This window comes from Schistocerca cancellata, chromosome 6, assembly GCF_023864275.1.
Source record: "Schistocerca cancellata isolate TAMUIC-IGC-003103 chromosome 6, iqSchCanc2.1, whole genome shotgun sequence".
Lineage (NCBI taxonomy): Eukaryota > Metazoa > Arthropoda > Insecta > Orthoptera > Acrididae > Schistocerca > Schistocerca cancellata.
In genome coordinates, this window is record NC_064631.1 from 30,734,758 (window position 1) to 31,005,063 (window position 270,306).

Below are 270,306 nucleotides of genomic sequence, written 5' to 3' on the forward strand. Positions count from 1 at the left end.
TGGGCTATGAATGCCCCAAATGAAAACTGTAATTGTCAATATTATGTGACTTAATGTCCTTCACCTCATGAGCCAACTACCCTGAATTACTGCAATGTCCATTTGTCCTGTCTATCCTAGTGATCATGGAGCACTACCTTTGGGTTTGCACTACTTCTACGTTGGTGTGTCTTGTAAAAGCGTGGTGTTGACACGACATGCTGTCCACCACCATGAGCGATGAAGACGTTATTATGGTTCCACTGTTTGGTGTACCTAATGTACTGCCAAAATGAGAACATGAAATATTACTACGAGAGTTCAGTGTCTTGGCTACACTGATGGATTCTGATGGGAAAAGAACTGCAAATTGTGTCCCTTGGTGTTGTACTTCTGTGGAAAGATATGGACTTTCAGAACAGCTGTGTGCAATCTAAAGTGCTACAACCATGATGCAATCCTTCCCTTTCCTATCCTAATTCTTGTCACATAGTGAAAATCATTTTTTTGCTAACATTATTTATGTTCATGACTATACATTTTTTTGATTCGCTGAACTCCAGTACGAGTACAGTTATGTCACTTGTCGATATGATTTTTGCCATTATGTTTATTTATTGCAAAAATACCTAAGACATTTTTTCGATTTGTTCTCAAGTACAGTGTGTGCACTCTTGTCTTTTATATTGTATATACATTTTTTTTAGTATTTTATTTTAATGATATGTTCTGAACTACAGTGCATGTGCACTTATGTTGTGTGTTAATATGTTTTCTACTGAACTTCAGTGCCTGTGCACTTTTCTCATTTTTCAATATGATTTGTACTATTCTGTATATTCAATACTTCAATGCGTATGCACTTATGTCATTTGTTACTAATTGTATATACATTTCATCATTTACTGATATGTTCTCAACTGCAGTGCATGTGCACTCATGTCACTTGTCAACATAATATTTTTTGCCAGTCTGTTTATTTGTTCTGAATATGCTAAAGAATTTTTTCAGTGCGTGTGCACTTTGTTATCTGTCAAATAATTTGTATATACATTTTTCTGATTTGCTACTATGTTTTGTACTCACATTTTGTCTTTGTCTGATATATTTTGTACTTAGTGCGTGTGCACAACATTTAATTCATGTACTACATCTAAATATTCTGTAAGTTGTAGAAGTTTGTTAATTAAAGAAAAATTTTGCCACGCTTGGCAAGTCCAAATGACTCACCATCGCTGCCAAATTTTTGCCCCCCTAGTGGAGGGTTATGAAACACGTATGTAACATAGCAGCGATGGCGAGGCATTGTAGCATCTGTGACCAGAGAGTATGCGCTTGACCGCGCGAGTGTTGCGAGCGGTTCTCAGTCTGTCAGTCAGTCGTTGCGAGTCTGTAGCTCTGTCTAGTTGAGGGCAGCTCTCTGTCAGTGGTAGTCGTCGTGGAGTACGCTAGTAGTCGTCATACAGAGCAGTCTGTGGGCAACACTGGTCAAGATGCTGAATGAGGTATATTGTTAATTAAGGTAATCATCAGATAATGTAAAGTTTATTTATTGTAATTAATTTCCAACAAGTGCCCCAATAATAATTTGATTTCAAGCTAAGCATTTTTAATAATCAATTCTCTTTTTTAATAATATTTCCGTTGCATTTCCTTAAAGAAAAAATTTCCCTTAAAGACAAGTCTCAGTTAAAAAAAAAAAAAAAAAAGGAATATTATTATTTGCAATGCAGTTCCTCCAAGCTGTGCGCAACAATAAGAGCAGAAATTTGACTAGCAGTTACAATGAGGTAAGAATTTAATTCTGATTTGCACAGGGCCAAAGACCGATATTTCGGTTTAATTGAATTATCATTATCACTGACATTTTCATTAGCACTGAATTGTTTTTCATTATTTTTGCGGGAGCTTACACCAGAGTCAGATTGCGAATTTTTGTTTAATTGTCATTGTCAGTAAATTTATTTGCTGGGAGATTACGTTAGGTTGTATTCTTGTTAACATTCAAATTATTGTCCGGTCAACATTTTTGTGAGAAGGTTTCACTTGGCTCCATTTTATTAAATATTTATGTCCTTTCTTTGTAAATTTTTGTGGGGAGGTTACAGTACATGTTTGTCGACTCAACAGGAGTACCAAGCGGCTTGATTCTATAGGACTCACTGCAGCCCCTTTTCCTTATACACTCCTGGAAATTGAAATAAGAACACCGTGAATTCATTGTCCCAGGAAGGGGAAACTTTATTGACACATTCCTGGGGTCAGATACATCACATGATCACACTGACAGAACCACAGGCACATAGACACAGGCAACAGAGCATGCACAATGTCGGCACTAGTACAGTGTATATCCACCTTTCGCAGCAATGCAGGCTGCTATTCTCCCATGGAGACGATCGTAGAGATGCTGGATGTAGTCCTGTGGAACGGCTTGCCATGCCATTTCCACCTGGCGCCTCAGTTGGACCAGCGTTCGTGCTGGACGTGCAGACCGCGTGAGACGACGCTTCATCCAGTCCCAAACATGCTCAATGGGGGACAGATCCGGAGATCTTGCTGGCCAGGGTAGTTGACTTACACCTTCTAGAGCACGTTGGGTGGCACGGGATACATGCGGACGTGCATTGTCCTGTTGGAACAGCAAGTTCCCTTGCCGGTCTAGGAATGGTAGAACGATGGGTTCGATGACGGTTTGGATGTACCGTGCACTATTCAGTGTCCCCTCGACGATCACCAGTGGTGTACGGCCAGTGTAGGAGATCGCTCCCCACACCATGATGCCGGGTGTTGGCCCTGTGTGCCTCGGTCGTATGCAGTCCTGATTGTGGCGCTCACCTGCACGGCGCCAAACACGCATACGACCATCATTGGCACCAAGGCAGAAGCGACTCTCATCGCTGAAGACGACACGTTTCCATTCGTCCCTCCATTCACGCCTGTCGCGACACCACTGGAGGCGGGCTGCACGATGTTGGGGCGTGAGCGGAAGACGGCCTAACGGTGTGCGGGACCGTAGCCCAGCTTCATGGAGACGGTTGCGAATGGTCCTCGCCGATACCCCAGGAGCAACAGTGTCCCAAATTTGCTGGGAAGTGGCGGTGCGGTCCCCTACGGCACTGCGTAGGATCCTACGGTCTTGGCGTGCATCCGTGCGTCGCTGCGGTCCGGACCCAGGTCGACGGGCACGTGCACCTTCCGCCGACCACTGGCGACAACATCGATGTACTGTGGAGAACTCACGCCCCACGTGTTGAGCAATTCGGCGGTACGTCCACCCGGCCTCCCGCATGCCCACTATACGCCCTCGCTCAAAGTCCGTCAACTGCACATACGGTTCACGTCCACGCTGTCGCGGCATGCTACCAGTGTTAAAGACTGCGATGGAGCTCCGTATGCCACGGCAAACTGGCTGACACTGACGGCGGCGGTGCACAAATGCTGCGCAGCTAGCGCCATTCGACGGCCAACACCGCGGTTCCTGGTGTGTCCGCTGTGCCGTGCGTGTGATCATTGCTTGTACAGCCCTCTCGCAGTGTCCGGAGCAAGTATGGTGGGTCTGACACACCGGTGTCAATGTGTTCTTTTTCCATTTCCGGGAGTGTATTTGGAAGAAGTAATACAGGCCTTGTCGCATATGCAGATAAGTTCAGTAATTTGGATACAAGGTTTTGAAAGATTTAAGAAAATTGTACAAATAGCTGCTCTCATGGAAACTGTAGTGAACATATTCTCAAATAACTCTTCCTCAAGTTATTCGCATCACTGTACTCTGTGGTTACTGAAAAATATGCCAGACTGATGAACGTTCTGATATAACTCAAAGGAAGATATAGTGTCTTCTGTGTACTCCAAGGGCAACGGCCTTACCGTAGTTGATACACCAGTTCCCGTCAGATCACCGAAGTTAAGCGCTGTCGGGCGTGTCCAGCACTAGGATGGGTGACCATCCAGGCCACCATGCGCTGTTGCCATTTTTCGGGGCGCACTCAGCCTCGTGATGCCAACTGAGGAGTTACTCGACAGAATAGTAGCGGCTCCGGTCAAAGAAAACCATCATAACGACCGGGAGAGCGGTGTGGTGACTACACGCCCCTCCTATCCGCATCCTCAGTGAGGATGACACGGCGGTCGGATGGTCCCGATGGACCACTTGTGGCCTGAAGACGGAGTGCTTTGTGTACTCCAAAGGATGGTTCCTTAAGCTTTTGAGAACAACAAGACAACAGATGCAACAAGACGCACAACTATCTGCATTAGGTGCACTTCATCGAATGATTTTGTTTTGACCATCACGTAAACACTTGCAATGTGCGGCAAGACCTGACAGCTTCTCGTAGGTTTCTTAGAAAAGTTTTGGGCATATACCGTACATGCCAGCATACTAAACTGCGTGATCCACCTTCGTGTTCACCCTGATGAATGAAACTAAAGTATTCTTGGACCCACACTCTTTGATGTCTTTGTTCATACAGGACGACCGTCATCGCGTGTGACCCAGATACAGTGTGTATGGATAAGACTGTTATAACCGCATTTTGCTCCCATTTGCGATGTACGATACCTGTTTGGCATTCTGGAATTAAACCAGTCAAGCATCTATCGGCCGTGTTCAGTTTTAACAGCAGGAGGAGCTTGTACCAGTCTGCTGGATACCAAAGCACATGGAAATTAATAGAAATGAGCATGGCAACATTGCAGCTAAGGTGGTCTGCAGCGATGACAGTGTAAGACACTCTGTCATTTTCTTTCTGGACGTTATTTTGTTATTGAGTAACAACGCAGTTTAGCTTTGGCAGTTGCCAGTGGAGAGGGACAGTCAGCTGCAGCTGGTGAAGTCGACTGTTCAACAGCAGCATACCTCATGCTAGTCACTCAGTGGGCGTCCCAACTAGCCACTGCCATTTACACATGACGTACGTGTCAGTGTATGCCTAATTTAATCCGAGCGCATTTTAATGTTAATGAGGGGGCAGAAGGTAGCTTAAGTGGGGATCTGTCTTCCGGCTTTGGGACGATAGCAAAATGAGTATGGTAAAACTTTTAAAATTTTGTGTGTAGTCCAGACTTCAGCCTATGTTTTAAGGATGAGTGTGAGTTTTAGGCTGAAAATTTTACTGTTTTGCAGAATGGCTGTTGCAGCCTTTGTTTGTTCTGCGACCACCCAGAAACGTAATTCTGTCTTCCGCGTGCTCTCTCATTTGTGTATGAGATCGTGGAAACTTTAATATTTTTTAATGTTAACCACACTCTCTAGATACACCAGTGAGCGACGTTGCAGCCGCCGTCGTCGTCGTCTTCATCGTCATCCAAATTTATAGTTTTTCTTCATCTGGAAGGCGTTGTATCTACCGTTAAAAACTTTATATGGAGAGTATTGTGACATCTTAAGACCGGCAGAGATTCAGTTCCAAGAGTACAGTGGATGAGCTGACGCGTGCTGTGGATGACCTCTGCAACCCCTCACTGGAAATTAAACCCATGCTTCTCGGTAATGGCTGTTGTCGAGTAACCAAACCAACTCCCATTTTAAAGAGAATTTGAAAATCATCAAGTTTAAATATGAAGTATTACACATGGCAACCGAGACAACCGTACGGAATGTCTATAAGTTTGGTTCTTCTCTGTGCCTGCCTCAGTAGAGTCGTTACACTATAGTGGGTGTTCTGAAACTTCTGGGTGAAAAAAATCGGAAGAGGATCCAAAATTGAGTTTTTTGTAACGAGAAACTGTCGTCGGATAATATTATTTCAAGCGTTACGAACTCGGGAGTAAGCAATGTGAGTCAGATTTTTGTTTGTGAATTGACTGTGTTTGTGAGTCGTTTGTGATGTGTCGACGGTGGATTTATTTTCCTATGGGATCAGAAGTCGTTGGTGTATGAAAGCACAACGTAAACCTGAAGAGCAACTGGTTTGCAGGGCCCTAGCGGCGTGTCTAATTGTGCAACAGGCAACAGCGATATTTGATAGAAATCGTGGCAAAATTTTGTGTGTCTTTGTTATGCGTGCATAAAAGACTGACGCTTATGACTTCCACCATTTGTTACGAGCTTAACTCGTGACTACAGGGTATAAGTCGTTTGTGTCAATAACGCCAATGAGGTTACTAAGAAAACGATAGATTCCCTGGCGAATTATTCTCCACTCGAACGATTTCCGGTCTCTCAAGCCATCGTAGACAACGAGACAAAGTCTGCCCTACTTTCCTTCCTTCCTTATGCACTACAACGTATGTTAATTCATGCAATACACTGTAATTATAGCACTATTTGATAGTCAGGTGTACAGTTGTGGATGTATTCGTTTGTGGACAGGGTGTCCCAAGAGGAACAATCAATATTGAGGGATATGTTAGGAACGAGCACTTGAAGTAGAAAATTTCAAACGGACCTATGTCTTATTTCAAATTGTTTCCGAGACAGAATACATTTAATGTACATTGGAATTTATTTTCTATATTATTTAGCACATCGTCATTGTCTACAACATATCACAGTAGTGTAGAGGAAGTTGAGACCACAATTTGATACGCAACACTTGCGGTCTGTCAAGTCAGGAAACTACCTCAAACCTGCCAACAAAAACTACCTAAGCTTCGTGCGAGGTTTTCGGCTGTCACTTGGGCTCTCCGTATAAACTATTAATCCTAGAGAAAAAGTAAATAGAACTTTTTTGCAGGAAATGTAGTTTTCGTTAGAGGCCGCAGTTTTCGAGTTGTTCGAGAAAACGTACAAAAGTGGTATTAAATGTGTTCTATCTCGAAAAACATTAGGAAGAGGCCATATCTCCATATGAGATTATTTGCTTCACATGAGCGTCCTGTCATATTACTGAATATTGATCATTCCTCCTGGGACACTCTGTATATTGTAGGTTCAAATGGCTCTGAGCACTATGGGACTTAACATCTGAGGTCATCAGTCTCCTAGAACTTAGAACTACTTAAACCTAACTAACCTAAGGACATCACACACATCCACGCCCGAGGCAGGATTCGAACCTGCGACCGTAGCGGTCGCGTGGTTCCAGACTGAAGCGCCTAGAACTGCTCGGCGACACCGGCCGGCGCCTTGGACCATTAAAGGCACCACAGGACTTACCGATTTCCACTGTCTATACTTTTAAAAATAAAATCATAAAACTTTTTCAGCATTCTGAAGGATTCAGGAATCATACTCATAGCAGTGGAAGTTCATAAACGTAACAAAATAAATGTTTCTTTTACAAGTGACATTTCATAAGTTTTTCACTTACTATTGGCTGCATTCGTTGCTATAGGTACACTTTTCTTCGTAGGTAAGAGAGATGCTTCGATGAATTTTGCACAGCATACAAACCGTACTTACAGGTGTATGAAACTCTAGAATTTTCCAAATCTATTGAAAACTAAGGTAAAGATTGAGATAATTAACCATAAAATTGGAGTTTTTTCTAAACATGACGTTTAAAATGTAAGAGCTCTTTCTTTTTTCATAAATTAAATAAATTCTAGAGTTTCATACACATGTCATTCCTTACGACGGAGGGCAGAGGACGCCACGTAGTACACCTTCTGTAGACACGTGTTTATCGCATAAAGTATGCATTTTCGGGTCCATGTTTATTTTACTTATTTTTCTTGTTTCGATGAGTACTACCATCTCTCAAAGTAGTCTACACTTGGTTTTGAACACCCTGTATAACATTAAGCGAGCATTTGTCTGGCACTGTGTCTGGCGTATAAGCTTAAATGAGACGTTGCATGTGTATCAATGGTCCTGAGCCTCTGATACTCAGTTTGATGGTAAGCAGCAACTTCCGAGGCAACTTCAAGCTATGCAAGCAATTCTCTTGCGGATATCATTATATTTCGTTGTGCAGTTAAGGCCATATACCAGTATCGATAATGTTGAGGAGTGGTTACTCTTCTCGACTTTGTACTGCCCTACGACGAACATCTTCTGTGTCTTGGAACAATCGCCAAAGCCTTACAAGGACTATTTATCGTAGGTTCAGTGCTGCTGAAGATGCGGTCTGCATTTGGCCAACTTCAAGGCGTTCGAGGAATCAACGAAGCTGAACAGTGTGCAAGTGTAATATGTGTCCAACACGTTTCTAGTTTCACTAAGCTCACAGCAAAATAATAAACACGACTGCTCTTTTGGGCTCTGGTGTTCAATACTTTGGAGGTCAATAAAAACACAGTGGACATTATAAATGTTGCACATTGCCGAAACTTCAATACTGAACGTTGTGATCCTGAAATACGTTATGATACCAATACATTAATAGAGTTGTGATGTAACTGTAGCGGAAGTAGTCCATGTTTGTACTGTGAGGGGACAATAAGTGCTGTCTATAGCAACATTGCAGCACCTGTACTGTGCGTCATTACGAGAATTGTGTTGCTTCAGAATGGTTCGGACAACAATAACGTACGATCAGAGGCTCCGTGTAGTTACTCGAATGGAGCAGGGAATGAGACGGCTGGACGTTAATGTTGCTGCGAGTCAAAGTGATGTCTTTACAATCTGGAATATTTTTCTAGCAACAGCATCACTTGAAGATCTTCACAGCTGTGGCCACAGAAGAAGAAGTACAGCTGTGCAGGAACGATATCTGCGTATAACAGCAAGCAGGAACCATCATCGCAATGCTACCCGTCCGCCACGCGAGTTCCAAACAGTTGCAGGAGTGCAAGTGTCAGCACAAAACGATATGAAATAGCCTGCATCAACAGGGATTACGGGCCAGAAGACCTCTCAGGGCTCGTGCCCTAAATCGGGTTCGGAGAGAGGCTCGCGCAACATGGGCACGAAACCATTTTGTGGGTTGGGCAGCAGTGGGACACAACGTCGATTTCTGATGAGGCTCCACCCTGACAGTACTGACATTCGCACGTGGAGCTACGAGGACAGCGATTACACTCTAACTGTACTGTAGACTTCCATCCTTATCAAAGCAGTTCAGTTACCTTTCTGGGTGGAATCTTTCAGACCACCCATTGTGCCAACACATGGGACAATAACTAGTGAGAAGTCTTTGGACGACATGGTTGCACGCATGGTCGCTCCATTTGGTGAACATACTGGAGCGGGAATCACGCTGTGGACAACAATGCACGTCCCCCTTCGCCAGGATCTTGTGAACACGTTCCAAGTGGAGCACAGAATCAGCCGGATGGAATAGCCTCCACATTCCCCGGATCTCAACAGCACTGACGGAATAGCCTCCAGATTCCCCAGATCTCAACTGCACTGATAACTCATGAGCCACGCTAAAGTGAGCGGTTTGCAATCATAACAATGTGTTATGCAAGACGACAGTGAGATGAAACTGTAGTATTTCAAGTGGAATCTTTTGCAAGGTTTGTTCCTGTTTCTTTGTTTGTGTTTATCAGGTGGAAATGTATATATTGTTTGCAGGCCAGTGTGGCCGAGCCGTTCTAGGCGCGTCAGTCTGGAACCGCGCGACCGCTACGGTCGCAGGTTCGAATCCTGCCTCTGGCATGGATGTGTGTGGTGTCCATAGGTTAGTTAGGTTTAAGTAGTTCTAAGTTCTACGGGACTGATGACCTCAGATGTTAAGTCCCATAGTGCTCAGAGCCCTTTGAACCATTTTTTTGTATATATTGTTTATTGTTTCATATGACTGTACCAGACAGAAAAAAGATGAGTTTTGTTTCCCTTATGTCCAGTATTGACAATGAAGCAATATGTAACATTTATTTCGACGACTGTAGGTTGTTCGCATCGCCTAATGTTGTTCTAGTCTTCAGTCCGAAGTTTGGTTTGACGCAGGTCTCAACGCCAGTCTGTCCTGTGCAACCATTTTCAACTCTGCATGAGTGTTGCATCCTACATCCATTTCAACCTGCTTACTATATTCAAGACGTAGATCTCGTCTTACAATTTTTGCCCCAAACACTTCTATTACAAAACTGACGATTCTTTGATATTGGTGTGTCCCATAAAGTAAACCCTTCTTTCAATCAAATTCCGTCATAAAGCTCTTTCTCCCTGATTCTGTTCAGTACCCCTTTCATAATTATGCGATCTATTCATCTAGTCTTAGCATTCTTTTGCAGCATCAGGTTTTGAAAGTTTATGTTCCTTTCTTGGCTGTACTGCTCATCGATCACGTTTCACTTTGGTACAAGACTACACATCGACAAATACGTTCAAAAAAGGTTTCCTAACATTTTAATTTATATTCAGCGTTAACAGATTTTCTCGTTTTAGAAAAGTTTTCCTTGCTAGTGACAGTCTGTATTTTACTTTCTCTGTACTTCAGCCGTCGACAGTTACAGTAGCAAATCTCATCTACTTTTAGTGTTCCATTTCCTAATTTAATTCCCTCGACTTTGCCTGATTTAATACCACCCTTGTCTCCCTTTCGCTGATTTTTATATTAAAGCCTACTTTCAAGACACTGTTCATTCAACTCAGCTGCTCGTCCAAATCCTTCGCGCCTCTGGGAGAATTAGAACATCATCTACAAACCTTAAAAATTTTATTTCTTTCCCCTGACCTTTAGTTCATTTTCCAGATACCTTATTTGTATTTTTTTTACTGCTTTCATTTTTAGATTCAATAACATGAGCTAAAGACTGCAAACCTTTCTGAAGCTCTTCTCAAGTAATGCCTCTGTTTCAGGTCCGTCCCATATAACTACAGGCTGCTCTCTATTCAGATTGTAGATGGTCGTTTTCTTCCTTTATTTTGTCTCTGATAACATCGAATTTCAGAAAAAGTATTCGATTCGTCGTCAAAAACTTCTCCCTAAACACAAAAATACTAATAAACTGACGTTATTTTTAGGTCCTTATTATAGAAATAGGTACGGACAACTGCACCTTTTAATTTCAAAGCAGAATGGTGGTTGAGCACCGTGGCCTTACTTGAAGAAGTACAGCAACCTGTCACTTATGGCTGGTCGTTGTATTCCCTCCAGTAATTAGAGGTGTCTGACCATGCGGCTGGGCTCGCTTCTAACGAATTTTCTCCAATGAAGAGAATGACAGGAAGCTTCACTGTGGTTCAGACTCCTGCCGGCCGGTGTGGCCGTGCGGTTCTAGGCGCTTCAGTCTGGAACCGCGTGACTGTTACGGTCGCAGGTTCGAATTCTGCCTCGGGCATGGATGTGTGTGATGTCCTTAGGTTAGTTAGGTTTAAGTAATTCTGAGTTCTCGGGGACTGATGACCACAGATGTTAAGTCCCATAGTGCTCAGAGCCATTTGAACCATTTTTTGTGGCTCAGATTCCACAGCAAATGGAATCTGAGTATCGCCTGCTAGTAGAGCGAATACACAGTTCGGAGGGAAACAAAGCAAAACGAAGTAACTTCCAATGGGACAGGACCAAATAATACACTGTAGTTTGCGAAATAAGACTTGGTGATTGCGCTGCGTACCTCGTCGCTGTATTGGCCGTAATGTTAGTTATTTAAGAATCTCTTGGGTGAATTTGTGCAAACGACTGTTCGCTAAGTTCTGGCTTTCAACTCAGTGCTACTGCACTGAGCATCTGCTTCGATAAGAACAAGACAAAATGAAATCAGTCAGATGTAGACGCGATTGGCGGATGTTGGTGGAGTAGTTCCACGAAAAATTCTTTCCTCAGGCACGTTCCTTCCTTGAAAGATAAAACTCAAACTTTTTTTTGAAAATTTGCCGTCGTGTAGCAGCTAGAAGCGGGAACCGCAATTGACTTACTGGAGATAGCTGATGAAACATAACGCTATCACAGATAAAGCGGACAAACATGATACTGTTACGGTAAGCGAACGTATTGCAAAAATACATTTTTAAGAACTACTGTAGCCATGTTGTAATGACAAATTAGAGCTTTGTACTCGATTGGAGTACTCTTTCCGCCAAGTACTAAGAAAAGGAACGCGACCAGAGATCAGCTTTTCTAAGTTTATATACACTCCTGGAAATTGAAATAAGAACACCGTGAATTCATTGTCCCAGGAAGGGGAAACTTTATTGACACATTCCTGGGGTCAGATACATCACATGATCACACTGACAGAACCACAGGCACATAGACACAGGCAACAGAGCATGCACAATGTCGGCACTAGTACAGTGTATATCCACCTTTCGCAGCAATGCAGGCTGCTATTCTCCAATGGAGACGATCGTAGAGATGCTGGATGTAGTCCTGTGGAACGGCTTGTCATGCCATTTCCACCTGACGCCTCAGTTGGACCAGCGTTCGTGCTGGACGTGCAGACCGCGTGAGACGACGCTTCATCCAGTCCCAAACATGCTCAATGGGGGACAGATCCGGAGATCTTGCTGGCCAGGGTAGTTGACTTACACCTTCTAGAGCACGTTGGGTGGCACGGGATACATGCGGACGTGCATTGTCCTGTTGGAACAGCAAGTTCCCTTGCCGGTCTAGAAATGGTAGAACGATGGGTTCGATGACGGTTTGGATGTACCGTGCACTATTCAGTGTCCCCTCGACGATCACCAGTGGTGTACGGCCAGTGTAGGAGATCGCTCCCCACACCATGATGCCGGGTGTTGGCCCTGTGTGCCTCGGTCGTATGCAGTCCTGATTGTGGCGCTCACCTGCACGGCGCCAAACACGCATACGACCATCATTGGCACCAAAGCAGAAGCGACTCTCATCGCTGAAGACGACACGTCTCCATTCGTCCCTCCATTCACGCCTGTCGCGACACCACTGGAGGCGGGCTGCACGATGTTGGGGCGTGAGCGGAAGACGGCCTAACGGTGTGCGGGACCGTAGCCCAGCTTCATGGAGACGGTTGCGAATGGTCCTCGCCGATACCCCAGGAGCAACAGTGTCCCTAATTTGCTGGGAAGTGGCGGTGCGGTCCCCTACGGCACTGCGTAGGATCCTACGGTCTTGGCGTGCATCCGTGCGTCGCTGCGGTCCGATCCCAGGTCGACGGGCACGTGCACCTTCCGCCGACCACTGGCGACAACATCGATGTACTGTGGATACCTCACGCCCCACGTGTTGAGCAATTCGGCAGTACGTCCACCCGGCCTCCCGCATGCCCACTATACGCCCTCGCTCAAAGTCCGTCAACTGCACATACGGTTCACGTCCACGCTGTCGCGGCATACTACCAGTGTTAAAGACTGCGATGGAGCTCCGTGTGCCACGGCAAACTGGCTGACACTGACGGCGGCAGTGCACAAATGCTGCGCAGCTAGCGCCATTCGACGGCCAACACCGCGGTTCCTGGTGTGTCCGCTGTGCCGTGCGTGTGATCATTGCTTGTACAGCCCTCTCGCAGTGTCCGGAGCAAGTATGGTGGGTCTGACACACCGGTGTCAATGTGTTCTTTTTTCCATTTCCAGGAGTGTATTTAGTCAATACCCTCCAGCAGCACTTACAGTAATATTTTAATAGTTTTGAATGTAACGTCTGCTATAAAAATAACATTATACGAGGGTAATCCCAAAAGAAAGGTCTCCCCTTTTTATAAGAACAGAAATCTGTTTGTGTGGCAGTTGGTCACACTGTTACGAAGAGTCCTCCACGCCCTGTGTGTAAACATGTGCACGCCGCGCTGTTGAGAATGGAGCTCCCGTTGGATGTTACCGCCAAGTGCGAACTGTGCGCAGTTATTCGGTTTTTGAACGCAAAGGGCACTGCACCGATTGAAATCCATCGCCAATTGACAGAGTTGTACTATGAGTCAAAAATTTACGTAAGTTCAAATGGCTCTGAGCACTATGGGACTTAACATCTAAGGTCATCAGTTCCCTAGAACTTAGAACTACTTAAACCTACCTAACCTAAGGACATCACACACATCCATGCCCGAGGCAGGATGCGAACCTGCGACCGTAGCGGTCGCGCGGTTCCAGACTGAAGCGCCTAGAACCGTTCGGCCACAACGGCCGGCTGTTCGTAAGTGGTGTAGAGAGTTTGCAGCTCGTCGGACCGAAATTCACGACGAACAAAGGAGCGGGAGACCGTTAATTTCTAAGGAGACAGTGTGGAAGGTTGAGCAAAGCATGCGTGAAGATCGGCGGATCACCCTGGACGATCCCTGCACGTTGGTTCCCGAGGTTTCCCGCAGCACCGCTCACAGAATTTTAACGGAAACATTGAACTACCGGAAAGCGTGCGCAAGATGGGTGCCACGCATGCTGACTGAGGACCACATGGGGCAACGAGTTGATGCTTCCCGCGCATTTCTTCACCGCCCTGCAGCCGAACAGGACAACTTTCTGGACTCAACTGTCACGGGTGACGAAACCTGAGCATGCTACTTTACACCTGAGACCAAGCAACAATCACGCCAGTGGCGGCCTCCTTCTTCGCCAAAGCCACGGAAATTCAAACAAACACAGTCTGCCGGTAAAGTCATGACAACCGTTTTTTGCGATCGGAAAGGGGTATTGTTGGTCGACTTTATGCCCACTGCGACCACAATTAACGCTGACAGGTACTGTGAAACTCTGAAAAAACTCAAACGGGCAATTCAGAACCGGAGAAGATGAACGTTGAGCAAAGGCGTACACATTCTCCATGACAACACTCTCCCACACATCACACGGCAAACCGTTGCTCTCCTGCAACAGTTTCAGTGGACGTAATCACCCACCCACCCTATAGACCTGACTTGGCGCCCAGTGGCTATCACGTGTTCCCTGGGTTAAAAGAACATTTGGCCGGAAAGCGATTCAGTTCCGACGACGAGGTGGAAGAAGTGGTTGATAACTTTCCGAACAGCAAGGCGGTGAGCTGGTATGACATGGGCATACAAAAACTGCCACAGCGTCTACAAAAATGCATCGACGGGAATGGTGATTATGTCGAAAATTAGCTAAATGTTCACGTTGTAAACTGATGTAAATCGTTGTATAAATACACAGGTCTATGTACTTATAAAGAAAATAGGAGACCTTACTTTTGGGGTTACCCTCGTATTGCGATTTCCTAGGATGTTTTGAGATGGACATACTATCTGAATTTAAGTCGTCGTTCGGGGTGAAATCGTGAACGTAACAGCTGTTTTCGGAGCGCCCGGAGAGAGAGTTATAGGGCCAGTATTGTTCAAGATATGTATATAAACGACCTGATGGACATCATCGCACGCTTCCTCAGGCCGTTGACCGGTGGTGCTGGTGTATGTAGGAAGGTTGAAAGGTTATAAAACTGCAGGGAAGCGCCGGAAGGCCTGCACTGGATCGACGTTTTGTGCAAAGACTGGCAGTTACCATGTAGGATTGCAGGTCCGGTCACACACGTCGGGGCCGTGTGAGGACCGAGAGTCGGACAAGTACACCCGTTGCTCTGGAATGTAGCCGACGCTCGTCCACATTTCTGTTGTTCCTCGTAGTGACTCGGCAGTGGTAGTCTGTGTTTGTGTTTGTGAATGTTGAAAATATGCTCGCTAATTTTCGTGATGGTGAATTAGGACTTATAGCACTTGCTTTAGAGGAAGAAGGAAAACAAGGCAAGAAGAGGAAGAAATACGTGGATCCATAGTGTTTGGAAAACAAGACGAAAACAGGAAGAGAGTCTAACATTAGTTCCTGATCTCATGGATGATGAGCCAAAGTTTTATGAATATTTTGAGATGAGGCAGCACATCTTATGGCAACTTTTAAACAAAGTAGAACCAATACTGAAAAAAACATTTTCTGGAGACAATCAATTTCACACGAACAACGCCCGGCTCTTTTTTTTTAGGCTCGTTTCACACTGGGAACCTTGTGACGGTCACCGGTGACTGTGGCGAACACTGCTGGGCCACTGGTGTCCCACACTGCAGCTGTTGCCAACTGATTAGTTGGTGAAATGGACTCGAGCGAGGAGGAACTGTTGTTAGTACTTGTAATGAGGAGGAGGAGGAGGAGGAGGAGGAGGAGAATGAAGACAAAACGTTCATTACACATACATCCACTGCTACGTGATCGGCTGGAGAAAGGATTGTATTACACATTTTATGACGATCTGAGACAATCTGAGAAGAAGTTTTTTCAGTATTTTCGAATGTCAAAAACTTCATTTGATGAACTACTAGCATTCTCCTTGTAGTTTATTAACCTCCTAGCCTCGTACAGGGGTAGAAAATATATTTCGCTATTCTTGTGGTCCGAAAAATACGGTATTAAAGTGAAAAAAGAATATAGAACTTACCAATTTTGTTTCTTTCATCTATGCTCTTTTCATCGAAATCAGGCACAAACTACGTAATAATTTCTTGCCACGCTTTCATTTTCATGACTTTGTTACTGTAGTCATCGCTTTTCATATCCCAAATAACGGGACGACTTTCCACTTCACTTATAAAATCTCCTGTGTTGATGAACTCTAAACTCATGGCTGCACTGTGTGGAGAACCACTGGGCTCAGCAACGGCTGCCTGTCTGTTGGCAACTCTGCAATGCCGTGTCTGTGATCGGTGTCCCAGTGTGAACACTCCAATACAGGCTAATGCATGTCCGGCGGTGACCGCTGCGAACACAGTATCGGTGTCCGTCACATGTGGCGAGGGTGAGTCACTGCTGGGTCACCGTGACTCGGTGACTCAGTGCAGTGTCCCGGTGTGAACGCTCCAATTCACACGAAGGTATCTCTGTCAGTGACCGTCACCGGTGACCGTCACACGTGTCCCAGTGTGAAACGAGCCTTAAGGTGTTTTCGGAAACGAATGAACTGACGGTAAACAAAAGATTCCGAAAGATCATCAAATCTCAGAAACCTACAAGGGAGTGTGGAATGGCAACAACACGTCGCCTTGGCGATACAGCGATGCCATAAAACAAAAACGCCTACCTGTTTGCAAAATAAAAAGGAAAATAGTGTCTTTCTGGTATTTAAATTTGCATAATTTCTGTCTTACCTCCGGTTTGCAAATCTGCAGTAGTTTTCATCCAGACTCTGTCTTTGTAGTCAGCATTCCGGTATTTTTCATTCGTGTGGCAGAAAAGCACAGGTAACTTGCCAACTACTTCTATTAGTGTTTCCATTTTTTGTACACTTGCACAGTCGCACAGCCAGCCCCCATCTCGTGGTCGTGCGGTAGCGTTCTCGCTTCCCACACCCGGGTTCCCGGGTTCGATTCCCGGCGGGGTCAGGGATTTTCTCTGCCTCGTGATGGCTGGGTGTTGTGTGGTGTCCTTAGGTTAGTTAGGTTTAAGTAGTTCTAAGTTCTAGGGGACTGATGACCACAGATGTTAAGTCCCATAGTGCTCAGAGCCATTTGAACCAGTCACACAGCCTAGAAAACCATTCTACCGCCGCTATGTCCGTCCGTCCCGTCCCTAACGTCTGTCACATGAGAAATTAAGCAGAACAAATTCCGCGCGGCACGCTCTCGGCTCACTGACGTTGCTCGAGCGCGGCCCGGCCATCACGGCCGGACCGCTACATTTATTTTAACGGTGTATTTCATCCTCCTGGTCCTAGCGAGATGGCGCAGTGGTTAGCACAATTGACTCCCATTCGGGTGGACGACGGTTCAAACACGCGTCCGGCCATCCATTTTTAGATTTTCCGTGATTTGAAATGGTTCAAATGGCTCTGAGCACTATGAGACATAACATCTGAGGTCATCAGTCGCCTAGAACTTAGAACTACTTAAACGTAACTGACCTAAGGACATCACACACATTCATGCCCGAGGCAGGATTCGAACCTGCGACCGCAGCTGTCGCGCGGTTCCAGACTGAAGCGCCTAGAACCGCTCGGCCACAACGGCCGGCTTTCCGTGATTTCCCTAAATGGCTTTAGGAAAATGCCGGAATGGTTCCTTGGCTAGGGCACGGCCGATTTCCTTCCCCGTCCTTGACGCAAACCGAGCTTCTGCTCCGTCTCTATGACCTCGATCCCGACGGGACATTAAACTCCATCTTCCTTCCTTCTTTCCTTCCTTCCTTCGCTCTCCGGGTTACCGCCAATAGTCAGACGTGTCCCTGCACTGACACGACCCGTATATGTGTGACCGAACCCTGACAGAGAGGGCAGGGGGTATCCAAAGAAGAGCAGCCCACTTCGTCACAGGTTCGATTAGTGAGCATGAGATCGTTACGGAAATGTTCACCAAAATCTCCGTGACAGACACTCTGAGCAGTACTCAGAGTAGTAATTTTCACTACGAAAAAATAAAGTTATGTAATTAATTTTCTGTTTCTTTCCTGGTACATGTTGCAGTTCTAGTACACACTGAAACCCCCGCGGCACAGTTCCGCAGTACGCCAATAAAGAAACCAAAACAAGATAATTCAAATCATTGATAAAGTGGAGATCGTTTGCATCATCTTGTTTTGGTTTCTCTATTTACGTACTGCGCAACTGTGTCTTGGGGGTTTCTGTTTTTACTAGGCCTGCAATCTGTACCAAAAAAACAAACAACATATTAATTGCGTAACTCTATTTTTACATGTAAAATGGTTCAAATGGCTCTGAGCACTATGGGACTTGACATCTGAGGTCATCAGTCCATAGAACTTAGAACTACTTAAACCTAACTAACGTAAAGACCATGCCCGAGGCAGGATTCGAACCTGCGACCGTAGCAGTCGCTCGATTCCAGAGAAGCACCTAGAGCCGCTCGGCCACATCGGCCGGCTTTACATGCAAAAATTAAAACTTTATAACTAGTCGTACAAGAGAGGCGTCATCCACCACAGGGAAATTTACTATCAAAATTCTGACAGCGCTCGTTCCGAGACTAGTCGTGCAACATCTTGCTTCCTCTCACATACGTCTAGCCGACGGGAAATCAGAGAAATTAGATCTCATACGTCAGCTTATCTGCTGTTCTTCCCACGCACTATTTCCGAATATAAGAGGAAATGGTAGAAGCACCCTCATCTTGCGGGGTAAGGAACCACGCGTAGATGTTGTGTGAGGAACAAATTTGTAATTCTTCCTATCAATTACAATTGCATGTGTCTGAATGGCCAAATGCAAGTCTTTGAATTGGAACCTACTTCGTCGACTTGCGTGTTCCTAACTTATTCCAGTGTAATGACATATTAATGGAGAAATTATTTTTTTCTAAAAGCAAATGTAATCAACTAATTCTGAACTGTGCCACTGGTGACGAGGAGCTGAGTTTTTAAGTCGCGTTTACGATATCTTTGTAAAGTAACCTCTATCTTTCGTCTGACAATTTTGTTTTGTTACTTTTTTCTTTACCTTTTCCTCCTGCTGGCCTTGATCGGATAAGATATATGTATTAATGTAAGTTCCTACGCATCAGGACAATTGCTTATTTTCGTTCAAGCATTGACTCATGTTCTGTTATTTGAAACCACTAATCCCATTAATATGTGATTGACAGGTTTCCAACGGGAACTGTGGGCGAGTCTTGTTCTATAAATGGAGATAAGCTGCTTGGGCAGTATCTGTTGAGCTGTCTCTCGGGCCATAACATGGAGGTGACTATGAACTGCAGTTATTACTTAAAGCCTGCTTGTCATTAAATTCTGCAAGTCTGATTGCTCAGTGCGAATAAAGTTGTCGCGAAAATACGAAGCCAAGCCGCTTATTCCGAAAGAGCAATATATTGCGACTTGTAAAACTTCAGTCCGTAGATTTTTCAATTTAACTCACCCGCTGCAAGGAAGGGAGAGTAAAACCAACTGGGGAAAGGGGTCTTCACCGTTTAACGTGGAATCCGAACCACATGACGTGCCTGACGACTTCCCAAGTCGTTGAGGGGTGAAGGTTAAATTAAAGGCAGACTGAAAATTCCCGTGGTCCGACCTGGATTCAATTGCGCGACCTCCATGTTTCCAGCCAGGCGCTTTACCACTGCACCACCAGGCCCGACATTCCAGACAGTTACGAAGTAGGATATTTGTGGTCGACGTCATTTAAATTATTATGTTGCATCCTTTGCAAATATTTACTTTTAGAGGTTAAATACAATGTGCAAAATATTTCAGTTAATTTAAATGAAATAGGCATTGCAAATCATGTACAATGAGAGCTATATAATCGAATAAACTTAATGTATGAGGGTTATTTCAGAAGTAATCCATAATAATACATATATCTTCTCCCTGTTTTGCATTGACTGAGCTAAAACGACTGGAAAGATTTAGTTGCAGCACTCCTAACAAGGAAAGTACGAGGGCAGTTCAATAAGTAATGCAACACATTTTTTTTCTGAAACAGGGGTTGTTTTATTCAGCATTGAAATACACCAGGTTATTCCCCAATCTTTTAGCTACACAACACTATTTTTCAACGTAATCTCCATTCAATGCTACGGCCTTACGCCACCTTGAAATGAGGGCCTGTATGCCTGCACGGTACCATTCCACTGGTCGATGTCGGAGCCAACGTCGTACTGCATCAATAACTTCTTCATCATCCACGTAGTGCCTCCCACGGATTGCGTCCTTCATTGGGCCAAACATATGGAAATCCGACGGTGCGAGATCGGGGCTATAGGGTGCATGAGGAAGAACAGCCCACTGAAGTTTTGTGAGCTCCTCTCGGGTGCGAAGACTTGTGTGAAGTCTTGCGTTGTCATGAAGAAGGAGAAGTTCGTTCAGATTTTTGTGCCTACGAACACGCTGAAGTCGTTTCTTCAATTTCTGAAGAGTAGCACAATGCACTTCAGAGTTGATCGTTTGACCATGGGGAAGGACATCGAACAGAATAACCCCTTCAGCGTCCCAGAAGACTGTAACCATGACTTTACCGGCTGAGGGTATGGCTTTAAACTTTTTCTTGGTAGGGGAGTGGGTGTGGCGCCACTCCATTGATTGCCGTTTTGTTTCAAGTTCGAAGTGATGAACCCATGTTTCATCGCCTGTAACAATCTTTGGCAAGAAATTGTCACCCTCAGCCAGATGACGAGCAAGCAATTCCGCACAGATGGTTCTCCTTTGCTCTTTATGGTGTTCGGTTAGACAACGAGGGACCCAGCGGGAACAAACCTTTGAATATCCCATCTGGTGAACAATTGTGACTACCAACAGAGATGTCAAGTTGAACACTGAGTTGTTTGATGGTGATCTGTCGATCATCTCGAACGAGTGTGTTCGCACGCTCCGCCATTGCAGGAGTCACAGCTGTGCACGGCCGGCCCGCACGCGGGAGATCAATCAGTCTTGCTTGACCTTGCGGCGATGATGACACACGCTTTGCCCAACGACTCACCGTGCTTTTGTCCACTGCCAGATCACCGTAGACATTCTGCAAGCGCCTATGAATATCTGAGATGCCCTGGTTTTCCGTCAAAAGAAACTCGATCACTGCCTGTTGTTTGCAACACACATCCGTCACAGACGCCATTTTAACAGCTCCGTACAGCGCTGCCACGTGTCGGAAGTCAATGAAACTATACGAGACGAAGCGGGAATGTTTGAAAATATTCCACAGGAAATTTCCGGTTTTTTCAACCAAAATTGGCCGAGAAAAAAAATGTGTTGCATTACTTATTGAACTGCCCTCGTATTTGGGTTCGAACGAAAACATTTACACCACAATCGCGTGAGAAATCATTTGAAGGTTCCTTATCGCACCGGTGATATTGGTTTATCTGCAAACCTCTGCAGTCGTCCATCATAGGCCACTAGATATGTCATGCGATATTCGACCTTTGCCTACCGCTACACCAGTCGAGAGCAGTAGAAACAGTGCAGAGTGATGTGAAGCTACATTTTTTTTGGGAATTAATTGTGTAGTGAAGCGTCAGATGGCTCGGCGATTGGTAATCAACCCTGCTAATGTACTGCGATTGGTTCAGATTACCAGAAGTAACACATTCGGCCGTGCTTCGACAGGACATTTGAGTGCACATTGACACTGGTAGCAGTGCATCAGGATGGGAATGTACTGTCGGACCGTGATGACTTCATAGCCAGCTTTAATCTTTGGTGGAGGCACTACTCTATCAAACGTGACAGAGACAGTATGCGTAGGCACACTAAGGTTTGATCAACATTTTACCTGATGGACTTCAGTGACGTCCAGGTCAGAGACGTAAGTTTGGATTTCTCCCTCGGACGGACCATCGACCAGTCTAATGTAAATAACACCACGCGAAGAATTCAACGTTCGATGGGCTCCAACACCAACAGGATAGCCGTCAAGTAGCGAAGCTGCAAGCAGTTGTTGGACTTGAGAATCGCAATTCGCCTCCAAATGCAAAGTGCTACTACATAAACGACTGCAGGATTTCACAGAGCCGGCAACTACATCAACAGCTTTCTGAATTATAAACAGATTAACCATAGCAAAGGACTGGCCTCCTTCAGTAAGTGATACCACGAGGAACGGAGGTGCAGCTGGGAGAATCTTGAAATCTTTTTACGTTTAGTAGGCGTAGACTCAGATGGTTATTGGCTCATAGCGAGAATATTCCCCACGATTGCCAGCGTCCCCGATGGCGCACTCCTTCCAGCTGGGCCCCCCTCTCAGAGCGGGGCTCACTCACCTTCCGTGATTGTGCACACCTCGGGCCACACCTCCCGGACACCTGACAGGAAGGACCAATTGGCGATTTGTGAAGATAACAGCTCAGGCAATCCCCCCTCCCTGGTTCTAGACTGTACCAGGTGGTACGTGTCGACTAGGAGCTGGAAATTCACTTGTTACACGTCTGACGCGTGGGCCGGCCTTCAGGAGCGCACAGGGAGTAAGAAGAGACAAAGAGGAACCTCAACGTCGAAGGGCAGGAGATGGAGAAAGAAAAAAGAGAGAAAGGAAGAAACAAAGAAAGAAAGAGAAAACAGTGGAGGGATTGTTCTGATGTTAGGCTACTGAAAATTCAAAATACATTCCCAAAAATATCCCAGACATCTTCCGCAAGGCTAGGGACAAGAATAGGAGGAGGATAGACAGGCATCTAGGAAGGGAAAAGGTGCTGCGAAGGCTGGGGCCTCGTGGCAGCCAAACACGAACCCACCAAAGAGTGTCGAGCTCCCTGGGGGAACGTGGTGTTCGGCACCGATATTGTAGAATGAGCAGTTACGACATGTGATCAACTTGGTTTTCTCCACTGTCCGTTTTGTAGTCATTCATACTGCTCTGAGAATTTTGTTGAAAATCCTCATTTGCATTTGCACTTAAGATATCTGCACTGCGTTTGGCTTCTACAAAGACATTGTAAGTAGGCTGTTTAGTTTTTTATGTTGGTAACGCCACGAAGCGCTCTGTATGAAAATCACTGACTGTGCTGTGTGCAGTCTGTGGCTGGTTTGCATTGTTGGAATATTCGCTATTGTAGTGTTGGGCAGTTGGATGTGAACAGCGCGTAGCATTGCGCAGTTGGAGGTGAGCCGCCAGCAGTGGTGGATGTGAGGAGAGAGATGGCAGAATTTTGAGAGCGTACGATCTGGACGTGTGTCCGTCAGAAAAAGGAAATTTGTAAGACTGGATGTCATGAACTGATATATATTATGACTTTTGAACACTATTGAGGTAAATACATTGTTTGTTCCCTATCAAAATCTTTAATTTGCTAACTATGCCTATCAGTATTTAGTGCCTTCCATAGTTAGAATCTTTTACTTAGCTGGCAGTATTGACGCTCGCTGTATTGCAGTAGTTCGAATAACGAAGATTTTTGTGAGGTAAGTGATTCATGAAAGGTATAGGTTATTGTTAATCAGGGCCTTTCTTTTGTAGGGATTATTGAAAGTCAGATTGCGTTGCGCTAAAAATAGTGTGTGTCAGTTTAGTGTTGATCAGAATAATTAAAGAGAGAAATGTCTGACTACGTTCAGTTTTGTTCAGCTGTTTGAAAATGAAATAACGTAGAGGTTCACCAGCACAGTCATTTTTAATTGTCCAAAGGGGATGTTTCAACAGCTTCAGTGATATCTAGAGCACATTTGCAAATTAATGCAGCAAAACGATATCACCAGTACATTTAGAGGTACGTAATGGTACTGCAACCAAAATTTCGTACAGATATTTTCGTTCCAACGCAAATACTTTCGTTGTAAGACGCCGTCGTAAAAAAAAAAAGAAGTAATCCTCTGATGTACTCCTGTGAGGAATGTAGATTGCATCAGGCAAACTTCCCGCTTGTATTCGTGCAACTTTTCTGCTGCGACATTTCTGATGCGTGGGCGAAGGCTGTCTTTGAAATGGTATCGAGTTTTGTGCGTTTTCATGCGTTGCTTCTTCATGAAATCGCGACGATAAAAGAAGTCTGTGTCCCTTATTCCACACGGAACTGTTCCATGATCACTGATAAGCGAACACCATCAGTGTTTGATCTTGGACTGTGCACTTCAAGCTCAATGGCATTTACTCAAACTAGATCTTTAGCATGTTGAGCTATCATTTCTCAGAAATGAAAATTTCATTGATTATATCATTGGTGCTGAATGAATAATACTTTGTTACAGGTGCACTCTCGCCCCGTTTTGAATCTGTATACTGTTGGTACATACTGTATACTGTTGGTATAAGAAATTAGCACTGTACAAGAAAAGCTTTTAGAATCTCATGTTGCTGCAAGCTCTGCAGCGCGCCTCACTTCTGGAGACAAGGAGCACACAGCATTATCCAACGGTAGATGTGCTGAAATTGTAACAAATATATGTTGTAAGTAAAAAATAATGTTTGAAATCTTTCATAACTGTTTTTCTCAGTTGGACATTGATAGTTATCTGAAACTCTGAGACGGTGAGCAGAATCTGTGTGTTTTCGAGTAGACCTGGAAAAGTAAGTTACACATGTCGTCGTCTCATGCTAACAAGAAAACCCCTGAGTGCGAGGTCGCAAATGGCCAATGACGTTCACGGTTTTCAACGCCCCACATATTGCTTACGGTGCAACCACAACGTTCACAACGTTGGCTGCTAATGGCAACAGGGAGCGGGGTTGGAGTTATCCAATGGTGAGCACAGTATGAGGCTACGGAGCGTAGTTGAACTGCTTAGTCGGCGAGTACCTCAACGGTGCTGCAATGCTAGTAGTGTTGATAAAAAAGGAGAGCAGTGGGAACTAGAGTGCTGCAATGCTCCATGTTTGACCGGTCACGGCTCGCCTGTTGACGGGGGGACCGAGCCGCTCGTGTCCGGCCCCATACGACTCGGCTCGGTCACGTAGTCGCCCCATGTCTGATGTCCGGATTCCGGACACGCGGATAACCGAGCATGACCGGTCACCGCTGACGTCTCAACTCGCCTCGCCACGGCTCGCTGCTCTGTACTGCACAAATCCAACGCCTCTCTCTCTCTCTCTCTCTCTCTCTCTCTCTCTCTCTCTTTTAATACAAAAGTAACGTTTCCAACAACGGGTACGTTCCTCAGCTACATTCATAGAGCACTTTCTTTTATAATATTTACTCCCGTCTTCCTAACGTCCAGGAATTTTGTTGTAAATAAAACATTGATCAGAAGAGACCAATCTGTGTTAATGTAATGAGATGTAAGCGTCAAATAGTGCACCTGATTATGCGAATCAGTCCACGTATCAACTATCGCAGCACATGTTTTATTAATAACTTCCGCAATAACAGAAGGCATTATACTGTTTCGCATTGCATCAGCTTGTTCTTTGACATGTCTGCTTATAGTAGAGGGATGTGGCATGACATCTGCCACGTTAACTTTTCCATAATGCGCACCTAGATGTATTAATTCTTGGCCTAGTTCTCTAAAACCTTCACCGCGAACAGCATTAAAAGGTCTCATATCTTTAGCAGACATTGCAACACACTTTGCTGTACTACTATTTTTTATTACTGCCGGTATTCCTGAAGGAGCTGTATCTTTGTGAGGTTTCTTGCAACTGTGTTTCTTTAAAAGAGTGGTTCCCGATTGGAAACACAATAATGTGGAGCAGTTTATGCACGATACGTATCCAGTAGACGCACCGCTTTCGTCTACAACCACCAAAAATATGCTCCGTACTTGGCTTTTTAGACCTTCCCGTCTCTTCAATGTGTAAACATTGATTTCAGTCTTACGTCTTACTGCACTGGTTTCCTCGCACTGCATGATTGCAGAGAGGCAGCCTATCCAGTTAGGGTGTGCTCGGCCCATCTCGTATTTTGTGCTCGCTTACTCGGTCATGCAGGACTCTAGTGGGAACGATAAACGAAGAAAAAAATGCATTATGCCTACAACGACAGTTGTAGCTGACATTTCGTCAGTAAGGAACCCAAGGCATTTCGCAGAGTGAGTAAGAAGTAGTAGATGACGTATTAGCGTTACTGCAAGTTTAGTCAGTGCAATGTGTGGTGTCGTACACAGTCGATTGTGCTAAAAGTGCTTTTGTACACGAGGAGTGCAATGTTGACGATACGTGCTTAACAAGTGAAAGTGGTATTGTCGAGCCATGTAGTTCATCATGCTTGTCGGACAGGGAGTCACAAATCCCGTCCCCAGTGAAACATAATAAAGGGAAATCGTTGTCCAAGGAGTGGGTACCAAACATTATTACGTACATGGAAGATCATCCGCAGTACAGTAAAAAGAAATTATGAAAGGATTTCAAATAATTTCGCACCAGTATGACCTTGTTATGCAGAAGAAAAACTACGGATATTCAAGGGAGGACAAGGCGCACTTGCTACAAAAACTAGTGTTGTCGCGTTTCAAGGATGCTTGATAGAATTTACAGAACGTGCATGATAGTGACCTACTGAGTTGTGAACACCAAATAGCGCTCAACAGTTTACAGTGATTTCAAAGGAAGTAGTGTATCGTTGCATATTTTCGAACAGTGCTACAGAACTGGAAGACGTATGGTAACGAAATTTCAAACAAAATGGCAACAGCAAACTGCGGAATCGACCCGAAAAGTTGTAGATAAGATAAACTTATGCCATCGTAAAGAATTTGTTTTCAACTGTGACCAGTCGGGATGTGAAGAGGAAGTGCATACGAAAGGAACACTGGAAATTAAAGGTACGAAGAGAGTTTTATCAAGATAACTAAGATCAATGCCTTAATACGTTCGCATGCAATTATGCCGACTGTTAATGTGGGTGGTAAAGTGGCTGAAAAGTTACTTATTGTGCTGCGAGAAGTTGGGGGTCCTCTGCCCCCTACCATTTTTTATCGTGTGCGTGATCTTGCAAGAGCAGTGGGGAATATCTACGTCACAGTAAGCAAGAGTGGGAAAATGGGCTTTTGGCCAATATCTGGTCAAGGTAGTTTACTTCTGCTTGATTCCTGGTCTGCGTATAAAAATCATACTCCTTTAGAACAAACTGCCCCTCCCGAAAAGTGTGTGAAATTGCAATTCATACCACTTGGAACCTCTGGACAAACTCAGCCTCAGTTTTTTCCGTGCCTACAAAAGATATTATCGCAGTATATGCAGCTACGCCAGTTTCATGGTAAACTCAACCGCCAGATTATTTCGCATTCCGTTGCATGCCATCACATTCCATGAGTTTTCATCACCCCGTTACACCAACATGCGTCTGTATGCATTCTTTAGGAGTGGATACCTAGCGGAACGTCATGCATGGTTTGGAACTCCCAAGGAGTTCGCCTTCGATCTTGATGGTGCGAACCTTTGTCATCACTGTGACGCGCCATTTTTCATTCGGTGTTCATGGTGCAAGTCAATAGTTTGTTTTGAACATTTCTTGACTGTGACGATGTCCGATTTGTGAAGTGTAATAGACATAGACTCCTGGAAATGGAAAAAAGAACACATTGACACCGGTGTGTCAGACCCACCATACTTTCTCCGGACACTGCGAGAGGACTGTATGAAGCTTGTGGGTAAAACTTCTAAATGACACAGACAGACCGTGAAAATCTGGCGGTATAAGGACAGAATGCAATGTAGCGTCCAGCCGTACTGAGACAGCATCAACAATTTGACCAAGACCGTGTAGACGTGACTGATGCTGATGGGAAGGATACCCATCGGCATCGATCACAGACGACAGTGTCCAGGCAGTTTTATATTTTCCGACGATGGGTCCGTACAAGGCGGTTCTCGAATGGCTTCAAGACAATGAATGGATTTCTGTTGTCGACGAACTGAACGACAGGTAGAACGTTCCGACCGTTCGTTGTTTATTTAGTGATTTGATGACTATGTTAAAAACAGTGTCGTTTATTCGAGTCACTTTGAAGTGTTGTGCAGCATTCAGTAATACACTCCTGGAAATGGAAAAAAGAACACATTGACACCGGTGTGTCAGACCCACCATACTTGCTCCGGACACAGCGAGAGGGCTGTACAAGCAATGATCACAGGCACGGCACAGCGGACACACCAGGAACCGCGGTGTTGGCCGTCGAATGGCGCTAGCTGCGCAGCATTTGTGCACCGCCGCCGTCAGTGTCAGCCAGTTTGCCGTGGCATACGGAGCTCCATCGCAGTCTTTAACACTGGTAGCATGCCGCGACAGCGTGGACGTGAACCGTATGTGCAGTTGACGGACTTTGAGCGAGGGCGTATAGTGGGCATGCGGGAGGCCGGGTGGACGTACCGCCGAATTGCTCAACACGTGGGGCGTGAGGTCTCCACAGTACATCGATGTTGTCGCCAGTGGTCGGCGGAAGGTGCACGTGCCCGTCGACCTGGGACCGGACCGCAGCGACGCACGGATGCACGCCAAGACCGTAGGATCCTACGCAGTGCCGTAGGGGACCGCACCGCCACTTCCCAGCAAATTAGGGACACTGTTGCTCCTGGGGTATCGGCGAGGACCATTCGCAACCGTCTCCATGAAGCTGGGCTACGGTCCCGCACACCGTTAGGCCGTCTTCCGCGCACGCCCCGACATCGTGCAGCCCGCCTCCAGTGGTGTCGCGACAGGCGTGAATGGAGGGTCGAATGGAGACGTGTCGTCTTCAGCGATGAGAGTCGCTTCTGCCTTGGTGCCAATGATGGTCGTATGCGTGTTTGGCGCCGTGCAGGTGAGCGCCACAATCAGGACTGCATACGACCGAGGCACACAGGGCCAACACCCGGCATCATGGTGTGGGGAGCGATCTCCTACACTGGCCGTACACCACTGGTGATCGTCGAGGGGACACTGAATAGTGCACGGTACATCCAAACCGTCATCGAACCCATCGTTCTACCATTCCTAGACCGGCAAGGGAACTTGCTGTTCCAACAGGACAATGCACGTCCGCATGTATCCCGTGCCACCCAACGTGCTCTAGAAGGTGTAAGTCAACTACCCTGGCCAGCAAGATCTCCGGATCTGTCCCCCATTGAGCATGTTTGGGACTGGATGAAGCGTCGTCTCACGCGGTCTGCACGTCCAGCACGAACGCTGGTCCAACTGAGGCGCCAGGTGGAAATGGCATGGCAAGCCGTTCCACAGGACTACATCCAGCATCTCTACGATCGTCTCCATGGGAGAATAGCAGCCTGCATTGCTGCGAAAGGTGGATATACACTGTACTAGTGCCGACATTGTGCATGCTCTGTTGCCTGTATCTATGTGCCTGTGGTTCTGTCAGTGTGATCATGTGATGTATCTGACCCCAGGAATGTGTCAATAAAGTTTCCCCTTCCTGGGACAATGAATTCACGGTGTTCTTATTTCAATTTCCAGGAGTGTAGTTGCGTTGCCCTGAATATGTGTGACTTACCTTTTGAAGTCCCCTCATACGCTTGCCTCATTTCGTATTTCTTTTTATTCCCTTGTGTCGCTGTAATGCGTTGTTGGGGAAAACAATGACGACTCTTCTTACACAGGGTGAAAAGTATTTAAACCGACAAACTCTGGGAGGTTGTAGAGGACATCAAAACAAATATTTTTCCCTAATGTCATTTTTTCCTATAAGGAGTATTTAAACCAGTAGAGCAAGATTTCTCTGGCGGCAAATTAATTAAACCAACAAACACTTCTCCGACCAAGAGACAACACATTAACACAATACAATTTCAGTTACAGTAGATTTTCAAAAATGCCTCCATTGACACGTAAACAAAGGTTACACCATCGGATCATGTTCTGTCTGACATGGGCAAAAACCCTAGGAGTATCTTGAATTGTTCCTGCTGCTACTACCATCCGGGCGACCAAATCCTCTTCTGATGCGACAGGAGTTGCGTAAACAGGGTTGCGCATTTCTTCTCAGACAAAAAATTGCAGAGGGGACATCTGGGGATCGAGAAGGCCATGGTACAGGACCACCTCTGCCAATCCACATTTCTGGGAACCGTCGGTCCACGAATCGACGCACACGACGACTGAAATGTGCCGGCGCCCTGTCACATTGGAACCATATGCGTTGTCTTGTTGGAAGCGGGACGTCTTCAAGCAATTCTGGCGAGAAAATTGTAATATTGCCTGCCATTTAATGGCCTAGGTAGCCGATACGGCCTAATTAAAGTCCCCAACAACACCGACCCACACATTAACGAAGAACCGCACTTTCTGAGCGCTAGTAACTGCGGCATGTCGGTTATCCTCACGCCAAACATGAGAATTGTGCATTTTGAAGACTCAATCAGGCCCGAAAGTTGCTTCATCGGCAAACAACACAAAGGATGGAAATTTAGGATGCATTTCACACTGTTCCAGGTACCACTGCGAAAACTGTGCTCTGGATGAATAATCAACTGGTTCCAGGTTGTGTACACGCTGTTCAAAAAATGGTTCAAAATGGCTCTGAGCACTATGGGACTCAACATCTTAGGTCATAAGTCCCCTAGAACTTAGAACTACTTAAACCTAACTAACCTAAGGACATCACACACACCCATGCCCGAGGCAGGATTCGAAGCTGCGACCGTAGCAGTCCCGCGGTTCCGGACTGCAGCGCCAGAACCGCTAGATCACCGCGGCCGGCTGTACACGCTGTAAGTGCAATGGACGTAACAATTGCTCTCGAAGGACTGTTCTTACATTCGTCTGATTCGTACCCATGTTACGTGCAATTGCACAAGTGCTGATTGAAGAATCCCGCTCCACATGCTGCAAGACAACTTCCTCGAAGTGCTGCGTTCTTGCCGTGCGACGGCGTCCCTGTCCAGCTAATCCTCTAAATGAGCCGGTCTCACGCAGACGTTGCTACACAGCAGCAAAGGTCATATGATGCGGGATACTGCGATTAGGATATTGTTGTTGATAAACCCGCTGTGCAGCTCGTTCGTTGTGGTGCGCTACGTAGTACGCACAAACCATATCAGTGTACTCACTCCGGGTGTATCGCTCCATTAGTAAACAGAGACAATGCACTACCACACTGGTGGACAGCAGTTGGCTACAACTGAAGAGCGTAATACGCCCTCTAAGAACTGAAGATCGTAACACGGTCTGTAACAACTGAATACTGTCTCCACCGGTTTAAATAATCCCCATAATAAAAAATGACATTAGGGAGAAATATTTGTTCTGATGTCTCCTACAACCTCCCCGAGTTTGTCGGTTTAAATGCTTTTCACCCTGTAGATTCAGTTTCATAGTTCCCCTACGATAGTTTCAAAGTAGTCAACAACAATGTTCGTTTGTTTCGGCCTTCCGTAAATCAAGTGTAACTCACCACATAATACAAAAGGCACTAACTTTTTTTTTTCTGAAACTCAGTGGGAATGAAATCTGGAAACATAACAAGCAGTTGGAAGTTATGAGATAGAATATTAACACAATTAAAAAAGAAGCTTAAAGCTGTATTGATGAAATTCGTTTTGACAGCCCGTTTATAGTTCCAGTACTACCAGTATTCAAATAATACCCTGATCATGTGTGATTTGTTTACAAACAGGCTTCGAACTGTTTCTGCCAGAACAGGAATGTTAATGATCTACATTATACACATACTGAGGGCGCCACGGAACAATTCGTACCTTCTGGAGAATATGCGTTGTTTTTAGTACCTGCGACGAGATAAAACTGTGCGCGACATCAAGAGTCGACCCCGTATCAAGACTGTGCGCTACGAACTGCCCTGGCCGAGCACGTGTCGGCCGGCCGGAGTGGCCGTGCGGTTCTAGGCGCTTCAGTCGAACTGTGTGACCACTACGGTCGCAGGTTCGAATCCTGCCTCGGGCATGGATGTGTGTGATGTCCTTAGGTTAGTTAGGTTTAAGTAGTTCTAAGTTCTAGGGGACTGATGACCTGAGCTGTTAAGTCCCAAAGTGCTCAGAGCCATTTGAACCTTTTTTTTTTTTTTTTTTGAGCACGTGTCACGGAGCGCATCAGAACTTTCATTTGCCACAGTCCTCCTCCCTTCTCCTAGCCTAGCACGGTTTCTTAGCAATGGAGAGTAATTCATTATCACTTAACAGTTCTAAGTCTGCGAAGACACTAACCACTGTTCTCAAGCCTCCAGATGGCTGAAGGCTCTAGTGTCCCAAAATACTTGCTTCAGCACGCTAAATAACATACTGAACGATATTTGACACACGTTCGTTCGTAGGCCCCACCGTCACCCCCCCCCCCCGCCCCCCATTTTTTTTGCTCGCTGTCATGAACTAGTTTAAAAATTACAAAGCACTTTTATCTGATCCATCTAAATAAAATACAGGTGAAGAAGTGGTTGCATTCTGGAGGATTCATTAGTGTATCACGAAGAAGTCACCACATGAGAGGTTGAATGTGTAAACATTATCTGCAAAAAGCAAGCACATATGCGTCAAAGTGATGAAAAGCTTCTAATTCTTGTTGCTTAGTTATTGGTCACAAAAGAAAAAGAACACGGGTTAAGTAGCCATATTTATTTTCACAATTATAAATAAGCATTTCATAAATCGCTACTCTACACATAATAAGTATTTTTTTCCATAATTGCATTGTTCTAAGCTACAAATTATAGATTATTTATAACGTCTGCTGAGGTAACTATAAACAATAAAACTAACATTCGTATTACAATGATTCCGTTTAGAAATGTCTGCTGCTACATAAGTAAAGACTTCTGTAAGTCAAATATTTATACTCTTAGTATCTCTGTAGACATCACTATGGCTTGAAAATAGTGAGTCTGCTTGGAACTCGAGGTGGCACTCCTTACAAAGTGTATTGATTTAGCTTTTTATAGGCTTATGCCTTTGTAAGTGCGTAAGTACGAGAAAATAGCTTTGAATGTTACTGCAGATTTTTGTGAACCTGCTACCTACAGTTTTCAGGAGGTGGAAAGTAACTTTGGAATGAAGTGTTGATTTCAGTCAGCTGTAAATCAAAGACGTTCAACAATCATAAAAAATCAGAAGCTATCATTCCATCTCCTTAAAAATTTTACTGAGTGCGTATGATGCGACAAACGACAATACCCTAAAAAATATTCCTCTCCGTCACTTTTTTATGTTCACAGTAAACAATAACATTCTGACATTTAAAAAACATCAAAAGCAATAACCGTCAAATTAATGTCTATTTTTTTTACGTATTCTGTCTCGTTTCTACTATCATACGGACGACTGATGCGAAAATACGCCTATTATATTGTAAATTCGTACTTTTTTAAAATTTTGTTAACATTTTGAGTTTTAATGTTCGTATTTAGCTTTTAGTTTTGTGCTTACGCTGTTAGTATTAGAAACTGTAGACTCATATTTAGTCATACTTCGTGTACGTCCTGATTCATCAAAGTACACTTTTTAAAGTTAATGTCATCAGTTCTTTTCTTTGTCTGCCATTAAAACACAGTTACTCGTGTTTGTCAGTATTTGTCTCACTGAATGTGACCAGAAGACAATGTATTTCACTCTACATTATATGAAGTTTGCACGATGTAAAAAACCGTACATACTATTTCCAAGCTACAAGACTTCTTCATACGCAGTTACTGCCACGACTTATTTTTACTGTTGAATTCGTTTCAACAGGACACTTGTTGTACATTTCTATCGCACCTTCTGCAATTTTGTACCCAACTCTGGATAATTCTAAACGGTGGACGAATATAAATGTGCAGATAAAGTTTCGAATGAAACGTCCTGGCGGATTAAAATTGTGTGCCGTACTGATTCTCGAACCTGGAACCGCTTACCGACTGAGAGTACAGGAACAACTTACAAGTTGCCCTCACAGCTTTAACTTTCATTCTCTCAGTACCATGACGAAGCCGTGAGAGCGAGTCGTGAGCTGCACACAGATAGCTCAGCCGGTAACAGCAGCGCCCGCGGTGGAGGAAGTTCCTTGTTCGGTACTTGGTCCGACACACAGTTCAATATGCAATAACGTTTCAGAATACCGAACATTGCTTTGCAGAATGAGATTCACACTGAAAAGCATTGAATGTCTGAAAAAGCTCACTTGTTATTGAAATAAGTACATTAAAGTAGCATTTCCCAGTAGATAAAACAAATAAATTTACAAGAAATACGCAGATTGAAATTAAAGGATACCGACAAATTTTCGGAGGTTGTAGAAACTCCCTTTAGGACCAAAAGCGAGTTGTGGAAGAACAGATATCTTATTTGATCCAGCAGCCATACAACAGATTGCTGTAATGGTTTAATGACGTTAGCCGCATTTGCGCATTGACATCAATCGGTGGTAATAGGTGAACATTTGTTTCAGACTGGGACTCGAACTCGTATCTTCCGCTCAACGCGAGCGGCCGCTTCAACCAAATTGGCCATTCGAGCAAACTTCCCATACAGCCCAAGTTCCAAGGCTGTTACACACCTACCCATGAACCACTTACTCACAGTTCCCGATTCCCGTAAGAGCTCAGGTGCCGACGAACAATGATCCTGTCTTCGGTGCGGATGCACGTCATGCCCGAGCTCTTCCGGGACACAGGAACTGCGAGTAAGTGGCTCATGGGTATGCGACGCTAAGTCGGTAGTTTGTAACAGGCTGGGAATTTGGGTTGAATCGGAAGCACGCTCAGATGGCTGAGGAGGTAAAGGCGACCACGTTAAGCGGGAGGTCCGGGGTAGAGTGCCGGTCCGGCACAAACTTTTAAGTGTTGCCGTTTTAATACCAAAATACGGATAAACTCATAAGAACTTTGGAAAAATGAGATTAGGAAGAGATGTCCGGAAGAGTCGTCCAGCGATCTACAGGGCGTCGAAATTGCAGCGGACAAACCCTGCCGATAGTCCCTTCGACGGCAAACATCTGAAAGCACTGAAGACCTTAGATGGCGCCGTAGGCGTCCACCTGTATCACAACTGTGCTTGGAATTTGGTACCGAAAAATCCCATCTCATTTGAAGGAGGGTTAATCTCTGTAGACGCTGTGTACCTCTGTTGGAGTTTTCCAGACATCGCTTCCTACGGTCAAGATGCCCCCTATGATCCCTCTAAGTCAGTATCGCATTTTTCTTACTAGTGTGTATTTAAGAAGAGGTCGACACTCTTTTGGACAGACGAACTTCACACCTGGAAAATACGGCCATGACAACTTCAGAGATGGTAACAAGTCTCATGAAGGTGTTTTACACAGGGTGAGCAGAAGTGAAATGGCTTAGAAAATATGTCATGCCCCTTAAGATAGGCAACCCAACTTACGCCATTAGTACGAGGAGCGAATGATGTAGGTTGGGTTGCCTATCTTAAGGCGTACGAAATATTTTCTGACACCGGGGAGTGTATGTTCGCAAATTATCAACGATTGTTCATGGAGTGCCAGACACTGAACCACCGAGCAGGTGTCTCGTTAAGCAAAAGTGAAGCGGGTGAGTGTGGCTGTTAGGTGCTGCGGGTTCCCTGAGACAGACGCTGTGGAGCACCTCCACAGCAGAGCGACTACTCGTCGTAGTCGTCGTAGTCGGGGTCCCGGCAGGCCGGGATGGGCGGGCAGTCGGCGGCGGCGCACTGCACCTGGTGCAGGTAGCACTCGCGTCCCGGCGGGCACTCGTGCACCGAGCAGGCGTTCGCCGCCGGCGAGCACCGGTCCGCGTCTGCAACAACAAAACAACCACTGTACAGTCTCTCCTCCCTAAGCAGTACACAAATGTTCCACAGGAACAACCTGCTCAAAATGGCTCTGAGCACTATGGGACTTAACATCTAAGGTCATCAGTCCCCTAGAACTTAGAACTACTTAAACCTAACTAACCTAAGGACATCACACACATCCATGCCCGAGGCAGAGAAAATCCCTGATCCCGCCGGGAATCGAACCCGGGAACCCGGGCGTGAGAAGCGAGAACGCTACCGCACGACCACGAGATGCGGGCGAACTACCTGCCTTCCGCATGGAACACCCTGTCTCGCCCCTGACTACTAGTGTTAGACCCACACGGTTACTGTCAACAAGTATGGCCCTGAAGATGACGATGTAACAACATCGAAACTAGTTGCCAATAAAACCAACATCTTAATACAGCTGGAGGAATTACGTCATTTTTAACATATACAGGGTGTTACAAAAAGGTACGGCCAAACTTTCAGGAAACAATCCTCACACACAAATAAAGAAAAGATGTTATGTGGACATGTGTCCGGAAACGCTTAATTTCCATGTTAGAGCTCATTTTAGTTTCGTCAGTATATACTGTAGTTCCTTGATTCACCGCCAGTTGGCCCAATTGAAGGAAGGTAATGTTGACTTCGGTGCTTGTGTTGACATGCGACTCATTGCTCTACAGTACTACCATAAAGCACATCACTACGTAACATCAACAGGTTAGTGTTCATCACGAACGTGGTTTTGCAGTCAGTGTAATGTTTACAAATGCGGACTTGGCAGATGCGCATTTGATGTATGGATTAGCACGGGGCAATAGCCGTGGCGCGGTACGTTTGTATCGAGACAGATTTCCAGAACGAAGGTGTCCCGACAGGAAGACGTTCGAAGCAATTGATCGGCGTCTTAGGGAGCACGGAACATTCCAGCCTATGACTCGCGACCTGGGAAGACCTACAACGACGTGGACACCTGCAATGGACGAGGCAATTCTTCGTGCAGTTGACGATAACCCTAATGTCAGCGTCAGAGAAGTTGCTGCTGTACAAGGTAACGTTGACCACGTCACTGTATGGAGAGTGCTACGGGAGAACCAGTTGTTTCCGTACCGTGTACAGCGTGTGCAGGCACTGTCAGCAGCTGATTGGCCTCCACGGCTACACTTCTGCGAATGGTTCATCCAACAATGTGTCAATTCTCATTTCAGTGCAAATGTTCTCTTTACGGATGAGGCTTCATTCCAACGAGATCAAATTGTAAATTTTCACAATCAACATGTGTGGGCTGACGAGAATCCGCACGCAATTGTGCAATCACGTAATCAACACAGATTTTCTGTGAACGTTTGCGCAGTCATTGTTGGTGATGTCTTAATTGGGCCCCATGTTCTTCCACCTACGCTCAATGGAGCACGTTATCATGATTTCATACGGGATACTCTACCTGTGCTGCTAGAACATGTGCCTTTCCAAGTACGACACAACATGTGGTTCACGCACGATGGAGCTCCTGCACATTTCAGTCGAAGTGTTCGTACGCTTCTCAACAACAGATTCGGTGACCGACGGATTGGTAGAGGAGGACCAATTCCATGGCCTCCACGCTCTCCTGACCTCAACCCTCTTGACTTTCATTGATGGGGGCATTTGAAAGTTCTTGTGCACGCAACCCCGGTACCAAATGTAGAGACTCTTCGTGGTCGTATTGTGGACGGCTGTGATACAATACGCCATTCTCCAGGGCTGCATCAGCGCATCAGGGATTCCAAGCGACGGATGGTGGATGCATGTATCCTTGCTAGCGGAGGACATTTTGAACATTTCCTGTAACAAAGTGTTTGAAGTCACGCTGGCATGTTCTGTTGCTGTGTGTTTCCATTCCATGATTAATGTGATTTGAATAGAAGTAATAAAATGAGCTCTAACATGGAAAGTAAGCGTTTCCGGACACATGTCCACATAACATATTTTCTTTCTTTGTGTGTGAGGAATGTTTCCTGAAAGTTTGGTCGTACCTTTTTGTAACACCCTGTATTATACCAGCTTACGTCCCAAGTCGTCCGTTTTAATTATGGATATACGAAAATGTATTGAGCGTGTAATTCATAACTTTTAAGAGCTTTGTGTCAGGCGGACGTCTAAAATAAGATGACCGTACAAAATATTAGTTACCCTAGCGATACCCAAGTTTGATAGGGTGGCTATGATAAGGAGGAAGAGAATCGCTGCTCAGAATGATGTCAAACTTGAACATCACGTTTTGACACAGGGGGAAACGTCATGGAACAAAAAAAAATTAACGAAAATTTGACCAACAGATGGCGCTATAAGCGTCGTAATACGCGCGCCAACAGACTAATGGCACACTGCTGTTCCTCAGTTTGCTTCTGAGACGCCTCGCATAACTGTCTCCGAGAAGGATCGCGTGCTGCTGGTAAACCTGCTTTGCAAGAACTGTGACTATGCCCCAGTATGCCTGCTGAAGTTCTGGATACTGAAGGGTACGAAAAAAGGCTTGTGCCCGTGAGCGCTAAGACTCTGGAGTAAGTGATTACAAAATTCGAAAAGAGGTCCTGAAGTACAGTCTAACAGAGAGAGGAGCAGTTGTTCTGGCGTCTGTCGAAGATGTGGCCACAGCCCTGCGGGATATGTCGAGCGGTGGTGTGCAAACATGAAGTGCACAGGGAACTGCCGGAAAATCGGACATGCCTGCGAGCACAGGGCATAAAATCCTACAAAACATCCTGCATTGGTATTCATACAAAATCATCCATGTTCAGGAGTTGTGGCCACAGCCCTGCGGGATATGTCGAGCGGTGGTGTGCAAACATGAAGTGCACAGGGAACTGCCGGAAAATCGGACACGCCTGCGAGCACAGGGCATAAAATCCTACAAAACATCCTGCATTTGTATTCATACAAAATCATCCATGTTCAGGAGTTGCTTCCTACTGACCTGCTAGAAAGACGAAGTGGACAGTGAATGGCCATGGAACATTCTGTAGACAGGCGAAGTCCATTGTCATCTCCAAAGACACGTTAATACGCAGAACTGCAGAATATGGGCAACAGAAAAACAGCATGCACGTCAACTAGTAGCATTTCATTCTGCGAAGATGACGGTGTGGCGTGGTCTGACGGCATTGCTTACCGCAGGTCCGTATTTTCTCGAGGAGAGGCGTCCTGCGGGTCGCGTTACCTGTACCATCATTGGTAAACGCTATGAGAGTCTTCTGTGACCCAACATCATTCTAACCCTTCAACAGCGTGGATGTGTGGGTAGCATCATTTATGTACAAGCTGACGCTCCTCCGCGCATTGCACATCCAGTGAAACGACTGCTGCACGGGCATTTCAGAAATGCTTGAATTATCAACAAATGGTGCAAATGGCTCTGAGCACTATGGGACTTAACTTCTGAGGTCATCAGTCCCCTAGAACTTAGATCTACTTAAACCTAACTAACCTAAGGACATCTCACACATCCATGCCCGAGGCAGGATTCGAACCTGCGACCGTAGCGGTTGCGCGGTTCCAGACGAATTATCAACCATCAGGTGTCATTTCTCTACTGTGTGACCGTCCGGATCATTTGATCTTAGTCTGTATGACTTGTGACTGTGGGTTTATCTGAAAGATGTTATGTTCAGTGCTCAAATTATAAATGTAGCTGAATTGAAGGCACGCATTGTGCAACACATTCTGAACGTGACCCCTGAAGCCATCCGATCTGTTGTGGAACATGCTGTTTCTCGATTTCAACTTATGGCAGAAAAAGGTGGACAGCTATTGAATGTGTCTTGCGTCAGTCCCACGACAATTAAAAGCCTATGCAATTTTGTTTTATGCGGCTTTTGCCCCAGCACAACTAAAAACCGATTTTTCCCGTCAGATGTGGCACAACCTTGCCGCGGTGGGTTTACCTAACTAACAGTGCCGTTAACTATTCGTTGCAGAATTTGTGCACTCATGCACATTCTGCAGTACTGGTGGTGTAATGTGCAACTCAGATCACAGCCGTCGTATTGCGATTCATCAGTCATTTTTAAACGACCCCATTTACGTTAAGACGATTACAGTGCCACCTATTTTTAAAATATTCGTTAATTTTTTTTTCTTCCACGATTTTTCCCAGTGCTTCAATAATATGCTGTTCAAATTTGATGTCATTCTGAGCAGTGGTTCTGTTTCTACAGCGTTTTCACACTGGAACCTTAATTATGGACAGTTTGCATATTTAAATCATTTTCCTTCCCAGCAGTCTTGCTTCCACCCTTTCAGTCCACCTTTTCTTGACGAAGAGAAACGCTATATGGTCAAAAGCATCTGAAACCCGTTTAGTAGACATTAATATGTGGCGTGTCCATCATTTGCCTTTATGAAAATTTGAACTCTGCCGGAAACACTTTCGATGAGGTGTCTGAATTTCTGTGGAAGAATATCAGTCCATTCCGCTTCAACAGCCGAAAACACAGAAGGCAGTGATGCTGCCTGCCGGCGGCTGATGCGAAGTCATCACCTTCGGGTTGGGGGCTCCGGGCAGACCAGCCCATTTCAAGCAAGTTGTTCTCCACAAACTACTGCCTCGCAGTGCTGCTTTATGACAGCGTGCATACAAACAATCATCGTCTCCGAGCTGTTCCTCTGCTGTACACAATGTTGTGAATTAAAGCTGTTCTCATATCCTTCCGCACTTAGCGTTTTCTTAAGCGCAATAAGGGGACCACACCCTAACCACGAAAGACATATAGCACCACCTCTTCTGCCCTTCATTATTGGCACTACACATGATGGCATGCAAAAGTTCTCCAGGCATTCGACAAGCCCATCCATCGGACGGGCACAGAGTATAGGTGACTCATCATTCCACTCATCCCGTGTCCAGTGGTAACGTTGTTTATACCACCCCAAGTCAGGCTTAGCACTGACTTCGAAGTGTGCGGCGGATCGGGACCTTCTCGACCATTGTACCTAGTTATTTGTGACGCCCTACGCACGGTCATTGTACGAGTATAGCTGGACTGCCGGTGGTACTTTGCGTCTCACGAGTGATTCCTTCCGCTGAGTTCATGAGACTTTTTACAACCATCTCCCGCTATGCTCGGCACTGCCTGTCCATCAGTACTTGGGGTCTGACTGGTCTTTGTTTATCTGTGGTTGTTGCTTCGCGTTTCCTCTTCACAGTCACATCACCAACAGTCGAGTTGAGCCGCTTTAGATGAGCTGAAATGTCCCTGATTCATTTGTTACTCAGTTGGTTCGAAATCGCTGAGCTCTCCCGTCCGACCCGTTATGCTGTTGCTGCTTGTCACTGTCAACACAACACCCTCCGCCTCTCGTCAACATCTACTGGTCGATTCCGCATTACACAGGCGTGTCCTGATACTTTTGTCCAGATCGTGTATGTATTATGGAGTTTTGTTTTCGTGGCAGCTTCTATATCCTTTACGATCTCCTACCCACGAGTCCACAGGACAAAAAAAGCTATCTACCAAACAAATACAGTATGAAAGTATCGAAATCAAAGGAACACATACAATGCGAACAAACATTTCAATGATAACCAAGCCTTTTACTCTTCAGTGTGTGACGTAAGTTACAATGGGAAACACGACATAAAAATAAATTACCTTAATTTCAGTGATAGCCTTGTACTCAGACTCCTTCCCTTTGGCCAAATTAGAATAGGGATCTCTTTGGACTTCTTAAAGGACACCCGGGAAGGAAAAAACAGAAGACATCCTAACTAACGTGACTCCGCTTTCCGTCCTTTCATTCTTTTTCATTCACTGTCGTTCGTTATGCTACATCAAAAAAGAAAAACCGGCCGCTGTGACCGAGCGGTTCTAGGCGCTTTAGTCCGGAACCGCGCTGCTGCTACGGTCGCAGGTTCGAATCCTCCCTCGGGTATCGATGGGTGTGGTGTCCTTAGGTTAGTTAGATTGAAGTAGTTCTAAGTCTAGGGGACTGATGACCTCAGATGTTAAGTCCCATAGTGCTTAGAGCCATTTGAACCATTTGAAAAAAGAAATGATTGATTTGTAATTGTTTCAATCAAAAATGGCTGCTACCAAGGGCGCTCATACAATTTTTTTTTGTGGGGGGGGGGGCCTCTCGACCTGGAGACCTGGTATATTTTCAATATTTTGAAAGACGAATGACGATTTGTAAGTAGCCACAAAAATGTTTCACAAAAACCTGTGTAATACTGATTTTTTAATCGTTTTCTTGAAAGAAAATCACCTGAAAACACCACATTTTTCCTCTCCCAGAGAGCTAGGGGGAGGCGGACGTGGCCCTACCTTCTCCATAGCTGTAGGTGCCCTTGGCTGCTGTCGATAATGGACTTATGCTAGCAGCTGATTCTCGAACAATGGGAACCATTAAATCTCAAATGAAATGGAAACTACTATACGCATCTAGCTACCCAAGGCGCTAGAATTTGTTGCTACCACGGTGTGTCGCAAATGCCTTTATTTAGCGTTTCTTCGTTCAGGTAAGATCTAGGTTTCACTCCTCAAATTGCTACTGACAAGCATGCAGCTTCTACTGCAGTGGTGTAAAACTGATTTGAACGCAGCAGGCAAGGAAACTAGGTGCCAGTACTAATGGCAGTTTTGGATCCAGAATGATAAGAGTCTCAGTTTCTGATGTGATGTACGCCGCGGCTACGAGTTTACCTCCCGTTCTCAGATAAGCTGGAGTATCAAAGATATACAACGACTGTGTATCGCAGAGCAGGTAATTCAAGTTTCAAAACGCCTACTTTTCTTCTAAGCTCAGCCTCCTGGTTTAGGATATTTAGCGTTTTTAATGCCATCATCATCTTCATCATCTAAAATGTTCATTAATTTCCCCTTCTCCGTTCTATGCAGACTTTTAATATTTGTTACTACATCAGCTGCGGTATGAGTATCTCCAGTTTCCCTTTACTGTCCTTTATGTATTACGAGGTGATGTGGACCACAACATCCTTGGTGTTTTCTAAGGGTTTTCACAGCGCACCATACGACAAAAAATTTTCAACCAATCCTTTCTATGACACATACTAATACATCTACATCTACATACATACTCCGCAATCCACCATACGGTGCGTGGCGGAGGGTACCTCGTACCACAACTAGCATCATCTCTCCCTGTTCCACACCCAAACAGAACGGCCTATATGCCTCTGTACGAACCCTAATCTCTCTTATCTTATCTTTGTGGTCTTTCCGCGAAATGTAAGTTGGCGGCAGTAGAATTGTACTGCAGTCAGCCTCAAATGCTGGTTCTCTAAATTTCCTCAGAAGCGATTCACGAAAAGAACGCCTTCTTTCCTCTAGAGACTCCCACCCGAGTTCCTGAAGCATTTCCGTGACACTCGCGTGATGATCAAACCTACCAGTAACAGATCTAGCAGCCAGCCTCTGAATTGCTTCTATGTCCTCCCTCAATCCGACCTGATAGGGATCCCAAACGCTCGAGCAGTACTCAAGAATAGGTCGTATTAGTGTTTTATAAGCGGTCTTCTTTACAGATGAACCACATCTTCCCAAAATTCTACCAATGAACCGAACACGACTATCCGCCTTCCCCACAACTGCCATTACATGCTTGTCCCACTTCATATCGCTCTGCAATGTTACGCCCCAATATTTAATCGACGTGATTGTGTCAAGCGCTACACTACTAATGGAGTATTCAAACATTACGGGATTCTTTTTCCTATTCACCTGCATTAATTTACATTTATCTATATTTAGAGTTAGCTGCCATTCTTTACACCAATCACAAATCCTGTCCAAGTCATCTTGTATGCTCCTACAGTCACTCAACGACGACACCTTCCCGTACACCACAGCATCATCAGCAAACAGCCGCACATTGCTATCCACCCTATCATTCATTTATGTAGATAGAAAACAACAGCGGACCTACCACAATTCCCTGGGGCACTCCAGATGATACCCTCACCTCCGATGAAAACTCACCATCGAGGACAACGTACTGGGTTCTATTACTTAAGAAGTCTTCGAGCCACTCGCATATTTGGGAACCAATCCCGTACGCGCGTACCTTAGTTTGGAGTCTGCAGTTGGGCACCGAGGCAAACGCTTTCCGGAAGTCAAGGAATATGGCATCCGTCTGATACCCTTCATCCATGGTTCGCAAGATATCATGTGAAAAAAAAAGGCGATTTGAGTTTCGCAGGAGCGATGCTTTCTAAAGCCGTGCTGATGCATAGACAGCAACTTCTCTGTCTCAAGGAAATTCATTATATTCGAACTGAGAATATGTTCGAGAATCCTGCAACAAACCGATATTAAGGATGTTGGTCTGTAATTTTGAGGATCCGTCCTTCTACCCTTCTTATATACAGGCGTCACCTGCGCTTTTCTCCAGTCGCTCGGGACTTTACGTTGGGCACGAGATTCGCGATAAATGCAAGCTAAGTAAGGAGCCAATGCAGTAGAGTACTCTCTGTAAAACCGAACTGGCATCCCATCAGGACCTGGCGATTTATTTATTTTCAACCCATTCAGCTGCTTCACAACCCCAGCGATGTCTATCACTATGTCCTCCATACGGGAATCTGTACGAGACTCAAACGGCGGTATGTTCGTACGATCCTCCTGCGTGAAAGATTTCTCAAATGCTAAATTTAAAATTTCAGCTTTCGTTTTGTTGTCTTCTGTTGCCAGGCCATACTGATCACTGAGTGACTGGATGGAAGCCTTCGACCCGCTTACCGATTTTACGTAAGACCAGAATTTCCTTGGGTTTTCAGCAATATCTTTTGCTAAGGTATGCGGTGGTAGTGGTTGTATGCTTCGCGCATCGCTCTTTTTACAGCAGCACGAATCTCTACTAACTTTTGTCTATCCTCATTCTCCCAATCTTTCTTATATCGCGAATGCAACTGTCTTTGTTTCCTGAGCATTCTCCAAATTGCGCTAATAAGCCACGGTGGATCTTTTCCGTCCGCAACCCACTTTTTCGGCACATACTTCTCCAATGCGTGATTTACAATGTGTTTAAAATTTGCCCATAATTCTTCCACGTCCATCGTACCGGAAGTAAATGAAGTCGATTCATTTACTAAGTGGGATGCTAACAACTGCTTATCTGCTCTTTCTAGTAAGAATACTCTTCTAGCCTTCTTGACCGACTTTTTAACTTTCGTAACCATAGTCGTAATGACAACATCATGATCACTAATCCCTGTCTCAACACAGACACCGTCGATGAGATCTGGTCTGTTCGTGGCTACCAGATGTAAAATATTTCCATTACGCGCTGGCTGTCGATTTAGCTGCTCAAGACAGTTTTCGGATAATGTGTTCAAAAGTAATTCACACGACGGCTTGTCTGTACCACCTGTAATGAATCCATAGACATACCAGTCAATACTAGGTAGGTTGAAGTCGCCTCCGACTAATATAGCATGATCCGGGTACTTCTGCGATACAGAGTGTAGACTCCCTTTGAATGATTCTAGAACTGTTCCGGTGGAACCTGGTGGCCGGTAATAACACCCAACAATTAACTTTATTTCTCCTAGCCCTGTCAAATGTGTCCAGATGACTTCACAATCACACTCTACTTCGACCTCAGTAGACACAATATTTTTGTCAACTGCAATGAAGACACCACCTCCTACGGTGTCCAATCTGTCTTTCCGATACACGTTCCAACCCTCACTAAATATTTCAGAACTTCCTATCTCACGGTTCAGCCAGGTCTCAGTCGCGAGAATAATTTGCGCGCAACACGCTTCCTGGAGGGCAGTAAATTCAGGAACTTTATTCCGAATACTCTGAAAATTTACTGCTAATATCTTGATAGCTGAGCGCGTCCTGATTTCCCAGCCTGCATATCGACTGGTGAGTGTTCATCAGGACGCCTCGCACTACTGCCTAGCATTAAAAAAACCCATGTGCACGCCACAAGTACATTGTTGTTTTACCTGTCTAACAGTTGGTAGCATAAACATCTAAGTTATGGACAACATTTTAAATTACTGGTTACAATACAGTCAAAACGTTTAACAAAATACAACATGGAGAAATATTTTTTCGTATAAAAGGAATTTCGTGTCAAACGGTGCATGCAAAAGAAAAACTATACAGAGTGATTCAAAAAGCAATTTACAACTTTGTAATGATAAAAAAAATTTGTTGAGATAACTTGCAGAATCGGTGGATGTGTCATTTCGTAGACAACAACCTCCAGTTTGACTCCCGTAACGCTTCAGCACGCCATGCAGCCACCAGGAGCGCCAGAGTAGTCTACAGTTAAAATTGTTAACTTCACCGGTGCGGAGCGTGCTCGCTGTGTGTTTTCGTTTCATAAAACGAACTGTGCAAAAATTGTTCGGCGTAAATTTTGCACCGCATACGCTAAAGAACTTCCAAGGACGCCTACAATTTACTCTTGGCACAAGAACATTGTTGAGACGTGTTGTTCGCTGCGACATGATAAATCGCCATGTCGTCTGCGTGTTGAATATTATGTTGAACAGGTTAGGGAGAGCTTTGCCCGCAGTCCACAAGATAAACGCGAAGCGCGTCTCGCGAGACAGGCATCCCACAAAGGACTGTTTGGCGAGTACTGCACAGACCTTCACACTTGAAACCATACAGATTCACAATGGCGCACCACATGAGTGATGCAGATAAGGTTGTTGATGGGAAAGTCTGTGCGGAAATGTTGCTCGGATATCGGTCGACGAGGTACAGTAATCTCAAGCGGAGTGAACACTTAAATATCAGTGGCATGGTGAACACCCACAACTGCAGAATATGGGGTAGCGAAAATCCACATGCAATCCTGGAACACAGTCGTGACAGCTCCGAAGTTAATGTGTTTTGTCCCTTTAGCAAACAGAGTGTAAGGCTCTTTGTTCTTCATGGAGAAAACTGTCACTGGTATTGTGTATCCGGATATGCCTCAAAACTTCTTAGTTCCACAGAACGCCGAAGATTAGCGAGATGAAATAGCCGCGCGGAGTGGCTGCCCAGTTAGAGGCGCCATGACGCTGATTGCGCGACCCTTTCCGCCGGAGGTTCGAAAACTCCCTCGGACGTGTGTGTGTGTGTGTGTGTGTGTGTGTGTGTGTGTGTGTGTGTGTGTGTGTGTGTGTGTTAGTTTAAGTAATGTGTAAGTCTAGGGACTGATGATCTGAGCAGTTTGGTCCCTTAGGAAATCACACACATTTGAACATGCAAGAGGAAATGGTTTACTGCCAGCAAAATGATGCATCAGCTCATTTCCTCAAGGAAGTTCGAGGTTTCCTCGATAATCGCTTCCCAGGTCATTGAGGGCTTACTAGACTTGATACCACTAGATTTCTTTTTCTGGGATTTTATTAAATACCGTTTGCGTATTCCTCCTATGCCAAACAATTTAGCAGACCTGAAAAAAGTTACGCTCGATTTACTGCAACGAGTGTGGGAACAAATTCATTACCAGTGGGATGTTTGCCGCACCACAAACGGTAGTCACATCTAACCAAAATGACACTTGATGCTTTTTTGTGAAACTTAAGGTTGTTCGCTACAAAATGACACACTGCGTATTCTGTATGTTATCTCAATAAATTTCAGTATCATTCAAAAATTGTAAAGTCCTTTTTGACTCAACCTGTCCTGTATGTTTAATCTCGTCTAATTTTATTACAATACAGTCACTCGATTTCACTCCAAAATTTACTCTTAAGCTTCAATATCTGTATACCACAGAGTATTGCTTTTTGGAGAATATCCTCTTTTTTTTACAGTATTTTTTTTCAGCTTCAAATTTTCGACAAATTGTTCGACATTATACTTCGTTTTATTCACTTCACCATTCGAATGCTCATCTTCACATGCTGGCCACTAAGTTCTTCATTTCTGATGTAACAGAAAGGAACTGTGATGTAGATTTTATTTCCAAATTCTGTGTCTTTTACATCCATGTGATCTTTAGAGCCTTAAACTAGCTCCAAAATACCTTTTGTCATAGTCGGCGCTGTACACACACCATCATCATGATCAGATGGTCAGCAACAAATTCATCCAGTGGTATTGTATGACTGTTTAATAACGTGGAAACTTTCCCAAACATTCCATCAGCTCAGTTTCAATACCCATTCATTCTTGAGGCACCAAACAATTTTGTAACACTGAGAATTTCTCATGGTGAAAAAAAATATTCAGTCGCCTTTGGAATAATCCAGTTCCACGCATAATTCACATGCAAGGACCCCGCACACAGGAACGATGTGTCACGTTAATCCGTCGCCAGGTGGCACCCCTGCCCGCAATCAGCACGTGTGTGGCCAAATCGCAGGTCGCTTGTAATTCCACGCAATCTGATGCAGCGCTTGCGACATGTGATAAAATAGCAGCCTGGCCGCCATTCGGTGTCTAGATACGAAGCGTGGTTGTGTAATTTTGTTTCGTTTTGGTATGGCCACTTTGAGTAATAACTTCACATTGGAATTTCGAGTTATTCAGGGGGCACAAACCACTCTGAAAAATTAGGTTGAAACCAGACTTGTGTCTTATATTAAGAAGGAATACAAAAATGAAAACTTTGACGCCCTCATATTTTTCAGTGATTTGCATTTTGAAGCTTGTGGTGTAGAAGCAGAAATTCATGGGCAGCTCTCGGCTATACTCATTTTATACAGGGCTCCATCAGGTGATTCTGACAAGGGAACCTCCCCATCGCACCCCCCTCAGATTTAGTTATAAGTTGGCACAGTGGATAGGCCTTGAAAAACTGAACACAGATCAATGAAGAAAACAGGAAGAAGTTGTGTGGAACTATGAAAAAAATTAGTAAAATATACAAACTGAGTAGTCCATGTGCAAGACAGGCAACATCAAGGCGATTATCTACATCTACATTCTACATCTACATTTATACTCCGCAAGCCACCCAACGGTGTGTGGCGGAGGGCACTTTACGTGCCACTGTCATTACCTCCCTTTCCTGTTCCAGTCGCGTATGGTTCGCGGGAAGAACGACTGTCTGAAAGCCTCCGTGCGCGCTCTAATCTCTCTAATTTTACATTCGTGATCTCCTCGGGAGGTATAAGTAGGGGGAAGCAATATATTCGATACCTCATCCAGAAACGCTACCTCTCAAAACCTGACGAGCAAGCTACACCGCGATGCAGAGCGCCTCTCTTGCAGAGTCTGCCACTTGAGTTTGTTAAACATCTCCGTAACGCTATCACGGTTACCAAATAACCCTGTGACGAAACGCGCCGCTCTTCTTTGGATCTTCTCTATCTCCTCCGTCAACCCGATCTGGTACGAATCCCACACTGATGAGCAATACTCAAGTATAGGTCGAACGAGTGTTTTGTAAGCCACCTCCTTTGTTGATGGACTACATTTTCTAAGGACTCTCCCAATGAATCTCAACCTGGTACCCGCCTTACCAACAATTAATTTATTATGAGCTCAAGAGCACCGTGGGCCCGTGGTTAGCGTGAGCAGCTGCGGAGTGAGAGGTCCTTGGTTCAAGTCTTCCCTCGACTAAAAATTTTACTTTCTTTATTTTCGCAAAGTTATGATCTGTCCGTTCGTTCATTGACGTCTCTGTTCACTGTAATAAGTTTAGTGCCTGTGTTTTCCGACCGCACCGCAAAACCGTGCGATTAGTAGACGAAAGGACGTGCCTCTCCAATGGGAACCGAAAACATTTGATCGCAAAGTCATAGGTCAACCGATTCCTCCACAGGAAAACACGTCTGATATATTCTATACGACACTGGTGACGGCATGTGCGTCACATGACGGGAAAATGTTGTCGACCCACCTAACTTGTACACTTAGCGAATGGGTAAAAAGATTCTTCTACCTTGCCCAATTTAAGTTCTCTTGTGGATGTGATAATCACTCCCAAAAAAGTGATGAAAACATAAGAGTTTGTCACATATACTGAAAACAAAAAATTAAACTTTTCACTCGAGGGAAGACTTGAACCTGGGACCTCTCGTTCCGTCGCTGCTCTCGCTAACCACGGCGCTCCTAGAGTCCCATTGTCCTTGATGTTGCCTATCTACGCGTGGACTACTCAGTTTGTATATTTTACTAATTTTTTTTATAGTTCCACACAACTTCCTCTTTTCTCGATTGATCTCTGTTTAGTTTTTCAAGGCCTATCCATTGTACCAACTTATAACTAAATCTGAAGGGGGTGCGATGGGGAGGTTCCCTTGTGAGTTACCCATGAGACCGCAAGATGCATTTTACTTGGAAACAGGATGCGGTAATACCACGTGAATATTTTGATTTAAAACTTTGGATCATATCTATTCTACAGCTGTACTTAAGCCCGTTTTTGTTTCATATAATCTAACTCTGCTTCATACTTAATATTCTTCTCATAATGTGGGGCCACAGACATAATATATTTCTTTAATGTCAGTACCGCCATAAGACTGTGTTTTATTTGCAGTGTTACATTTACGCTGCAAATAAAAAAGTCTAATGGCGGTACTGACTTTAAAGTCTGCTTCATACTGTTTACAAGAGATACGTACAACAGCAGTGCTGCATTTGGTAACATTCCTACAGACACGTCAAGATTTCAAAAGTAACGTACAAATACTTACAGTTAAACTAAAAGACTGATAAATGAAGAAAGAATTTACTTAATGAAGCACTACCGAAATACATACAAGAAAAATGTACCATTATACACGCCATCAACGACAAGTTTATTATATAACATCACCCACACATCCCAAGAAAAGCGTTTCAAAACAATATTAACAAATTAAGATTCCCATTTTCTTCTTATTCCCGTTTGGACCTACGTAGGACCACAGGACTTGTTCTGACTTCTCACGGGTTTCCTGATTCTTCTTAGCCCAAAAAGCTTTCGTTTTTGGCTGTGAGTAAGCGTCCCCTCCTCAGTCCACTTTAGTCTTCTGGTTCCTGTGGTTTCTTGCCGGTAAGGGACACTGGGATTACCGCTTGTACAGTGATCTTCCAGAATCTGGACCGGTCCTGTATGGTTTCTTCATAAATTCCAGGTTGCTCCGGATCTGATTTCACTATGGCGATCCATTTGTTCTTGGAGACTTTCCCTCTACATGTTGTGGCGAAGATCCCGCAGGACTTCATGCGGATCACATGTCCACAGAAGGCTAATCGCCTTCTCCTCATACATGCTCTTATGTCTTACACACTGAAGAGCCATAGAAACTGGTACACCTGCCTATATCGTGTAGGGCCCCCGCGAGCACGCAGAAGTGCCACAAGACAACGTAGCATGGACTCGGCTAACGTCTGAAATAGAGCTCGAGGAAATTGACACCATGAATCCTACAAGACTGTCCATAAATCCATAAGAGTACGAGATGGTGGAACAGCACGTTGCAAGGCATCAGAGATATGCTCAATAATGTTCATGTCTGGGGAGTTTGGGGCCAGCAGAAGTATTTAAACTCAAAAGAGTGTTCTTGAAGCCACTAACAATTCTGGACCTGTGTGGTGTCGCATTGTCCTGCTGGAATTGCCTAAGTACGTCGGAATGCTCAATGGACATGAATGGGTACAGGTGATCAGACAGTATGCTTACGTACGTGTCACCTGTCAGAGTCGTATCTAGACGTATCAGGGGTCCCATATCACTCCAACTGCACACGCTCCACACCATTACAGAGCCCCCTCCAGCTTGAACAGTTCCTGTTGACATGCAGGGTCCATGGATTTTTGAGGTTGTCTCCATACGCGTACACGTCCATCCGCTCGATACAATTTGAAACGAGACTCGTGCTACCAGGCAACATGTTTTCAACCATCAATAGTACAATTTCAGTGTTCACAGGGCCACGCAAGGCGTAAATCTTTGTGTCGTGAAATCATCAAGAGTACACGAATGGGCCTTCTGCTCCGAAAGAGTCAGATTATATGTAATGACAGGGAATTTTGAGTTCATCTGTATAACAGATATGCCCTATACATTTAAATTAAAATGACCACTTAATATTACGGTACATCATTCCGTTTGGAAGCCAAAAACCTTAGTAATGCCTGTAGTAGTTTATAAATAACTCCATGTCATCATATGGAGCTAATCTAGACTGAGCTGTAGTTGATATGAATGCAGCTTGTCTTTATACTAAATGCGCAACTGAAATAAAGCAATTATCTGGCCGTAATCAAATTTTCCACGAATTTCGCGTCTTGAGAATATTGTTGCAGATTTCTCGAAAGCGTAACATCAGACAGCAAGCAGGCAGTGGCTAAGCTAGATTTCTATTTCTAAATAAATTTTGCAACTGTTGCGTACCACATGTGGTAATGTGTAATGATAAACAGTGGGGTGGGGAAAGTAACTATTCCTATGAAATGATATTCCAAGACAACGATTTTAGAATGTAGTATATATTAAAATAGACAGGATCAATCTTCGTGTGGTCTTCACACTTAACATAGATCTGAAAAATAGTATGCTTAACAGAGTGAACAATGGTTTAAGGAGGGTACAAAATTAAGAGAGAGTTTCAATAGAAATCAGACAGCTTAATCAGTTAATGTGTTAATGCATGGTACGGAAGTGGGGTGGTCTTTCTCTCAGCCCTGAGAAAGTCAACCAAGTTAACTAGCTCCCAATAATCATTTTTACAAATTAGGTGCGCAGTGCTGCAGTCTTACATCAAACTTCTCTTCAAAAAATAATAACATTATTCAAAATTTATATTCCTTTCGTTTGCCAATATATACATCGTATTAATCTCTGCTGTCTTTTACAATGTTTTTCACCTAACAGATACAATCACAAGTCAACATAGCACTACAGAATACGTCTATCACCTACCACACTTCAACTAAGAACGTGTCAGACTGCGCAGAGGCAAGGACTGTGCCACGACAAGACCAAAGATTGCTTAACAGTAACGTAACTTGTTCTCTCTCTCTCTCTCTCTCTCTCTCTCTCTCTGTGAGGTGCACATCGACAACATACAAACATCAAAAATGACATGCCCACCTTACAACTTCCTATCAAAATTCTACAGCACGATCTTCAAAATGTTAATTACTACAAAATCTGAGGTTGTCAGTGTTATCCAAAAAATTGTTCAGATGGCTCTAAGCACTATGGGACTTAATATCTGAGGTCATCAGTCCCTTAGAACTACTTAAACCTAACTAACCTAAGGACATCACACACATCCATGCAAGAGACAGCATTCGAACCTGCGACCGCAGCAGCATCTTGGTTGCGGCCTTAAGTGCCTAGAACAACTCGGCCACAGCGGCCGGCGTCGGAGTTATTAAATTCATATTAAGTCTTAATATAAATGGTAGCTCCGGCCTCAGCTTCACTTCCCAAAGTCGTTCGTGGCACTTTAATAATACACACATCAAAAAAAGTTATGCATCACCCCTGTTCTTCTAAAGATAGACGTTGACTGTGGATATTATAGCAGGCGCAGTCCCTTTGACTGTTCAGGGACGTCACTAAACCCGCTCAAAGATGTAAACAACCTTGAATGAGCAGCACTTATTAGACGGAGAGGACCCAACAGCCGATCAGTTCCTTACATTCCACCAGGAAGGAGGTAAACGGCTCCTGTTGTCTGTAGTTCAACCATGCCTAGACGGTCAATACCGCGGGTCGATCGCGTCCGCATTGTTACTTCTCAACAAGGGAAGTGTCCAGGCGTCTCGTAGTGAACCAAGCGATGTTGTTCGGACATGAAGGAGATAGACAGGAACTGTCGATGACATGCCTCGTTCAGGCTGCCCAAGGATTACTACTGCAATGGATGACCGCTACCTACGGATTATGGCTCAGAGGAACCCTGACAGCAACGCCACCATGTCGAATAACGCTTTTCGTGCAGCCACAGGACGTCGTGTTACGACTCAAACTGTGCGCAATAGGCTGCACGGTGCGCAACTTCACTCCCGAAGTCCATGGCGAGGTCCAGCTTTGCAACCACGACACCATGCAGCGCGGTACAACATGCCGAATGAACCGCTCAGGATTGGCATCACGTTCTCTTCACCGATGAGTGTCGCATATGCCTTTAACTCGACAATCGTCGGAGACGTGCTTTTACGCAACCCGGTCAGGCTGAACGCTTCAGACACACTGTCCAGCGAGTGCAGCAAGGTGGAGGTTTCCTGCTGTTTTGGAGCGGCATTATGTGGGGCCGGCGTACGCCGCTGGTGGGCATGGAAGGCGCCGTAACGGCTGTACGATACGTGAATGCCATTCTCCAGCCGATAGTGCAACCATATCGGCAGCATATTGGCGAGGCTTTTGTCTTCATGGACGACAATTCGCGCCCCGATCGTGGAAATCTTGTAAATGACTTCCTTCTGGATAACGACGTCGCTCGACTAGAGTGGCCAGCATGTTCTCCAGACATGAACCCTATCGAGCAATGCCTGAGATATACTGAAAACGGCTGTTTATGGACGACGTGAGCCACGAATCACTCTGAGGGATCTACGCCGAATCGCCGTTGAGGAGTGGGGGCAATATGGACCAACAGTGCCTTGATGAACTTGTGGATAGTATGCCATGGTGAATACAGGCATGCAGCAGTGGAAGAAGACGTGGTACTGGGTATCAGAGGCAGCGGTGTGTACAGCAACCTGGACCAGCACCTCTGAAGGTCTCGCTGTATAGTGGTACAACATGCAATTTGTTGTTTTCATGAGCAATAAAAAGGGAGGAAATTATGTTTATGTAGCTCTCTATTCCATTTTTCTGTACAGGTTCCGGAACTCTCGGAACCGAGGTGATGTAAAACTTTTTTTGATGTGTGTAACAAATTCTAATGCGAAGTTCTTACTCAACGTGGGCAAAGCGACACGAAGCAAACTCCAGGGCCACGCTTAATAAATAGAACAACGAACCGCGGCCATATTGCCAGAAATCACACACGATGCATCAGATTGCCTGTGATCTCCAAGCGATCATCGACCGATCGTTGCGATTCGCTCACACATGGGCCATCTACGAAGCTATTCCTTGTATCCCATGTCCATTCGGCGGTTTGCTGCGATTCGTCGCTCCCCTGTGGGGCCCTTTTCTTAAAATAATAATAATAATACAATAAAATAAAACCTGCGAAACGATTTTGAAACAAAACACAGACTTAGATAACAACTCACCAAAACAAAAGATAATCCGTAACGTAACAGCAACGGCTAGCGTTCACTTTGTACGGTTCGATGAGAAAAAGAAATGCAAAAAAACATAGATGAGATCAGAATTACCGAAAGCAGTTTCTTCTGTCCGATAAGCGAAACAGGTATAACTTATGAAACTACATAATACTCCTATTTTGTCGGGAGCACAATATTATATTACGTTGAATGATTCTTCGTGTTAAGCGTTTACCTGTTAAATGTTTTTCACTGTTTATGATTTTGGGTACTATATGTTTTTTCCAGACAGTCTTATTTTGTAACATATACTGCCTGATGAAGAACTCCGTTCGGAACTAGTAGCGAGATTATGCACAAAACAACCAAAAATCGGCTCTGATACAACAGTGTATAATCATTTGCGATGGGTTTAGCTCACCAATTCAAAAAAATAAACATTTGTACAACGACAAAATCGGCTGCTTACTAATTCGGGTGGGGGGGGGGGGGCGAGGAGGGGGGTTCACAGCAGTGTCAATACATAGAGGAACATACCCTTTTTCGGCTGCATCGTAAGTCCGTCGTGGCATACCATCGATGAGATCAAATTGCGCCGCTCTTCAATGACGATGCTGCGTAAGACGCGCAGAACACGTGATTGCTGTCGACGCCCAAAAACGGCCCTTTTCAATAGATCCCACACATGTTCTATTGGGCCATGTCCGGAGAAGAGAGAGCCACTCCATTCTGGTGATGCTAGCAATATGAAGGAAGGAACGTGTTCACGATAACAGCACATGACCACACGAAATATCATCCATCAAAATGAAACTGCCGCCAAAATGTTGGCGATATGGTCGCACTATTGGTTCTAAAACCTCGTCCTTAATAATGTAGAGCAGTGAGACTGCTCTCGACAACCACGAGAACATCACTTCACCACCGCCTTGTCGCACATGTACGACACAGCGGTGGAGGCATTCGCTGTTACCAGCCACTCTCCCAACATGTTTCCTGCGATTAGCAGGATACAAACAGATTCGAGTTTCGTCCGCAAACAACGCCAGACAATCTTGTGGCGCCCACTGTGCTTGCGTTCTTGCCCGTCTGTAACGGATTCCATGCTGTTGTGGCGCTCGCCATCGTCGTCAAGAAAGGAGATTCGCATCGTGCAATCGTCTCCAAACCGTTTGATGCGATGCACGATGTCCTGTAGCGTCTTCCATCGCGGTCTAGAGGACTCAGCCCACGGTTCCTTTGATCGGAAGTGGTAGACGTTGATCTTTCTGCGCACCTCTAGAACGTGGACGACCTGTGCGCTGTAAGTCCTCAACGCTACACATCAACTGGAACCGAACCAATGTCCGCACCATATCACTTTGACGCCGCTGCAACACGTTCGGCAACGTCCCTTGTCGACAAGCCTTCTGCGAGTAACGTGCGGACCTGATCTTCGGTCGCGAATCCTTCGTAGCATTGTGGATGGTCCTCTACCGTTCCACAGACGTCTCCAATACGTCCCCACTAATACCTAATTTTCAACTGAAATGCTTTAGCCTACTGAAGTTCAGCGCTCTACCGATGTACACTGCTAATAGTAGTAGTGTGTATGTTTGCAAACAAGGTCAGGGGTGACCTTTCGATCGGTACAGGGACAGTCACAATACAATACACCTGCACGACATATTTGGGTGATGCAAAACTTTTGTTGGTGTGTGTAGATAACAAATTGCCCCTCTTGTGGAATAAAAGGACGTCATTCTTGAACTTCATAAACGTTCTGGAACCAAAGGTACAGAAATTATTCATGTTGCTGCGGACTCATGGTACTGAAATGAACGGGATGGGCTCAGAGACAGTTTATGCACGTGGAGCTCGAACTATCAACGGAGCCGCAACCGCCCTGCCAAATTTTTCGGTGTCGAATCTCCCATTAACAGTTTTGAATCGAAAATTATAACACTGTTTACAATTATATGCGTACGACTATGCAGCAGTTTTATAGCAACGGGAGTAATAGACCATTGGCGTAAAACTATGTGCATTTTCGAACTTTGGAGGAAATTTTCGACGTAATCCTGTTTCATACACGTGTTATGTATTTCAAGTAGACACAAGAGACTTACATGTTCTGTTCAGCTGCGATCTGCTGTTTGGTGATATGTGATTTTCCTACATTGTTGACAGTGATTATTTGTTGTACATTGTTAACAACACTCGCCTAAAAATGTTTGCTAATAAACACAATCGCCAAAGGACTTAACAATAGGTTGCTCAGCGAAACAGTAGGACAATCAAAATATTAAAAAAAGTCTGACGGACAGCCTGTTGAACTAAGGTTAGTAATAATCCAACTCAATGTGTACTTTTCTGCGGTCTTGTATTACGTTTTTTTACTAATTTTTAGTTAAAGAACGACATGTCTGTCTACCATGATTCACCCTACGTCTGTGAAGTCTTCATGTGTGTTTTCGTGCACATCCCATTCAGGTACGCCTCATTCTCTGCCACACTCGCAGTACTAAATTTCCAGCTTCTGGGTTCTATTTGCAATGTGTGTCGAGACGTTTTACCGTGGGACATAGATCTGTGCAGATTGTCGCGAAATTTTCTTGTCTTTAGAGTTTTAAATTTCGTAAGTTCACAATTGTGAAGTGCTTTTTAAAGTGAGCTGTAATAATTTACGAGGGAGTATCTAAAGAACCGCCTGTGAGTGCAGATGCGTTGTCGTGGTGGAAGAACCAGTCCCCCGTCTGCCACAAATATGGCCTTTTTTTCACAAAAACTGTTGAGCAATCTTCTTAAAATTTCCAAATAAAAGGATTGATTGACGGTCTTACCTGGGGGAGAACAAACTCTAAATGAACTATGCCCTTGGGATCGAAAAAGCGAATCAGTACTGTTGTGATGTTTTGATTTGCCTTAACTACATTTTTTAGGATGGAACGACGATGATGTCTAGCATTGGCTTGACTGCTGGTTTGTTTCTGGGTCGTAACCATGGCAACATGTCTCATCACCAGTAATGACCTCTGACAAAATATCTAGATCAGTTTCAAGCTATTGTTTCAAAGTACGTGTTTCAACTCCACGCCCCTTTTGACTGTCAGTCCGAACCCGAGGAACAAACTTGGCAGCAACCCTTTTCATTCCCAAATCTTCCGCTAAAATTCACTGAACCGAGCTCCAAGACAATCCACTAATCTCTGACAGTTGATCAATCGTCTGTGGACGGTCTGTGAGCACAAGATCTCGAATTATTTTTAATACTTTCGTCGATTCGGGCAGTTGCTGGACGTCCAGAACGAGATTGTCATCGGTCGACATGTCGCCATTTTTAAATCGGGCAAACCAGTCGTACACTTAAGTTTCTCCCATAGCGTCATCTTGGTAAGCTGTTTTCAATATTAAGCAGTTTCAGCAGCATTTTTTCTAAGTAAAAAACAAAATTTCAAAGCTGCACATTGTTCTCTTAAACTTGCCATCATAAAAAAAACGAAAGAAGTACGGAACAGCGCTATCAAAAACAATCACTGCAGATAAACAGAAGAAGCCAGATTGACAACACAGGCGACAATGAGTTGCGCTATAATGCATAGGGGGCAGGAATGCGTACTACACAAGCTCCGCACACGGCAATGTTATTCGTTTTTTTTTGTGTACTTCCTCGTATTATTATTTTGAGGCACTATGCTGCAACGGCGTGTAGTAATCAGATCTACTTGCTGGCAGTCGAGAATCTTGGTTAGCTTACTCCTCCTAATTAGTAAAAACGGTAGAACAGGGCGTATGTGCTCCGGGACAGTCGGGAAATCCGCGAAAAACACGGGAATTTTTTCATCCGGGAGAAATCCGTGAAAATCCCGAAAATTTTTTGGAATTTCATAAATTTTCCGTTGTTTTAGTTTTCAGTTAAATTTTTATAATTTTGACAAGTAAAAACTGACACTCTAAGAATTTAACATCCGCCCGCTATTGCAGAATAATACTGCAGCAATAAAAAATAAACGGGAGAATAACACCGAAATTGAACTTAAGTTGCAAAAATATGGCCATTTACAACAAAACACAGTGCACATAGACGCGTCTGCCGACAGCGTAACGTCTCAAAAGACTATGCAGTACCTCGTAATAACAAATTGCTTTCGATGTGTCTTTCTCGTTACCTTGTTTCGAGGAACGTGACGTCACAACTGTTCACATTGGTACTACATAGGTCGCCGGAAAATATTGCGAGTGATGATTTCAGGAGCGTTGATTTCAAATTAAATTTCCTTTTAGGCAAGATGATTTTTGTTACGTGTGAGAATGTGCGACGAATTTCTTAAATTACAGAGCGTTAGACTCATTCAAAACTTAAAACACTGACGACCAGCCACTTAAAATAATTTCGGACCCACAACACCAGAGATTTATATCATTATTTAAAATTTTACTGAAACATATATGTTTGATATATCTCAAAAAGTTAACACACGCTAAGAAGGCCAAGTTTCAAGGCTGGTTTCTCATATTTATTTCAGTTCATTCATAGATTACAAATTATGCAAAACGGTGACAGAAAATATAAAGCACAAAGTGAGTTCTTGAGCAATTCCTCACATAATTGGCTTTATTATGGAAAAGTCGAAGCGCTCGACGGAAGATTTCATTCAAGTAATCCACAATCCACGAAATGTTCGGTGCACAGCACTGAAATCTACAATCGTGCTTGTCAGAAACATTTAGCCGCTGCAATTTAAGCTGGTGCTCTTAGGATCCTGCCTAACCACATTCTTGGATAAAAAAAAACGCAAAAAAATGTTGACGACTAATATTACATCTGAAAGCTTAGCTTTTCCTGTAGTTATACTGTTTGTATATCCGTTTAAACCGTTAACTTTTTCTATTTGTGCGTTCGCGCTGATTAACAGTGATGTTGCTATGGGCTGACTACATCACTCTGAATATCTGCTGACATTGGCTGGCGACATCACGTGATAATGAAGTGCGATTGGCTGACGGAAAAGCGCATCGCAATTTCGATTTCTGTGCTTCAGAAGCTACCGTGCTGTAACTGGTGAAATTCGTGTTTATACTTTCGTAATACGCGCATCGAAGATCTTTCCAAAATGCATTGTTTTTTGCTGGGTTGCGTTGCCTAAAGTGCCGGGAAGTTCCATTCCGGTGTACAAATCCTTCACCGTCCAAAGGATTTTCTAAGTTTTACAACTCCACAGAAAGTATATAGTCACTTAAGAAGGAAATAAATGTACTTTCACCCGGAAGAACAGTGTATTTTCACCAGAGAAAAAGTGTATTTTTATCCACGAAAAGTCTGTTTCTTTTTTAATTGTCCGCATATACGCACTGTAGAGACACTGATCACTTGATCAGTTTCAGTGAAGTAGATAGACGTCTAAATATTTTGTTTCAATTTTTTTGATGAGACACTTATGATTTCCTTTCTATGTGTCTGGAGCTAGCAAGAGTATTGAACTATGATGCGCAGTTTTAGTGTTTTGGGATATGTTGATTATATTGTCAGAGCTAAGGTTCAAAAAGGACGGTGCCTACCATCTGTTCTCGCTTAAAGTAGTGAAATAAAATTTTATTTCAGTGTTACTTTCACATATAATATGGAAGTAACATAATACATTAAAAGAACTTTTGAGTACATATCGGTGAATAGGGACCCCAAATTTCATCAATGCAATGAGCGACCGTAAACCGGCCATGGATGAGGATCATTTGGGGTTTGAATACTTGCTCACTTCAAAACTGTTCTTTATTTTTTTTAAAAAAAAAGGAAAAAGGAGGGAGAGAAAGAGAAAAGAAAAGAAAGAGAGAGAGAGAGTGAGGAAGACATGGTGGGTTCTATGAGCGCGCAACGTGTCGTTTCTGTTTAGCCTACTGGCGAACGCTTACGCAACCCTTTCGGCTATCGGCAGTTCCACGAGATATGTGCGCAGTTATTCCCCCGCGACATCTGTTGTCACACGCCTGTCTCGGTGCTTTCCCCTGCATAGCGTGTATCTCCGTGACGACGGAACCATCAGCGCAACGGATCCGCCGCGCTTTGATAAGATTACTACGCATGTAGCTGCATCGTGTCAACACCAGTGGGCCTGTCGTACCACTTAAAAATAAACTGCTGTAAACAGCTCTCCTTCGCGCCAATTTAGGTTCACAGCTTCTCTCATCCTTTCGCCTCTACAGGACTTCACGTTCGCACAGGCGCCGCCTTTGGGCTGCTGACGGAACGTTTGCGGGAAGGGCCCAACTGTTACTACGTATGCAGCGACGCGGCAAATCTGTCGGCTGCGCGTGTCGCTGTAATACCTGCTCCCGCCAACGAAATCCCATTTCGTGCTATACTCAAACTTAACAGACTGTTTTCCATAAGATTCGAAGCTAATTTGGATCGCTTGATTAATTGTTGTTAGGTAGGACTCGTACATTTAATTTCGGCTTCTGAGCTCTGCAATGTGATTTTGCAACAACTTCATGGCATGGTATCGGCCATTAAAATTGCTACATCAAGAAGAAATACAGATGATAAACGGGTATTCATTGGACAAATATATTATACGAGCACTGACATGTGATTACATTTTCACGCAATGTGGGTGCATAGATCCTGAGAAATCAGTACCCAGAACACCGCCTCTGACCGTAATAACGACCTTGATACGCCTGGGCATTCAGTCAAACAGAGCTTGGATGCCGTGTTCAGGTACAGCTGCCCATGCAGCTTCAACTCGATACCACAGTTCATCAAGAGTACTGACTGGCGTACTGTGACGAGCCAGTTGCTCGGCCACCATTGACTAGACGTTTTCAGTTGGTGAAAGATCTGGAGAATGTGCTGGCCAGGGCAGCAGTCGAACATTTTCTGTATCCAGAAATGCCCGTACAAGACCTTCAACATGCGGTCGTGCATTATCCTGCTGAAATGTAGGGTTTCGCAGGGATCGAATGAAGTGTAGAGCCACGGGTCGTAACACATCTGAAATGTAACGTCCACTGTTCAAAGTGCCGTCAATGCGAACGAGAGGTCACCGAGACGTGTAACCAATGGCACCCCATACCATCACGCCGGGTGATACGCCAGTATGGCGATGACGAATACACGCTTCCAATGTGCGTTCACCGCGATTTTGCCAAACACGGATGCGACCATCATGATGCTGTAAACAGAACCTGGATTCATCCGAAAAAATGACGTTTTGCCATTCGTGTACCCAGGTTCGTCGTTGAGTACATCATCGCAGGCGCTCCTGTCTGTGATGCAGCGTCAATGGTAACCGCAGCCATGGTCTCCGAGCTGATAGTCCATGCTGCTGCAAACGTCGTCGAACTGTTCGTGCAGATAGTTGTCTTGCAAACGTCCCCATCTGTTGACTCAGGGATCGAGACGTGGCTGTACGATCCGTTACAGCCATGCGGATAAGATGCCTGTCATCTCGACTTGTAGTGATACGAGGCCGCTGGGATCCAGCACGGCGTTCCGTATTAACCTCCTGAACCCACCGATTCCATATTCTGCTAATAGTCATTGGATCTCGACCAACGCGAATAGCAATGTCGCGATACGATAAACCGCAATCGCGATAGGCTACAATCCGTCCTTTATCAAAGTCGGAAACGTGATGGTACGCATCTCTCCTCCGAGGCATCACAACAACGTTTCAGCAGGTCGCCGGTCAACGGCTGTTTGTGTATGAGAAATCGGTTGGAAGCTTTCCTCATGTCAGCACGTTGTAGGTGTCGCCACCGGCGCCAACATTGTGTGAATGCTCTGAAAAGCTAATCATTTGCATATCACAGCATCTTCTTCCTGTCGGATAAATTTCGCTTCTGTAGCACGTCATCTTCGTGGTGCATCAATTTTAATGGCCAGCAGTGTAGTACGTCCATCCATTGGTAGAAACATTTACGAGGTGACAATTATTGAACTATATAAAAAAAGTAAATCAATTACAAATTGCTGTGTGCACACACTTTATGTAAACGTCACTGCAGATATTCGGATTTAGGATATGACATGTTCGATATGCCTGCCAACATTGGCGATGATGTGGCGCAGACGAACAGTGAAATTCTGCATGACCCGCTGAGGTGTTGGAACATCGATGCTGTCGATGACCTCCTGAATGGCTGTTTGCAGATCGATATTGCTGTACACATTGCCTTTAATACAGCCCCACAAAAAGGAGTCGCACGTATTCAGACCCGGAGAATACGGCGGTATCGAGGTCCATGCCTGTGACCTCTGGGTACCCCAGAGCCAGAATGCGGTCCCCAAAGTGTTCCTCCAGGACATCAAACACTCTCTTGCTTCGATTGGGTTGAGCACCATCTTGCATGAACCACAAATTGCCGAAATCTTGGTCACTTTTGATAATGGGGATGAAATCGTCTTCCAAAGCCTTCACGTACCGTTCGGTAGTCACCGTGCCGTCAAGAAATATTGCACCAATTATTCCGTGACTGGACACTGCACACCACACAGTCACCCTTTGAGAGTGAAAAGACTTCTCGGCCGCGAAATGCGGATTCTAAGTTCCCTAAATGCGCCAATCTTGCTTATTGACCAACCTATCCATATTAAAGTGGGAACTATACAGCGCATACTAATTCCGATCATTCCCCGCGGCCAACCGTGCAGTTTGAACGTCCTAATGAAAAGTGATCAGAAGTTATGACTTATTTCATGGAGTTCAAGAATTGTCGCCCTTTATGTAAATTATGCTAGCGGCAGGACAAAGCAATGCCTTCTCTGCGCGATAGCAACGGAAATACTATCGACGATAGTGCTGCCAAAGCAGAATTAGAGCTTTCCGAAATAGAAGACAAAGTAAATGATTCAGAATTCGAATCAAGAACAGCTGCCAACATGAGCAACATAGAAGTAGATATCCCCGGAGTAGTGAAGCAACTTAAATCACTGAATAAAAGCAACTCTTCCGGTCCAGACTGTGTACGAATTAGGTTCCTTTCAGAGTATGTTGATGCAATGGCTTCACACTTAACAATATGCAAACGGTAGCTCGACGTAAGATATGTACCCCACGACTGGAAAGTTGCACAGGTCACACCAATATTCAAGAAAGATAGTAGGAGTAATCCACTAAATTACAAGCCTGTATCTTTAATGTCGATATGCAGCAGGATTTTGGAACATATATCGTGTTCGAGCATTATGAATTACCTTGAAGAGAACGGTCTATTGACACACAGTCAACACGGATTTAAAAACATCGTTCTTGTGAAACATAACTAGCTCTTTACTCACATTAAGTGTTGAGAGCTACTCACAAGGGATTTCAAACTGACTCTGTATTTCTCGATAGCCAGAAGGGTTTTTACACTGTACAACACAAGCTGCTTGTAGTGAAATTGCGTGCTTATGGAATATCGCCTCGATTATATGACTACGTTCGTGATTTTCTGTCAGAGAGGTCACAGTTTGTAGTAACTGACGGAAAGTCATCGAGTAAAACAGAAGTGAGTTTTGGCGTTCCCTAAGGTAGGCCCCAAGGTTATAGGCCCTCTCCTCTACCTTATGTATATAAACGATTTAGGAGACAATCTCAGCAGCCGTCTTAGGATGTTTTCAGAGCATGCTGTCGTTTATCGTCTAGTAAACTCATCAGAAGATTAAAACAAGTTGCAAAACGATTTAGAAAAGATATCTGAATGGTGCGTAAATTGGCAATTGACCCTAAATAGTGAAAAGTGTGAGGTCACCAACATGAGTTACACGACATTTAAGTCAAATCTAAAGGCCGTAAATGCAACTAAATATCTAGGATTACAATCACGAACAACTTAAATTGGAAAAAAGCGGAATACTCAGAAAAAGTAACAGATCTACTAAACAGATTGCCTGCACAACGCCTACCCATCCTTTCGGAGTACTACTACGCTCTCTGGGATCCTTACCAGATAGCATTAAAGGAGTACACCGAGAAAGTTCAAAGAAGGGCAGCACGGTTTGTATTGTCGTGAAATAGGGGAGAGAGTGTCACTGACGTGATACAGGATTTGGGGTGGAAATCATCAAGACAAAGCCGTCTATCATTGCGGTGGAATTTTCTCGCAAAATTTCAGTCACCAATTTTCTCCTCAGAATGCGAAAATATTTTGTTGAGCACGACCTACATGGGGAGAAACCATCATCAAAGCTCACGAAAAGAAATAGGTGTTCGTTTTTCCCGCGGGCTGTTGGATATTGGAATAATCAAGAATTATTGTGAAGGTGGTTCGATGAACCTCTGCCAGTCACCTAAGTGATGTGCAGAGTATCCATGCCGATGCAGATATTGTCGATTCGGTTGGCTGCAAATACGACTTTTCATTTACAATCAATTAGATAACAAAAGAGGCACCAAATTGTATTTGATACTGCCAGGAACCTGTAACAACACCAGTTGTCATGCTGTCACCTTGTTGTACAACTGTTTGACATAACAGCACCTAATTACTTCGTAATTACTTTAATTCACAATACGAAACTAATTGACAATGTAAACAAAGTGTGTATTTAGGCTACTGGATTATATATCCAAATTCTGTCTACACCAAAAAATAATGTACTCATATTTGAAGCAGGAAATATGGTATGAATACATGGGATAATGTAGGTTCATTGTAATTAACAAAAACGTAATCAGCATTATTGAATCATTTCACTTACTTTTCCTTGAAAATAATAATATGTATTTAACCTGTATCCTATTTCATATATTTCTACATCTACATCCATACTCCGCAAGCCACCTGACGGTGTGTGGCGGAGAGTACCCTGAGTATCTCTATCGGTTCTCCCTTCTATTCCAGTCTCGTATTGTTCGTGGAAAGAAGGATTGTCGGTATGCCTCTGTGTGGGCTCTAATCTCTCTGATTTTATCCTCATGGTCTCTTCGCGAGATATACGTAGGAGGGAGCAATACACTGCTTGACTCTTCGGTGAAGGTACGTTCTCGAAACTTCAACAAAAGCCCGTACCGAGCTACTGAGCGTCTCTCCTGCAGAGTCTTCCACTGGACTTTATCTATCATCTCCGTAACGCTTTCGCGATTTCTAAATGATCCTGTAACGAAGCGCGCTGCTCTCCGTTGGATCTTCTCTATCTCTTCTATCAACCCTATCTGGTACGGATCCCACACTGCTGAGCAGTATTCAAGCAGTGGGCGAACAAGCGTACTGTAACCTACTTCCTTTGTTTTCGGATTGCATTTCCTTAGGATTCTTCCAATGAATCTCAGTCTGGCATCTGCTTTACCGACGATCAACTTTATATGATCATTCCATTTTAAATCACTCCTAATGCGTACTCCTAGATAATTTATGGAATTAACGGCTTCCAGTTGCTGACCTATTTTGTAGCTAAATGATAAGGGATCTTTCTTTCAATGTATTCGCAGCACATTACACTTGTCTACACTGAGATTCAATTGCCATTCCCTGCACCATGCGTCAATTCGCTGCAGATCCTCCTGCATTTCATTACAATTTTCCATTGTTACAACCTCTCGATACACCACAGCATCATCTGCAAAAAGCCTCAGTGAACTTCCGATGTCATCCACAAGGTCATTTATGTATATTGTGAATAGCAACGGTCCTATGACACTCTCCTGCGGCACACCTGAAATCACTCTTACTTCGGAAGACTTCTCTCCATTGAGAATGACAAGCTGCGTTCTGTTATCTAGGAACTCTTCAATCTAATCACACAATTGGTCTGATAGTCCATATGCTCTTACTTTGTTCATTAAACGACTGTGGGGAACTGTATCGAACGCCTTGCGGAAGTCAAGAAACACGGCATCTACCTGTGAACCCGTGTCTATGGCCCTGTGAGTCTCGTGAACGAATAGCGCGAGCTGGGTTTCACACGACCGTCTTTTTCGAAACCCATGCTGATTCCTACAGAGTAGATTTCTAGTCTCCAGAAAAGTCATTATACTCGAACATAATACGTGTTCCAAAATTCTACAACTGATCGACGTTAGAGATATAGGTCTATAGTTCTGCACATCTGTTCCACGTCCCTTCTTGAAAACGGGGATGACCTGTGCCCTTTTCCAATCCTTTGGAACGCTACGCTCTTCTAGAGACCTACGGTACACCGCTGCAAGAAGGGGGCAAGTTCCTTCGCGTACTCTGTGTAAAGTCGAACTGGTATCCCATCAGGTCCAGCGGCCTTTCCTCTTTAGAGCGATTTTAATTGTTTCTCTATCCCTCTGTCGTCTATTTCGATATCTACCATTTTGTCATCTGTGCGACAATCTAGAGAAGGAACTACAGTGCAGCCTTCCTCTGTGAAACAGCTTTGGAAAAAGACATTTAGTATTTCGGCCTTTAATCTGTCATCCTCTGTTTCAGTACCATTTTGGTCACAGAGTGTCGGGACATTTTGTTTTAATCCACCTACCGCTTTGACATAAGACCAAAATTTCTTAGGATTTTCTGCCAAGTCAGTACATAGAACTTTACTTTCGAATTCATTGAACGCCTCTCGCATAGCCCCCCTCACACTACACATTTCGCTTCGCGTAATTTTTGTTTGTCTGCAAGGCTTTGGCTATGTTTATGTTTGCTGTGAAGTTCCCTTTGCTTCCGCAGCATTTTTCTAACTCGGTCGTTGTACCACGGTGGCTCTTTTCCATCTCTCACGATCTTGCTTGGCACATACTCATCTAATGCATATTGTACAATGGTTTTGAACTTTGTCCACTGATCCTCAACACTATCTGTACTTGAGACAACACTTTTGTGTTGAGCCGTCAGGTACTCTGTAATCTGCTTTTTGTCACTTTTGCTAAACAGAAAAATCTTCCTACCTTTTTTAATATTTCTATTTACGGCTGAAATCATCGAAGCAGTAACCGCTTTATGATCGCTGATTCCCTGTTCTGCGTTAACTGTTTCAAATAATTCGGGTCTGTTTGTCACCAGAAGGTCTAATATGTTATCGCCACGAGTCGGTTCTCTGTTTATCTGCTCAAGGTAGTTTTCAGATAAAGCACGTTTGAGTCTCCCAGTCTATATCCGGCAAATTAAAATCTCCACCCAGAACTATAACATGGTGGGGAAATCTACTCGAAATATTTTCCAAATTATCCTTCAGGTGCTCAGCCACAACAGCTGCTGAGCCAGGGGGCCTATAGAGACATCCAATTACCATGTCTGAACCTGCTTTAACCGTGACCTTCACCCAAATCATTTCAAATTTCGGATCTCCGTCAATTTCCTTCGATACTATTGCACTTCTTATCGCTATAAACACGCCTCCCCCTTCACTGTCCAGCCTGTCTCTGCGGTATACATTCCAATCTGAGTTTAGGATTTCATTACTGTTTACGTCTGGTTTCAGCCAACTTTCTGTCCTTAGTACTATATGGGCGTTGTGACCGTTTATTAATGAGAGCAGCTCTGGGACCTTTCTATAGACGCTCCTGCAGTTTACTATTAGCACATTAATATTGTTATTCCCTGTTGTATTTTGCCTACTCCTACCTTGCCGCGTCTCAGGAGGCGTCTTGTCGGGCCTAGGGAGGGAATTCTCTAACCTAAAAAACCCCTATGTGCACTCCACACGTACTCCGCTACCCTTGTAGCCGCTTCCGGCGTGTAGTGCACGCCTGACCTATTCAGGGGGACCCTACATTTCTCCACCCGATAGAGGAGGTCGAGAAATTTGCACCCCAGATCTCCGCAGAATCGTCTGAGCCTCTGGTTTAAGCTTTCCACTCGGCTCCAAACCAGAGGACCGCGATCGGTTCTGGGAACGATACTACAAATAGTTAGCTCTGATTCCACCCCGCGAGCGAGGCTTTCGGCCTTCACCAATTCCGCCAACCGCCTGTACGAACTGAGGATGACCTCTGAACCCAGACAGCAGGAGTCATTGGTGCCGACATGAGCAACAATTTGCAGTCGAGTGCACCCAGTGCTCTCTATCGCCGCCGGCAGGGCCTCCTCCACATCTCGGATGAGACCCCCCGGCAAGCAGACAGAGTGAACACTGGGCTTCTTCCCCGGCCTTTCCGCTATTTCCCTAAGGGGCTCCATCACTCGCCTAACGTTGAAGCTCCCAATAACTAATAAACCCCTCCCCCCGTGTGCCTGCTCGGACCTTGCTGAAGGAGCAGCCACATGTCCACTCACAGGCAGAGCGGGCGATGCCACACGGCCAGCATCCACATTGACCCTCCGCCTCGTGCGCCGCGAACGCCGCTGAACCCGCCACTCCCCTTGGGGAGAGGGTGGCCCAACCGCGTCCGTTACCCGCGAAGATGTCTCGACAGCAGGCACAGTGGGTGAAGCATGTAACACCTGGGGTTTACCATGCGACGCACCAGACTCCCCACTGCCGCTACACTCCGAGGCAGCAGCCTGAAGACGGCTGACCGCGGCCATCAACACGCTCAGCTGTTCAAGAATAGTGGCCAGCTCCTCCTGCGTACGTACACAGCAGTCACGCATCCTATCCATCCTAAGAAATCAATTTACTGTAGAGAGTTAATCAACTTTTAACTAGACTGCTAATTCACTAAAGGCGGCTGATTGTTGACTAAACTGTGATTGCTAGGCACTTCTTGTAGGAAACAATGAAAATAGCACTGCCTGTCTCTGGACCGTATTGAAAACAAACACTAGCACTACTGGCACTATGGTTGACCTAAAGGACGCTCTCTGACTGTATTCAAAACAAAAACGAAATCGATGGAGCACTATTACTAGCACTCGACAATTAAAGCTTCCTAAAAGCAAAAACACATGGAAGAAGAAGTTGTAATCTCCAAATGATAACATTATCTGTAATTTTGAACAATTTCTGTGATTGTAATGAACGAAATTACTACAACCAACAACGTTCGAATTATTTACGAGAGTATACACACTGATCAGCCAGAACATTATGCCCAGCGACCTACTATCGGCATAAACCCGTCCAGGCGATAGCGGCGTCACCTGGGGAGGGATGACTGCTGGTCGGACACACGCACGGCGCGTGTAGTATCAGTGAGCGTGGTGTCCGTGTGTGGAATGGGAAAGGCGCGTGACCTATCCGAGTTTGACTGAGGGCAAATTGTGATGGCCCAGAGGCCTGGGATGACCATTTGGGAAACTACACAACTTGTCAGATGTTCGAGCAGTGCTGTGGTGAGTGTCTCCAACACGTGGCAAAACCAAGGTGGAACCACGTCCAGACGTCGTGGTGTTGGGAGGCCACCTCTCATTACAGATGTCAGTTGTCACAGGCTGAGCAGACTGGTAAAACAGAACAGACTGCAAACTGTGGTGGAACAAACATCAGACTTTATTGCTGGGCAGAGTACAAGTATGTCTGAACACACAGTGCACCAAACACTCTAAACGATGGACCTCCACAGCCGACGATCCACGCACGAGTAGCAGGGCTAAGCGGGTGTCAGGGCGTTTTGTTTGTGCAGGCTGCATACATTCAGGGAAAACTTGATTGATTTATGACTCCCTACCCCTCCCCTTAACCTATTGTTCTGTTAAGCGGTTTATGACCTCTTGGGGATAATCTGTCCTCCACCTCCACCTCGCCAATACAAGCACACCTTTGATATCAAATTGACTAATTGATTAAATCGATGAATTACTTAACCTATCCCCCTCCACTAAGCTCCAAAGCCCCACTTCCCATCCCCCATCAGAAAATTGGCAGGTCTGTGCTGGAGAGGAAGGAACTGGCAACACAAAATTCAATTACATAGCGAATGATATACGGTTTTCTCATAAAATTTAATTCGCAGGGGCTGGATTTCGCTTGCTCATCATTCTTTGCTGTATTGGAAGATGAAGGCCTTGTGAAATACATCATGAAGAAGTAATTAAATAGATCGATTTTTTTCCAGTCGTGCAAGAAATACAGTCACCAAATAGATGTCAACATAACTCACCGCATGTAATTACACTGTTAAAAAAATTTCTCAGCAACCGCAGGGCACTGTGTGCCCATATTTTAACCACTTCACCATGCTCCACCGTGAGCCAATATCCAAGAGAGTACACTACGTCTGCTCGTGCCCCACGACCGCTGTCGACTACTGCACTGCCAGCCATCTCATGTTGTGCACAGTCCGGAGGTCATGCTGATTACTGAACAAAGTGTTAGGTGGCGGCAACCCTTTGATGTTGATACCCCCCTCTCAAGTGCTCACTTCCTATTGCATGCCACTGCTTGGGATAATTCCGATAAACTTTTCTAAACCAGGAAACTGTAGTCTCTCAGAATACTGTGCTCATATTTTTGTGACTGCCCAGCAACAACTGCGCTCCCCAATGTTCGTGGTGGTTTACTTTGCCACCTCACTTCTGGCTGCAGCATCTGCACAATCTGCTCCCAGCAGAGGACACTGAGAGAAGCAACCACCCTACCCCACCTCCCTCCAAATTCCTCCTCTTGTCCCCCTCTTCCCTCCGGTTACCTAGTAGGGCTAAGGGGGTTGAATACACAAGCCATTCTGTAGTTATATATTGTAGCCTCCAACCTGGTAATGTCATGCTGCTTAGCCAAGGAATACCTAAAAGTTTCTGTAATTGCATGTCTGGAACTTTATAAAATCTATAATGTGGTTACCAATATCTTCGTTCACTCCTGCAATTGTGAACTGACATACAAACTTTTTACATACGAGGGTTGGAACTACTAAAGTTCCAACCCTCGTATATCTTTATTCTACTGTTGGAGCTTAACCACGTTAGACAGTCTATTCCACTATCACATTGCAGTTTTCCTGGTGATCTTCCATGCTACTGACGTTGGCAACATAAATTACAACGAATCTGGTATACTACTTAGCAAGAAGAATGTGAAAGTGCTAACATCTATTACAGAACGTTTTGCGATAACCTTATGGTGGTTAAAATCTGTGATCAAGTTGACTGTCAAGAACAATAAAAAAAATGGCGGTCTGTAACGTTAAAGAAGGAGTTTGTGGTTCAGTTAACTATTATGTACGCAGTAAATTCTCCAATTTCGTCACTGCGAGACAAGGCGTCAAGGCGAAGCTGCGTGCACGGGAATCACAGTATGACAGCAAGACGTATATGGGAAAAAATCGACAAGCAAGCGCTGGAAACTATTTCGAGGAAATATAAAAATCCTGTGGTTATACCATATAAAGCGGAATTAGCTGATGTTAAAATGAATGTTCTAATGGAAGAGCTGCCTGACATATTGCAACACCTGCATGTAGACGACTATTACCTTTTGGATTTGGACATAACGCAAGACTTTGCCGGAAACTGTAATGGAATGGAGTGTGAGACTACTTATATCAACCCACGACTTCTGCATGGGAGACGAAAGCCAGGAAAACTGCAATGAGATAGTGGATAACGATAAGATATTTGGAATAGACTGTCTAACGTGGTTAAGCTCCAACAGTAAAGATACATGAAACAAATCAAATTTATACGTCAAACACAAGTCCGGGAGTGAACAAAGATATTAGTAACCACATTACAGATTTTATAGTTTCAGGCATGTGACTGCAGAAACTTTTAGGTCTTCCTTGGCTAAGCAGCATTAACAGGCTGGAGGCTACAATATACAAATACGTAATGAAACGTGCATTCGACCTTGGCCACCAGTGTTGACGTGTATTAGACACAAAAAAACAGTATTTACAATGTGCTCCACTTTACTCTGTGACACTTATTTACATGTGGCGTCAGTTACCAGAATACGTACAGAAAAACTATTATGTTGTGTTTAGTAACGTTCTGCAGTTTGTGTACTGGGCTACTAAGAATACCCGAAAATTGAAAGGCGTGCAAGTAAGTTTTTCAGGTATTCAAGACCGAGAAAAGCTTATCAGCTATGTCCTGTCAGCATACGGCTTTAATTATCTACCCATAAACTACGTGGAGAGTCTTAACTCTAACTACAATAAAGCCGATATAAGTATCCCACAGAAGTGTTATGTTAAAGCAGGAGAAACTTTTTCTTCACAATACTGTCCGATATAAATATTGCAGAACTGGGATTGGTTGACACGAACTACGTTGTTCCGCTAGTCCTAACAGAAAGAGTAAATGTAGCACACAGACTTAAACCATTCCCTATCAACACCTTTAAGCACAGTTAATGTGTTGTGCGCGCAGAAAATGAAACTGAATTGAGGACATCCAATTAAAGAAACAAAAGGAGGAGTATATGGAGGAAAAACACTTCCATAGAGGAAGAATATAAGCTGCGAATGAGCAAATGAGAAACGAAGAGGCTATTGCGGATGTGCAGGCAAGGTTTACATATGGCTTTAAACACAGTGACTGGAGAAATCTGACTACTACTGATGAATACAAGATATTAGCATTTACTGTAAACAGCAGAGGTAACTGGCCATATGTTGGAGCCTTAGATGAATTAATGGCTCTGAGCACTATGGGACTCAACATCTTAGGTCATAAGCCCCCTAGAACTTAGAAGTACTTAAACCTAACTAACCTAAGGACATCACACACTCCCATGCCCGAGGCAGGATTCGAACCTGCGACCGTAGCAGTCCCGCCCTTAGATGAAAATGGCGGATTGGAGCAAGTTTACAACGTTAAAGGACAGACGAAAAATGTGTTTATCAAAGTCAGTTCCTACGTATACACCTACATCTGCATCTAAATAGATACTCCGCACGCCACCGTAAGGTGCGTGGCGGAGGGTACCCTGTACCACTACTTGTCATTTCCCCCTGTTCCACTCACAAATAGTGCGAGGGAAAAACGACTGTCTGTAAGCCTCGGTATGAGCCCTAATTTCTCGTATCTTATCCCCGTGGCCCTCACGCGCGATGTATGTTGGCGGCAGTAGAATCGTTCGGCAGTCAGCCTCATATGCGGGTAGGCCTACTCTCTAAATTTTCCCAATAGTGTTTCTCGAAAAGAACGTCGCTTTCCCTAAAGGGATTCCCATTTGAGCTCCCGAACGATCTCCGTAATACTTGTGTTGTTCGAACGTATCGGTAATAAATCTAGCAGCCTGGCTCTGAATTGATGCGATGTCTTCCTTTAGACCTGGTACGGATCCCAAACACTCGCATCAGCGTCCTATATGCGGTCTCCTTTAAGGCGAACCACTCTTTCCTAAAGTTTTTCCAATAAACCGAAGTGGGCCATCCGCCTTCCCTGCCACAGTTTTCACGCGCTCGTTCCGTCTCCTATCGCTTTGCGATATTACGCCCAGATATTTAAACGACTTGACTGTGTCAAGCAGGGCACTAGTAATACTGTATCCGAACATTACAGGCTTGTCCTTCCTTCCTACTCATAAGCATTAACTTACATTTTTTCACATTTAGGGCTACCTGCCATTCATCACATCAACTACAGATATTGTCTGAGTCGTCCTGTATCTTCCTACAGTCACTCAGCTGCGACGCCTTACCGTACACCACGGCATCATCAGCAAATAGCCACAGGCTGCCGCCCACCCTGTCCACCAAATCATTTACGTATACAAAGAACAACAGCAGTCTTATCACACGCCCCTAGAGCACTCCTGCAGTTACCCTTGTCTCAGATGAACACTCGCGGACGAGGACAACAAACTGGGTTCTGAAACTTCCTGGCAGATTAAAACTGTGTGCCCGACCGAGACTCGAACTTGGGACCTTTGCCTTTCGCGGGCAAGTGCTCTACATCCCCCAGGCTGTGGCTAAGCCATGTCTCCGCAATATCCTTTCTTTCAGGAGTGCTAGTTCTGCAAGGTTCGCAGGAGAGCTTCTGTAAAGTTTGGAAGGTAGGAGACGAGGTACTGGCAGAAGTAAAGCTGTGAGTACCGGGCGTGAGTCGTGCTTCGGTAGCTCAGTTGGTAGAGCACTTGCCCGCGAAAGGCAAAGGTCCCAAGTTCGAGTCTCGGTCGGGCACACAGTTTTAATCTGCCAGGAAGTTTCATATCAGCGCACACTCCGCTGCAGAGTGAAAATCTCATTCTGGAAACATCCCCCAGGCTGTGGCTAAGCCATGTCTCCGCAATATCCTTTCTTTCAGGAGTGCTAGTTCTGCAAGGTTCGCAGGAGAGCTTCTGTAAAGTTTGGAAGGTAGGAGACGAGGTACTGGCAGAAGTAAAGCTGTGAGTACCGGGCGTGAGTCGTGCTTCGGGAGCTCAGTTGGCAGAGCACTTGCCCGCGAAAGGCAAAGGTCCCAAGTTCGAGTCTCGGTCGGGCACACAGTTTTAATCTGTCAGGAAGTTTCATATCAGCGCACACTCCGCTGCAGAGTGAAAATCTCATTCTGGAAACTGGGTTCTATTACTTAAGAAGTCTTCGAGCCACTCACAATTCTGTGAACTTATTCCATACGCTCGTACCTTCGTTAACAGCCTGCAATGGGGCACTGTGTCAAATGCTTTCCGGAAATCTAGAAGTATGGAATCTGCCTTTTGCCCTTCATCCATGGTTTGCAGCATATCGTGTGAGAAAAACGCAAGCTGAGTTTAGCACGATCGATGCTTTCTAAATCCATGCCGATTCGTGGACATAAGCTTTTTAGCCTCAAGATAGTTTATTACATTCGATTTGAGAATATGTTCAAGGATTCTGCAGCAAACAGAAGATTTATTTGTTTTCAAACTTTCAGTTACTTCTATACGCCAGGTATGCTTATTTCTATGTCCTCCACATAGGAGTCTGTCCGATGGTCAAATGACGGTATGTTTGTACAGTTCTCCTGTGTGAACGATTTCTTGAACGTGAAATTTAAAACTTCGGCTCTCGTTTTGCTATCTTCAACTGTCACACCAGACTGGTCAACAAGGTACTGAATGGAAGTCTTAGACCAGCTTAGCTATTTTACATACGACCAGAATTTTCTCAGGTTCTCTGCCAAATCTTTTGCTAAGGTGTGATGATGGTAACTGTTGTATGGTTCGTGCATAGATCTTTTCACAGACGTACGAATCTCTACTAACCTTGGCTTGTCATTTGTGTGTCCCCTTTTGAACCTAGAGAGTCTCTGCTTCCACAGCATCTGTCAAATTCCGTTATTAAACCATCGTGGGTCTTTTCCATCTTTTATCCTCTTACTAAGCACATAACTCTCCAGACCACGATTTACAACCTGCTTAAACTTTGCTCACAATTCCTCTACATCCATCTTACTGGAACAAAGTGATGTCAATTCACTGTCTAAGTGAGATGTTAACAACTGCTTATCTGATCTATCTAGCAGAAACATTCTCCAAGCTTTCTTGACCGACTTATTAACGTTCGTAATCATAGTTGCTATAATGGCATCATGATCGCTAATCCCCGTTTCTATACTGACATTGTCCATAAGGTCCGACCTATTTGTACCTACAAGGTCTAAGGTATTTCAATTGCATGTGGGCTACCTAGCTAGCTGCTCAAGACAATTCTTAGAAAACGTTTTCAAAAGTATTTAGCATGACTGTGTCTGTCTGTACCCCCGAAATGAATCCACAGACATCCCAATCTATAGCCGGCAGGTTAAAGTCGCCTCCGATTAGTATTGCATGATCTGTGTACTTACGCGCTATTGACCGTAGACTTTCTTTGAATGACTTTGTAACTGTCACAGCGGAGTCGAGTGGGCAATCTAGTAATTAATTTAGTTTCACCTACACCTGTTATACGCGACAAGATGACTTCACTGCCACACTCAACTTCGACCTCACTAGAGAGAATATTTTTGTCAACTGAGATTCCTCCTTGGATCTGCTTAAAAAGGATGGTTACATTATATCGAAATGTGGTGGGCTTGATGTCATACACCTAACAACAGGGCAACCGTGGAATAATAATCTTTAATGGCAATTCGTTTGCAAAAGCTGTAAACTTAAAGTTCTGTAGCGAAATTCCACAAGAATGTGCAGCAGAACAACTGGCACCCTACACCCAGGAGGATGTGGAGTGTTGTTACAACAGTATTATGCAGGAAATAAGAGGAAAAGTTAAAATTCCCGAATGCCCTCGTCTAGAAGAACTGCCAGAAGAAATAGAACTAATTGTTAAAGGCATAAAAGAGGTAGTTTACAGGAAAAAAAATAGTTCATACTGGAATTCGAGAAAATATTTTCTTTGTACCTGTCAAGTTACTGGCTGGAGGATGAAATAGCCAATTCAGATGTGGATTTAAATAATAAGATAAAAATTAAGCTGGATGAAATTAAAACTGCACCAAACAAACACAAGGAAAGAGTTGTTTTCTGTGAGTAAATGTGATTACGAAAGTTAAAAAAGATTCTTACTATAGTATTTGGTTATCTTATTGGCATACCTATCAAAAATCCTACGCCATTTTCTATTTATAATGACCCGTGTGCATTAGTTTTGGATGGGGAACTTGGGTAGTCAGCTGATCTTGAAAAGTAGTCTAAACTAGGTAGCTGAAAGTATAGTGACCCCCTTTTCATACCTATATGAGAAATTTGAGGTGTATAGTCAACAACATGTCTGTCTCAGATTGGTTAAAGCGATTTTTTTTTAAACTGACGGGGTGGTGGGGGGGAAGAAGTGGGGGGGGGGGGGGGCGCTGGAATTGGTTAGAACTACTGTACACGTATACTGTATACATGTATACATCCAAGCTTCAGCTGTTTGTCTCGCAGTGTACTGCACACCAGCTTTAGGGACCAGAAGTTGCGGATTAGCTGGTACTTTTATGTCCAGTTAGGTTCAAAGAATGCCCAACATGTCTGCTCTTGCTCGCAGCAGTGGGGCCTGGCAAAACGACCCATGTGCTGGGTGAGCAGCGACAGAAGCAGATGCATGTGTTGCGTGAGAAGATTCAATATGATGGGTGTTTGTGCTGGATGATTATTCCCCAACCCCCTTCTTTCCCACATAAATTGAAGATGTGAGCTCTATCCAGGTGGGGGAGCCCTGTCTCCCACAAACTGATTAAATAAATAACACACATCACTATATTATTAACACTGATTTGAATTTCGTGTCATGAGATCCTACCCTCAAAGGAGGGGGAGAAGGGGGAGGGGAGGTTTCTCAGAAGTCCGGATTATCCCCAGAAAGTCATAAAACAACCCTCAGGGGTCATACCCATAGGTTACGATCATAAATCAATCAAGTTTGCGCATGCATGCAACTCACACTAACAAAAAGCCCTGATACCTGCTTTGCCCTACTAGTGGAGGTAAGGGTGAAAATGAAGCATAGCTCACGATGCACAAAGAGCCAGACTATATTCATCCAGTATTTGAGAATGAGAACACATAACGACTTTCAACCAACCTTACACAGGGTTTCAAGCCTTTAGGAAACATTTTCTTGCTGATATCCCCCACAAAATGACGAAGGGAAAAAAGTGAATCGCTTACTGCGTTTTCGCTGATCATGCAGTAAAACTTCCACATGTGGCATGACCTTTTAATCTATTACTTCTTCACTACTAGCTCTGGATGTGCCTGAAAAATTATATTGTTGTACAACATGTAGTTGAAGAGGTATGACACCATAAACATTGATCTGTGTGAAAACGAAACTTCAGAGTGAAATCCGCTTGCCATACATGTGAGATATGTGTGAAATATCTTAAATACATGTGAAATATATCTGACATGTGCATGTGCATGCGTCCAAAGCCACGGGTAAAAAGCTCCTCCTAAAGCTCCTGATAGATTTCCACCTAACTTGGTAGTCATATTACTTATTATCTGGAAAGAAATAATGTGAGGTGGGAACTAGTAACCTCCTATTGGGATGGGAATGATAATGAGGAGGGATAAGGGGGGGGGGGGATGGACTGAGAAAGAAAAGAGAAGGAGATGGGGGCAAACTGCAGGGAGAGCTGGAGGCAGAGATGGACAGAAGACAAGAAGAGGAGATGATAGGAGAGAAGAGGGAGAAAGACATGGACAGAGAGGGAAGAGGAGGAGATAGACAGCAAGAGGGAGGAGGAGATGGAAAAGAGAGAGGAGGGAGGAGAATATGGACAGAAAGAGGGAGAGGAGAAGATGGGCTAACAGAAGACTGGGATAAATTCATATCCCTGCAATGCCAAGACTCAGCTGGTTAATCAATAAAAGTTATCAGAGCTGAGAGTACTCCATGCCTCCAAATGTCATGAGATCAGAAGGTAAGGACCCACATCCCACCCTACATCCTAATTAAAATAATATGCATAGAAATGAGATATCTGTGTGAAAACTTGAACATTTTACTAACTTCAAAGGACCACCAAATACGATTAACCATAATTTAAAAATAATTAATGCTACATAAAAACTAACAGCACCACTGCAGGCAGTAGGAAAAGGCACTATAAACTGATGTGTCAGACCTATAAATATATAATGACAAATCCTTAAGTATAATTCATGTTTTAAAGAGATGTGCCTGATAGCACCTTCTTACATTTTTCCACCAAGTGGTTTACAAATTAGCCCTCAAGTGATAAGGTCTTTTGCTCTTCAGTCATTCAAGGTGGTCATGAGCTATTCATGTAACCATAGTTCAGGAAGTGTTTAGCGCAGCAGAAAGGGTACAGAACAGTAATCTGAGGGTCATGGGATTGACTCCCTATACAGAAACTTTATTTTCAGTTTTTATACTACTACTACTACCACCACCACCACCACTACTACTGCTGCAAATAAACCAAAATCCACAGTGTCAAGAGAGCATGACATTTGCCATAATATCTCTTCCTGGGAATTTATTTACAGTCCCAAATTTTCCTTTGCATATCTTTTTCATGTATTTTATGAAAAAATTAATAAATAAAATGCATTACATGTTATTTCAGTTTATTTGCAGTGGGAGTAATGTAAACATTGAAAATAAAGAATTTACCACATAGGGACTTGACCTCACTGCCTCAGATTACCGTTCAGTACTCTTGCTGCTGCACCAAATTCTGCCTGGTAACTATGCCAACATAAACAGCTCATGCCTCGCCTGAACCACATGAAAAAGGTAATTTTTTTGTGAACACTTGACCACCTGGAGCTCCCCTTGTTAATCTCCTGGCATCTGCCAGCCCCATGCCTTCAGTACTTTTAACATTTTGTGGGTAGCGGGTGACAGAATCTGGAGCCACAAGATTTTCACACTGCCTACAAGTATTAGAAGTATCTGTGGCAGACCAACTGTAATCTTGTGCAAGTGTTATTTCATTCTGATACACTCTGAGGAACTTAAACTGGTAGAAAGCTGGAACTTTAAAGTGGTTCTGTTTTAAGGGTATTTACTTATCTGCGATACTGCCAAAACTTTTTCGCTGTAAACGCGCTCTGACTTCTGCTATACTATACCATACGGTGATTTCATTTATTAATTCTGCTATGAAAAACCATACACTCTTCAATATTTTCTGTGAAGTCACCATAAGACTTATATTTTTCATTGAACAATATATTGAATTTTAAATTGCAAGTCTTCACTGTGTTGCCCACAGTTGTTTCTTCATTTCCACTGATTTTCCTATCCTGATAAGTCCCTCTCATTAAAAAGCTGGTGCCATTAAAGGGCGAAAGTGCAGCAGTGTTTCAGCCATTCCTACAACTTTGGAGCCATACATGTCAGCAGTGTCACTCACTAGCTCAAACCTCAGGTACTTAAGGAGGAGTGAGCTCACAGTACTAATATTCAAATCATGGTGAAAGAGGTACTGCAGAGGTTAAAACAACATTCAGTGTGCAAAGTGTGTAAAGTTTGACCTCAGATACAAACAGACTGACAAGAAAAGTGAGGCACCAAGAGGGAGGGAGGAGGAATTGAACTGAAAATTCTGGGGTTGAGAGGGTATGTGGCACTATTTCAGTGATTATAGTATCAACTCTAATTTACAAGAACTTCGCATTATGAGCCCTCTTAACAGTGTGACTTTACACCCCCTCTGGCCTGGATCCATATCCTCATTCTGTTAAGAAGAATGTCTCAAAACTGAGGCAAGCTGTCCCACAACTACTTTAATTGGTCCTTGATACTCCAGGTACTGGCAGTGGAATTTGCCAGCTGAGCTGGTCCCAGACATGTTCTACCTGGAATAGATCCAGGTATCTTTGTGGCCATGAGAGTACCTCTGCATCTCACATACTTCACAGAGACATGTGCCATGTGTGGATGAGCATTGTCCTGTTGAAAAATGTTACTATCATACTGTCACATGAAAGACAACACATGAGGAACCAGGATTTCTGTGATGTAACGCTGATATATCTGAATGTCCCACAAATATGGATCTTGTGTGATACAACCGGCCAGTCAAATAAACCCCCACACCGAGTCTCCTTTCAAGCTCAGTAAGGTACTGGCAATGTTGTCTCACACAAGTACGTAGCATCTCCATGTTCTTCACATTGGCTGATCAATGTGTTACACTGGTCACCCGCATATATACCTTACCAGGTTAGTACCAAAAATGAATGTGAACAACACTAGTCCACTCTAGTGGCCATTCTACCTGTCACAGAAAACAAACTGTAACCATTTACATACCCGTTGGTAGTATGTACACGTACAAAGTTACATTGACATCTGACCATGCCTTCTGGGTACTCCACTTTTTGCCAGGCAGTAGGTGTATTTTCAATGCAAAGGGAGCAGCAATTTTATAAGATTATCAAATGTATCTAAATCACTTAAAACAATTTGGAAGCACTGGCTTGGCTGAATGAGACATCTATAATTTATTTAATAAGTACTGAATAACACTATTTTTGGCAGTTTAGTCAGAAACTGACTGATACAAAATACATTAGAGCAATGACAGCTGTAGTAACTGCGACCAGGACGGTCACGGGGTAGCAATGACGGAAAGTGCGGCGGGACCTGCAGATAGGCCCCTGAACAACAACACAATGGAAGAGGGCGGACACGACCAATGAATGACAGTACGAACACAACAAGAGCGAACAACAGAGTCACAAGGAAACAAACACATCCACTCGTACATGAACCAGGAAGTAAGCAGTCTAGCACAAAGCAAGGTATAAACCGATGTAAGTGAGATTAGACTGACTGGCTGAGCGAGAGGCGGGCACTTAAGTACGCTATCGGGGGCGCCACTATTGGCCGCAGGGACCACGTGTTCAACTGTGGTGCCCTCACACTAAAAGTGCGCCAGGAGGTGCAGAGACCTCTATGGGTCTTTGACGTCCATGACGTCTGGCGCGGATTCAAATTCCGCGGCGCGTGGTACCAGAACAGCAGAGAGAACTGAAGTCTGTTCTACAATTTTCTTGGTTAGAAATCATCATCTGTGTAGAATGTTGCACATCTGACTGGAAACAAAGAAGTCCATTTTTTCAAACCTTGATCTCGCATCTCCATGTAAGACACTATGAGACTTTGCCTGGAGAAGCTCTAATAATGTTACTATGACTGATTATATTTCTGCCTTGAAAAAGTCTTTCGAACTTTATTCCAGTGGTAATCAGATCAGTTCTGAACGTGTTCCTGTTTCAAGTGGAGTAGGTGTCAGTTATTTTCATTGTTTGCAAATAGCTACTGGAACATCTCAGTGCATGAACATAGTTTTTAAGTTGATGATTCACAGCAAGATTCCAACTTCTTTCTTTTACATTTTCACAAAGAAAAAAATACTTTTTTTAATCAGTCTGCCAATTCTGTTATATTCAGTGCTTTTGGTTAAATCCATTAAGACTTTGATATGCACCACCAGTAGCCATACTTTGTGGAGTGAAACCTTTACTTAAAATGGCATCATCAGCTGCAGTGAATCTGAAAATTTTGTTGAACTGTACCATTAACGTGAATTTTTTTTCATTATTTATTAGTCTATAGACAGCTTTCAAATGGCAAAAGACATCATCTAATGTTACTTGGATATACTGCACCTACTTCAAAAAAATTTCTATTGGTCAATACATAATTACTAGCAACATGCTGTTACAGAGAAAGACACTTTTCAACTAAACTAATTAGACATAAGCCACATTTAGTTGCAATATTCATATCATTAACACATAGTGTTAAGAATAATAAGGCCAGAAGCTATACGTTTACAGTTATCTTAAAGGGTCACTTACATTATTATGTACAAATTTGTCAACAATGTGGACAGCATTTTCTTTCAGTAAAGATTCTATTCTGTTTCTGAGCTTATTAATTTATAACTGCTTGCCTTGGTAATTTACAAATAAAATATTTTCCTAGAAGCAGAGTGTTTTCTTGTATTCTTTAGTTTTGCCCAGAGCATACCGTATTGACTCGAATCTAAGCCGCACTCGAATCTAAGCCGCACCTGAAAAATGAGACTCGAAATCAAGGAAAAAAAAATTTCCCGAATCTACGCCGCACCTGAAATTTGAGACTCGAAATTCAAGAGGAGGGAAAAGTTTTAGGCTGCACCTCCAAATCGAAACAAAGTTGGTCCATTGCAATATGAGACACAATTTAGGTCGAATGAATGACGATACAGCTACAGTAGTTTGGTTCAAGCCGTAAGCTTAGCAGTTAAGCTTAACCAGGTAGCCATTGCTATGCGTCAGGCGCTCCATCCGTATTTATACGGGTACCCTTCCTTTTTCACGTGCTTCATCTGGCTTTGTCTTGATTGCATATTTTTCTTTGATCTGATAAGTGCCGTTCTCTTTGTTATAGGTGTTTACGTCACTCTGAGCTGAAAATGCATTACTGTACTGAGTCATGCATTGTTTGTCACGGCATGGCTTGCTTTTGTGCGTGCTACCGCAGCTTACAATAAAAAATAAAAAAAAGAGAGGAATTGTCTCATAACCGAAACAACGGCAAGAGACTGCTATTTGTTGTTACTCACACTGCTGCTTTCTTTGATAATGATCAACAAGAACCAAATAATAGACTGTGTAAGATAAGAAGATGTTCTGAAGGAGAGTTTAGCAAAAATTTTTCTATGTTTGAAAATTTTTGCAGGCGCCTCTTTAGTACATTACGTTCTGCACAGAAATTAGAGTCATCTTAGATTTAAAAATCTAGTCAACTACCGTGCTTCATTTCTGACTGTATCACTATCAGGCATAAGAATAATACGAATATAAACATGACATAATATGTATATTCTTACACATTTGCTGTTGTCTTACTCTAGTTTCGTAGTTTATTAGGCAGACAGGATTTAAGTGAGATAGCAGCAAACACGAAACAATACATGGCAAAATGTTTATATTCGTATTATTCTTATAAGAGAATACTGCATGTGATTCACAATTCATAAAAGTTCATATTAGCAACCATCTCTTCTCACAGGTATGAAAAAATTCAGAACGTAGAGTTGGCCATATTGACAAACCTCCCAAAGTCTTGTCAGTCGGATTTTCGTAGTACATTGGAATGCTGCCACATTCGAAGATGAACAATACGGAACTTGTATTTACTTCGTTGGATAATGTATGAAAATGCAGTGGTCGAAACTCGGGGTGGAGAAAAAAGCTCGTCTTCCACCTTTTTTTTTACATTTATTTACTGACGCAGAGGTTTTGGCGCCGGTGTTTATCTTTGTGCCTGCAAAGCATGCCTGTGTTGTGCTACATATATTCGACGGCAGAAGTTAGTTGTGGCGGCACCTACCAACATTTATCAGAACTTCCGCTTGCTTTGCACTCGATTCTAAGCTGCAAGCGGTTTTTTGGATTACAAAATCTGGAAAAAAAGTGCAGCTTAGATTCGAGTAAATACGGTATTTAAAAACTGGACATGTGATCTTTCTTTTACTCTCTTCCAGACTGATCATAGTGTGCACAATAGTATGAAACATGTATAGACTCAGCACAGGTCAATGTTTTGCTTTCAATGAAATACATTTTGTGGGAAGTGGTGACACTCAGACCACAAATGCTTTCTTATGGCAAATAAAAACTCTCTTGGCTCCAGCCGAGTTACCCCACATCATTAAAACATAGCTTGAATGCATACAGAAGAAAGAAAAGTACACAAGGAGTATGTTTTTCCACTAAAGCAGGTTTTTAATTTTCTGCAGAGACACAATGCAAGTGATAATTTGTTGCATTGCTGTTATCATGCTTTGTCCTACAAAAACAACATTAAGTTGGTCCTAAACTGCAGTAAAAGCAGCTGGTGATTTCATTGACTTGGGACTTTAGTATAGCTTCATCAAGTTGAAATTATTGTGCCTCCAGCCACCATAAAGTTCTCAGATTTATTAAATGAAGAACATACAGGTGAGTCAGCTACCCTTGCCTAGAGGTTTTATGCAATCTGCAATGCCTTCAAAAACTATGCACCAGATTTTCATAGTCTCTCATTCTATACACAAACTATTAATGATACAGTAAAAACAAACATTTTGCAGGAAATTTAATATAGTTAAACTTTGTACTGGGGCATGTTTTTGCTAGAGGCTTTAGTTTTCAAATCATTCAAGAAAACACATGAAAATAATCTCCAAACATGTGTTTCTTAAATAACTCATAAGCTGTGGCCTCTGGTGAAAAATGATCCCAGTACAAAATTTAACTACATTAAATTTCCTACAAAAGGTCCTGTTCATTTGTTCTTTAGGACTAATAGTTCACATGTGGCGAGCATGAGAATATGAAAATCTTGTGCATGGTTTTTAAGGTGTTGTATGTTGCAAAAAATCCATAGGTAGGGGCAGCTGAATCAACTTGATATGCTGTCAACACCAAAATCAGAATATACCATCAGTACTGTAAGGCACACACCAGTGAATGCCACACTATTAATTTTCATGATTTACAAAATGAAGTGCTACTGAGTAACAACAAATAAGTCATAATGTAATCAGTAAACTTGAAAGTGAAATGGCAGTTCCTGTAGCCTATCTATCTGAAAACAATATCAAAGTGAAAAATAAGAAAGGAAGATTCAGATTTAATGTCAGGATGGGGAAATAAATCAGACAAATTCACATTAATCAATTTAGGGAAAACATCCATCCATCCATCCATCCATCCATCCATCCATCCATTTCAGTATCCTATAACTGACCTATGTTGGATTGGGACTGGCATGGCATTTCTCCAACTTTGTAGAGAATCAGCTATACCTGTCCATAATTATTACAGTGGGGTCACCACTCACAAGGGCATTTTAAAGTTGCTGCCAGCTTTCCAATCTGTGTGCCTCTTTTGTCTGTGTCTAAGTGTACATGGTCAAACATGACATTGTTTTTCAAAGTGTGTGCACATTGTGTAACTGAGATGACTTGGAAACCAGCTTGTATTTGCCTAAGTGGATGCAGAAAACCACCTAAAAACTGCTCAGCCCCCATCATTAATCAGTGATTTCGATTCGAGATGGGGCTGGTGTAACTACCCAGGCCTTAAGTGGCCATTTTATCATGCTTGGCTATATGGACAGAGTTTAAGGAAGCCATGGGAAGCCTAAATCCAGATGCTGAGATGAGCATTTACGAATCTTTTCAGCAAGTAAGTTAGGGCAGATTTTCCAGTTTCAAATGTAAATTAATGGCTTACGTTTTTGAATAACAGATGCTCTATCTTTACTGCTAATATTATCACCAATAACATGGGACATTAAACTCTAAATCTTCCTTCCTTCCTTCATTTTGACTACATGGATTCCTTTTTTATTTTATTTTTTCTCTCCTTTACATTGCATTCATTTTATTTTTCTCTGAGTTTTCCTTCTCTGCCCAAGTGGAAATGTGATTATTTGCAGCCTAGACACTGCAAACTGGAAGAGGTGCAAAGGAGTTCCCCAATTCAGAACAGCATTTCCAATTCCAGGATATGAAAGATAAAACTAGAAAACTCCACAATAAACTTTTTCTGGTCTGGGATTCCTGATTAATACCGTTCCACATGAAAATATGTAAACCTGATTTGCATAGGCATACGTCTCAGTGCATGTAGAAGAGCTGAGTTGATTACTTGTTACCATCTACAGTAGCACATTTGTGTCTTCTGATGATAAGTTTTGATTTTGTGTTAGACTTATTAGCACATGAATTTAACACATGAATTTATTAGGTATTCTTATTCTTTGATACATAAAAGTAGGTTCACTTACATCACTTAAATGTAAGATGTCTGCCACAATTTAAGAGTGTCTTGAAGGCTGTAATCTGTGCACAGTAAACAACCCAGTAAAGAAACTGTTCATCAACAAGGAGTCAACTTCTGGCTTTCATTCTTAATAGTGAAACACTGTTTTTTTTCCCTAATTGTTGTCTTTCACCATTGCTGCTCTTTTCAGAACAGTAACCATTCCTTCATAGTTATCATATGTTTCATTACCATTTTCCTCCTTGTAAGGATCTTCTATAGTCTTTAATTCTTACCTGGTTTTTTCTAGAATCCCTTCATTTAATGTGTTTCCTACTTTGACCCCTTTGCCCCATGGCTCACACCCCTGTGAAATACCCTGATGTAAGACCTGTCTCATACACCAAGTTCCCACTGCTATCCGCTCCTGTCCTGTGAGTCGTTTCCTAACCCATCAATGGCAATGTCCCCTGTGAAGCATCCATGTGGACTACCAACTTAGCTGTAACCACTGTGTGACATTCTACATGATCACGACCATTATCAAGCTGTCTGTCCACCTTCTTGCCACTGTAAGGCAGTGTGATTCATTTCAGTATCTGCTTCACACCTGATACTATCTGGATTCTTTCCAGCAGCATCAGCTTTTTCCTCCCCACAACATATTCTTTCCACCACCCTAGCCTCAACCTTCAGTAATCCCTGCCCTCCACTTGCCTTAACGCCATTTCTTGTTCCCACTTCAGACTTCTGTGCATGTGCTTTCTGTGCCTCCAGCACATCTGCATAGTCCTTTCCCCTTCTCTACTTCTCTCCTTTCTCTCCTCTCCCCTTCCCCTGCCCTTCTTAGCACAGTCTCCCAATGCTGTATTTTTTTTCCCCTATCAGTCTTCTGACTGGTTTGATGCTGTGGATGAATTCCTCTCCTATGCTAACCTCTCCTAGCACTTGCAACCTACATCCTCAATTATTTGCTGGATGTATTCTAATCTGTCTTCCTCTATAGTTTTTGCTCTCTACAGCTCCTTCTAGTACCATGGAAGTCATTCCCTCATGTCTTAACAGATGTCCTATCATCCTGTCCCTTCTCTTTATCAGTGTTCTCCATATATTCCTTTCCTCTCCATTTCTGTGTAGAAACTCCTCATTCCTTACCTTATCAGTCCACCTAATCTTGAACATTCGTCTGTAGCACCACATCTCAAATGCTTAGATTCTCTTCTGTTCCAGTTTTCCGACAGTCCATGTTTCACTGCCATACAATGCTGTACACCAGACATACATTCTCAGAAATTTCTTCCTCAGATTAAGGCCAATATTTGATATTAGTAGACTTTTCTTGGCCAGGAATGCCTTTTTTACCATTGCTAGTCTGCTTTTGATGTCCTCCTTGCTCCATCCATCACTGGTTATTTTACTGCCTAGATAGCAGAATTCCTTAACTTTATCTGCTTCGTGACCATCAGTCCTGATGTTAAGTTTCTCACTGTTCTCATTTCTGCTACTTCCCATTACCTTCATCTTTCTTTGACTTACTCTCAATCCATACTGTGTACTCATTAGACTGTTCATTCCATTCAGCAGATCATGTAATTCTTCTTCACTTTCACTCAGAATAGCAATGTCATCAGCAAATTGTATCATTGATATCCTTTCACCTTGAAATTTAATTCCACTCATTAACCTTTCTTTTATTTCCATCATTGCTTCCTCAATGTACAGATTGAACAGTAGGAGTGAAAGACTACAACCCTGTGTTACACCCTTTTCTAATACGAGCACTTTGTTCTTGGTCATCCACTCTTATTATTCCCTCTTGGCTGTTGTACATATTGTATATGACCCGTCTCTCTTTGTAGCTTACCCCTACTTTTTTCAGAATTTCAAACATCTTGCACCCATTTTACACTGTCAAACACTTTTTCCACGTCAACAAATCCTATAAATGTGTCTTGATTTTTCTTTAGTCTTGCTTCCATTATTAGCCGCAAAGTCAGAATTGCCTCTCTCATGACTTTACTTTTCCTAACGCCAAACTGATAGTCATCTAGTGCATCCTCAATTTTCTTTTCCATTCTTCTGTATATTATTCTTGTAAGCAACTTTTACGTATGAGCTGTTAAGCTGATTGTGCAATATTTCTCACACTGGTCAGCTCTTGCCGTATTCGAAATTGTGTGAATGATGCTTTTCCGAAAGTCACACAGTATGTCGCCAGACTCATACTTTCTCCACACCAACATGAATAGTCATTTTGTTGCCACTTCCCCCAGTGATTTTAGAAATTCTGATGGAATGTTATCTATCCCTTCTGCCTTATTTGACCTTAAGTCCTCCAAAGCTCTTTTAAATTCTGATTCTAATACTGGATCCCCTATCTCTTCTAAGTTGACTCCTGTTTCTTCTTCTATCACATCAGAGAAATCTTCCCCAGTAGAGGCTTTGCTCTCTCCTCTGCACTTAACAGTGGAATTCCCACTGCACTCATAATGTTACCACCCTTGTTTTTAATGTCACAGAAGTTTTTTTGACTTTCCTACAATCATTTCTTTTTTGATGTCTTCACATTTTTCCTGCAGCCATTTCATCTTAGCTTCAACTGAAGTATTTCTTCTGTTACCCATGGTTTCTTCACAGTTATCTTCTTTGTACCTATGTTTTCCATCCCACCTCCTGTCATGGCCCTTTTCAGAGATGTTCATTCCTCTTCAACTGTACTGCCTACTGAGCTATTCCTTATTGCTCTATCTACAGCCTTAGAGAACTTCAACCGTATCTCATCATTCCTTAGTACTTCCGTATCCCACTTCTTTGTGCATTGATTCTTCCTGACTAATGTCACAAACTTCAGCCTACTATTCATAACTACTGTATAGTGATCTGAGTCTATATCTGCTCCTGGGTATGCCTTACAATCATATATCTGATTTCAGAATCTCTGTCTGACCATGATGTAATCTAACTGAAATCTTCCCATATCACCCTTTCTTTTTCAAGTATACTTCCTCCTCTTGTGATTCTTGAACAGGGTATTTGCTGTTACTAGCTGAAACACATTACAAAACTCAATTAGTCTTTCTCCTCTCCCATACCTTGTGCCAAGCCCATATTCTCCTGCAACCTTTTCTTCTACTCCTTCCCCTACAACTGCATTCCAGTCCCCCATGACTATTAGTTTTTCTTTCCCCTTTACATACTGTATTACCCTTTCAATATTCTCATGCACTTACTCTATCTCTTCATCTTCAGCTTGTGACGTCAGCACGTATACCTGAACTATTGTTGTTGGTGTTGGTTTGCTGTCGATTTTGATATGAATGACCTTGTCACTGAACTGTTCACAGAAGCACATTCTCTGCCCTACCTTCCTATTCATAATGAATCCTACTCCTGTTATACCATTTTCTGCTGCTGTTGATATTACCCTACACTCAGTTGGCCAGAAATTCTTGTCTTCTTTCCACATCACTTCACTGACCCCTACTATATTTAGATTGAGCCTTTGCATTTCCCTTTTCAGATTTTCTAGTTTCCCTACCATGTTCAAGTTTCTGACATTCCATGTCTTGACTTGTTGAACATTATCCTTCCTTTTCTTCATGGTAACCTCCCCCTTGGCAGTCCCCTCCCGGAGATCCGAATGGGAGACTATTCTGGAATTATGTACAAACAGCAGAATATTTTTTAACAGTCATAACACCATAGGAATTTTTAGGTTACTAAAGGGGCATCTAGTCAAAAATTACACAAATGGCAAACTATTAGACATCATCAAGATAGTCAGAACTTCAAGTCTAACAAAAGTGTATGCATCATACAGAAAGATCAGTCTGATTATATGTGGATAAAATGTAAGTTTAGACATAAAAAAATACTTATTACAGCTAAGAAGGCCTTATTCTTATGCAGCTAATCATGAGATGGGAATGTTAAAGCCAGTACAGAACTGTTACTTTTTTGGTCTCTCTCATTTTCTTGCTGTGATTGGCTAAGGGTGTATTTTCAGATGTTCGGCTGAGTTGCTTCCACTTTATAAATAAACTGAAAACAACAATTTGGATGAACACCTACAAGTATACCATTAAACTATATTTTTTATTTATGTAAATACATAAAACTGTAACCAGTCTCTTTTTTGAAACAGCCATTTATCCATTAACTGGCTGATCTTCATATAGTGCACAGGAAGTTACATAGCTAATTCAAAGCATAATGCTTGATGCTGTCTCTATGACAAGAAGATGGAATATGCTTTAATGTTCTTGTCACAGAGCCAGCACTTAGCATTATGCTTTGAAATGCCTGTGTAACTTCCTGTACCATCTGAAGATGAGCCTGAAAAGATTCAAAAACCAGTTCATGAAATAAATAACTATTCCAAAGAAGTGACTGATTTCATTTTATGTATTTACATAAACATTCATATGTTCTGAAACTGTCATAGTGGATAAGTTTGATCATTTTTCTTTATATTTTGGTGACTATGCACTGAAGGAATGTCATGAAGTCAAAGACATATTTCCAGTTGTCCAGACAGGCTGATTATTCTAATGTTCTGCAAAATATCCTAATGGCTTGTCTAGTCGTATTTCTTATGTGCTTTGAGTGATGGTATCAGAAATTCTGAATGGAACACATTTGGCTGTCAAGAGACTAATGCGAGAAGCCTTCAGTGACTACAGTTGCAGAATATTGTCAAATGATCTTTCACAAAACCCAAAGAAATTCCGGTCATATGTAAAGGCTGCCAGTAGCACAAAAGTTAGTGCCCAGTCCCTAGTGAATGAGACAGAAACTGAAATTGATGGCAGCAAAGCAAAAGCTGAAATGCTTAACTCAATTTACAAATGTTCCTCTACAAAATAAAATACAGGACAATTCCCACAGTTTAATCCTTGTACCACCGAAAAGAGAGTTGAAATCAGTATTTCTGTTAGTGGCATTGAGAAACAGGTGAAATCATTAAAATTGAACAAAGCTCCTGGTCCCAATAAAAGCAATAAAAGCCCTTATCAGATTCTATATTGAATTTGCCACTTAGACCCTTTCTAACTATAATCCACTGTAGATCCCTCAAACAAAATACCATGACCAGTAGTTGGAAGAAAACACAGGGCGCACCCATCAATAAGAAGGGTAGTAGAAGTGATCCACAAAACTACTGTCCAGTATCTTTGACTATTGTTTGTTGTAAAATATTAGAACATATTCTAAGCTCAAACATAATGAGGTATCTTAAACAGAATAACCTCCTCCATGCCAACCAGCATGGATACCGAAAACATTGATCATGTGAAGCCCAACTCGCACTTTTCTCACATGACATACTGAAAGTTTTAGATCAAAGCAGTCAGGTAGATGCAGCAATTCTTGATTTCTAAAAAACATTTTACTCAGTACCACACATATTTTTATTGTCAAAAGTTTGATCATATTTGGTATCAAGTGAAATTTGCAACTGGATTGAGGAGTTTTTGGTCAGGAGGACACAGCATGTTATCTTGGATGGAGAGTCATCATCAGGTGTAGAAGTGACTTCCAGTGTGCCCCAAGGAAGTGTGTTGGAACCCAAACCCTTCCTGTTCATGTTGTATATTTATGAACTTGTTGACAATATTAGTAGGGTTTTTTTTTGTGGAGATGATACATTTATCTATGATGAAGTACTATCTGAAAGAAGCTGCATAAATATTCAGTTAGATCTTGATAACATTCCGAAGTGGTTCAGATAGTGACAACTTCCATTAAATGTTCAGAAATGTAACATTGTTCACTTCACAAAAGGAAAAAACTTAGTAATCTGTGACTGTGATATCTGGACTCAAGCAAGTGGAAGACCTCATTTTATTGGTAGAATACTGTGGAAGTGCAACCAGTCTACAAAGGAGACTGCTTACAAATCACTTGTGCCACCCATTCTAGGATATTGCTCAAGTGTGTGGGACCCATACCAAACAGCACTAACAAGCGATAATGAACATATATATATAGAGAAGAACAGCACAAATGGTCACAGGTTTGTTTGACCCATGCGAGAGCTTTACAGTGATGCTGAAGAAACTGAACTGGCAGACTCTTGAACATAGATGCAAACTATCCCAAGAAAGTCTTCTAACAAAGTTTAAGGAAACACCTTTAAATGTTGACATTTAGGAATATGCTGAAAACCCCTATGTATCGCTCACATAGGGATTGCCAGAACAAAATCAGAATAATTACAGCTTGTGCAGAAATATTCAAACGATTGTTCTTCCTATGCTTCATAGACAAATGGAACAGGAAGAAACCTTCATAACTGGTACAATGGGACATACCCTCTGCCATACACTTTGTGGTGAATTTGCAGGGTATAGATGTAATAGGTACATAGATGTGCTCACTGCCTGGACTGTAGTGAAACTGATGGAATGTGTTGTGAAAATCAGCTAATGCCTTTTTTTTAAGCACATGGTAGAGCTGATGGACATCAATTGCAGCTTAGGCTCTTTAAGGAAAGGTCTTGGTATAAAGATCATGTTGTCATAGTTGAGAATTCAGAATTAATCTCAGTTAGACCATAGAAGATGACAGGCATGTCCATGGGAGAGTATTTTGTGCTAATGTCTAGATCTCGGTACACTTTGACGAGTGTAACAAGACCTGGATGAGGCTCTTAATGTGGCTTTAGCAATATTATTCAGAAGACAAGAACACTCACACATATTTGATTGATGGATCTCTCCTTATTCATTCACATCGTAGGTACAGCACAGTCTGCATATGAATTTTCTGATGAGAGCCTAGTTCTGCAGAGAATCGCCAGGAGCATCCACAATAAACAAATCAGAATCTTCCAGTTTTTATATTAGGCATAAATTATTGTCCTTCACTGATAAGATACAGCAGTGACTTGGTGCTCATTCTGATGTGCTTTTAAATAATAGTATATGCCATTCTAAAAGCATTTTCATAAATACAATTACATTAACATTGTAATTGTGACTGACTCGAGGTCTGAGTGAAATAAATAAAGGGTAAACCCATACTTCACCAACATATTTTCAGTGACTGTGTAGGGATATTTTCTGAATATTTCGGTATAAGGTATCTGTGTCCTCTGACAGAGCAGCCTAACTGCAATAAGTCTGATTTCTTACTTGCATTTATCCTTGTATCTGTAACACACTGAAAGGCACAAATAGTGGTGCTATGGGCAGTGTTTCTTGTCTGGAAATGAATTAGTTCTATTCACTCACAGTACTTCCTGTAATGTCCACTTTACTCTTTGCACTCAAGTTTGCATTCAGCACTAATCAGTTCTAACTCAAGTTTGTCTTTCTGGCTCTGTTAGTTGTACACAAACAGTGACACACAGCTGTATGAATAGGTTTACTGATGAATAATTGGCCAATTCTATGTGACTCATGTATTGGTAACTGAATGCAATGACAGGGTAGCATGACAACATTACATTAGCTGTTCCCACATACTTGGGTTGTATGTTTTGAGTGTTGTTTATTACAGACTTTTTCATTGTTGTGAAGATGTTTTCACAGGAGAAAAAGGTAATTGAATAGCAAAACTGAATACATCCATATTACATTATTACTCTGCAAAGAGCATGCATCTCTTGTTTATTCAATCAAAACTTCACCAATGTTAGGTTTTTCTCACTGTATCTTGGTTACGGTGGGGATGTGACATCTCCATAGACATTTCATGAGAATTTTCCTCTTGGACATTGCTGCCGTTCATAAAAATAGAAAAAAGTCAGAGACCATAAACAGCAAACAATAAAACACAACAAGGCTTACAGTGAAGTCTACTGGCAAGGCAATATTTTTCAGATGACCAATAACACAGACCATGGATAGTCACAAGGCAGAAGGGAGTGGGGGAAAGACTGTTTCTCCACTCTCAGCCTCATTGTTCACTGGCAGTCCTGTCAGATGCCTATTGTACTTAACTCATGAAAAATTTAGAGTAACATGTTAAAAGGCCTAACAACAACAAAATAAGTGTTCTGCAAAACCAATGTCTGTATACCTGTTCAAACAACATTTCTGTTGTCTCTCTCTTTTCCTAGATGAAGCAACTTTCAATCTGTAAAGGTTTTGTATACATTTGACTCACTGCTGTCTAATGGTACATACTATTTCTTTGTCTCAACTACTGTGGTTTTATTTTTGTACATAATGTAGTGGTCTCCACTTCACCTGTTCATTATGAACTAATAAAAAGTAACTCTCTTGATTAGTACAAAAGTCTTTATTCATATTTTGTCCTAGGAGAATCCAAAGACTAATTAATTAATTAATTAATTAATTAATTACTACATCAGGAAACTCTTTAATTAAGTTAATAAAAGGTTTCATTCAGCTACTGTTTTTATTTACTACTTAGTAAGAAATAGTAGGTCTGTTGATTTCAGAGGACACTATGAACAGTTTATATACTGCAGGATTAAAAAATCTCTGTGATATTGACATTCCCTGAATTCATATTAGTCGGATAAATCATATAAGTAGCAGCTAATAGAAACACTTTTATTTTGTTTTTTTAGTGTTGAGAGATTTTCAATTAGGAACTTCTGCACACATTGTCTACATGGAAATTATTTTTATGTCTAATAATGTGGCTGTAAAATTTGTAGTTCATCCTCTCTTATTACTCACTACAGGGAGTAAATGTATTGGCACAGAAATGAAAGAATCCCCAAGTTCCTGAAGAGGTCTGTGCAAGACTTTTGGTTATCAACCTCACATAATATTCCCACTGCACCCTTCTCTAGAATAAATATTTTTTATTCTATGCTGCAGTGCACTAGAAGATTACCACTTAGTCGTAGGACAGTACTAAGTGAATGTATGATGAAAATTCCATATGCAGGTCAACACAATGAGAGAGATTCTCAAGTGTAGAAAGAATGGAGCTTTTTATCTAACTCTCGTAACAACGTTGTTCATGCCAGTCAGCACAAATTTAAAAAAATTGAATAAGTTATACCTCTTTCTTCTTCCACATGAAATGATAAAAATCATTCATATGAGTAACCAAGTCTTTATGGTGTCATTGACTTCCAAGTAATTTTGTATTCAATATTGCAGTTAGGTTTGTTGAAGAAATACATTTACACTATGTTATTTTATCCATGGTGGATGCTTTGAATGCTGCTGCCATTAATCATAGTTGATGAATGATGCAACCAGCCACAAAATTTGGCTCATTGTGTCATTCACCAACTACATTTACACTATCTGATCAAAAGTGTTTGGATATCCCTACATAATGTGAAATAGACCAGTAGGTGTCATGAGAGGTGGACCTACCAGTATAAAAGGAGGTAATGGTGTAGCAAGTAGAGACGTAGTAATAGCAGAATGGGTAAGTCAGGACAGCTCAGCGACTTCAAATATGGGCAAATCATCGGACATCACCTCATTAACAAATCCCTCAAGGACATTCCAACCATTCTAATGCTGCCAAGCAGACGGTTGGTGATGTGACTGTGAAGTGGAAACATGAAGGAACAACCACAGCTACATCAAGACCAGGCAGACTTCATACACTAACAGACTTGAACCACTGAGCATTGAAGAGGGTGGTTGTCAGAAATCCCATGAAATCAGCAGAAGGATTCGCTCATGAGTTACAAAGTGCTATACCAGCAATAACCTATCACAATGACTGTGAGCAGGGAATTACAAGAAATGGGGTACAACGATCAAGCAGTTTCTCATAAGCCACACATTTCTGTAATCAAGAGGTGGTGTGAAGTGCAACACCACTGGACAGTAGATGGATGGAATGCACAATTTGAAGTGATGAATCATGCTACACCCCACTGAAACTTTTATGGAAGAGTATGGATTGGGCAAATGCCTCATGAAATTTCACAACAGCACATCCCAACAAATGTGGAAATGTTTCAGAAAATCTAACGTTAGCTGTAATTTTCAATTTAACAATAATTTAAAACAGCAACTGAAACATGAACTGAAAAATGCATATGAGAAATTTGATGGCTCTGGAGTATACAGGTTTGATTTTAATAACTGTGATAAATGTTGTTTCAGCCAAATTGGCTACTCTTTTAACATGAGGTTCAGGGAGCATTCACAACTGCATAACAAAATTTCTTTGGGATTGCATTTATTAGAAATCGGTCATACTATAGGGAACACTGAGAATAGTATGCAGATTCTCCACAGGGCGCAAAAAGGCTGTGTTCTCATATCATTAGAAAAATTTACAAAATGAAAAACCAGGAGTCAGCTAAAGTGCTCAATGGGCAGAGCAATTTTGTACCAAATGCCTATGTTGCTTTGTTTGACAATATTCTACTTTAACCACTGAACACCTCTCTCATATATATCTTCCTTTGGTTTTTACCAAGTATACAGTGCATTATACATTTGCTATATTTTTTCACATTGAGTTGTTTATTACTCTCATGCTTACTTGTCCCTTCTCTGTTTATATGATCTAATTCATTAACTAGATCAATTGACTGGTAGTCTTATCATTCTTTTCTTGTAAGATCTGTTGTAGAGTACAAGAGGCGGCTAAGTTCCTCTGATCATGCCTCGACTATTTGACATTCTGGTGGCCACACCAACTAATTGCTTACTACAGTCTGTTGTTTCATCCATTTGGATTTTTTCCATATTTATTTTATCATTTTATATTATTCTCCAGCTCCATAAGCTTGTTCTTATGTATGTAATCAAATTTTTATTTAAAATTGCCACAACAGCATATCAAAATTATCATCACTTAATCACTTCCTTTTTAACAATCTAAATTTAACTTCAGTCATGTTTTTATTTATTATACACTCCTGGAAATGGAAAAAAGAACACATTGACACCGGTGTGTCAGACCCACCATACTTGCTCCGGACACTGCGAGAGGGCTGTACAAGCAATGATCACACGCACGGCACAGCGTACACACCAGGAACCGCGGTGTTGGCGTCGAATGGCGCTAGCTGCGCAGCATTTGTGCACCGCCGCCGTCAGTGTCAGCCAGTTTGCCGTGGCATACGGAGCTCCATCGCAGTCTTTAACACTGGTAGCATGCCGCGACAGCATGGACATGAACCGTATGTGCAGTTGACGGACTTTGAGCGAGGGCATATAGTGGGCATGCGGGAGGCCGGGTGGACGTACCGCCAAATTGCTCAACACGTGGGGCGTGAGGTCTCCACAGTACATCGATGTTGTCGCCAGTGGTCGGCGGAAGGTGCACGTGCCCGTTGACCTGGGACCGGACCGCAGCGACGCACGGATGCATGCCAAGACCGTAGGATCCTACGCAGTGCCGTAGGGGACCGCACTGCCACTTCCCAGCAAATTAGGGACACTGTTTCTCCTGGGGTATCGGCGAGGACCATTCGCAACCGTCTCCATGAAGCTGGGCTACGGTCCCGCACACCGTTAGGCCGTCTTCCGCTCACGCCCCAACATCGTGCAGCCCGCCTCCAGTGGTGTCGCGACAGGCGTGAATGGAGGGACAAATGGAGACGTGTCGTCTTCAGCGATGAGAGTCGCTTCTGCCTTGGTGCCAATGATGGTCATATGCGTGTTTGGCACCGTGCAGGTGAGCGCCACAATCAGGACTGTATACGACCGAGGCACACAGGGCCAACACCCGGCATCATGGTGTGGGGAGCGATCTCTTACACTGGCCGTACACCACTGGTGAACGTCGAGGGGACACTGAATAGTGCACGGTACATCCAAACCGTCATCGAACCCATCGTTCTACCATTCCTAGACCGGCAAGGGAACTTGCTGTTCCAACAGGACAATGCACGTCCGCATGTATCCCGTGCCACCCAACGTGCTCTAGAAGGTGTAAGTCAACTACCCTGGCCAGCAAGATCTCCGGATCTGTCCCCCATTGAGCATGTTTGGGACTGGATGAAGCGTAGTCTCACGCGGTCTGCACGTCCAGCACGAACGCTGGTCCAACTGAGGCGCCAGGTGGAAATGGCATGGCAAGCCGTTCCACAGGACTACATCCAGCATCTCTACGATCGTCTCCATGGGAGAATAGCAGCCTGCATTGCTGCGAAAGGTGGATATACACTGTACTAGTGCCGACATTGTGCATGCTCTGTTGCCTGTGTCTATGTGCCTGTGGTTCTGTCAGTGTGATCATGTGATGTATCTGACCCCGGAATGTGTCAATAAAGTTTCCCCTTCCTGGGACAATGAATTCACGGTGTTCTTATTTCAATTTCCAGGAGTGTAGTTCATTACTGTAGTAACATATATACATGAGAAGCCCACAATAGACTTTACCTATTGTATTATTCTTTTTATTCAATATTGTACAGTTATATAACTGACAAATATGTGTAGGCCTACAGTAGTGGCATCTAATGAACTTACAGGACAAACATTTTGTGGCTACTGTACAACAGTTTGTCAGGAACAGTACAGTAGCACTGTTAAGAAGATGACACTGCCAACAATGTGGCCTACTATATAACATTTAAAGATATGTGCAGTGATGCTAAGCTCATTTTGTTTTTATCTGTTGATGATGTCACAATTGCTTCATTATATTAGGACATATTTTAAAGAGACATGCCTCATCATAAAAACTGTCTATTTTATCACATGTATGTCAGTAATACTTTTAATTATGGCCTATTTTATTGTCTTAAGATGTAGACAATCTGATAGTTATATTTGTACCTCTTTCCATGTGTGCTGCCGATTTGAAGACAATCACTGCTGAGTGAAATCAGTAGTCTAACGACCTTAAAACTTTGTGATCATAGACAGAAATGAAAAAAGAAAACCATACTATACTTTCTGAACCACTGTTCTATTCATGACCATGTTGCAATTTGTAATACATATTATGCAGTTTCAAACAAATGAAACCGATCCTACAGTGCAAGTTTCCACAACCAGTTTCTGCATCCTTGGTGACTTGTTTCACGGGCATTATGCCAAGATCCAAGGCACATTTCTATGCCTATTATTTTGTCTCCCAGAGCTGGAGATATCATAAGAGGCTACAAAGGCTCATATAGTAGTTTCGAACTTAAACAAGCTCAGCAAGCTGAACTGTTGGTATCCACCCATGCAAAAGTCAGGTCACGGTGTCATCAGATCATTGCCTAGGTTCGCAGATTCATGCTGATGCATGTTGTGGAGCTTATATTGGAGAAATGAGATTTATGTGCCTTAGTGCTAAATAAACCACACAGCACCAATTCTTCCTCCCTACAAGCTCAATAACAAACATCTGCCAGACTCTGCAAACTTAGGTGCTGGTCTGATGATGTCACAACCTGACTGATGTGCCCATGAAACAAAAATCACCAATGAGTCAGATAAACACACATTCTTTTACCAAAAGTTGTCATTAATGGTTATACTACATGAAACTCTATGTGCAAATATCCTCTTAGTCAAGTCAAGCCAATTTCCAGTTAAAGTAGATTACATAAATAAATAAACTGACAAAGAAGCTCAGTTCACCAGTTCTTCACTTAGATTTATCTCCCACTGTGCTGAATGTCAAGAATGAGGTGTGAGTTTATTCCAAATACCTACTTATCCTTTACTCTTACAGAAATATCTTCTGCGGAGCATCATCTAAATTAAATAATGATGGAAGCAGTGAGAATACTGAGTAAAACTGGCATCGTAACTAAAAATTCAGCAGAAGCACTTACAAAGCTCTTAAAATTCTTACATTCATTGCTAGTGCACATTGAGGTGATGTTGCATGGGAAGCAAGCACGTTACCACCCAGCTAAGCAGGTGGGCATTGAAGTGACAAAAGACATGGGATACCTCCTAATATCATATCACACCTCCTTTTGTCCAGGGTATGGCAGCAACTCAATGTAGCGTGGACTGAACAAGTTGTTGGAAGCCCTTGTCGAAATATTGAGCCATGCTGCCTCTATAACCATCCATAATTGTGAAAGTGTTGCAGGTGCAGGATTTTTTGCACATACTGACCTTTCGATTATGTCTTCAATGGAATTCATGTCAAGCAATCTTGATAGTCAAATCATTGTCCAGAATGTTTTTTAAACCAACTGTGAACGACTGTGGTCTGGTAAAAAGGCATGTTGTCATCATAAAAATTCCATTGTTGTTTTGGAACAAGTAGCCAAATGCAACCATTTCTGGTCAATGGTCAGTTCAGTTGGACCAGAGAGCCCAGTCCATTCCATGTAAACATAGCCACAACATTATGGAGCTGCTGCCATCAGCTTGCACAGTGCCTTGTTGACAACTTGGGTCCGTGACTTTGCAGATTCCATGCAACACTTGAACCCCACCATCAGCTCTCATCAACTGAAATCAGGATTTATCTGATGAGGTCATAGTTTTCCAGTCATCTAGGGTCCAACTGATAATAGTTGTGACCCCATGAGGGGTACTGCAGGCAATTCTGTGCTGTTAGCAAAGGCACTCGCATTGATCATCTACTGCCATAGCCAATTAACAGAAAATTTTTGCCACACTGTCCTAATGAATGTGTTCATCAAACAACCCACATTTATTTCTGAGGTTATTTCCCACAGTGTTGCTTGTCTGTTAGCACTGACAACTCTAGGCAAAAGCCACTGCTCTCAGTCATTAAGTGGAGGCCGTCAGCCACTGCACTGTCAGTGGTGAGAGGTAAAACTTGAAATTTGGTATTCATGACACACACATAACAATATAGATCTTGAAATAATGAAATCCCTAAAAATTTCCGAACTGGAATGTCCCATGCATTTAGCTCCAATTACCATTTCTGTACCTTGTGTATGCAATACTACCGCCATCTGTATGTGTGCATATCACTATCTCATGACTTTGTCACCTCAGTGTATTTACCATTTGATTCATTTCACATACCTGAACACACTTCTGCATGGGATTTGTGAAACACAATATGTGAGTTCATTAATTTTATTTGTTGCTAATTATAAAAATAATCAAAATAAAAAATAATTTCCATGCAGATTTTGCATCCTTTTCTGGACTCCTAGTGGGTTTTTGTATTTTGGTATTAAGATCTACCATGAGTTCCCACTTAGTGTTGACTAAGAAACAAACACTCACTATAAGTTCAAAAGAAAATTAAAAACATACTATATGGCTACACCTTCCACAACTTATCATTTAAGATTCGAGGATTGAAGATGCTCGTTAGACCCAGAGGCATACACAACAAGGGGCAGAGGAAGGCAGCTGTCCTGTGCCACAGAAAAATAAAACAGTCTACAGTTTTGTGAATTCAACTCATACCCTACTTCACCAAACAGATGCGTCATTTCACTGTCACTTTCTACAAAGTCATAACATGTAATAGATAGTAACAAGTACTCCCCGAGCCGTTTGTTGTGAAGTCAAATATTTTGCTGTTCACCACCATTCACCTTGCAACTGAAAATGCCAGAAGGCTTCAGGTTCTAAAAGCTTCCAGCATCGCACCCTCGATACGACAGGTTTGTTTTTATTTTTTTTTTTTTTTTTTTTTTGCATGTTGAGATAAAAGAAATTATCCACATAGTCAAGGGAGATTGAAATTTGATTGTGATTTGGGGGGGGGGGGGGGGGGGGGGGGCAGAATTTAACAATATTGAGAAAAAAAGGGAAGAATATATATAAGAACATTGACTGGGGGAAAGGAATGAAGGGGAAGTCACCTGGTAAAATTTTACACAGCAATTTAATCATAGCCAACGTATTGTTCAAGAATTATTAGAATTATTTGAGAAGACACTTGAAGGTTTCAGTCCGAATATATAATAGTAAGAGAGAGATTTCAAAACCACACTTTAAAATGTAAAACATTTCTGGAGGCAATCCATACACATACAATAGAAGGAAGAGCAGGATGAAGCAACAAAACAAGAAAGAGGCTAAAAGGCCACTAGCAATCTGGCATGGACATCATTCTACTTAATTAAAAAAATAAATAAATAAACTGAAACTGCTGTTTTACCAGAACATATAGCAGCATCACAAGAAAAAGACAAAGAGATAAAGAAGATACACCATAAAATGAGTAAGTCCACAAAACAGGTTGAATGTGAGGAGAAGCTCATTATTGTATGAGGGAATTGAAATACTAACAAGGAGGAAATGGAAAATGAAGGGATAATTTAATCACTTTATTTCTAGACTAAAAATAAAAGGTTGAGCTTTGTTGTAAGAGCTGGCAATAGTAACACTGCACATACATTTGGCACTGTAACAACAGTTAATGCAAGCCTGAGTTAATTAATCAGGCCTGTAGTTTTACATCCACAAAAACACAATCTTCTTGTATATGCATACACAACATCTCTGGTTAATATAAATGAATAACCCATCATCCATATAATAAGGTTCTGAACTATAATAAAGATGTTCTATCCAATTGTTTTATTCTGTTTCAGGAACCCAGAATACTGGGATGTGGGACATAATCAACAGCAAATGACCAATCTGTGGTGATAGCAGGTGCCTAATCACACTGTTCACCTGAATATAAGAACCATCTAAATATTGCCCTGTATGTGAATGTGGCGTATATATTTCGCCATATAGCGGAGATGCTGAGCTGTGATAGGCACAATAAAAAGATTCACCCAATCCTAGCTTTCGGCCATTAAGGCCTTTGTCAGGAGTAGACACACATACACACATGCACACACACACTCACGCAAGCGCAACTTTCACACACAACTGCAGTCTCAGAGAGCTGAAGCTACACTGTAGTGTAGAAATTAACAAGTAGATTATTTATCAATGAAACAAAGAGTCAGGAACCAAGTGTATTATAGGAGGAGCTACTTTGAACCTGACAATGATAGTGTCCTTGACTTTGTTCTCAGAACCAAAAGTTCTCAGAACCATCTCCTCTATATGGTGAGTAGCAACTTTCCTTCTCTCATATTGTTACATTCCATTCTGGATTTTCCATTGATTTTGGTGTATATACTTTATTGTTCAGTTTGAATTGTGAGATCTCTCTGAGAATATCCACAATCTTTGTACCTCAGACCTTACACTTGTAATACAGAAATATAAATCAGATGATTTATTGATTTGTGTGTGTGTGTGTGTGTGTGTGTGTGTGTGTGTGTGTGCCTTACACTTGTAACACAGAAATATAAATCAGATGATTTATTGATTTGTGTGTGTGTGTGTGTGTGTGTGTGTGTGTGTGTGTGTGTGTGTGTGTGTACACTTTATTGGGACAAAGGAAAACTCATTAATCTATCTATTTTAGTGAAGGGAGTTTAAAGCTCCTAAAGCAATAAAACAACAAGATAAGATGCACTTTGGGAGAAACTGATAAGTTTTTTGACAATCCTTATCGACTGAAAAAGTGGGGTAACATGGAAAATTAAAGATGATAAAAGAAACTAACAATTAGATTATTTGTTAATGAAACAAAGAGTCAGGAACCAAGTGTATTACAGGAGGAGCCATTTCAAACTTGACAATGACGGTGTCCTCGGCTTTGTTCTCAGAACCAAAAATAAGAGAATTTTAAAATACACTGCGGGCTTAAATTTATCCTACAAAATATTTGGAATGAAGGTAAGTGGTATTATCTTTACATGAAAGGAAAACCAATACGCCAACAGAAATAATGCCTGATAATGACTGTGTAGTATGAAGTGACTGATACAGTAATGAAGTACCATAGAGCATATGAATTAATTCTCACAGGTAAGCAGTACACAACATGCAGCAGAAGATGTGACAAAGAAAGGCTGTTATTAATTTCTCCATATTCAAGGAGAGTGTTGATTCTGCAACTGTGTGTTTAATTAATGGAAACTGTTGCAATCGCTATTGAGAACTTTACTCAGTCCACTACCAGTTTCAGTCTTTTCATGAAGGTGTTTTTCAAATCTTTCTGTGGAACTTTGCTGTAGGAAAGGCACATCATTTGATCGAACATATGTCAAATGATATTGCTTATCCACTGCACAGTTTGTCAGACCCACTTATAAATAGCCTAATGTAAAACTGAAAGTGGTAGAGGATTCAGTAAAGTTCTCAACAGCAAATGGAGTAGTTTCCATTACTTGAATAAAAAGATTAAGGAATTAAAAAATTTCTGAAAAGATATGAATGACAAAATCAGGACAAGCATCTAAGTAAGAAGATGAACAGAAAATCAAAAATTCTGAAGAGAATTACTATGCATGGCTAATGCAAAGACAATAGATACAGCACAGAAGAATCATAAAAGGAAACACTTTAGAAGCTGCTCCAGAGCCCAAGCCAGATTACGCTCGCATATTTTATTTTCTCAGGCTTGTCTGACATTTGGCATTACCCCCAAAGGCCTCACACAAAGTTCCCATCTCTGGCTGCAACCCTTCTTTCCATCAGTCCCTATACCAGTTCCAAACTGAACAATCCATTGCCCTCACCCACCTAATCCTTCACCTACACATCAACTCAGCCAATGAACACACCCGTCAACTCCTAACCTTAATAAAAGTCCTCAATCTTTCCTCTCCCACATCCACACCGGCTGTTCAGAGCATCCTCCTACAGGCCAACCGCAAATTAGAACAGCATGCCACCCTTCACCTCAAAAAACTATCCAATCTCCTGGTTTCCCACCTCCAGAAAGGCAACTCACTCACCCTTCACAACCTTTCCAGAAAACCTCAACCTCCTCTCATTGCACACAAACCCAGTCTCTCCCATCTACTCAATCTCCCACTTCCAGCTCCACTCCCTCCAAAACCTCATAATTCCAATCAACACAATCTGGTACCACAACACCCTAATTCAGCAGTTAACCTTTCCTCCAAACCTCTCTCCCAATCCGAAACCTCTGTCCTATCCAAAGGCCTCACCTTCAGCCCCACTCCCAGATTCAACCAAACAGCCCTCGTCAAAGATTTACTGTCCTACACTCATACTCTCTGCTGGAAGTATCACTTTGCCATGAAGAAAAATGATCCTAATCCTATCCCTAATGATCCAACTCCCCAAGACACTATCCAAATTGAACCCTGCCTGGAACAGTTCCGTCCTCCGTCACAGCGGGACCCACCTCCTCTTCCTCAAAATCACCCTCTCCAAACCTTCCAGGAATTTCTGACTTCCAGCCTTGCCTCTCAATCCTTCTTAAAAAAACTTAATCCTACTCCCAACATCACCACTGCTGAAGCCCAGGCTATCCGTGATCTGAAGGCTGACCGGTCCATCGTCATTCTTCCGGCGGACAAGGGTTCCACGACCGTGGTACTTGATCATTGGGAGAATGTGGCTGAGGGACTGTGTCAGCTTTCAGACAACACCACATACAAAGTTCGCCAAGGTAACCCCATTCCTGATGTCCAGGCAGAGCTTCAAGGAATCCTCAGAACCTTAGGCCCCCCACAAAACCTTTCACCTGACTCCATCAACCTCCTGACCCCACCGACACCCCGCACCCCTACCTTCTACCTTCTTCCTAAAATTCACAAACCCAATCATCCCGGCCGCCCCATTGTAGCTGGTTACCAAGCCCCCACAGAACGTCTCTCTGCCTACGTAGATCAACACCTTCAACCCATTACATGCAGTCTCCCATCCTTCATCAAAGACACCAACCACTTTCTCGAACGCCTGGAATCCTTACCCAATCCGTTACCCCCAGAAACCATCCTCGTACCCATTGATGCCACTTCCTTATACACAAATATCCCGCACGTCCAGGGCCTCACTGCGATGGAGCACTTCCTTTCACGCCGATCACCTGCCACCCTACCTAAAACCTCTTTCCTCATTACCTTAGCCAGCTTCATCCTGACCCACAACTTCTTCACTTTTGAAGACCAGACATACCAACAATTAAAGGGAACAGCCATGGGTACCAGGATGGCCCCATCGTACACCAACCCAAAGTTTGGTACAGATTTATTGATGACATCTTCATGATCTGGACTCACAGTGAAGAAGAACTCCAGAATTTCCTCTCCGACCTCAACTCCTTTGGTTCCATCAGATTCACCTGGTCCTACTCCAAATCCCATGCCACTTTCCTTGATGTTGACCTCCACCTGTCCAATGGCCAGCTTCACACGTCCGTCCACATCAAGCACACCAACAAGCAACAGTACCTCCATTATGACAGCTGCCATCCATTCCACATCAAACGGTCCCTTTCCTACAGCCTAGGTCTTCGTGGCAAACGAATCTGCTCCAGTCCGGAATCCCTGAACCATTACACCAACAACCTGACAACAGCTTTCGCATCCCGCAACTACCCTCCCGACCTGGTACAAAAGCAAATAACCAGAGCCACTTCCTCATCCTCTCAAACCCAGAACCTCCCACAGAAGAACCACAAAAGTGCCCCACTTGTGATAGGATACTTTCCGGGACTGGATCAGACTTTGAATGTGGCTCTCCAGCAGGGATACGACTTCCTCAAATCTTGCCCTGAAATGAGATCCATCCGTCATGAAATCCTCCCCACTCCACCAAGAGTGTCTTTCCGCCGTCCACCTAACCTTCGTAACCTCTTAGTTCATCCCTATGAAATCCCCAGACCACCTTCCCTACCCTCTGGCTCCTACCCTTGTAACCGCCCCCGGTGTAAAACATGTCCCATGCACCCACCCACCACCACCTACTCCAGTCCTGTAACCCAGAAGGTGTACACGATCAAAGGCAGAGCCACGTGTGAAAGCACCCACGTGATCTACCAACTGACCTGCCTACACTGTGACGCATTCTATGTGGGAATGACCAGCAACAAACTGTCCATTCGCATGAATGGACACAGGCAGACAGTGTTTGTTGGTAATGAGGATCACCCTGTGGCTAAACATGCCTTGGTGCACGGCCAGCACATCTTGGCACAGTGTTACACCGTCCGGGTTATCTGGATACTTCCCACTAACACCAACCTATCCAAACTCCGGAGATGAGAACTTGCTCTTCAATATATCCTCTCTTCCTGTTATCCACCAGGCCTCAATCTCCGCTAATTTCAAGTTGCCGCCACTCATACCTCACCTTTCATTCAACAACATCTTTGCCTCTGCACTTCCGCCTCGACTGACATCTCTGCCCAAACTCTTTGCCTCTGTATATGTCTGCTTGTGCCTGTATATGTGTGGATGGATATGTGTGTGTGTGCGAGTGTATACCCGTCCTTTTTTCCCCCTAAGGTAAGTATTTCCGCTCCCGGGACTGGAATGACTCCTTACCCTCTCCCTTAAAACCTACATCCTTTCGTCTTTTCCTCTCCTTCCCTCTTTCCTGATGAGGCAGCAGTTTGTTGCGAAAGCTTGAATTTTGTGTGTGTGTTTGTGTTCATTTGTGTGTCTGTCGACCTGCCAGCACTTTCATTTGGTAAGTCACATCATCTTTGTTTTTAGGTGTGTGTGTATATATATATATATATATATATATATATATATATATATATATATATATGAATATAATAGAGGGAAACGTTCCACGTGGGAAAAATATATTTAAAAAGAAAGATGATGAGACTTACCAAACAAAAGCGCTGGCAGGTCGATAGACACACAGACAAACACAAACATACACACAAAATCTAGCTTTCGCAACCAATGGTTGCCTCGTCAGGAAAGAGGGAAGGAGAGGGAAAGACAAAAGGATTTGGGTTTTAAGGGAGAGGGTAAGGAGTCATTCCAATCCCGGGAGCGGAAAGACTTACCTTAGGGGGAAAAAAGGAGGGAAAAAAGGACAGGTATACACTCGCACACACACACACATATCCATCCTCATATACACAGACACAAGCAGACATTTGTAAAGGCAACTGCCTTTACAAATGTCTGCTTGTGTCTGTGTATATGAGGATGGATATGTGTGTGTGTGTGCGAGTGTATACCTGTCCTTTTTTCCCTCCTTTTTTCCCCCTAAGGTAAGTCTTTCCGCTCCCGGGATTGGAATGACTCCTTACCCTCTCCCTTAAAACCCAAATCCTTTTGTCTTTCCCTCTCCTTCCCTCTTTCCTGACGAGGCAACCATTGGTTGCGAAAGCTAGATTTTGTGTGTATGTTTGTGTTTGTCTGTGTGTCTATCGACCTGCCAGCGCTTTTGTTTGGTAAGTCTCATCATCTTTCTTTTTAAATATATATATATATATATGTGTGTGTGTGTGTGTGTGTGTGTGTGTGTGTGTGTGTGTGTGTGTGTATATAATCTTTCATTTCAAAAAGTTAAATTCCCATTAAACTATCCATTTATTAACATAAAATTCATTAATAAACTCGTTATTCAAAATATCTCTTTGATACTGAGTTTACGTTCTTTCTGTAGCATATGATAATCATGAGAGATATATAGATGTTAACTGGCTCCATGTTACACAATAAAAGGAAAGAAGAAAAATCCTAGCCAAAAGAAAATGACACAATAGAATCATTGTTTGTGAACAATGGTAGTATGCGTACATTCTAAAGTAAAAGTTACGCATATCTGGGAAAGAAGAAAAATTAAAGACATAAGTGAAGAGCCACCAAAAATGACAAAGTTCACTTGCTAAACTAGAACCGTATTATCTGTATGGGAAATTAGGACTTCCAGTGCTCCCAGTTGGTTCATATTTTGAGGATAACAAATGTAGTGCATCAGACCCATAAAGCATGCCCTATCGTTATTAGTACAGTTTACAATGTAGTGCCTAGAGATTTCATTTCAATCCTGCTTTGCAGGGTAGAATCCTCAGTCACTTTTAAGAACATCCAATACAGACCACAATCTCAGCAGTGTTGAATGTCTCACTGTCATTTCAAGGCTATACTGATGTCCTGAAAACAGGCTACATTTGTTATAGGCAAGTACAAGGTCAAACAAGATAACCAATCCTATAACTGAAGTAATATATGTTATTAACTGCACAACAAAATTCAACAAAGTCAGCAATCAATTGTATGCAGGAAGTACAGCTGCCTTAAAAACTGTAGTTTTCTGCCAAATAGTGTTTTTTAGGTTCTAGTGCCCCACTTTTGCCTGTGCTGGATGGGCTCCTTTATTATGTAAGCAGTAATATAGAGACTGGTCATTGATATAAATAAACTACAGTTACCATTGTCAAGAAGCTGAGTTCAGCATGTTTTGCATCCCCCACTGCATTTACCTAAAAATGTTTGCGCATTTTCATAGCTTGCCATCTTACAGAATTATCTTATGTACAGTAATTAAAGTCAGCAGAAGCAAGCAGTAAAAGTAGATAAACATACTTCTTCCATATTCCCTTCTTAAGGATCTAGGAATTTTTACACTCACTTATGAGTACATTTATGCCTTAATTTTTTTCTGACAATGAGAATTAGTTTCAACTTAACTGTGGTCTATATAATCACAATACAAGACTCTTTATCTAGGGTTCTGAGTGGAGTTACATACTCTGGTGCATAGGTGTTCAGCAAATTCCCATCTACTATGAATCAAGAAATAGAGTATATCAATTGGTTCAAAAGAAGATTAAAAACACATCTCACTAGTCATACTTTTTAGAAATTATTTAACTACCTAGCTTCAGTGATTGAAAAGTTCTGTTAGCTATATGGCAATCAGAGCTGTTCATTTTAAAGCTGCATGAAAATTGGTAATGTACTGTCAACAGGACCCAGTATTTACAGTTGTAGGTAACTATTTTCTTAAAAAAATATATATGTATTCAAGTAACTATCAATAGTTAAACACCTCCCCATTTGGTTTAAGTGACAAGCAGTAGCTCGTTTCAGAGTAGCTGCTTGAAACATAACAGCCCATTAGGACCCACTTAAAATGAATATTTTCCAGTCTAATTCAGGATCACACATGTAAACAAAATATGTAACTCGTCTAGAAAAAATTATAACTGAGAAAATAACTGTTTAATCTCTTTCACTTCAAAGTGTAGAAGCTCTGTAAATGAAGGGAACAATTCCCATGAAGGGAGCCTCTAGTAATTAATAAAAAATGTATATGTATTATTGTAATTTCTTATTTGAGAATTTATTCTAGAATAAAATAAGACATGCACTAATATTGTAGTGTACTAGCTGTTCTTGAGTAAATATACAATCAGATATGTATTTTCAATTTTTTGTATCAATTTTAATTGTTAATTAATCAAATATTCATTTTAAACAATGCCCAGGATTGTTAAGAAAGTATAAATAGTTACAGCCATGTTGGCAGTGCGGGTCAGTACTTTGAGTGTATTTAGACAGAAAGCATTTATGCTTTTTGACCTTGATTTATTTCATTATTGTAAGTATGTTATAACTTATTTCAGATTTGTCAAGATGCTTTAATTAATTTGAGATTATAATAAATGTTCAGTGGAAACAAAAAACAGGATTAATTATTTAAAAAATAACTTTATAGTTATTTTTTTACAGTAACTGTCTAAAGGACTTATGCTGCAACAGATTGCCGGATACGATGAGTAAAACAACCCCTAAGAATGTTATATGTTTTCCTTCTAATTTACTTGATTAAATTTCGCTGGCACAAGCACGAATAGTGTTAATCATTATAGTGATAGTTTATTGTTCGTTCAGAATACCGATTACGCTTCTATGATTTCCGTTGTATCTCGTTAATGTGTACCTTGACTCCTTCCACAAACCTGAAGGCTTTCCTTCACAAAGTACTATGCAGAACAAGATGAATGAATAAAAAATATTATGAGAGACATTCAGTAAGCAGTGCAACACATATTTTTTCTGAAAGCATGTTGCTTTTATTCAGGATTCTAATACATCATATTATCCCCCACCCTTTTGGCTGCAAAACCTTATTTTTCAACATAACATCCATTCAATGCAGCAGCCTTACACCACCTTACTGAGAGGGCCTGTATACCCGCACAGTACCACTCCACTGGTCAATATCCGAGAAAACATCTTGCTGCATCAACAAGCAATGTTCGACAAAGAAACTGTCACGATCGGCCTCATAATGTGCAAGGATATCCAAACAGATGGTCCTTCATTGTTCTTTATGATCTTCTGTTAGGTGGTGAGGAACCCACCGGGCAAACACCTTTGAGTATTCCAACTGCTGGACAAGTGTGTCAGCACTACCAGCAGAGATACCTGCTTGGGCAGCAAGGTGTTCGACTGTGATACGTCAGTCACATCGAATAACAGTCTCTACGCATTCCAACACTGTAGCAGTCACCTCTGTGTGCAGCCAACCAGCATGTGGGAGATCGGACAGGTTTGAATTATCTTACTACGATGATGACAGACTTCACTCAGTGACTCATCACGCCTCATGCATTTGTAGACATTCTGCGAGCACCTGTGAATATCTATGATGATGTGGTTTTCTGCCAAAAGAAACTCAATGACAGCTTGCTGTCTGTAATGCACCACTATTAGACACAATTTTGAAGGCTATGTATAGTGCTGCCCACATATAGGGACTTCAAGAAACTATAGAAACTGAAGAGGGAGTATTCCACTATGACGCGCGACAAATTCCACGGTTTTTCACCTGAAAATGGCTGAGAAAAAAACATGTTGCTTTACTTATTGAACACACCTTGTAATTAATTAATTAAAAAATATAAGGCCCTCAATAAATGATAACACAATGTACTTGTTACAGCTTGCAGATGACCAACTGGTTTATCTGAACACTGTGGTGTTACAAAGTATATGACCAGACAACTGATACAAGAATATAAACGGGGGCATTGTCGAGTGCATAAACATTAATAAAATAAAATACACGGTAACTGGTAGCATAAATGAAGATTTAGAATTCGAAGGAAAGATATAAACAATAGCATCTATTAGTAAATATAAACATATAGGAAAGGAAATTATGAATGACAGGAAACAAGATAACAAGACAATCTTGTTTATCGAATTTATTCTTGATCTAATTTCTGTATTTCTTTGTTTTTGTGGTTGTGGTCTTCAGTCCAAAAGTTGATTTGATGCAACTCTCCACACTGCTCTACACTGTGCAGGCCTCTTCATCTCCGAATAACTGCTGCAACCTATACCCTTTTGAACCTGCTTATTATATTCGAGCCTTGGCCTCCCTTTACAGTTTTTACACCCCACACTTCCCTGCAGTGCCAAATCAACAATTCCTTGAAGCCTCAGAAAGTTTCCTGTTAACAGATCTCTTCTTTTAGTTAAGTTGTGGCATAAATCTCTCTTTGGCTCAGTTCGGTCCAGTACTCCTCATTAGTTAAGTGATCTACCTACCAGATCTTCAGCATTCTCCTACAGCACCACATTTCAAAAGCTTCTGTTCTCTTTTGTTTATAAATGCTGAACATTATATGGGTAGATCACTTACCTAATGAGGACATACTGAATTTGGAGAACTGCTTATCTTTCACATTTCACTTCTGTACAAGGCTGCACCAAGACGAATATCTTCAGAAAATTCTTCCTAACACTTATTTAGTTTGGATGGTAACAAATTCCTCTTTTTGAGAAATGTTTTCTGTGATGCAGGGGGTCTACATTTGAAATCCTCTCTACTTCAGCCATCAGTTATTTTGCCCGCCACATAGCAAAATTCATCTACTATTCATCTTCCACTTTCAGTGTCTCATTTCCTGATCTAACTCTTCCACTATCACCTGATTTAATTTGACTACATTCCATTATCCTAGTTTTAACTTTGTTGATATCCATCTTATAATCTCTTTAAAAAACAATATCCATTTCATTAAACTGCTCTTTGAACTCCTTTGCACTCTCTGATCGAACTACAACACCATCAGCAAACTTCAAAGTTTTTCTTTCTTTCTTCCTGAACTTTATTAAATGGGATTCTTCAATATAAACACCTAAGAAATAACACCAAAACAAGAATATTTTAAACAATAAATAGGAGCATTATTAGACTGTTTCAGAAATATGGGCAACATTCGAAGTTACTAGCTGCAGAGGTAGATTTCTGAAGAAGTTCAGAAAAGATGCTGAGAAAAAATTAAGTAATCAGAGACAGAATTAATGTTCAAAAATCATTTACTGAGTTTAAGCAACTGAAACAACTATGATTTCAGCATGTAAAAAAGGTGAAAAAAAAAAAAAAAAAAAAAGACAGAAGGTTCTGAAGTGTGCAGTGGGCAAGATACCACACAGAAGAAGAAAAAAAGCAGTGACAAACCAATACTTCTGTACTGAGAAGTCAGTCATTTATGAGGGAGATGAATATTCCAGAAGAATTATGGAGAATATAGAACTCTGCGAGAAAAATAATTAAAAGATGCATTATAATTATAGGTTCTAGTAAAATGTAGTAAGTATTGTCAAATCAATAAATAATAATGACAATAAATAGAGTGTGGCCTCAGCAGCCAGAGACTGTGGTCATGTGTGTGTGAGTTATATTTGCATTAGTGTGTGTATGTTCTATCTCTGAAGAAGGCCTTGGCTGAAAGTGCATTTTCTGACAGTTTTTTTGTTGTGCCCATCTGCAACTCAGCGTCTCTGTTATAGTGAGTAGCAACTATCCTTTTCATATTATCATAATAACAAACAGGATTTTTTTATACTACTCCATGGCAATTACTGCATGCCAACTATCCTTTGAGCAAGCTTCAGCCTGTTCTGTTAGCAAACTGATATAACTCTTTAGAATATTTGAATTCAAGGATGTAAATTAGTATTTAAATAACTGGTAGCATTCTGTGTAAAGCCATATAAACACTTGCTACATGGTATTACATCAAAACAACAGGCAGAAAGTGCAAGAGGAAGAGCAATGGCTTTTTTCCCCAAAGTAGCTACATTACACTTATCAGCAAAGTACTCTTAAAATATTTGCTATAATTACCAATTAAAGCAGATTAGCTCTATCCATATTGATGCAGAAGCAACAAAAACAATCAGTCCAGATCACAAATGCTGTTTATTTTTATGGTACGGCTAATTGATTTCAGTCATACAGAGACCATTTTCAGACTGGTAATGACTCCACTAGGGATGCATGAAGTCAATGCATAGAGCCGCTGTAAGAGCAAGAAGTACTGCATTGATGACAGGTGCTTCTTGCATTTACAATAGCTCTGCACCTTGACTCTAGACATCACCAATGGAGACATTACTGGTCAGAAGATGGTCTTTGTATGATTGAAACTGGTTACCATACACTAAACACAAGCAGATTTGCTATCTTACTGATTGTTTTTATTACATTATGATACAAGATTTTTGATGTTCCAATTATGAGTTCAAAAACTGACAGAAGTAGCTTGCAGTGGCTGCTTCTGCCATTGAAAATATAATGATGTCACTTATTACATGTCCATAAAGACTCTAATTCATTATAGGATTTATGAAACATGATGTGTGAATTAATGAACTTTTGTTCATGAAATATGCTCACATTTGTTGATTATGCTCAGTTTTTTCCTGTAGTATACATCTAAAGACTTTATATATATATATAGATGATGTGACTTACCAAATGAAAGTGCTGGCAGGTCGACAGACACACAAACGAACACAAACATACACACAAAATTCAAGCTTTCGCAACAAACTGTTGCCTCATCAGAAAAGAGGGAAGGAGAGGGAAAGACGAAAGGGTGTGGGTTTTAAGGGAGAGGGTAAGGAGTCATTCCAGTCCCGGGAGCGGAAAGACTTACCTTAGGGGGAAAAAAGGACGGGTATACACTCGCGCACACACACACACAAATTCATCCACACATATACAGACACAAGCAGACATATATAAGCAGCCCAAACTCTTTGTCTTTAAATATGTCTGCTTGTGTCTGTATATGTGTGGATGGATATGTGTGTGTGTGTGCGAGTGTATACCCGTCCTTTTTTCCCCCTAAGGTAAGTCTTTCCGCTCCCGGGACTGGAATGACTCCTTACCCTCTCCCTTAAAACCCACATCCTTTCGTCTTTCCCTCTCCTTCCCTATTTTCTGATGAGGCAACAGTTTGTTGCGAAAGCTTGAATTTTGTGTGTATGTTTGTGTTCGTTTGTGTGTCTGTCGACCTGCCAACACTTTAATTTGGTAAGTCACATCATCTTTGTTTTTAGGTATATATATATATATATATATATATATATATATATATATATATATATATATATATAATCTGCAAGTAACAGCACGTATCTGACTCAGTTTCAGTAACAGCCATGTCTCTGTCTACACATGATTACTGGACTTCTGCAAAATTTACATGTAATATTGCAATTTAGGAGAGTCTGGAATTAATAAATCAGACATATCACACTTTTTATCTGACAAATGTATGCACATTCTTATGGTAGTGGAAGGTATACTGGTTGGTGTAAAAATTTTAACAGAGCAGTCTCTTTGCTTAGGTATTAGAACTCTTGATTTTGAATTTTTTTCAGATTAGCAAATTTAGGCACATTGATGCACATATATTTTTTTCATTTCTGGCATGATCATATACATGTAAAATGTTAGAAAAAATCAGAAGAAATCAAATTGCAAAATTAGCACATTATGTGCCTCTTACCCCACAATGAGTGATGAGTGGTCTTCTTGTACTTAAGTTTTGCTTTAAATACATTACTAAAAATAAGATGTAGTGACATATTAAGTAATGGTTATTTAAACTGATATGTGGAAGTTATTTCCGGTCAAAGTTTTATTTATTTTATTTATTTATTTATTGTTCCATGGGACCAAATTAAGGAGAAGTCTCCATGGTCATGGAACGAGTCAATACATGAAATTATAACACGATGTTAGAAACAGATAAAATGAAATATTAAAAAAAAAACATATTCAGGTGACAAGTCGTAAGTTTAAATGAAGAAAATCAACAAGGTAACACTGGAATTTGCTTAATTTTTTAGCTCTTCCAGGAGCTCCTCGACAGAATAGAAGGAGTGAGCCATGAGGAAACTCTTCAGTTTAGACTTAAAAGAGTTTGGGCTACTGCTAAGATTTTTGAGTTCTTGTGGTAGCTTATTGAAAATGGATGCAGCAGAATACTGCACTCCTTTCTGCACAAGAGTCAAGGAAGTGCATTCTACATGCAGATTTGATTTCTGCCTAGTATTAACTGAGTGAAAGCTGCTAACTCTTGGGAATAGGTTAATATTGCTAACAACAAACGACATTAAAGAAAATATATACTGTGAGGGCAATGTCAGAATTCCCAGATTTTTGAATAGGGGTCGACAAGAGGATCTCATACTTACACCACATATAGCTCGAACAGCCCGTTTTTGAGCCAAAAATACCCTTTTTGAATCAGAAGAATTACCCCAAAAAATAATACCATACGACATAGGCGTATGAAAATATGCGAAGTAGACTACTTTTCGTGTTGAAGTGTCACTTATTTCAGATACTGTTCTAATGGTAAATAAAGCAGCATTTAGCTTCTGAACAAGATCCTGGACATGGGCTTCCCACAACAGCTTACTATCTATCCGAACGCCTAGGAATTTGAACTGTTCCGTCTCGCTTATAATATGCCCATTCTGTCTGATCAAAATATTGGTTCTTGTTGAATTGTGAGTTAGAAACTGTAAAAACTGAGTCTTACTGTGATTTAGCATCAAATTATTTTCCACAAGCCATGAACTTATTTCATGAACTACATTATTTGTTACTGTTTCAATATTACACACGAGATCCTTCACTATCAAGCTGGTGTCATCAGCAAACAGAAATATTTTTGAATCACCTGTAATACTAGAAGGCATATCATTTATATAAATAAGAAACAGCAGTGGCCCCAGCACCGACCCTTGGGGAACACCCCACTTAACAGTGCCCAATTGGGACTGAACATCACTACCACTCTCAATATTGCAGAGAATTACCCTCTGCTTTCTGTTCTTAAAGTAAGAGGCGAACCAATTGTAAGCTACTCCCCTTACTCCATAATGGTCCAACTTCTGCAGTAATATTTTGTGGTCTACACAGTCAAAAGCCTTCGTTAACCTAGCGTTCGCAACCTTTTATTTAATCCGTCCAAAACCTCACAGAGAAAAAAAAGAATATAGCATTTTCAGTTGTTAAACCATTTCTAAAACCAAACTGAACATTTGACAGCAAATTATGTGAATTTAAATGCTCCAGTAACCTTGTATATACAACCTTCTCGATAACTTTTGCGAACACTGATGGCATAGAAATAGGTCTAAAATTGTCAACATTATCAATGTCTCCCTTTTTATAAAGTGGCTTCACTACCGAGTGCTTTAATTGGTCAGGAAACCGACCACTCCTAAAGGAAAAGTTACTGATATGGCTGAGAACTGGGCTAACATACATAGAACAATACTTCAGTATTCTGCTAGATACCCCGTCATATCCATGAAAGTTCTTGGTCTTTAGTGATTTAATTATTAACTCAATCTCCCTCTTGTCAGTATCATGGAGGAGCATTTCAGGTAACAGTCTCGGAACACTTTTTGACTCCCTGTTGGGACTAGGTTTCTATTTAGTTCACCTGCTATATTCAGAAAGTGATTATTAAATACTGTACATATATGCGACTTATCAGTAACACGGACATTCCCACTACGCACTGATTCTATATCCTCGACCTGTCTCTGCAGACCAGCAACTTCCTTTACGACTGACCATATGGCTTTAATTTTATCCTGAGACTTAGCTATTCTATCTGCATACCACATACTTTTTGCCTTCCTAATAACATCTTTAAGCACCTTACAATACTGTTTGTAATGGGCTGCTGCATTTAGATTTTGACTGTTTCTAACGTTTTAATATAATTGCCACTTTGTTCTACAGGATATTCTTATCTCTCTAGTCAGCCACCCAGGCTGCCTGTTTGTGCTAGTACCCTGTTTTAAACGTTCTAACGGAAAGCAACTTTCAAATAGCATGAGAAAAGTCTTGAGAAAAGCATTATATTTATCGTCTACTGTATCAGCACTATAAACATCTTGCCACTCTTGTTCCTTTATAAGGTTTACAAAGGTCTCTACAGCAACTGGATCAGCTTTCCTGAACAGCTGATGACTATATTTAACACATGTTGCAGCATAAAAATCTTTTAAAGTTAAAATTTGCGCATCATGATCTGAAAGGCCATTCACCTTTTTGCTAACAGAATGCCCTTCTAGTAATGAGAAATGAACAAAAATGTTGTCTATGGTTGTTCTACTGTTCCCTTGCACTCTCGTTGAAAAGAATATGGTTTGCATAAGATTATATGAATTAAAGAGGTCTACCAGCATCCTCTTCCTTGCACAATCACTTATACAATTAATATTGACGTCACCACATATAACTAACTTTTTGTATTTCCTATAAAGTGAACCAAGAACCTCCTCTAACATTAGCAAAAATGTTGTGAAATCAGAGTCTGGGGATCTATAAATAACAACAGTTACAAGTTTAGCTCCGTTAAATTTAACCACACCTGCATAACATTCAAACACCTTTACAGTGCAGTACTTTGAAACATCAATTGACTCAAATGCAAATGCAATGCTGTTTTTCACATACATGGCTACTCCCCCACACCGCAAAGAGCTCCTCGAAAAGCAGCCAGCCAACCTGTATCCTGCTAAAGGAAGCCTCTGAATTATCTCCTTATTTAAGAAGTGTTCAGATATATCAATAATTTCAGAGTCAACATCTATAAGCAGTTCACTAACTTTATCTCTAATACCTTGTATATTTTGATGAAATATACTAATTCCCTCATTACTCGGATGGCTAAGCTTTGTCAACAGTGATTCCCTTGTTAGAGAGACTTCCCTTAAGCAGGAATACCTATCAGCTGATTTCAATCTAAAAAAGGTGCAGCTCTAACACCAACTACTGCAGGAATTTTCCCATGAGTGATCCCACCAACCCCACCTATGCTGTCACCTATAAGCTTTGCCAACCTCCCCTTCCCAACCCTGTTGAGGTGCAGGCCGTGTCTAGTGAAACCCGTCCTGCTGATAGACTCCACCGACACCACTGAAATGTGACCTTTGCTTTCTGTCATCAGCGCACCCCCAAGTCTCATGTTATTACACCTGATGGCTGTATTAAGATGAGGCCGATCGTGACGTGAAACAGTTCCACGAAATGCACATTCGTGTTGCCAGTCTGAGTGGCTATCTTTCCCATGTCACCATCTATGTTATACTCCCCATCCCTATCAATACTATTACCAGCCCCACCCACAATCACTACCTGATCCTCTTTAGTAAAATCCCTACATAACCCCCCTATGTTAACAGTCACCTGAGCCAACCCTGCATTAGGCTTCACAATGCTGGTGACCTGGTACTCACTCCCCAACACTTCCTGCAACTGCTGGCCTACACCTCTGCCATGAGAACTACCGAACAGCAGAACCTTCTTCTTCCTCTTCGACTTTGCAACTGTTCTAGGCACAGTAACTACTGAGGTCTGCTGCATACTTCCTACATCTACAGCTACTAGAGATTCCTCTCCACTAGACTCTGACAGTTGGTCATATCTATTGTAAACACCAATAGTAAAACTATCTGAAGATCTTCTTCTCCTAGCAGATCTCTTGCCAACAGCCAGCTCCCATTCCCCAACCCCCTTCTCCCTCCTCATCCTATCTAGCTCCTCATGTGCATTTTTCAACTGCACCTGAAGGGCACAGATCTTACGCTCCTGCTCCTCTATCAACTTACTCTTGCTACATAACCTGCAGTTCCAGGAGAGGATCTCACCAGAATGCCCACTGGCTTCCCCACTGCATTCCCCCCAGTGAAAATACTTCGAACAAGTCTCACACCGCAATCCACTACTCACGAACCTACGCAAAGCCCACACTTCTCACTCATGGTAAAATTTTACTTTTTCTAAGTTCCGCTACTACAATAAGAAGATGTTAAAAACCTGACTACAATAATCACAAACTTACTCTACAAGGGAAGTAACTGCTATTATTAACAGTATTAATAAACAACAAATTTGAATATAGCAAAAGACTAATACAGAAAGAGAATCAAACGTCTAATGACACAGTAACGAAGCTGTAAACAGTTCCCAAAAGGTTCTTCTGAAATTATTTCACCAGAAAACACCAAGAATACCGGTTGAAGACTACTAAAGTTCCTAAACAAACCACTATACACAAACAATTAATTAGTACTTAGCTTTCGATGCGCCGCTACAGCTGCAACTGGTCAGAGCAGAATGTAAACACAGGCAAGAGGTTAAGTTGCTCGATACGAAACAGTCACAAATATCAGGTCACAACACAAGAAAGGCAGAGGTGAATGAAGAAACCACTAATACGTCACTTATATAGTAAATATTATCACAAAAACCGTTAAAATAAGTATCTGAAACCTAAAAATATATGAAAACTTAGAGAGCGATCTCACACGCAGTCACTCGCTTATGACGTCACACCAAAGAGTGAATTCTGACATTGCCCTCACAGTATATATTTTCTTTAATGTCATTTGTTGTTAGCAATATTAGCCTATTCCCAAGAGTTAGCAGCTTTCACTCAGTTAATACTAGGCAGAAATCAAATCTGCATGTAGAATGCACTTCCTTGACTCTTGTGCAAAAAGGAGTGCAGTATTCTGCTGCATCAATTTTCAATAAGCTACCACAAGAACTCAAAAATCTTAGCAGTAGCCCAAACTCTTTTAAGTCTAAACTGAAGAGTTTACTCATGGCTCACTCCTTCTATTCTGTCAAGGAGCTCCTGGAAGAGCTAAAAAATTAAGCAAATTCCAGTGTTACACTGTTGATTTTCTTCAGTTAAACTTACGACTTGTCACCTGAATATGTTTTTTTTTTTTATATATATTTCATTTTATCTGTTTCTAATATCGTGTTATAATTTCATGTATTGACTCATTCCATGACCATGGAGACATCTCCTTAATTTGGTCCCACAGAACAATAAATAAATAAATAAAATAAATAAAACTTGGACCGGAACAAACTTCCACATATCAGTTTAAATAACCATTACTTAATATGTCACTACATCTTATTTTTAGTAATGTATTTAAAGCAAAACTTACATACAAAAAGACCACTCACCACTCAGAATCACACAATACACAGCTACGATACGAGACAAAAATTAGATGTACACGTTCAAAGCGCCAACACAAAGTTATTTCAAAACAGCCTTATCCATCCTAGTATCAAACTGTACAATGCCTTACCAGATACCATTAAAACACATACAAAACATTGGTCACTTCAAATCTAAACTGAAGTCGTACTTGGTTGATCACTGCTTTTACACAGTAAATGAATACCTACAAAACTAAATTTTTGTGTGTTTACCCACTGTAGTCTAATTCAGAAGAACATTTGTATTTTATCTCTCCGTATATAGCGTAACAACATTCATTTAAGTATTCATCATTAATTGATATATTAATGTGTGTTATTATGTACAAAGGTATATTATATGTAAAACTGTTAATATTAGCAAAAAAATCCAAATATCGCTTGCACATTGTGCAGCTGTAGATGAAATGGATCAATAAATCAAATCAATACATTTTGTTCTCTCAAGAGTTTCAAGTACACACAGAAGCTGACCATAGACAGTTTTCCACCATATGGTTTCACTATATTATCTTTCATCTAATAATTACAAAAGTAAATCAATATCAAACCTACAATAAACAACTATAATCAGTCAATAGCAAAATTTAAATGAGATGACTGTGGTACACATAGTACAGGCCTTTCATTGGTTCCAGATCTGGCTTATAGTCATCAGGAAGAAAGAAAATAGGGCGTATACACTTTGAGATTGTAACTGAAAAAGTGAACTGCAAGGTCCACTGTTGATTACATATGTTAGATGAAATCGATGAAATCCATAGAGAAAGGAATAGAGGAAATGGTACTGGAATCAAGAGTAAGGCGGCATTATGCTGAGGTACTTTTAGAATAATAGGGGAGGGGGGGGGGAGAAAGGGGGTTGGGGGAGAGGGGGAGGGGGGTAGAGAGAGAGAGAGAGAGAGAGAGAGAGAGAGAGAGAGAGAGTTGAAATTATAGTTCTACCTTTTGTATGTGTACTCTATTACCAGTTATAATTCTTACAGTTATGTGAAATGACCAAGGTAAGATACAATCTGTGTAAATCTTTCACAATATCATTTTATCTCTCACTTGTTAACTGTTTTTCATTCGCTGTAATATTTTTGACATGTTCACATATGCCATATACCATATTCTGTATCCTGACTTGGAAAAAAGACCAGGAGAAATCAAGCTGACCCCAATGAATATGATCCTCTGATAGTCAAAACAAAAACAAAAAGTGTAACACTAACTGTGTCCTGTTTTCACCTAATGTACTACCCTGTATATACATACGTCATTCAGAATTCCCTAACTATTCTATGAAAGTGTTGTTGATCAAACTAATAATTAAGTAATTCTTCTCTACCTTCCAACTTTTCTTTCTCTTCTACCAAATAAATTAACTGTATTTCTAAAAACTAAACCTCATACCATCTTTTGTTCAAATACATTAATTTGTAATTGTTGGTAAACAGAAGTTCTTTCACTATCATAAAGTTCCAGTTTCTTTCTGAAATTATTATTATTATTATTATTATTATTATTATTATTATTATTATTATTATTATTTGTTTTCCAAGTACAAAATATCCAGGACAGACAAAGAATGCTATGTGCATAAATAACTACAAGTTTCATCCAGTCATTTATGTAATTTATTGTACCTATTTTTCAGAGTTTCTTTAAACTATATTTTTCCTTTCTGTTAGGTATGTTCTACAATCTGAATTTGTTATTGCAACAGTTAAGTGAGCACAATTTTCAAGACACAGGAAATACCTATTCAAGATATTTATTTTCAGTAAGATTCTTTGACATGATTATACAATAGATGTTACTAGCAACAGGAGTAATTCTTCTTCCAACTGTCACCCTCAGTAGTTTTCAGTTTATTGGATAAGTGGTTTCAGAATATTACATATGATTTTCAAACACCCGTAAGTAGTAACTGTGTTGTCAAACAAACAATGAGTAAGAAAGACTATGAGAAAAATGTCTAGTTCCTTGAAAGAAACCTATGAGTACAGAAGGCATCATAACCACATGGAGAAGGTAAGTAACATGATTTTGAAAAGAAGTATTGCCTTTTTTGGCCATGTGGGAAAAATGAAACCAGAAAGGTTACCTAAAAGGATATTAATGTACTTTCCAGATAAGAAAATGAAAGAAGCGTAGTTCACAGATGTTGGGAGAGATGAATACAAACTACAAGTTTCTCCTACAGATATCCAGGAGCATGATCTACTTAAGCAGAAATTACGAACACACAAAAGTTTCCACAGCCAACGAATCATCCTGTCCTCATAAAGCACGTTATGTATTCTGCGTGTTGTATACTTTACGCTACTGATTTGCATTGCATTACTAAGACTATTTCTTGTGAGATGACCCTTGGACGAATAATGATAAGTAAACAGGAAAAGTCAAAGCTGAAGACACTAAAGGCAGGGACCTGAGAGAGAAAAGAGTAACACCAGAAATGAATGTGGGAGCATTGAACAACAGTTAAAGCTCAGAAAAAGAGACAGTAGAATTAACATGGTTTCTGGTTGGCCAAAACAAAGAAAGAAGATGAAGATGAAGATGAAGAAGACAAAGAAGAAGAAATAACAACATTGTGGATGCATGCTTACAAAATTATACACTTCCCTACAATCAGCATTTTCTGTGACTACAGACACACTTATGTGTCAACTTTGGAAAATGCTAATTACAGATCTAATTGCATATTTTTCTAATCATATGTTTATGATGCTGTTATACATTGTATATTGGACCACACTTTCATTATTTATGTGCATTTGAAAATAAAATATAAATTTCTAAAACTGGTAAGGGAATCCAGTGAAAACAGTTGGAAAAGGATTTACTCCAATTCCTAATTCTGTTAGTTGTTAGTCAATTCTGATCCACAAATGTGGAAAATGTTCTAGAAATTTGAGTTATTATTGACACACTACATATCTAATTCAAAATCAATAGCCCAATGAGAAATTACTCACATTTGACACATTTTCCTTCCAGACAGCAACCATTGCAGCATTCAGCATCTCTGACACACTGCAAAGACAGACAATCTCAATTAAAACACAACCTCATGTAGTGATTCATATTGCCAATACATTATTAGAAGAAGAACATACAAATAACATAACAACTTATGATACATCATTAAAAATATTTAAGTCACTTTGGCTGCTGAAACTGAATTATGCTTTAGTAGACTGACAGTCACATAAATAAAAAGTTAGTAAGCATAGTAATTAAAGTCAGATATATCTTCATCTAGGTATAAACCAGATACCAGTATGTTGGAGAGAATGAAAATTTTAAACATGGGGAAGGAAAGTCATAGTATCACACAACAATGAAGACAAAGATCTAGGTGATTGAGAAATCAGCCAGAAATGACTGACGTAATTTGATGCGGAGCTTTCAGAACTGATTTCATCTCTGATAACACTAATTTAGGGCAGTTACAGTTACTGATGTCCAGTTTTGGTGTAACACACTAGTTAAACTCCCAGTGAGAATATAAAACAGTGAAACAGTGATGGATAACTTATTTCTGAAACAGACTATCCTTCTTGAGAAAGATGCAAGTTCTACAATTGATGATTTATCTGAGTAAGATGGCCAAATGACAGAATAAAGTATCCCCATAATCAGGTTTAATGAAGAATTGAAATATACAACTGCACAGAATCATAAATGCTTCCTCAGTCACACTATTCAGAGAGATTACCAGATGAATAATGTGAAAAAGTATACAAATGGCACTCATTTAAATGAGAAATTCAATTCTTTCCTACAAAAATTCTTACAACACATGCAGTTACAGATATAGTTTTTTTTTTTTTTTTTTTTTTTTTTTTTTTTTTTTTTTTTAGTATCAATATCTGTACCTTACGCATAGTGGCCTAGCGCAACACCACTGCTGCCAGGGGAAACCCAGTCTTTGAGAAGCTCAGTTTGGTTCCAACCATTATTGGTAGTGTGGAAGGCAATGAGTAGTGGGAAGCCACAGCTGGATGACAGACGTGGTTAGATGATACGTACCCATGTGCCATGAGAAGTTTGATAACTCTGTTAAATGCTGCAGTGTTTATGGACAGGATTCAGAACTCATAAATATTAGTAATGAATCAGTAACAAAGATCTCTAAAAGCAATGGTTACCTCAGGAAAGTAATAAGAAGCTGAAATAAGAGTGAACGTCAGTATGTGTGCATAGAGATGTTAGGACCGTGTACCATTCCTTGTACTACAGGCAATAAACCTTTCAGTTCTATGAAGTCAGGTCTCCTTTTGAACCGTTTTAATATATATTAGAACTAACTGAGTATGAAGATTTTGAATGGCAAGTGTAATGATTTTGATGGAGCGTGTACCTGTGGGCAGATGGTCCAGTTTTTAGTCTTCAGGTGCATGTTCCTTAAGATTCCTTGAGAGTATGATGCCCATTCTAAGCTGTGCAACACAACCATTGGTATAATTGCCATGGTTATACTAACACAGCTGGTTTTAGAGAGAAACTTTGCCATGATAGATACAAAAAGAAGGAGTAGGCATCTTGTAGTTGGTGACACACATGAAAGAACTTTTTGAATCCATAGTTATCTTCTGAGGAAAGAATGACTAAAAAAGAAAAGAAGCAACACAGCAAGCAGCACGCAATGGCCAGAGAATAAACAGTAATCATCACAAATGCCTAGGTCACAAACAGTTTTTGAAAGGTAAGAAAGGAACTAACCATAATTCAATGTACTTGGCAATAGGGCTAAAATAGGAAGGTTGTAAGAAAAGTGTGTGTGACAAATGTAATACTTACTTTCGGTATTATCAGAAAGTGTGTTTTTTGATGTTTAGTGTTTCTGAAACAGAAATGTGCATCAAATGTTACAGGTTGAAGGAAGGCAACAACTAACCATCTCCACTAGGTTCTTCACTAGAACATTGGTGCAAAATTTTTGCATCTGCTGCCCAACACTCATTCCTCAAGTACAGGATGCTTTTGAGGAATATAGAGGCTGATCATGACCACATTTTAACACAAGATCACATCTACATCTACATCTACATCTACATACATGCCTCTGTACGAGCCCTAATGTCTCTTATCTTATCTTCGTGGTCTTTCCGCGAAATGTAAGTTGGAGGCAGTAAAATTGTACAGCAGTCAGCCTCAAATGCTGGTTCTCTAAATTTCCTCAGTAGCGATTCATGAAAAGAATGCCTCCTTTCCTCCGGAGACTCCCACCCGAGTTCCTGAAGCATTTCCATAACACTCGTGTGATGATCAAACCTACCAGTAAGAAATCTAGCAGGTCGCCTCTGAATTGCTTCTATGTGCTCTCTCAATTCGACCTGATAGGGATGCCAAATGCTTGAGCAGTACTCAAGAATAGGTCGTATTAGTGTTTTATAAGCGGTCTCCTTTACAGATGAACCACATCTTCCCAAAATTCTACCAATGAACTGAAGACGACTATCCGCCTTCCCCACAACTGCCATTACATGCTTGTCCCACTTCATATCGCTCTGCAATGTTACGCCCAAATATTTAATCGACATGACTGTGTCAAGCGCTACACTGCTAATGGAGTATTCAAACATTACAGGAATCTTTTTCCTATTCATCTGCATTAATTTACATTTATCTATATTTAGAGTTAGCTGCCATTCTTTACACCACTCACAAATCCTGTCCAAGCCATCTTGTATCCTCCTACAGTCACTCAACGATGACACCTTCCCATACACCACATCATCATCAGCAAACAGCCGCACATTGCTATCCACGCTATCCAAAAGATCATTTATGTAGATAGAAAATGACAGCGGACCTACCACATTTCCCTGGAGCACTCCAGATGATACCCTCACCTCCAATGAACACTCACCACCGAGGACAACGTACTGGGTTCTATTACTTAAGAAGTAATTCTTAATTTACAACTTTCTGTCATTATTACAGAAAATTATTTTCTTAAAATTTCTGTAAAATATTTGCTTAGAATTGGGAAGTCAAAGTCGAGTTACAGTTACTATCACACTTGGATATTGCTAAACATTAATGATGTAGTTCATTTATCAAATGTTCATTAATTGGTCACAATGTTAAATTACTTCTCAATGCCAAAAGTGTTGCACTGTGAACTTTTAAATGCATTTAAGCGAAATCTTAAATTATTCACTGATTTTTTACTGAAACTCAGTTATGTTGAATGATATATGATGACTCAGCTGCAATCTATGTTAAGGAACAGTTAATGAAAAACTGAGTCATTGTAGGTAAAATATAGGAGGTGATGGGCCTCATTCATATTAGTTGACAGTTCCGTAATAAACAGAGAAATGCCAGCTGTATCTGTAATTTCAGATACTCACTAATGGAGACTTTGTCAGCACTTATGTGTTGTCACTTTCTACTGCACATACACTCTACAAATCACTACCTACATGCATGATGGAACTTCCCATTTTACCATGTCTTGTGGCAGTTTTCAGTACTTACGTAACTGACATATGAATACAAATAAAACAGGTATGACCCAGACTGCAGGACAGGATATGCTTGTAACTATGCAGATACTGAGGAAGAGTGCCATATCACCATCTTTAGCACTTGCTAATATCAACAATGCACCTAGTGTTTCCAGGAGACTGCACATTCAAATCTATATAGGGTGACTGTATGGTGACGTTACAAACTTTCAGGGGTAACGGAGATGGGTAAATGTATTAATTTGAGGTAAGGGACCCTTGTCAGGAAACAACCGAGTTGAACATTATAACAAAAATCATTCTGATATATCTGCCGCCAGAATACTTGTACTGGTATGGTTGTTCCTAAGATTGTTGGGTAGTTGGCAGTATGCACCAAAACAAGGAGGAGAGTAGTGTTTAATGTCCTGTTGACAATGAGGTCATTAGAGATGGAGCAAAAGCTCAGATTAGGGAGGAGTGGAGAAGGAAAGCAACTGTGCCCTTTTGAAGAAGCCAAAACAAGAAAAAATGTCCAATAATTATGGGCCCTAAAGTGCACACCTTAATAGCTATGAGCAACTGTTCATCTACACTACTGTGAAACACATCTCTTCTACTGCACGAGTGCCCATATTTATTGAGCATTTTTTCTTGTTTTGGTCCATACCACATAATCCAGAAATATAGAAATCGGAGAGCTTGTAGTAGAACTGACATGTTTTACGGTCATTAAGATGAACAAATGTCCGTATCTCTTAAGGTATGCATTTTAGAGCTGGTATGTACTAGACATTTTATTTATTTATTTTGATCCACACTAACAACTTTGAAAGTTGTTGACAGTCAGCAAGAAAAGCACTGCTACAGGTATTCCACTGTCAGAGGTATCACAATGATTTTTGCTTATAACTTTCAACTTCATCATTTTTGGACTAGGGTCCCTTATCTCAAATTGATACATTTACCCTTCTCCACCATCGCTGAAAATTTGTAACACACGGAATCACCCTGCATAATGGAACCCTGTCCCAGAGGGGTAATAATAATGCTTTAAACAACAACAACAACAACAACAACAACAACAACAACAACAACAATAATAATAATAGTTAGTACTGATTGCTTGTATTGCAAAAATATAGAGCAAATCATCAGTAATTTAAGTCCTAGTGGACATAGCTCAGATGAGATCTGAACAAGTCTACAAGCTGTTCACAGCTTAATCTCACAAAGATTCGTATTATGCAATTTCACAATGACAATACTGACCTCCTACCACCAGACACACACCAATGGCCATACACTGAATGAAGCAGAGTGTGCAAAATTCCTTCAAGTGCAGATGGATAATAAGTTAAAATTGACTCAAAATATGGATAAACTAACCAGGAAGCTAAGTTCAGCATGTTATACCCTTAGCAGCATCTCTCATTTTGTTAACCTAAAGGCAAGAGTGTTGGCTTATTTTGCATTTTCTCACTCCCTGTTAACTTGTGGAATCACCTTCCAGGATAGTGTACCTAAACACCAAAAGTCTTTGTTCAGCCAAAGGGCGTAGTAAGAATATTGTGAAAAGTAGATAACTGAACATTTCGCAGAAGCCCATTTTAAGGACCATAAAATTCTTAGAATTCTTACATTCACTCTCAGATACATAAACACCTTAATGGTTTTTACTGCTAATAATAAAAAACAGTTTCAGCTGAACCGTAATACACACTGTTACAATGCGAGGCTCAAGAATAATTTTCATGTTGACTTTGGCTCCTTGTCTAGGGTTCAGAGTGGAATTATGTACTCTAGTGGAAGGTATTCAACAGACTCCTGTCTGACATAAAGTAAGAAATTCAAAATAAAATTAAAAACATATTGAAAAGGTCTGTTAGGTATATGGCATGTATTGATGTTTGTTATAAAGCTGTATGACAAGAAATAAAATACTGTGAACAATATTTATAGATGTAAAAAAATATATTTGAGAAATACCATTTTAATAAATAAATATTAAGTTACTGATTGATAAACAGCTTTTTTCAAAGTAGCAGCTTTCTTACTAGTGTACTCACTTAAAATTTGACGCAAATGTATGACCAGCACTAATGCAGTACAGTGATACTTTACAGTTACTATAGTATACAGATTAAATTTCTATGATGTCTTTGTCTCATGTCAATGTATATCTTGCCTTGTTCCACATTTCTGAAGTTTCTCCTTTTTGATAGGTTCTATGAAACACAATGTGTGAATTAATTAATTAGTTAATGATTTTAGATATCTGTTTCCATTAAGGTTTCCATTTTCTAAGTGAATATTATTGTGGATATCCATGAATATCTGTACCTGTGCAGACCTCTAGCTAAAGCTATACGCTATACACAGTAAATTCAAATTTTAAGCACAAAGAAAAGCAAGTTTCAGCATTATCAGGAATGAAACACATGAACTTGGTAAGGCACATCATGTTCAACTGTCTGGAAGCACACATACAAAAAATGGACCATTGGAAGTAGGTTCCACATGTCAGACTTACTTAAGGTGCATTTACAACTGTGTGCCTTGTAACTTGCCATGCAACTGCGCTTCCCCCACATGCGAGTAGAGGCATATGCGAAGGTTGCATGTCTCTTCTTTAATATGTGCATGTGAGTGATTCCAATCACAACTGTGCCTCTACTGCCATGTGGGACAAGCTATAGCTGCACAGTGACTAGCCACAAGGTGCACTGGTGTAAACGCACCTTTAGACAGTCTTTCCATTGCCAGACATTACTGTCGCCAAAGAGATTACAAAATTCATGAACTTGCTGAAAATTAATTACTTTTCTGATTATGGTGTTACTTTAACCAAGTACTAAAATATTGGCTGACTAGGTAGTCTGCTTTATAAAAGTGGAGATGAGCGACTGAGCTCTAGTTACAGGTTTATCTCCTTCCTTTTCATGGTCTCTAAAAAGTTTTTAGAAGGCTGCTTACGACAGAGTATTTGATCACCATTCTGAGAATAACATTTTAACAACAACAAATCTTGGCATCCTCTACCAATCACTGTGTTTGTAAACTTTCCTGGCACACCAATTTTGTGCAAGTGTCAGAAATTAATTTCAGACAAATTCGGCAGGGCAGCCTTCCCACTTTTTTTAATCAGAATATTTTCTATGACTACCAATGTATTGTGTTGTACTATAGCATTTTCCTTTCTTTTGGTGTGATGCAATTAATATTAAATGGACTGCATAAGTTATGTTGGCATAAAATAACTTTATCTATTTTCTTAATACTGAAAGTAATTAATTAATGTGTGTGCAGACAACAATTTTATGCAATTCTACTACATAAGTATTAAGCAAAACTGTAATTTAGGTCATAGAGACTCATGAGAGCATGCAAACAAAGGTTTGTGGTTGCAATGAAGATTTATTGGCAAACATACTTCAATCTATTATTCTCGATAAATTGACAGAATGAGAAATGACAGCATGTAGTTTATATCAGGGGAGTCTGACTGTTATATTAATGTTATATTAACACCAAGGCTGTATACATGGAGACTGAATAATTGTAAAATGATGGAATGATGTGAGAGGATCTTCTGATGATAAGAACTTGGTAAAAAAACTGGCAGTTGATTGTCACCATAAGAAAATGTCATGCAAAGTGTGTAAAACTACAAAATGACCCAATACAATTTGATTATGTCATCACTGAGTAGTTATTGGGATCATTTAAAACCATCAAATATCTATGGATACCCATCCAGAATGATTTAAGGTAGAATCACAACAGATATAAACTGGGTGGTTATGATTAAACTTTCCCTATTTAACACAGTATAACATGGAAAATAATTATCATATGATTAGCAAATTTGGTAGCACTAATGCCAAGGACATGGAGAAGAAAAATAATGGAGAATCAATTCAATTGAAACACTTTTAATGTGTTGCTATGGTACATCATGCCATTACATACCGGTACCATTACTACTATGAAAGGGGCCCAAATGGCACCCATCAGAGTCCAGAAGAGTCTGAAAGTGTGGGATTTCATTCTGCAAAACAGAACAAAGCATGTCCATTGGTATGCTGGTTACCTCTCTTGATAGGCTGCACTTCAGATCAGCATATGAGTGAATGTTCCCCTGGTAAACCCTGTCCTCCAGGTAGGTCCACAACCAGAAATCACAGGGATTGAGATCAGGTGATCACACTGGCCAAGTATTTTGAAATTATCAGCTGATAACTTGATCATTTTCAAATGTGTTTCAGAGAAGTGAGTCAGCTTCACGAGCAACGTGTGGTGGGGAACCATCTTGCATGAAAACTGTTGAGTTCAATACACTTCTCTCCTGTAGAGTGGATATGAAATGCTGAAGAAGCTTATCACAGTAACACTGGTGAGTCACACTACACATCTTTGGTCCTTGAGCACCAACCTGTTCAAAAAGAATGGGCCAATGATGAACATAGCCATGAAGCCACACTGTATGGTGACACGTTCACCATACAGAGGAAATTCATGCACAGTGATTGGAGGTGAATATCCCCACACTTGGCAATTCTGTGTGTCAACCTCACCCATCAGGGAAAAATGAGCTTCGTCTATCCATAGGATGGTCCACAGCCAGAACTCATCAACTACAATCATTTCAAGAAAGTGGAGAGTGAAGTCAACACTTCATTGTGCATCCTGAGGTGCAAGCTGCTGTGTGATATGGATCTTGTATGGATACCATTTGAGAATGGTTCAAAGCACCTTCTGTGCAGTGGACCATGGGAACTGCCTTGACACAGCACACCCAATGCCTGATGATGCGGAATTGTGTGCAGCACTGTGCCATAGCAACAGTGATTTCATCAACCATATGTGGTGCAACTGGTCATCAATCACAATGACTGATCATGGCACCTGGCCATAGTTGGAACTGGACAGTGGCAATTCGATCCATGGAAATCATGCACCCCATACTCGGGACATTAGTGCTACCAAGTTTGGTACTCATACAATAATTAATTCTGTGTTATAATGTGTTAAATAGTTTAATTATAATCAGCCGGTAGTTTTGGAAAAAGCCAAACAAATTCAGTGGAAGGATTTTCATTCTAATTACCTAATTTACTCACAAGTATGGCCATTCACATAACATACACTGTTCCTTGACTACTGTTCATTAGCACTGAACTCTTATTAACGGAATGGTCTAGCTAGCAGTGCTAAGGCCCTTGTCTTCCTCAAGCCTGTAAACTGAATCATCCTATAACTTAAGGAGGAGTGAAGGGGAGTCTGCGGTGTCAGAACCATTGATTCCAAATCATAGTATAAATGGAATCAGATAGCTACTTCAAATGGACATGTGTTTGTTGTAATCCACATATCATGTTATTTTTGTGAGATATACTGATATTGCAGTGTTTATCTTTGGCAGGCTAGTGTAAAAGGGGATGCAAAATTGGCAGAGCGCAAAATATGTGCATTTTGTAGATTATTTACTTATCTTTATGTATACAAGCTGAGTCAACTTTCAGTATGCCTCGTGCCTCCAAGTTAAGTCACATGGGTTAGATAAAATCATTTTGAAAAGTTTGGTTCAAAAACTTAAAATAAATTTTAAGTGTGCTCATTTTATCAAAACTAATGTAGATGATTGTACAGTACTGTATCACCAATTTGTAGACACAACCTGTGTTTTTCAGAAATGTGATATATTGAGTGGTATAATGTAGTCATTGTAAGCTTGTGTCATGAGTGTTTTGCATAACCTATTTCATAGTAAATCAGCATCTGTAAATTGCAGTTACTGGAAGTAAGTAGCATATACTGTCACATTATTTTTCTGTTATAATTTCAGTGTATATTCCCTGCATTTAATGTAAATTAATGCTACTGTCAAATTTCTTGGTGACAATAACCTGCAAATCGTTTCAGAGAAGCAGTTACACTTGTACCAAGTTTTTCTTCTCTCAATATACATCTCATTTTGGCTCACTTTAGTTCTAAAAGGCTACTGGTAATACCTGTAGCACATCAGAATCATAAATTAGAAAAGAAGCAGCAAGCTTAGATTAAAGCTGTCTGTTACTGTTTTGTAAAATATTGCATCAGGCACAATACAGCTCCACTATGTTTGCTGTTCTTAGACAGGGGATGAGTTGTGTGCTATTCTTAACCCTGTGTTGCATGAATTTCACTACAGTGGACAACTTTTAATGATCAATTCTCTGGCGTTTTCAATCAGTCATGAGGCTGCAAATGCATGCAGGACACAACGCCAGTAGGGAGTGCCCACTGCAGTGAACTGTGTGCATTTTCAGCCTCATGACTGATTGAAAATGCCAAAGAAGTGACCATTAACTGCTGTCCACTGTAGTGGGCGCTATGCATCACAGGGTTAAGCAGCTAAAATCTTCCTGACTACTGTAAAGTGATTGAAAAGTGCTGCAAATGGATGTGTTGGGAGTGCTACCAAGAGTCATGTACCAGAGATACCAAAGGTACCTCAATTACTGAAGGATACTGCCTCTTCTGTGGGACATAGAAGGTCCATCACTACTCATTAATTTCACTGTGAGTGACATGTCAATGGCAGAGCTAGGCATCCTGTATAGGACAGACAAGGACCAGGGAGAACTCAAGATGTTACATGTGTCCACCTAACCAACAAGTCTGACTTGCTGTCTTTCACTGAAACCAAAACTGAGCCAGTGAGACTCACTTCTTTTGGAAAACCTGCTCCGTCCTATAGGAGTGCATAGTTTCACAGCAATATGTACTAATAAAGGTTTCTCTGGCTTCCAGCCGTGTCAAGTGGTTTAAAATCCACGAGCTTTCGGCCGACTACTCCTCGGCCATTGTCAAGTGGTGACTTGGATTTTAAACCATTTGGATTTTAAACCACTTGATGTGGCAGGAAGCCTGAGCAACTTTCATTACTGCTCTGCCCTGTGTCAAGAGGATGCAAAATGGGTCTATTAATTGTTGGGAGTTTAAATGTATGGTGTATAATGGCACTTGTTAGGAAAATGGCATCAAGGGATGGGATGGAACACCAGATGCACTCAGTGCGTATGCCTGGAGGCCTCATTCAGCATGCTGAAGAGGCTATTGTGGCAGCCACTGATGGAACAGTGTGCAGCCATCAGCAGATTGTGGCACATTTTGGAACAAATGATGCCTGTAATCTGGGCCCTGAGATCATAACTGGGCCACCCTAGTACTTTGTACAGGAGGTTGAGAAAGGCAGCCTGGTTCACAGAGTTTCAACGAAGCTCACGATCTGTAGCACTGCCCCAGAATACATTGTGGCCCCCTAGTTCTGAGTCATGGAAGGCTTGATCCAGGGACTGTAAAAGTTCTGTGATAAGCTAAAATGTGGTTTCCTAAACCTGTGCTATATGTTGAGAACTGTAGGCTTCCACTAAATGTGTTAAGTGTCCACTACATATGAAAGGCAGCTATCCAGATAGCTGACTGTGTGCGTGGGACACACAAGTTTTTTAAACATTAGGTGACTCTGTCCAGTAGATAACAATAGCTAAAAAAACTTTGAAGTGTAAGTGTAAGATCCACAGAAACACCCCCCACAGATGAGATGATTAAATTCCTAGTGGTTAACTTCGAAAGAATTCACAACAAAGTGCCAGAATTTGAGGCATTCCTAAAAATCAGTGAAACTCACATACTACTAGGTACAGAAATGTGGTTAAAACCTGAAGCTGACAGCAGTGAGATTTTTGGTAAAAATTTAAGTGTATACTGAAAGGATAGGGTAATGGGAAATGGAGGCAGTGTATTTGTTGCAGTAGACATTAAATCCACTGAGACAGACATTGAAGTTGCATGTGAGATTCGTTTGGCAAGTCGCAGTATAAAAGACAGGCATAAAATTATAATTGGCTCCTTCTGTCAATGTCCAGACACACCTCTTGATGTAACTGAAATCTTTAGACAAAACCTCAGTCTGCTTGTAGGTAAGTTCTCAAATCATACTGTAATTATTAGATGGACTTTAATCACCCAACAATCAATTGAGATAATTACAGATTTATTAGTGTTTAGTGTGAAATTGTTGGTATGAAACATTACTAAATACTAAATACCTTCTCTGAAAACTACCTACAGAAGATAGTTCAGAACACCAGCCGTGATGAAAGGGTATTAGATTTAATGCCAACAAATAGACTTGGCATCTTTGAGGATGTCCACATCAAAACATAACAGTGACATTGAGGTAGTTATAGCAACAATGGATACCAAAGTACAAAGGTTTACTGAAACAAGTAGAAAGCTTTGGACAAGAAACAGTGAACTTTTAGCTCAGAACAGGAGCATGTAGAGAAACTATGGATCAAGTTTAAAGAATAGCGTATCACACACAGGATAGAAACATACTCAGTACAATAGTATATTGTAAGAGGTGACGCCATGGTATACAGCTGCTATAAAGAAACTTCTAAAATAACAAACAATTGCATAACATTTATAAAACAAAGTATTGGGTTATAGATAGAGAGATATTGAATTAAAGACATTTGGTTCTCAAGAGTGCAAAATGCAAAGTCTTCAATGACTACGATAGCAGAATATTGTTGAAATATCTTCCACAAAACCCAAAGAAATTCTGATCATGTGTAAAGGCTGCTAGTGGCACCAAAGTATAGTGTTCAGTCACTCAAGATGGGACAGGAATTGGAATTAAGAGTAAGAACACAAAAACAGAAATTTTTAACAACTTTTTCAAATATACCTTTACAAAAAAAAATCCAGCAATGTTGACCCAAAATAATTGCCATAATACTGAGAAGACAATTGAAACAGATATGTAGGTGACATTGAGAAGCAGCTGAAATCATTGAAACTGAACAAAGCAACAGGGCCTGATCAAATCTGCTATAATCTATCACAGATCCCGTGAACAAAAAACGGTGCCCAGTGGTTGGAAGAAAGCATGAGTCACTTCTACCCATAAGAAGAATAGCAGAAGTTGTGGTGTCACCACCAGACACCACACTTGCTAGGTGGTAGCCTTTAAATCGGCCGCAGTCCGTTAGTATACGTCGGACCCGCGTGTCGCCACAGTGACTGCAGACCGAGCGCCGCCACACGGCAGGTCTAGAGACAGATCCTAGCACTCACCCCAGTTGTACAGCAGACTTCGCTAGCGAAGCTACACTGACAAATACGCTCTCATTTGCCGAGACGATAGTTAGCATAGCCTTCAGCTACGTCATTTGCTACGACCTAGCAAGGCGCCATTACCAGTTTATATTGAGATTCAAATTATGTATCATCAAGAGCGATGTTCTACAATTATGGATTAAAGTTAAGTATTACATAAACTACATACTTTATTTAGTAGACTCATCTCCTTTAACTGTTCCAGACCTCGCGCCATCCTGCGTGAGATTATAGCGTGCATTTCGGCCTCCTCTAGCAACACGGTGTTGGCTCTTCTGCCAACACTACAGAAGTGATCCACAATTCTATCATCCTACATCTGTGAAAGCCATTTGTTGTAGAATCTTAGAATGTATTTGAGCCCAAATACAGTGAGATGCCTAGAGTAGAATGATCTCCTCCTTGCCACCTAGCACAAATTTCAAAAACACTGATCATGTGAAACCCATCTCTCACTCTTCTCACATAACATACTGAAAGCCAAAGATCAAAAAAGGCAGGCAGATGCAGTATTTCTCAATTTCTGAAAAGATTTGACTCTACAACATCTATGCTTATTATGAAAAGTACCGTCATATAAGGTATCATTAGAAATTTGTGACTGGTTTGAGGGGTTTTTGGTAGAGAGGATGCAGAAATTTATCTTGGATAGAGAACCACTGACTGATGAAGTAACTTCAGGTGTGCTCGGGGGAGGTGTGCTGAGTCCCTTGCTGTTCATGTCTTATTAGTGACATTGCAGACAATATTAATAGTAAACTCAGATTTTTGCAGGTGCTGCGGATATCCATAATGAGGTACAGTCTGAAAGAAGCTGCACAAATATTCAGTTAGATCTTGATAAGATATCAAAGTGGTGCAAAGACTGACACCTTGCTTTAAATGTTTCAAAACTTAAAAATTTTCACTTCACAAAATGTTTATGTCTATAATGTAGGTGCCCCACTACTGGAATTGATCAACTTGCACAAATACCTGAGTGTAACACTTTGTGGGGACATGAAATGGAACAACCGCACATGCTCAGTCACGGGTATAGTAAGTAGCACAATTCAGTTTGTTGGCAGAATACTAGGGAAACGGAATCACTCTACAAAGGAGATTGCTTACAAATCACTGAAGCAATCCATTCCAGAATATTGATCTTGTGTGTAGGACCTGAACTAGGGATACTGAACATATACAGAGAAGGACAGCATAAATGGCCACAGGGTTAATTTGACCCTTGGGAGAGTGTCACAAGAGATTTTGAAAGAACTGAAATGGAAGACTTTCTAACAGATGGAAACTATCCTGAGAAAGTTTGGTTACAAGATTTCAAGAACCAGCTTTAGGTGGTGACTGTAGGCATCTGATACTACTCCCTAAATATTAGTCCTGATTGTGAGAACAAGATTACATTAATTACAGCATGCACAGAGGAATTCTTCCCACACTCCATACATGAATGGGACATACCCTCTGGTTTACGGAGTATGGATGTAGACCTAGACACAAAGCACTACGTGAGATAAGGTCACATTAACAGCCAGAATAATATACAAATATCAGCTGGCAGAAAATTTACACCAAGCCATTGTACATAATAATCTACGTATAATTATGTAAATACAAACAATTATTTTACCGGTATGTATTATGTGATGTTTAATGCACCACTACTATCTAATTGTACTCTTTACAAATATATGGGTAAAATAATAGTTTTACACTTTATCAAATATTTCATCACCAGAAGATATTGTTTTTGATGTTTACTGATATCAGATCCTTGCCATCATCTCTTAAAAACACTAATGCTTATCTATAGTCTAAATACAATGATCTATTTACAGTACACACATGTTAAAAAATATCATGTAGACACATTGGAGACTAGACAGCATTGGCAATGTATAACATGTATGACACACCATATGGTCATCCTTGATGCATGGCCCTGGGACAGGATCTGCTACAGCATGCTGGACATCACATATCAGCACAGTAATCAACACCACAGCCACAAGCAGATGGTATGGCAGCAGAACAGCTTTCCTTCTGGCAGTGGGCATTTTGTATTCTGAAACAAGATGCAATTTTAAATGACACACACATTTGTGGTTATGCAGAAACAAAGGGCATTAAATGCTCTTCTTATAACCTTCCAGTGCTGTTAATGCACACCTGATTGTAAGTCACAATAGGAATGAAAATTTTCAGAAACATGAAATAGGTTAATATAATACATTAGTAGAGACTCCCTGACAGATTGGATGTGTGTTCCAGGCTTGAACTCAAAAACAGACCATAAATTTCCATAGATAATGCTCATAGCAACTCTCCAATAAAGGCACAACCCAAAACATTGCTCAGAGATTCTACTTACCAGTTGTAAGACTTTTCTAGGACAAATTGTTTGAAATGGTTTAGCTGCAGAGTAATAATAGCTATAGTTGTGAGTCAAAGGTAATGTGGATCTGAAAACACCCATGTCCTATCTTCCTTCAAACTATAATGATCCTTAGATATAAAACAAACTAACATGTAACATTAACAAAAAAATTAAAAGGTGCATGGAATATCAGCAGATGTGGTATGCTTGTAATCACTATTGGAATATGCACAAGCTAGTAGTACTGGTAGACCATTTACAGACAAGAATTTAGAATGTTGGTAAGGTTTATGTAGACTTAACAGTGGTGACTTCAATAATTTTGTGTTTTTGGTACTGACTGAGAACACTTAAAGAGCTGCTGACATTCTGTTTTGAATAGTTTCACAAAGCAAAATTCCAAATTATGGTTGAAGGTCACAGTACAACAGTATTGATGATTTGATCTTAGACTGAAATATCTTTTGTAATTTAGATGTAAATGTGACAGTAAATGATTTAGTGTATGAAAATGTAAGAATAGAAGAAATAGCAATATACATGGGGTTAAAGAAAACCAAGATGATCCTTCTGTTGGAAAAATGAAATGATTGTATGGCTTTATTAGCTGGGAGATTCCTGTCTGGAATTGGTCAGCCACTAGGTGCAAGTCCTTTTATTAGCTGCTGCTTTGGTGTGTTGGGCAGGATCTGATGAAGATGAGAGGAGATGGAGATGGAGAGAGAGAGAGAGAGAGAGAGAGAGAGACCAGCTGCTGATGGGAAAGCAATGTCTGAGCTAGTACAGAGCTCCCTTAGAAAATACCTGGTAAGTAGTATCTTTTAAACCAAGTGGACTTGGAGATGCCATCTGTGATTTAGGCTTTCCAGAAAATGGTCATGGTAAAGAAGATAATGTAGTAGTTCTTGGCTGCAGCTAATCTCAACTATGCAACTGAGTATGACATCAGGCACAACACTGGGAATGCTTGTTACACTAATGTGAAGACCATGTCACCCTTCGAGCGATATAAAAAGGCTTGGATGGAGCAATGTGTCAAATGTGTAAATGCAGAACTCCAAAAGTGTGTCAGGAGTTGTGGAGTGACCACATGGATGTGACAGTTCACTTTCCCTCACATGGTACGTATACATCTTAATGATTCCAGTAAGAGGTTACATTACATGGCTAATTTCTAGAATCATTCAGTGTAACCAGAGCACTTTCTGTCAAATCTCCATGATTTCCAACATTTTCACTAGGACTTTTTAGGTTAAATGTTTGTGAAAGACAGGACTGTTGCTGTATAACTTACAACAAATAGAAATAAAAAGAAAATGACAACTAGGACTGTGCAAAGAATAACAATCAAACTACATTCAGACTTCTCTGCGAAAACATAAGAAGCCTATTAAATAAGAAGAATATGGTCTCCTGTAACTAAATATGATTGAAAATTCTAAAGATATTTCTTCAGAAGTGCTCTGCATAACAGAACATTCTTCGGTAGTCACAGAAATCTAGCAGATGCACTTCGATGCAACTTGTTATCGCATCATTGTATACACAATACAAGGGAAGAGAGAGTAGCTATATACATAAAAGTGGAATAAATCCCCATGATACAGACCAAATGAGTTCTGCATTTAAGTGTCATACGTCAGGAATAGACTTGAATTTTTTTTGTTGGCAACCAATGCTTCAAACAACAACAATTGAAAAATGTTCCCAGTTGACACCTGATACTTTGATGCTTTAAAGGCACTGCAGAATAAACCTCTAGATTTTGTTGAAAGTATTGAGAAAACGCCTATGGAAATCACTGATATGGTACAGTAAGGCTTAGAAAAAACACAATTTGGTTGTGAATTGTGCGTCTTTTTACCCTGCAGACAACACCAATGTGAACTTTGGAGAAACATGTTTCATATATCAGCTGCTGAGAAATAAAAACCCTAACTTGCTGAAAGTTAATTGTTCTAATCATGTCATACATAACAGAATTTAAGTTTGCAACTGAAAGATTAGATACTGATGTTGGGAATGTAATCTTGAAGATATATAATTAATTCTCAGTCTCAGTCAAAGGAAGAGAAGAATTAAAATCATTTTCTGAATTTGTGAATTATGAGATGACTGATATTTTGAGGACTTTTCCAACTAGATGGCTCTCATTAACACCAGCCATTTCTAGACTGCTTCAGAATTGGAAGCAATCAGAAGTTACAAGGGTGTGCTGAAAAGTAATGCCCCCAGATTTTTTATTCTGTTCTCAGTACTGATTTCAGTATTATGTGTTATTCATATTACTCAGTCGATTTTCCCATTTTGCTGATACAAATTGCAGCCCTCCGCTGCTCAAGGGTTCAAATTGCAGCAGGTAGCATGCAATATGGCGGTGTGTAATGTAACTGTGTTGGTGCATGCAAAACAGAATGCTGTAATCGAGTTTCTAACAACAGAAAACCTGCTCCGATTGAAACCCACAGAAGAATGGAAGCTGCATACAGTGACAATGGCAGATCACACAGAAGCACTGCGACATCTGCACCAATCCATTGCCTTCAGTTCATCATCATCATCATCATCATCATCATCCATACAGTTCTGACTTGGCCTCATCTGGTTTTCATCTGTTTCAAAAATTGAAGAACAGCTTTGAGGACTTCACTTTGATAGTGTTGAAGTGGTAAAAGCAGAGGTGAGGTTGTGGCTTTATCAACAAAATCAAACATTTTAGAGTGATGGTATCAACGAACTGGTCTCTTATTGGGAGACGTGTTCATTGCCTGGGTGACTATGTTGAAAAATAAATAATAGACATGAATAATAAAAATGTAGAGTGTTAGTAATGTTTGGTTTATTTAAAAAGCTGTAAGGGTTATCACATAAAAAGTTCAGAGGCATTACCTTTCAACATGCCGTCATACTTCATTAGCACTCCTTACTGCCAAATACTACTAATATTTTCAAGAAAGATGACTCAGAGGAGGTTTGTTATCTGAAATCTACTTTAATTTCTTAAGTAACATTGGGAGTCAGCTGAAAATAGTAGCTAAAACACTGGAAAGGTCTGATTTAAATATACTAGAGATGTACAAACAAATTATACTTCTTATTTCTAAAATCCAGGAGAGAAGAAAGGACAACTTTTTGGTAGCAAAGCAGAGCACAACCAAAATGTAACATCTATGAATTTGTAGAAAAAAAGGTAACTCAAGACTTTAGCAGCTTTTATAGAAATATGTTTCAGTATCTGCAAAAAAGGTGTGATATGACAGATGATAGTCCCTATGCATCCCTTGCAACTTTTTCTCTACAGGAAGGGATTGAGTTCAAAAATTTTGGGAAGGCTGTACAACTGTTTCATCTAACTAAAAATATCTGCATAGATGACCTATATGAAAAGTTCAGTGGTCATTGAGATTACCTTAACAAGAGTGTGAACAAAGACAGTGACATCATGGCAGACTGGCTTAAATTGTTTTCTTCATTATCTGAACAATGTCTATCAAATTTTCCGGTGTTAGTGTTTTTGTTCAGAATCCCTGGCTCAATGGCTTTATGGAGTTAATCTTTTCTTTCATGAAGAGTAAGTGGTGTGAGACAAGAAACAGATGTTCAACAGATTTAATGAAGGCAGAATTCCAGAAACAGTGACTATGAAGGCATGCTCTGTTCAGAATTTTTTTTTAAATTTGCAATGTGTGATATTCAATTATTAAAAAGTGCCCAAAGTTTACAGAAATACAACTGGTTTACGAGCTCCTTGCCAGGCTTTGTAGGTCCAAGGGATGTCTACCAGCTGCCATGTCATCCTCTACCTTGCACCATCATATGGAGGGGTATAGAGTCAGTGCACCCCTCTCCAAGCAATTTTACAGACTTTCCAGACCTTGGAGCCACTGCTAATTGTTCAAGTTGGCATCACAAGACTGAGTGCACTCTGTTATAGTCCGACTAAGGAATAATCTGGAAGTCAAATCCAGGTCCCCTGCATGGCAGCTGTCTACACTGACCACTTATGTGGAGAGATGGACATCTGATTGACTAGTGCTTGAAAATGATCAGTAGGTACTTTTTGTGTTTTTTAGATGTGTACTTCTACACTATTAATAGTTTGTGCACTCTTATTAAATATATGGAAGGAGCTATGTAACTTTTCGTGTGGTACAACACATTTGTGTATTTTTGTATAACATTGTTATAAACTAATAACGTGTCATCACTCCCTTTTTTATTTTACGGAATATGGCAACCCTAACCATGAGTGACCACTCCACAACAGACCTGCTGTCTAGCCTCAACACATGAGGCAATAAAAAACATTAAGATTATTATCTGCAGAGCTTACAGCTTTCTTGATAGCTGCAGTACTCCAATAAGCCATGTATCCGAGGCTAAGAGAAAGGTGTCTGGCAGTGCAGGACCAAATCATAGCAGTGCGAAGATGTTCCATTTCCTGTAGCGACAGTAGCATTGAAATTCAATTATCAACAAATGGTCAATGTGCACTACACGAAAATACTCTGCTCCTGGTTGGAGAATGATTTTCCTCACACATTTGACTGGAGGGAAACTGATAGCCAGTATAGTCACAGGGAACTGATGGGGACATTCTAAATGTAAAATAGCACACGTAATAAAATACCAAAAAGTGTCTTATGACTACAATATCAATGATTTGATTTGATTAGATGTACTTTTTGTTCCAATGGACCCATCATGAGGAGATACTCCTGGATGTAGAACATGTCAGAAAAACAAGTATACACAATAAACATTTACAAAGAAAAATAAATATGCTAATGTTCCTCATGGCTGTGGAATGATTAAAAAAAAATTTTAGCATATATTCACAGAGTTGTAGATTTAGAGAAATCTTGTGATATTGTTGACTGGAATACACTGTTTGAAATCCAGAAAGCAGCAGGGGTAAAATACTGAGAGCAAAATGTTATCTACAACTTACCAGATATCAAACTGCAGTTATAAGAGTCGAAGGACATGGAAGGAAAACAATAGAGAAGGGTGTGAGACAAGATTGTATCCCTTTACCCATATTGTTCAATCTGCACATTGAGAAGCAGTAAAGGAAAGCTATGAGGTTGGCTGATGATACCGAAATTCTGTTGGAGGCCAAAAATTGGTTTGAAAACTAGTTGAATGAAACAGGTAGTGTCTTGAAATGAGACTGTAAGATGAATATCAACAAAAGTGCAACCAAGGTGATGAAGTGCTGTCAAACGACATTATATGATACTGAGGAAATTAGATGAATAAATGTACACTAAAAATAATTTATGGGGTTTGCTATTTGGGTCACAATACAACTGCCAGTGGCCTAAGCAGAGAGGATACAAAATGTAGGCTAGCAATATCAAGAAGAGTGTTCCTTAAAAAGAAGTATATTTTAACAATTAATGCACCTTTAAATGATAGGATACCTCTGAGAAAATATTTGTATAGACTGTAGCCATGTATTCAAGTGAAACATGGATGATAAGCAGTACTCACAAGAAGAGAATAGAAGCAGGTTACATGTGGTGACATAGCATAAAGCTGAAAACTAGACATATAGGTGAAATAAGTAATGAAGAGTTACTGAACTGAACTGGGGAGAAAAAAATGTCAATTCCTGATCGAAACAATAAATCAGTTGATAGGACATGTCCTGGGACATCAAGAAATAAGAGGTTCATCCATATATGAAACAGCTATTCACACCTGCATCGCTCCACACTACTGAAAGTACATTTTATGTAAGTATAACACCAAACAGCTTCTTATAGTAATATTTATTTAACTAATAAGACAAACGTCTTACATTCATAACAAAAAATGAAAAACTAATTAATAAACAACTGCATCATATCTCAAAAAGTGAAATAATATCTAATACTGTACATCAAGGCAAAACAAGAATGAATCGATAATTTCAAAGAAGTACCTGCACAAGTTTGTGTATTCACAAGAACATGTAAGCTACTAATGAAATATATTTGCTTAGTCACCTACATCCTTATCATTCCTAAATGAGGTATTTCCTCATTCTCGTTTGTGCAAAATGATCCATTACTTAAAATAAATCAATATTTGTGCTCTATTATTTTCTACATAACTTATACATCTACATACACATACTGTGTGAGTCATTAAAGCCTGTTCCTCTTCCTTCCATTCGCGGCTGGAGCGTGTGAAGAATGAATGTTCTGTGGCTTTGTGCATACGGCGTTTTGCTTCGGGTTCCGTCTATGACCATTCGCGCATTATTTCGCCATTCCTGAAGCCTCGTAAAATGTAAGTACTAAAAAAAAATTAATTTCGAAAAAGAAAGCTCAACTTCTAGAACAGCCTTGTGTTCTGTTAGATACATCAGAACTGTTTTAAATAAATTTCAAATCAGCATTGGCTGCACTGGAAACAGAACGGAAATGTGATGAGGAGATGCGGAAATAAGGTTATACTGGTACGTATACACTAAAATGTGCTTACTTCCTTACAACTAGGTGTTTAGTTGTGAATAATTATTGTCAGTCATTAAAAAGGAAGATGTTACTTTAGGTCCAGTTACGGTCTCTGTCAATCTATCGCCTTCACCAAAGCTCGTGGAAGTGCTTCTGTATTGCTTTAATTCTTTTTTCAGAAGATTTACACTCGATATCTCTCCTTTCACAGATGTTGGAAGCTTAATGTAGTTTGTCACATGGTCCTTAAATGCTAGCTACTTCTATCAGGAACCGAGACATACGTCGCAGTGGTAAGATGTTTTACCCAAATTCGGAGGGACAGCGATTCGAAGCCTCCGTCCGCCCATCGGGGTTTTCTATTATTTCCCTCCAAAGTGCTTAAGGCAAACGCCGGGACAGTTCCTTTCAAAAGGATGCGACCGATTTCTTTACCCATCCCTCCCTGCCCAAGTTTGCGCTTGGTCTATAATGACCTCCTAGTGGACGGAAAGTTTAGTGTTTAACTTCCTCCATCTTTGTTTCACACGCGCGGTTGCGTTCTGCGTTGTGTATATATTCAGATTGCAAAGTCTTAGATGATGTGTTAATTCTTTCCAATGGTTTATATTGAATATGAAAAGGTTAAGATATCTTTGAAATAATCACGGAACAAGTTTTTAAATCCCGTTACCGTATCGTACTATGCCCAAAAAAATTGTAGAGCTTCTCACCTGTTCCGAAATACATGGATGTTCCTTGATTAGCTTCTATAGCACCTTTAAGGACTAAATTTAAATTTTAACCTCTTTTGTTCATCATTCATGACGGATGCTACCTCGTAGCCTTACTGAAACATTTGCTCAGATCTAGCCCCCTTATGTTCTACATATTCAATTAACTGATGGTCGTATTCTAATGCAGACGGACCGTTTGACGTGGGAAAAGGAAGTAAACGATCCACTTATCTTTAGGACTCAAAGATTTCCGGAACAAGCTGTCATTATTTTAATTGACACACCGATAAGCTTCTCTCGTCTGATACTAATTTTTTCCAATTTTCCTTCGCAGTTTAATTTTTCCTCAGTATTCCCCCTCCTCCTCCCCCCCCCCTCTCTCTCTCTCTCTCTCTCTCACTCATTTAATTTAAGAGGCACCGTATCTTCTGGGGCATTCCCCGCTGTTCCTAGCCTATTTACATCAGTCTATTACCACTCGATAGTTTCATTAATTGTGCGGTTATTATTTTCCGCATATCGTCTTATGTTGGAGGATACAACATATCGCTAGGTGACGCAGTTTCCAACAATACATGGGCTCCCCGCGGCCCATGCCGTTGCGTAGCACCAGTTTCAGATGTGACGACTGACGAGCAACATGAATGTGTCTTTCTGCGGACAGTAATATTGTAAGAATATCATGAAATACAGCAAATGAAAGTGTGGAGCAACGATAGCTGTCAAAAGGTAATACACCAACAAACTTTTCGAATTCGTGACACCCAGACCCAGGCATCAATACGACTGCATCTTTCTGCAGACGCATAATACTCACAGGCAAGTGTATTTAATGAACTGCAGTTATATACAAAGTAATTTAATTCTGGAAACCCGTCACCATAACTGTTTATGAAGGTTTGCCTAAGGCAGTTTGTGCTACGAAGTATGAATTTTATAAATCACGTAATTACAGGAAAATTGGAATCCCGCATATTAGACATGCTCCTACGAAACTGTCGTTGTAAGTGATCTATGTATCCACTCGTACAGGTTTGTTCGACAAGTCGAGAGTAGTACTGTGATGTACTGAAGTGTATACGTTCCATGCACATATCATAAGAAACAATACATTTTATAAGAATTTGTGATTATTATAGATGTACTAGCGGACAAACCCGGCATTTCCCGGATATTCGTTTTGCCAATTTTCTATTAAGAACGAGAGCAACTGTGTTTGTAGTGTAATGCCCCGCGCAGTTTCTGTACCCTGAGCGCAGTTGCTTCGCATATCTACAACACGATTTTGTACACGTCTCTATGACAACGCATCTTCGTAGTTTATAGAAGGCTATCGTCTCCGCTTACAGCCGTTTGCGCTTTGCAGTTGAAAGCTGTCAAAAGCGCTGCAATGTGTCAGGTATTTCCTTAAGTTGACTCAACTGTAGGAATGTAAAGAATAAATGTATTAAAACTTCATGCATGATGCGGGATTGTTTCACGTATCTCAGTGTTTATGAAGTCAAATCTCTTGAACTATGTTTGAGCTGTGTGTTTTACAATGATATATTTGTGTAGGTACATTCAGCGGCATATGTGAATACCGTTTGCAAAATGTTGCTAGTAGAATTAGTAGCAAAGAAGCACTAAATTTAACGACATCCACGATGTGGCAATTTTACACGTGTCTCATTATTTATGGCGTAATGTCGCCTGAAGTATGATAGGCAGATGGTTCTTACCGCGACAGCGTTTATTGCCTAACAGGAAGGGATATATATACCGAGTTTGGTTGAAATCTATTCAGTGATTTAGGAGGAGACGTGGAAAAACAAACAAACAAACAAACAAACTATCAAACAAACAAACACACACACACTTTAATAAACGTATTGATTTCGAATATTAAACTGTATTTCTGTCAGAAAATTTAATTTGCCTTTTAACTCAGAGCCATCTTTTGAACGGAATGATACGCAATTTGAAACTATTGTTTCAGTTTATGTGTAATTAATTCATTTTTGTACAACTGCAGTTCGTATACTCAGTTCCATTACTGTGCGACCATGTTTTCTTGGCTTCTCATCTCCCTAGTACTGAATCGGTAGATGTCGCTGGAATTCATGTGCTAATATGTTCATCCTCTTTGCCAACATTGCCGATCGAACGTTACCTGCGCAACGTGCAAGACACTTTAGTTGTCATTGTTTAATTCTGTTTCATTTCGGTGATATGTAATTTGTAGCAGTATCGTTAGTACAGGACCTCTTACGATGTTGTCTATCCTATAGCAGACAAGTATTGATTGTACAGTCTAAGAAGATTCTCGGAGCGGTGGCTAACGGAAATACTTGTAACAAGAAAAGTCGAAACAGTATACATCATTTCGGACGGATATTCCTTTGTTTCTGGTCGCTACCAATTAGCTTTCAATATTGTGTGCGAAGATTATATCTTGACTGAATGTATCAACAAATTGAAGCCATTTCAAATTCGGTTACATGCTGGGTGCTCGGAAATTCCCGTTACAAACTGCTAGGACTTGTAGAGCGGAATGAGTACATAATATTTTGATTAGGAAACGTCATCCAACGACGCCACAGAGCGTCAGAGTTATAGGAGCCAGCACCCGTAAATATATGTTAATACAGAATGATCCCAAAATGATGTTACAAACATCTCAAGGATGACGGAGAAGGGCAAATATATCAGTTTCACGGTAGGGTACCTGTACCGGGAACGAATGAGTCGAAAATTATAAGCGAAAACCATTCTGATGCCTGTCACTTTGGAATACATTTACTGGTACTGTTGTTGCTAATATTGCAAGGTAGGCGATTTTCAGATATGGTAGTATGAACCCAAAACAAGAAAAAAAGTGTCTAGCAGACATGGGCTCTAAAATGAATACCTTACGAGCTATGAGCAGTTATTCAATAGAAAAGATGTGTTCCACAGTAGCGAAGACGAACAATCTTCATAGCTCATCAGGTACGCATTTTAGACCATGTTTACTGGATTTTTTTTCTCTTTTTGGTCCATAATACTAAGCTGAAAGTTGCCTACTCTACAGTTTTCGCAAGAGCAGTGCCGATTGGCAGAAGTATCAGAACCAGGGACCCTCAGCTCAAATTGATACATTTATCTTTCTTCATTATCCTTGGAAGTTTGTAACATCATCAAGGAATTACCCTTTATATTTATACACTTGCAGGCGCCGGCGCCTATAACTTTGACGCTCTCTAGTGTAGTTCGATGACATTCCCGGACTTGGGTTCCTATTCAAAATATTATGTAATCACTCTCCGCTGCAAGCCATAGGAGTTTGTAAAGGGGATTTCCGAACACCCTGTACAGCACTACTGTGATTTTAGCTCCGCATGTTGAGTCGGCCTAAGTTTTCGAGCACATACGCACACGGAACGCAGACTCCTCTGCTAGTTGAAGCTGACTAGATAATTCGCATTAGCGGAAGAGTTCGACATTTCTAATCAATTTTACTGGTTTTTAATTCTTTGTTTCCCTTTTAATTTTCGCAACTTTTTTCATGTTTCCTTCTTTCGACTGCGTGGACTTGATTGTGGTGTTTCTGACACTCTTGTAGGTGCCATACGTACCACGGGACTTCCTACCTCGCAGTTTTTCACCGTGTGTTTTTAGTAATTTCAACAACGAATGGGATGGGCATCGTTATTGGGTGCACAGAAAATGTTACTCGTGTACGAACAGGTTGTGCGTGAATTCTGAACGGAGAAAAATTTGCAAATGACAGAATTAGGAATGAACAGCAACATTCTTGTCCATCTGAAAATTCAGACACGCGGATGAAGAAATGAATGCATAACTGCAGTAAAAAAGTCCACGAATAAAAGGCAGTGCATGTTTTCCAGATTTGTAAAGAGAAATATCAACATATGAAAGATATAGATTGTGGTGTCACCGCCAGACACCACACTTGCTAGGTGGTAGCTTTAAATCGGCCGCGGTCCATTAGTACATGTCGGACCCGCGTGTCGCCACTGTCAGTGATCGCAGACCGAGCGCCACCACACGGCAGGTCTAGAGAGACGGACTAGCACTCGCCCCAGTTGTACGACGACGTTGATAGCGACTACACTGACGAAGCCTTTCTCTCATTTGCCGAGACATAGTTAGAATAGCCTTCAGCTAAGTCCATGGCTACGACCTAGCAAGGCGCCATTAACCATATCTAGAGAGAGTCTCACTTGTATCCTCAAGAATGCTGTATACAAATGATGGATTAAAGTTAAGTATTAAAGAAGCTACGTACTTTTCTTTATAGCATTCATTACGTATCCTGTTTCAGACATCACGCCAGCCGGCGTGTGTAACGCGTGCATTTCGGCTACTTCCGAGTGGCGTGGCTGTCTTGCTACGCCACAACATAGATTTAGCAAATATGCTAAATTATGACAAATGCAAGACTACATTGTGTAAAGCAAGAAGGGAAGGTATTGGGACGACCCATAACTCCTGCACTAGTTCGGAGATTCAGCTGAGAGAAGATGTTTTGAAAGTAACAGAACGAAATAGTTTTTTGGAAACTGATATTGGCTCTGTTCCTGGCGAAACCATGTTGACGTTCGGTTTTGAAGAAGCGGAGAAAATCCTGTGTGAAAATGGAACCGTTCTTACGGGTGCGGCATTTGATAGTTGTTCAAAACAATTAAAAAACTGTGTACCATACATGCTGCCTTAGGAAGCACGAAGGTATTTTCTGTTTTATTTGCTTTGCTCCCAGCCAAAAGTCAAAATACACATGACGCAAAATTAGGTGCCTGGGTGCTAGACTTTGAAAATGGCTGCAATTAAATCTATGAAATCTGTGTTCTCCGAAACATTCCTTTACGGTTGCTATTTCACTTGAAACACTATGTGTGGAAGAAAATACAAGAACTGGGATTACCAGAGGAACACAGAACAGAGGATAATATCGATCGTTTCGCTACATATACGCTACAGTGGCACATGTTGCACCAAACAGCGTTGAAGAAGCGTGCATGGTAATTCTGGAGCAAATGACAAGTGGCGAAAGGACCATGAAATTCGCAGGCTATACGGACAATCAATCGATGGATGGAAAATTCTTGTATGCCAATTGCAATGTGGCATGTTTTTAACCAGCGGGTCAGGACCACGAATGCTGTCGAAGGTTGGCAAAGGAAACTAAATTCCTCAATAATAATCAAAAACATCCTAACGTACATTTTCTGATAAATAAGCTAAAGAGACAAGCAGTAAATGCTACATTTGAAATTAAAAAAGATGCCATTGGCGCGCCCTTTTAAACATAGAAGAAAACGATACGTAGACGTTGACAAAAGGTTAAAACACATCATAAGAAAAAATCAGAATGAAAAATGCTCCTATCGTTGCACAAAAAGGGCGAATATATCCTGGACAGAGTTGGGAAGTAAAAGAAGGGAACTAGATTTTCGACTATATCGCAGCTTCAAAGTTATTTAAATCAAAACATGTTGACCTATTCGCGTTTTTTTACTTGTTAATATTTGTACCCAAGTAATGTAATGTAATACATTGTGTCAAGTAGAGTAACATGCTACATGATGTCATCCCCCCAGGAATAAATCCACCCCCAAAATTGTATCCTCCCAGAAAAACTTGTTTAGTTATTACATATATGCTGCTCAGCCGTATGATTATACAATTTATTATGGCCGGCGAATCTTATGGATTTTTACCACAGAATCTAGCCTATAAATTTCAATATGCAGGTGTGGCAACATCCTGCAACTAAGAGCGCTCACTGCGCTGGGGAAGTACTGTTAACTCGCAAAAAAGCGCGAATATGTCAAGATAAAATTATGATGTAAATGTGTTTTAAGCTTCCAGATAATTCGAAAAGCTGATTCCCTTCCTTTACATCCCTAACTCTGCCCAGGAATATTCACTTGGTTTGTACTAGGATAGGAGCAATTTTCATTCTGGTTCGCAACTTTTACTCTACAATATTGTTGACGTTAGACCGCCATAGCTTGGCAACCGAGGTACATTTTTGTTGACAGGGGCGATGACTGATCCGTATAGTATTTCTTTATTGTCTTTCGAACCATGTTACCTATATCGTGCCAACGGATAAAGCTTTCGCAAAAAACATCAATTACGTTAACTCGTCTATCATTTTACAAAATTTGAAGCGATACCCATAAGTTTGAAACCTAAGAACTGCGCGTAAAAAACCTCACAAAAAAACGAATAATCCGAATAAAGCTAGATTTTTGAAACCAAGTTTTCCATTTTATCATAGGAATGCATTTTTTATTTGTCTGAATCACCTTAAACCTTTCCGCGCATTCAGTTCACGTAATAATGACTTTTACGTGATACATTTACCTCGACTATAAACCATCGTACCTGGGCAACGGGTAAAGATTATTTGATAAAAAAAATTCGTTTTGAGTTTATCTTTTTGTGTCCGTTAGTCAAAGTTTGAATCGATTCGTACAAATTAAAAGTATAGAAGTGGCGCGCTTCAAAAACTTCCTAGAAAGAACGTGTTTTTTGCACGTGAAATCCGCAAGGTGCACAGACATTAACTGAACATTAATTTCAGCCCAGTTAACATCTTTTGCAAAAGAGATTAATCGATTCGCACAATTTGGCCGGGCGCCAATTCCGATTCGTCGTCGAAGCGCTGCTTAATCTTAATATGCTGTAACTTAGCTACTGGAAGATGGATATTCGAGGGGCTGTATAAATGGCCGCTGGTCCAGGCTACACACAAAAATTATTTGCCCCATGTTCCTTGCTCAAATAGAATCCGAGCGCCAAGCTGCCGTCCGCCCCCCCCCCCCCCCCCCCCCGCAAAAAAAAAAAAAATAGCTGCGATTCTGCGTGCGGCCTTCCCAAACGTAAGTACTCGGGGGTTTTAAGAATATGTTTAAACTGTTCGGATTTATTACACAAAATTGTGTGAGAAAATAAATTCATAAAATAACACAATATCAACGTAGGCTTCCGCTGTCATTGTCACAGTTAATAAAGTTTTTCTGGGTTTGTGACCGCATTGTCAGTAAGTAAAGCTACCGACGTTCCGGTCAGTGCTGCAAGTCACTTCTTTTCAGGGTATTTTGTTCACTGTAAACAAAACACCCTGAAGAATGTCACTTGTAACAGTGACCGAAAGTCGTTAGTTTTACACACTGACAATGCGGTCACAAACTCAGAAAAATTTTATTGACTAACACAAGAAATTTAACTCATTTGCTGCAGTAACTTTGTAGAGGCAAAAGAAGGTAAAAAAATAAAAAGGTAAAAAAAGTAATTTAACATGCACGTGGACTATCTGCACATCCAGTCCTAAGCCTAGATAAAATGTGAAAAGATGTTCTTATTACAAAACAGTGGGCACAGCCTCCTCAAGTGTTGCGGCTTCCTTTGACGCTCGGGAACCCACGTAGACGTCACGGATCGCAAAGCCGAACGTCGGAAAGCTGACGACACAGTTCTTTCGGGCAACCGCGTGGCCTCAGGGCAATGCCCCTGACGCTGCTGCCCGGTTCCGCCCTTGAGTTTGCCGCGTCGCTTCTCAAAAAGTAACAGTTCGGCTCTCCCCGCTAGCGTTCAGCCTGCAGACCCAGAACGGCATCTGGCGCTAACGTCAAATCAAGATTTATGACGTAAACTGCTCGAGCCGATAGAGAGACGCTTAGCCATCACTGCGAAGAACAGTGAGGACAACGACGGGCGGTGTAGCTTGCGTGACTAGGAGCAGTTACGCAACTGTTGACGCGAGTTTCACAAACGGCCGCGCTGCACCGGCAACGAGGTCGCTTCCTGTCCGTTGTGTTGTCTGCTTCCTCCTCCTCTCGCCCCTGCCTCGTGCCCTAAAGAGAGGATTGTAACATCGCAGCCGGTAAACCGGTTCGGCTCCGGCTCCGTGATCACCTCCCAGGGACGTCGAGTTTGTAAACAAAGCGGACGGTGGACGCATCTCCCACCACATACGTTACTTCCAGACAGCTGTGCCTGTAACTGACTGCAATACCGTTTATGTGAATCATAAACTAATGTACTAAAGAAATAACATCAAAATAGTTTCACCTTTCACACGTGCCGCATCGGCGGCTAGCTCAGTCTCACGGAAACAGAATCTTCATTTAGCTTGAGTACGACTTGCCGTAGAGAGTCAGGAGTGTTCACAGGTATAAAAGTAGAAGCAGCAAAAGGTATCCTTTAATCGCTTGCTGAATTATTTTCAATACTCCCCTGCTTTGAGTGATAATCCCGCGTATTTTGTAAGCTGCTAGATGTCACTGATAACTTGATGTCGCTGACTTCAGTGTTTTTAACATCCAAACCCGCTCTCTATTTTGAAAGCGCAATTTTATCCAGTACTGATCAGCCGCACCTGGCATAGTTACAGAAGAGCCCCTTCGGCCATCATTTTTCAGGGTTCCTGCAGGACCTTTCATGCTACGTTATGAGTCCGCAAGGACACAAAGTCGTCACCGAACTTCCCTCATTAACCCTAGATTACTAAACCCAAGTATAATTTACGATCGCAAACTGTATAAAGCAGAACATTTTGTACTTAATTTAACATGTAATGTACCATTCGAGACCTAAAAACTGTACTCAACTAATGCATAACATACGAAAATTACTTCATTTGAGTAAAATGTGGAGTAGTGAACTTTACGATGGTTTATTAGCAAATAAACATTTTCCCACCTTCAGTGTTCTAGGTTAAGGCAATCCCGCAGCCTCATGTCTTTGGCAGTTGTCCATGTTTCAGAATTTTGTCGATACTTCTACAACCTTATTGGGCAATAGTGTTCTCCAGACAACTATCTATCTGAGCTGCAACAGTGTACTTTTGATAAAGTAACAAATTTTTCTCATTTGTCGAAATAAGATCACGTAGTACCTTAAGCTGCTGTTTATTTTTTATTGTGCAGTCGATTTTGGTCAGACACCATTATCAAGCACAGACTTTTTTAAAAGGAAGAGTTACATGTATTCATAAAAAGGCAGTGTCAAGAATATAATATTTATAAGTACTGTATATATAATATTTATAAATATTTTTGACAGTGTTTTTATGATGTGTGTCTGTAACTTTTGATGTTAACAAAAATATTTGACTATGACCGGTAGCACAATAAAAAAGTAAACGGAGGCTTAATTCTGTAGTGCATCAAAGCTGTGTAAGACAGCCAACAAAAAGTATTTTTCTCAATTTTTTGTGACGAATACTCAGTAACGTCTAAATTGTGTAGCATACTGCAAACTGGTTTGCTTCATTAAATAAAAAATTTAAAAAAGACACAATCGTAACACGAAATATCGGCGTAACTGTGTCAAAACGCTGTATTCTGGAGAAAAAGATTTTCTTTATTTTGATAACAACTTATTATTGGGCCTAGAATTGTTGTATCCCTCTTAGGGGCTTCAGTAAAACTGGAAAATAGCTAATGAAACAGAACGCAATTGAACACCTTGCAAGTGCAAAGCTCAGCTCTGATACTTAACAGTCTCCACTGCTGATAATACTAGCAGCTGTCTGTTGCACTGTTAAAGTGAAACTGTCTTCAACACAAAGGTTAATTGGAATACCACGGCGCATTACTACACAGGAGCGATCTTATTGGAGATGGTATGCCGTTGCCTTCTTCTGATCTGTGAAAGCGATTACTCAGTCAGTTGTATCGAGACCTACAGTTTGACGTTGTCTACGATCCAGTGTGCAACTCTACATTTTTCATATTAACAGTCACTGACAAGAGATAAAAGAAATTATTAGCGACAAAAAATATGTTGGACTGACCAGGGATCGAACTCAACACCTTTAGATATGTAGTCTGGCACTTACCCACTTTTCCGAGTAAGATTTTTTAAATAAAATATCAAATAACCATCGAACCAGATACGTATCAGAATATCAGAGAAGGTACTTCTTATGATCGTATCCAGGTTAGTAGTCGATGGTGTGAAAATATTATCGAACGCTTTCGGGATATCTATGATGACAAACTCTACCTCTTCATCTGCTTCTAGTATCTGCGAGGTGTCGAGTATGAATGAAACAATCTGTTTTTCACACTAGTGGTTTCTTCTGAGCCCGTGCTGCTTGTTTGAGAGAAAGTTGCTTTCCTCCATATATATCTTACTGTTTGAGCTCAGTATATGCTTTGGTATCTTCAATTAGTTTTCGGCTGCAGTGTCAAACTGTAACACCAGAGAGGCGTCTTACGCCCGCGCCAGCGAAGATCAATGGCCTGAAACTGGTCCACTAAGAGGAGAAAGTGCGAGTCTGAGGGACGTCTGCGAGTTGCCCGCTCTGCGTATTGCCTGTTCTCAAAAACACAACTTCGTCGATGAAGGGTACTTTTCCTGACATTTTCAAAGAAAAGTATCATAGAAAAATATTCTGACGAGATCTGAAAAAAAAATTGGTTATTTAGGCTGAAGAAGCATCTAGAAAGAGAGTAATCATGGTGACGTCCGAAATAAAATTACTCATTTTTTTTGTAAAAACGTGATGGGAGTAATTCAGTTCCGTTCACCAGATTCTAGATCATTCCCTCCCCAAAAAACAGTGAGCGGGTCGTTGCGAACTTGGTTCTTTCGAGCACAGACTAGTTAACACTGAGGAGTTCGGAACAACTTGTCTCCGTGCGCGCTATTTTTGAAGTTGCGGCCCTTACGTAGTCACAGTGACGGGTTTGCGGCCCTATCAAGTCTGTACACACCTGTTCCACATCATAGCTTTTGAGGTATTTCGAGCAGAATTCACCTGCTATGCTAACAAACATGGTCATACGACACCCAACTCAGGCTTTCCTCACATAACATCCTTTAAGTCGTGGATCAAGGAGATCTGGTGGATTCAATATTACTTAACTTTCGAAAAGAATTTGAATCAGTACCACCCCTACGGTTATTATCGAGAGAATGGTCGTATGAGGTATCAAGTTAAATTTATGCCTGGATCTTGAATTTCAAAGTAGCGAGGATGCAGCATGTTATATTGGATGGAAAATCATCGACAAAAAATGGTTCAAATGGCTCTCAGCACTATGGGACTTAACTTCTGAGGTCACCAGTCCCCTAGAACTTAGAACTACTTAAACCTAACTAACCCAAGGACATCACAAACATCCATGCCCGAGGCAGGACTCGAACCTGCGACCGTAGCGGTCGCACGGTTCCAGACTGTAGCGCCAAGTACCGCTCGGCCACTCCGGCCGGCAAAATCATCGACAGCTGTAGGAGTAAATTCAGATGTACCCCTTCCCATTCACGTTGTATATTAATCACCATACAGACAGCATTAACAGGAGCCTCTGACTTTTCGCAGATTAAGTAGTTATCTATAATAAAGTACCGTCTGGGGAAAAAAAGGACAAATACCCAGGCCGATAGTGATGAGATTTCAAAGTGATGCAGCGGCTGGAAGTTTGCTTTAAATGTAAAAAATTCTAAAACTGTGCGTTTCACAAAACGAAAACACATAGTATCTTATGACTACATTATCAATGAGTCATGGTTGCGGTCGGTGAATGGATACAAATATTTGGGTGTAACACAGTACATAACAGGGGTATGAGAAGAACCACTGCATAGTCTCAGTCGTAAATAAACCAGGTAACAGACTTCGGTTCATTGTTACGGTACTATGAAAATGCAGACTATACAAAACATTCGTATAGAACCCATCCTAGAATATTACTCAATTCTATGACTCCCGTACCAAGCTGCACTAGTAGGGGTTTTATAATTTGTTTTAGTTATGAATTGAATATCACTTTCTGTCTTTAGGTTACAAATGATGAAGTGGGTCAAGGCAAAACTTAATCTTGGACTGTAAGCATTAAATCAATCAAAACGGCAACACGGCCAATTGTGAAACAATATAATTTGCGTCAGATTAAAATTTAGTGTTGCAACTTACGCTTCATGGCGAATACGGTTACGGAAATGTGTAAATACAACTCAGGTTAACACGTGTCTTCAGTAGACAGTGGTGAGTTACGTGAAAATTGTTCTATCAAAGATTTTATTGCATATATAATGCAATTTAATCTTTGACAGGATAAACAAGCGAAGTTTCCAACTACAGGCGGTCACATGTGTAACTGGAAGATTCACACTCATGATCAAGCGATTTGTTCAAGCATGCACATATCCCCTTAGCCTTCACACATTTCAAGGATGCTTTTACAAGAAACAGTTTGTGCTTCGACTACGTGGCAATCAAGAGAAGAGTATTTACTGTTTTTGGCCGAATTTGCCCTAGTGACGAAAAAAAATGAAAGGGGAAACGTGATATATGGGGTAAAAACTGGTTAACAAAAAAGGAGTTCTAATAATGAGTTAGTCCAAATGTTTGGCGTAATTATTTCTGGATAAACTGAAAAACAAATTTAAATCTCCCGTTGCTCGCAACATCTTCGAAAACCCGGATACAATAATGAAATAAGGTGAGACGTCACAACAGTATAGCGGGTTCTCCCGTCCTGAAGGGACAGTGACATATTCAAACACGCATCTATACAGACCTGTTATACACGATTGTTGACTTTTGTAGTTAATCTCTTCTTGCTCCACGTTAAAAAATACCCTCGATTTTGTTTCCTCTTGTATTTCGTTCTGGGAGAATTTATCTTTTTAAGTCTAGTCGCCTACAGAGCGCCTCCGCAGATGGCGGATGGGAGGATGCTCACCAGACATGGTGGGTACCAGGGAAATAAAATATCTGGAGCGGACCAAACTAGTACCAAGGACACGACGCTTCCATATGACAGTGGCGGTACCCCAACACCGTCTGGTCCACATGTTATTGGCGGCTGATTAATATCGTCTCTGGCCAGCAAGCAAACAAAAAATACAGTCGTTACAGGAAATAGTCCAGAATATGGGTTTTAAAATATCTTTTGAAAAAAAAATTGTGACGGAACCGCCACTGGCAAACAAAATTAGAATTGGAGAACACGAAATAAAAATTGTTTAAAAGTTTAAATACTTGGGAGAAATAAAAAAAAGACAACCTGAATGAGAAACCACCATGGCAGAGTAGAATAAACAAATTGATTAAAACATTTCATGTTACCAAGACACATATCACAAAAAACGCCTTTCAATAGCCACAAAACTGAAACACTGGAAAACAATTACATAACTGCAAAGAACATATGCAAGTGCAGTTATATTTAAAACAGCCAACACTGTAACAATAGATAGATTACTTAAAATAGAAAGAAGAATAGTCAGAACATAAATAAAAAATCCCAAAAATACGGAGTTCGGAGAATAGCTTCAAATGAAACTGTTTATAAAGAAATATGACCAGTGAAAGTTGATGAGGGCAACAGAAAACAGTATTAGTAGGAGAACAATTGAGAAATTATGGACTAATAAGAGCGCCATTAGATGGATCGCAAAGATCAAGGGCGACATCATGAAATTACAGATTACGACGGAGGATTTGAAAGGCAAGACAGACGCGCTCAGGATACTTCAGGACAAACATATCATACTAGCAATAAAAATTCACAGAGAACGAGAAGTGTGATTTTTGATGAGAAGAGAAGGGCACAATCTGAAAGAATGAAAAAGTATTGAGCCAACAGAAAATAGGAGAACGTATTTCATAATTTTGACTAAAGTAGTTCAATATAGACCATAAAGTAAAATAAAAATGTTTCTCTCTACATGGGTGAAATGACAGAATTTTATCAAAAAGTATAATAATGCAATATTCCTTTTTGGCTTAGCGTAAGATGCTTTCGATTTAGTACTGTTGAAGCAAGGCTCACTTTCGTGTACTAGATTAAACTTACCTTGTTGGAAGATATATAACGCTGAAACATATATTAAGTTCGCATTATGTTTACTATCTGAAACCTTATGACACAATTATGAACAGCGTTCCATCAAGCAGTTAAGATATTTGTTGGCGAATTCACAGTGCTATTATGGTCTAGGATAGGGGTCGCCGACAGTTCTTGAATAAGCCTGATAAAACGTATGAAACACGACACTTTGTGATATAATTTAATTTTAAATTTTGTTTTTAGACTATCAGACAATTTTAGCATGTGTGAATTTAGTATGCTCGATTGTAAATTATTGTGTCTAAGTAGTGTACAGAATGATGATGCGGCTAGCGTTCGTCATTCTGTAAATTATCCGGCCGGCTGTTTAAAACATTTGGTGACCTCCAGTCTAGAAGTCAGAGATACTACCTGAACCGATTGTGAAACACGAGACTCGTATGATCAGACAAGCCGAGAAAGTGTGATGCAGCAGGTATGGTCTAGGCGTCGAGTTCAAGGGCGGTGCTCTACCACAACAAAAAATGTTAGAAGGTGAAAATAGTCTAATTTGTTTCCCACGAATTATCGTCTTTATTCACGCGAATTGCGAAAAGTTAAAATCTGATAGGTCGGATTTAGATTTTAAGTTTTCCCGTCTGTTATACTTGTGCATAGAAACTGCCACCCAATGTCGCTACATAGACTGACAAAGTGTAAACGTATAACTTCTTGGATTCAAACTTCGCCATGTCCTGTTAATCCCGCGAACTAAAATTGTGCATGTAGGAGATAAATGTGGCGAAGGAAGAAAATCGACTGTGCCTCACGCATCTAACTGAAATGAAAATGGTTTACAGCTGAAAGTCTGAGTCTGTCCTTACGTTTACATGGGTGAAAAAATTCAGTTTTACCTGAGCTGATTTCCTAATACCGCTTCTAGTTGTTCGCGTAAACAGCCCGCACCCTCCGCACCCCCCACCCTCCACCCCCTCCCACCCCACTCTCAAATATAGATTCTGGAAATGCGGTTCTTCATGCCCGATTTCAGATTTCACAACCGCTTTTTGATTCACATAAACGTTCTACCGCATTTGAGTTATGGTTAGTTGGCAGGCTGCTGCTTCCTTTCTAAAATTTTGGTTAATGCGTACTAAGTGATGGAAAAGAACAGTTGGACCGACCAGAAAGTGGTTCATTAATTTAACTGACGAGAATCGTTTTATAGTAATTGGAAAGAGAATACAAATACGGTTATATTTAATGAACTAGCTAATTCTAAGTGCTTGTCAACAACCCTCTGTCCTGCGTAGCTTTCTAGCTTATAATTCGCTATACCGACTCTCGCTTTTAGCAGCAAAGGCTCTCGTACAAAGTTTATGACTGGTGACAAAATAATCAATACTTTTGCGCACAGGGTTAAGAATATGTCTTTACTCATTAGGAAATTTTCCATGTATTCCAAGTTTGCAAAATGTTGCGAGTGCGACTGTCCCACAAGTGGTCACTTTGCACGTATGCAAAGCATCATCTAATTGGGCGTAATAAAATAGCTTTGCACTAATTGATTGGCGTGGATCACATTCTTAAATATTTTTAACATTTTTTTCAAGAACTAAATATTTAGCATTAATTATATATGAAGGTAGTATCTGTTCCCAAAATAACAGACACCATTGATGACCGTGCAGCTTCTGTAGAAGGAAATAATTAAAACGACACCCTAGCTGCAAACAGGAGTTGAATATACATCATTGGGGACATATTGAAACTGGTGTGCCCCGACCGGGATCCGAACCAGGGATCTCCTGCTTAGATGGCAGACGCTCTATCCATCTGAGCCACCGTGGGCACAGAGGATAGTGCGCCTGCAGGGACTTATCCCTTGCACGCTCCCCATGAGACCCACATTCCAAACATGTCCACACCGCTACAAGGTGCACTACGAATGTAGTGGTGTGGTCATGTTGGGAATGTGGGTCTCACGGGGAGCGTGCAAGGGATAAGTCCCTGCAGGCGCACTATCCTCTGTGCCCATGGTGGATCAGATGGATAGAGCGTCTGCCATCTAAGCAGGAGATCCCTGGTTCGAGTCTCGTTTACGGCACACATTTTCAACATGTCCCCAGTGATGATATTCAACACTTGTTTGCAGCTAGGGTGTCGATTTAATTATCATTTCATTTATCATTGTCCGCCCCAGTAGCTGAGTGGTCAGCGTGACGGATTGCCGTCCTCCGGGCCCGGGTTCGATTCCCGGCTGGGTCGGAGATTTTCTCCGCTCAGGGACTGGGTGTTGTGTTGTGTTCATCATCATTTCATCCCCATCCGGCGTGCAGGTCGCCCAATGTGGCGCCGAATGTAATAAGACCTGCGCCAAGGCGGCCGGACCTGCCCCGCGAGGGGCCTCCCGGCCAATGACGCCAAACGCTCATCATCATCATCATCATTTATCATTAACGCTCGCAATTGATTTACCAATACGATTAAGATCTATACTACTTGGATAAATAAGTCACGCTAATTGTGGACATTTTCTGAAAAAAAATGGTGAAGCACCGAGAAAGGGAGGAAGAAACGAAATTAAACTTGATAGGTTAAGAGAGTGTATGACGTTGAAAAATCGAGTCCGGTTTACAAAAAACTTGGAAATATGTGGCCACTTATCACTATGACATTCCCCCCTAACCTGGTTGTATGTACTGATTTGGTTGGGAAGGGTGTCAAAGCCATCGTGTCATCTGCCGAGGCAAGCTGGCCCATAGTTGATGTAACTGGTCCTTGATACCCAGGATGAAGTTTACAGCCGAACTGGCCCCACGCATTTTCTATCGGGGACAGATCTGACAGATCTGGCGATCTAATTGGCCATGGCAGTAACTCAAAATTACGCAAATAGTTTATAGAAACATGCTCTCTCTCTCTCTCTCTCTCTCTCTCTCTCTCTCTCTCTCTCTCTCTCTCTCTGTGTGTGTGTGTGTGTGTGTGTGTGTGTGTGTGTGTGTGTGTGTGTGTGTGTGTAGACGAACATTGCCCTGCTGAAAAACGAAACCACGATACTATTGTACGAGATTTAACACAAGAGGAGCCAGGATGTCCGTTGTTCCATCAGAGTTCCCTCAGTCACTACCAGCCATTATCTGAAGTCACGCCCCATGATTCCCGAAACGATGACATTAGGAGCAACACGGCTGTGCCTCTCCAAAATTTTGGAAGAATGGGATCTCTACTCAGGTATCCGCCACACACGCCAACTATGGGCGTCTGGGGTGGTGCAGAACCGCGGTTCATCGCTGGTCACCCGCATCGCAGCCGTTTGTGTTGTGGTGTTAATGGCAGCCCATGCATGGTACGTTAATTGCTTAGTCATGATGCTGCTAAACTACGATCAAAGAAGAGGAATGAAACAGAACGTTTCAGGGAGTCCATTACTTGTTGTCGGATGGCAAGCACAGAGATGAAGGATGTACCATGTGTCTGGTGCAGAATACGGCGATCACACGTACTGGACCAGATTCTTGTCGACAAGTACGCCTAGGCCCACGTTCCCAAACAGTCCAACAACCAACACCCCACAAATCTGGATATTGCACGATTCGACCTGCTGCCCAGGGAGCCATAATGAAACCACATTCAAATTCTGCAAGGTGCAAATAACGCTGTCTCTTGCGAATATGCGGCATCTCCATGCCTTTCAACTGTAATAACTTACATACTCACTGATGGTGTGCATGTATACGAAATTAAATTGAAGTTCGGCCATGTCATCTAGGTGCTTCACTTTCTTTGTCAGGTAATGTATTCCCCCATTTAATAACCTAAGGTTCACATCCCTTAATCGTTTGGATTAAAACAATTAGTCCTTCCATAAGTCCGCAAATATTCGCACCAAGACTAAGTGCAAATATAATTGCCGCAAATTACAGTAATTACAGGAAATTACTGAAGAATACAGGACCATCAATAGCAATACGCTTAATCGTGTGATTAGCTATTGGTCCAACACTATTACTGATTCTACAATCAGCAGTTGCAACAATCCAAGCATTTACGTCTACATCTTCCTGGATACTCTGCAAATCACACGTAAGTGCCGGGCAGAGGGTTCATCGAACCACCTTCACAATAATTCTCTATTATTCCACTCTCGAACAGTGCGCGGAAAAAACGAATACCTATATCTTTCCGTGACACCTCTTAGTTCCCTTATTTTATTATGATGATTTTTTTCCTCTCTATGTGTGTCGGTGACAACTAACTGTTTTTGCATTCGGAGGAGAAAGTTGATGATTCACATTTCCGTGGTAAGATTCCGCTGCAACGAAACACGCCTTTGTTTTAACGATGTCCACCCCAAATCCTGTATTACGTCCGTGACACTCTCTTCCCTATTTCACGATAATACAAAACGCGCTGCTCTTCGTTGAAGTTTCTCGATGTGCTCCGTTATTCCCATCTGGTAAGCATCCCAGACCGCGGAGCAGTACCCCAAAAGAGGACGGGCAAGCATAGTGTAGGCAGTGTGTTCAGAAGATCTGTTACATTTTCTAAGTGTTCTGCCAACAAAACCCAGTCTTTGACTTGCCGTCCCCACAACATTTTCTATGGGTTCTTCCCTATTCGAGTTGTTCGTAATTGTATTTCCTAGGTATTTAGTTGAATTTATAGCCTTCAGATTTGACTGATTTGTCGTGTAACAGAAGTTTAACGGATTACTTTTAGCACTCAGCCGGCCGCTGGTGGCCGAGCGGTTCTAGGCGCTTCAGTCTGGAACCGCGCGACCGCTACGGTCGCAGGTTCGAATCCTGCCTCGGGCATGGATGTGTGTGATGTCCTCAGGTTAGTTAGGTTTAAGTAGTTCTAAGTTGTAGGGGACTGATGACCACAGAAGTTAAGTCCCACAGTGCTCAGAGCCATTAACACTCATGTGGATGACCTCACACTTTTCATTATTTAGTCAATTGGCGATTTTTGCACCATACAGGTATCTTTTCTAAACCGTTTTGCAATTTGTTTTAAGAACTTTACTAAAAACTTAACAAGTCACGCAAATCATCCATTTCACTTAGCTGACTACAGACCTTGACTATTAACAGGAGCAGTTGGAGGACTAGCTAATGACTCCTCTTATTTGATATTAACCTATTCTTAGTGGGATTTCAAATTGCTTTACTTATAATAATTCAATCATGGTGACACTGTTCAAGAAAACATGTTTAAAAACTTGTCTGCGGCAATTAATGACTGCAAAACTGTTTTATTGAACCCACCTAGATCATGCATTCGCTGACAGTTCACCCAGATCCACAAGAAAATCGTACTCTCTCGCTCTTTATTAAAAGAGATACCTCCTTACTGATAAACTCACTTTATTGCGCTGGCGAAATTGGCACAGGTGATTTACACACACTATTCACGAAGAACAACTGAGGCCTGGAAAACAGATCTTTGATCGGGGCTAGGAAAATCGATTAATGACTGAAATATAATTCGAATTGCGTCTTTCGGAAGTCGTGACACATGTAAACGTGATCTATCGCACAGCTAAAGCAGATTTTTCGTGGCGCCTCTGAAAAGGCAACATCACCAACTTGGCCTCTTATTTTATGGAGAAAAAAAAACACACACACTAGCTAGATATCAGCCCCAGCAATCGATTCCGGGCGAAAATTTGGGCCATAACTCTGATAGTACGCAGTTATGACGTTCTGAAAGTACAGCTTTTAAACTTGGACGCGCACCGGTTTTTCAACGCTCCGCCCCACCACAGCCGCCTAATACCCGGGCGTAAAAGAGCCCTCCAACTCTCGGGGTTTCTGTTGTCAAGGGAAGAAGAGGGCTTTCTAAGTTCTTTTCCATAACACTTGCTACTTTACGCGAAAAATAGTGATATATCAACCTCCAGCATGCATACGTTAAATATATAGTGTGATTAAAAAAAGTTTACAAACTGACGTGGCACATCGGGTCTGCAACAAGGATTAGTAATCACATAGGAACTGGGGGTCACAAAGGCAATCCGGGACTACCAAATGGTGTTGCAGTTATTTAGTCACATGCCGGATGCCCACTATGGCATATGCCTGACACCCACGCTGCATTGAACGGCGCACCCTCTCAAAGATAGCTTGTGTATGCCAAAGACATCCTGTTGCCGCAAAAATTTTGCCCACCAGGTCCTCTGGCGATGTTACAGGTGCTTTCATACACAAGGCCCTTTAGATTCCGCTACGGGAAAAAATGTATTGGAGACAAATCGGGAAAGTTTGCCTGCAGATGTACCCTCACTGTATTGAAATGCGCTGAAATGTGCTGAAATCGAATGCGGCGACGAAGAGGCATGGGAAAATCATTCGGCATGTCCGGCAGAACCTCTCCCAGGAATACTAGATATGTGTGACTTTTCAGACGGTCCGGAAGAATGTACGGCCCAATTAAACAATCTCCGGCGATGGCAGCCCCCATGTTAGGAGTAAATTTGGGTTGTGAGGCATGCGTACGTATAGCAAGCCAGTCCATATCCGCCTACGTATGCAGGTTGTGAACGTTCATCACACCCTCAATTAAGAACACAGCCTCATCGCTGAAGAGGACACTCGCTGTGAAGCTTCGGTCTGCAGCGGATTCCTGCTGAAACCACTGCGCAGATCCCGTGCACTTGTTGTTGTCGTCGCCCGGTTGCAATGTCTCGACGCGCTGGAAATGAAACTGTTGCCGTTCTTCGTCGCGTACAATGTGCCAGACGGAGGGTGGGGGGACATCACTGGCGCGGGGTACACCCCGTGTACTTATTGTCGGCCTGCGCTGGACCTTTCCGACAACGCTTTCTTCCGCCACAACTGTCCGTGTTGTTCGTTGGCGACCAGCATCTGGCTTGTGAATATGGAACGAGACGGTTTCGCACAATCGACGACGCAGGATGGCGAATAATGTGTGGCACGGCACCTTTCTATAGCGATATTTTTCAAGGTACAATTGGACGGCTTTTCGTGCATTGCAGTCGGCCGCGCCGTAACAAGCGAGTTGAGTTGTCATCCTTCGCTCACAGCTCCAGGCTGCTTTGGCTTCCATCAAACCGCTCGAGGCTGCTGCCAAGGGGCGTCACTGTGAGGGACCGGACGCGAGGGACATCGAGCACGTCCCACGTGTCCTCCGATTGGTCCACTGCTGTGGCCGCCCCGGGTATTGCCTGCACTGAGGTTGACCCCTCACCTGTGGTCGAGTGGGAGATCATTCCAAAGTCTGGCAGGCAGCAAAAAACTTTCCGATGGGCCGATTGTAGGGCCTCCCCGGTTCGTTTGACGAACAGGTTTTGGGTGTTATCTGTGGCTGATGAGGTCTCTGAGCCGGATGCAGTCGTCCACCCTGTTCCAGAGGAAGCTTCTCGGCCTGCAAGGTCTGGGCATTCACAGACGGTGGGTTTGCTGGTAGTTGGGAGCTCCAACGTTAGGTGCTTAGGAACATGGCTGCTAAGGAGGGGAAGGAAGCCAGTGTGCACTTCGTGTGCATACCAGGGGGAGTCATTCCAGATGTGGAAAGGGTGCTTCCAGATGTCATGAAGAGTACAGGGTGCAGCCAACTGCAGGTGGTGACTCATGTCGGTACCAATGACGTGTCGCTTTGGATCGGAGCAGATTCTGTCTGGTTTCGGGGGGCTAGCAGTAAAGAGTGGCAGTCTTGCTCCCAAGATTAAGATGGAGCTGACCATCTGCATCATCGTCGATAGAACCGACTGTGGTCCTTTGATGCAGAGCCGAGTGGAGGGTCTGAATCAGAGGCTCAAGCGGTTCTGTGACCATGTAGGCTGCAGATTCCTTGACTTGCGCCATCGGGTGGTGGGTTTCCGGGTTCCGCTTAATAGATCATGAGTCCACTACACACAGGAGGCGGCTACACGGGTAGTGGTGGCTGTGTGGAAGGGACTTGGCGGTTTCTTAGGTTACAGGGTCTCAGGGAACCACAGAAGGTGCGTTCGTCTAAAAGTGGGCAGGTAAAACACAGTAAGATAGTTGTAGAAACGATTGGTATTGTAGTTGTAAATTGCCGTAGCTGTGTTGGGAAAGAACAAGAGCGCCAAGCCCTAATAAAAAGCACTGAAGCTCAAATAGTTGTAGGAACAAAGAGCTGGCTAAAGCCGGAAATAAGTTCAGCCGATTTTTTTTTCAAACGATTTAACAGTGTTCAGAAAGGATAGATTAAATACAGTTGGTGGTGGAGTATTTATTGCTGTCAGAGGTAGTTTGCCTTGCAGCGAAATTGAAGTAGATAGTTCGTATGAAATAGTATGGGTAGAGGTTATACCTGACAATCGGACTAAACTATTAATTGAATCTTTTTACCGTCCCCCCGACTCAGAAGATATAGTGGCTGAACAGTACAAAGAAAACCTGAGTCTCATTTCAAATAAGTACCCCGCTCATACAATTATAGTCGGTGGTGACGTCAATCTACCCTCGATATGCTGGAAAAATTATACGTTTAAAGCCGGCGGCAGGCATAAAACTCATCCGACATTGTACTGAATGCTTTCTCAGAAAATTATTTTAAACAATTAGTTCATGAGCCCACTCGAAGCGTAAATGGTTGCTAAAGCATGCTTGACCTTTTAGCAACAAATAATCCTGGACAAATAGTGAGTATTGTGACGAATACAGGGATTAGCGGCCACAAGGCAGTTGCTGCTAGGCTGAATACCGTAACACCTACAGCCATCAAAAAGAAACCCAAAGTATATCTATTTAAAAAAGCTGATAAAAATGCTTTTAACGCCTTTTTTAAGAGATAGTCTTCACTCCTTCCGATCCGATCAAGAAAGTGTACAAAAGTTGTGGAATGTTTTAAAAGAGATAGTATCGACAGCAATTGAGAGATATATGCCACATAAATTAATAATTGATGGCACTGATCCCCCATGGTATACAAAACAGGTCAGATCGTTGTTGCAGAAGCAACGAAAAAAGCATGCCAAATTTAAAAGAACGCAAAATCCCCAAGATTGGCAAAGTTTTACAGAAGTTCGAAATATGGCGCTTAATTCAATGCGAGATGCTTTTAATAATTTCCACAACGAAATTCTGTCTCGAAATCTGGCAGAAAACCCAAAGAGATTCTGGTCATATATAAAGCATACCAGTGGCAAGACGCAAACAATGCCTTCACTGCGCGATAACAACGGTGAAGTCAATGATGACAGTGCCACTAAAGCAGAGTTATTAAACATGGTTTTCCGAAACTCCTTCACCAAAGAAGACGAAGTAAATATTCCTGAATTCCAATCAAGAACAACTGCCAAGATGAGATACATAGAAGTAGATATCCTCGGAGTAACGAAGCAGCTTAAATCACTTAATAAAGGCAAGGCCCCCGGTCCAGATTGTATACCAGTCAGGTTCCTCTCAGAGTATGCTGATAAAATAGCTCCAGATTTAGCAGTTATACACAACCACTCGCTCACAGAAAGATCCGTACCTAAAGACTGGAAAATTGCTCAAGTCACACCAATACCCAAAAATGGAAGTAGGAGTAATGCGCTGAATTACAGGCCTATATCACTAACGTCGATTTGCAGTAGGGTTTTGGAACATATACTGTATTCGGACATTATGAAGTACCTCGGAGAAAACGACTTATTGACACATAGTCGCACGGATTCAGAAAATATCGTTCTATTGAAACACAACTAGCTCTTTATACTAATGAAGTAATAAGAGCTATCGACAGGGGATGTCAAATTGATTCCATATTTTTAGATTTCCAGAAGGCTTTCGACACCGTTCCTCACAAGCTTCTTCTAATCAAACTGCGTGCCTACGAAATATCGCCTCAGTTGTGCTACTGGATTCGTGATTTCCTGTCAGAAATGTCACAGTTGGTAGTAATAGACGGAAAGTCATCGAGTAAAACAGGAGTAATATCCAGCGTTCCCCAAGAAACTGTTATAGGCGCTCTATTGTTCCTGATCTATATTAACGACATAGGAGACAATCTGAGTAGCCGTCTTAGATTGTTTGCGGATGATGCTGTCATTTACCGTCTTGTAAAGTCATCAGATGATCAAAACGAGTTGCAAAAATGATTTAGATAAGATATGTGTATGGTGCGAAAAGTGGCAATTGACCCTGAATAAGGAAAAGTGTGAAGTTATTTACATGAGTACTAAAAGAAATCAGCTAAATTTCCATTACGCGGTAAGTTACACAAATCTGAAGGATGTAGATTCAACTAAATACTTAGGGATTACAATTACAAATAACCTAAATTGGAACGATCACATAGGTAATATTGTGGGTAGAGCAAACCAAAGACTACGACTCACTGGCGGAACACTTAGAAGGTGCAACAGGTTTACAAAGAGACTGCTTACACCACGCTTGTCCGCCCTATTCTGGAGTATTGCTGTGCGGTGTGGGATCCGCATCAGGTAGGACTGACGGATGACATTGAAAAACTACAAAGAAGGGCAGCTCTTTTTGTATTATCGTGAAATAGGGTAGATATTGTCACAGACATGATATGTAAATTGGAGTGGCAACAATTAAAACAAAGGCGTTTTTCGTTGTGAGGGGATCTTCTCATGAAATTTCAATCACCAGTTTTCTCCTCCTATTGCGAAAACATTCTGTTGGCGCCCACCCACATAGGGAGAAAAGCTCATCACGATAAAATAAGAGAAATCAGAGCTCGCACAGAAAAATTTAAGTGCTCGTTTTTCCCGCGTGCCGTTCGAGAGTGGAACGGTAGAGAAACAGCTTGAAAGTGGTTCATTGAACCCTCTGCCAGGCACTTCATTGTAAGTAGCAGAGTAATCACGTAGATGTAGAAATGCACCTCAGCCATTTCGCGGTACGTGTAGCCTGCCACGGCGTGAATGGCAACGGTCTCCGTGCTCAACCCGTGTTTTCTCGTGACTGAGCACCCTCTCGCGATGTTTGCGACCCCCGGTTCCTATGTGACTACTGATCAATCTGTAAACTTTTTTTTTTTTTTAACCACCCTGTGTATCTGCATTCCTCAAAGTCAAAATGGATAAACGTAAGCAACTGAAGAATTATTATGAAATGAAGTTATTGATTTTTGTTTACAATTTAATCATGCCAATCACGTTGAAGAACAGCGAATTTCCTGCAAATGTACTTCATATTAAAGTGCCAAATTTAAAATCCAGATAAAGTAGCGCACAACAGATGAATAGCGCTACACTTCCTCTTTCATAACACGCTCATTCGTTTCATTCATTTACGCCGCATTTGTGGATCGCAAAATAAAGATGTTCGAACCGACGTCCGGAGTCCAGCCACAGGTTGAAAACCGCCCATTTTTACGCAGTGAACAACGGATTTTACGAATGTGTAACCTCTTAGTCACTCCAGTGTACAGTACTTCGCGCTCTGACAACAGTTGTCTGCAGTGGGGCGGAGCGAGTGGCAAACGATGCGCGTAAAAGTTGTAAAGCTGTGCTTGCAGAAGGTCACAGCTGCCTACAGTCAGGATTATGGCCGTAATTTTCGCGCGGGCTTGATTGCTCTGGCTGATATCTTGTTGTGTACATTTTTCCCCTTAAAATATGAGGTCAAGTTTGTGGTGTTCCCTTGTGAGACGCTTCACACGAAAACTGAGATGGTTCATTGAAGAACGCCACGGAGAAGTTTACTTCTTTCGCGTTTGTCCAGTTTTAGGCAGTACTCTGTCACTATATCACCGATGTCGACGCGGCGTTACCCTTTTGTCTTTTTCGATTAATTTATATGCACTATGTGATCAAAAGTATCCGGACACTGGGCAGTAAATGACTTTCAAGTTCGTGGCGCCCTCCATCGGTAATGCTGGAATTCAATATGGTGTTGGCCCACTCTTAGCCGTGATGACAGCTACCACTCTCGCAGGCATACGTTCAATCAAATGCTGAAAGGTTTCTTCGGGAATGGCAGCCCATTTTTCACGAAGTGCTGCACGGAGGAGAGGTATCGACGTCTGTCGATGACGCCTGGCAGGAAGTCGGCGTGCCAAAACATCCCAAAGGTGTTCTATAGGATTCAGATAAGGAATATGTGCAGGGCAGTCCATTACAGGGGTATTATTGTCATTTAACCACTCCGTCACAGCCCATGCATTATGAACAGGTATTCGATCGTGTTGAAAGATGCAATTGCCATCCCCGAGTTGCTGTTCAACAGTGGGAAGCAAGAAGGTGCTTAAAACATCAATGTAGGCCTGTGCTGTGATAGTGCCACGTAAAACAACAAGGGGTGCAAGCCCCGTCCATGAAAAACACTACCACGCCATAGCACCACCGCCTACGAATTTTAGTGTTGGCACCACACACGCTGGCAGATGACGTTCACCGGGCATTCGCTATCGGATCGCTACATTGTGTACCGTGCTTCGTCACTCCACGCAACGTTTTTTCACAGTTCAATCGTCGAATGTTTGCGCTCCTTACACCAAGCGAGGCGTCGTTTAGCATTTACCTGCGTGATGTGTGGCTTACGAGCGGACGCTCGACCATGAAATCCAGGTTTTCTCAGCTCCCGCCTAACTGTCACAGTACTTGCAGTGAATCCTGGTGCACTTTGGAATTCCTGCTTGATGGTCTGGGTAGATATCTGCCTCTTACACATTACGACCCTCTTCAACTGTCGGCGGTCTCTTCTCAGTCAACAGACGAGTTTGGCTTGTACGCTTTTGTGCTGTACGTGTCCCTTCACGTTTCCACTTCACTGTCACATCGGAAACAGTGGACCTAGGGATGTTTAGGAGCGTGGAAATTTCGCGTACAGACGTATGACACAAGTGACCGCCAATCCCCTGACCACGTTGGAAGTCCGTGAGTTCCGCTGGGCGCCCCATTTTGCTCTCTCACAGTGCCTAATGACTACTGAGGTGGCTGAGTACCTGGCAGTAGGTGGCAGCACAATGCACCTGATATGAAAAACGTATGTTTTTGTGGGTGTCGGGATACTATTGATCACATAGTGTATCTTTCAGAGCAGTGACTCAGATTATTAAGGAAACGTTTGTCTCTGGGACCCCGCCGCTGCTGTTAGCAAACAGCGTACCGAAGGTCGCGTGATGTCAGCCAGGAAGGACAGAACGTCTTTGTGCTGTCGCGTCCGCCGGCTACGTGCTAGTGAGTCAGTCAGAGGCTGTGCGACCGCAGGACAAACGAGCAAAAGCCAGCGTGTGGCAACCCTCCAGCGCTCCGCCCTCTGATGCCGTAAAAATTTTAGCGGTACGGCGTGAAACCATTCCAATAAAACGTCGTTACTGCTGAACAATGAAATCAACAACGGTAGTCTTAAAATCCCAACTTGTGGCTGTTAAAGCAGCACTTCCGTTACATAAACAGAGACGATCCAAAGTCAGCTTACTAGATTATGCATCCAATCTTCTAACAAGAATAACATTCTGAGAAAAATAGGAGTAAGCTACACTGAAAGACGGATAATATAGACTATCTAATAGAGTCAAAAAGGAACACTAAGAGTGAAATACCAACAACGAAGTGCTCGTATTAATAAGGGCGTAGGATAGGGATACAGCATTTCGTCCCTACTGTTTAATCTACACATCGAAGAAGCAGTGACGGAAATAAAATAAGGTTTCCAAGGAGGGATTAAAATTCAGGTTAAAAATGGCTCTGAGCACTATGGGACTGAACTTCTGAGATCATCAGTCCCCTAGAACTTAGAACTACTTAAACCTAACTAACCTAGGGACATCACACACACCCATGCCCAAGGCAAGGATTCGAAACTGCTACCGCAGCGGTTTCGTGGTTCCAGACTGTAGCGCCTAGAACCGCTCGGCCACTCCGGCCGGCTTAAAATTCAGGGTGAAAGGAGATCAATGAAAAGATTCGCTGATGAAGCTGCTATCCTGAGTGAAAGTGAAGAAGATTTACAGTATCTGTTGAGTGGAATGAACAGCATAATGAGTACAGAGTATGGGTTGAGAAAAAAAAGTAAGGCGAAGTGGCAGAAATGAGGAAAGCAAGAAATTTAAAATTAACATTGGTGGTCACGAAGTAGCGAAATTCAGGAATTGTCCTACCTTGGAAGGAAAATAACCCATGACAGACGAAGCAATGATGGTATAAAAAGCAGGCTAGTACAGGCAAAGAGGGTATTGCTGGTCAAAAGAAGTTTACCAGTATCACACATAGGCCTTAATTTGAGGAAGAAATTTCTGAGAGTGTACGTTTGGAGCACAGCATTATATGGTAGTGAACTGTGGACGGTGGGAAAACCGGAAGGGAAGAGAGTCGAAGGATTTGAGATGTGGTGCTACAGACGAATGTTGAAAATTAGGTGCGAATGAGGAGGTCCTCCTCAGAATCAAATGGTTCAAATGGCTCTGAGCACTATGGGACTTAACATCTGAGGTCATCAGTCCCCAGTCCTCCTCAGAAACTGTAAGAAAAGGAACGTATGCAAGAAGGGTCAGGACAACTGGACATGTGTTAAGATATCACACAACAGTCTCCATGGTACTACAGTGAACTGTAAAGGGTAAAAACTGTACGCGAAGTAAGAGATTGGAATAAATCCAGCAAATAGTTGACGAAGTAGGGTCCAAGCGCCACTCTGAGATGAAAAGGTTCGTACAGCAGAGGTAGTCAGGACGGGCCGCATGAAACCAGTCAGAAGACTGATGACTCAAAAGAAAAAAAGAACAAGAAGTTATGGCCCTTGAATAGAAATACCCAGTATGGTCGGAAGGAGAAGAAACTATGTACTTACCAAGTTCGGATCGCATTTGCGACTGGAGTCCGGATCACTTTTCCGATAGAACTCACACGCCGCTCTTAAATCGGCACTAGCTCGACAGATGTAAAGATAATTTCAGGAGTACTCCGAGACAGAGTGTGAGGACTGTTGCTGTGGGCAACGCAGGAAGCTCCAAGAGGCTGTTCACTGACGATGCAGCTGTCCATAAGCAGGTAGCAACGTCAGGCGACTGTAGCGAATTGAAGTACGCCCTACAGAGGTTCGATAGTTGGTGGAGGGCTTCGCAGTTGACCCTGTACGTACATTAATGTATCGTTGTCAAAAATTATTAACTAGACGTACTTAAGAAATTTTATTTTTTGATCAGTTTCAGGTACCTAGTGCCCTTCCTCAGAAGATTAGAGTCACATCATTGTCAGCGAGCGTCAAAAATAAACAGGTGAATGCAGCACTCCTAGTGTTCCTTTTTAACTCTACTAGATTGTCTATATTACCTGTCTTTCAGTATAGCGTGCCCCTATTTTTCTCAGAATATTATTCTTTTTAGCAGTTTGGATGTATGATCCAGCAAGCTGACTTTGCGATGATCTCTGTTTATGCAACGGAATTGGTGCTCCCAGTTAAACTTTAACAGCCTGTAGTGGCAGCCGTGGTTATCATAAAACAAATATGGTATAAGGAAACCAAACAAGAAGTGCACACATCATTCAAGGGATGGATGATGCACTCTTTTGCTTTCCTTAATACAATATTTTGTTTTATGACAGCCACAGCTGCGACTACAGTAATATGCTCCATACACCTGTTTATACACTCCTGGAATGGAAAAAAGAACACATTGACACCGGTGTGTCAGACCCACCATACTTGCTCCGGACACTGCGAGAGGGCTGTACAAGCAATGATCACACGCACGGCACAGCGGACACACCAGGAATCGCGGTGTTGGCCGTCGAATGGCGCTAGCTGCGCAGCATTTGTGCACCGCCGCCGTCAGTGTCAGCCAGTTTGCCGTGGCATACGGAGCTCCATTCCAGTCTTTAACACTGGTAGCATGCCGCGACAGCGTGGACGTGAACCGTATGTGCAGTTGACGGACTTTGAGCGAGGGCGTATAGTGGGCATGCGGGAGGCCGGGTGGACGTACCGCCGAATTGCTCAACACGTGGGGCGTGAGGTCTCCACAGTACATCGATGTTGTCGGCAGTGGTCGGCGGAAGGTGCACGTGCCCGTCGACCTGGGACCGGACCGCAGCGACGCACGGATGCACGCCAAGACCGTAGGATCCTACGCAGTGGCGTAGGGGACCGCACCGCCACTTCCCAGCAAATTAGGGACACTGTTGCTCCTGGGGTATCGGCGAGGACCATTCGCAACCGTCTCCATGAAGCTGGGCTACGTCACGCACACCGTTAGGCCGTCTTCCGCTCACGCCCCAACATCGTGCAGCCCGCCTCCAGTGGTGTCGCGACAGGCGTGAATGGAGGGACGAATGGAGACGTGTCGTCTTCAGCGATGAGAGTCGCTTCTGACTTGGTGCCAATGATGGTCGTATGCGTGTTTGGCGCCGTGCAGGTGAGCGCCACAATCAGGACTGCATACGACCGAGGCACACAGGGCCAACACCCGGCATCATGGTGTGGGGAGCGATCTCCTACACTGGCCGTACACCACTGGTGATCGTCGAGGGGACACTGAATAGTGCACGGTACATCCAAACCGTCATCGAACCCATCGTTCTACCATTCCTAGACCGGCAAGGGAACTTGCTGTTCCAACAGGACAATGCACGTCCGCATGTATCCCGTGCCACCCAACGTGCTCTAGAAGGTGTAAGTCAACTACCCTGGCCAGCAAGATCTCCGGATCTGTCCCCCATTGAGCATGTTTGGGACTGGATGAAGCGTCGTCTCACGCGGTCTGCACGTCCAGCACGAACGCTGGTCCAACTGAGGCGCCAGGTGGAAATGGCATGGCAAGCCGTTCCACAGGACTACATCCAGCATCTCTACGATCGTCTCCATGGGAGAATAGCAGCCTGCATTGCTGCGAAAGGTGGATATACACTGTACTAGTGCCGACATTGTGCATGCTCTGTTGCCTGTGTCTATGTGCCTGTGGTTCTGTCAGTGTGATCATGTGATGTATCTGACCCCAGGAATGTGTCAATAAAGTTTCCCCTTCCTGGGACAATGAATTCACGGTGTTCTTATTTCAATTTCCAGGAGTGTATTTCACGCTCGCTAATAATGAGACAATTCTAATCTTCCGAAGAGCACGAGTGCTTGTACCGATCAAGAAATAACACGGTCGAACAAGAAAACGAAGACGACCCAACGCAAATGTATTACCCAAATGGTACAGAAATCGGTAGATGTGATGTACGTGTATATACAAATAAATGATTACAATTTCAGAAAAAATTGACGATTTATTTATGAGAAAGAGTTTCACAAATTGAGCAAGCCAGTAACACGTTGGTGCACCTTTGGCCCTTACGCAAGTAGTTATTCGGCTTGCCACTGGTTGATTGAGTTGCTGGGTGTCTTCCTGACGGATATCATGCCACATTCTGTCAGACTCGCGCGTTCGTTCGTCTAAATCTCGAGATTGTTTGGAGAGCTCTGACGATAATGCTCCAGATGTTCTCAACTGGGGAGAGATCCGGCCACCTTGTTGGCCAAGGTATGACTTGCCAAACACTAAGACAAACAGTAAAAATTCCTGCCGTACGTGGGCGGGCGTTATGTTACTGAAATGTAGGCCCAGGATGATTTCCACGAAGAGCAACAAAACGGGGCGTAGAATATTGTCGACGTACCGATGTGATGTGAGGATGACGCGGATGACAACCAAAGGGGTCCTCCCATGAAATGTCACCCCAGACCGTCATTTCTGGTTGTTGGGCCGTACGGCAGGCGACAAAAGCTTGGTAGTTACCAAACCTACCGCTGTCTGGGGTGCCTAAAGACACGTCTCCGCTGACCATCGGGAATCAGTTGGAAGCGGGACTCATCACTGAAGACAGTTCCACTCCAGTCGATGAGATTCCAGGCCGGAAACGTGTCTGGAGACGCCCTGGACAGCGGTGGTATACCAATCTAACTGTTGCCCGCCGTACGGCGCGACAACCGGAAATGATCATCTGCGGTGCCGTTCCATTTCATAGCAGGACGTCTCGGTTGTCCATCCGTGGCACCGTTACAGCGCAGCGGTAAGTCGATGATATTCTACGCCCCGTTTTGTAGCCCTTCATGGAAGCCATGCTGTGCTTACATTTCAGCAAGATAATGCCTGCCCCGCCGGCCGCGGTGGCCGAGTGGTTCTAGGCACTTCAGTCCGGAACCACGCTACTAATAAGGTCGCAGGTTCGAATCCTACCTCGGGCATGGATGTGTGTGATGTCCTTAGGTTAGTTAGGTTTAGGTAGTTCTAAGTTCTAGGGGACTGATGACCACAGATGTTAAGTCCCATAGTGCTCAGAGCCATTTGAACACGGCGACAGGCGTTCTGCATCACGGAGAGGTTTACTATGGAAATTACAACAGTATGTCCCGTTAAGAGTCGGACGACACATTATCTCCCACATACATCTTGCAGAATGACCACAACAAGAAAATCACAGAAATTGGAGCAAATACAGAAGTTTATCCACAATCATTCTACTCTCATGCCATTTGCAAATGGAAAAAGGAAGGTAGGAAAAAGGTAGATGTAACACAGCGCCCTGCGTCAAGCACTTTAATGTTGCCTGCGAAGCGTATATGAGGCGTAGAGAGTAGTTAACAACGTAATAATTGTAAAAGTGTCATTGTAAATATCTGGGCTCTGAGATAAATTATGATTACGTAAAAAGTTGGAAATTTTGGAAATTCGTGGTAAGTTCCTATGGAACCAAACTGCTGAGGTCATCGGTCCCTAGGCTTACACACTACACCAAATAGACACAAGGACAGCACACACACACACACACACACACGCACGCGCACACACACACACACACACACACACACACACACACACACACACACACACCCATGCCCGAGGGAGGATTCCAACCTTCGACGGGGGGAGCCGCGCCTACCGTGGCAAGGCGCCCCAGACCGAAAGGCTACCCCGCGCGGCAAAGGTGCACAAACTTCAAGTCATATGGAGATAAATAAACGAGTGAGTGTGTGTGTGGTGAATTTCACATCAGCACTTTCTGAAGTGCATTTTAGTGTAAGTTCCCAGAGGGTGCACACGGGAGGACCTTGTGAAACAGAATGCGACAGCTTCAATATGTACTTACGTGAGTTCTGTATGAGCGAAATATGTTACGCTTGTAGAGTTTGTACGTATCTTATATATTTTAAATTCGATCATTTTTCCCTATTTAACAGGTATGCCCTACATATGAGTATAAACATTTTTTGTTTAATATGTGTATTATATTAGGTTTCCCTACATGACATGAACGCAATAGATAACACACAAAAGGAAACCTTTTATACTGTGTGTCTATTTGGTGCTGCTGTTATGTTTTAAGATGTAGTTCGTATACGTACATATACGAGCGTGTCCTGATGAGTAATTCCTCCGAATGTTTTATTCTGTTCTCAATATCGGTTGATTCAATTGGTTCAAATGGCTCTAAGCACTATGGGACTTAACATCTGAGGTCATCAGCCCCCTCGACTTAGAACTACTTAAATCTAACGAACCTAAGGACATCACACACGTCCATGCCCGAGGCAGGATTCGAACCTGCGGCCGTAGCAGCCGTATGGTTCCGGAATTAAGCGCCTAGAACCGCTCGACCACCACGGCAATATCGGTTGAGGTATTACTTGTTACAGACATCACTCTGTCGACTTTCCCGCTTCGCTGAAGCAACCTGCAGCAGTTTGCCGCAAGAGGGCTCCGAATTGCAGCGTGTAACATGGCGATGTGTAGCGTAACTAGACTGAAGAGGTAAAGAAACTGGTACATCTGCCTAATATCGTGTAGGGCCCCCACAAGCACGTGGAAGTGCCGTAACACGACGTGGCATGGACTCGACTAATGTCTGAAGTAGTACTGGAGGGAACTGACACCATGAATCCTGTAAGGCTGTCCATAAATCCGTAAGAGTACGAGGGGGTGGAGGTCTCTTATGAACAGCATGTTGCATAGATATGCTAAATAATGTTCTAGTCTGGGGAGTTTGGTGGCCAGCAGAAGTGTTTAAACTCAGAAGAGTGCTCCTGGAGACACTGTGCAACAACCGTCGGAATGCACAATGGACATGAATGGATACAGGTGACCAAAGAGGATGCTTAAGTACGTGTCACCTGTCAGCGTCGTATCTAGGCGTATCAGGTGTCGCATATCACTCCAACTTCACATGCCCCACACACTTACAGAGCCTCCACCAGCTTGAACAGCCCCTACTGACATGCAGAGCCCATGGGTTCATGAGGTCCCCGTACCCGTACACGTTCATCCACTCGATACAATTTGAAACGAGACTCGTCGGACCTGACAAAATGTTTGCAGTCATCAACAGTCCAATGTCGGTGTTGACGGATCCAGGCGAAGGCGTAAAGCTCTGTGTCGTGTTATCATCAAGGGTACACGAGTGGGCCTTCGGCTTCGAAAGCTCATATCGACGATGTTTCGTTGCATGGTTCGCACCCTGAGACTTGTTGATGGCCCAGCATCGAAATCTGCAGAAGTTTGTCACACTGAAAGATTCCCTTCAGTCGTCGTTGGTCCGTTCTTGCAGAATCTTTTTCCAGCCGCAGAGATGCCGGAGATCTGATGTTTTGCCGGATTACTGATATTCACGGTACACTTGTGGAATGGTCTTACGGGAAAATCCCCACTTCATCGCTACCTCGGAGATGCTGTGTCCCATGGGTCGTGCGCCGACTGTAACACCACGTTCAAACTCGCTTAAATCTTGATAACCTGCCATTGTGGCAGCAGTCACCGATGTAATAACTGCGCCAGACACGTGTTGTCTTATCCAGGCCTTCCGACCGCAGCGCCGTATTCTGCCTGTTTACATATCTCTAATCTCTGTATTTGAATACGCGTGCCTATACCAGTTTCTTTGGCGCTTCAGTGTACGTCGGTACGTGAGAGAAAGCATGCTGTAATAGGGTTTCTAACCGCAGAAGCGTTTGTCCACAAACACAGCACTCTCTCTTCCACCATGAGAATGCCAGACCACGCACGAGCACAGCTACATCTGAAACAGTCCGACGCCTTCGGTTCACTGTCGTTGATCATCTTCCACGCAGTTCCGACTTGGACCCATCCGATTTTCATCTGTTTCCATAACTTAAAGAACTCCTTCGAGGACTTCGCTTTGATAATGATGAAGAGGTGCAAGCAGATGTGACGTTGTTATCCCGTTAACAAAGTCAAACATTCTACATTGATGGTATGAACAAATTGGTCTCTCGTTGGGAGATACGTGTTCGTCGCCCCGGTGACTACGTTGAGAAATAAATATGTAGACGTGAAGATTAAAGATGTATAATGTTAACAAGATCTGCTTTATTAAAAAGCAGAAAGAGCTTCACATTAAACATTCGAAAGTGCAACTTTTCAGCACTACCACTTCCCGAAAGTATAAAAAAAAATTGGATTGTTCAGAACTATGGCGATACCGTAGATACCTTTAGTATTGGATGAAAGCGAGAGTTGGATAAACAAAAAGAAAGATGTCAACGAAGTACAAGCAGCAGATGTGAAATACCTCAGGAAAGTGACGCGTTGTACGAGACGATAGTTAGTAAAGAAAGTAGATGTTGGAAGCGTGATAAGTGTACTTGATATTAATGAGGGAACAACCGAATACAGAGAGAGGTGGAAACAACATAACAATGGAATGGCAAATGAAAGACTATCCACGAAAATGCCGAACTACATCCAGAAGGTAGGAGAAAAACAGATAGACCGAGGAAAATACGATTTTGGAAGGATTCAAAAGTTTCTAGACGCGATGAAATCGCCGTCCAGCTGTTTTATTTGACATGAAGGAACATAAAGAAATCGTTACTCGATGAATCTGGTGATCACCTACAATGGAATAATAATTCCATTTTCTTCTCCGCCAAACAGTGAATTTTTTGACTTGCTGTGTGACACCTGCCATTTTCGTGATGAGGAACGAGGCGGCGTTTTTGGTTGTTTCTCCCGGTTGCACTGTTGATGACAAGGCAAACAAATCTTGTATACTACTCAGCATTAACTGTTCTTCGATCTGCTAAAGCAAATTGTCACGACATTTGTAACGCAACCAAAGAAACTAGCGCTCATTTTCTTCGAAATGTTACGTGGACGAACCACTTTTGTTGGTTTTGTTTCATCTTCGAGTTCGCCAACAGCTGATTACTGCTTAGCTTTCGTGTCTTACGATTACATTGAAGTTTCGTTCCCAGTTACAATACTGTGTACGAAATCTGTGTTCTTCAATCGAATTTTTTGAGCATTTCGTTACACATAGGACTGCCTTTCGAGCTGCGGTCAAATTGTGCGGTTTCCATCGGCAACAGATCTCTTCTACAACTGAATGCTCACGCAAAAACGATGTGCTACAGTCTTCCACATCCCTAAGGATAACTCTGTCTCACGGTAAGTCGCATGTCGATCCTTTTCAGACATGTTGTCCACAGCATCTACGTTTATCGGATAATCATCGATTTTGGTCGACCTTCGAGAAATTCATTGATATGGGAAGCAGGACCACGACGAAATTCTAAAAATCAATTGTAAAGTTATGAACGAATCGATCCGACGCAAAACAGTTGAGTTAGACACAAAAACCGTAAAAAGCCATCCCATAGAAACCTTCTTGTGAAATTTCTGTATTTCGACATTGTTTCTTTACACGCTCATCATAACCAATTTCTGAACTGACATTGTTTTAACAATAACTACTACGAGTATAACACGACCGTGTCACATAACTAAATAGTGATCGTAATTTAACTTTCGCTAGTCGAGCCAGTTTAATAACAAACTATTTACCGTAATGGTACCAAAGTGTATAGGTACGATTTTCGGACTGTTGGCTGCAGGATTTGCGTCGTTAGCAGTGTTGGTGTCATGACTTGCCGTTAGGCGCCGGTACTCGTACGGCGACGTAGGTTTGAAACACAAGCATCAGTGCGCGTTACAGTTGTAGACAGTCAACGTGGGTCTGGACAGGCTGAGTAGGGCTTTTCTCGTAAAGCTGTTTTATCAAAACAACAGCAACAGTGCTACTGCTCTTTCCAAGTATCGACGCTTTAAAGGAATACGCTGAGGTTCATTTTCCGCACCGGGGCCGAAGAACATGGTTCGGAAGTTCGAATGAACTGGCGATTTAAGATTTGCTCCTGGCAGAGGCCGATTGCCAATTGCGTCACAAATTTCTGAAGTTACAGTTGACATGGCTGAGAACGCTGGACGCAATGTTCGACCTTCAAGCAGTACGCGAGATGTGCCACGACATTGGAAATTTCATCCATGCGCCATCGTTCGAAAAGTGCTGTGAACGACAGTGAAAAGATGTCCGTAAAACCTTTACATAGCTCACCAGCTTTTCCCCGTGACGCAGACAGTCGAGTAGACTTTGCTCTAATGTTTCTTGCAAGGGTTGAAGTTGACGACATATGGCCTTGGAGTATTTGGTGGAGTGATGAAGCACACTCTAGGCTCACTGGGACATTGAACACACAATTGTCGCATTTAGGGACCGCCACCACCAACGAACATTCACTACGTTTCCATGGATAGTGAACACATCACTGTTTGGTGTAGCTTCACGGCACAGTTCATGACTGGTGCGTATTTCTGTGGGGAAATCTGACCCCAAGGACCAAGGACACACAGCGTGAACGGCACACGTTACTGTGATCGGCTTCGCCAACATGTGAACCCCGCTCTTCGGGAGAAATGTGCTTCGGACTCTTAATGTTTTGATGCATGATGAAGTTTTCACGTTGTTCTTGAGGTCACTCGGTTACTTCATAACATGTGGGGAAAACCGTATCACTGGCCATTCGTTTCAAAACTACATGGCTATCATGATCACAAGGTTTAAACCGGTGTGATTTCTGGATCTGGGGTTACCTGAAAGATAGGGATTATGAACGAGACACTAACACACGTTGGAGGTTGAAAATGTGCATAACGAGGGAGTCAGCCAGCATCCCATTTGAAATGTTTCGGGCAGCAGTAGAGCGGTTCCAGACTGTCGTGCATGGAGATGTTTGCCACATTGATCAACGTATGTAACCTAAAAAAACGTAAACATGAACGCAGTTAACAAATGTTACCCTGTCTTGTGGATATTAAAATGCGTTTCTTTCAACGGTATCTTCGTTATTTCTCTTCCGCATGTCCTCACAAATGTTTCCACAAAGTTTTATTGTCCTACGATTACTCATTTTTCATGGGGGCATGTCAAGTAGCGAAAGTTTAATTATAACCACCCTGTACTTCCGAGTTTCCTATCGTTACCTGGACTGAATGGAGAGTCGCCTAATAGAACGGAACCTCTGTCGTTCACTATCTCGGTAGCATCCTTGATATGTAGTGCAACCTTAATCCAGTAAGGGGGACCCTACACTTCTCAACACTGTGGGAGGAATCCAACAATTATCATCCCAGGTTCTCGCAGATCCTACGAAGAATGTCGCTGAGGCCGCCCTCTCGACTGAGAAATGGGGCGTCAATCTGTGCTCTGGGGACAATGCTGCACACTGCGACCTTCGCAGAAATCCAGCGAGTAAGGCTGGTCTTCTCAACGTTCTTTATCAATAATGGTCCAAGAATTACCCAATAACAGTTTCGGAGGCCGGATAGGTATCTTCGTCCCGACGTGCGCAGCTATCTATAGTAGGTTCAATCCTGTTCTCTCAATGGCTAGCGGAACAGTCTCTTCGGACATGTTGAATGTGGCATCCGCGAATACGCACCGAGTACAAACTATGAACCTATTCCTTTGTGACATTTCCCTAAGGAGAACAGCTGTATTGTATTGTATTGTATATTGTATTGTATTGTATTGTATTGTATTGTATGTTAACCGGGGGCCTGGAAACGACGGAGAGGCTCCGTCCCCGCCGCAGCCGCAGTGATCCACAACCCGACGACGACTACCGCAGTCCACTTCACCCCTCCACTGCCCCACACCCAACCACTCTTTCATGGTTATTGTGTGGTTCGGCCACTTCGACCATAGATACTAGTAGACTGGCCTTGCTGTGCAGAAGCTATGGGGCTAGTGTGGCTCCAACATAAACCACGTGACTGTTGGCAAAACGTGGCGGGATTTCAAATCAGCGGTCTGCCATCCTATGTTTGTATCGGATTTTCCCCACATTTCTCAATTGACTGCCAAACGCTTCCAACAAAAACTACTTTTTTATTTGTGAAAAATTATGCCAGAACTACATTTGACCTGGATTTGTTCAAAGTACCATTTATAAAATCTAACAAATACATCGAACGCCACTCTGGTGGGCAGCGGGACGAAATTACTATAAACTATCAATTATAGTAAAAAGTCGTTAAAATTCTTTTAAACAGTAAGAGTGGGCTCGTGTCAAAACTTTAAACATTGTATTCGCCACGTTTCGAGCTTTAGTCACTCATAAAAGAAAATGGGCTATGGGAATTATGTCAACTATAGGTGTCAAAATTATTTACTTTAGGAGCAGGTCCATTTTATAGTATCAATTTTAGGTGCACTTCAAAGGTTCAGTTCCCACTATTTTTACAAAAGTTTAAACTATCAGTTTAAAAAAAAAATGATATTTTAGATGAAAGATGAGACTTTGCAGTTTCAGAAAATAATTTTGGAGCCTAGGTTTAAAAATGACAGACACTGTAAATACAAATTATAGATATACATTGTAAATAATAACTAACGTATCAAAACACTTCTCCGCGAAGTGCTTCGAGCAAAGGCGCGTATGTGCAAACGGCTTAAAGTTTTTCTGTTTCAGGGCCTGTATCCAAAGCTGGCTTCGGTTTTCATCCTTACGGAACCTATGACTAGCAACGAGAAACGATTATACTTACTTCTGTAACCGAATTATCACAGATACTTTCCAAAATGTAATATCAGTCTGACTTTACAGGCATCACTTTCAACACTTTAATTTACGTGATACTCTATTTCAAGTGTAAAAAACATATAAAAGTCACTTCAGCAGATTTCAATAAACGCATCTGCACCATCTTAGACACACTTACACGTGAAATGTAATGCCATTTCCCCGACAAAACGCTGAGTACAGCCATAAGCGCAACACGAAACAACCATGTTTTGCCAACATTCACGTGACTTCAGCCCAGAGATGTTGGAGCCACGAAAATGACGTCAGGGCCAGTCTATTATATTTATGGTCGAAGTTCGGCCACCAGAGGACCCCGCCCCCCCAGGGCACGTTGATCATCTTTTCGCCCGTACACATCTTCAACTGCTAAGGTCATCGGTCCATAGACTTACACACCACTTAAACTAATTTACGCTAAGAAAAACACATGCCCGAGGGACGACTAGAACTTCCGGCGGGAGGGAAGTTGGAGCTAAACACATGAGAAAATCGTTAGGGAATTCAGTATTCCGAGATCAAGAGTGGGCCGAGAATACCAAACTTCAAGCATTGGCTTTCACCACGGAGAACACAGTGGCCCACGGTCTTCATTTACCTACCAAGAGCAGCGCCGTTTGCGTAGAGTTGTCAGTACTAACAGACAAACAACACTGCGGGAAATAACTGTAGAAATCAATGTGGGACGCACGACGGACGTATCCGCTAAGACAGTGCGGCGAAATTTGGCGTTAACAGGCTGTGGCAGCAGACGACCGACGCGAGTGTCTTTGCTAACAGCACGACACCGCCTACACTGCCTGTACTGGCCTCATGACCATATTGTTTGGATCCGAGACAAAAACCGTGGCGTGTTCAGATGAGGCCGCACTTCAGTTGGTAAGAACTGGTGGTACGGTTCGAGTGTGACACAGGCGCCATGAAACATGTACACAAATTGCGACAAGGTACTGCGCAAGCTGGTGGTGGAACCATAATGGTGTGGGCTGTGTTATGGTTGGTTGGTTGGTTATTTGGTTGGTTTAAAAGGGGGGGGGGACCAAACTGCGAGGTTATCAGTCTCTTGTTCCCGGTAAAATAATTACACAAGGGAAAGAAGAAATGAAAGGACACATACAGCGCAATAACAGGAGAAAGGAAGAACCAGAAGAACGACAGAAGGACAACCAACACTACTATGGACAAAACAGGAAAAGAAAACCACAGAGAGAAGCAAGAAACACGTAGAAGGGGTAAAAACAAAAGAACAGATGACCGTCGCTGGCGGACCACGAGAATAAAAAGGAAAAGCCAGCCACTCTGGGCCGGCCGCGGTGGTCTAGCGGTTCTAGGCGCTGCAGTCCGGAACCGCGGGACTGCTACGGTCGCAGGTTCGAATCCTGCCCCGGGCGTGGATGTGTGTGATGTCCTCAGGTTAGTTTGGTTTAAGCAGTTCTAAGTTCTAGGGGACTGACGACCTAAGATGTTAAGTCCCATAGTGCTCAGAGCCATTTTAGCCAGCCACTCTGAGACACATGAAAACATCTACCGTAAAAGGATTAGAGTGGAGAACACAAAGAGACAAAAGACATGCGCTAAAACTTATATAGAATGATAAAACCCACTGTCACATATAAAACGTAAAACTAAATTAGCCGGTGAGGCGTTGTCAGCTAAAATTAATGGCAGTGAGTCCGGTATCTGAAGAGTCGGTCGCAGGGCAGCCAGAGGACAGCTCAGTAAGATATGGGCCACTGTCAGCAGGGCGCCGCACCGACACAGAGGTGGGTCATCACGAAGCAGCAGTTAGCCGTGTGTCACCCAAGCGTGGCCAATGCAAAGCCGGCAGAGAATCAAAGAGTCCCTGCTAGAGGCCCATATGGAGGGCTGCCACACATTCGTAGTCTCCTTAATGGCACACAGTTTCTTGTGCGTTCTGAGGTTATGCCATTTCGTCTCCCAAAGCCGCAAAACCTTGAGGTGTAGTACTGAACGCAGGTCAGTTGCAGAGAAGCCGATCTCCATAAGCGGTTTCTACGTAGGCTATTTGGTCAGCCTGTCGGTGAGTTCATTGCCTGGGATTCCGACGTGACCTGGGTTTCAGACAAACACTACTGAACGACTGGACCGTTCCAGGGCATAGATGGACTCCTTGATGGTCGATACCAAAGGATGACGACGGTAGCACTGGTTGATAGCTTGTAGGCTGCACAAGGAGCCAGTACACAGAAGAAACGAATCACCATGGCATGAATGTATGTGCTCAAGAGGACGAGATGTAGCCTCCAGCTCTGCAGTGAAAACACTGCAGCCATCAGGCAAGGAATGCTGTTCAATATGTCGTCCGTGGACATACGCGAAGCGAACGTGAGCATCGTCCATCGAGTCGTCGGTGTAAACCACTTTGTGGCCTCGGTACTTGTCAAGAATCGAGAGGAATTGGCAGCAGAGAGCAGCAGGGCCACGTGAAAGGTCCAGGCGAAGCCGCGGCCTAGGCATACACCATGGAGGTGTACGTGAATGGACATCAAGTATACGTGGTAAAGGCAAGGACTCCAGTTCGGAAAGAAGGGATCGGACACGAACTGCAATTGGAAACCCTAACCTGGGCCGCCGATGTGAGAGATGAACCGCCGTGGGTTGGAAAAGGAGATGGTGATTCGGATGCACAGGAGAACTACGAACGTGAGCAACGTAACTGGCCAGCAGTTGTGCACGCCTAACCTGCAATGGAGGGACTCGAGCCTCCAGAAGGACGCTGGCCACGGGACTCGTCCTAAGAGCTCCCATCGCTAGGCGCACGCCACAGTGGTGCACTCGGTAGAGTAAACGCAATGCTGAGGGCGCCGCCGAACCATAAACCAGACTCCCACAGTCAAGGCGGGATTGAACAACGGCTCTGTAGAGCTGCAGCAGCGTAGAGCGATCTGCACCCCAGTTGGTGTTGCTCAGGCTGCGGAGGGCTTTGAGGTGCTGCCAGCACTTCCGCTCAAGCTGACGAAGGTGAGGAAGCCAAGTCAATCGGGCGTCGAAATCCAGTCCTAAGAATCGATATGTCTCCACTACAGTGAGTTAATCGTCATTAAGGTAAAGTTCTCGTTCTGGATGAACGTACGACGCCGACGGAAGTGCATAACAAACCACTTTGCGGCCGAAAACTTGAAACCGTGGGCTAGAGCCCATGACTGCGCCTTGTGGATGACTTCCTGCAGGCGCCGCTCAGCAACACCAGTACTGGTGGAGCAGTACGAAATGCAGAATTCGTTTGCATAAAGAGAAGGTGAGAGGGATGGCTCTGCAGCTGCTGCTAGACCATTAATGGCCACTAAATATAGTGATACACTCAATACAGAGCCCTGCACGACCTCATTCTCCTGCAAATGGAGGGAACTATAGGAGGCACCAACTTAGACACAGAAAACACGAAGCGACAGGAACTTTTGGATAAAAATCGGGCGTGGGCCTTAGTATAATGATATAATCGTATAATGTGGCAAGGGTATGATGTCGCCAGGTGATGTCATACGCTTTTCTTAGATCGAGAAAGGCGGTACCCAGGTGTTGCCGTCTGGAAAAGGCTGTTCGGATGGCAGACTCGAGGGACACATCAGCGGTAGAGTTACCCTGGTGGAAGCCGCCCTGACATGGAGCCAATAGGCCATGTTACTCCAGGACCCAACCCAACCGCCGACAGACCATATGTTCCAGCAGCTTACAAACAACATTGGTGAGGCTGACGGGCCGATAGCTATCCACACCAAGCGGTTTTTTTACCGGGTTTGAGCACCGGAATTATGGTGCTCTCCCACTGTTGCGATGGAAAGACGCTATTGCAGCAGATCCGGTTGAAGATGACGAGGAGATGTAGCTTGTAGTCAGATGAGAGATGTTTAATCATCTGACTGTGGATCCGATCTGGCCCAGGAGCAGTGTCGGGGCAATGCGTAAGAGCACTGAGGAGCTCTCACTCTGTAAATGAGACGTTATAGGATTCTCTGTGGCGTGTAGTGAATGAGAGGACTTCCCTTTCAGCCACCGTTTGAGGGTGCGAAAGGTTGGGAGGTTGGAGCGGGAGCGGGGGGGGGGGGGTAATTCTCTGACGCAGGGGCTCGAGCATAGTGCTCAGCAAAGTGGTCGGCAATCGCGTTTGCGTCGGTACATGACACGCCATTTATGTTAACACCGGGAACACCTGTCGTGGTCTGGTACCCGAAAACACGTTTGATCTTTGCCCAGACTTGGGAAGGTGATGTACGGCAAAAAAAGGTGGAGACATATCTCTCTCAACACTTCTGCTTCTGTCGTTTGATATGTTGGCGAAAGCGGGCACAGAGCCATTTAAAGGTTGTGAGGTGCTCCAGGGAAGGGTGCCGCTTATGTCGCTGTAGAGTTCGCCGACACTCCATAATTGCTTCAGCGACTTCCGGCGACCTTTCGTCGGGGGCACCCTAAAGAGCGAGTGATTTCGTTTTCTGCTGCAGAAACGAATATAGTAGTCATCTGCTCAACCACCACATCGATGTTACCGTGTGGCGGGGACTCAACGGTAACAGCAGAGGTGAAAGTTTCCCAGTTCACCTTGTTTAAAGCCCATCTGGGCAGGCGTCCGTGGGCCTGACACTGGGGCAGTGACAGGAATATGGGGAAGTGGTCACTACCACCCAGGTCGTCATATGCTCTCCAGTGGATATATGGGAGAAGTCCTGGGCTGCAAATTGATAAATCAATTTCCGAGTAACTACCTCGAGCCACACCGAAATGTGTGGCGGCCCCAGAATTTGAGAGGCAGAGGGCGAACTGAGACAGTAAAGTTTCGACATCTCTGCCTCGGCCAGTAAGCACGGTGCCACCCCACAAGGGGTTATGGGCGTTAAAATCTCCCAGAAGCAGGAAAGGTTTAGGGAGTTGATCAATCAGTGCAGCTAACAGACTGAGGAATACTGCACCATCCGGAGGGAGATATACATTGCAGACAGTTATTTCCTGCGTTGTCCTTATTCTGACAGCCACAGCTTCAAGAGGGGTTTGAAGGAGCGCAAGTTCACTACAGACTGAGTTTAGGACATAAAAGCAAACTCCAAGTGACACTCGATTATAGTCACTATGGTTCCTGTAATATCCCTTACAGCCACGGAGGGCACTGGTCCACATTGCCGGTAACCAGGTTTCCTGGATGGCAATGCAGATAGCAGGTGTAAAGGTTAACAGTTGCCATAGCTCAGCCAGACGGTGGAAAAAACCGCCTCCCTTCCACTGGAAGATGACATCATCGTGAGACTGGGAAGACATGGAACATTCAATGAGGCAGTTTATTCCTCAGAGTCACCTGCTGACACCGATTTATTGCCTCCGCAGTCTATATCCATTGTGTCTGAGGGTCTGGTGAGATTTACTAGGTGCATTCAAGTTCTAAGGCCTCCGATTTTTTTTCTAATTAACTACTCACCCGAAATCGATGAAACTGCCGTTACTTCTCGACATAATCGCCCTGCAGACGTACACATTTTTCACAACGCTGACGCCATGATTCCATGGCAGCGGCGAAGGCTTCTTTAGGAGACTGTTTTGACCACTGGAAAATCGCTGAGGCAATAGCAGCACGGCTGGTGAATGTGCGACCACAGAGAGTGTCTTTCATTGTTGGAAAAAGCCAAAAGTCACTAGGAGCCAGGTCAGGTCAGGTGAGTAGGGAGCATGAGGAATCACTACAAAGTTGTTATCACGAAGAAACTGTTGCGTAACGTTAGCTCGATGTGCGGGTGCGTTGTCTTGGTGAAACAGCACACGCGCAGCCCTTCCCGGACGTTTTTGTTGCAGTGCAGGAAGGAATTTGTTCTTCAAAACATTTTCGTAGGATGCACCTGTTATCGTAGTGCCCTTTGGAACGCAATGGGTAAGGATTACGCCCTCGCTGTCCCAGAACATGGACACCATCATTTTTTCAGCACTGGCGATTACCCGAAATTTTTTTGGTGGCGGTGAATCTGTGTGCTTCCATTGAGCTGACTGACGCTTTGTTTCTGGATTGAAAAATGGCATCCACGTCTCATCCATTGTCACAGCCGACGAAAAGAAAGTCCCATTCATGCTGTCGTTGCGCGTCAACATTGCTTGGCAACATGCCACACGGGCAGCCATGTGGTCGTCCGTTAGCATTCGTGGCACCCACCTGGATGACACTTTTCGCATTTTCAGGTCGTCGTGCAGGATTGTGTGCACAGAACCCCCAGAAATGCCAACTCTGGAGGCGATCTGTTCAACATTCATTCGGCGATCCCCCAAAACAATTTTCTCCACTTTCTCGATCATGTCGTCAGACCGGCTCGTGCGAGCCAGAGGTTGTTTCGGTTTGTTGTCACACGATGTTCTGCCTTCATTAAACTGTCGCTCCCACGAACACACTTTCGACACATCCATAACTCCATCGCCACATGTCTCCTTCAACTGTCGATGAATTTCAATTGGTTTCACACCACGCAAATTCAGAAAACGAATGATTGCACGCTGTTCAAGTAAGCAAAACGTCGCCATTTTAAGTATTTAAAACAGTTCTGATTCTCGCCGCTGGCGGTAAAATGCCGTACGGTGCTGCCATCTCTGGGACGTATTGACAATGAACGCGGCCTCATTTTAAAACAATGCGCATGTTTCTATCTCTTTCCAGTCCGGAGAAAAAAAAAATCGGAGGCCTTAGAACTTGAATGCACTTCGTAGGTCCTCAGCGGACGCCAGAATCACCACCTTATCCACAGACATAGAGCTTGTAGGTAGTGGTGGTGTGGGTGCCACCGCAAGTCCCTTGGCGATCTTCTTTTTGGATTTCTCTCGCTGTTCCTTGGGTTTCCCTGGCTGGGAGGACTTCACCTATTCATACTCCAGGACCAGCCCTACAACCAGCTGCTTTTGGGCTTTTCAGCCACTGGTAGTTGTCATCTTTCCCACAAGCACAAACCTGGGAAGAGAGTGACCCAAGGGACCCCTTCGTAGCGAGAGGAGCTGAAGAAGTTGTACGCTTTTCTGGCTTAGAAGTGGGAACAGATGTCCCCGATGGTTGGGGGGCTATTGCTCCCGAAGCAGTGGTGCAGGAGCAACAGGGAGGGAAGTGGCCGCCACCATCAAGGAGGCAGGTGTAGTCTTCTGGCTCTGAGAGCTGACTTGGGTTGGTGGAGCTGATGGGGCTATAAGTGTTGTAGTGGTAGCATAAGATGATGTAATGCATACAGTATGTAGGCGTTCTAATTTTCTCTTAACCTCAGTGTAGGTCAGTCGGTCCAGGGTCTTGTACTCCATAATTTTCCTTTCTTTCTGGAGAATCCCGCAGTCTGGTGAGCATGTCGAATGGTGCTCTCCACACTTGACACAGATGGGAGGCGAGGCTAATGTAGTATTGGGATGTGATGGGCATCTGAAATCTCGACATGTGACGCAACGAGTGGAGAGGGATTCATATGACCGAACTTCCAGCATTTAAAGCACCACTTTGGGGGAGGGATATAGGGCAATACATCACAGTGGTAGAGCGTCACCTTGACCTTCTCGGGTAATTTATCACCCTCGAAGGCCAAGATGAAGGCACCGGTGGCAATCTGATTACCCTCGGACCCCGGTGGACACGCTGAACGATATGTACACCTCGCCGCTCTAAATCGGCGTGCAGCTTATCGTCAGGCTGCAAAAGAAGGTCGCTGTGAAATATGATACCCTGGACCAGATTTAAACTCTTATGGGGAGTGATGCTTACAGAAACATCCCCCAGCTTGTTACAAGTGAGTACCGCCCATGACTGGGCAGAGGATGCTGTTTTGATCAAGACAGCCAGATCTCATTTTGGACAATCCCTGCACCTCCCCAAACTTGGCCTCTAAATGATCAACAAAGAACTGAGGCTTCATCGTCATGAAAGTTTCCCCATCAGCTCTCGAACATACAAGGTACTGGGACGAATAAGAGCCCCTGCCATCCTTAGCCTGTCGTTCCTCCATTGGTGTAGCCAATAAGGGAAATGATTTGGGGTCGCACTTCTGTGCATTGAATTGAGCCTGTGAACGCTTAGAGATTGCTGGTGTTTGACCACTAGCAAGAGGTGATGTGCTACGCGTCATTGTGTGTCATCCACCCTGCCACTTGGCAGGATGGCCATTGCCTGGAGTCCCGATGTCCCAGGGGGATGGGCATCTACCCCTAGGCATACGTGGGGAGTTAACGGCGCAGGCATCAGCAGAGCGATCCCTGTGTGGTCAGGGCGCTACAACCAACAGGGTACGTGGCGGCCCCAGCACAACGGAGTGGCTACTGTGCTGGATATCAGGTGCAAACAAGTCCATTACCATCATCAGCGCAAAAAACGATACTGCTCAGTGGATGGAGGGTGACCTCGCCCAACAGCTGCAGAATGAGCAGAAGTGCAGATCCCTGTCGACGTAGGAGGAGAAAGGTCTCAGAGCACGATGGACACGATACACCATGTAAGGCGCCCTTCCCCAATTGGCTATCTCTCTGCGAAAATTTTGAAATATGTAGGTCAAACCCGAGAGGAAACCATCACATAAAGGATTGGTTTGAAGAACGTTCTGGACAGTTAGAGTGAATGATTTGGGCAGCCAGATCGCTCAACACGATTCCAATCTAACATTTATGAGACATGATCGAGAAGTCAGTTCGTGTACAAAATCCTGCACCTGCAACACCTCCGCAATTACGGACGGCTATAGGGGCAGCATGGCTCAGCATTTCTGCAAGGGACTTCCAGTGACTGGTGTCCACATCACGTCGCGCTGCTGCACCACACCGCGCAAAAGGATTTTCGACCTGATATTAGGAGGTATCCCATGGCTTTTGTCATCTCGATGCATATTACTTCTTTAGAATTATTTTAACGTTACATGTAATGCCAGTACTCACGTCTCAAAAATAAGAACCGTCTCGTTATTGTTTTTTGTTTAGCGCTGTGTTGTAAATCGGAAGATATGCAAGCCGAAATTCTCAATTAGAAAATTACTAAGACCAAAACAAGTGAGGTATGATGGAAACAACTGTATGTACTAAGTGGAACAAAGCTGTTACTTTTTAGTAATTTAAGCTATGCTACAATGAAACTGAGAAAAAAGATAAAGAAAATTTAACGGTTAATGTTCGTTGGTCGGCACATTTGCTAAACCCGGAGGGCTTTCACTGTTTCACCAAATACTGCCGATAGCTGCTGGTTGTTAAGGCAAAACGAAGAAACAACGATCCTACTTGCGTTAAGTAGTACCTTTATTTCTCCTTCTGTCAAAGGGCGACTTTTATAGCCAACGCAGCAAACATTTCTGCATCGTTACCGCACGGGTGTTCTGCCGTTCGACAATCTCTTAACAGTCTCTTGTCTGGGGCAATCTGTTGCGACGTTATTCGCAGAACAATTCCAAACCTTGTGGCATGGCACGTAATTTAACGATAGGCGTTCCTGTTATCAAACGCCGTATTTAGAGAGTCGCACACGCAGACACAATTGAAAGGAGATTACGTGCTTTTTCGCGACGCATTAAAACTGAGTGTCCCACCAAAGAACCTGGATTTACCACAGAAGCCGTCCTTTTGTGAACTCACCTTTAGATTGCTTCACATAAACAACGGCGCACTTAATGCTCAATGCAGTGACTCTACAGTGACTTCGACACATAACTAGTCTTTTTCATTCGACATTCCACAGCGTTTGAAAGACGGTAATTACATACAACAATAACGTAAAATTTATGAGTAGCACCTACAGTTAAGGTGAAATCTCTCTTGAGAAACAAAGTAACAAATGATTTCATTGTGTGTTTCTGAGCCGATATGAATAGGTCAGAGACTATGCTACCCTGTCTAATGTGGGAAATGTGTTCTTGAGGTGGCACCCTCGAAAAAATAATTTCTAGTTATCATATGCTAAATATCAATTATACCAGATACCGGTGGCTATAATTAAAGAGCAGTTAGTCACAGAGATCCAGCGTTGGCTATAATTATCATATGGCAGCGAAACTTGGTAGATGATCTAATGTGTTAATGTCGAAAGGATTTAGACTGGGAAAAAAATTAGTTCCCATTTTGGCCACCAGGTACACATCTGGCATTCGCCGACGTCTCCAGTGCTCATAGTGAACAAATTGTGTAACCACGACTTAATAACAACATGAAAATTATGACTTTCTTGCTTGGTTGACATCTTCTGCCCACATCCATTCCTAATCCATTGTAAACGAGTTGCTTGCATTCAAAGCGTCAGATTTGCACCAGGTGACCAAAATTGCAACTATTTTTCTTCCAGCGCAAGTCAGTTTCGCATTAACGCATTAGAATATCTACCAAGTTTTGCTGCCATACAATAATTACATCTCGCAGTGGACCACTGTGAATAGCCGCACTTCAATTGTAACTACCTCCTATCAATTTTTGTCAGAACAGCCCATAAAATATTAGTGACCGCTAGGAGTCACCCCTGGCGCACCGCCGCTCTGTCCAAGATAACGCCCTCAAATCGGTGAGGAAAAGAATTCACAAATTTCTTCAGATATGGTATACCGTACCCATCTGATTGATGATTTGATTATGTGGAGTTACCAAACTGCAAGAATGCTGACTGCTACGTTCCACCTGCACTTCCAAATAGTCCCAGACATTTCTACAAGATTAAGATCGGGTGGTTTAGCGGGTCAGTAGAGGTACAGTACGGTGCCCGAGTGAGTGTCCGTCAAAGCAGAAACGTATATGTGCAGCCTGGTGAAAGATGGATGTATCTATAGCACGCCCATCATGAAGATGCAGAAGAAAGGACAACACTTTAGTCACAAAGCATGCTGGTGTACAAAACTAAAGGACGAAAGTAACTTTCGCATGTTGTGTTGCTGCCAACTAACACAGCTACATGAAACTTTGACCTTACATAAAGAACTGCTACAGTCTACAAGAGAAAATTGAAAGAAATAAAGAAATACCTCATCAGACGAACAGAAATGACATTTATTCAATGACAATAACTAGACTGAAGTCACAGCGATTTATGGTGGTCCACTGGACATTACAAAACGCAGGACATGGTTCTTCATAGGGTGTGGTATCCTAGCCAATAGTAATGCATCGTCTGCACTTGCTGCCATTATGGCCGCCATATTGTCAAGGAGTTCTTGTGGTGGGGCGTTCCATTGCTCCACCAGAGCGGATGACAGCTGCTGAATGGTCACTGGTGCATATGGACGTGCTGTTATACGAGGTGCATTCAAGTTCTAAGGCCTCCGATTTTTTTTCTCCGGACTGGAAAGAGATAGAAACATGCGCATTGTTTTAAAATGAGGCCGAGTTCATTGTCAATACGTCACAGAGATGGAAGCGCCGTACGGCAGATGGAATTTTACCGCCAGTGGCGAGAATGAGAACTGTTTTAAATACTTAAAATAGCGACGTTTTCCTTAATTGAACAGCGTGCAATCATTCGTTTTCTCAATTTGCGTGGAGTGAAACCAGTTGAAATTCATCGACAGTTGAAGGAGACATGTGGTGATGGAGTTATGGATATGTCGAAAGTGCGTTCGTGGGTGCGACAGTTTAATGAAGGCAGAACATCGTGTGACAACAAACCGAAACAACCTCGGGCTCGCACAAGCCGGTCTGACGACATGATTGATGTAACGGAACATATTAAAGGCTTTACTTTACCGAAGTATGCGATACCCTCCAAATTCAACCAGTTTAACAAGTATTTATGATTATAGAAAAGTTATTGTGTATGTTAACAATGATTGCATAACATGTCTCCATAAACAGTCAACCCATTAAATTATACTGAATAACTGACCCACACAAAAGTTAATATCACTTGATCACTGATACAGCAAATGTCATCATGTAAAAACACTGAGTTCATCTTAAATAATTAATATGAAGTACGAAAAATAGTGGACAACTTAGGTATTTTGGATCTCCTTAAATAAAAATCACCCAGCGAAACCTATTTGTTCACTAGGAGCGTTTTTACTCAGTATTCACGTAATCAATCCTATTTTAGACGAAAACCAATGTAATTCTTAATAATTCATGTTATTTACTTATTTATGCAAATTAGAGAAGTCAATTGACAAACTTCTAAAAAACGGCCTTTATGTAACAAAGAATTATTCTGTCAAGTCAACAAATCTGTCTGTCATTTTAATAACATGTTAAATTATGTCACTCGATGCAAATTAATAACTTTTCTGCACAAATTATGGTAACAGATGTACATGTGATTTGTAAACTATATCCCTTTTTAGTAGTTCTTTGACAATATTATAAATACGAGCAGCAAGAAGGGTCGAGAGGCAGTCTGAATGTCACTTTGGTAAAGTGTGTTTGTGTGTTATTGTTTGAGGTGGATAAACAATGCAAAGAACATGTAACGGAAATACTACTTTGTGTTGTGTCATGGTCTTTGGTGGACAGTGGAATTAAGATGTCCACCAGAGTTATAAATATTTGAAGTTTACATATTTGTTGGTTTCGCTCGTTCTTTATCATCAAAAGCATATTAAAAAAAACACGGGACCTCATGTTTTTAACCCTAGACAACCCGATTTAGAGCCAGCATCAGCATCGAGACACAGCAGCGATCCAGCAAGTAGCAGCGATTACCACAACACAATGCATTTTAATGGCGCCAACCTAACATCAAGTGCTAACAAGCTCCGTAAATGGGAGTGAAATAGTGCGATTATAGCAATTAGCTATATCTACGACCAGGCGACCATTACATCGAGAAAGTGGAGAGAATTGTTTTGGGGGATCGCCGAGTGACTGTTGAAGAGATCGCCTCCAGAGTTGGCATTTCTGTGGGTTCTGTGCACACAATCTTGCATGACGACCTGAAAATGCGAAAAGTGCAGGTGGGTGCCACGAATGCTGACGGACGACCACATGGCTGCCGTGTGGCATGTTGCCAAGCCATGTTGACGCGCAACGACAGCACGAATGGGACTTTATTTTTCTCGGTTGTGACAGTGGACGAGACGTGGATGCCATTTTTCAATCCAGAAACAAAGCGCGAGTCAGCTCAATGGAAGCACACAGATTCACCGCCACCAAAAAAATTTCGGGTAACCGCCAGTGCTGAAAAAATGATGGTGTCCATGTTCTGGGACAGCGAGGGCGTAATCCTTACCCATTGCGTTCCAAAGGGCACTACCGTAACAGGTGCATCCTACGAAAATGTTTTGAAGAACAAATTCCTTCCTGCACTGCAACAAAAACGTCCGGGAAGGGCTGCGCGTGTGCTGTTTCACCAAGACAACGCACCCGCACATCGAGCTAACGTTACGCAACAATTTCTTCGTGATAACAACTTTGTAGTGATTCCTCATGCTCCCTACTCACCTGACCTGGCTCCTAGTGACTTTTGGCTTTTTCCAACAATGAAAGACACTCTCCGTGGCCGCACTTTCACCAGCCATGCTGCTATTGCCTCAGCGATTTTCCAGTGGTCAAAACAGACTCCTGAAAAAGCCTTCGCCGCTGCCTTGGAATCATGGCGTCAGCGTTGTGAAAAATGTGTACGTCTGCAGGGCGATTACGTCGAGAAGTAACGCCAGTTTCATCGATTTCGGGTGAGTAGTTAATTAGAAAAAAAAATCGGAGGCCTGAGAACTTGAATGCACCTCGTGTGTCTCCCCGTCGCTTTTCACCCGTACTTCATCGGATTTCAGTCGGCATAGTAGCTGGTCAGTCCATTCGTTCCACGAGCCCCTCCATCTACACTCTTCGATGCAGCCGCAGATTGTCATCCACAAAAGTGAAATCAGGGCCGAATGCATCCCTGAAAAGACGCACATGGAGAAGGAATACAGCGTTGTAACATCGTTGACTGTAAAGTGTACCTTGTTCAATGATTTGGAGGTCAGTACGCCCATGCAACATCATACCTCGCACACAACACCTGGACCACCAAAACGATCATGTTCCTCTATGTTCCTTGTTGCATTACCTGTTCCCACAGCTAGTCACGTGAAGGTAAGTCCAGAATCACTACTCAGACGTAACTTGCTCTCTTATGAGAAGAGCGCGTGACCCCACTCCTTGTTGGTCTTGTCCCTATGCTCTTCGCACCACTGTTGGGTTGGCATATCTAGCTGGGACCTCGTCTGGACACTGAGATGGGGGTGTAGAAATGAAGTAAAACATTTATTTAATATAATTACTTTTTTATTTAGAACACGATTACATGGGACTTTTTGCGGCACAAGTAGTTGGTACACCATATTTTTCGAAAGATTTCACCTTTTTCAGCAAGTGTGTTTTCTCTTTTACGTATTTATAAAACTCTATGTTATTCAATATGTATACTGAACAAGCAGTAAAGGAAACAAAAGAAAAATTCGGAGTAGGAATTAAAATCCATGGAGAAGAAATAAAAACGTTGAGGTCCGCGACGACATTGTAATTCTGTGAGAGACAGCAAAGGACCTGGATAAGCAGCTGAACGGAATGGACAGTGTCTTGAAAGGAGGATATAAGATGAACATCAACAAAATCAAAATGAGGATAATGGAATGTAGTCGCATTAAGTCGGGTGATGCTGAGGGAAATGAGACACTTAAAGTAGTAAAGGAGTTTTGCTATTTGGGGAGCAAAATAACTGATGATGGTCGAAGTAGAGAGGATACAAAATGTCGACTGGCAAAGGCAAGGAAAGCGTTTCTGAATAGAAGAAATTTGTTAACATCGAGTATACATTTACGTGTCAGGAAGTCGTTTCTGAAAGTGTTTGTGTGGAGTGTAGCAATGTATGGAAGTGAAACATGGACAACAAAAAGTTTGGGCAAGAAGAGAATAGAAGCTATCGAAATGTGGTGCTAGAGAAGAATGCTGAAAATTAGATGGGTAAATCACATAACTAATGAGTAGGTATTGAATAGAATTTGGGAGGTGTTTGTGGCACAACTTTGCGAGAAGAAGGGATCGGCTGGTAGGGCATATTCTGAGGCATCAAGGGATCACCAGTTTAGTGGTGGTGGTTGTTGGGATGTTTAAGGGGGACTAAAAAGCGAAGGTCATCAGTTTAGTATTGGAGGGCAGAGCGGAGGGTAAAAACCGTGGACGGAGACCAAGAGATGAATACACTAAACAGATTCAGAAGGATGTAGGTTGCAGTAGGCCGAGGAGATGAAGTAGCTTGCACAGGATAGAGTAGCATGGAGAGCTGCATCAAACCAGTCTCAGGACTGAAGACCACACCAACCCAAAACTCCATGCAAGTCAACTTGTAGTTAAACTGGCGTTGTAAGATTGATTCCATAGTCCCTGGCAGCAGTCTATTTCTTTCATCAGTTCAACACAAATACTCTTTCTACAGTGGCGTTGTGTGCAAGGTTGGAAAACAAATGCTAGCACAGTTTTAGCAGTTGCCATTTGCGTTTAGGATTTTGGGTTTCTTTAAGAAAGTAACTCCACCTTTCTTCCATATCGTGTTTAGACTTCCATTCTTCCGAGTCACGCTTGGTTTCTGAAAATCTCTTCAGACATATATTTCTGAAAACAATCATCCCTGAAATCTTCGCACCATTTTAGCCAGGATATAGGAGTGTTTTCAATAATCACCCTAGGTGGGTTTTGAGATAGCGTCATCCAATCAAATACCTGGTATTTATTAAAAGAAACAGTTAATTGCTCTAAGTAATCAACTACTATGGTACAGAAAGCCATTGTCTCTTCCTCAAATATCGAAATCAAATTAATGATTTCTTGGTTAGGGTTCTCATTCTTGAAGTTGTTCAATATCATCTTCGTTTGCATGCCAAAAAAAAAAAAAAAAAATGGCTCTTCCATTCAGGCATCTTTCAGGGTCGATTTATATATGTCTTATTTCAATTATCGAGACTTTATTCTTCTTCAGGTATATATATCAGAGCCAAACTCTAAGTAAATTTCACTGATCGGGCAACTGAAAAAATATGAAATTATTTTAGATGGCCTGTCTTTGGCGTCAAAAAATTGTTTCAATTGAATCCAAAGCTTAAGAATTCTCTTCAACTGCGGTCATTAACGACAGACATCTTGTTTTTGAATGAAATAGAAGAGTCTGACGATTGACATCAAGATATGAGCAGAATGCTTTCAGCTCGTTTGTCGTTACTGTGTATATCGAAAAAGAAATATTTTCATGACGAGTATTTCAATGTGGACAGTTGAGACTCCAGCAGCGCTTGACATGGTATTATGGAGAATATGGACAGGGTATCCGATTCCTTCTACTTTTTTCCTAGTTGTTCTTTAATTTGGTGAAACACATACCGCTAGCCGCATCGATGAAGCCCTCCGACGTCGGTATTGGTATTGTCTCCACAAAAAGCTATTGATTTATCTAATGGAATTTGCCGTTGTCTTAAACTGTTTAGGCAAAACTTTGCAATTGTCTCCCATGTTTCGTTATTCATCGAATCAAACTTCAACAGCTTCTGTTGGATTCAGTCAGTTTCATTAAAATATTGAACGACTGAAGGAAACATCTTTTCGGCGTTGTGGTTCGACGCGCCGTTGTTTTATGCATTAGGACACGGAGTGAGGTCCGCGAATGTTTTTAACAATCGCTGTAGTTTTGGCCGTGGCCCGTAGACTGGTTTGCGGCGACTTTGGAGTCAGGATACACTGCGGCATTCAGTTTTACGGTACAGTCAAGATAATTGAAGGATTGATAATGCTCGACACCTTGTTAGTTCTGCAGCAGCAACTAGCAATTCTTCCTGGGTATCTTCTTTAGTCATGAATGTAGAAACAGGCTTTGATCTCGATTCTACCGCAAATCTGTTTGTATGATTCTTCGTAGAAATGTGATGCCTCACATCTGTCTTATCTCCGTGAGTTACTGAGATGAAACAGCTACAAATCTCACACAACGCTTCCTAATCTGTACGTCCTTTGTTGACAAAACACCACTCTTTTCTGTAATCATCCGAAAAGTGACACTTTCTCTTTCCATCCTTGGGCGTTTTCGTAAGCTATGAACAATAAACAGTCGACAATAACACTTTAGTCATCGTAGTACACGTCACTGTATGCGTCAATTCCTATATACCTACAGTAAATACTTCAAACATTACTAATTTGCACTTGGCCGTATTACGTTTAGAAAAAAATCGTCTTTTCAGGTCACTATTCAAATGGGAACTGCCCGATTCTTCGTCGTGGCGCTGCTTAAATAGTTCCAGCCCCGTACTACTGGAGAAGTCTGGTATTTTCTCGAATGATTGTGCTAGATCTAGAAGATGCTTGTATCGTCGATACACGATACGCAACATGCAACACCGCCTGTGGGACGACCTTGTCAACAAAAAGTAACAAGAGTAACTGAGGCTGCATTTACATGTTGCGCTAACAGATGGCGTTACTTCAGTACTCGAGCAAGGCTTGTAACAGTATTTTGAAAAAACGGTACAAGCTTGGGTCTTGTAGGGACGTGGAGACAAGAAGGTCCCGATATATTGGGACGGATGGTAGCCCTACGTCGCAAGCGATGCCTCCGGTGTGCGGGCGTCAGCGGAAGACAACGTACTGGTCTTCGGGCAAAGATATCACCCCCATGCTGTCACTGTGCGATTGTGCAGTGAGTGACAGCTCGCCGTGCAGTCCTGTTACGTGTAGCTGCAATAGGACCCGCTATTTGATGCGTTTCCGTTATCACCTGTTGCACAAGGTAGCCGTCATCTGCTGTTATAGTTGACATCGGACAGCAGTGCTTGTGGTTTGTAACTCACCATGCATGTGAAACAACACTGCGGGCAGTACCAAACTTATGGCTTACACTCGTTACATTTTGTCCATGTCGCAGTCTCCCGATGGTCCTTCCCTGTGTGAAATCATCCCTCTGGGCCATGTTGTAATGAAAAACACCAGCACAGAGCTTCGTATGTGCTCACAGATTGACACAGTGTCTTTTCTCGTTCCTTCAGCTTCCTCGTTTGGGGGGAGGGGGGGGGGCAAGCCTCCTTTGGCACTACAATCACGCCGACCTCACGCCATGTGACGTCGATCTCTTTGTGCCAGGTAGCAGGTAGGAGACCTCTGGCAATTGTGACATTACAGCCTTTATCACTGCGATTTTTAACATGTAAAAGTTTTTTTCTGTATTCGCGTCAGTATGTGCGAACTTTTAACATATACCAATGAATGTTGTAACCAGATATCTTTGCCGCGCTCCTGAAAAGCGCAGAATATCACGATAGCTATAAACTGTTATACGCTGCTATCGATCAGTAAAAAAAAAAAAAAAAAAACTGATGCACCTATGTTTCAAAATAACAACTGCCAATTTTTACTTCTGCAGGGAGCCGCGCCGCTCTCTAGCTGTTCTTCTGTGAATGTGTTGCGAGTCGGACGCAAAAGTATTGTGCTCCATACTGATATAATCATTTTATTGTAAATTTAAGAGTTTAAGTGATTAAAAATATATGTAGCCACAAACAAGCGAGAATGTGTATCATGAAAATTCGCTCCACCGCCACAATGGGTGGCCATGTTAATGTAAGTTTCCGTTTCATAATATAATACTTGAAGCCTTGAAGTTTATTTAATTTCAAAGAAAATCTCTCAACCTTATTTTCATTAATTATACTTGTGATAATCTTTCCTGTTTAAAAGATTTATGCAGCTTATGATCCAGCGTGTGTTCTGTCGGAACAGGAGGCTGTCGTGACGACATCGTTATAGTATTTATTCCAAGTTCTTTCAGTTCCGTTTATATGTTCGTACAAATCCAATTAGTTGGTCCCTTAGGTTTCTTTCATGTAACTTCTGTCTGTTTTCTCCGCGCGATCTTCCTCCGAAAAAAAAAATTCTGTTCATTTTTTAGTAATTTTCGATATCGCGAATGAGAAAAGACAGCCGCCTCCTGCTCCGAACGGAACACCACGACTTTTCTAACGTCGGAGAGTACCGCACGAATTTTCCGCTAAAAGGTAATAGAATTTCTTAAAGCTGGATCAATTACACATGTTGCTGCTGTTCTCCGACAAATCTGGTGTGATTAATAGTAATTTTATTTTTACCAAAGCAACAAAGCTTTCAATTAAATTACTAAAAAAAAAAAAATCATACCAGACAATGTGCTCCAGGACTTTCGCCCATTTCTACCGAGTTGCTAATATGTTATACCTTGTACTTCAATTTTGCGGAGTATTATGTTCAAATGAACATCCTGGTTTATGTTCACGTTACACTTGAATGAGTGGATCGTCCGTCCCTGGTAGCTGAGTGGTCAGCGCGGCGGAATGTCATACCTCATGGCCCTAGTTCGATTCCCGGGTGGGTCGGAGATTTTCTCCGCTCAGGGACTGGGTGTTGTGTTGTCTTTATCATCATCATTTCATCCCCATCGATACGTAAGTCGCCGGAGTGGCGTCAACTCGAAAGACTTGCACCAGGCGAACGGTCTCCCCGACGGGAGGTCCTAACCACACGGCATTTCCATTTCCCAATGAGTGGATCCAAGTCATGGTACGGAAAACACCTCAAATACATCACATAACCATCTCCAGTTTGAACTACACCCTCCACATACTTCGGATTACACTCTTCATTGGGCTGTCGGTGCACTGTACACATTTCATCATTTGAAAAAAAAGGAGAGAAAACAGCGATTCATCGGACCACACTACCCACTTTCAGTCATCTACTGTCCAGTTTCTGAGTTGGTTGCTCCGTTGAAGGCACGCACTGTTTTGTGCTGGTGTGGGTTTTGGCCTTTTGCGAGGTAACTGATTTCAAGTGACCACTGCTCTTAACTGTCTTTGCAATGTTCGCTCGGAGAATGATTCAGAGCACACTGCATTCACTGACAGCAGTGCTTCTGATCGGCTTCCAAACCATTTGTCATTGACAAGACGTGACTAACGTCCCGATCATTGCTTTTCACTCCGTGTTAGATGCCTGTGAGTGGTACAAAATTCCTGATACACTCGTTTCGCAGTCCGCGCTGCTAAACCAATAACAGTTTTGTCATGGACCCGTCCAAATATATTTCAATTTTTCCATTTTGTTACGTCTCCACATCGATCCATCTTCTTGTGCCGATTACATACAGCAAACTGACTCACACACGCACCAATTCACTGCAGTTACTTAAGTCAGGGGTGGAGGGTCAAATGACCCTCGGGTATCAGTTCTACAGTATCTACAGATCTCCAAAAGAGACTAGTGTGTTATTTTGAGGGCGTGAGTAATGCTTTCTCATGTGATCCCATAAGATGCTGTGTGCGTCGTTCCGGTCATCAACACGTACTGACAACGGTGAGCCTTCTTTTCCGAGGACGCGGCTTTCATTGCTCCCGCGGTGGTCCAGGAAATGCTTCGTCAGCTAATTTAGCACCAATTAATACGGAATGTGTCCACTGTTTGCCTTCTTGACAGCTCGAACTCTGCTGGGGACACATTCAATGAGATGTCTAAATGTCTGTGGAGGTATAGTAGTCCACTCTTCCTCAAGAGCCAAAACTAGAGAACGCAGGAATGTAGGACGCTGGGATCTCGAGTGAAGTTGAGGTTCCTACTTATCTATCTACCTATATCTATCTACATCCATACTCCGCAAGCCACCTGACGGTGTGTGGCGGAGGGTACCCTGAGTACCTCTATCGGTTCTCCCTTCTATTCCAGTCTCGTATTGTTCGTGGAAAGAAGGATTGTCGGTATGCCTCTATGTGGGCTCTAATCTCTCTGATTTTATCCTCATGGTCTCTTCGCGAGATATACGTAGGAGGGAGCAATATACTGCTTGACTCTTCGGTGAAGGTATGTTCTCGAAACTTTGACAAAAGCCCGTACCGAGCTACTGAGCGTCTCTCCTGCAGAGTCTTCCACTGGAGTTTATCTATCATCTCCGTAACGCTTTCGCGATTACTAAATGATCCTCTAACGAAGCGCGCTGCTCTCCGTTGGATCTTCTCTATGTCTTGTATCAACCCTATCTGGTACGGATCCCACACTGCTGAGCAGTATTCAAGCAGTGGGCGAACAAGCGTACTGTAACCTACTTCTTTTGTTTTCGGATTGCATTTCCTTAGGATTCTTCCAATGAATCTCAGTCTGGCATCTGCTTTACCGACAATCAACATTATATGATCATTCCATTTTGAATCACTCCTAATGCGTACTCCCAGATAATTTATGGTATTAACTGCTTCCAGTTGCTGACCTGCTATTTTGTAGCTAAATGATAAAGGATCTATCTTTCTGTGTATTCGCAGCACATTACACTTGTCTACATTGAGATTCAGTTGCCATTCCCTGCACCATGCGTCAATTCGCTGCAGATCCTCCTGCATTTCAGTACAATTTTCCATTGTTACAACCTCTCGATACACCACAGCATCATCTGCAAAAAGCCTCAGTGAACTTCCGATGTCATCCACCAGGTCATTTATGTATATTGTGAATAGCAACGGTCCTATGACACTCTCCTGCGGCACACCTGAAATTACTCTTACTTCGGAAGACTTCTCTCCATTGAGAATAACATGCTGCGTCCTGTTATCTAGGATCTCCTCAATCCAATCACACAATTGGTCTGATAGTCCATATGCTCTTACTTTGTTCATTAAACAACTGTGGGGAACTGTATCGAACGCCTTGCGGAAGTCAAGAAACACGGCATCTACCTGTGAACCCGTGTCTATGGCCCTCTGAGTCTCGTGGACGAATAGCGCGAGCTGGGTTTCACATGACCGTCTTTTTCGAAACCCATGCTGATTCCTACAGAGTAGATTTCTAGTCTCCAGAAAAGTCATTATACTCGAACACAATACGTGTTCCAAAATTCTACAACTGATCGACGTTAGAGATATAGGTCTATAGTTCTGCACATCTGTTCGACGTCCCTTCTTGAAAACGGGGATGACCTGTGCCCTTTTCCAATCCTTTGGAACGCTACGCTCTTCTAGAGACCTACGGTACACCGCTGCAAGAAGGGGGGCAAGTTCCTTCGCGTACTCTGTGTAAAATTGAACTGGTATCCCATCAGGTCCAGAGGCCTTTCCTCTTTTGAGCGATTTTAATTGTTTCTCTATCCCTCTGTCGTCTATTTCGATATCTACCATTTTGTCATCTGTGCGACAATCTAGAGAAGAAACTACAGTGCAGTCTTCCTCTGTGAAACAACTTTGGAAAAAGACATTTAGTATTTCGGCCTTTAGTCTGTCATCCTCTGTTTCAGTACCATTTTGGTCACAGAGTGTCTGGACATTTTGTTTTGATCCACCTACCGTTTTGACATAAGACCAAAATTTCTTAGGATTTTCTGCCAAGTCAGTACACAGAACTTTACTTTCGAATTGCAGAGATGTTCCGCTGGGTTCAGGTCGGGACTGTGAGCGGGCCAGTCTATTTCAGGAATATTATTCTCTACATTTCATTCATTCGCAATTGTTACTTTGTAACAGAGTGCATTGTCATCCTGATATTACCATCATCTCCGAACTCTCCCTTTACTGTGCGCAGTAAAAGCGTGTGTGTGTGTGTGTGTGTGTGTGTGTGTGTGTGTGTGTGTGTGTGTTTCGAGCTTACGGGCGATCAGCGCCGACGATGCTGTAAATATGTTCATACCCTACGCGTTTACCGTGTTCGTAATCGCAATAAGAAGACCACTTGAACCACGAAAAACACTCTCATACCATAATACCACCTCTTTCGTACTTCACTGTTGGCACTACGGATGATGGTATGGCACTGTGAATGGTTTCAAGACATCTGTACTTATACTATCAAATGGTTCAGCGCATCTTCGTGAAGTATCACGATAAAAACTAACCGAGCGAGGTGGCGCAGTGGTAGCACACTGGACTCGCATTCGGGAGGACGACGGTTCAATCCCGCGTCCAGCCATCCTGATTTAGGTTTTCCGTGATTTCCCTAAATCGCACCAGGCAAATGCTGGGATGGTTCCTTTGAAAGGGCACGGCCGACTTCCTTCCCTAATCCAATGAGACCGATGACCTCGCTGTTTGGTCTGTTCCCCCAAACAATCACGATAAAAACTCGCGGTAAGCCGACGAAAATGTCATCACTCAGAGATTCAGTAACATTGTGGTCGACTAGTACGCAGGATTGGTTTAAGACACAAGCGGCACAAGTCGCCGCTTGGGGACGCCAAGCTGAGAGTTTTAAGTTTTCTGTTCAGGACGTGTCGCAGTTAGAAGCGGTCACTTGGGCGCTTCGTTGACAGGGGCTCCAGGGCCAGCCAAGTGCTAGATCTGTATCCAGCACGTCTCATACTTTGTAGCAGAAACTGACAGCGCTGGAAGTGTACGAGAGACATGTGTGGGTGGAAGGCGTGGGGGGGGGGGCGCCAAACGATTAGTTCCTTGTGCGAAAAAATGTTCTCGAACCGGCGCAGAGCGTACGCGCCTAGAAGATCCAACCAAAATAGTTCTTCTTCCTATGTATATCTCGCGAAAAGTCCATTAACGTATAAAATTAGTGAGTCTTACCAACAATCCTTGTTCCTGTGAACCATCAACGACTGACACGGAAAACGGCAGAAGTGTCAGTGGTACACAAAGTACCCTCCGCCGCACACCCCAAGACTGATTGCAGATTACAGACGTAGATACTTTTCTTAATGAGCGGGTTGTCATGTAGTCTCTAATTATTTCACAAGATAGCTAGGGTCCAGTGGTTGTGATCTCCGCGTTTTAAATTTAGTAGGCGATTAAAAGTGTAGGCATATATTTGGCCTCATACAGCACTTTTGAAAGAATCGATGAAAATGAAGTAAGACGCTCCGAAAGCCGCCGTATGGTGTCTGGCAGAGGGTTCCCTGAACCACTACTAATCACATCCCTTCCTGTTCCACTCACAAACAAAGCGAGGAAAAAACCACTATCTACATGCATCCGTACGAGCCCTAATCTCTCAAATCTTATCACGCGGTCTCTACGCGAAATGTACCGGTCGATCAAAAAGTCAGTATAAATTTGAAAACTTAATAAACCACGGAATAATGTAGATAGAGAGGTAAACATTGACACACATGCTTGGAATGACATGGGGTTTTATTAGAATAAAAAAAAGTTCAGAAAATGTCCGACAGATGGCGCTGGACAGCAAAACGTCAGTGACTGCGCATGACAATCGGGTATAAAAGGAGCTGTAATGAGAGAGAGAATCAGATGCGCCAGCAGTCGCAGCATGTTGACGTTACCTGAAAAGGCGCTTATAGTGAAGCTGTATTATCAGAATGGGGAATGTGCTAGTTCAGCGTTACGATCCTATCGCCATAGGAAGGGGATTCGAACGGGTGAAGGTCCGTTGACAAATGCAGCTGTGGCGAGAATGATTTCGAAGTTCGAAGCCACAGGTTGTTTAGACGATAGACCCCGTAGTGGCCGACTGAGCACAAGGCGTTATGCTGCTGAGACAGTTCAGGAAGAAATTACAGAGTACCTAACGGCTCAACACAAAAGTTTTGTCTCAAGTACAGATAGTGTTGAGGATCAGTGGACAAAGTTCAAAACCATCGTACAACATGCGTTAGACGAGTATGTGCCAAGCAAGATCGTGAGAGATGGAAAAGAGCCACCGTGGTACAACAACCGAGTTAGAAAACTGCTGCCGAAGCAAAGGGAACTTCACAGCAAACATAAACATAGCCAAAGCCTTGCAGACAAACAAAAATTCCGCGAAGCGAAATGTAGTGTGAGGAGGGCTATACGAGAGGCATTCAATGAATTCGAAAGTAAAGTTCTATGTACTGACTTGGCAGAAAATCCTAAGAAATTTTGGTCGTATGTCAAAGCGGTAGGTGGATCAAAACAAAATGTCCAGACACTCTGTGACCAAAATGGTACTGAAACAGAGGATGACAGACTAAAGGCCGAAATACTAAATGTCTTTTTCCAAAACTGTTTCACAGAGGAAGACTGCACTGTAGTTCCTTCTCTAGATTATCGCACAGATGACAAAATGGTAGATATCGAAATAGACGACAGAGGGATAGAGAAACAATTAAAATTGCTCAAAAGAGGAAAGGCCGCTGGACCTCATGGGATACCAGTTCGATTTTACACAGAGTACGCGAAGGAACTTGCCCCCCTTCTTGCAGCGGTGTACCGTAGGTCTCTAGAAGAGCGTAGCGTTCCAAAGGAATGGAAAAGGGCACAGGTCATCCCCGTTTTCAAGAAGGGACGTCGAACGGATGTGCAGAACTATAGACCTATATCTCTAACGTCGATCAGTTGTAGAATTTTGGAACACATATTATGTTCGAGTATAATGACTTTCTGGAGACTAGAAATCTACTCTGTAGGAATCAGCATGGGTTTCGAAAAAGACGGTCGCGTGAAACCCGGCTCGCGCTATTCGTCCACGAGACTCAGAGGGCCATAGACATGGGTTCACAGGTAGATGCCTTGTTTCTGGACTTCCGCAAGGCGTTCGATACAGTTCCCCACAGTCGTTTGATGAACAAAGTAAGAGCATATGGACTATCAGACCAATTGTGTGATTGGATTGATGAGTTCCTAGATAACAGAACGCAGCATGTCATTCTCAATGGAGAGAAGTCTTCCGAAGTAAGAGTGATTTCAGGTGTGCCGCAGGGGAGTGTCATAGGACCGTTGCTATTCACAATAAACATAAATGACCTTGTGGATGACATCGGAAGTTCACTGAGGCTTTTTGCAGGTGACGCTGTGGTGTATCGAGAGGTTGTAACAATGGAAAATTGTACTGAAATGCAGGAGGATCTGCAGCGAATTGACGCATGGTGCAGGGAATGGCAATTCAATCTCAATGTAGAAAAGTGTAATGTGCTGCGAATACATAGAAAGATAGATCCCTTATCGTTTAGCTACAAAATAGCAGGTCAGCAACTGGTAGCTGTTAATTCCATAAATTGTCTGGGAGTACGCATTAGGAGTGATTTAAAATGGAACGATCATATAAAGTTGATTGTCGGTAAAGCAGATGCCAGACTGAGATTCATTGGAAGAATCCTAAGGAAATGCAATCCGAAAACAAAGGAAGTAGGTTACAGTACGCTTGTTCGCCCACTGCTTGAATACTGCTCAGCAGTGTGGGATCCGTACCAGAAAGGGTTGATACAAGACATAGAGAAGATCCAACGGAGAGCAGCGCGCTTCGTTACAGGATCATTTAGTAATCGCGAAAGCGTTACGGAGATGATAGATAAACTCCAGTGGAAGACTCTGCAGGAGAGACGCTCAGTAGCTCGGTACGGGCTTTTGTTGAAGTTTCGAGAACATAGCTTCACCGGGGAGTCAAGCAGTATATTGCTCCCTCCTACGTATATCTCGCGAAGAGACCATGAGGATAAAATCAGAGAGATTAGAGCCCACACAGAAGCATACCGACAATCCTTCTTTCCACGAACAATACGAGACTGGAATAGAAGGGAGAACCGATAGAGGTACTCAGGGTACCCTCCGCCACACACCGTCAGGTGGCTTGCGGAGTATGGATGTAGATGTAGATATGGAAACTGTAGCGGGTTCCTCTATGCACGGGGAAGTCAGTGCCCGTGCAGTCGCATGTCGCACCGGCATTCCATACGCTACTGTTTGGTTGGCACTGAGGCGCACCCTCCGATGCTATCCGTACAAAATCCATCGGCATCATGAACTGTTACCTGGCGATTTAGTGAAGCGGATGGCATTTGCGGTGTGGGTGTTTCAAAAGTTGGCAGAAGATGACGATTGTTTGAGTAACGTGTTGTGGATCGACGAAGCTCATTTCACGCTCCGAGGGTCTGTCAACGCCCACAACTGCAGAATTTGGGCTACCGAAAATCCTAGAACTGTCGTGGAAACTCCATTGCACGACGAGAAAGTCACAGTATGGGTTGGATTTACCACAGCTACCGTTATCGGGCGTTTTTTCTTCGGCGAAATGCGTGATTCTGGTTTTGTAACTGCTACCGTGACGGGTGAGAGGTACGCCGATATGTTACAGAATCGCATCATCCCCAGCCTGGCTGATAAACACCCGCTGGAACGTACGATGCTTATGCAGGATGGCGCTGCACCCCAAATTGCTGGACGCCTGAAAGATCTCTTGCGCGCGTCGTTTGGTGGTGATCGTGTGCTCAGACGCCACTTGGCGTCATGCTTGGCCTCCCAGGTCCCCAAGTCGCAAGTGTATCGTGATCGACCGACATATCCAGGGATGCTGAAAGACAACATCCGACGCCAATGCCTCACTATAACTCCGGACATGTTTTACAATGCTGTTCACAACATTATTCCTCGACTACAGCTAGTGTTGAGGAATGATGGTGGACATACTGAGCATTTCCTGTAAAGAACATCATTTTTGCTTTCTCTTACTTCGTTATGCTAATTATTCCTATTCTGATCAGATGAAGCACCATCTGTCGCACATATTTTGTACTTTTGTATTTTTTTGGTTCTAATAAAACCCCATGTCAGTCCAAGCACGGGTGTCAATTCGTACCTCTCTATTTACATTATTCCGTGATTTATTCAGTTTTCAAATTTATACTGACTTTTCGATCACCCGGTACAGTGTCGGCAGTAGACTCGTTGTGCACTCAGCTTCAAATGCCGGTTCTCTAAATCCTCTCATGGTGCTCCTCGCAAAGCGCGTCGCCTTCCCGGCAGGGATTCCCGTTTGGGTTCCCGAAACATCTCTGTAATACACTCCTGGAAATGGAAAAAAGAACACATTGACACCGGTGTGTCAGACCCACCATACTTCCTCCGGACACTGCGAGAGGGCTCTACAAGCAATGATCACACGTACGGCACAGCGGACACACCAGGAACCGCGGTGTTGGCCGTCGAATGGCGCTAGCTGCGCAGCATTTGTGCACCGCCGCCGTCAGTGTCAGCCAGTTTGCCGTGGCATACGGAGCTCCATCGCAGTCTTTAACACTGGTAGCATGCCGCGACAACGTGGACGTGAACCGTATGTGCAGTTGACGGACTTTGAGCGAGGGCGTATAGTGGGCATGTGGGAGGCCGGGTGGACGTACCGCCGAATTGCTCAACACGTGGGGCGTGAGGTCTCCACAGTACATCGATGTTGTCGCCAGTGGTCGGCGGGGGACCGGACCGCAGCGACGCACGGATGCACGCCAAGACCGTAGGATCCTACGCAGTGCCGTAGGGGACCACACCGCCACTTCCCAGCAAATTAGGGACACTGTTGCTCCTGGGGTATTGGCGAGGACCATTCGCAACCGTCTCCATGAAGCTGGGCTACGGTCCTGCACACCGTTAGGCCGTCTTCCACTCACGCCCCAACATCGTGCAGCCCGCCTCCAGTGGTGTCGCGACAGGCGTGAATGGAGATACGTGTCGTCTTCAGCGATGAGAGTCGCTTCTGCCTTGGTGCCAATGATGGTCGTATGCGTGTTTGGCGCCGTGCAGGTGAGCGCCACAATCAGGACTGCATACGACCGAGGCACACAGGGCCAACACCCGGCATCATGGTGTGGGGAGCGATCTCCTACACTGGCCGTACACCACTGGTGATCGTCGAGGGGACACTGAATAGCGCACTGTACATCCAAACCGTCATCGAACCCATCGTTCTACCATTCCTAGACCGGCAAGGGAACTTGCTGTTCCAACAGGACAATGCACGTCCGCATGTATCCCGTGCCACCCAACGTGCTCTAGAAGGTGTAAGTCAACTACCCTGGCCAGCAAGATCTCCGGATCTGTCCCCCATTGAGCATGTTTGGGACTGGCTGAAGCGTCGTCTCACGCGGTCTGCACGTCCAGCACGAACGCTGGTCCAGCTGAGGCGCCAGGTGGAAATGACATGGCAAGCCGTTCCACAGGACTACATCCAGCATCTCTACGATCGTCTCCATGGGAGAATAGCAGCCTGCATTGCTGCGAAAGGTGGATATACACTGTACTAGTGCCGACATTGTGCATGCTCTGTTGCCTGTGTCTATGTGCCTGTGGTTCTGTCAGTGTGATCATGTGATGTATCTGACCCCAGGAATGTGTCAATAAAGTTTCCCCTTCCTGGGACAATGAATTGACGGTGTTCTTATTTCAATTTCCAGGAGTGTACTTGCGTGTTGTCCGAACCTATCGGTAACCAGTCTAGCAGTCCACATCCGAAATGCTTCAACGTCTTCCTTCACTGCGGCCTGGTTGGGGGATCCCAAATATCCGAGCAGTACTCGAGAATGGGTCGCACCAGTACACACTATGCGGTCTCGTTTACGAATGAACCACATTTTCCTAAAATTCTCCCAATAAACCGAAGGCGACTATTCGCCTGTAACCCTTACGTGCTCGTTCCATTTCATATCGCTTTGCAGAGTTAAGCCCAGATATTTAATCGACGTGACTGTGTCAAGCAGCACACTGCTAGTCTAGTATTCGAACATTATGGGATTGTTTTTCCTGCTCATCTGCATTAACTCACATTTTTCTACGTTTGGAACTGGCTGCCATTAATCATACCTGGCTGCCATTCATCACACCAGCTAAAAATTTGATAATACAATACTGTAGAAGCAGAAGACAGGGAAAAAACTGGATCTGTTAGGTGATCAGTTTGGGTTTTGAAAAGGTAAGGGCACCAGAGAAGCAACTCTGATGTTGCGATTGAAAATGGAAGCAAGAATTAAGAGAAATTAGACACGTTCATGGCATTTTTCGACCTCGAAAAATCATTTGACTGTGTGAAATGTTGCAAGAGGTTGAAATTCTGAGAAAAATAGGAGTAATCTATAGGGAAAGACAGATAACACTAGTCAACAGCCATTTTGCATCTGTTATGTGGTACATCAACTAATGTGTATTTTGGTGTGTAGAATTCAAATATACCTTCCAAAATATTCTAGCACGTACCATTTTTGAGTTTTTGAAGTTTTTCATTTTTAGTATTCAGTATTTCCCTTTTTGTAGTTCTGTTTTGATGTTTAACTGTCTGTTTTTGATTTGCGTAGGAGAGCTAGAAGTTCTACCAATCTTCAGTAAATGGTTGATGTGGTAATCTAGTGGCGTGAAAGAGATCCTCAGTGAGTGTTTCCTGTGAAAGATAGTGCAATCTTTCTGTGTTTAAAACTTACACTAAGAAAAATGGTAACTAGTAAATCTCGTTGCTGTTTAAACCACCCCAACAACTTTTGTTATGAATGTCGGAAATTCACTCCAAAAACCCAAAGAAAACCAATCACTGATTTGGTTAAGAAGGCATATAAATTGTATTTTGATTGTCCTGTTGGTGATCAAGATAAAAGTTTTGCACCTCATATTGCCTGCGTACCTTTTACTACAACCTAAACCGAGTGGTTGAAAGAAAAAAAGGCCGAGCCATGCCATTCGCTGTTCTGATGGTGTGGTGCGAGTCTAAAGACCATCATTCAGACTTACTTCTGTCTTACAAATATTTCGGGACATTGAAGCAAAACTAGACATAAAATAAAGTATCCAAATGTATCTTCAGTGCATCTGCCTGTGCCCCATGACGAGGAGTTGCCTGCTCGTGTCTGTAACTTGAAAACCACGGAACCAGACACCATGTCAAGTGAATCAGAAAGTATTGAACATGTAGAAGTGCACTGCCCTCAATATCAGGACACTTCGCCTCCGCTCTGTAAGCAAAAGGAATTGACGATTTCGTTCGCGATCTAAATTTTTCGAAGCAGCAAGCTGAACTCTTGGGGTCGAGACTGCAGCAACGGAACCTTCTGGCTCCAGGTGCGAAAATTTCTTGTTGCAGCTCAAGAGGTGCTTCCTTCGCTCAATATTTCGATATGCAGAGTTGAATGTGTGTATGTAGATATGTCAATGGTGTGATGATGCAGCTATGTGTACAACATAATCCACAGTAGTGGCGACTATTTACTGACTCCAGTAAAACAAGCTTGGAAGCAGTACTATTGTATAAATGCAATGCATTGCCTTTGGTACCTTTGGCTTACTCAGTAGACATGAAAGAAACTTATGAAACCATGGCTTTACTGCTAGAGGCAATCAAATATAAGTATCATGAATGGGAGGTATGCTGTGATTTAAAAGTTGTTGCACTACTTACAGGTTTACAGGCTGGATTCACGAAATACCGCTGCCTTTTGTACCTTTGGGACAGCCGTGACACCAAGAACCACTATACAATCAAGGAATGGCCTACAAGGAAGAAAATGTTCCTGGAAACGTAAATGTGAACAATACCCCACTGATTGAGCCCGATAACATCATTTTGCCTCCCCTTGATATCAAGTTGGGCCTTATCAAGAACTTTGTAAATGCCCTGCATAAAGAAGGTGAGAGCTTCAATCACTTAAAAGAAAAGTTCGCCAAATGAATTGAGGCGAAGCTGAGAGAGGGTATATTTGTTGGACCACAAATAAGAAAATTGCTGAAATATCCAACCCTTGATACCAAAATCACAGATATCCAATTAGCTGCTTGGTCTTCTTTTAAGACAATTGTAAAGAGCTTTTTGGGTAACAGAAAAGACCGAAACTATGTTACCATTGCGAATGATCTGTTGGACAACTATAAGAACATGTGGTGTAGAATGTCGTTTAAAATTCACTTTTCACATTCAATACCCCTGAGTACAATCAGATATGAGCTAGTACCTCTATCCCTCCCCCACTGTCAACAACATTTGCGCCTAACTAAATTTTAGAATGAAAAAGAATATTCTTTGAACATTTTTATTTTCAAAATTACGAAAGATAAATAACATTTAGTTCTTCCAGGTGTATTATTAGACGACGAGCAAATGCGTCAAAGTGACAATTGGTATTGTTCTTTGCTAACAATCTTTTTTAACAGAATGATGGAGCGACTCTCAGTGCTTAGCGAATGCTACTTACAAATACTTCTCGGGAAAGAAAGCCAACTTTCCACTTTGAGAGTAGGCACTTGTTATGACACGTGTTTCCCCTGCACCACTCTCCTTCATAGCGGAACTTGCTTTACCCACACCCTCCTGCCCGATTTCACCTCAACCAAATTTAAATTTGTAGTATACTCAGGCCTGGTCTGTAAAGCACTTGACTGCTGGACTGGCAGGAACTGAAATACTCCAAGCTGCCAGTCTTTTGTGCCCGACTACACCTACTAATAACAACGGTGTGTAGGCCCTACAGCAGTTTAGTATCCAGAACATAGTTTGTTATGTTGTGCTGTCATTTATCTACGTGAATAATGAAGCAATTTCTGGACCATAGCGGGAACAGCCTGCAACTCTGAGAAGGCATTTTTCATCACACACACACACACACACACACACACACACACACACACACGGGCGCGCGCGCAGAAATATATATATTGTGTGTGTGTGTGTGTGTGTGTGTGTGTGTGTGTGTGTGTGTGTGTGTGTGACGACAATGCCTTCTCGGAGTGGTAGGCAGTTCCCACAAAGTGTGTATGAACTTTACTCTCTTACGTGCATGGTACAAAGTAAGAACTATGTATCTAGTGAATGGATGGATTTGGGGAAGATGATGTTCATCCAGTTGTTTCAAAAGCGTGGCCACCACATTGTGTCACACGTCAATGCAAGTATTTGAGGAAAATGGCTCTGAGCACTATGGGGCTTAACATCTGAGGTCATCAGTCCCTATTTGAGGAAAAAATGTCATTGATAGCCTATGTAATCAGTATCACAGTCTTGCGAAAACATTTTTAAAATAATTTAATTTCGTGAGTGAAATGCAATCGAACCCTTTTCTTTTTGCCACTCAGAAAATTCCATTTCAGCGCTCGGAAGGTTGGGAACCAATGGTGTAGAAGGGTGTTGAAAATTATGTGGGCTGATAAGAAATTAGGAGGTTGTCTGCTGCAAATATTGGCAAGCAGAGGGGATGTGATGATTGGACATGTGTTAAGACATAAGGGAATAACGTTCACGGTACTAGAGGGAGATTCAGAGGGTAAAAACTGCGGAGGAAGACAAGGAGTTGTACATATACAACAAATAATTGAGGACATAGGTTGCAAGTGCTTGTCCGAGATGAAGAGTTTGGCGTAGGAGAGGAATTCGTGGCGTGCCACTTCAAACCAGTTAAGAGACTGATAACTTAAAAACCTGATGACTTTTGTATTTACATAAGTCTAAGATAAAGGGTACGTGGACAAGGAATGAAATAAACAGTAAAGCAAAGCTGGCCTGAAGTGCTTTTGGTAAACTATGCAGTAGTTGAGGTTTGCATTTAGGTCAGCTTAAAATAACGCTGTATGGACAGCTAAACAGAAGAGTAAAGTTGGTCTGAAGAGCTTTTGATAATGTAAATAGAGTTTCTAAAACTAAGTTAGCGATCTGTGTGAAAAGTGGACCTTACAATCAATGTGTACTGCCAGTTTTCGCTAGTGGCAATGAACTGTGGATTTGTATTGTGAAAACAATTCAAAACACTTAGAATTGTACAGCGAACAATAGAGATACGTAACAGGAACTACCAGTAGAGACATATGAACAAAAAATATTAATCGGAGGGCAGATAAGAGTGGAAGTCATAATCAAAAGGTCGTTATTTGTATGTTCTGTTGATCAAAATTGTGGCTCGCGATATTATGTGGAACGAGTCAGCTTTAAATTATAGTACACTTTCTCAGTAAAAGATATGCCGACATGCTGACAATTTACACGATTTTCTTTAGCTAAAAAGAACTACCAAAACTGTATATAAAGTATGTTGCTATTCAGTGATCTCAGTACATTCTGTAGTTTCCTCTACGTTAAGTGTTTCGTAACAACACCACTTTGATATCTTCAGGCTGATGCTTTTGGTAATGCTCTACTCACATGCAGCAAAATCATTTCCTGCCAGGTGTCTTCATTTCTCTTCCTCAAACTCCTTCCTCTTACCGTAACAAGTATCTCAGCCGCATTCTTATCTCGACTGAACATCGCGTCGCATCTGTAAGCAGTTCGTGTCGCGCCGTACCTGTAAGCCGTTTGTGTACCAAGTTAACACAGCGTATGCTTCCTTAAGTTTTGATGGTTAATTCTACTACCTGGGCGTGGTCGTGTGTTGCAACGCGTTCTGATGACGAGTTAACATCTTAAAAAGACACCCAAAACAGAAAATCCACTGGATTTTGTGCAGTTGGAAAACGTACAGTGAATTGTTATTAAATTATAAGGCTTTTGTCACTGACTTAGCGAGTAAGTCCTCGATTTAATTCTGTATACACTTCTATCATGCTGGACTTTTGGGCTTAGTTCTCGTGCTTGCAGAAAATAATAAAAGACTTAGGGCTACGTCCGCTTGCAAGCACACAATTATTATTTTGATTTGATACCCAAACATGTTTCACTACAACTGTGGAATTCTCAAGTGGCTTCTTTCTTTGATTTTCTGAAATACGTACATACAGATCATATTTAGGTTAGGTTATAAATATAATCTTTATGCATGTATCCCAGAAAAATAATGGAAAAACGCCCACTGAAGATGCCACAATTGTGGTGAAACGTGTTTGGGTCTTGAAGCAAAATAATAATTGTGTACTTGCAAAACGGCGGACTCATCCCTAACTAATTATTCTACAAACACACTTACACATCCATAACGCTTTTATTTGTTTAACGATGGCATGTTTTCCGATCCACAATGCTTTCATTTTTTAACTGTGGCATGTTTTCCGAGGATTAAATTCAAAATAATTACCATCCCCCTTTTCTAATCAAGGTTTTTGTGAGGTTTCTGTTAATTTTAAGGCACCTGTAGGAACTGGCAATCTCGTCTACAATATTCCCAGCAGGAAATCTCTCTGCTCCAAGTATAAAGCCCTCCTGGTATATGGTTGGAAAGTTCACGATTCCACAATGGGACGTTACTCGCACAGCCTGGTCAACCTAGACAAATGATAGTCAATCTGGTTCCTACTGCCCATTTGTGGGCGTTCCGGCTTTTCATGGTGGGCTATAGGCGGTAAGGGTTTTAAAACATTTCAGTTAGGTTTTCATAAAAATTTGACATGAAGTACTTGCTAAGTAATTGTTAATATATGCTTTAACTTGTTGTAACTCTGTTTTGTATATTTTATAAAGTGAGGTTACTTCACTTCTTTATAGATTACCACTATTGTGGAACCAGTGGACGCTTGGAAAATTTTACTTCTAACAGAGATGCAAGAGTGGGTTGTCAGTAAACAGAAGGTTGACTACCTCTGATCTACACGATGAAACGTATATAAAAAAAAAAAAACCATACTTCCTTTAGAACGATAAGTTGCCTTATTTGTCCTTGTGGACGTAACACCGTCAGTTCTGGCAGTAACGTACCTTTCATGCATACGTTGAGGTAACTTGGTATGGGATCATTTAAGTTACGCCCTACTGTGACCGCAGTGAATCAATCTCTCTCTCTCTCTCTCTCTCTCTCTCTCTCTCTCACACACACACACACACACACACACACACACACAACTCGTAAACTGGCATGTTCAGTTTATCATTCTACAATGCGTTACTTGTGTCACCATGCAAATGCAGAGTGCGACGTGTAGACAGCATAGAGATGGTGTTCACTGGTCAACGTACTGCTAAGGCCAGGACGGCGAAAAGTCTACACCATCGGCAGCTATACTAGATCAAAGATTTTTCATGGTTGTTCAAGACAACAGCACAAGAAACCGAACTGCTACAAACGCTCTTCTCAGAACCAAACAAGGATGACGAAGAATTTTGCACCTAGTATCTATATTTTACAGATAAATGTAGAAGGATTTTCAAAAGACAGATTTGAGTACCTGAGCAAACTGACTATTGATCATAACACGGATATCATAGATCTCTAAGAATCTCATCTAAATAAAAATAATATAACAAAGGGTAAGGTTGCAGAATACGAAGCGATAGGATACTTGCCATCACCAGTACATAGCTCTATCATATACCTAAGTAATAGCGTCCCTGATATTAAGGGAGTGAGTTGCCAAGCGATCAGTCGCATCGAAGTAACCACTCTGCAACTGAGTTGTTTAACTGTTGTTTCAGTCTATAAACCACCGAATATGCAGTAGTCCACTTGAGTCTTACCCTCTGCGCCTCAGCCGTGATTTCAAGAGCCACCACACAACCTGGGGTTATAAAAACAGTGATGATAATGGACAAACCTTTCGCTGTGTTAGATGGAATACCGGTGCCTATTCTGACCTGTGCTTTCTCTCCACTGTTGAAAACACACTTCCTTTGAGTCATACTAGAAAAATCCTAAGAAGCTTCCCAAGAAGCCAGGGCCACCCACAACAATCAATACGGGGTTTGATATACCTATCATAAACTCTACCACCAACCCAAGATGGAATTTCAGGAAAGTTAACAGGGATCGGTATACTTAGGAGGTTGACAGCAACTTACGTTGGCTAGCCCATAAAGCAGAAAACTACAATGTATATACTAGCAGTTCTCAAGTCTGGAAAGCCAGTAGCCGACCCCTCAAGTTGCCGCCCAACTGTGCTGCTGAGCGTGTGCTTCAAATATCTAGAATGACTTAGCCTTCACAGAATTCAATGAATAATAAATAGTATAACTCCAACATATCAGGCTGAGTTCAGAAGCCAGCGCAGCTGCTGTGAACAGGTTCTGGCCCCTGACATCCTACACTGAGGCTGGAGAAACTAAAGACATCAGTGGACTTTGTTGATCTGTCAGCAGCATATGATACTGTGTGGCTAGATGGAATAATTCGGAAGCTAAGAAAGCATGTTCAAAGTGAGAAACGACGACACTTGTGGGAAATATTCTACCCAACCGTTACTTTAAGGTTAGCGTTGGACAGAAACAGAGTAAGCTACTTATCATAAAAAAATGGGCTGCTCAAGGATCCTCATTAGCACCCTTGCTCTTCAGCCTGTATACCAGTGATACGCCAAACACTATTAGGAAAAAGTTTTGCTACGCCGACGAACTTGTCATAGCCATTCAAACCGGCACACTCGGGGAAGGAGAAAATATATTGTCTACACGCTTATACAGTATACACACATATTACAAAGCATAGAGACTCAACCAAATGCAGCCTAACAGAAGTCTGCGCGTTCCGCGTAAACAGAATCGCAAACCAACAGCGCAACGTGAACTTCTGTCAACAGAGGATCAGACACAATTTCCAGCCTAAATACCTAGATGTCGCACTCGATCGGTCTTTAATGTAGAAAAGGCACCTGGAAAACACTAGCCAAAAGCTAAAGAACCAAAATAACATCACGAAGAAACTGGCTGCTGCAACCTGGGTTGCTGAAGAATCCATTCTACTGCAGCTCTGACGTTAGTATGCCTAATACATAAATCCTGTGCCCCAATATGGTAACACAGTGCTCGTAAAAGGAAAATAGACATCCATTTGAATGAATCAAGGAGAATTATTAAGGGCTACACATCATCAGTACCATTCCGCTGCCTGAACTTCGACGCCACGAAGCAACCGATCGAGAATGGAGGAAGCTGCATCGCCCTGACCGTCCCCCAAGATCTTCCGATTCATACAGTCTTAAATGACCCTCCTCCAGACCGCTTGAACACGCACTCCACTGTGACATAATGGAAGAAAGAACAAAAAGTTTGACCTCAAAGAAGGGTGGTGCAAGAGACGGAATGCTGCAACAATAAAACATCATGGTGTTAAAGTTCCTTCTGCCAGTCTACCAGGATATGGTCTGAAGAGAAGTGAGTGGACGCAACTGAACAGGGTAAAAACTGGGCACGTAAGGTGCGAAGCTATGATACCCAAATTGGGACTCCAAGATTCTCCAGCCTGCGATTGTGGGGCCGTTCAGCATATTGTCAGAGACTGCCCTATGAGAAAGTACGCAGGACCATTCAGTGAATCTTATTAATACTGTTACTTCTGCTATCAACAGGCTTCATTCAGTAGATGTTGAACTATGATTAAATATATAGTTTAAATTTCCTCCATTTAGTAGTACTGAATTATTTACTTCAATAATTTGAACATACTAGCTTTGTGCCTAAATCCTTAAAGGTGTAATTGTAAACAGTATGTATTTCTTAATATTTGCTATTGTCGCCACACGAGAAATAAAAAAAAAAAATTGTTAGTATGCGATTTTTTTTACACCGTGTTATGAGTGGCTTGTAGCATTTAAGTAGAGGCAGATACTGCGTTTGAAAATCATTAAATACGCACTTCACTTAGATTAAGTGAATTAAACAAGATAAATCATATGTTTACTTCAGCGTTTGGAAAAGCAGTGCGATACAGACGGCGGTCCCGTGTACCAAAGGAACAGGAATAGGATATAGTGCTGAACAGATCTGTTAGTAAAACACACCCTAAGGCACCGAGGAATCGTCAGTTTGTTGGTCGAAGAACGTGTGGGGGGCAAAAATTATAAAGGATGACAGAGGCTTGGCTATAGCAGGGTCAAATGGATCTAAGCTACAGTCATTATGCAGGGAGGGAGACGCTTGCACAGGACGGCCTAGGGTGGAGAGCTGATAAAACCGGTGTTCTGACCGAAGACGACGACGACATCGACAAAAACAAAAAAACAACAGCCGACGACGACGACGACGATAACAACAACAACAGCCACAACAACAACAGCCAACAACGACAACAACAGCCACAACAACAGCCAACAACGACAACAACAGCCACAACAACAACAGCCAACAACGACAACAACAACAACAAAAACAACTACAACTACTACTATTACTACTACTACAACGATAATAACCAAATCATATTGAAATACAAAAGGCTCCTGATGTACAGTCAAACCCGTCACTCTGCTACTGTATTAGGCGTTTCCTTCAGCTGGAGAAGTGGAACTCACCAGAAGATGTTGGCGTCAACTTGGAACAGGATCCTGGTCAGCTGTTTGCAAGCGAGGGCGCGGTACCGAAAGACGCAGCACTTTCTCTCCTCGCCGGCCGCTCGCTACCGTGTGGACACCGCAGTGGCCGCGTCTGCAGATCTCCGCCGCCCGCACTGTTGGCACACAAACCGCCGCGCGCGAACTGGGCGAGGCGTGCCTGTGACGTCAGCGCGCGGCCACCTGCCGGCGGCGGCGCGAACGCGCTCCAGCGCTCCAGCGTTCCAGCGGGCTGGCTGCGGGCGGCCCACGCGGCGTGACCTCCAGCGCTGACGCCACTGCTTGACATTACTTGTCCCCACGTACGCCGCCATATGACTCACCACAGACAACACGCTAAAAAAAGGTACAAAAGCACTTTGTCCCTAGTTTCACCTCTTGACATTGAGCAACTAAGTAATCTTCCGTGACGAATAGAAACGTACGACCTGCTCTAGTTGCCATCGTAGAGGCAATTCTAGTTGTTTGTTTTCGCAGAGTTGTCAAACAAGCGCATGGACGTAGAAACCATGTTTGTCAAACTTAACCTCAGTTTGAAGGCAGCTCTCGCCATTTACCGCTGCGTGAAGTATTTTGAGACAAGTGAGAATGGCTACCAGCACAGGCAAGGTTGTTCTTACATTGACATAAGCACTGAGTATAAAGAAAAAGAAAACAGTACGTCCATCGAGGGAATGACTGAAACTGGCATAAATAGACGAGTGAAAATCTCTTAATGAATTACTGCACACAGAACTTGATGTATGCGTCAACTCTCTCTGAATTCATAAATTTGTAAAAACATGTCAGAATTATTTCGCCTTCGTATTGAAAAAGAAAACAAAAGTTAAGTGATAATTCATTCCAGTGCTTAACCATTATCTTTAGCTACCTAATTTTAGATTTACTAATTCCGACTCTCTCTTCTACACTATGGTGTCAAAAGTATCCGGACACCTGGCTGAAAATGACTTACAAGTTCGTGGTGCCCTCCATCGGTAGTGCTGGAATTCAATAAATGATGTTGGCTCACACTTAGCCTTGATGACAGCTTCCACTCTCGCAGGCATACGTTCAATCAGATGTTGGAAGGTTTCTTGGGAATGGCAGCCCATTCTTTATGGAGTGCTGCACTGAGGACAGGTATCGATGTCGGTCGGTGACGCCTGGCACGAAGTCGGCGTTCCGAGACATCCCAAAGGTGTTTTATAGGATTCAGGTCAGGGCTTTCTGCAGGCCAATCCATTACAGGGGTGTTATTGTCGTGTAACCACTCCGCCACAGGCCGTGCATTATGAACAGATGCTCGATCGTGTTGAAAGATGCAATCGCCATCCCCGAATTGCTCTTCAACAGTAGGAAGCAATAAGGTGCTTGAAACATCATTGTACGCCTGTGCTGTGGTAGTGCCACACGAAACAATAAACTCCTCCGTGAAAAACATGATCACGCTGTATCACCACCGCCTCCGAATTTTACTGTTGGCACTACACACGCAGGCAGACGACGTTCACCGGTCATTGGCCATACTCATATCCTGCCATTGGATCACTGCATTATGTACCGTGATTCGTCACTCCACCCAACGTTTTTCCACTGCTCAATCGTCCAATGTTTACGCTCCTTACACCAATCAAGGCGTCGTTTGGCATTTACCGTCGTGATGTGTGGCTTATGAGCAGCCACTCGACCATGAAATCCAAGTTTTCTTGCCTCCTGCCTATCTGTCATAGTACTTGCAGTGAATCCTGATGCAGTCTGGAATTCCTATGTGAGGCTTGGATAGAAGTCTGACTACTACACATTACGACCCTCTTCAACTGTCCGCGGTCTCTGTCAGCCAACAGACGAGGTCGGCCTGTAGGCTTTTGTGTGTACGTGTCCCTTCACGTTTACACTTCACTATCACATCGGAACCATTGGACCTATGGATGTTTAGGAGTGTGGAAATCTCTCTTACAGACGTATGACACAAGTGACACCCAATCATCTGATCACGTTCGAAGTCCGTGAGTTCCGCATAGCTGGTTAGCACACTGGACTCGCATTCGGGAGGACGACGGTTCAATCCCGTCCCCTGATTTAGGTTTTCCGTAATTTCCCTAAATCGTTTCAGGCGAATGCCGGGATGGTTCCTTTGAAAGGGCACGGCCGATTTCCTTCCCAATCCTTCCCTAACCCAAGCTTGCGCTCCGTCCCTAATGACCTCGTTGTCGACGGGACGTTAAACACTAACCACCACCACCAGTTCCGCATAGCGCCCCATTCTTCTCTCTCACAATGTCTAATGACTACTGTAGTCGCTAATGTGGAGTACCTGGCAGTAGATGGCAGCACAATGCACCCAAAATGAAAAACGTATGTTTTTGGGGCTGTCCGGATACTTTTGATCACATAGTGTACTTGGTCTTCTAAAAATGTCATTTCCTTATAATATCACAATGACAGAACATACGCATCGTCTGTGGAAGAACCGGAAAGCTTTGATTTCCACACTTTGTTTCACTCCCGCTTATACATACTGTTCAGGAATTCCAGTTACAAACTTCTAGGAGTTGCAGTGGGCAGTGAGTATATAATATTTTGAATAGGAACCCATGTCCGTAAACGTACCGTTTCAGTTCTACGACGGTTTCGGTTCAAATGTTTAACTCATCCTTTTCTGCTTGAGGAACTGAATTAGGCGCGACGCAGCACCTTTATTAGGTAACAATCCGGAAGGAAACATAACGAAACATCCATTTATCACTTAAGCCATTTGCTTGTATTAACACTTAAACATTACGTGTTTACATCATCGCAAAACAGAAAAGAACCCAGCATACTATACGCACAGAACACTACTGATGCCGCACGGTGTAGCCGCGCGGTCTCAGGCACCTTGCAACGGTTCACGCGGCTCCCCCCCCCTCCCCCCCCCCCCCGTCGGAGATTCGAGTTCTCTCTCGGGGATGGGTGTGTGGTGTAAGTTAGTTGAAGTTAAATTAAGTAGTGTGTAAGCCTAGGGACCGGTGACCTCAGCTGTTTGATCTCATAGGAACTTATCACCACCACAGTACCGATGATTACAACGACGGCTCGATGTGGCGACCACCAACGTTGTTGCGGACGCTGCACGTACGAAGCATGTTCTGGTACACACTCTCCATCTCACCTGCTGTCTCTTCAATTTCTAGCACAGCGGTCAGAAATCGTACCAGCGGATCTTCCTGTGTCTCTACAGCAGCGTCGTAAATTAAACTTTGCTTACGACCCCACAGGAAGTAGTCCGCAGGCGTTAAATCCGGCGATTGCGGCGGCCACGCGGTTGGACCACCTCGGCCTATTCGTCTTCCACCGTATCGTCTGTTGAGACGCCCCCGAACCGCACGTGAGAAGTGAGATGGCGCACCATCATTCTTAAACCAAATTTCCTGCCAGACATTCAGTAGCACAGCTTCCAAGAACGGGTCCGATACGTTTTGTACAGAGATGAAGTACGCAGGACCAGTTAGTTTGACTTTAAGGAGATATGTCTCATTCACATAACCGTCCACAGTACCTGCCCACACGTTAATACCAAACAGGTGCTGAAATCCCTAAAGATACGTGGCACGAGAGTTTTCGTGTGCCCAGACATTGTGTTTCGCGAATTCAGAACACAGCCCCTAGTGAACTTCCATTCATCTGTGAACAGTGCCGGCCGGGGTGGCCGAGCGGCTCTAGGCTCTACAGTCTGGAACCGCGCGACCGCTACGGTCGCAGGTTCGAATCCTGCCTCGGGCATGGATGTGTGTGATGTCCTTAGGTTACTTAGGTTTAAGTAGTTCTAAGTTCTAGGGGACTGATGACCTCAGATGTTAAGTCCCATAGTGCTCAGAGTCACTTTTTTGTGAACAGAACTCGACACGGAAACAGGGGTATGTCGACGCAGCGGTGTAGGAACCACAAGCAGTAGGCAACTCGTTGTCGAAAATCGGCTGGATCCGTAGCGTGTACCCTTTGTAAACGGTACGGATGCAATTGTTGTTCACGCTGAACGTCCCAGACGATATTATGACTAACATCGATTGCACTCGCACTTGTTCGAATACTCGTTGGTAGGTTCTCTTCAACGCGAGTCTGTACATCTTCTTCAAATTCGGGCTTGCGGCGTTGCCGTGGATCACCACAATCCTGCCTCCTCACGGTGAAGGTACCTGATTCTCGGTGCCGTTGCGTAACTTGGGCAAAAGGTTTCTGCGACGGCGTGCTACGTTGCGGAAAACGTTCGTGATACAGCCGACTAGAAGCTTTTCCGTTACCTCGATCTTCCCGCCATACACAAGCAGCATGTGTCTGTATTCCGAAAATGTCTATCTAACCATGTTAACTGTATCGGATACGCACAGGCACTGAATGGGTCTCGCATCAACGCAGTCGTTAAGTGACATCAGGTGACCGTATGTCGTAGTACACGTCATCATGTCTACCCTACTACATACCAGGGAAAGTAACTCTGAAACTTTTTCTTTTTCCCTGATGTAGACGCGTGACACATTTGAACTGAAACCGTCGTAGAACGGAAACGGTACGTTTCTGGACAGAGGTTCTCATTCAAAATATTATTTTGACTTGTAAATAATAGATTTCAGCTATCAGTCGTCCTTTGGAATTTTTATTGGTAGATCTAGATTTCAGCTAGAAACTAGCCATTCTCAATGCACTATCATTTTTGCTCAATGCCTGTAATGCCTGTTGGTCGGTCTTCATCCACAGTTCATTGAATGAACCGTGGATAAAGCCCTACCAACAGGCATTACATCAGTATAACAGTCGCTGCGTGCAACAGCCTCTGAATGGAGGGTAACCTGATCAAAATATTTTGTACACCATCCCCTCTACAAGTGCTAAAGAAATTTCCGAACACCCTGTATATGCATCGTCTGTGGAGAACCGGAAAGGTTTGATTTCCGTGTTTTGGTGCACTCCGATTTATATGTCGTTCCTGGAACGTTAATTTTTTGTCTTTTCGTCTTCTTCTGTTATACTGAGGTGGGAAAATAGCTACATCTCTACCACTTACGTAATTATTCTTGTCCATATATTCCACTGAACTTTGTTTTCACAGTTGTGGGAACCAGAGCCCTGCAGGCACACGGCCTATCCACGTGGCCCGCACGCGGCTGCGGTGTGCCAGAGAGGGGCTGAATACGCTTCGCGAACGTTGGCGGAAGTTGCCGAAGATGACCGATGCTATCTGGCCTGATAACGCAGGCGCGTGAGCGCTTGTTGACAGCCACGCGTAAAGGGGCCCTCACACGTTCAATAATATTTTCAGACCGTCAATATATTGACCGTCTGGGGGCGTGTATTGAGGTATTGTCAATACTAGAATTACTGACAAGCAGTATTGATGACACTCAAAATATTCTCAATTTGTCAAGACTTGGAAGAAAGCCTAGATGATGTGTGAGGTCAAGTATTGATGCTCTGACAGTATTCTCCATTCAGATGTTGACAGAGCTTAAGTAACCAACCACGCAGTGTTAGTATGTGCTGTTTACGTTTTCAATTCTCCTTTGTGCATATCATACCACAGACCCAATTTTCCAAGTAGGCTTTTAACATTAAACAATTTCAATAGGCCTATGCCAGACTAATTATTGTATATTCTACGTTAGAATAGTCAGCTGACGATTCTCCATGAAACGGCTTATGATATCACAGCATAAGTTGGCGAACTACATAGCAGCTTGGAAAAACGCTTCCACTTCGAAAAATACGTCATGTATCTTCAGTGACTAGTAAAAGGTCTGCGAATGCAAATCAGTTTCAACAAATCATCATAAAACTTTTACGTTAATTGTCTTGGCATATCCTTGCCACGCACATATATTTCTTCACAGGTTTCCATACAGTTTTACCAATTGTGTGTGCTGATATTACAGAACTGAACTTCAACCATCGAAGGAGATGCCTGTCGCCAAAAATATTGAAGTAGCTCCTAATCTCTCGTCGAAAGCAACTGATCCCTTATAACGTACTTTCTTCTCTATTTTATTACGTATCGACTTTAATAATTCGTCATACGACACAGGACTGACCCGAAAGTAGTTTACGAAATCTTTCGGGAATGTGATTCTGATTTCAGCCAGTCAAACTGACAAGTCTCTCCTCTTTTTCAGCCATTTTCTAACCACGTTTTTTCTTTTCGTCGTTTTCTGCTGTTGCAGCTAATATAATTGCGGCACACGCTTTATTTAGAATGTTCTGTGCCTTAACCTTGTAAAATCGCGTTGCCAACTGAAAATATTGTCCCTAATATTGACGGTGTGTGGGTTGCTTCCGTTTACTGATCGTTTGACGAACTAGTATTGTCAACCATTCCTGAACGTGTGCGGAGCCTTTAAATCACGGGCTTATCTACAACCACGCGGATGCCACGTGCTTGCACTCGTTTGCATGTTGTCTGCCAATCTGCAGTGTGCGCACGCGCGATGCGCTACACTTACCATCTCAGATCACGTTTGTGCTGCAGCCTCGCTGCTCGCACCTGCCACATCGTGTCCCGCGGCTCGCCGGGTGCCGTGTTACATTTACGCTGCACCCTCGCTGCGCTGCGGACCACGATGGCGAGAAGGGGGAAATCCTCCGATTTTCACGTTGTTCAAACTCTTGGCGGGATATAGACTATGCCGCGTCGCATTATGACCTTATTTTTCCCTGAAAAGCTGTACTGTCCTTGTAAAAGAAAAACGAAAATGCCTGTTTTTCGTTCCGCGGGGTTTTCCTTAGGCCCATAATTTTTCTCTATCGAGTTTGAAAAAAAGTATACATTTGAAATATCTGATTTTTGCACACGTGGTAGTGTGGCATCTAAACTTCTTAAGAACATGGTAACAGTCATTGTGAAATGGCATTATTTGCCAATGTTAGATTCCTTTTAGACCGTACTTTATTGCGAGTGAAATATAGGTAAAAGCACAAAATGTTTTTGAAATGGTAGTGACATTGATATGTTTTCGTTCACAAGTAAATAAGAGTAACTGACAAGGGAAACTCCCGATTGCAAACCCCTCAGGTTTAGTGGTAAAATGGTCCTATGGAAGTTCGCCAGAAACTGAACACAGAGCAAGCATGAAAACCGGAAGAGGGTGTACTGAACTGTGAAAAAAGAAGCAAATTAGAAACAGTGAACGGTCCAGCTCAAGATATGCAACATCGAGCGAATTCGAAGAGGCACAATGTCATTGTTATGAGGCCACGGTGTTGGACTGGAAAGGGGGATATTCGTGTTCAATTCTCCTTCGTGTTTTTTTTATCACAAAATTGTGACTTGTCCGTCCAGTCATTGACGTATTTGTTCTCTTTCTATAGTCTTGGCAACTGTGATGATACAGATTGAGCACAGAATAGGAGTCGTGTGGGGAGAGTAATGTGATGAATAGTGAGAGCAGGCGAGATGCCGCATAAACCTCCCACAGAAACGAGAACAACAAATAAATGGCTGTGAACTATGTTAGAACAAAGGAATTCAAGAGTCAAAACTTCCAAAACGAAACGCACGAGTCATAACATGTACTTACAGGGTGTTTAAAAAATGACCGGTATATTTGAAACGGTAATAAAAACTAAACGAGCAGCGATAGAAATACACCGTTTGTTGCAATATGCTTGGGACAACACTACATTTTCAGGCAGACAAACTTTCGAAATTACAGTAGTTACAATTTTCAACAACAGATGGCGCTGCGGTCTGAGAAACTCTGTAGTTGTCCCAAGCATATTGCAACAAACGGTGTATTTCTATCGCTGCTCGTTTAGTTTTTATTGCCGTTTCAAATATACCGGTCATTTTTGAAACACCCTGTATGTACACAATAGGCTTCTTACAAGGGAACGTCCCCATCGTACCCCCTTCAGATTTAGTTATAAATTGGCACAGTGGATAGGCCTTGAAAGACTGAACACAGATCAATCGAGAAAACAGGAAGAAGTTGTGTGGAACCATGAAAAAATTAAGCAAAATATACGAACTGAGTAGTCTATGAGCAAGATCAAGGAGGGCGTGAGTCCAGGAGTGCCGTGTCCCGTGGTTAGCGTGAGCAGCTGCGGAACGAGAGGTCCTTGGTTCAAGTCTTCCCTCGAGTGAAAAGTTTACTTTTTTTTTCGCAAAGTTATGATCTGTCCGTTCGTTCATTGACGTCTGTTCACTCTAATAAGTTTAGTGTCTGTGTTTTGCGACGCACCGAATAACCGTGTGATTAGTAGACGAAAGGACGTGCCTCTCATTTTTGAAACACCCTGTATGTAGAACAAATGGGAGGTCCGCACGTCTGGAATCCCTTCCTTACATCTCGCTGTTGCAAACGGACGTTACTCCAGCGCCACAGACACAAATTTGAATACAGCGCACAGACACATCGAGGACCGAACGGACAGTTCATAATTTTGTAAATAAATAAAAAAAAACGTAATGGTGGAACGAGGGAGATTTTAACATAAAGGGTCACAATATTATTGAACTATATGAAAAAAAACGTAAATTAGTTACAAACAACGGCGTGCACACACTTTATTCAACATGTAAGCGTCACTACAGATATTTGGATTTAGGTTATGACATGTTCGGTATGCCTGCCAACATTGGCTGACGAATCGCGAAATTTTGCATGGCCCGCTGAAATGTCGGAATATCTATGCTGTCGCTGACGTCTTGAATGGCTGTTTTCAGCCCAGCAAGGGTTTTGGCGTTATTGTTGTACACCTTGTCTTTCATATAGCCGCACAAAAAGGAGTCGCATGTGTTCAGATCCGGAGAATATGGCGGCCAATCGAGGCCCATGCCAGTTGCCTCTGGCTGCCACAGAGCCAAAATGCGGTCCCCAGAGTACTCCTCCAGAACACTCTCTTGCTTCGATGGGATCGAGCTCTGTCTTGCATGAACCATATCTTGACGAAATCAGGTTCATTTTGTATAATGGGGATGAAATCATCTTCCGAAACCTTTACGTACCACTCGGTAGCCACCGTGCCATCAAGGAATATCGCACCTATAGTTCCGTGACTGTACTCTGCGCACCACATAGTCACCCGTTGAGGGTGAAGAGACTTCTCGATAGCGAAATGCGGGTTATCAGTCCCACAGATGCGCCAGTTCTGCTTATTGATGAACCCGTCCAAAAGAAAGTGGACTTCGCTACTAAACCGAACAATGCACATGCGCATACTAATTCCCATGATACCCAGTGGCCAACTGTGCAGTTTCAACGTCCTCAAGCAAACCGTTCAGAAGCTATGACGACTTTATTCATTATACACTCCTGCAAATTGAAATAAGAACACCGTGAATTCATTGTCCCAGGAAGGGGAAACTTTATTGACACATTCCTGGGGTCAGATACATCACATGATCACACTGACAGAACCACAGGCACATAGACACAGGCAACAGAGCATGCACAATGTCGGCACTAGTACAGTGTATATCCACCTTTCGCAGCAATGCAGGCTGCTATTCTCCCATGGAGACGATCGTGGAGATGCTGGATGTAGTCCTGTGGAACGGCTTGCCATGCCATTTCCACCTGGCGCCTCAGTTGGACCAGCGTTCGTGCTGGACGTGCAGACCGCGTGAGACGACGCTTCATCCAGTCCCAAACATGCTCAATGGGGGACAGATCCGGAGATCTTGCTGGCCAGGGTAGTTGACTTACACCTTCTAGAGCACGTTGGGTGGCACGGGATACATGCGGATGTGCATTGTCCTGTTGGAACAGCAAGTTCCCTTGCCGGTCTAGGAATGGTAGAACGATGGGTTCGATGACGGTTTGGATGTACCGTGCACTATTCAGTGTCCCCTCGACGATCACCAGTGGTGTACGGCCAGTGTAGGAGATCGCTCCCCACACCATGATGCCGGGTGTTGGCCCTGTGTGCCTCGGTCGTATGCAGTCCTGATTGTGGCGCTCACCTGCACGGCGCCAAACACGCATACGACCATCATTGGCACCAAGGCAGAAGCGACTCTCATCGCTGAAGACGACACGTCTCCATTCGTCCCTCCATTCACGCCTGTCGCGACACCACTGGAGGCGGGCTGCACGATGTTGGGACGTGAGCGGAAGACGGCCTAACGGTGTGCGGGACCATAGCCCAGCTTCATGGAGACGGTTGCGAATGGTCCTCGCCGATACCCCAGGAGCAACAGTGTCCCTAATTTGCTGGGAAGTGGCGGTGCGGTCCCCTACGGCACTGCGTAGGATCCTACGGTCTTGGCGTGCATCCGTGCGTCGCTGCGGTCCGGTCCCAGGTCGACGGGCACGTGCACCTTCCGCCGACCACTGGCGACAACATCGATGTACTGTGGAGACCTCACGCCCCACGTGTTGATCAATTCGGCGGTACGTCCACCCGGCCTCCCGCATGCCCACTATACGCCCTCGCTCAAAGTCCGTCAACTGCACATACGGTTCACGTCCACGCTGTCGCGGCATGCTACCAGTGTTAAAGACTGCGATGGAGCTCCGTATGCCACGGCAAACTGGCTGACACTGACGGCGGCAGTGCACAAATGCTGCGCAGCTAGCGCCATTCGACGGCCAACACCGCGGTTCCTGGTGTGTCCGCTGTGCCGTGCGTGTGATCATTGCTTGTACAGCCCTCTCGCAGTGTCCGGAGCAAGTATGGTGGGTCTGACACACCGGTGTCAATGTGTTTTTTTTTCCATTTCCAGGAGTGTAGTTCAATAACTGTCACCCTATACCCCCTTCCCCTAGCTAATCTATAATTAAATATGTACCTTTCATCAGTTAACTGTCAGTGAGGCCCTGCCCACATTTGTATTTTGTAAGCAGCAATGTAACAAGGAAATTTGCAGTCTTCTTGAGGCAAAGGCAAAGACGGAAGCGGGTTCTCGCCTCACACTTTATCAACAGAACTTCATCAGTACGGAGAAAATGACGAACCAGTTTTCCAGATGTTTCGGAAAGACGTGATTCCGTTACGATTATAGCAAGCCGTAATATTTTTTAGAACTAGGCAATGGGATCATATCTTTCAAAACATGTTGTGTTTTTAAATTAAGTGAACCACACATTTAGGCCAACTGGCACGTCATATTTTCGGAACTGAGGCCGTAATACAGATGTACTGTGGCTTTATAACAGGTTTCTTTTAATACTCTCCCACCACTGCTGCAGCCACACTCATCAACGACGGTAAAATGATGTACCTAGCTAAGCATTTTACGCATCTGTTGAGTAATGTTAATTAAACTGGCTAAAGCCAGGGAAGCTTCATCATCCTAAGAAGATGTGATGCCACATTAGTTATTCTCGCTTCTATCAGCGTCGAGTCACACGCGTGACGCGCCGCTGCTACGTATTTGACGCACCATGAGTCACATCGCCTGCTTGTCACCACAGGGGTGAAAGCTGTATGGGAGAAGGGGCAACAAGCCACGTAGTTCCTTCCATACCACTAGAGGCGCTAGGGATCAAACGAAGTTGGAATCGACCAATGAGAGCTGTCCAATGGCGGATGTTGATATTCTATCGTCTTTCTCTACTAAAGTGTACAGTTACAGTCGTCGTCTTTGTATTTGTTTCATATTTACATACTACTGATATTTTTTACTTTAAATTTCATAAAGTTCACCGTGGAATTGAAGAGATCTCCTGCTGAAAAAATGTCCACAATTAATCCTTAGGTAAGACATTTAATTTACAGTAAGTAATCTCGAAAGCCTGTAAATGAAATGTATTCTCTTCTGTCGTGAATCAAGCTGTGTGGTTTCCATTTGTTTATTTAAATAACTTTGATATGTCAGTAGCAGTTTCATTTAATGAAGAATTTTATGTTTTTTCAGAATATTCAACACAACAAACTGACGTTGAAATACTCCTGTAAATTCCCAGGCTGTACATCTGGATATTACATGGGTTCAATGGAGGAAGTTACCAACAAGCATTTCTACAGGTTTCCAGCCAAAATAATTACATAGCACTCCAGAAGACTATGACAAGAAAATTAAAAAAAAAAAAACCCTACAACGTACGTAAGTTAGGAGGGATGCAACCCACAATGTTTGTCCTTTTTTAGTTCATCCCCATACCACTAGAGGCGCTGCTATCGGTCTGTGTTTCCCACTTTTAACACGGGAGTTGCGCTGCTCTTTTCTTCTTGTTCTGTGCTTGTCACTTCACGTGTGTTAGCTGCATGACAGGGCCACGCGCCGCTTGTCCGCAACAGAAATTCTTTCTTGCTCAAAACACGCGGCGAAGTATCAACTTATGTACGGTCCACGGTCTCGGAAGCTTGGCAAGCAATCGTAAACCGTCAAACTTGTTTCTCATGTTGGCTGTTAATCCAAATTTACCTGAAACACGTTAAAATCAGTCTCTGATAAACAAATACGTCCAATCCAGTTGCATAATGCCGAATAATTTGACAAACACGCTGAAGTTGGCAAGCTTTTTGATCGTCTACAGGAGCCTTAATTACCGCAGCGCCGGCCGGTGTGGCCAAGCGGTTCTAGGCGCTACAGTCTGGAACCGCGCGACCGCTACGGTCGCAGTTTCGAATCCTGCCTCGGGCATGGGTGTGTGTGATGTCCTTAGGTTTAAGTAGTTCTAAGTTCTAGGAGTCTGATGACCTCAGAAGTTAAGTCCCATAGTGCTCAGAGCCATTTGAACCATTTTTGAATTACCGCAGCGTGTGTTGGCAGTGGTACTCGTGTCCATGTTAAAGGGGAGACCGCATTGAGCGGAAGTACACTGCAGCAGTGGGGCGCCGCACGACGCGACCAAATATTGTTTAGACGAAATCGTACGAGATAGATCGCACCACGCAGCAGCGGAACTACGCGGCATGACACTGCGAGGCAAAGTCGACCAGCTGTCCAACTATGACGCACCGTGCAGCGTCGCGTAGTTCCGTTGTAGCTAGCTGCGGTGCGGCAAGTGTCGCGACACTTCACCTCATTCTGATCGTAGCTCTTTTGACGTGCGAAATGAAAGCCTGTTTACCAAACTGGGATTAGTCAAGGAAAAGTTACTTGCATGTCTAATTGGATATGCAGAGCTATATGACCTTCAAAATGAACATTATTTGAGTAGTACTAGAAAAAGCTGCATCTGGAAAGAAATTGCCAAGGCAGTTGGGGTAAACATAACGTACGAACGCGTGCAAATTACGTTTTTCCTTTTTATTTTCTGAAACGGACGATTAGTTCTTTCTTCGAAAACACCTATTGTTTACCCTGTTGCCAGACCAAATTACCCTGAGGGGAACTGAAATGATCTGAAACTATTTCGAATCTGGATAGAATTATTTACGAAACTGCCTCCTGTATGAAGAAGGTCTCGTAATTGTCTCTCTTCGGTCTCTTCATTGTCAAACAACGCTCTATCGTGTCTGAGAAAATTGTGCAAGACACAAGCGGCAAGAATCACTTTCTCTACGTATTCCGGACTGAGACACATCTAGCGGTTTCCGGCACAATATTCCAAAAGCGTTTTCAGAAACTCTTCAAGCTCTGTTATGTGTGTAAGTTTATACTTTTTTTTCGATTGGTCATCTAATTGTGTACCAGAATGAGGTCTCACCAAATAGGAAAAGCTTCTTCAAGAGTCACGTGAGGGAGTCGACCTCTCGTGCCGAGTAATTCTTTTGGGCTTGATATACTCAAGGTATTTGTTTTTTTGTTTTTCACAGTCGGATTAAACAACAAATTTAAATCTGACCGTGAAATATCCCCGCATCGCTGTTCTTTCTAACGTCACCAGTGTTCGCATATGTAAATTTATAGTCTTCTTCCTCATTTAACAAAGAAATAAGTATCACGTCTACTACACTCGAGTTCATTTTTCTCAGAGATTGCTGAACGACGTACATATAAAGTTTGCTGCGTATACTAGCGCCGCTGCAGTTCAAACGCGGTGTACTAACCAGAACCGCGCCACGGATTGCGAGGCCCCTCCCGCCGGGGATTCGTTTCCTCCCTCGGGCATGGGTGTGTGTGTTGTTCCTAGCGTAAGTTAGTTTAAGTAGTGTGTAAGTCTAGGGACCGATGAACTCAGCAGTTTGGTCCCTCAGGAATTCACACACATTTGAATATATTTTATTGTTGTCACGTGCAAACACAACATATCGCTGGAATATAACAATGTCTTTAATAGGGTGAAAATGATTACACTGGCCAACACTCATTTTCTTGCCAAGGATATTTGAGTGGCTTTAGGATGGGTTAGTGGTGCTGAGGACGAATATAGCAACCATTTATGCAGTTTGGCTCTAGTTTTTGAGATAATGCATGATTTATTCAAAAAATTAGAAAAAATTGCTAATACTGAACTCGAGCGCTACAAACTATAATGAAAAAAGAAAATAATCTTTATAAATAGCTTCTATGAAAACCTGATAGGCATTTGTCCACGTATAAAACATAATTGAAAAGTTTCTCTATAAGTATATCATTTTCCGTCCATGACGAACCGCTTCCTGCACGCTTTCCTTTTATAGGTCTCTTCAGAACAGTCACGTTGCAGATTGCAGCAACAATCTGCCATCATATGCCTGTCCCATCTTCCTTTATATCTTTCCTCTATTCCTTTCGTATCTTGATGGAACCGCTCTCCTTGTTCCTCACTGAAATCACCTAGATTACGAGGAAATCGATCCAAGTGGCTGTGAAGGAAGTGCAATTTTATGCTCATGTTAGCTCCTAAGTTTTGAAAGTTAGTGAGCATGTTTTTGACCAGTTCCTCGTAATTGGGAGCTTTATGATTGCCCAAAAAACATTTTACAACAGCGACAAAACTGTTCCAGGCCGATGCTTCAGTGACAGTCATGACACTTGTAAAATTGGTATCGTTGATGAGCCTGCGAATTTGAGGACCATCAAATATTCCTGCCTTAAGTTTTTCACTACTGAGTCCAGGGAACGTATTGCAGATGTATGTGAAGCAATTACCATTTCTGTCTAAAGCTTTGGTGAATTGCTTCATTAGTCCTAACTTAATATGTAATGGTGGAAGAACAATCTTGTCCCTACTAACCAGAGGTTCATTAATGATGTTTGCTTCACCAACAGCCATATTTTCCCTTGGAGGCCATGTTTTCTGCTTCCAATGTTCGTGCTTTGCCCTACTATCCCACATGCAGATAAAACATGGGTGCTTTGTGTATCCACTTTGTTGTCCAAGCAAGAAGTTCACCATTTTCAAATCAACACAAATCAACCACTGGTGCTGCATATACTGAATTTTCTGCAGAACCATCTTGATGTTAGCATATGCTTCACAAAGTTTTGTTGAGTGGGCAATTGGAATAGATGCGTAACGATTGCCATTGTGTAGGAGAACACATTTTAAACTTCTAGTGGAACTGTCTATGAATAGACGCCAGTCCTCTGGTCTATATTGCGGCAGCCCCAATTCAAGTAAAAGTCCAGGTATATTGCTGCAATACACTATAACCTCTTCTTGGTTGAAGTATGGAAGAAGGTTTTCTTCTCTCGTCCGGTAAGCTGTTATTTTAACACTTGGATGAAGACAGTTCTTTTCCTTAAGCCTGGATGCTAAGAGTTCTGATGCTTGCTTTGAAAGATTGAGTTCTCGTATCAAGTCACTGAGCTCCTTCTGGTCGAACTGCTGGGGTTGTGTCTCACGTCCTTCGTATTCCGAACCACTACTTGTACATTCCTCGCCGTGCACCTCGTCATCTGATGATGTTAGCGTGGGTAATGTTGTGAAGGTTGGTACAGGAACATCGTTGCTGTGCACCACCGGTCTTCTTGCTGACTCCAAATCAGGATATTCCCACTTTCGTTTTTTGAACCTATTAAAACCTTTCACATTAACAATGCAAAAATATCAATCATCTGTATGGTTCTTCTGCTCTCGCCATACCGTAGGCACTCCGAAGTTTAAGCTTTTCCTTTTTCGTGTTGTCCACTGCCGTAAGCACTCCACACAGCATTTACAAACTTTATGGGGTGCCCACGCCTTGTCTTGATCTCCAAGTTTAATTCCGAAATATGCCAGATACGCTTCCTTCACAAAAGGAGTGATAATCTTCCTGTTCTTTTGAAGAACGTATTCACCACAAATGTAGCAGAACTCATCTGGATGGTTCACGCAAAGACGGCGTGAAGAACTCATGTTTTCCTAAAACAAAATTGCACAAATACTACATATTATGCAGAACTTTCTTGTATTTGCATGTCAATCACATCCAACAAACATCATTAATTGTTTTGTGTGAAATGAATACTCACCTCTTATTTGCTACGTCACGATGAAAAGGTTCTATCTCCTTGAAGCTGCACTGCACATGTGTGTGACTTTCGACCATCGCCATTTTTCTTGTTTACACTGAACGCTACCTATCGGCTGTTGCGGGGATTACCTCGGCCAACAAATGAATGTCGAGTACCGCCGAATTCAAATCTGCACAACCCTCAATATCTTCAACACACGCACCGCACAACAGGACTGAACACATGCTGACAGTGTGATGTTTGCATGATGTAATCCTCAACCACACAGATGCACTCCCTGAGCACAATTGTTTAATAAAGATAGTACAATATCACTAATTAAAAAACAGGTAGCAAATACATTACACCATATATGGACCCTGCAGTCGATATTATCCACATGAAACTCTCATTTCCACAAATAACCTATATCTCAAAAACCAGAGCCAATTTGGAAAAAGTACAAATATACTCGGAATGAGTATCATAACAATATCCCATTTTCGTTCAAACTTCCCTGGCAACGAAAAAAAAATTTATTTTGTAGAGCTGTGTTATTATTTACTTAGGTTACTTATTTTTCAATCTCAATTGGCCTGGAAGTTTCGCTTTCCGTAGTTCCTCAAAAATCTCTTTTACTATACTTGCAGCAGAATGTATGCCATTCAGGAGTTTCAACTTTCAAATAGAATTTTATAAAAATCAAAAGATGAAGTAACCTGAAAATGAACCTTAGTTGTAAATATTTCCTTAGCAGTTCCCACGCTAAACCTCTTCTTTTCATCGATTCATAAACCATTTGTGATCGAGAACGCACTCTCTGTAGTGGCATTAGTGCAAGGCAGAGCTAGCACAAACGCAGTAATGAGCTGCAAATTCTTGCAGCAGTTATCTTGATATGTAAGGAAGTTGAAAATGATAGATCTCGTTCATTTTATTTTAATAAAAGAGTGTATTTTGTTTAGTCTTTGGGTATGACCACATTTGTTCTCCATTTGGTTATGCTACAGTACTTAAAAATACATAATCTCAAAAAATATGGGACAGATAATGAAAAATGGGACAATATACTTCCCGTACGTATTTTATAGGGACAACGGGACATTTAAGCTAAATAAGGAATGATCACCTAAAATAAGGGACGCCTGTCACCCCACTCTTGACCTATATACGTGTTACAGTCTTCAGCTATATGCCTTTATGTTGTTCCTACGAGTGATACTGCACCACCAGCCACAAGCAGGAGGGCTGCCATGCTCCTCCGCATCCGGCAGACATTCATGGTCCGAAGATGATCTTATAAAAAGATCGAAACCGGTCACCACATTCAATAAGTTGTGCGATCGAGACTGCTCCCAGTTTATTTAGAACCAGCTGTGTTTCACACGATCGTTATTTGCCGAATCCATGCTGAATTCTATAGAGGAGATTTTCGGTTTCCACAAAATGTTGCATTAAACGTTTTCTAATATTCTGTAGCAGACTGACGTCAGCGATAGTCGCCTATAACTGTGTGTGTGTCTGGATTCATTTATCCATTTTACTGGTTGTTTAGCTCTGTGATTGCGGATTATATTACACCAAAGGACACAACAGCCAGCCATTTTTATGTGTTACTGTTTATACCAATAAGAGTTTCGGGCTTTCGCCCCTTTTCAACTGGCATAATACAAATTTAAATCTTCAGTTAGCACATCGTTAAAAACGTTGACTGCAGTTTGGATGCTACAGCTATTTGCTGCAAAATGCAAATCTGAAGAGAGATACTCGGCGCAGAATACGTGGTACCTAATTAACTGTATAAAAGACATTCGCATTCCTAAAACAGCTATGTTCGCATCATCTGACATAACTAACCGTTACGCATAGATGCTTGTCAAGCAAACAGTATAAATAATTAAAAATAATTTGCTTAAGTACAAGAAGTTGAGTTTACTAAAAATATATGCGTTCACTGACTTCTTTACACTAGCATTATCACACAGCCTCTTTCCCTTTAGTAATAAAATGCGCGAGCAGCATATGGTCTAGCTGTGCGCAGCTCCTCAGCCAGTTTTCTTGCTGATATTTTCAGTAAAAGTTTACAACGTAAATTATTGAAAGAAAACATCCATGTAGTTAACAAAGTATACAGTATAAACCATACGTTTATGATATTCTAATCTTATTTGATGCCACACAGAAGAAATGGGGGACATTCCGAAAGCAATGAATAAAACACATCAGAATGTCATCTTTACTGTTGGGTACCAGATTGTCAAAGGTTTAAACTTTCTGGATCTCTCCATAAGTTGCTCCAACGGCAGACATAAATGTTACGTGCACAAGAAACTTAACATACAAATATTCCACAATCAATAAAACGTATTGCCACCAAAATCAGCATAAAGTGATTTATGCAGAGTAATGCCCAACAGAATGCAGAAAACATCACTGGAAACAGCTGACCAAGCTAATGAACTAAATACCATTAAAGGACTTCCATAAATAATAATTACAGGCCAAGATAAATAGATGAGCTAAATATTAAAATAAATTTCCAAATAACCAACCGTAAAAGGCAAAACAACAATAAGTAACACCACATCATAGCTAACAGCAAAATATGTGAACACGCCATGTTTAGGAGAACAGGCATATAAGTAGCAAATCTTTCTCGAGGAACAAATATCACAATCAGCTTTTACACAACTACCAAAATAAAGGACAAAACCATCCATAAAATTAAAAATACAATAACAGCAAGCCATAAAATCGATCAGGAATAAAAGAATTTAACTGCAATTCATTTTCGAAGATATACATTGGCCAAACAGAAAGAAATTTCAGTGTACGATTCCGTGAACACATGAATGGGCTTCGTTAAAAAAAAAAATTAAGCAATTCTACGTTTGCCTTGCGTGTAGCTGAAGACGAACGTCAAGAGACTGACACAGCACGCAAGCTACAGATGCGTCGCGTGGTCAAGAAACGTAAAAGAATGAACTTACTGGAAGGAACTGAAATGTATTTTAACAAATGTGCATCGCCAAATGAAATCCTAAAGACAAGAGCTATCCAGCAAAATGAGTCTAAGAAACTTCCATAGTGTGCTTGTACAACGACACATTAAGTACAATCGTGGAAAAATAATACTAATAATAAATATAAAAATCATATATCTCTGTTGTCATTTCCAATGTGATCCCATCTGTTGTTGACGAATCCAGTGTATATAATAGCTCTGCATCATGTAAGGGTGTCGTTATCCCTTTATTCATTACAAATTTTATTCCAATATATCAGTTTTATTAGGTGTGAATAAAATATGTAATATTAATTCTTTCTTGTATACAATGTACTATATTGTTTTTGTGATATTCAGTATAATTGGTAAGATCTTATGGGACCAAACTGCTTAGATCATCGGTCCCTAATCTTGCACACTACTTAATCTGACTTAAACTAACTTACGCTGTGGACTACACACACACCCATGCCCGAGGGAGGACTCAAACCTCCAACGGGGGGGGAGCCGCACAGACCGTGACAAGACGCCTAAGACCGCGCGCGCCGATATTCAGCATAGCTTAGCTAACTGGCCTCTACAGTACTTAATAAACATACATAACACTCAGTACATTCGTGCTAAGCGCTTTAATCTTTTATACAGAGAATCTCAAATTAAGTATACGCAATTGAATTCACTAGTACTTTCTAGAGATGGGGGATGCGCTCTTGAACTAATTCATAGAGTTGAATCTTTCAAAGGAGTGAACAATCAGTGATTCAGAAAAAAAGAATGGTAGCTCCGAACGTTTCCCACAGCAGAGAGAGAGAGAGAGAGAGAGAGAGAGAGAGAGAGAGAGACGGAGCATATCAGCAGCGCCTCTGCTGGTCACAGCACAGTGCACTCCACACAACACAGCCAGCGCCGGCCTCTGCCCTGCTTCTACCTTGGCTGCCTGCTTTGTGCAGTGCCCAATTGGATTTTGTGTTCCACATATGCCGTGCCGTCTCTGTGCGTCGTCTGCCGTGTGCAGTGTCTGGCGCAGCTTAACTTCGCATCGCACTCTGTCGGCGATCGTTTCATTCGCACGTCCTGCCCTCTGGGCAGTTGACGCGAGCAACAGGACAGAGAGCCATCTAGCGGATAACATAGGAACTACTTGCAACAACCTGCTCGCAAGGGAACGGACGATTTGTTTCGGAGCGGGTGAGTTCACCGCTCCCCCCACCCTCGGAACTCGCCTGCTCAACGCTCACCCCACCGTCTCGACTCTAGCCAGAGCATTGAGCAAAGCGACTCAGGTGTCACTCTGGTCTCTGAGGTCTCAGCTCACGCAGTAATACAGCTCGCGGCTCGACCTGCTCGACTCAGCGCCTCTGCATCGGAGTTCGTCCCTACTGGATATTGTTCTTTGTAGTAATACCGCTATGTATATTACATTATTATGTTATGTATACATCAATTGTTTTTATTTTATTTTTATTTGTTTAAACTGATTAGATTAGGTTCCTGATGACTCCTCTTACTATAGGATTTTTATTATGGACACTCGAATTTACGCTTTAATTACGAGCAAACCGATAAACGTATCGGAAAATGTGATACACCAATATTTTCCTTGTTTTATTCTGTGTAAGGCTATATGCAGCACTTTCGTTTTACAGTCAAATTTATATTTTTTTTGTTATTCTGGTACGGATTTTGCGATTTTAGGCGTCTTCGGAAGGAAACGTTCACTTTAAAAATACATGGCTTGCGATGAATTTGTATGAGGTTAATGAAATTTTAATACATTATAGCCAAATATATTGTTAATGTAAATCTCAAGTTACAACATTTTCCGATCACCCAAAAAACCACGATAGTGCAAAATAAATCAATAATCAAAAACTTTGTCATATCGTGGAAATTTCAATAAACAATACAAAATTCTTACTCATTATCTGTGTTACTTCAAAATAGGATCAAATAAGATCAAAATACAGGTATAGTACTGGAATAAACCAAGTTTAAAGGGCAATGTGCCTTCCATTTATTTTCTATTGTAAATGAGTGGTGAGTCATGAAAAAGAGCTAATTCATTTCAGGGAGTGAACAGTTCTGATCCAATCTCTGAAAAGAACAGTTTTGCCCATCTCTAGTACTTTCAGAATCTGTAAGCAGAATCTAACTTTGACCATAGACAGAATTGTTCAATTGTGACAAAAATATCAGTCGGCTGCATGGCGGATACTGCACTGTTTGCGTGGAACGTACAAAGAAAATACATTTGTTCCGAGATTATAAGTGTGAAAAATTGGCGCAGCAATGAACAAGTAAGTACATCTAATGAGGAATATGCTGTAAAAATACTACTCGCTAAGTGCAGTAGCTAAACAAAATTGTTAGTTTGCACACGCAGCTGCCGCATCCAAATTTCCGTCGATGTTGGTGTGGGATCCGTACCAGATAGGGTTGATAGAAGAGATAGACAAGATCCAACGGAGAGCAGCGCGCTTCGTTACAGGATCGTTTAGTAATCGCGAAAGCGTTACGGAGATGGTAGATAAACTCCAGTGGAAGACTCTGCAAGAGAAACGCTCAGTAGCTCGGTACGGGCTTTTGTTGAAGTTTCGAGAACATACCTTCACCGATGAGTCAAGCAGTATGTTGCTCCCTCCTACGTATATCTCGCGAAGAAACCATGAGGATAAAACCAGAGAGATTAGAGCCCACACAGAGGCATACCGACAATCTTTCTTTCCACGAACAATACGAGACTGGAATAGAAGGGAGAACCGATAGAGGTACTCAAGGTACCTTCCGCCACACATCGACAAGTGGCTTGCGGAGTGGGGATGTAGATGTAGATGCAGATGTTTTTTAACGATGTGCTAACTGAATATTTAAACGTGTATTACGCCAACCGCAGATAGGTGAAAGCCCGAAATGAGTACTGGCATACAAAAAAAAATACATAAAAATGTGTACGGTTGCTGTATCCCTTAAAAAATATGTGCGTCCATTCGAAGAAGTTTCTTGAATACGTGAATGACCTGGGCATTTTTCCAATCAGTAGGAACGCTTTGCTTCTCCAGCGACTTATAGACACTGCTGCTAGAAGAGAAGCAACCTGCATGCACATATGATATATAAAGGGGAACGGTAGACGAAGAAATAAGGTTAAGTATTAGTGTGGCCTTAAGGACTTTACGTACTCTGAACAGTGAGGGGCAGTGTTGGCCAGCTGAAGGATACGTACCTCCGAGAGGCAGCAGGCGGTGTGGTAGGGCTACTAATAAATGAAGAGAGTTTTAATTATTCATTACGCGAGGTACATGGTAAACGGGGTACGTCTGGTAATTGCTGAGGGGTCGCTGACACTCGCCAGTGTGTACAAATGATGGTAAACCCTGTTGTCGTACCGTTCAGGAGCAGGGTACCCTGCACCAGGACAATTCAAGATGCCACACTGCAGTTCACATCACAAACACCTTGAAGAGTGTACAGATCACTGATCGGCTTGCTGCCCCCCATGATTTGTCATCAATTTTGAATGTCTGGGATGTAATGGGTAGATGCTTGTTTTATACTAGCATCCTGCAAGCAACTTCATGAACTGACACAGCATGTGTTTCAGATATGGCGATACGTTCTTCGAGACGTGTGTCAAAGTTTGTTCACTTCCATGCCACAACGGGTAAAAGAGTGTAGTGGTGGCCCTCAGTCTGAGACTGACGTTGATGATGGACGTAAGCCCCGAATGCACTGAAAGTTTAATCATATAATATCCGTTATCTAATAAATATATCTACAAAGTCAGATGGATATCGGACTGGTAGTTAATTGTGTGACCCTTTCCACTTCCGTCAGCGTACATGATGAGAGTTAAAGAGTAAGAAGAATCACTTAATGTGATACATGTGTTACACGGCCAGCTTGTGACCACAATAGACCTGGTTTTCATAATACAACTTTGCAGCAGTAGGTTCCCAAACGGTACGATCCCGAACATTATGGTGTCACCCCAAAACTATTCACCTTACCAGACAGGACTTAACACATGGGCTGTGGTATTTTATTGAGATGTATCACATCATCCAGATTCCTTTGGTTAATTCAAGATCCCCGATTCCTTAAATCCATGCATTTATCGGTGGCTGTCGAAGCACGCCCAGGGTGTACGGAGGCAATGACGAGACCCCCTGTCATGTAATCCGTGCGCCAAACCGAGTATTTGCCGGGGCACTGAACACTCTCGTCTGATTATGAATGAGGTGCTCGCTGCTTTGCACGGCCACGCTGCGCGTGTGACTGGCCAGTGGCACGAAGTCGGTGAGCATTACCTCACTACTTAGAGACAACGGCAATCAAAACAGATACGTAAGAAGAACTGAGTTTGCTCGAAATGTGTATAGTTATCACTAAGCACCGATTCATCATTTCCATTCGTCCTTTGTTTGTCAAATCCTAGATAAAACATTCAACAAGTAGTCCAGAATGAGATTTTCAGTCTGCAGCGGAGTGTGCGCTGATATGAAACTTCCTGGCAGATTAAAACTGTGTGCCGGACCGAGACTCGAACTGGGGACCTTTGCCTTTCGCGGGCAAGTGCTCTACCAACTGAGCTACCCAAGCGCGATTCACACCCCGTCCTCACAGCTTCAATTCCGCCAGTACCTCGTCTCCTACCTTCCAAACTTCACAGGCTGTAGCTAGGCCATGTCTCCGCAGTATCCTTTCTTCCAGGAGTGCTAGTTCTGCAAGGTTCGCAGGAGAGCTTCTGTGAAGTTTGGAAGGTAGGAGGCGAGGTACTGGCGGAATTGAAGCTGTGAGGACGGGGCCTGAGTCGTGCTTGGGTAACTCAGTTGGTAGAGCACTTGCCCGCGAAAGGCAAAGGTCCCGAGTTCGGGTCTCGGTCCGGCACACAGTTTAAATCTGCCAGGAAGTTTCAGTCAACAAACAGTGGTTTGTGAAGCAGTTTCGAAACTCACCTAATGCGTTGTAGGGGCTGTATTCCTGGGAATCTGCATCTACAGATACGCAATGGTAGTGAATACAATTTCTCACAGGGAAAGAACTCCGTATTCTTGAGAGATGTGGGACGGAGGAGGGTGACAGTATTTTCAAAGCCACACGATTGTTGAACCGAGACAACCCAAATCACTTTATCCTCTCGCTCGTTAAAACAATAAAACAGTCTTGGACATTCTCAGCCCCGCGATTGGGCTATATCTTCTTACACGGTACTGTCTACTACTGTAACAATATATGCGACACTGAATGAACGTGTTCATGTAAAATGGTTCTACTGAAACTAAAAATTCATATTTCCACCTAGCCAGACCACAAGAGCTACTAAAAATCACGATACAAGCTCTCAAATCATTACAGACCTTCCACCTGATTAACTGTTCGAAGAACTGGGTGTTGTGTGCTGTCCTTAGGTTAGTTAGGTTTAAGTAGTTCTAAGTTGTAGGGGACTAATGACCATAGATGTTAAGTCCCATAGTGCTCAGAGCCGTTTGAACCATTTTTGAACTGTTGGAAGAGATCCGGCTAATGCACTAGTATAAGAGTCAGATAATTAACAGTTTTAGTTGTAAATAGTTTCATTGGCTCAAAATCACGACCGGTTTCGGACAGTTATAAGCCCATCTTCAGGTGTACAAGACGGCATAACGGAAAATGAACGATCTATAATAAGAGAATCCATTAGACTCAAGACTTGTTGTTATAATAATAGTGGGGATTCACTGTACAACTACGAGGGGCATTCAATAACTAATACAACATTTTTTTTTTCTCAGACGGTTTCGGTCGAAAAAATGCCGAATTAGTTGTGGGACATCGTGGACTATTCCCGCTTCAACCCTTAAAGTTTTATGAAAGCCAGATAGGTGAGGGCGCTATCGCAGCCTTCAAGATGTCTGTAAAGGAAGTTCATTCCAAGCAGAGAGCTGTCATTGAGTTTATTTTGGCGGAAAACCAGAGCATCGCTAATATTTATAGCCGCTTGCAAGATGTCTATGGAGGGCTGGCAGTGAACAAAAACATAGCGAATCGTTGGGCAAGGCGTCTGTCATTGTCGAACAAGGTCGCGCTAAGCTGTCCAACCTCCCGCGTGCCGACCGTCCACACACAGATTTGCCTCCTCCAATGTTGGAACGTGCGGGTCTCTCATTCTTGTTTCACAACTGGGCGTCTTTGTTGGTCATGCTGGCGTAATCGTTTACCAGTTGGGGTACTCGAAGGTGTGTACCCACTGCTTTCCTCGCCGCCTAACGGAAGACCTTAAAGAGCAACGATTTTGGCCCAATGAAGGAAGCACTCCGTGGGATGCAGTACGTGGATGACGGGGAGGTTACTGACGCAGTAAGACGTCGCTCCGACGTCGACCAGTGGGACTGGTACCGTATGGGCATACGAGCCCTCCCAGTGAGATGGCATAAGGCCGCCGCGCTGGAAGGAGATTATGTTGAAAAACAGGGTTTTGTAGCCAAAAGAGGTGGAAATGATATGGAGTACTGGGATACTGCGTAAAATCAAGCTGATTTCTGAAAAAAATGTGGTGCATTACTTATTGAACTCCCCTCGTATATATATGAGGTTGACACAGTCGGGGTGGCCAAGCGGTTAAAGGCGCTACAGTCTGGAACCGCGCGACCGCTACGGTCGCAGGTTCGAATCCTGCCTCGGGCGTGGATGTGTGTGATGTTCTTAGGTTAGTTAGGTTTACGTAGTTCTAAGTTCTAAGGGACTGATGACCACAGATGTTAAGTCCCATAGTGCTCAGAGCCATTTGAACCATTTGAACCCTTTGACACAGTCGGGCAAGTCAGAATGAGAATAAGCATGTCGCACCGGACAGCCACAAAATAATCAAAAGAAGGTGAGCGTGCAAAATAGTGCAAAGGCAGATAACTAGCTTTAAATATACAGAAATCTACAATTTGTCTGGCGCGACAAACTCCCAAGACACGTGTACAATATTCACTTACTAAATCCTGATGTCCAGGTCTGATATATCTATATATAGAATTTAATATTAAATACGTGTAGCTGTCGGTGCAAACAATACCAAAAGACAATAATACAAAACAGCCAATCATGAGTAACAATCACCTTAGGGAAATATTGTGGAAATAATAATTATGTAATAAAGTCCTATGTATTGAAATGTACTGCTTAGATTGGTAGGAATGAAAAAGATTATCTACCTCTTTTGTAATTTGCAAAAACGTAATCACAAACAATGAAGGATGCAATGTAATTTATCAAATATTACTACCATCACATTTCAATGCAATATTACCCTAGATGCATTTCTATTAAATATTCTTAATTTTTTCATAAGTAGAGAAACAAATTTGTATGCTGAAACTGTACAGATCATTGTGAGAGCATTGTTAGGAAATGTAAACAAATCTAACTTTCTGATAACCAAGCTTTGCCTTTATCACGGAATTCTATATTTAATTTCATCTCTCAGTATATGGTAGGAACTACTTTTCGTAACTAATTTGGTCGTAGGTAAAGAAAGAAGTAATTGAATTGTTGTTAAATTGACCATCTCGTATTTCAGTATGAAAACGTAAAAATTAGTGTGACCTTCGTATTTAAAAACATGTACCTGTAAATTAGAAGTATTTTTCCATCCGCATTGTCAGCTCAATGTAAAACTTCTACCTGTAATTCACTTAAAGTCTGTGCATAACAAAACATTGTAGTGTTTACTATAAGTACTGGCAGATTTTTGTAGCCAGCAGGTCAGTCTTCTGTCAGATTGTGAAGCAGAATCTATGTTTGTTGTCGGACCTAACAATGTGATAAAAAAACGGTATTATTTAAAACGACGCGTCTGTAAACTTGATTATTATAAGTACCACACGTAATGTCTATAGATTGGAAGAATTCCAGGTTATCTACAAGAATCAGCTGTTCTAGCGAAGAAGAAAAGAAGAAGATAAGTATTTCCAATTCGCTAAATTACACCCCCGTCTGATGAACTATTCGCAGTATTAGCTGTTGTCACGAACAGCGACAAACTCTTTTACATTTCAGCAGATTTCGAAACGGCGTAAGGTTAGAACACCCACCTTTTCATTCTGACTAACCCGACCGTATCAGTCTCACATTTATAGCTGGACAGTGAATCCTCACTACTGTTATAACAAACAAGTTCAAGTCTTACATAATCTCTTATTACAGCTTCTTCATTTTCACTTTTGCAGGCTTGTACACCTGAAGACGGGTTATAATTGGCCGAAACCCGTTGTGGTTTTGAACGCATCTGTTTTAGAACTGAAGTGGTTGATTATCTGACTCTACTAGTATATATGTGTTAGTTTTTCTCCATGCATAAACCTTTCCCTGTGGTAGGTAACATCAAAACGATAGGCTTGTTTGACAATATCGCATGTCTACATGAGTCCTGACAGTGAGTACACATAGCAACAGAACTCGCAGCACCTGAAGAAGACAATTGGGTCAGTGGTCGAAATCTTGTGAATACAATTGAAACAACAACTCGGCTATAGAATCAAGTCGAGCAAACCCGAGATACTACATGGATTAAGGCAATCAGGTTGATGCTATTTTTCTGGCTTTTCGAAAAGCGTTTGAATCGGTACCACATCAACAAATCTGTGGGTGGCCAGAGGGGAGCAGTGAATTATCTTGGATGGAGACCCATCGACAGAAGCAGAAGTAACTTCAGGCGTGCCCCATTTCAGTGTGTTCATACCCTGAGGTGACTGAAGACATGGGATACCTCCTTATACCATGTCGGACCTCCTTCTGTCCATCGTAGTGCAGTAACTCAACGTGGCATGGATCCAACAAGTCGCTGGAAGTCCCCTGCAGAAATATTGAGCTATGGTGTATCAGTAGCCCAATTGCGTAAGTGTTGACGGTGCAGGATTTTGTGCTCGAACTGACTTGTCAGTTATGTCCCATAAATGTTCCGTGTGATTCATGTCGGGCAATCTGGACAACCGAATCATTCGCTCGAACTTTGCAGAATATTCTTCAGACCAATTGTGAACTACTGCGGCAAGGCGCATTGTCGTCATAAAAATTCGAACCGTTGTTTGGGAACAAGTAACCGAACACAGCCATAGTCAATTCAGTTGGATCGGATGACCCAGTCCATTCCACGTAAACAGGCTATTATGGAGCCGCCACCAGCTTGCGCAGTGTCTTATTGAGTACTTGGGTGCATAACTTCGTGAAGTCTGCCCCTCACACGAACACTAACTACCCTCAGTGAAATTCGGGGATCACCTGAACAGGCCACAGGTTCAACCGATATGGTCAAGAGTCCAGGAGAGGCACTCTCGTGCTGCTAACAAAGGCACTCGCGTCGGACGTCAGCTGCCGTACCCCGTTAACGACGATTTAGCCGCACCGTCCTAACAGATACGTTCGCCGTACGTGCCACATTGATTTTTGCGGTTATTTCACGCGGTGTTGCTTGTCTGTTAGCACCGACGACTCCAGGCAAACGCCGCTGCTCTCGGTTATTAAGTGAAGGCCGTCGGCCACTGCGTTGTGTGTGAAGAGAGGTAATGCCTGAATTTTTGTATTCTAGGCACACTCTTGACAATGTGTGTCTCGGAATATCGAATCTGCTAACGATTTCCGAAATGGAATGTCCCACGTTTGACATGAATCACCTTAGTATTAATGATAACTCCGCCAATGCACTGTCCTTTTATTCCTTGTGTACGTGATACTACCGCCACCTGTATATATGTCCATATCGGTATCCCATGACTTTTGTCACTTCTGTTAATTACTTGACAGAAAATATTAACAGTAATCTCAGATCTTTCACAGAAGATAAAGATGTCTGGAATGAAGTATTACCGGAAGAAAGCTTACTAACATTTCAAAGTAGTCCAAAGATAGAGAACTCGCTTTAAATGCACAGAAATGTAAAATTGTCCATTTCACAAAACGTAGAAAAGATTTTTGGGAAGACGTGGTTTAGTATCCAGGAACAGCTTCAGCATGGGATTCGCGACTCTCTGCCTGTCCATCACGTTCGCTTAACATTCCAGTCATAGCCACGAGGACTATCTTGAACCATACGTGGCTGGCATCACAAGCAAGCGTTGTTTGTCGCCCATGTGGCAGAGGCGCGTGGCTTGCGAAAACTGCCATTGCTCTCACCTCTGGGATACCCGTGGCAATAGGTCCACGAAAAATCGAGTTTCCACATCGTAAACCTCTCGCCCTACCGCCGCGGTCGCTGCCGTTGCCGGTGTTCACAACACATTAAGGGGCTCCGGAACGCCCTATACTTGCAATGTTAAAATAACGCTTATAAATTACATCTTTCCTCACAAAGTATTTGAGGTAGGAAGTTGAACTTTTTACAGATTATTTATTGGAATATGGGCTACAACTTAACACAGGGATTTTACAAAATTTTAGTTCAGTTATTAAAGATGATTTTTTTTTCAATTGTAATGAAAATACACAACATTTTTTTGCAATTTTTTATTTATGTATTAAAAAATTACAGTTTTTTGGAAAAAGGCTGTGTTAAATTATGCAGAAGGTACAGTGTAACATTTACTGAAAGTTTGAAACAAATATGTTTGGAAGATTCTTAGAAAACATGTAATTAGTATGAGAAAATAAAAGTTTTGGGAATCGAGCGACAAAGATTGGATTAACTTTTTAGTGCATTCCAGGTCCATAGGATGGATTATCTTCATCCTCTGCCAACTCCTCCTCCAGCCTCCTCTTGTTCCTCCTCCTGTGTACTCTTGCTTGTATTTCTAGACTCTTTACAGCCCTGTCTGCAGCCGGAAGGCGTTCCTTGTCTAAAGCAAGCATCGCTCGTACCATGTTAGAATGTTATTATTTACAGTAATAACACATACCTTTGGCTTTCCAACATTTCTCCTTTTCTTAAAAGCCTTCAGAGGATTTCTAATAACTTTACTTTTACTCATTATTATACTTCAACAAAAGAGAGACTCAAGAAACAGAATTAATTACGAATATTTTCGAGATAACGACAGAGTAAATAAACATGAAACAATCGACAATCACACCAGCGATATATATTGAACCATCACAGGTTAGCCACAACACATACCTTATCTCACATCACTAAAATGTACCTGATGAACACGGACGTTAATAATAACACCATTTGACAGCAGTTTAACAGCGCCACAGTGGGTCACGCCCATGTAGAACACATTTCAAAAAAAATTTAAAAATAGTTGTAGTCTTCGAAATTGAATAAATTATATATCTATTAAAAGGTAATAGTCTGCAGATTCAGAAAACGCAAAAAAGTAAAAATTGAACTTTTCATGATTTTGAGCCTTTCCGGAGCCCCTTAACAGTCGGTGTGAAAGGGTGTGACGGGGTGTGTATTAAACACTGTTGTGCACACCCCAGATAGTAATAAGTTTGGCCTAACTACTTTCATGTGCGTTTGTTAAACGCTTATTTATGGTGTCAGAAGCAATCAACGTGAGAGGTGGCATGAGCCCCCTCTCATATTTCTATCTTACTCTGAGTAATTCGATTTTCCTCTCTAATTGCATGCGGTGAAAAGTCGCTATTCCTTCACATGCGGACTTCCCACGCAGCGTCTCTCGTCATCCGGGTGGTCCGGTGACAGGCGGGTTCTGCTGATCTTGAAAGGGTTAAGCTGACAGCTGTGATGGAGTCGAGTGGATGCTTTCCAGACGCCGTCATTGTCATAAGAGCTGGGGTGACACGCCAACAGGTGCCTGACGGAGCGACAGGGCTAGAGGTTCGGTTACTTCGTAGAAACTTAGTGAAAACACTTTCTTACGGGCTACCAGCGAGGCGTGGGAATGACTTGTGTTCCCAGGCAGTCTTGGCGGACAAATTCCAGCGTTTTCTGCAAAATCATAACTGTGATTGGCTTGCCCTGGGAATAGCTCCGTGACGTAGCAAAATCGGCGCAGAAATTGGCGCCAAGTATCTCCATTGGTGGAATAGTACTGCGTCGGCACTAGAGGGGAATTTTCCGCTTGTTCTCGAGTTGCTGATTGGAACGTTTAACCACGACCACTGTCGTGGGGGCGGGAATGTTCCGTGTTCGGCTTGTACGGGTGCTCTTGAGAGAGTCGGCTCTCGCCTTTCCGTTGGAGTAGGTTACAAGACTGAGCTCTCGCTGCTCTGGACAGCCTGCCTTCCATTGGCTGTCTAATATACTTTCATTTAATTGTAATTGTTTGACGAAGTTGCTGAAGTTTCGACTTCAACGTAACTTTCCGAGTACAGTTGGCAATTGAGCGTTCTGCGTACAAGCGGCCTATGTTGTCCGTCTTGAGCAGTTTTGGCTAAAGTCGACTGTACCGGAGTTACTGTGTGACTCCTCTTGTTAAAATCACTCACTCTACCATCAGTGATTGTGTAGCTAGCCTTCTTTGTCTCCCTCAGAGGCGTATTTGTGTTGTTAGGAAGTCTTCAGTCTGGAACAACCAGACCAGGAGAATTTGTTTCGGGCTACACTCACGACATTTTCATCACCACAACGGGACGTCGAAGCAACCAGCCATCGCCTCCGGTATGCCAGATCGTGTCCTTGCAGTTAAGAAGACAGTTTGGTAGTGTACGTCCACAGCACCGGCAAATCAGGGAATTTCGCTAGGTGATAGTCAGAGCTCGGCAGAGCGCACCTCTTCGTCTTTTCTAACTTTGTTCTTTGTCTGAGTTATGACTACTGTAGCAGCAATTAATGTTGGGTTGGCTGGGTGTTTCTCTTAAGATTTGACCTGCAAGGAATTGGCTCCACATACCACTTGGTCATAAATGTCACAATCTAGTTTATGGACAACTTCACCTTCACAGAATTTATTTGAGTACCCGTTTTGATGTATTGTAATTGTTTCATGTGTTTTGTTTATTATTTTGAGTTTAGTCATAATAAATCAAATTGTTATTTGGGACAGAACTTCATTCTGTTAATCGGTAGAGCAACCCTTTCATTTCTCACTATGAAACTTTCCTTTAGCTAATTAATTTCTATCCAATTAAATTATTGCAGGTGCCAAACTCTTTACTACTCCACTTGCAGGGTCGATTACAGTCAGTTCGCGTTTCTTCTTAATCCATGTGCAACAGCAAAAGTCGGAGTTAGAAAAGGGGGGGCTTAGAGCATCATTTCCATATGAAGATTCGAGAAGAATTTAGTGTTAAATGCACTGCTAGCCCCGGCACCTCGCAAACGCACAAGACACAAATACGTATTTAAACTAATAACTCTGTATACACGTAACAAATATTAAACCACTGTAACCATATCGCGGTACCATTTGTACAATGATCGTAGTTTTCCGTAACTCTTCCATGGTGGCCGATACTGCACGTTCGTGACGCTACAAAAAGCTCGCTAAGGTGTGCCAAGTACGAGGTGCATTCAAGTTCTAAGGCCTCCGATTTTTTTTTCTAATCAACTATTCACCCGAAATCGATGAAACTGGCGTTACTTCTCGACGTAATCGCCCTGCAGACGTACACATTTTTCACAACGCTGACGCCATGATTCCATGGCAGCGGCGAAGGCTTCTTTAGGAGTCTGTTTTGACCACTGGAAAATCGCTGAGGCAATAGCAGCACGGCTGGTGAATGTGCGTCCACGGAGAGTGTCTTTCATTGTTGCAAAAAGCCAAAAGTCACTAGGAGCCAGGTCAGGTCAGGTGAGTAGGGAGTATGAGGAATCACTTCAAAGTTGTTATCACGAAGAGACTGTTGTGTAACGTTAGCTCGATGTGCGGGTGCGTTGTCTTGGTGAAACAGCACACGCGCAGCCCTTCCCGGACGTTTTTGTTGCAGTGCAGGAAGAAATTTGTTCTTCAAAACATTTTCGTAGGATGCACCTGTTACCGTAGTACTCTTTGGAACGCAATGGGTAAGGATTACGCCCTCACTGTCCCAGAACATGGACACCATCATTTTTTCAGCACTGGCGGTTACCAGAAATATTTTTGGGTGGCGGTGAATCTGTGTGCTTCCATTGAGCTGACTGGCGCTTTGTTTCTGGATTGAAAAATGGCATCCACGTCTCATCCATTGTCACAACCGACGAAAAGGAAGTCCCATTCATGCTGTCGTTGCGCGTCAACATTGCTTGGCAACATGCCACACGGGCAGCCGTGTGGTCGTCCGTCAGCATTCGTGGCACCCACCTGGATGACACTTTTCGCATTTTCAGGTCGTCATGCAGGATTGTGTGCACAGAACCCACAGAAATGCCATCTCTAGAGGCGATCTGTTCAACAGTCATTCGGCGATCCCCCAAAACAATTCTCTCCACTTTCTCGATCATGTCGTCAGACCAGCTTGTGCAAGCCCGAGGTTGTTTCGGTTTGTTGTAACACGATGTTCTGCCTTCATTAAACTGTCGCACCCACGAACGTACTTTCGACACATCCATAACTCCATCACCACATGTCTCCCTCAACTGTCGATGAATTTCAATGGGTTTCACACCACGCAAATTCAGAAAACGAATGATTGAACGCTGTTCAAGTAAGGAAAACGTCGCCATTTTAAGTATTTAAAACAGTTCTCATTCTCGCCACTGGCGGTAAAATTCCATCTGCCGTACGGTGCTGCCATCTCTGGGACGTATTGACAATGAACGCGGCCTCGTTTTAAAATAATGCGCATGTTTCTATCTCTTTCCAGTCCGGAGAAAAAAAATCGGAGGCCTTGGAACTTGAATGCACCTCGTACTAGAGCTACGAGATGCAGACTCCTCACTGAGACCCCACCTCTACAGATTAGCTGCGCTCTTTGTGATACCAGAACGGAGTCGGCTGAGTACCTTCCAGGTAGTCCACTCTTCTGTGTGCTGAACAGGGAATACTTCGGCAGATGTCAGCCGTCTTCTCAGATAGTAGGTATTAACATGCAACGTTTTTAGTCTCGTTTGTTGTGTTAGTTCTGGGGCTCCTCAGTTCTCTTGAGGAAACTCTTTCTCGACTTGAGTCGTGAACAGTCTTGCTTGTAGTTGGTAGATCTGATGTTATTGCTTTGCACTTCTCTTTTATAGTTGCTGCTTCTCAGGTCGAATGTCGGGGGGTGGGGGAGGGGATTCCAGCGAGACACTATATCTTGGGGGCCGTAGACAGACAAATGATGCGAAACGCCTCTATGATAACTACATCCACTACTTTGCTATGGTGGGATGTGTCCCATTCAAGGCCTCTTTATTCACGTGTGGAGTAGCACACATTTCTGGTTGTGCTTCCTAGATTGTCACCCTCAATTTACACACTATTATTTCCGACAGCCAGTTTCATCTGGTTGCTCAGATAGTGTTGTTTAAAAGACAGGTGGCAGTCCAGCAAAACTCCGAGATACTTTAGAGTTGTACAGTGTTCCAGCGTTTTGTGTTTTATCGTCTGGTGATTCCGACTGCGCGCAGACCCGAAGTTTTAACCGCTCTTGCAGTGGCCACCCGTGCGCACGGTAACTTTTAGAAATAGGTCAGCTGCGCGTAGTGGGCAATTTTTGGGTCAAGTCATCTGCGCGTGGAGGAAAAGTTCAGTGTGGCACTACAGCATTTTCATTCCCATGTTCAGAGAATTAGGATACTCTATGACTGTTAAGCAGGACCAGTCACAGGTACGGTTAAAAATGCTTAATAAAATGCTCATGCCCATAGGACTCTCTGGGACTGCTGAGTTAGACCTGCCATAGGTTTGGTTAAAAACGCTTGACTTAATACACTTGCCCATAATGGGGCAATCGTCAAGGTATTTAAATAGACACACAAACTATGTTCATTCCTTGCGATAATAATAACAAATGCTTTTACAAGAATTCAAACGTGTTATACTTCAATTTATGTACTATAAAATCAAATCGTTTATATACTGCAAAATTTTCCACGTTTATTATTAGATCGGTGAGGCCTATCTATGTCATTCATTTTAATGTAGGTTGTTGTCTGAGTTTGGACAAAATGATATATATGTGGATTTGCCCTCTGGTCATATCGTCACAAGAATTTATGATTTCAGTTAATACTTTTTCGTATGTAACTGCTGTTTTGTTACAAAAACATTTAAGGGGTTGTACTGACCGTTATTTGAAACATAAATTGCAAATAACTGATCAAAATGTTTGCAGCAGTACTTAAAGGTAGCGTCAGCCAAAACTTTGTCACTGTCACAAAGCAGTCGTAAATGACTTTGAGTAAAAAAACAACTAATGGCCTCTTTCACTTATCATATGCTCCACTGGAACGTTACAATCGATTTATGGTTCAAATGGCTCTGAGCACTATGGGACTCAACTGCTGTGGTCATTAATCCCCTAGAACTTAGAACTACTTAAACCTATCTAACCTAAGGACATCACACACATCCATGCCCGAGGCAGGATTCGAACCTGCGACCGTGGCAGCAGTGCGGCTTCGGACTGGAGCGCCTAGAACCGCACGGCTACCACGGCCGGCTGAATCGATTTATGACTTACTACTCACATACCAGGAGCAGGAATTGAAACTCACAGCTCGGCATTCGGTAAATGGACTAATGATAACAGTGCTACTAACAGCTCAGTGCAAACGTTTCCAGGTAGCAAATAAAACACCCGCGTGCAGTCTACCTGTTTATGACACACTTCATCGCTTGCTGTCGGCTTGTTTGCTGAGGTAATACTGAAACTGCTCGTGCGTATTTGAGCGAACAGTAAATCTATTCGCTCGCAGACGGTATCCACCCATAATGGTAACAGGACTGGATGCGACCAAGATCACCAGGAGAACCATGAACACTGTGAACACCGGAAGTTAATTTTCTATCAATTTATTACTCGGCAACTATGAAATGTACTCGTTTTTAGTGTCAAATTATTCTGTAGTGACAGTCGTGAATTTTATTTGTATAAGTTATCATGCGCACGTCACGTTTCGGGAAATAATTCCTTTTTCAAAATTTTTGTTTGTTTCTTATTACAATAGTTGAATAAGAAAGTGTTGAACTACGGAAACGGAAGTTGGAATTGAATTTCTGTCTTTTACAGTTTGGAAGCAATAAATGTTTGAAATCTGTTCTTTCTTTTTGAATAGCCATGTACACTACAAGAGCCAAAGAAACTGGCTCGTATAGACCACCGGCGAGCACGCAGAAGTGTCGCAACGCGACGTAGCATGGACTCAACTAATGTCTGAAATAGTGCTGGGGGGAATTGACACCACGAATCCTGAAGGGTTGCCCATTAATTCGTAAGAATACGAATGGGTGGAGATCTCTACTGAACAGCGCGTTGCAAGGCATCCCAGATATATTCAATAATGTTCATTTCTGGGAAGTCTGGTGGCCAGTGGAATTGTTTAAACTCAAGAGAGTGTTCCTGGAGCCACTCTGTAACAATTATGGACGTGTCGGGTGCCGCATTGTCCTGCTCGAAGTGCCCAAATCCGTCGGAATGCACTATAGATATGAATGCATGCAGATGATCAGATAAGATGTTTGCGTACGTGTCACCCGTCAGAGTCGTATCTAGACGTATCAGGTGTCCCATATCACTCGAACTGCACACGCCCCACATCATTACAGAGCCCCCACCAGCTTGAACAGTCCCCTGCTGACATGCAGGGTTCATGGATTCATGGAGTTGTCTCCATACCCGTACACGTCCATCCACTCGATACAGTTTCAGCCGAGACTCGTCCGAACACGCAACATGTTTTCCAATCATCAACAGTCCAATATCGGTGTTGACGGGCGCAGACGAGGCGTAAGGCACGCTCGTGCAGTCGTCAAGCCTTCGGCTCCGAAAGCCCATACCGATGATATTTCGTTGAATGGTTCGCACGCTGAGACTTGTTGATAGCCCAGCTTTGAAATCTGCAGCAATTTGCGGAAGGGCTGCAGTTCTGTCACGTTGAACGATTGTCTTCAGTCGTCGTTGGTATCGTTTTTGCAGGATCTTGTTCCGGCCGCAACGATATCGGAAAATTTGATGTTTTACCTAGTTCTTGACATTCACGGTACACTCGTGAAATGGTCGTACGGGAAAATCCCCACTTCATCGCTACCTGGAGACGCTGTGTCTCATCGCTCGTGCGCCGAACGTAACACCACGTTCAAACTTACTTAAATCTTGATAACCTGCCATTGTAGAAGCAGTAACCGATCTACCAGCCGCACCAGACACTTGTTGTCTTATATGCGCAGCACCGTATTCTGCCTGTTTGCGTATCTGTACCGGCCGCGGTGGCCGTGCGGTTCTAGGCGCTTCAGTCTGGAACTGCGGGACTGCTACGGTCGCAGGTTCGAATCCTGCCTCCAGCATGGATGTGTGTGTTGTCCTTAGGTTAGTTAGGTTTAAGTAGTTCAAAGTTCTACGGGACTTATGACCTCAGATCTTAAGTCCCATAGTGCTCAGAGCCATTTTTTTTTTTTTTTTTTTTTTGCATATGTGTATCTGAATACGCATGCCTATACCAGTTTCTTAGTCGCTTCAGTGACATTGTTCTGAACGCGAAATCACACGACAGTTTTGTGTTCACACAACGAAAACGCGGCCACCAAGGTATGATGAACCACAGGTTAGGGAACAAAATTGTGCCTCATTTTTCACGAAAACCAGATATGTGGCTACACTTCTTTGATATCCAATAAGAATCCTTTCTAGTTCCATCCGTTACGGTGACTACGAGAGACGCTTCGTACCTCACCTGATACGCACAACACGGTGTTCGTGCGTACGGCGCGCAGAAGTGTAGCAAAGCTGCCGCTAAGTTGAAAATTTCGTTCTTTCACAGAAAGCGTGGTAAAACCAAGGTACAACTCTCGTACTTCAATGTATGAGAATATGCGAGACGTCGTAAGCTACCATCAACAGTTCAAAACAACTGTCATGAGTCAAATCTAAATACACTCCTGGAAATTGAAATAAGAACACCGTGAATTCATTGTCCCAGGAAGGGGAAACTTTATTGACACATTCCTGGGGTCAGATACATCACATGATCACACTGACAGAACCACAGGCACATAGACACAGGCAACAGAGCATGCACAATGTCGGCACTAGTACAGTGCATATCCACCTTTCGCAGCAATGCAGGCTGCTATTCTCCCATGGAGACGATCGTAGAGATGCTGGATGTAGTCCTGTGGAACGGCTTGCCATGCCATTTCCACCTGACGCCTCAGTTGGACCAGCGTTCGTGCTGGACGTGCAGACCGCGTGAGACGACGCTTCATCCAGTCCCAAACATGCTCAATGGGGGACAGATCCGGAGATCTTGCTGGCCAGGGTAGTTGACTTACACCTTCTAGAGCACGTTGGGTGGCACGGGATACATGCGGACGTGCATTGTCCTGTTGGAACAGCAAGTTCCCTTGCCGGTCTAGGAATGGTAGAACGATGGGTTCGATGACGGTTTGGATGTACCGTGCACTATTCAGTGTCCCCTCGACGATCACCAGTGGTGTACGGCCAGTGTAGGAGATCGCTCCCCACACCATGATGCCGGGTGTTGGCCCTGTGTGCCTCGGTCGTATGCAGTCCTGATTGTGGCGCTCACCTGCACGGCGCCAAACACGCATACGACCATCATTGGCACCAAGGCAGAAGCGACTCTCATCGCTGAAGACGACACGTCACCCTTCGTCCCTCCATTCACGCCTGTCGCGACACCACTGGAGGCGGGCTGCACGATGTTGGGGCGTGAGCGGAAGACGACCTAACGGTGTGCGGGACCGTAGCCCAGCTTCATGGAGACGGTTGCGAATGGTCCTCGACGATACCCCAGGAGCAACAGTGTCCCTAATTTGCTGGGAAGTGGCGGTGCGGTCCCCTACGGCACTGCGTAGGATCCTACGGTCTTGGCGTGCATCTGTGCGTCGCTGCGGTCCGGTCCAGGTCGACGGGCACGTGCACCTTCCGCCGACCACTGGCGACAACATCGATGTACTGTGGAGACCTCACGCCCCACATGTTGAGCAATTCGGCGGTACGTCCACCCGGCCTCCCGCATGCCCACTATACGCCCTCGCTCAAAGTCCGTCAACTGCACATACGGTTCACGTCCACGCTGTCGCGGCATGCTACCAGTGTTAAAGACTGCGATGGAGCTCCGTATGCGACGGCAAACTGGCTGACACTGACGGCGGCGGTGCACAAATGCTGCGCAGCTAGCGCCATTCGACGGCCAACACCGCGGTTCCTGGTGTGTCCGCTGTGCCGTGCGTGTGATCATTGCTTGTACAGCCCTCTCGCAGTGTCCGGAGCAAGTATGGTGGGTCTGACACACCGGTGTCAATGTGTTCTTTTTTCCATTTCCAGGAGTGTACAGTAGCAAAGAAACTCAGCTAAACGAACAATTAATATATCGCAGCGGAGCGGCTTTATCGCTAAGGATGCTGGTCAGATAAAACAAGCGGAAGCCCGTTCTACGTCAGATTGCGTTATAGATGGGAAGAAAATAAGGGGTATGAACTGAGTTTATTGTATGCGTAGTGTGATGTACGTTAGTTTCTAAATTTTATTGAAACGGCCACCTTTGGTCGTTTATGAACCGAACTTGGTGGTGCTTGACCGAACGAATTGATGAAGTTGTTGAACAAAGAAGTTTTCATATAGAATCAGGTTTTCTCTGGTTGATTTGATGGATTGTTCTCCTCGGTGCTGCCTAATGTGTGATGAGAGTACAGCTGGATGTTCTGAAGAGTCTACGGCCTTTTCGAGTGTATGTCTGATCACACTGCCGAACCGTATAAGACGGCCGGAAGTATGATGGCATGCCAAATATATAGTTATGCGTTTCTGTTAATCCGTCACTCTTGAAGAGCGGGTACAGTCGATAAAAAAGACCACAATCTTAATTGACTGCACTGATTATGTGCGACCTCCAAGGCGATCTCATGCCTGTTGTAAAACAAAGGTATCTGACTGAGTCCTGGAGATGGTAGCTGGGGGGCGGGGGGGGGGGGGGGGCTGGCTTGAGCTTGGTGGTGGAGAGAATTGCTTGGCTCTTGGTAGGATTAATTTTTCACGTTTCAGACAGTGCACGATTGGGTGATTTTGTCCAGAAGTCTCTAGAGGTGCGTAGCATGAGGATTCCGTCGTGGCAGCGCTCGAATAGCGCAGTGTCATGGAGTACGGGGTGAGTTCTCCTCCCGCCTGCTTGGGTAATTCGTTGTTGCAGATACAGTACAGCGCGGGTCCCGGTACCGAACCCTGTGGCGCCCAGCCAGCAGTAGTTTTATGCTGCTCCAATGATTTTGGATCCTGACGAAGATCTTCCTGTCCCCCCCCCCCTCCTTTCCTCTCCAGGAAAGAATCAGTCATCTTGAGCATATGTCCAGGATAACCTACGGACTCTAATTTATATTAACCCACCATGCCAGACGCAGTCAAAAGCCATATTTATGCAAAGAATATACTTCCAGTGCACTCCCACTGACTCTCCGCCTTACAATTGTAGTCTACCAAGCGCAGCGACTGATGGATAATGGAGAACTCGTCTCGGAATCCAAAGTATTCAGAGAGGATATCTTGACGGCGCACCTGAACAATGATAAGCAGCGCCCATCTCCCACAACGTGGCTTCGGCATGCAGTGATATCGGCAGACATGGCACAACCAGTGGCAGCTGTGGTGAAAGAGCACGTGAACACCCTAACTTATGACACCTTGCGAATTTATTGGCTATTTTTTTCGAATCTAGTTAAAAGTATTGTAGATGCGATAATCTGAAATACACGGCACTATATCTACCGCGCTACGCTACATTACTACCCTAGAGTTGGTGATAGTTAGCATAGAGTCCTGCATGACCGAGTAAGCGAGCACAAAATACGAGATGGGGCGAGCACACCCTAACTGGATAGGCTGCCCGCACTAGTTCTAGTGACCGAGCATAGAAGCCGTGACCGAATACGTAACACGCAACTTCAAACACATTACACGTGTCATTATCCGTGTGAGACTGCAGCCAGTACGGGCTTCTCATTTGTGGTCTCTCTCTGTCTCTCTGCAATCATGCAGTACGAGGAAACCAGTGCAGTAAGACGTAAGATTGAAATCAATGTTAACACGTTGAAGAGACGGGAAGGTCTAAAAAGCCAAGTACGGAGCATATTTTTGTTGGTTGTAGACGAAAACAGTGCGTCTACTGGGTACGTATCGTGCATAAACTGCTCCACATTATTGTGTTTCCAACCGCGAACCACTCTTTTAAAGAAACACAGTTGCAAGAAACCTCACAAAGATACAGCTCCTTCAGGAATACCGGCAGTAATAAAAAATAGTATTACAGCAAAGTGTGTTGCAATGTGTGCTAAAGATATGAGACCTTTTAATGCTGTTTGCGGTGAAGGTTTCAGAGAACTAGGGCAAGAATTAATACATCTAGGTGCGCATTATGGAAAAGTTAACGTGGCAGATGTCATGCCACATCCCTCTACTATAAGCACACATGTCAAAGAACAAGCTGATGCAATGCGAAACAGTGTAATGCCTTCTGTTATTGCGGAAGTTATTAATAAAACATGTGCTGCGACAGTTGATATGTGGACTGATTCGCATAATCAGGTGCGCTATTTGACGCTTACATTTCATTACATTAACACAGATTGGTCCCTTGTGATCAATGTTTTATTTACAACAAAATTCCCGGACGTTAGGAAGACGGGAGTAAATATTATAAAAAAAAGTGCTCTATGAATTTAGCTGTGTAACGTACCCGTTCTTGGAAACGTTACTTTTGTATTAAATGAGAGAGAGAGAGGCGTTGGATTTGTACAGTAAAGTACAGAGCAGCGAGCCGTGGCGAGGCGAGGTGAGACGTCAGCGGTGACCGGTCATGCTCGGTTATCCGCGTGTCCGGAATCCGGACAACAGACACGGGGCGAGTACGTGACCGAGCCGACTCTTGTGGGGCCGGACACGAGCTGCTCGGTCCTCCCGTCAACAGGCGAGCCGTTACCGGTCAAACATCGAGCGTTGCAGCACTCTAACTTAGCATCACACACACCTTCACTTGTGCACGTTTCAAGGAGTTTTTGCGCATGCGCTACTTGCGTGGCGTAATTGCCTTATGAGCAAAATATATACGGATTTGACAAACAACGAGGACCGTTCACGGTGTCTCAGCTAGCCGATACCACTCAACTACAAGTTTACGTCAGTGCCACCAGTTCATAACAAACTGCAGCAGACTACGCTTGGCATAGAACCCCCTAGACGATAGCACATTCCTCACATATGCCGATTCACCTACTATATAGTAAAATTAGATGGGACATAAGTATATGTTATAGTTATACTGATAAAAAAAATCTATTTTGCGCGATTCTAAATGAGATACAACATATTAAGTTTTGGATTTTATAATACAGTAATCCGTTTGAGGATTACATCTGTTGATCTTATGCTGGGTCAGGTTTATCTGTACCGTAGGCTCACGTTTTACGTATATAAGAACATTCAAAAACTGTCAAACTGGTTTCTCTGATATTCACTTAAATGTGGTCTCGAAGATGGTGTGCTTTTGGCCCTTATGGTTTTTAGCTCCTCATTTGTATTCTAGTCAAGCAACCTTGTAGCTAGATAGTACTACTTAAATTTGATCATTTCCGCAAACGTTAGTTAGCGTTGAGAGCTGGTTTTTTACTGCGCAGAAATTGGCTTTCCTGCGTAGTATCAACATGAACTCTGTTGAATCTGTTTTAAGTGTTAACAGAAAAGAAAATTTACAGGAAAAATTAGCCGCAAAGGAACTAGGGCGTCCCACATCAGATCCGTTGTCTGAGAAAGTGACGAAATCAAATAAGCGTGATAGAAGCGAACATGTAACAAAGAAATGTATAATAAGCGTGAGTTGTTGTGGGTGCAAGATAAGAATGTCTGATTCTCAACCTGGAAGTCAATTCTTTAACTAATACATGTATAGGGATATTGTACGTTTGTCGGAAATAATTAAAAAAGCACGAAAGCTCCCACTTAAACAAAAATGCGAAATTGAGAGTAATGAAGTTTAAAAATTATTTCGTACTTGCCATCGACTGTACTTAATTATGTACAATACAACAAAATTTGACAAAAACGGTTCATCCTTTTCTCAGACAAGTCATCCATACTATTACTGTTATTATTATTACTGACAGCGGCTGAAATTGTATAAATATGCTGATAAGCATAACTGCTAAAGAGCGGATGCTATTAATTTCACACTCAACTGCGTTTTTTTAAATAGGAACCCCCATTTTTTATTACATATTCGTGTAGTACTTAAAGAAATATGAACGTTTTAGTTGGACCACTTTTTTCGCTTTGTGATAGATGGCGCTGTAATAGTCACAAACGTATAAGTACGTGGTATCACGTAACATTCCGTCAGTGCGGACGGTATTTGCTTCGTGATACATTACCCGGGTTAAAATGGACCGTTTACCAATTGCGGAAAAAGTCGATATCGTGTTGATGTATGGCTTTGTGATCAAAATGCCCAATGGGCGTGTGCTATGTATGCTGCTCGGTATCCTGGATGACATCATCCAAGTGTCCGGACCGTTCGCCGGATAGTTAAGTTATTTAAGGAAACAGGAAGTGTTCAGCCACATGTGAAACGTCAACCACGACCTCCAACAAATGATTATGCCCAAGTAGGTGTTTTAGCTGCTATCGCGGCTAATCCGCACATCAGTAGCAAACAAACTGCGCGAGAATTGGGAATATCAAAAACTTAAGTGTTGAGAATACTACGTCAACATCGATTGCACCCGTACCATATTTCTATGCACCAGGAATTGCATGGAGACGACTTTGAACGTCTTGTACAGTTCTGCGACTGGGCACAAGAGAAATTACGGGTCGATGACAGATTTTTTAGCACGCGTTCTATTTAGCGACGAAGCGTCATTCACCAACAGCGGTAACGTAAACCGGCATAATATGCAATATTGGGCAACGGAAAATCTACGATGGCTGCGACAAGTGGAACATCAGCGACCTTGCGCGGTAGGGAGGAAGGATAATTGGGCCCCATTTTATCGATGGCAATCTAAATGGTGCAATGTATGCTGACTTCCTACGTAATGTTCTACCGATGTAACTACAAGATGTTTCACTGCATGACAGAATGGTGATGTATTTCCAACATGATGGATGTCCGGCACATAGCTCGCTTGCAGTTAAAGCGATATGAAAAGCATATTTCATGACAGGTGGATTGGTCGTCGACCGATCGTTCACCGGATTTAACGTCCCCGGATTTCTTTCTGTGGGGAAAGTTGAAGTATATTTGCTATCATGATCCACCGACAACGCCGGACAACATGCGTCAGTGCATATTCGAACATTACGGAAGGCGAACTACTCGCTGTTGAGAGGAATGTCGTTACACTATTGCCAAATGCAATGAGGGTAAAGGACATCATTTTGAGCATTTACTGCATTAATGTGGTATTTACAGGTAATCACGCTGTAACAGCATGCGTTCTCAGAAATGATAAGTTCACAAAGGTACATGTATCACATTGGAACGACAGAAATAAAATGTTCAAACGTTTTTTTTTTTTTTTTTTTTTTTTTTTTTTTCCTTTAATGTGTTTCAATTCCCCATCGGGGCGGGCTGGCAGCAGCATAGGCGCTGCTCTTCAGCCGAAAGACAGTACAAAACAATAGAAGACATTAAAAACAGCAAAGGAGAGACTAAGGTGAACATATATATATAAAAAAAGGGGGGAACAGCATGGAAGACAAAACAAAACAAAACGGGGTGACTGTAAAATGGAGATAATAAAAAACTGTTTAAAAGTAGCACATATAAAAGGCCACACACGGCGACGGTTAAAAGAACACAAGGCACAGTATCACTGGAGCTAAAAGTAGCGACGGATGGCATAGCACACAACGTAACACTGACGGCGAACCTCAAGGCAGGACACAATTAAAATCACATCTCTTGACGCACACAAGAAACAGCACTA

The 270,306-nt window shown here is 42.7% G+C and overlaps 1 protein-coding gene and 1 pseudogene across 2 annotated transcripts; one reads left to right on the forward strand and one right to left on the reverse strand.

Annotated features, from left to right (window-relative positions):
* The first annotated feature begins 3,835 nt into the window (after positions 1–3,835).
* Positions 3,836–3,953, forward strand: LOC126089588 (5S ribosomal RNA; annotated as a pseudogene).
* A 31,408-nt stretch (positions 3,954–35,361) lies between these two features.
* On the reverse strand, positions 35,362–225,333 carry LOC126190905 (dickkopf-related protein 3-like). Of its 2 annotated transcripts, none has more exons than XM_049931532.1 (4): positions 225,138–225,333; positions 139,203–139,351; positions 124,633–124,690; positions 35,362–35,671 (listed from the first exon to the last, which is right to left on the reverse strand). In XM_049931532.1, exons 2-4 carry the CDS (start codon positions 139,341–139,343, stop codon positions 35,517–35,519), a joined length of 354 nt encoding a protein of 117 aa, XP_049787489.1. In that variant the 5' UTR covers positions 139,344–139,351; positions 225,138–225,333; the 3' UTR covers positions 35,362–35,516. The 2 variants fall into 2 exon arrangements, with proteins under 2 accessions (XP_049787489.1, XP_049787488.1); XM_049931531.1 differs by lacking the exon at positions 225,138–225,333 and adding an exon at positions 145,787–145,946.
* Between the last annotated feature and the right edge of the window lie 44,973 nt (positions 225,334–270,306).

Excerpts from the sequence above, each read along its gene's own strand:
- LOC126190905 (XM_049931531.1), bottom strand. The coding sequence starts at position 145,904 with ATGGTCATAGACGGAACCCGAAGCAAAACGCCGTATGCACAAAGCCAC. Across the intron at positions 124,691-139,202 it reads GCATCAAGGATGACCATATG|TGTGTCAGAGATGCTGAATG; the intron begins GTGTGTCATACA and ends CTGTCTTTGCAG. Across the intron at positions 35,672-124,632 it reads GGAAGGAAAATGTGTCAAAT|ACGCGGACCGGTGCTCGCCG; the intron begins GTGAGTAATTTC and ends TTGTTGTTGCAG.